General features: G+C 42.2%; 2 protein-coding genes and 1 non-coding gene across 8 annotated transcripts; 1 reads left to right on the forward strand and 2 right to left on the reverse strand.

Annotated features, from left to right (window-relative positions):
* Nucleotides 1–30187: 30187 nt before the first annotated feature.
* Nucleotides 30188–30263, reverse strand: TRNAV-AAC (transfer RNA valine (anticodon AAC)). Its single transcript has one exon. It is a non-coding gene; the product is annotated as a tRNA-Val (tRNA).
* A 91213-nt stretch (nt 30264–121476) lies between these two features.
* RNF32 (ring finger protein 32) lies at nt 121477–141263 on the forward strand. Of its 2 annotated transcripts, XM_066235274.1 has the most exons (9): nt 121477–121491; nt 122035–122299; nt 123483–123625; nt 128135–128167; nt 128709–128833; nt 129006–129114; nt 139290–139457; nt 140032–140078; nt 140127–141263. In XM_066235274.1, the coding sequence occupies exons 1-9, from the start codon at nt 121477–121479 to the stop codon at nt 140281–140283; spliced, it is 1062 nt and encodes a 353-aa protein (XP_066091371.1). In that variant the 3' UTR covers nt 140284–141263. The 2 variants fall into 2 exon arrangements, with proteins under 2 accessions (XP_066091371.1, XP_066091370.1); XM_066235273.1 differs by having other exon boundaries at nt 140032–141263.
* A 2389-nt stretch (nt 141264–143652) lies between these two features.
* On the reverse strand, nt 143653–241053 carry LMBR1 (limb development membrane protein 1). Of its 5 annotated transcripts, none has more exons than XM_066235238.1 (17): nt 240799–241053; nt 232306–232378; nt 229321–229360; nt 221474–221613; nt 201666–201769; nt 182016–182142; nt 181485–181553; nt 179724–179788; nt 173803–173875; nt 161516–161596; nt 159339–159415; nt 158616–158693; nt 155567–155640; nt 155241–155331; nt 154008–154074; nt 147445–147606; nt 143653–144839 (listed from the first exon to the last, which is right to left on the reverse strand). In XM_066235238.1, the coding sequence occupies exons 1-17, from the start codon at nt 240862–240864 to the stop codon at nt 144754–144756; spliced, it is 1473 nt and encodes a 490-aa protein (XP_066091335.1). In that variant the 5' UTR covers nt 240865–241053; the 3' UTR covers nt 143653–144753. The 5 variants fall into 5 exon arrangements, with proteins under 5 accessions (XP_066091335.1, XP_066091336.1, XP_066091338.1 ...); XM_066235239.1 differs by lacking the exon at nt 221474–221613 and adding an exon at nt 226188–226261; XM_066235241.1 differs by lacking the exons at nt 232306–232378; nt 240799–241053 and adding an exon at nt 226188–226261.
* Nucleotides 241054–263435: the final 22382 nt, after the last annotated feature.

Raw genomic sequence — 263435 nt, forward strand, 5'->3', positions numbered from 1 at the left:
TGGGGAAAGTGAGGCACAGAAGTAGAGCCACTCCACTAGAACACACAGAGCTAGAATTCAAACCCAGGTATGTCTGCTATTCAGCCTGCATCTTCGAGCATAATGCTGAACTGCACCTGAAGATGGGTTCAGTACACACTACAAATGATGGTGATAAGACGGCAATTTCAATCTCATGTCCTAACTTGGCAGTCTGGGGGCATTCAAGTCCAACAAGGCCTCTGACCAGGCCACAGTGTGTACACACCACAGTCTTTGTTCTGTCCACATGCACAGGTGGGCAGCATCGTGTTAGGAAGAGCCACCATGTTTAAAGTCTGAATGATTCTGAGCTTCTACCCTAAGCTACAACCACTTCAACGGCTCATCACACCTCTGACTTCAGGTTACTGAATCCATGCTCACAAACCTTGGCTTTCTCATTCTAAAGGGAACCAATAAGATCTACTTTAGAGGGTTGATATGAAGATTAGAGGAATGGGAACAAGGTATGTTAGAAGAAAGGTGTCAGGCTCCCAACAGAAGGCAGTCAGCTGTACGTCTGCAGAGCAGGTCTGTCTTCACGGACTCTGTGAATCAACATACATGGCAGGCCCAGCCCTTTGGTAGCACAAAGGGCATCCCCAGTCACTGCCTGTCCTCTTGCAAGCCACAACCTTAGTGGAAAATGAACTTGATCCTCTTGGATGCTACCTGGTCCTCCCTATCTCCATGGTTTTACATTTCCACCTATCTTCCCAGATTGCCTGCCCTATAATTGCACTGGGCAAAGTCATACTCATCCAAGGAGAGGAGGCCCCAAGAAGGCTCCTCCTGGAAACCTTCCTGATCCACAGCATCTGCTGTTGGATACACAAGGCGCAGAAAAGGGGAGACTCTGAACCTAACAGCCCTCTAGTGTCTGGAATCGCCCCCTCCTAAGGCGACATCAGCCTCAGGGAGTTGTGGGTGGCCAGCGGCCGACACACATCACTCAATAAATAAAGTGTCTCCTTTGTTCTCCCCACAGAGCATAGCTATTTAGGAGGAAACGGAGGTGAGAGGGGATGTCATGCAGGCTCCGGGCCAAGATTCAGGATGCTGCATTGAAGGGTTTCACCGCCTCCACCCAGTTGTAAGATACCCCGTTTTTAGCGATTTTGATGGCCATGCTTCATCATAACTTTAAAGCTCTGTCAGCAGGTGGTGCAGGTGGGGCTGACCTCTTCTGGGAGTCCAAGGAGCAGCATCGGAAGGGCCCAGGTGTCTCACACCCCGGAAATTCTTCCCCATGGCCCAGGAAGTGCCTCCCTGTGCCCCAGAAATGCCCTCAGAAATGCTGTCAAGATGGCTGCAAGGACTCAGAAAAGAAATGAGGATGAAAGAAGGGTATTTGGTGGTGACCCTGTAGATGATGAATTAACAAATTTCCCGTGTGAGCATGGGAAAGACACTAAGGATCCCAAACAAACTGGGGGCTCTGCTGGCAAGGATGTAAAATGGTGCAGCCTGTGGAAAAGTTGATAGTGCTTTAAAAAGTTAAACATAGAAAACCCAATGGCCCAGCAATTCTGCCTCCCTATACACCCTGAATCAGTGAAAAAAAGGACTGGAACAAATGCATGTGCACATGTACTCATAACAGTGTTATCACAGTAGCCAAGGTCAGGAGCAACCCAAATGTCCCCGCACAGATGACGTTACATGGATGTGGTCTGTCTACACAATGGAGGATTACTCAGCAAACGGGAATGCAGCACCCGCACTTGCTACAAGTGTGAACCTTGAAAACATGATGCTCACTGAAAGATACCAGTCACCAAAGGTCACATATTACAAAATTCCATTTACATAAAGTACACAGAATAGGTAAATCTATGAAAACAGAACACAGATTGGTGTTTCCCTGGTCTGGGAGTAACTGCTAAGAGGCACAGGGTTTCCTTTTGGGTTGAAAATGTTTTGGAACCAGATAGAGGTGATGGTTGTACAAGAGTGTGAATATATCAAATAGCACTAGTTTAACATGAATTTCACCTCAGTAAAAAAAAAAAAGTAAAGGCCCTGGCCAGTTGGCTCAGCAGTAGAGCGTCGGCCTGGCATGCAGGGGACCCGGGTTCGATTCCTGGCCAGGGCACATAGGAGAAGCGCCCATTTGCTTCTCCACCCCCCCCTTCCTCTCTGTCTCTCTCTTCCCCTCCTGCAGCCAAAGCTCCATTGGAGCAAACATGGCCCGGGCGCTGGGGATGGCTCCTTGGCCTCTGCCCCAGGCGTTAGAGTGGCTCTGGTCGCGGCAGAGCGACGCCCCGGAGGGGCAGAGCATCGCCCCCTGGTGGGCAGAGCGTCGCCCCTGGTGGGCGTGTCAGGTGAATCCCGGTCGGGCGCATGCGGGAGTCTGTCTGTCTCTCCCCGTTTCCAGCTTCAGAAAAATAAAAAAATAAAATAAAAAAAGTAAATAATTATATTTAGATTAAAATTTACTAGGGCCAACCATAATTAACACGTTCTCTTAGAATCTAATCAAACCAAGGGTACTCAGTAATAGATCAGCTCCTTGGAATTTCCTTCAGAATTGCTTTCAGGGGAGCCAACTCCCTCCTGCAACAAATATTATAGCATTATTATTAGTCAGCCCTACTACATCGATTCTGAGTAAGGTGTGAAAATCACACATGCATGTTATTCTATAAATCATGCAGATAAAACAGAAACACAACCCTGAGTTATTATGCCAGAAAAGTTTGGCTTGAACCTCTCCACTGGTAATGGGACAGGTGGGTCCAAACAGCTCTTGTAGGGCAAACACCTTTCTAACACAGCTCAAAGAATAAGACCACAGAACACCAACATATCACAATAAACTGATACAGTGGCATTCTCCTTTGGTAACAGAAGTTAAGTAGGTAAACTAGGTTCATTCTACTGCCCATCTGAGAATGACAGGTCCTTCAGGTTAGTGGTTTGCTCTTTGTTTAGCAGGATAACTTGAGTCCTACATCGTCTCCACTTCATCCCAGTTCCATCGCCACTATGCACTAAACTCCGGATGAGAAAGGCTTACTCTTCACTCTCTAATGTAAAATCATTGCACCTCTTTAAACTACAGGCACTGTGTCTTATTTAAAAAAAAGAAAAGAAAAGGCTTTGCACCATGTACTGGGCGCCTATGACAAAAGGCATGTGTCTGAGCTAGGTTCTGAGTCTAGATGTCATCTACATTTCCCCAGTGTCCTGGGAATGTAACACATTGACCACCTCAACTTTGATTTTCTGTCCTGCTCCCTGTGCATCTCCATGGTCAAAAGGCAATCACCGAGGGAGGCAGAAAGTTGAGATGCCCTCCAACCACTTCTACAGAGTAGTATGGTGGTGGTATAATGCCGGGAAAACAGGATGTACTGAACATAGACTGCCATAACAAGTGATGGAAGGTTCCCTGTCCAAATAGCATACTATACTGGCCATGTTACTGATGCTTTAGTCAATAGTTATAAACAATTTTTTAAAAAATCAAAGTTTTATTAATTAAATCAACTTATATGAATATTTAAAGGAACACTGAGGTCAATTATTTTATAATTCACTCCATAATTTGTTGATCTATAATTATTTTTAAGAGAGGTAGGCTTGTATCATTAGCATTATAACATCAGTTAACATTTTCCTTAAAGCAAAGATTTAGCAACATCACCCAAGATTGAGTAATAATGCACAGCCATTACTGATAATATTTTAAATAAGACAGTCTTGTACAAGTGTAGGCATAATGGCTGGTTTGCTCAGAGGAAAATGAAGAAGAGAGAAGGACCCAGAAGGGGAAAGAAGGAGGAAAAGACAGAGAGAGGAAGGGATACTGGATGGAAAAGAGAGACAGAGAGGGAAGGAAACTGGGTGCCCAAAACTCTTAAGTCACTGAAGTATAGAGTCAAATATTGAGCACTTTCAATGTTACTACAATGAGTGTGTAAGTGTGTGTGTCTAGGAAATGTTATTCTGAAAGTTGTCAAGCACAAAGCATTTCTCAAAAGGGAAATCCCACACCGGAAGTAATGCTGACATACCGTATTTTTTGCTCCATAAGACACACCTTACCATAAGACACACCTAGGGTTTTAAGGAGGAAAGTAAGAAAAAAAAATATTCTGAACCAAATGGTGTATTAAAATATTTAATAAAATACTGTATTTTTCGCTCCATAAGATGCACAGGCATTTCCCCCTCCGCTTTTGGGGGCGGGGAGAGTGTGTCTTATGGAGTGAAAAATACAGTAATCTGTTCCAGGGTATGTGAGTTCCATATGCCAGGTCAATACTCTATCCACTGAGCCAACCATCCAGGGCCTTGTGAGTTCCAAAAAAGGTGAATTTATTCTTCTAAATAAGATGGGGGAAACAATAAGCACTCAATAAATGTTATATATCACCCTCCTTTGGTTTCTGGAAGTGGCCCCAGTGGGCACTTCCCAGGCTAAAAACCATGGATATATCATCCCTCAGGAAAGTCAACAGTTACTTTTACAACATGAATAATAACTCCCAAGTTTATTTCTACGTTACTAACTTTTCCCCCTCAAGCAATTTAAGTTATTACTTATAAATCACTATTCTGTCTCATTCTAGTTTTGTCTTCCAAGCTTAAAATATCAAACTTATCAAATTTCTTCTCCAAGCTAAGGTTTAAAATGAAAGCAAAAATAAATAGATAGATAGATAGATAGATAGATAGATAGATAGATAGATAAAAGGCAATAATGATGAGCTAGACATAGCATGTTGTTAGAGTGGTACCAAAATCTAAAATTAGATTTTGATCCATAAAAAATATAAACTGTATTATTTTGCTACTCATTTTTGCCATTTTTCTCTGGGTCAGGCCTATTTCAGAATCAACCTTTATTATACAGACTCAGAGAATACCTGTTCCACAATGAGAGAGAGATCAGATAATTGAAGTCCACGGGTAATCCAGAAACCTCATTTCAGTTCAATTTCAAATTTTTCTACCATCAATACTTTATTATATCTGCTCCCAGGAAACAAAATTGGTTGATTTATGAACTCGGACAAGTTCCTTGGCATCTCTAGGCCTCAATGTCCTCAGTTATCAAGTGGAGATCCTAGGAGATTATCCTAGCTGCCGCTCCAAGAACTACAAAACTTCATCAATTCCAGAACCCTTACCTTTCGCCCTAGCCCACAGGTCAGAGCGCTGGTGAGGGGATCTTCATAACCGACTGCCATGGGATTGATACCTGATTCATTTTATGGAAACTGGGAGCCAATGTTTACCCATGTTCAGGCTGCAATAAATCATGTCCAAGAGTAAGATAGTGCTAGCCAGTAACATAGACTATTGTGACTTTAGTCCATGTAAACACACAGGTAAAAGAAGGAGGGAGCCAGAAAAGAAGGGCTTTAAATGCCTGTTGAAAAATAACTGAGAACTCTGTGGTTGAGAAAAGCAAGAGATGTATAACAGAGAAAATCTCAGATGTAGGAGACACAGCAGGTTCTCAAGGTACAACAGAAAATATTTAAACAACCCTAATTTTGAGTTTTTAATTTACCAAGACTGTCACCTCAGTCAAGTGGGTGATATTTTTTGTAGCTACAGATGCCAAGTTTAATAATAACAAAATATGCCCCAGCCGGTTGGCTCAGTGGTAGAGCGTCAGCCCAGCATGTGGAAGTCCTGGGTTCAATTCCCAGTCAGGGCACACAGGAGAAGCACTCATTTGCTTCTCCATCCCACCCCCTTTCACTTCTCTCTTCATCTTTCTCTCTTTCTCTCTCTTCCCCTCCTGCAGCCATAGTTCAATTGGAGCAAGTTGGCCCCAGGCACTGAGGATGGCTCCATGGCCTCCGCCTCAGATGCTAAGAAGATCTCAATTGCTGAGCAACAGAGCAATGCCCAGATGGGCAGCGCATCACCCCCTATTGGGCTTGCCAGGTGGATCCCAGTTGGGGCCCATACGGGAGTCTATCTCTTTGCCTCCCCTCCTCTCACTGAATAAAAAAAAATGTAAGGGGTTCTTTCCCCAAAATTCACATTACAACCAACTTTGCTGGAACACATTAAATGTATAAAATAGGGATTATGGGTAGCCTGACTACAGATGGAAATCACCTGAGGTGTTTTTAAACTGCAGATGCCAAGGTCCCAACCCCAGCAAGTCTGACTTTACTTGGGCTGGGGTGCAACCTCGTCTTTGGAATTTAAAGAAAAACCTCGGGTGGTTCTAACACACAGGCAAGATTGAGAACCACTGAACTGCCAGAAGACAGGAAGCAAAATGAAGGAAAAGACATGACAAGACCAAAAAAGAATGGGATGCAGGCACAAGTCTAACTCAAAATCATTTCCTTCCTATCTTACAGAATTGTTCCCGAAGGGAGAGAGGTGTCAGTCTGATGGAACACTGGGTTCCAACCAGTCAAGCATATATTTCTACTTCTTTTCTTCAAGCAAATTTTCCCATTGTACAAATGAGTCAAATGTTCCCATATTATCTACTCAAAACATATAGGCCTCATTGTCTGATAAATCTTTTAAATTCCCTTTTATTTGACTAAGACGCATGAGAAACAAGCATAATGCTAATGTTCTGCATGGCTATGTTGCACTGCAACAACCTCATTGATTCAGGCAGCCCCAAGTCTACTGGCACTCAACCTGCGACATGTCAGATTAAAATCTCGACTTTGATGTTTATAGTTATGGAGCCCTGAGACAGGATATTGACTGAGTGTTTTTCTCCTTGATCAAATGAAGATGCTACCATTTACACACAGAGCAGCTGTTAGGGCCACAGCACATGCTCTTATAGTTGCATTCCCACCCACGCCGCAAGGGGACAGATCAGAAGCCAGCCAGGACATCAGGATGCAGTGCAGGGACTAACATCCAGTGATACTGTAGTTGTCTAATTAATCTGAACTATTTGAAACTCACAGCCTCCCTGTGCTTAAAGGGCAAAAAGATTCATAAAGTAAAAACGTCCCTTTATCCAGGATACCCGATACAAACAACTGGAAATGGGCTCCTACAGCTGGCGGGCTACCTGTCCTTTCAGAGACACCCACATATAGACCCAGGTTCTGTGCAGATGACACTCCTCCTCCACCTGCTGTCATCCACCCTGCCCTAAGACTTGAGTGTCTTCGTGCCTTGGACCCTCCAAGATATTATGGTGGGAGTGCAAGCAAGTTCTTTTATAAATATAGTATATTGTTCTTATAATAAAAAATAAATAAAAATGCATTTTTTAAAAAAGGAAAACCCAATGGTCTGGAGTGTAGGGATGCTTATAAAATATTGATGAAAGTGAAAATTGGTAAAACATTCTGATGAAAATTTGATAAAGGAAATTTGAAGTTTTTCAAAATAAGCATTTTAAATTGGACATATTCTCTTGATACTGCAATTTCACTTCTAAGAATTTATTTTCAGGAAATAATTTAGAGTGTATGCAAAGATTTAGCTGTGAGGCTATGTATCTCAGCATTAATTTTAATAGGAAGAGTAAAAACAATTCTGGTGTCAATAATAGGTAATTGTTTGGCTAAATTATGATCTAGTCATGAGGTGAAATAAATACTATTTTGACATTAAAAATTATGCCTGAGTCATTAAGTAATGAATGCTCTTAATTTCCTTCTTAAAACTTCTGCATCGAGAACAGTCGAAATGACGTCAGAGAAATGGCGCCGTAAGGAGCGATACCGATAAATCTCCCCAAAAATTCAACAAGATCTTCAACCAGAGACAGAAAAATCTATCCTTGGAGCCTCCAGAAGTTCCACACTAAATGCAAAGGTATGATCAAGTGAAAAATTGACTAAATATATAATCAACTCCGAAGGAAATAAGGAGGAAGAAACACTCTGCCTTCCTCACTAACCTAAATAAGGGCTGCTTTCACTGGGAACTGAGAGTATAGGAACTAAGGCGGGCATAGGGTGTGAATAGAACCGGACTGCGGCACAAATGTCCAAACCAGGCTGTGGCACGGACATCCAAGCCGAGGAAAAACTGTGCTTGTGGCAACCTAGTCAACACAAGCTAACGCTCGTGCCAAACCCAGACAAAGAAAGGCACTCGGGACAGCCATCCGCTCTGATCTCCTGGTCGGTGCATGCAGATATTGGGTGACAGATTCCTCCTAGAGCCCCGGGAGTGGGAGCCCGTGTTACCGGACAGAGGGGCAGAGTCAGAGGTCTTTCTGTGGGCCGAAACCGGAGTCTTGAGGTCACCCCTGCGAAATTCCCTACGCTCGAACTTTTCCGTGCAGGTGGGGCACCTCACCGGGAGTGAGAGGCGGCTGGCCGGATATCCTGGTCAGCAAGCTCAGATAGTGGGCCCCGTGTTCTCAGACAGAGGGGCAGAGTGAGAGGTCTTTGTGTGGTCCAAAGCCCCGCCTGATTATGCTAGGGGCTCTGACTGATTGAGCCTTACCCAGAGCCCTGTGCTGAGTGGGAATAGAGTGGGGATTTGCCAGCTCTTTGAGCCTCTTACTCTCCAGGCAGAGGCAGCAGCAACTCCATAGCTGGATCATCAGGCTACTAATTGAGGAAGGAAAGACTAGGAGAGAGGCTCCGGGAACACAGACTCTCTCATTGGCGGAGCCTGCAAACGCTAATGAGCCTTGACTGCCAATGAGACTGAAGCCCAATATATGACACCGCCATAGAGACTTATCAACTGCAAACCTCTACCTAAGCGTGCTACAGGGGCAGAACCCGCGGTACAGAGTCACTGACCAGGAAGAGGGCGAGAAAAGAAAAAGCAAGAAGATAACCTCTCAAAATCAAGAATAATCCACAGATTTTATAACCTATCCATTTTATTATATTTGTTCATTTGTTTCTTTTATCTTCTTGTCTTGATTATTTTCTTCCTCTTCCAGTATGGTCGTTTAATTCTCTGCCGGTCTTACTCTCTCCTCTCCTTGAACTACACTACCCATAAGTGTTACATCTCCCATTATCTTCTCTTTCTTCTTCCTTTCTCTCTATGAGGGTTGCACTCCAAAACTCTTAATTCTCTCTCTCTTTCCTTTTATTCTTTTTTCTTCTCTTTGTGTTTTCCTCTTTCTTTTTTTTCTCACCCTCTATATCAGTTTCTTCTTTTCTCCTTTATTTTTCCTCTCATTCAATCCTCAATCATGAACAAATTATTTTATCTGGGACTCAAATAGTAATTTTTTAATTTTTTCCCCTTTTTCCTATTTCCCTCTTATTCCTCTCATCATATCTCTTAGTCAACCATCACCTAAAAGCAACTCATTTTATTCTTCACCCAAATTTCTTCCTTTTTTGCATTTTGTGGGCCCATACCCCCTTTTTTGCCCCTTTATCACTTCTCCCCAACTCAGGCCCTCCATTATAGGTAGTTTTTGTTCTATATTTAGCACAATATAATTCACAGTTTACCACAAGATTTTCTCAAGAAGGAGGGGAGAGGAGAGGAGAGGGGGGAAAAAGGGGGGAAATAATAATTTTTTTATTTTTTATTTTTTATTTTTTTAACTTTTTATTCTTTATAAATTATCATTAATAATATCAACAAAACCACCCTCAGATGCCATTAAGGAAAAAGAAATTGAATATCATGGATACAAAAGACAGAGAGATAGCACAGATAGATGAGGAAAAATCTATGGAGAAAAAAATTTAATATATTGGAAACCTTGGAGCTAAATGACAGAGAATTTAAGATAGAAATCCTAAAAATACTCATAAATATACAAGAAAACACAGAAAGGCAATTTAGGGAGATCAGAAAACAACTCAATGAACACAAAAAATATATTACCAAGGAAATTGAAACTATAAAAACAAATCAAACAGAGATGAAAAACTTAATTCACGAGCTGAAAAATGAGGTAACAAGTTTAGCTAATAGAACAGGCCAGATAGAAGGTAGGATTAGTGAAATAGAAGACAAGCAACTTGAGGCATAACAGAGAGAAGAAGAAAGAGACTAAAAATTTTTTTAAAAATGAGGAAGCCCTACAGGAATTGTCTGACTCCATCAAAAAGAATAACATAAGAATAATAGGTATATCAGAAGGAGAAGAGAGAGAAAATCGAATGGAGAACATATTCAAACAAATAATAGATGAGAACTTCCCAAGCCTGTGGAAAGAACTAAAGTCTCAAATTCAAGAAGCAAACAGAACTTTGAGTTTTCTTAACCCCAACAAACCTACTCCAAGGCACATCATAATGAAATTGGCACAAACCAACGACAAAGAAAAAATTCTCAAGGCAGCCAGGGAAAAGAAGAATACAACATATAAAGGAAGGCCCATTAGATTATCATGAGATTTCTCAACAGAAACTCTAGAAGCTAGAAGAGAGTGGACCCCAATATTTAAAGTCCTGAAAGAGAGGAACTTTCAGCCACAAATACTATACCCATCAAAGCTATCCTTCAAATATGAAGGAGAAATAAAAACATTAACAAAGACAACCCAAAACCAGCTGAAGAAAGGAGATAATAAAAATCAGAGCAGAAATAAATGAAATAGAGAACTATAGAAAAAATTAATAGAACAAGGAGCTGGTTCTTTGAAAAGATCAACAAAATTGACAAACCCTTGGCAAGACTTACCAAGGAAAAAAGAGAAAGAACTCATATAAACAAAATCCAAAATGAAAGAGGAGAAATTACCATGGACATCATAGATATACAAAGAATTATTGTAGAATACTATGAAAAACTTTATGCCACTAAATTCAACAACCTAGAAGAAATGGATCAATTCCTAGAACAATACAACCTTCCTAGACTGAGTCAAGAAGAAGCAGAAAGCCTAAACAGACCTATTAGTAGAGAAGAAATAGAAAAAACCATTAAAAATCTCCCCAAAAATTAAAGTCCAGGCCCTGACGGCTATACCAGCGAATTTTATCAAACACTCAAAGAAGACCTGGTTCCTTTTCTACTCAAAGTCTTCCGAAAAATTGAAGAAGAAGCAATACTTCCAAACACATTTTATGAGGCTAACATAACCCTCATACCAAAACCAGGCAAGGATGGCACAAAAAAAGAAAACTACAGACCAGTATCTCTAATGAATACAGATGCTAAAATACTAAACAAAATACTAGCAAATCAAATACAACATATTAAAAAAAAATACATCATGATCAAGTGGGATTCATCCCAGAATCTCAAGGATGGTTCAACATACGTAAAACGGTTAACGTAATACACCATATCAACAAAACAAAGAAAAAACCCACATGATCTTATCAATAGATGCAAAAAAGGCTTTCAATAAAATACAACACAATTTTATGCTTAAGACTCTCAACAAAATGGGTATAGAAGGAAAATATCTCAACATGATAAAGGTCATATATGATAAACCATCAGCTAACATCATATTAAATGGCACAAAACTGAAGGCTTTCCTCCTTAAATTAGGAACAAGACAGGGTTGTCCACTCTCTCCACTCTTATTTAGTGTGTTGCTAGAGGTTCTAGCCAGAGCAATCAGACAAGACAAAGAAATAAAAGCATCCATATCGGAAAAGAAGAAATAAAGGTATCACTTTTTGCAGATGATATAATCCTATACATCGAAACCCCCAAAGAATCTATAAAAAGACTACTAGAAACAATAAGCCAATACAGTAAGGTCGCAGGATACAAAATTAACATACAAAAGTCCATAGCCTTTCTATATGCAAACAATGAAACATTTGAGAATGAACTCAAAAAAATAATCCCCTTCACGATTGCAACAAAAAAAATAAAATACCTAGGAATAAACATAACAAAGAATGTAAAGGACTTATATAATGAAAACTACAAACCATTGTTAAGGGAAATCGAAAAAGATACAATGAGATGGAAGAATATTCCTTGCTCTTGGATAGGAAGAATAAATATAATCAAGATGGCCATATTACCCAAAGCAAAATACAAATTTAATGCAATTCCCATCAAAATTCCAATGACATTTTTTAAAGAAATGGAACAAAAAATCATCAGATTTATATGGAACTATAAAAACCCCCGAATAGCCAAAGCAATCCTAAAGAAAAAGAACGAAGCTGGGGGCATTACAATACCTGACTTCAAACTATATTATAGGGCCACGGCAATCAAAACAGCATGGTATTGGCAGAAAAATAGACATTCAGACTAATGGTACAGAATAGAAGTCCAGAAATAAAACCACATATATATAGTCAAATAATTTTTGATAAAGGGGCCAACAACACACAATGAAGAAAAGAAAGCTTCTTCAACAAATGGTGTTGGGAAAATTGGAAAGCCATATGCAAAAGAATGAAACTCGACTACAGTTTGTCCCCTTGTACTAAAATTAATTCAAAATGGATCAAAGACCTAAATATAAGACCTGAAACAATAAAGTACATAGAATAAGACATAGGTTCTAAACTCACGGACCTTGGTTTTAAAGAGCATTTTATGAATTTGACTCCAAAGGCAAGGGAAGTGAAGGCAAAAATAAATGAATGGGACTATATCAGACTAAGAAGTTTCTCCTCAGCAAGAGAAACTGACAACAAAATAAACAGACAGCCAACTAAATGGGAAATGATATTTTCAAACAACAGCTCAGATAAGGGCCTAATATCCAAAATATACAAAGAACTCATAAAACTCAACAAAAAACAAACAAACAATCCAATAAAAAAAATGGGAAGAGGACATGAACAAACACTTCTCTCAGGAAGAAATACAAATGGCCAACAGATATATAAAAAGATGCTCATCTTCATTAGTTATTAGAGAAATGCAAATCAAAACTGCAATGAGATACCACCTCACACCTGTTAGATTAGCTATTATTAGCTATTATTAACAAGACAGGTGAAGTGACGTCACGGAAATGGCGCTGTGAGCAGCGCGTCCAACAGATCTCCCCAAAATCACAACAAATTTATCAACTAGAAACAGAAAAATTTATCCTCGGAGCATTCCGAGTTCCACACAAACTGAAAGCGAAAGGACTGTTATCACTTGAATCTGAGAGACGAGGCTATGGAGGAAGCTAACTACTGCAGGGACGTTCATTCAAGCCACAGAGGGAGTGCACCTGTGGTGAGTCGGCCCACACTCAGGAGCAGCGAGCAGTCGCCGGCGCGCACCTGGTGCCACGGTCCGGTTGCAGAGCGAGCACCGCTAACGTTCCCAGTGGCCCGCACACTGCGAGTGAGAGTCCCCAGCCACCGGTGCCCGGAGCACCCCATTCGCGTGCATGCCCTGGGCATCCCATGCACCCAGAGCGCCCTACTGGCCCGCACACCCAGGGTGCCCCATTATCCTGCCCCCGGTGCGCCCCAGCCGCCAGCGGCGGGGCGAGCAGGAGAGGTGCCAGGGTGGTCTTCCCTACTTGGGAGATTCTCTCCGTGGGCGGGGCACCTCACCCAGCCATTCAAGCTAACAACCAAGCGTTGGGGAAGGGGCGCGCAGGCAGCCTGAATACCTTCGGGAGCACAGCTGCGGACCCAATCACTGAAATTAGCTTAACCCATGAAATCTGCGCACCCACGGGGCTCTAATTGATAAGATCTCTCTCAGTTCAGCGATCCAAGACAAGAGGCATGATATTTTTTAGTGCCTCTCACTAAAGGGGCGGGGGCAACTTCTGATTGATAGAGCTTCCATATTCAGGGATAAACGCTAACAAGAGGGACTTGGCAGATAATAAGATCTATACTACACTAGTCGCAAGCAGAGACTAGTGCCTCTTCTTCCCAGCCAAAACAGGCTACAAAGTGTGGAAAGCCTGGGTTGAGTAGTCCAACTGAATGCTAGGCACTGAACAATCACCTTGACAACAATTGACTCCCACCCCCGCCTGATTACACTGGAGGTTCTGACTGCCAGAGCCTTTCCCAAAGCCTTGCGCTGAGTGGGAATAGAGTGGGAATTTCCTAGCTCTTTGAGCCTCTTACTCCCCAGGCAGAAGCAGTAGCAGCCTTATAGCTGGATCACCAGGCTGCTAATTCAGGAAGGGGGGACTAGGAGAGAGACTCCAGGAAAGCAAACTGTCTCATCGTTGGACCCTGCAAACGCCAACAAGCCTTGACTACCAGCAAGACTAAAGCCAATTATATGACATTGCCATAGAATCCCATCAACTGCAAATCCCTACCTAAGTGTGACACAGGGGCAGAGCCTGGGGTACAGAGTCACCAACCAGGAAGAGGGAGAGAAAAGAAAAAGGAAGAAGTTAACCTCTCAAAATCAAGAAAAATCCACAGACTTTACAACTTGTTCCACTAATTTTTCTGTTGTTGTTGTTTGTTTCTACTATCTTATTGCCTTTATTATTATTATTTCTATTTCCTCCACCTCGGTCCTTTTATTCTCTGCCCATCTTATGCTTCCCTTTTCTTGAACTACACTACCCATGAGTGTTACATTTTATTTCTTTTCTTCATCCTCACCCTCCTTTAAGGTTATACTCCAAAACACTTAACTCTCACTCTCTCCTCTTTTGTTTTTTTTTTTGTTTTGCTTTATTTTGTTGTTTTCTCTTCCTTTTTTTTTCTTCCTTTGTTTTTCTCTTTTTCTTATTTTTTCCTTTCTATTCGTTTTTTCTTTTCTCGTTTTACTTTTCCTCCCATTTAATCCTCAATCACGAACAAATTATTTAATTTGGGACTCAAGGGTTTTTTTTGGTTTTATTTTTCTTTTTCACTTTTTTGTTTGTTTGTTTGTTTGTTTATTTTTGTGGCATTTTGGGTACTTTTTACATTGCTTTTTAACTCACTAGCATTCCTCCCTATCCAAGGTCTCCATTGTATTTAGTCTTCACTCCACTTAATACAACAGATTTTTACTAATTATTTTTATTTTTTTCTTCTTTATTATTCTTTTTTTTCTCCTTTTTTCTGGTTCCCTCTTATCCCTCTCATTATATCTCTTAGTCAACCATCACTTACAAGCAAATCATCTTATGCTTGTCTAAGATTTTCTTCCTTTTTTTTTGCATTTAGTAGGTCCCTACTCCCTTTTTTTGCCCCTTGAACTCTTCACCCCAAATCAGGCCCTCCATTATAGGCAGTTTTTGTTCCATTTAGCATAATATAATTCACAGGTCATCACGATATTTCCCTGAGAAGGGGAGAGGAGGGAAAGAGAAGAAAGAAAAAAGGGGGAAATAATAAATTATTACTGTTTTTTTTTTGTAGGGTGTTTTACCTTTTTTTTTTTTTTACTTTTTACTCTTTATTAATTCTAATTAGTGCTATCAACAAGACCACCCTCAGATGCCAATAAGAAAGAGGAAATCGAATATTATGGATACAAAAGAAAGAGAGGTAACACAAATAGATGTGGAAAAATCTATGGAGAAAAGACTTAACATATTGGAAGCCTTGGAGCTAAATGACAGAGAATTTAAACTAGAAATCTTAAAAATACTCAGAGATATACAAGAAAACACAGAAAGGCAATTTAGGGAGATCAGAAAACAACTCAATGAACACAAAGAATATATTACCAAGGAAATTGAAACTATAAAAACAAATCAAACAGAAATGAAAAACTCAATTCACGAGCTGAAAAACGAGGTAACAAGCTTAGCTAACAGAACAGCCCAGATAGAAGATAGGATTAGTGAAATAGAAGACAAACAACTTGAGGCACAACAGAGAGAAGAAGAAAGAGACTCAAAAATAATAAAAAATGAGAAAGCCTTACAGGAATTGTCTGACTCCATCAGAAAGAATAACATAAGAATAATAGGTATATCAGAGGGAGAAGAGAAAGAAAATGGAATGGAGAATATACTCAAACAAATAATAGACGAGAACTTCCCAAGCCTGTGGAAAGAACTAAATAAAGCCTCAAATTCAAGAAGCAAACAGAACTTTGAGTTTTCTTAACCCCAACAAACCCACTCCAAGGCACATCATAATAAAGATGACACAAACCAATGACAAAGAAAAAATTCTCAAGGCAGCCAGGGAAAAGAAGAGTACAACATATAAAGGAAGGCCTATTAGATTATCATCAGATTTCTCAGCAGAAACTCTACAAGCTAGAAGAGAGTGGACCCCAATATTTAAAGCCCTGAAAGAGAGGAACTTTCAGCCAAGAATACTATACCCATCAAAGCTATCCTTCAAGTACGAAGCAGATATAAAAACATTCACAAATACAGAAAAGATGACAGAATTTATCAGCAGAAAGCCCCCACTCCAGGAAATACTAAAGGAGGTTTTCCAACCAGATTCAAAGAACAAAAGAAAACAAAACCACAAGTAACAGCTCCACCAAGAACACAATAAAACCAAACTTAAACTGTGACAACAAAGGAAAAAAAGGGGGGGAGAGGATGGAGATTAACAGTAGCAAAGGACGATGAAGTGCAGAAATACTCATAAGATAGGGTACTACAATGAATATGGTAGGTACCCTTTTCATTACTTAATGGTAACCACCCTTGAAAAAACCACCACAAAAACACTTGACTTAAAAAAGGTAGCAACAGAGGAAAGAAGTATGGAACACAAACAAACAAAAACAAATGATAGAAAAACAAAAGAGAAGAATCAAACAAGATACAAAACTAACAGAAAGCAATTTATAAAATGGCAGTAGGGAACCCACAAGTGTCAATAATTACACTAAATGTAAATGGATTAAACTTACCAATAAAAAGACACAGAGTAGCAGAATGGATTAAAAAAGAAAATCCAACTATATGCTGCCTACAAGAAACACATCTAAGCAACAAGGATAAAAACAAATTCAAAGTGAAAGGCTGGAAAACAATACTCCAAGCAAACAACACCCAAAAAAAAGCAGATGTAGCAATACTCATATCTAATAATGCTGACTACAAGACAGAAAAAGTACTCAGAGACAAAAATGGTCATTTCATAATGATTAAGGGGAAGTTGAATCAAGAAGACATAACAATCCTTAATATATATGCACCAAACCAAGAAGCACCAAAATATATAAGACAGCTACTTATTGACCTTAAAACAAAAACTAACAAAAATACAATCATACTTGGAGACCTCAATACACCGCTGACGGCTCTAGATCGGTCATCCAAACAGAGAATCAATAAAGATATAGTGGCCTTAAACGAAATACTAGAACACCTGGATATGATAGACATCTACAGGACACTTCATCCCAAAGCGACAGAGTATACATTTTTCTCTAGTGTACATGGAACATTCTCAAGAATTGACCATATGTTGGGCCACAAAGACAATATCAGCAAATTTAGAAAAATTGAAATTGTACCAAGCATATTTTCTGATCATAAAGCCTTGAAACTAGAATTCAACTGCAAAAAAGAGGGGGAAAAACCCACAAAAATGTGGAAACTAAACAACATACTTCTAAAAAATGAATGGGTCAAAGAAGAAATAAGCGCAGAGATCAAAAGATATATACAGACAAATGAAAATAAAAATACGACATACCAGAATCTCTGGGATGCAGCAAAAGCAGTAATAAGAGGAAAGTTCATATCACTTCAGGCCTATATGAACAAACAAGAGAGAGCCGAAGTAAACCACTTAACTTCACACCTTAAGGAACTAGAAAAAGAAGAACAAAGAACCCAAAACCAGCCGAAGAAAGGAGATAATAAAAATCAGAGCAGAAATAAATGAAATAGAGAACAGAAAAACTATAGAAAAAATCAATAAAACAAGGAGCTGGTTCTTTGAAAATATCAACAAAATTGACAAACCCTTGGCAAGACTCACCAAGGAAAAAAGGCACAGGACTCAAATAAATAAAATCCAAAATGAAAGAGGAGAGATCACCACAGACATCATAGATATACAAAAAATTATTGTAGAATACAATGAAAAATTATATGCCACCAAATACAACAATCTAGAAGAAATAGATAAATTCCTAGAACAATAAAACCTTCCTAGACTGAGTCATGAAGAAGCAGAAAGCCTAAACAGACCAATCAGCAGGGAGGAAATAGAAAAAACCATTAAAAACCTCCCCAAAAATAAAAGTCCAGGTCCAGACGGTTATACTAGTGAATTCTATCAAACATTCAAAGAAGACTTGGTTCCTATTCTACTCAAAGTCTTCCAAAAAATTGAAGAAGAAGCAATACTTCCAAACGCATTTTATGAGGCCATCATAACCCTCATACCAAAACCTGGCAAGGATGGCACAAAGAAAGAAAACTACAGACCAATATCTCTAATGAATACAGATGCTAAAATACTAAACAAAATACTGGCAAACCGAATACAACAACATATTAAAAAAATAATACATCATGATCAAGTGGGATTCATCCCAGAATCTCAAGGATGGTTCAACATACGTAAAACAGTTAATGTAATACACCATATCAACAAAACAAAGAACAAAAACCACATGATCTTATCAATAGATGCAGAAAAGGCTTTTGATAAAATACAACACAATTTTATGTTTAAGACTCTCAACAAAATGGGTATAGAAGGAAAATATCTCAACATGATAAAGGCCATATATGATAAACCATCAGCCAACATCATATTAAATGGCATAAAACTGAGGACTTTCTACCTTAAATCAGGAACAAGACAGGGTTGTCCACTCTCTCCACTCTTATTTAACGTGGTGCTAGAAGTTCTGGCCAGAGCAATCAGACAAGACAAAGAAATAAAAGGCATCCATATCAGAAAAGAAGAAGTAAAGGTATCACTTTTTGCTGATGATATGATCCTATACATCGAAAACCCGAAGGACTCCACAAAAAGATTATTAGAAACAATAAACCAATACAGTAAGGTCGCAGGATACAAAATTAACATACAAAAGTCCATAGCCTTTCTATATGCCAACAATGAAATATTAGAAAACGAACTCAAAAAAATAATCCCCTTCACGATTGCAACAAAAAAAATAAAATACCTAGGAATAAACATAACAAAGAATGTAAAGGACCTATATAACGAAAACTACAAGGCATTATTAAGAGAAATAGAAAAAGACACAATGAGATGGAAAAATATTCCTTGTTCTTGGATAGGAAGAATAAATATAATTAAAATGGCCATATTACCCAAAGCAATATATAAATTTAATGCAATTCCCATCAAAATTCCAATGACATTTTTTAAAGATATGGAACAAAAAATCATCAGATTTATATGGAACTATAAAAAACCCCGAATAGCCAAAACAATCCTAAGGAAAAAGAATGAAGTTGGGGGCATTACAATACCTGACTTTAAACTATATTATAGGGCCACGATAATCAAAACAGCATGGTATTGGCAGAAAAATAGACACTCAGACCAATGGAACAGAATAGAAAGCCCAGAAATAAAACCACATATATATGGTCAAATAATCTTTGATAAAGGGGCCAACAACACACAATGGAGAAAAGAAAGCCTCTTCAACAAATGGTGTTGGGAAAACTGGAAAGCCACATGCAAAAGAATGAAACTCGACTACAGCCTGTCCCCGTGTACTAAAATTAATTCAAAATGGATCAAAGACCTAAATATAAGACCTGAAACAATAAAGTACATAGAAGAAGACATAGGTACTAAAATCATGGACCTGGGTTTTAAAGAACATTTTATGAACTTGACTCCAATGGCAAGAGAAGTGAAGGCAAAGATAAATGAATGGGACTACATCAGAATAAAAAGTTTTTGCTCAGCAAGAGAAACTGATATCAAAATAAACAGACAGCCAACTAAATGGGAAATGATATTTTCAAACAACAGCTCAGATAAGAGCTTAATATCCAAAATTTACAAAGAACTCATAAAACTCAACAACAAACAAACAAACAATCCAATAAAAAAATTGGAAGAGGACATGAACAGACACTTCTCCCAGGAAGAGATACAAATGGCCAACAAATATATGAAAAGATGCTCAGCTTCATTAGTTATTAGAGAAATGCAAATCAAAACTACAATGAGATACCACCTCACCCCTGTTAGATTAGCTATTATCAACAAGACGGGTAATAGCAAATGTTGGAGAGGCTGCAGAGAAAAGGGAACTCTCATCCACTGTGGGTGGGACTGAAAAGTAGTACAACCATTATGGAGGAAAGTATGGTGGTTCCTCAAAAAACTGCAAATAGAACTACCTTATGACCCAGCAATCCCTCTACTGGGTATATACCCCAAAACCTCAGAAACATTGATACGTAAAGACACATGTAGCCCCATGTTCATTGCAGCACTGTTCACAGTGGCCAAGACATGGAAACAACCAAAAAGCCCTTCAATAGAAGACTGGATAAAGAAGATGTGGCACATATACACTATGGAATACTACTCAGCCATAAGAAATGATGACATCAGATCATTTACAGCAAAATGGTGGGATCTTGATAACATTATACGGAGTGAAATAAGTAAATCAGAAAAAAACAAGAACTACATGATTCCATACATTGGTGGAACATAAAAATGAGACTAAGAGACATGGACAGGAGTGTGGTGGTTACCAGGGGTGGGGGGAGGGAGGACATGGGAGGGAGGGAGGGAGGGAGAGAGTTAGGGGGAGGGGGAGGGGCACAGAGAACTAGATAGAGGGTGGCGGAGGACAATCTGACTTTGGGCGAGGGGTATGCAACATAATTTAATGACAAAATAACCTAGACATGTTTTCTTTGAATATATGTACCCTGATTTATTAATGTCATCCCATTACCATTAATAAAAATTTATTAAAAAAAAAACAAGACAGGTAATAGCAAATGTTGGAGAGGCTGTGGAGAAAAAGGAACCCTCATTCACTGTTGGTGGGAATGTAAAGTAGTACAACCATTATGGAGGAAAGTATGGTGGTTCCTCAAAAAACTGAAAATAGAACTACCTTATGACCCAGCAATCCCTCTACTGGGTATATACCCCCAAAACTCACAAACATTGATACTTAAAGACACATGCAGCCCCATGTTCATTGCAGCATTGTTCACAGTGTCCAAGACATGGAAACAACCAAAAAAGCCCATCAATAGATGACTGGATAAAGAAGATGTGGCACATATACACTATGGAATACTACTCAGCCATAAGAAATGATAACATCGGATCATTTACAACAAAATGGTGGGATTTTGATAACATTATACAAAGTGAAATAAGTAAATCAGAAAAAACCAAGAACTGCATTATTCCATTCGTAAGTGGGACATAAAAACAAGACTAAGAGACATTGATAACAGTGTGGTGGTTACGGAGGGGGTGGGGGGAGGGAGAGGAAAAGGAGGAGGGAGAGGGGCACAAAGAAAACTACATAGAAGGTGACAGAGGACAATCTGACTTTGCGTGATGGGTATGCAACATAATTGATTGACAAGATAACCTGGACATGTTTTCTTTGAACATATGTACCCTGATTTATTGATGTCACCCTAGTAAAATTAATAATAAAAATAAAACTTCTGCATCGGATGTATTTGGTGGGACACCTGAGTCTATGTAAACACAATAAGTTAAAATCAATAAAAAAAACTTCTGCATCTACTGAAAAAAATTTTAAATATATTTATAATCAAAAAGAACAAGTTCTATAATGTTATAGACAAATATATATTAACAAAAAAGATGCTAATAATATATCAAGTAAATTTCACAAAATAGTAATTTGTGGTTCATAAATATGTGCTATGTGTAGCTATATACGAATATATATATCCATGCACATAAATATATATGTGTGTGTTATAGTAACATAAGAGAGAAAAGCCTGGAAGGTGGTTTAGGCTTTTATTACACCAAAATGTTAAAGTATTTATCTGAGCAATGAGTGAATTTTATTTTCTTATTTATTTATCTGTGTTTTCTACTAAGAATACGCACTACTTAAGTAATGATTTTTCAAATGAGTTTTTTGTAATAATATTTTTTTATTAATTTTAATGGGGTGACATTGATAAATCAGGGAACATATGTTCAGAGAAAACATCTCTAGGTTATTTTGACATTTGATTATGCTGCATTCCCATCACCCAAAGTCCAATTGTTTTCTGTTACCTTCTAACTGGTTTTCTTTCTCCTCCCCCCCACACCGTAACCCCCACACTCTTATCCATGTCTCTGAGTCTCATTTTTATGTCCCACCTCTGTATGGAATCATACAGTTCTTAGTTTTTTCTGATTTACTTATTTCGCTCAGTATAATGTTATCAAGGTCCATCCATGTTGTTGTAAATGATTCGATGTCATTATATCTTATGGCTGAGTTGTATTTCATAGTATATATGTACCAAAGCTTTTTAATCCACTCATCCACTGATAGACAATTGGGCTGTTTACAGATCTTTGCTATTGTGAACAATGCTGCCATGAACATGGGGGTGCATTTCTTCTTTTCAAACAGTGCTATGGTGTTCTTGAGGTATATTCCTAAAATTGGTATAAATAGGTCAAAAGGCAGCTCGATTTTTAATTTCTTGAGGAATCTCCATAATGTTTTCCACAGAGGCTGCACCAGTCTACATTCTCACCAGCAGTGCAGGAGGGTTACCTTTTCTCCACATCCTGGCCAGCACTTATTCTGTGTTGTTTTGTTGATGAGTGCCATTCTAACTGGTGTGAGGTGATATTTCATTGTGGTTTTGATTTGCATTTCTCTAATGATTAGTGATGTTGAGCATTTTTGCATATGCCCATCGGCCTTCTATATGTCCTCTTTGGAGAAGTGTCTATTCATTTCTTTCGCCCATTTTTTTTTTTTTTTTTGTATTTTTCTGAAGCTGGAAACAGGGAGAGACAGTCAGACAGACTCCTGCATGCGCCCGACTGGGATCCACTCTGCACGCCCACCATGGGGCGACGCTCTGCCCACCAGGGGGCGATGCTCTGCCGCGATCAGAGCCACTCTAGCGCCTGGAGCAGAGGCCAAGGAGCCATCCCCAGCGCCCGGGCCATCTTTGCTCCAATGGAGCCTTGGCTGCGGGAGGGGAAGAGAGAGACAGAGAGGAAGGAGGGGGGTGGGTGGAGAAGCAGATGGGTGCCTTTCCTGTGTGCCCTGGCCTGGAATCGAACCCGGGACCTCTGCACGCCAGGCCGACACTCTACCACTGAGCAAATTGGCCAGGGCCTCGCCCATTTTTTGATTGGATTTTTTGTCTTCCTGGTATTGAGTTTTACAAGTTCTGTATAAATTTTGGTTATTAACCCCTTATCAGACGCAATGTCAAATATATTCTCCCATTGTGTAGTTTGTCTTTTTATTCTGTTCTTATTGTCTTTAGCTGTGCAGAGGCTTTTTAGTTTGATAAAGTCCCATTTGTTTATCCTGTCTTTTATTTCACTTGCCTGTGGAGACAAATCAGCAAATATATTGCTGCGAGAGATGTCAGAGAGCTTACTGCCTATGTTTTCTTCTAAGATGCTTATGGTTTCACGGCTTACATTTAAGTCTTTTATCCATTTTGAGTTTATTTTTGTGAGTGGTGTAAGTTGGTGGTCTAGTTTCCTTTTTTTGCATGTAGCTGTCCAATTTTCCCAACACCATTTGTTGAAGAGGCTATCTTTACTCCATTGTATTTCCTTACCTCCTTTGTCAAATATCAGTTGTCCATAGAGCTGTGGGTTTATTTCTGGGTTCTCTGTTCTGTTCCATTGATCTATGTGCCTGTTCTTATGCCAGTACTATGCTGTTTTTAGTACAATGGCCTTATAATATAACTTGATATTCGGAAGTGTGATCCCTCCTGCTTTATTCTTCCTTTTCAAGATTGCTGAGGCTATTCGTGTTCTCTTTTGGTTCCATATAAATTTCTGGAAAATGTGTTCTATATCTTTGAAGTAAGTCATTGGTATTTTAATTGGTATTGCATTGAATTTATAAATTGCTTTGGGTAATATAGACACTTTAATGATGTTTATTCTTCCTAACCATGAGCACGGTATATGCCTCCACTTATTCGTATCTTCCCTGATTTCTTTTATCAATGTTTTATAATTTTCTGAGTACAATTCTTTAATCTCCCTCATTAAATTTATTCCTAGGTACTTTATTTTTTTGGTTGCAATGGTGAAGGGGATTGATTCCTTGATTCCTCTTTCTGACAGTTCATTATTAGTGTATAAAAATGCCTCTGATTTCTGAGTATTAATTTTATATCCTGCCACCTTGCTGAATTCATTTATCAGGTCTAGTAGTTTTTTGACTGAGACTTTAGGGTTTTCTATATACAGTATCATCTCATCTGCAAATAATGATAGTTTTACTTCTTCTTTTCCAATTTGGATGCCTTTTATTTATTTTTCTTGTCTGATTGCTGTGGCTAGGACTTCCAGAACTATGTTGAATAAGAGTGGTGAAAGGGGGCACCCCTGCCTTGTTCCTGATCTTAAGGGGATTGCTTTTAATTTTTGCCCATTGAGTATGATGTTTGCTGTGGGTTTGTCATAGATGGCCTTTATCATGTTGAGGTATGTTCCCTGTATTCCCACTTTGCTGAGAGTTTTGATCATGAATGGGTGCTGGATTTTATCAAATGCTTTTTCTGCATCTATTGAAATTATCATGTGGTTTTTCTCCTTCCTTTTGTTTATGTGATGAATCACATTGATTGATTTGCAAATATTGTAGCAGCCTTGCCTCCCCAGAATAAATCCCACTTGATCGTGGTGTATGATTTTTTTCATATATTGCTGGATCTGGTTTGCTAATATTTTGTTGAGAATTTTTGCATCTAAATTCATCAGGGATATTGGGCTATAACTTTCTTTCTTTGTGTTGTCTTTGCCTGGTTTTGGAATCAGAATTATACTTGCCTCATAAAAGGAGCTTGGAAGTCTTCCTTCCTCTTGAATTTTTTGAAATAGCTTAAGAAGGATAGGAGTTAGTTCTTCTTTGAATATTTGGTAGAATTCACTTGTGAAGCCATCAGGCCCAGGACTTTTCTTTTCTGGGAGTTTTTTGATAACTGTTTCAATCTCATTTGTTGTAATTGGTCTGTTTAGGTTTTCTGATTCTTCCAGATTAATTTTTGGAAGATTATATGTTTCAAGGAATTTGTCCATTTCATCTAGGTTGTCTAGTTTTTTGGCATACAGTTCTTCATAGTATTTTCTTACAATATTTTGTATTTCTGTTTTGTCAGTTGTTATTTCTCCACTCTCATTTCTAATTTTATTTATTTGAGTCTTCTCTCTTTTTTGCTTGGTGAGTCTGGTTAAAGGTTCATCGATCTTGTTTACCTTTTTAAAAAACCAGCTCCTGGTTTCATTGATCCTTTGTATTGTTTCTTTAGCTTCTATGTCATTTATTTCTGCTCTGATCTTTATTATTTCCTTCCATCTACTCTGTCTGGGCTTTACTTGCTGTTCCTTTTCTAGTTCTTTTAGATGCAGGGTCAAGTTGTTTATTTGAGCTTTTTCTAGCTTCTTGAGGTATGCCTGTAATGCTATGAACTTCCCTCTCAGGACTGCTTTTGCTGTGTCCCATGAATTTTGAGTTGATGTATGCTCGTTATAGTTCATTTCTAGGAATTTTTAAATTTCTTCTTTGATCTCATTGTTAACCCATTCATGATTTAGTAACATGCTATTTAGTTTCCAAGTTTTTGAGTATTTTTCAGTTTTTCTGTTGTGGTTGATTTGTAGTTTCATGCCACTGTGATCAGAGAAAGTGCTCAATATGATTTCAGTCTTCTTAAATTTGTTGAGACCGCTTTTGTGCCCTAACATGTGGTCCTAGAGAATGTACCATGAGCACATGAAAATAATGTATATTCTGCTGCTTTAGGGTGAAAAGTTCTGACGATATTTATTAAATCAAGTTGATCTAGTATGTCCTTTAAGTCAGTTGTTTCTTTGTTAATTTTCTTTCTTGAGGATCTATCTAGTGATGTTAATGGGGTATTGAAATCTCCTACTATTATAGTATTGTTGTTGATCTCGCCCTTTAAATCTATCAAAGACTGCTTTATACATTTAGGTGCTCCTATATTAGGTGCGTAGATGTTTATAACAATTGTATCTTCCTGTTGGATTGCTCCCTTTATCATTATGTAGTGACTTTTTTTATCTCTTACTATAGTCTTTGTTTTAAAGTCCATTTTGTCTGATATACGTATTGCTGCCCCAGCTTTTTTTTCATTTCCATTTGCGTGAAATATTTTTTTCCATCCTTTATCTTCAGTCTATATGCATCTTTTGTTTTAAGCTGTGTCTCTTATAGACAGCATATGTATGGGTCCTGTTTTCTTACCCACGCAGCTACCCTATGTCTTTTGATCAGATCATTTAATCCATTTACATTTAAGGTTATTATTGATATGTAGTTGTTTATTGCCATCTTATTCTTTAAAATGGTATTCCTCTTTTGCTATATTCTTTTTCTCCTTTGATCTGTTTACAACAGGCCCCTTAGCATTTCTTGCAGCCTTGGTTTGGTTGTAGTGAATTCCTTGAGGGTTTTTTTGTCTGGAAAGCTTTTATTTCTCCTTCAATTTTAAATGATAGCCTTGCTGGATAAAGTAGTCTTGGTTGTAGGCTCTTGTTTTGCATTACTTTGAATATTTCTTGCCATTCCCTTCTGGCCTCAAGTGTTTCTGTTGAGAAGTCAGAAGTCATCCTTATGGGGTCTCCTTTGTAGGTGATAGTCTTTTTTTCTCTAGCAGCTTTTAATATATTTTCTTTATCACTTAGCTTTGGTATTTTAATTATGATGTGTCTTGGTGTAGATTTCTTTGGGTTTCTCTTTAATAGAGTTCTCTGTGCTTCTTGACTTGTGAGATGGTTTCCTGCCTTAATTGAGGGAAGTTTTCAGGTATGATATGTTTGAACAAAGTCTCTATCCCTTGTTCTTTCTCTTCTTCTTCAGGAACCCCTATGATGTGGATGTTATTTCTCTTCATGTTGTCACAGAGCTCTCTTAGAGTTTCCTCAGACTTTTTGAGTCTCTTTTCTTTTTTTTTTTTGCTCTGCTTTCATGCCTTTATTTATCTTGTCCTCTAACTCGCTGATTCGATTCTCAGCTTCATCCATTCTGCTTTTAATTCCTTCCATTGTGTTCATTTCTAATATTGTATTTGTCATTTCTGACTGATTCTTTTTTATTATTTCAATGTTCTTTTTTATATTTGCTATCTCTTTATTTAGGTGTTCATAATGACCATCTATTGTTGTTCTAATATCTTTGAGCATCCTAACTATCATTATTTTAAACTCTGCATCTGGTAATTTGGTTATATCTGACTCATTCAGGTCCTTTTCTGGGGATTTCTCTTGATTCATTTTTGTTGCATTTCTCTGCCTTCTCATTTTGTCTGTGTAAAAGAAGGTTTTGGTCACAGGAGTCCACTGGGTGTTGGCTCTGTGTTCCCTTGGTGTGGTCTGTCTGCAAGCCCTCCACCCCCTCTGCTATTGCTGCCTAGGTCATTCTGGTATGGGCATTGCTGGTGCCTGCCCACTGGGGCTGTTGCTGTGGTTTCTGCCTCTCCTTCACCTGCTTGCGTGGCCTTGGCCTTTACCCTGCCCCCACAGGTGTCATTATGCTCGACCCTGAGGGCAGGGGTGAGCAGCTTTGCTCAGCTGCGGGTTTCTGCCTGCCTCCAGGCTTTTGCCCCACCCTTGCAGGAGGAGCCTGCTCTTGGGACGGCTGCAAGCCTTGGCTTCACAGGTGGGGTGGGACTATGTGCCCATGCTCAGTAGCAGGACTCTGCCTGTTCTGGGCTTTTGGCTCCACCCCCGTGGGAGGAGCCAGCTCCCAAGTCAGGCCACAAACCTTGGTTCGGGGGGGCAAGGCTGTGCTCCTGCACCCTTGCTCAAGGGCAGATCTCCACCCTTTCCAGGGTTCCTGCCCTTCCCCTGCAGGCTGGATTGTAGATGGCCCGCAGCTGGGCTTGACCACTTTTGCATGTCCCCTCCTCCCCAGCCAGACAAGACTGAGCTCACACCTGGGCCTCAGTGGTGGCCAGCTGGCTTCCACCCTTGCCGACAGAACCGTGCTTCTGCATCCCACCCCCGTCCTTCCTCAGGCAAGCCCTCAGCTGTGTGGATGGGGGTGCTGCAGCTCAGACCCTAACACTCACTACTGTAGTCCCAGAAGCTCCCTCCTTCTAAGCTACTCTGCTCTGAGTGCCGCAGGAGAGCTTGTTTGGCTGGTATCTTGCTTCCCTTTGCTGGTATTGCTGTTTCCAGGGAAAATATTTACTTCAGATTTGGAGAATGACTCGTCCCAGAGGTTAGGGTGGCTGTCTCTCAAAATGTTTCTCCCTGTGCCTCCTAGATTACACTCTCTTCCTGCTACTCTGGTCCTCTCCTCTCTCCTCATCCCCCAGAGCCCCGGGTGAGTGGTTGTGAGAGAGGTGTTCTGCACAGTCCCTTTAAGAAGAATCCTGGGTCCAAGAAATCAGTCTCTTTCTCACAATAGTATCCTGTCTTGTTTTCAGCTAAATACTGTTCATACTCCTCTTCTAGGCTCTGAGGCTGCAGGCTGGGGCTTTGTTGCTGGGATTCAGGAACCCCTCCTCTGCTAAACTCACTTCCCGCCACGCAAGCCTCTCCTGGCTGCCTTCGCTCTGGGGAGCTGGGCAGCCCTCTCCACGTTACTGCTTTTCCTACCAGTCTCAGTGTGCCTTCCTCAGTGTTCCTTGGTTGAAGAGACCTTTTAGTTTAGTCCAAAGTTGGTTTTTCCAGATGATGGTTCTTAAAATTAGTTTGTAATCCACTTTGGTTCAGGGAGGTAGAAGTTGGTATGTCTGCCTACTCCATCGCCATCTTGTCTCTCGTTGTAATAAGTATTTTTGAATTATTTTAGGGCCGTGTTCTTAAGTACAAAAAACAAAAAAACAAGCCCTGGCTGGTTGGCTCAGCAGTAGAGCATTGACCTGGCGTATGGATGTCCCAGGTTCGATTCCTGGCCAGGGCACGCAGAAGCGCCCATCTGGCTTCTTCACCCTTCTCCCTCTTTTTTCTTTCTGTCTCTCTCTTCCCCTTCCACAGCCAAGGCTCCATTGGAGCAAATCTGACCCAGGCACTGAGGACAGCTCCATGGCCTCCACCTCAGGCAATAGAATGGCTCTAGTTACAACAGAGCAGCACTCCAGATGGGCAGAGCATTGCCCCTGATGGGCATGTTGGGTGGATTCCAGTCAGTTGCATGCAGGAGTCTATCTCTCTAACTCTCTGCTTCTCACTTCAGAAAAATACAAAAAAACAAACAAACAAAAGAACACTTCTGTACTTGAAGAGAAAATGTTAACTAATGATATTAAGGGAAAGCACCGGTGAATGTAAACATGGGTACTACATGTAGGAACTCAGAGGTCAGCAAAGGCTCCACAGGATACAGTTTGTGTTGGGTCCTGAAGGAGGAGTGGGCCAGGTGGGAAGGGGTGGACAGAGGTATTTCATATAATCCATCTAAGTGCCAATGGAAAACCACCAAAAATGACTATTTTGAGTTTGGGAAAAATTATAAGTTAGATGACATTCTTGGCCATAGCTTGCTGAATCTAGGGTTTCTGGATACCACTCCAGAAGTATGAATGCAGCTCAATCATCAGCATACAGGCAACACACCCAATTTGTCTTTTAAAATGTTCAAGTACAAGTTAAATATAAAAGAGGCTAGGTCTCCATGCTGGTTTACACAATTTAATATAGGAATTTGATAAATTAGAAAATCATTTTTGCCCTTCTGATTCTCACGATGGCATTAAGATAAAACATCTTAAAGACCATTTAAAAGCTTAAATCAATATTAAGATCATTCAAATTTCCCAATTAATAATTTCTGTCTGAGTCAAAGGTTGATGGTATATACATAAATTCTACATAATGTCTTAGAAGATTCTTGATGGGTGTTTTTTTTTCTTTTATTAGTTGAAGCCATTGGTGTTTTATGGTTAGAAGTAGGAATAAGAAAGGAAAGTGACCAGAGAGAGCAATGGCCCAAAGCAGCAGGGGTTTTTTTTTGTTTTTTTGTTTTTGTATTTTTCTGAAGCTGGAAACGGGGAGAGACAGTCAGACAGACTCCAGCATGCGCCCGATTGGGATCCACCCGGCATGCCCACCAGGGGCGACACTCTGCCCACCAGGAGGCAATGCTCTGCCCCTCAGGGGTGTCGCTCTGCCGCGACCAGAGCCACTCTAGCACCTGAGGCAGAGGCCAAGGAGCCATCCCCAGCACCCAGGCCATCTTTGCTCCAATGAAGCCTTGGCTACGGGAGGGGAAGAGAGAAACAGAGAGGAAGGAAGGGGGAGTGGAGAAGCAAATGGGCGCTTCTCCTATGTGCCCTGGCCAGGAATCGAACCCGGGTCCCCCGCATGTTAGGCCAACACTCTACCGCTGAGCCAACCGGCCAGGGCCAGCAGGTTTTAAAGAAGAGGCAAGCCTAGGTGTCCTCTGCAATTTGGGGTCCTGGGCAAAATGGTTACATTTTCAAGGGCCACATGTCAGGTTATCCGAGTGAGCCTCAGCTCAGTGAGCTTGTGGAGAAGCTTCCCACCCTCTATACTTCACTACCACTCTCGCCAAAGGGGTGGTGAGGGGCAAGCATCCGAAGAGGTTTCCCAATGGCATCCCCCATCCAGCCTGGGTGGCCAGTACCTTCTGCTGAGTCATGGGCTTGGTGATCATCCATTTTTCTTAGTCATGTTTTAACTTCCTTACCAAATTTAAGCAGCTAGCTGGGGAAATCTGACTCTGGCCAAGATTAATAAGAGTATCTCATTTTTAAGCTATAATATATTCTCATATGCAGAATTATTTCAAAAAATATGCCACTTTATTAAGTACACTAAAGAGCTGTATATTCCCATTGCAGGGGGGCAGTACACCTTCCTATATAATGGTTATGGGCTGTATTTTAAAGGAGCAACTTTTAATGTGTAACTTTTCCATCAACCACATACTTATCATACACCAATCACAGAGCTGTCGCCAAGAAAATAGAGACATTTTATAAATCTTTATAAATAAGAAAACCTTGAAAGTTGCTTTAGTAGAGGATTTGGGCCTAAGACAGCATATAACATTTCCTCCCCAAAAGTCAACTTTCTATTTTTTCATAATTATATTTCAATCACACGTTTGGATATTTATCAATGACAGTCCTAAAAATAATTATTAAACCTACAAAGCTGATTAGTCTGAGTGAGAATTCCATCAAGGGGATCACCAACTATCCATCTCTGTCCCAACTTTCTTCCTGGGTAGACCCACCCAGTCCCTTGACTTTCTCCCTCCATATTCCCCACCCATCGCTGGCACCACTGCCCACCCAGGGCTCTCATCAAATCATCCCGATTCCTTTCTTTCCCTCCACACTACTAGACACACTAACCTCTTCCCTCGTTCAAATTGGCAAATGCTATTTCCACCTGCCCTTAACCCACTCTGACCCCGACCTTTGCATGGCTCGCTCCTTCTTACCTCAGGTCCAAATTCAAATACTGTCTCTTTGTTGAGGTCTCCTCTGCCTCTCTGATCTGAATCAGTCTTCATACTATCTCTCCACACCGTCTATTCCCTTCCCAGCCCTGCTCTGTGTCCTAAATCATCATTTTGTTGTTCATCAGCTCATTGTCTGTCTCCTACCTAGACACGCATTCTGAGACAGATGTCTGATATGTCCTGTATACCCCAGAACCCCAACTGCCTAACGCAGTGCCTGGCGCTGGTGAGACTCAATATTTGTTGGATGCATAATGTGTGTAAAGACTTTTGATACCAATAAAGATATGGTGTGGTTTAGATACTAAGTATCCAATGGCCTGGATAATACAAATCCCACCTGTTAATTTTATAAAATGAATATAGAGGTGGGGGTAGGAGGGAGAAGTGATGGCCCACTCCAGCTTCTCACCTCTCAGTAAGAGAGGCTGCACTGCCCTTCAACCTAACCATCAGGGAAATTTGAAAATATTCTCTTCCTGGGAGCCCAGGACCTTGGCAATGATGATGAACACATGGCAAGTCCTCAGCTAATACTGGGTAGTTTTATGTTCAATAAAATTTGGGAGGGCATTTTTAATATCCCCAAGAGCACTACACAAAAGAACTATGCCTGCAACAGTCCAATTTTTTCTCACATCAGCTTGTTCTGTCTGTACACAGTTTCCAATAAACGGTGTTCTCCCTGATGCTCCTACAAGGATGCACGTGAGCATCTCGGCCATCACCACGCCCTCTCTATGGCCATCTGGACTCTGAGGAAAGTTCTCTCCACCTGGACCTCAGCAGAGTCCATTCTGCCCCCAACACTGCATGGTCTGCACATGCACTCCGCCTGAGGGCTGGTCCAGAAGAACAGAACTGGGAGCCTCTGTATTACACCCCATTCTGCACAGAAGTGGCCTCTGGTCCCTGATGACCCACAAACAAAGCATCTCCCACCTCTGTCTGTCTGAAGACACTGTATGTCCAGACTGCATACTCAGGGCAGGGCAGAAATGCAAGGCAGCTGAGGCCCCGCAAGACAACCTCAAGAGTGGGGAGGGGAGTTGTGAATAAACACCCCCTTCTCAAGGGGAGCACCCTGAGGTGTCCTCCATGCAGTGTGCCTAATTGGATTAACCCAGGGGTCTGCAGCAAACACCTACTCATGAGCACAACCTCATCAGTAGGGCCAGCTTCATCATGGACTTGCCATCTGTGCCTCATAGTTGCACCAAGCCCCTCACTTAGATGGGTCCCCACACTTGGCTCTATGCTTTGCCTGGTTGTCTTTAACAAGGGGTTCTGCATTTCCATGTTATCCTGGGCCCTGCAAATTATGGAGCTTGTCTGACTTAGGGGGTCTCCTCCCTCATGCTGCATATTAGGGTCTTGTCTAGTAAACCTCTCCATCTAGATGTTTGTCTTAGGGGCTGCGCTCAGGGAAACTCAAACTGAGACAGCAGAAACCTCACCTTGCCTGCCCATGTACTGCTCCTCTCCGTTCTGCCTTCCCCACATTTCCTGCAGGGTTAGAAATGTCACAGCACATCACAGCAGTGTTACATTTGACAACTGAGTTGGGTCCTCCATTCAAAGTCTAGTTTCAGTGAACAGAGATCTATGCAGACAATGTGTGCTGTAGGAATACAACAACCTTCCAACTGATCATCCCAAGGACCCTTCCACCTCAGGGCCTTTGCACTTACTGCCCTTCTGGAATGTTTTCTTATACATGATCACAGTGTGACACAGGGAAACACCTGCATTTTCTCAGACTGCTTCTACATAAACAAAGGCTGGAGTAATCACATGAGGAATCTTTGCTTTACCAACAACTTACCACAAATAAAACCCAGACTCCCCAAATACACGTAAAGTGCTTTTCCTTCATTTCAGTCATCATATGCATTTGTTTTCAGAGCGCACATCTATATAAGGCAAAATGCACCTTTAATAAAAATGACAGTGAACTCAAAATTAACTTCCAAAATACTTATATGTGTCTCTGTGCCACATTAGGAAGCTATAATTGTCCATCTGATTCCACTTAAATGTAGAATCTCAGCGGATGTAGTAAGAAAAAGTTCTACCAAATACCCAGCTTTGGGCCATTTCCTGGACAGTGTTCAATTATTAACTGGAGCCTGATGAGATGACATAAAGTCTTAATGGAAAGCCAACTAAACAAGAAAGCTTGAGATAGCTGGGATTTTTTTTTCTTTTCCTTGGAATATATCCACTACATACCCATCACATTACAGTTAATATGAATGTTAATATTTTAATCATTGGGTCCACGAATGTTAACATGTATTTGTCAAGCACTTGTTATGGGTTCATCACTGGGCTAGACACTATGAAAATCCAAGATGCAGGTAAGCTACAGTCTCAGTTCTCAAACACTTAGAAATATTGGTGGAAAGTAATGTACTTATACTTGAGGATTTTGGTTAAGTTAAAAATATCCTTATACAGACAATATATGCTATAGGAGAACAATGTATATTTTCTGAACATAGCAAACACACTTTTCAAGGTCTCTGGGCTGCTGTTCCTTCTAGAATGTTTTCCCTCAAATAGCCCCCCCCCAAGGTTCACTCAATCACTGCATTCAGGTCTCTCATAACGTGCCCTTTTGTCCATGGGGACTTCTCTGGCCACATTCAAGTGTCAGCCTTCCACCCATGGCTCCCAGGCTCATTACCCGACATTTATTCCCATACTGGTCCCTTTTCTATTCCTGTGTCTGCCTTCCCCTCCCCTGGGAAATGCAAACCCTGTGAGGCCAGGCACTTGGTCTGTTCTGCTCACTGCTCCATCCCTAATGTCTAGAAGAGTGCCTGGGTCACAACTGGCATTCCAGAAATACTTCATAAGTTAATGTGGAAAGAATGAGTCATATAATGCAACTCACTTCACAGTATGATGTCATGTGGGTTAAGATATTTTCAAAGAAAGGTTACAACTCCCGTACAAAGCTGTAAGCTTCCTAAATGGGAAGCTGTATCTTCCAACATCCTCATGGTGAATCATGCTACTGACAGCACACTGTACAAATTGCTGATCACATATGTATCCCAAATACATGCTGGATTTGTGTGTGTGCAAACACTCATAGACGTCTTTTTTTATGACCACTGGGTAAAGACAACCCCAGTGAAACACATTCTAAACTCTGAACATGAATACCGTGGCTGGTGTGAATTTTTAGACATTCGCACAATTTGAAGCAAGAAAATTCCACCTATTCTGAGCCATGTTTTCTAAAGATAGACTCCTTTTAAGCATGGATTATTTAAAGGAGAGGCAAGAGCTGTTTTCCAGGTATGTAATTTGCTTAATGCTAATCAACTGTTATATGAACTGTCACCTACTGTGTTGATTTTTCAGCTTTTTGTATGTTTGTTTGCTTACTTGCTGTAGTCCAGGTACTTGATTACATTCTCAGATTAAAGTTGAAATATCTTGCATGTGTTGTCTTCATCCAACAAAATAAAATATGTACATGCATGCTTCCCGAAAAATAATCCTCTACCAGCAGGGTCACGCAGTAACCAATCAAGGACTGTGCATGCGACTGTGAACGGAGTTGAAAGAACAGAGCCTTTGAAATCAGACAGGGGCGAGGCCTAGCTTCCTTCCTGCACGTCTATCCCAGCTGACGTCTGCTAGCCTGTCTGTCCCTTCTCAGAGTGTCTTGTGACTTCATTATCTGCACCACACCCCCTCCCAGGCTCAACACATGGGCCTCCATCCACACCTCAGGTTTAAACCACCAGGTAGTAGAGTGGGTCCTGCACTATTGTGGAATTGTAGAGTGTCTCGTCTTTCCTGGACTAATTAACTACCAAGAGCACAGTGTAGGGGTGTGTGTTGGCTGACGGGAGACAATCCACAAAGACCACATTTTGTAGATGTAGAATCAAAAGCAACATAGGTGTCAGCCCCAAGATGGGTAAGTGCTGCCCCAGCAGAGTTTATGTTCTCCATGCATCTTTTGCCCATGAGAGCCAGTTTCTCCTATGATATGATCAATCATCACAAAACACCAAGAAGTAAAACTTTTGTCACTCTGATTAAATATTAAAAGAGCTCTGCTATAACATGAAGCCTTTCATGCCAAAACAAACCAAGAAAAATGTGTCAGAAGGATGGAGGAGAGACCGTAAGCATCCTTTAGGACCCAGCAAAGCCAGTCTGAGGAGTGGACCAAGCATACTGGCGACAAAGAAGGGAGTGTTTTATTCTCATTGTTATCTGTTTCCCTGCAGCCCTACAACTTATCAGACCAAGCTGTCCAGGCCAAGAACCTCTTCCCCACCTACTGGAACCCAGGCAAATCTCAGTGTCCAATGTCATTGTCACCCTAGGAAGGAAACCCTGAGGTAAAGGAGAGCTGTCCAGCTGCAAGAACCACATTCCTCTCCGTCTCTCTCGTGCAAACCAAACTGTGGACAGTGCCAGGCAGTGACTAATACCTCCTCATTCTCAGCTTAGTGTATTCCATTTCTTTTCCTCATAGGATTCTGCAAAGCTTCAAAACAGGAAAGGAAAATTTATCCATGAAATGCTTTCCATGATATAAAAATCCCCACCCCCAGTCCTCACCCAACCTCTCAATACAAAGCAAGTTTTATTAACACCAAGCAAGTGCTCAATTTGAAGAGAACAGTAGGTATTAAAGCAGGTTGTTTTATGTCTCTGACATGAATACTCTGGGTGGATGAACTATCAAGCCCGGGTTTAAGTGTGATTAATGCCTGGTACTTGGAAAGAGTCCAAACTTATTAAATCTGATGGAGTGAAACAGCATAACTTTCTCATATTATTTCCAAGAGGTGCGATTAGGCTAGATTGTAGCAGTGAATGAAATCAGGAATAAGCCATGGTGCAGGGGAGAGGGAGCTCAGTTATTTACAAAGAATTAGGTGGAGGGAGTCGAGCATGTTAGCAAGTACAGGCAAAGTTCAATCACCTCAACCCGAGGAAAATGGGGAGGACTGAAAACAAAGTCAACACAAGGCTCCTGTGTGTTCTGTGACTTCTCCACATGCAGCTGATCACGGCGTCCACGGAATAAAGGGGGAAAGGAAGTATTTGATAAAGGTTCCGTCCTCCCACCCCAAAAAGAGTTATGTCAGCACACATGCACACGCTGTTCTGTACTTGGCCCTGTCAGAAGCATGGGAGGGATATTGAACAGCATCCCTTCAGTGACCCCTTTCCACACGGGACACAGGAGCTACCCAAGCTGATGCTCAGTGCTTCCAATCCAGACTAGCTCGTCTGATGCTGATCACTCACAGACCTAATAGTTCAGGATGGGTCCACTTCGGGTCTCACTGCTCTGTGAAGACCTGGAAGACCGCAGTTCACCGGGCCCAGCACAAACTCTGCTGCGACTTTAACACTAGAGACATAGACACTCAGTCTTGAATTGGGGTAATTATTTTAGAAACAGAAACACACAAAAAATATTTGTAATATCAAAGCCCCTCTCAGTCTATTACAAATCTCCAGGCAAATCTGAGGTATGGGAGGGGGTGGTGCCTTCCCCCAAGTCTCTCAAATGATAAAAGAATAACAAATACAAAAAAAAAATCTGCCAAACAACAAAGCTTCAATTTATTATACATGCTCATCAATTTAACCCAAAAAAACCCTTAAAAGCCTGAGGGTGATACAGCCCCTTTAATACCCAGCCCTGAGCACGCCACAGATCAAGGCCCAAGCCCCAGCCTGCTTTGTCTGCAAAAGATGAAAGCCAAGCGAAAACAGGTGAAGGCTTTTTTTGAATCATCACCTGCAATTAAGCAAAGGAAAACTAAAAGGAGAAGAGGTAAGCTGAACTCGCTCTAAAAAGACATCCCCAGAGCAGGTGGATGCTTGCTACAGTGTCTGCTGACAGACTCCCAAATAATGAGCACTCACCAGGCTCTCCTACATGCGGCAGCAGACAGCTCGGTGGGGAGCCCATGGACCCGCACGTGCACGCAGCTTCCGCACCTCACCTGTAATTCTTTAAATGCATTTGTGAAATGCTTGCCCATCCTTTGGGAACACTATTCCAAACTGCACAAGTGTGCATGAGACTTTACTTTCCATCAAAACAGAAAGTTCTTTCAAAACCACAGGTAACAGGTAACAAGACTGTATTGTATAATTGAAAGTTGCTAAAAGAGTATATCTCAGAAGTCCTCCTCACAAGAAAAAAAAAAGTGTAACTACATAAGGTGATGGTTGTTGGCCACTTGACAATATATACACAGTATCAAATCCAAAAAGTCTCTTAAATCAATTAATGAATTACACAGAAAAATCTCTGTGTCAGTTTCTCCTCCACCAGCATTCCAATAAGTACCATTATTAAGGTCTTTCAAAAATGAAAAGGAGTATTTGCCCAAAATTTCCAGACCTAACCCATTTCATAGTAACCATTTTTCCACAATTAAGCCCTGTTCATTCTGGAAAAGCTTGGTCATTTTAATGAAAAGACATTAATTTCAGCACAATGTCATGGCACTGTTTTGTCATTTTCAACTTCTTGCAGAACAGTTACATTGTTGGCAGTGCCCTGAGGTCACTTTTGTGGGTAAACTGTGTTCTCTCGTACATCACAAGCACTGCCCACGTCCACCTGCCCTCCACCAAGCAGCACAGGCTCGAACACCCCTCATGCAGTATAAAAAGGAAATGTGCATGGTTACTAATTGTTGATTTGTTTTAAAGGAGATTATTGTAAAAAGGGAACTGACATTCACCAATGCAGGCTTCACATTTGTGTGTTACCAACAAGACATCCCAGTTAAACTCTCAAATAAATTTTCAATCAAAATGAATAAATAAGAAGATGCCGGCTTCTCATGTGACAGAAAGCTAAAAATCATAATTTTCTCCTAAAGATCAGTTGGAAGGAATATGGAAAGAAGATATTCCCTCCTTGTGTTGGAATCATTTGGAAGCTTCTAAAATTCCAGGTGCATCTGACAGCTCTCATTTTTGAAAATCGATAACAAGGATCGATATGAGCTTGCTCTCTGTCACTTGGAAGCTAATGGTGATAATGCATTAGGCCAACTGAGAGAGTGGCTGGTTTTGGCCTCTGGAAAGTATCTTTTCCAAGGTAATAATTTTTTTTTATAATCTCACAATCAATAAAGAGAGCAAAGAATTGTGGCTATTGGGTAAAATTTGGCCTCATGCTGGTCCCCAAAGCCCCTGTTCCCAATGTCAGAGTCAAAACTTCTACAACCTTTCACCTTTTCTGCATCTCCTGCAGCACCCATCAGCCACATTTTCTATTTCTGTTATTTCTGGCCTCTGTTTTATCCTCCTTACTTGGCACCTAACTACAAGGGTCTTCAGGCCACAGTCCCACTTACCTTTCTATCTGCACATTTCTGCTTCCTGAATCAAACCAATGTGTCAAGCTGAATAAAATTGGATCTTCTGGCTGATTTGTATCTGTAGTTCGGAGGCTATGGGTGGGGTCTCAACCCTCCTAAGCTAAGTGATCGAGCAATCCAAAGAAATAGTGTTTCCAAGAACCTTGTTATCTTGTCCAGGAAGTAAATATGCAAACAGTGCATGCTACATAAAATATACCTGTTTCTTAAAGCAGGTAGAACCAACATATCCATAGTAACACAGACTTTAGTCTCCATCTATTTTGTATCTTCACCCGAAAGCCCCTGTACCCACCACAGGCCTTCTAGCCCAGCAAACAACTTCACCTCACTCCTACATTCTTATAATATACTACTATACATCCTTTAACTACAGCTTTAAGATATGAAAAAGAATATCAGTGTGAGAAAAGTTTGACTCAGTGGGTTTTCCTGGTAAAATCTTATGGAGTCCATCACAGTCTGGCTTCTTGCAGATAGGAAATAAATGCTTACCTCCCAACAACAAGGAACATGCAGAATTTTCCAGCTCAAACTGAGTGTGAAGGAAGCAGATATCAGATAATTGATATGGCTTCTCCCTCAGGTATGTGGGTCACCTGACTTGCCTGTAATGAGTAAGTGGCACATGAATGGAATTCAACAAAACTCTTACTAGAGCCTGGGAACAAATATTAGCCACTTTAGAAAGAGGATGGGTTTCCCATCAGTAAATGGCAGGCTCAGGTTCAGATGAGAGGCTGGACCAAGAGCCCATTCCTTTAAGTTCCTGCCAACCATGAGATTTTACAAAACTTACAAATCTTATAGGCTATCTACACCATTGTCACTTTGTCAGGGCTCAGGGAAGTGGTAGGTCAGGGTCTAATTCATTTCTTCACGTGAGGTCAATTTTATAACTGCTTATTTCCTTTCCTTTCTGTGGTTCAGAGCTATCGACACTTTGTGTTCTGACAAAGCCTTTTTTTTTTTTTCTGAAGCTGGAAACAGAGAGAGACAGACAGACTCCCGCATGCGCCCAACCGGGATCCACCAGGCACGCCCACCAGGGGGTGATGCTCTGCCCCTCCAGGGCATCGCTCTGCCGCCACCAAAGCCACTCTAGCGCCTGGGGCGGAGGCCAGGAGCCATCCCCAGTGCCCGGGCCATCTCTGCTCCAATGGAGCCTTGGCTGCGGGAGGGGAAGAGAGAGACAGAGAGGAAGGAGGGGGTGGGGGTGGAAGCAGATGGGCGCTTCTCCTATGTGCCCTGGCCGACAATCGAACCCGGGTCCCCCCGCACGCCAGGCCGACGCTCTAACTCTGAGCCAACCGGCCAGGGCCTGACAAAGCCTTTTTAAAAAGCCATGTCAGGCCCTGGCAGGTTGGCTCAGCGGTAGAGCGTCAGCCTGGCGTGCGGAAGCCCCGGGTTTGATTCCTGGCCAGGGAACACAGGAGAGGCGCCCATCTGCTTCTCCACCCCTCCCCCTCTCCTTCCTCTCTGTTTCTCTCTTCCCCTCCCGCAGCCGAAGCTCCATTGGAGCAAAAAGATAGCCCGGGCGCTGGGGATGGTTCCTTGGCCTCCGCCCCAGGCGCTAGAGTGGCTCTGGTCGCGACAGAGGGACGCCCCCGGAGGGGCAGAGCATCGCCCCCTGGTGGGCGTGCGGGGTGGATCCCGGTCCGGCGCATGCGGGAGTCTCTCTGACTGCCTCCCCGTTTCCAGCTTCAGAAAAATACAAAAAAATAATAATAAATAAATAAATAAATAAATAAATAAATAAAAAGCCCATGTCAGCCACAGGAGCCACCTGATTGTCCCTTATAGCTCATACCGCCTTGTGCCTTGCTGCAGCAGTGACGTTTTACTGCAGGTACATTTATAAATGTGGCTTCCAACCCCAGACTCGGGCAACGCTCACATAGCACTGGTCCTCCCTCCACTGATCAGTCACTGAAAACAGGGCAGCTGGGAGGGAGAGAGGAGGAACGCAAGATTCACAACAGAGTTCTTCATTTCTCTTTCTGAGCTTCAACTGCTCATCCACAGGAAACGGGGACTTCTCCACTTTTCCTCTCAGTATTAACAATTTGTAGGGGGTAGAAGGGGTTTGAATCACTAGTCGAACTCTTCAGTGATTCTCAACAGGGTCTAGATCAGAACCCAGAACTTTCTACTCCCTGAGCACAACCACATGGGGCAACAATGCCAGGAATTGAAGAGGAAACCAGAAATGGTGAGAACTGAAGTCTAAAAGCCCACCTGTCTCTGATTATCTCTTGTCTTCTGCCACACCATTGTCATCCTCACCCAGCCACCCTTCTCATGGAATATGGTGCTACACCAAGGGGTCAGCAGTTCTTCAGGCTCTCATCACCAGTTTCCAACAGCAAGGGTTGGTGGGAAGACTAATTGAAAGTGAGGATTTGAGTCTGTGACGATGAAAAAGGTACCTATCCACGTTTATGAAAATCACATTCTAGGTAGGGTTGCAAGACTGCAAATAAATAAATACCTGAATGCACAACAACTGGTTAAATTTGAATTCCAAAGCAACAACAAATAATGTTTTAGTATAAGTGTATTCCAAATATTCCACACACATACTTAGACTAAAGAAGTTATTTGTTGTGTCAACTAATGGTCACTGGCACCAATTCAGCACCAACAGGAATCTTCCTTTGGGTGCGGTGAAGAAGATGACTGTACTCAGTGCAAGCATTTCCAGCTCAACTGGGATACAGCACAGCTGGGAGACACCTCAGTCGTGTTCCGGCTCAGTTATGAAGCCGTAGGGATGTATACAACACAGCTGTGAGGTGGCCTTCAGGCAGGGCTCCTCTCCAGCTAGACAGCTCTTCACTCCACGCTGCTCTAGCAAGAGGTCTTCATGTTTCAGCTCCCGCTGGGAAAACACAGTCCCCAGTGTTTGGAGGACAGGAAAAGCATGCTTCCCAAGCTGACTTATAAAGAAAGAAGTCCCCACCACTGGTCTCTGATTGGTCCACCCTCATGCAAATGAGGACTCCAAATCTTCACAGTTTGACCTGTCAAAAAGGCACTGTCCCTGATCAGTCAAAATGGAGCCACTTCAATTGGTCAGTGAAGAAGTTTAAAGGGATATAGCTGTGCATCTCTGATTGAACAAGACAAATCTCAGTCCTATTGGTTGAAACAGCCAGGAAATCCATTATAGGGGCTGGCTCACGGCAGAAACACATCAGGCTTCTCTCTGCAGTGCAGTTGTCATAAGAAGCTCCTGTTTAGAAACAGCTGCTAGGTTGTTTTAAAATTTGAGTCCAGTCAGCCACCAGGAGCTCCTCTAGGTAGGTATCTTCTTTCTTGAGGTCAACACTTGTTATCTGCAATTCATATTTAACTGGGCATCTTGGATTTTCTCTGGCAGCCCTAACTCGAGCTAACTTAGAATCTGATCTAGTCAAACCTACTTTCCACACTTATTTTCAATACTCTCTGGTAACCTTAGATTTCCAGAGCTCTGGAGAAGAAAGGGAGGAGAACAAACACCTGTAAATATGTGGTGGGTGGTATGACTTACACTTGGTAGGTGCCTCTTAGGTAAGAAATACTTCCTGAGCAGAGGTCACAGCACTAGGCCCTCCCACAGTTTGGTTCTCTTCTCCTTCCTGCTTTCTAGGCCCTTTATTCAAAAAGTTCCCTGCACACCTCCAAGTCTCAGCTCTAGGTTGGGCATTGGCAGGTGAGGCTGCAGGGGGTTTGCATTCCAGAGGTAGGAATCACGCAGTAAAAAAGAAACATTGTTGGTCTAGGCCTGCCCCTCTGTTGGCTCAGTTTGCAGCCACCTGGCCCTTTGGTCCAAAGTTTATGTTTCTTCAATAACTCTATGCTGCCCCAGCAGCTCAACGTTGCTCTGAATTCAGCTTCAGGCGAATGTTTCTGAGGCCCCCGTGGGGCTTGCCGTGCACCAGCCACATGCAGGTTAGCCCCCCCTCCTACTTATTTACCAACAGCTACAGCCCACGGAGGGAGAGTCTCCTGTCACTGCGTGCCACAGGCCCGGGCTTTTAAGAGCAGCCAGGTTGGGTGTTTGCACGTCTACGTTTACAGACTCATTACAAGACCCACCGGATTGGTCCATCCATCCCTTTTATCATCTCATGTACACTCCCTCGGTGTGAGTTTGGTTTCAATTCAACAGGCTGTGGAAAAACAGACTTTTCCACATGGTTTGGCAAGAGGAATGTTCTCTTCTCTTCTGCTCACATGCTCTCCTGGCAGGCCTCCGAAACCCCGGAACCATAATCCCGATAAGTAGCAAGCGGCATGGCGTAGTCAGAGCTGGCGCAGTCCTGTGATGCCCTGCAAAGACTTGTACGTGGGCAGTTACACATTAACACAGACTTCAGCGCTGAACTTCAGCGTCTATGGACTTGGCCGTGCCCTCAGGCCCCAGCTGTGAGTGTTTTCTACACATTTCACAGCTTCTGACAGAGAGCCAGATAACCTTGAGGTTCTCATACCTGCAGCTCTCCAAAACCTTCGTTTTCTGCATCTCATTGCTCTCTCTGGCCTCCTCTCCAATCATCCTGTAACCAGGCTCTCTTTGTAAAATGTTTATCAGATTCGTTCATCTTCAGCAAGTATCTGGTATTTATTTATTTTTTTAACATTCAACACGCAATCCTGTTGCCAGCTTGATCTCGGCCTCTTTCTTCAGTAGTCCCCTGATGATCGGCTAGGGGAGGTGCCTCTGTCACCTCCTTCCCCCGTCTCTCCAGGCGGTGGGTGCAGGCCCTGGAATCCAACGTGCCGACAGCCCTGGGCTGGGCTGGCCTGTTCTGCTCATGCTGAGCAGAAGCAGCCAGTCTACCCAATGAGGGTAACATACCCCAAAGGTGATGATGACAGTGGCTGTCTTAACCCCTGGGGGAGCACTTCATTCCCATTCCCAGCTTCCATGAGACCCAACGTTTTTCATCTCCTATCTTTGGCTTTCATGAGCTCTTGGGGTCCTTAAAATAAATGCTCTTCCCCATTTTAACTTAAGCTGGTTTGAATGGGTTTCTGGTTTTTGCCCACTAAAGGAACTCTGACGACAGCAAGGTGACTAAGCTGTCCAGGGTACTTAGGGCAGAGTGGAGGGAAGGAACAGGGGATGCAGGTAGACCACCAGTTGTACAACCTTTGCAGGTGCCATGGTGCCTTTCCCCTTCCATGCCTCTAATGGTATGCTGCCCCATGGGACAAAAAATCATGAAACAAACCAATCCCCATTATAGTGCCAGGCATATAATTCATCATCGTTTACAGGTACTGTTGGAGTTTTTAAAAACTGACCTGGAAATATAACGCCTTCACCCTGTGGAAGCAGTTTCTAAAGGTAGAAGTCTAGGTACCGGACGGAGCACATAGCTATGGAAAATAATTTTGAACAGGTAAGCCTTTCAAGTACTGTCACTCAAGTACTCCCATCTGGTGACTCTGCAGCCACTGCAGTTTCTTACAATGCCCTTCCTTAGAGGCAGGCATGTAGCCTAAGAAGGCATCTAGAACACTGCCAAATGTGTTTAAGTAAATCTCAAGCTTTGCTCACACATGTAACAAAAATACCTCATTATGAGACAACCTCAACCATTTCTTAGGAGGCAGCCTTCCCTTTGCACATACATTAAAGGAACCATGAAGACTAGAACCTAGAACTTTGTTGAAATAAATATTCCCAACCAGACTGCTAAGGTTATTATAAAGTATGTCTCTGTACGGGTCTTTAGATATCTTCAAATCCAATCTTAAGGGCAATGAAGGAAGGACTTACCCAGAGTCACAGAGCTGGTGGCAAATACCCAGGTCTCACAGCTCCAAGTCACCGCATTCACTGCCCATACTGCCCACAGACTCACCCCCTGACATCAGATCCACATGTCATCACCAACATCAACCTCATAATCATTCATTTTCTACTTCGTTAAGGCAACACACTGTTGACTGGTCTAGATCCATATCTCTAATCGGGCCATTCACATTCTCCCTTTTTCTACTTTTTGTCCATTTTTAATATAACTTTTTACACAGTTATATCAGAGGCTAAAAAAAATACATACTCTCCCCTTTTCTGTCTCCTGGGAAGTGGGAGTGTCAGCATTCCCATTTACACAGACTGCAATGCAGCAGCTACCAACTGAGAAGCAAGGTGTGTGCTCCAGGGCACACTGGGAAGGTGCTCCTCTACCTGTTCTGTCGATACCAGAACAAAAGCTGCTGTGCTTCAGATTTTAAATCCAGATAACATGAACATGACTTCAACACAGTATTCCCACACATGGGCTGTCATCGTGCTTTGTCCTTAACCTCTCCCCTGAACGTGCCTCTCTCTCTGCCTGCAACATTGCACAGGTCTCTCCCATCTCAAATAATATGTCAGGTGCCCTGTTTCCACTTATAGCTACTATCACAGTTCTCCTGTATTTGTCTTTTTAATTCCCAACAACTTAGTTTGGAGTTTGAGATCCAACAATGTGTCCTGTGCTAAACCACAGACACAACACTCCCCCTTCTACTCCTGCCCTTTCTCCATTAACCGTCACCCCTCAGGCTCCTAACTCAACTCTCCCACTAGGCTCTCACCACTGCCAATCCAATTCATCTATCCACCCACACTGACCTTCCTAAACACACTACCCAGGCCATTTCTAAAGTAAAATATTTCCGACAGTGGCATCATGAGAATATTAGACAATATTCCTCCACAGAAAGCAAGTATGAAACTGTTTAAAAATATATATTGAAAACATCAGTTTGGGACACCAGAAAGCAACCAGGAGCAGGCAACAATGTGAGGACTATTCACTTAGAACACGCCTACGTGCAGCAGGTGCTGTGGGGGGTATTTGGCCTTGCTGCCTGGGATAATTCCCGTCCTTCCTCCTCCCCAGATCAGGAGCAGAAGGTCTATAGCTTTATGGTCAGAGCGGTGAACTTCACTCAGAGTGGGTGGCGAAGCAGCTAAAAAAGCAAAGGGGACATCGTGAAATTGCTGTGCCCTTGAATGGATTCCTTAATCCACACATAGCCTGAGTGCCAGAGAGTAGGACCTTCACTGTCTCGCATGTTGGAGCATAGCTCTACTCAAATCACTGACCAACTGCCAAACAACACAGGCAAAACAAAACAAAAAAACTGAGCAGAGACATTAGTGTCTGCACATTGCAGGGATGACATTCTGAATGCAAGCCAGTTAACTGCCCACACCCTCAGAGGAACAAAACGGAGTCACAGTCACTTCAAGATGTTATCTAAAATGTCCAATTTTCACCTGACCAGGCTGTGGCACAGTGGATAGAGCATCAGACTGGGACACAGAGGACCGAGGTTCTAAACCCCAAGGTTGCCTGCTTGAGCATGGGCTCATTCGGCTTGAGCACGGGCTCACTAGTTTGAGCGCGGGGTCACTGGTTTGAGCATGGGATCACAGACATGACCCCATGGTTGCTGGCGTAAGCCCAAAGGCCTCTGGCTTAAAGCCCAAGGTCACTGGCTTGAGCCCAAGGTCGCTGGCTTGAGCAAGGGGTCACTCTCTCTGCTGTAGCCCCCCAGTCAAGGCACATATGAGAAAGCAATCAATGAACAACTAAGTTGCCGCAATGAAGAATTGATGCTTCTCATCTCTCTCCCTTCCTGCCTGTCTGTCCCTATCTGTCCCTCTCTCTGTTCCTCTCTTTCTGTCTCTGTCTCTCTCGCTAAAAAAATAAAATAAAATAAAATAAATAAAATGTTCAATTTTCAAATATAAATCACAAGACTTAGTTTGTGAAAGTGTAAGCCATATTCACAGGGGGAAAGCAGTTAGTAGAAGGTAACTTGAAACTATCCAAAAGTTGAATTTAGCAATGACTTTTTCAAAGCTATTATAATATGTTAAAAGATCTGAAGGAAATAGGTTTACAGAACTGAAGGAAAATGTGCTAACAGTGAGTGAAGAGAGAGAGAACAGGAAAAAAATGGAAACTATGCAATAGAACCAAACAAATGGCAGACATGAATCCAACCATACTGATAACTAACTATATTAAATACAATTACACTAACCACTCCACTCACAAAGCAGAGACTGTCAGGCTGGATTGAAAAGAAAAGTCTAACTGTATAATGTTTACATAAGCCACTTCAGATTCTAGGATACAAAGATGTTAAAAGTGAAAAGATGTGCAAACTTTACACATGAGAGTGCTGGAGTAACTATATTAATATCAAACAACTGGTTATTAAGCTAAGGACTGGTACTGAAGACAAGAAATACGTTTCATAATGATGAGATGTTCAGCAGTGCAGAAATATATAATTTAGACAGATAGGAACCTAACAATGGAGCTCCAAAATATGAAGCAAAAACTGACAGAATTAAAAGAAGAGATAAATAATTATATCTGGAGATCTTACTACTCTTCTCTCTACAATTCATACATCAAGTAGACAGAAAGCCAGCAAGGATATAGAAGACTTAAATAATACTATCCAACAATGGACATCTCCAAAACATTCCACCCAATAATACCAAAATGTTCAGCACAATATTCTTTTTTTTTTTTTTTTGTATTTTTCCGAAGCTGGAAACGGAGAGAGACAGTCAGACAGACTCCCGCATGCGCCCGACCGGGATCCACCCGGCACGCCCACCAGGGGGCGATGCTCTGCCCACCAGGGGGCGATGCTCTGCCCCTGGGGGGAGGTCGCTCTGTTGCGACCAGAGCCACTCTAGCGCCTGGGGCAGAGGCCAAGGAGCCATCCCCAGCGCCTGGGCCATCTTTGCTCCAATGGAGCCTCGGCTGCAGGAGGGGAAGAGAGAGACAAAGAGGAAGGAGAGGGGGAGGGGTGGAGAAGCAGATGGGCGCTTCTCCTGTGTGCCCTGGCCGGGAATCAAACCCAGGACTTCTGCACGCCAGGCCGACGTTCTACCACTGAGCCAACCAGCCAGGGTCAAAATATTCTTTGTAAACACACACGCAACATTCACTATGACAGATTATATTCTGGGCCATAACACAAGCCCCAATAAATTTAAAAAGACTGAGATCATAAAGAATATGTTCTCTGACCATATTAGAATTAGATTTTAAGCTAATAACAAAAAAAAAAATTCTGGTACATCCCCAAACATGTAGAAAGTAAACAAGACACTAATAAATAATCAACTGGTCAAAGGGGAAATCATCAGGGAAATATAACTTGAACATAGTGAAAATAAAAACACAAAATATCAAAATTTGCAAGTTGCAGCTAGAGTCATGCTTAGAGTGAAATTCATCACTAAAAGCTTATATTAGAAAAGTAGAAAGTCTATAATCAATGATATAAAATTCCACTTTAGGAAGCCATAAAAATAAGAACAAATTGAACCCAAAGTAAGAAAGAAAAATGGTGCAGAAGTCAATGAAATGGAAAACGAGCAAGCAATAGATAAAAATCAATGAAACCAAAAGATGAATCTTTGAAAATATCAATCAAATTTCTAAACCTTTAGCTAAATATAATATTTCATGTATATCATGAAATAATATACATACATTGCTATTGGATATACAAAATGGAAAAATGTTTGGCAGTTTATTATTAAAATAAACATACACTTACCAAGTGACCCACTGAAGCCCCTTTTTAGGCATCTACCCAAGAAAAATGAAGAAATATGTATGTCCACACAAAACTTTCATGTGAAGGCTAATAACAGGATTCATAAGAGCCAAAAATTGGAAAGGACCCAGAGTCCATCAACTGTTGAACAGATAAACAAAATGTAGTCTATCAAGGCCACGAAACGTTACTCAGCAACAACAAAAAATGAATCACCAGCAACACATGCAGCCACGTGGATGAAACTCAAAAACAGCATGTTCCTGAAAGAAGCCAGACACAAAAGACCACATACTGTGAGGCGCTGTTTATGTGAAATCCCAGCAAAGGCAAAACTATGCGGAGATCAGAGGTGGCAGGAAGCCGGGGTGGGGTAAATTATACTCTCAATAAAGATACAAGGAGAGTGTGTGTGTGTCTGTGTGTGTGTGTGTGTGTACATGGACGTGGGCACATGCGCACAACTACATGCACACACCCGTACACACATGTGGATGTAAAACCCCACACAGCTTACTTAAAAGGCACATCTCTGCTGCGGACCGAGAACCCCCACAATTGACTTTCTGTGATCTTTTGAGCCTGCTTATCCATTATCATCTTTCATATGACTCTCCCTAATCCTATACATTTTATTGTTTTCAACCTCAAATTATTTGCCCCTTCTGATCAAATTTCTTAAAATCTTATCCCACCATCTCTAAACACTAAAATCGTAGTAATCTATCAAGACCCAGCTCATTCTACCTCCTGCTTGGTTCACTACTGACCCCCTAGGTCACCTTCTTTCGGCCCCCAAGCTAGAAGCAACATCGCTCTCCTCTGAACCCCAACAGCAATCTTCACTTGCTCCATCGCCTCTCTGCATACCATCTATTATGGTCTTTGCGTAAATGCTTGCCATTTCCCCCACAGAGGGGCTGCTATGTTAATAACTGTTATATTCCAAATAATACTTAACAGTTTGCTCTTGATAAGTATTTGTTGAACAAATTTCCATTTTTGTCATCTACATCTCCTCCTGAACTCCCACAAACTGGTTGAGAGGTACCTCCCGATTAACAGCAGTTTGCAGTCTTCCAGCATCTTCCCCTTGACCGTTAGGACCCTGATAGTCACTTTTATTCCTAAGACACCTCCAGCCACTGTCCTCCCCACAATTCCTTACCTCTGTTTCTAGCCCCTCTTTCTCCCTCCCAGCCTAGAACGGTGGACATGCCCAAGGCTCAACCCTTGGCTTGGCTTCCTATAAATTTTTGATCAAAGTACTTACCCACTCACACAGATTCACAAACACCTCCCTGAGGATGGCTCTTAAATCTCTGTCTTGAGTCCTTAAACCATCACCTACACTCCAGGCTTCTATCTCCATCTGCATCTGAACTCATCCTCTATCTAACCCAAAGCCCCTCAGATCATCTTCCCACCCAAACCAGCCTCTTCAACTATCTTTACCATTTCCACCAACAATACCACCGTCCCTTTAGTCATCTACATTCAAAAGCTATTTCATGAACTTACACGTAGTGTGTGTTTATCTTACCCCAACTCTGAGGCCAACCTTACTCATTTTTCACATATCAACATAATTAAGACAGTACTTAACACATAACAGATCAACAAATATTTTTTAATTAAATGCCTTATCTTCTCTATAGCCAGTGACTCTATGATGTGTCCCTTTAAACTGTCTCTTGTATTTATGGCTTCCTTTCCCTTCCACCCCAGCCGCCATCCCTCCGATGTGCCTCACACTTGAATTACAGCCACAGAGTATCATAAACATGCTGGTTTCATGTTTAGAGACTTGCCTCTCACTCAAACCATTAATGCTGAATTCATATTGCATATCAATCTCCTAAGCCTAAAAAGCCCTTTTCCTATAATTTAGAATGTGGCCCCATTTGTTCACTATGGGCTAGTTTTTTCCCAGGTATCTTCAAGGCCTCACTCCTTACTCATCCCCTTTTCTGTAACATCCATCTGCCCGCTCACTTATCATCCAAGTCATTCTCATCCTTCAACGTCCAGATCAATACCTTCCTCCATTAGGAAGCGTTCTACCCTCTCAAAGTCCAGAGCATTGACTGTCTCTTCTTATTCTCACACATTTTAATATTTCAGATGGGAGGGTTTTCTACCTCTGATGAGATTATAAACTCCTTGAGATGGAGAGCGGTGCTTTAATCTGTAGCCCTTGTAGCTCCCAGTGAAGTGTTCAAGATGAAATAGAACCTTTTACATCCAAGTAAGCAATGATCACGTCCCCCTAAGATGAGGAGAACACGGATGAGGGAGTTTGAGAATATAGAAGTACATTTCCCAGAATTTCCCATTTCGCTTCTTGCATGTGAGTTTAAGTTTGGGCCCCAGACGTCTTCCCACAGTTAATACCTTTGTTTCCATGACATGTGTTGTCCCAAGAAATAATTCCCAGGGAGTTTTCTGTTTTTGTTTGTTTGTTTATGAGAGGAAATAAAACATATGCCAGTGTTTGGGACAGTGAGGTTTGGAAAACTGAAATGTGAGTTGGATTCCCTCAGGCAAACTTCATGCTTTAAGGAGCCTTGAAGTCATTAAAGCTTGGCTCCCCACAAATGCCACCAAGAACCATGAAGACTGAACAGGAAACGTCAGTGTCAGCTTAGGGTTCTATGAGTTCCTATATAAAAAGAACCTTCACAGAACACACCAGAGGGTCAGCATCAGGCAAGGAGAACCTATGCAGAAATGCGATGATGCAGAAAGAACCAGGGTAGTACTCACACAGCCAAGAAGAGATGTGTCACAAGATCACTCATGGAGAAGGGAGTTAACGTTAGAACCAATAGTCAGCATTCATGTCCTTCTGCTAGAGAGGGGTCCCTGTCTGGCTCAAACCTCAGTCCCTACACCCCCCTAGCTGTATAACTTCCAAGAATTACTTACTATGTCAGTGCTTCAGTTTCCCTCTAAAAAATGGGCTTAATAATAGTATTTACCCCCATTGGGTGACTATAATAAATATAAAAGACTCAGAGCAGTGCCTGGACATAGTAAGAACTCAGTAAATATCACTTACTAATAACACGAGTATTACTAGAGATGCTAAGATGATAGGTTGTTCCCATTTCACTGTGGGTGTCATTTATTCTCACCTCGCCTCTGGCTACCTTAACATAGTTCCATGTCTCCCCTCTCCTGGTCACTGTTATATACACTATCATTGTTCTAGTCAAGGACATACGTTCCTCTTGTCCCTGAGTCTGAACTGGAGAGGTTGGTCCTACCTGACTTTTTCTATTAAGACTCTGGTGCCCAGGGAGTGGGGTTTGGAGGAGCTAGGCAGAAAAGGTGAAGGGATTAGGAAATACAAATCAGTAATTCTGGAATGGTCAAGAGGATGTCAAGTGCAGCAATGGGAATATGGTCAACAATACTGTAATAATTCTGGATAGTGCCAGGTAGGTGCAGTCTGTTCCCACCAGGCACTGCTCTTGTAAGAAGAGCACACAGGGAGGAGAACACAGAGCCAGCACTGAGTCATCAATCCCATGAAGCCCAAGGATGGAGACACAGAAAATGCAAACCCAATCTCTAGGAGGGGACGAAGATGGACCCACGGCAAGGGGCTCCAGGAGTGTTCACCGCAGTTGCTAGAATCGGTGGGGACTAATTCTCAGAAGATGACTTGGGCTGGGAGCCACAGTGGGGACAAGGGATCAAGTGAGGTGTGTCTCTCATGGTCACTAGGAGGCTGTCTGGTTGGTGAAAATTAAGCAGCTTCCTGAGCATTTCTTTTCTTCCTAGTCCACAGGTAGGAGGCAGCCTCTAAAAAAAAAACAACCCCGAGCAGAATTGTCTGAACTAGGAACTCCCCCTCAAATCCCCTGCCTCTAGCCTTTCTTCCTTTGAATATGTCCCCTGCCACCCTTCTAAAAAAACAGATGTCATCAGTTCAAAACTCTGTTTGAAATTCTTTGACGGTACCCTCACACGTTGGATGGGGGATATAAAATGATTCAACCATTGTGGAAAAGAACGCAATGTGTTCTCAAAAAGCTAAACATAGAATTAATATATGACTCAGCAATTCCACTCCCAGGTGCAACAGGGGTTCAGATGAAACCTGTGTAAGTCCATGTTCATTGCAACACTATTCACAATAACAACAGGCTGGGGATGACCCAAAAGTCCACAAACCAGTGAACATACAAGCAACATGTGGTCCATCCATAGAATGGAATATTAGCCATAAAAAGGAATGGCCTACTGACACATACCCCAACATAGAGGAACCTTGAAAACATGTAAGTGAAAGAAGCCAGACATAAAAGATCATATCCTATACAATCTCATTTATACAAAATATCCAGAATAGGAAAATCCATAGAGAGAGCAAGCAGACTGGCGGCTACCAGGGGCTTAATAAATACGGAGTTTCCCTTTCGGGTGATGAAATGTCTGGAACCAGATAGAAATGGTGGCTGAACAAAAATGTGGATATATTAAACATGCACTTATACGAATCATGTACATTAAAATGAGTACTTTTATGTACCATGAATTTCACCTCAATTTTAAAAAATACAACCTGGGAAAGTAATATTCCCATTTTACAGATAAGGGAAAAAATACTGGGAGTAGGGTTAACCTCAGGTCTAGGGCCAGAGACCCCTCCTGGCCAATCTGCTCACAGCCTCTGAGCCCCCTGAAGAGGGGAAGGTGCGAGGAGGGAGGGGCTGATGCTCCCACCATAACCCGCATGTGGCAGACAATCCTGTCTGAATTCAGAAGTGCGGGTTCAGAGAAGAAGCTGAGGTTGCCTTGGGATGTTGATGTCGATGAGGAGCTCTCACTCCATTTGCTAATTAATGATAGGGAAAAATATTTCCATTTACATTCATAACCTCCACTAATAAATGTCCTAGCACCACAAAGTTAGGATGTTTCTATACATTTATCTAATTTAGCTTCATTCTTAAAGGCAAGATTTACCTCTTTATTCCTCCTTCCTTTCTCATTTGTGCTTTGAATTATTTGAAATTTGTTCCATTATGTTAACACTTTTTAAAATCTTATGCCTTCACAAGCCTATTAGTTGTCCAGTGTTGAGTATAAGTATTTTTAGCCTCCTAGTGCTATTGATTTAGTTACTTTTAATTTGATGGTCTGTTCTTGACATTTCTTGACCTTATGTTCAAAACCAGTCTTCATTATGTTCACCTCAAAAAAAAAATCGTAGTGGATTTTTCTTTGATTACTGGCCAAATGGTGTCACTAAAGAAAAACCAGATGTCAGACACAAAGCTACTAAATATCGAAAAGATTATATTGAAGGAAAATTCAAAGATATGATGGCTAATTAAATCCTATTTTTAGACAAACTTATTCTTTTTCATCCTAGTTGAAAACAAAATTGTCAATCTAATAGCAGAAATATATCAGGAGTGTTTATTATCTGCCAAATGATAGGGTTATAAATAAAAGTAATTCTGTGCCCTTGTAAAGTATCTGGGCACCAGTAAATCATTATGTTACACAGTAGGATTTTATTCTCAGTGCTGTTAATTATCCAGTCCCTTCAAAACACCTTATCAAGGAATAAGGGCACAGACAAAAATTAAGCCTATTGGATTCTTCCTGAAATCTCTTTCTATCTGGTACCTGGAGGTTTTAACTTGTGCCTCCCTGACCCAATCTTCCACAGTCCTCCTGACTCTTACAACAACACAAACTTTCAAGAAAGCCAGAAACTATGAAATATTCCATTTTTATCTCTAGAAATAAAGATAGAAAGAAGTCCACACACAAATTCATTACTTTAGAAAAATTCTTAAATAAGTATCTTCTTCAGGAAGAATAAAAACTGCAAGGGGTGAGAAACCATAAACAGAGAGAAATTAATAAACATGAAAAATATGTATTTTAATAAAGAATATTGCAACAACTCTCTCAGGAACTTATTAAACCCTGGTAGAGTTTGCATAACAGTGACCTATAGAAAATCGGAATTCCCAAAATCTTAAAATTACTCCATGTATCAGTCTGCTTTGCTTTTCTCCTCATGAGAAATAGGTGGTCATTATATTAATAAAAGTTAAATGGATGAACAGTGTACAGTGTTAGCAACAGTATGGCATGGAGTAAGTGCTCAACAAACATAAGTTACTTCGATATTCCTTTAAAATTTCAAGTCTTCACACCCATGATCTCATTTGACTTTCAGACAACAACCTTGAGGTTGGTCAAGACCCTCCATGTGTCCTTCTAACAAATGTTCCTCCTGCAGGAGGCACTGAGCCAGGTCCTCATGGTACAGAGATGCTGGGCCACTTCCTTCATGCTCCAGTGGAGAGATGGGTGAGCACAAAAATAACTACAAAGTAACACAGATAGTGCACAGAAAGGCTTCTCCAGGTGAGGGAAGCAAGCTCTGAGTGATGAGCATGTGGTGATTGGTGAGGGCTCTTCCCAGGACACAGCCAACTCTAAAGATAGAGACAGAGAGCCTGCAGACACATGAGCTATGACCATGCAAATACAATTTTAATTTCTGTTAGTTATTGCGCTGGGCATGAGCTGTGATGTGGACATGCCTGGGCCGCCTTAGGAAGTGTCTGGTAGCAGAGGGGATCATCACTGGGGACAGCAGCTGGCGGGACTGGGCACTCCCCCTAGTCTGCTAGTACTTTTTGTCAACATAGCTTGAACTGAGCAGCCAGGCAGACATGGAACTTTGTAAGGGAGGCCACCTCAATGACAGAGAAAACAGCCTCAGCAAAACCCACACAAATACTCCTGGATAGTTTCCTCCCCACCAAGATGCAGAAAGTCAAACTAAAACAAACCATCCCACCACCAAGTCTGAATTCCAGTGCCAAAATAAGTAAATTTAAGTATATATTTATTTGATTTCCTCTGTTGACATAAAACTTTTATCACTCTTTACCTTCCCAGGTAAAGTCCTAACTTTTAGGACTTAATTATATCATGTCATGTACTTTTCACTCATTAGTGTTATTTCTGATATTTGTCCTGCTTGGGCTTAATCATGAATAGTTATAAGAATCTGATAAAATCCTCAGGTAGTGCCTGGCACCATGGTCAGCAGACACTTGGCGTTTAATTACCTTGAGCAAGTTAGAAGAAAGAACAGGAAAAATATCAGAAAGATGCACATAGGACCAAAGAGAAGACAGGAACCACACGCTTCCTCCACAAAAATGGAAAAGCAAAAAAAGACACCTCCAAATGAGACACCTGAGCCAGTGACAGCACAGCACCCCAAGAAGTGTAGCAACAGGCTCTGAGAGTCCTTGTCAGGGTGACATCCACAAGCTTATTAACTGTGTGACCCTACTGTCCATCTTTTCCCCTAGCATTAGGAGCAATATCCCTTGGAATAGAAAGAGCCAGTGACCTATTTTCTGAAATTTAAAAAAAAAGTGAGGAAGTAAGGGAGGTGGTAGCATAGTCAGCAGCTAATCCAGCAGGGAGAGAAGCTGAGAGAGGGACTAGATCATCGTACTGTTACGAGAAACGGCTCATTTCGTAATCACTCATGAATGATATTTGCCATGATAACAGTTCAGATTGTGCTGAGGAAGTAACTCCTCCTGATCCCTGGTTAAACAGATAAAAACCAAGGGTTCTCTCAGTTAATTAGCCACTTCTCATCTCCCGAGGTAAAACGTGCATGGAAATGACGGATGTTCCACCCCTCCCTGTATGTCAGCGTGTAAAGCTGGCATGAGATGTGACTATAGGTACCAAATTAGAAGTTAGGAGTGTTGATGAAGGATAGTCAATAACTGTCTTCTTCGGGCACTGAAATGCCCTCAAGAGATTGCTTGCTTTAAGGTAACCCAACACATGAAATAGAAAACATCTTAACTCACACAAGCAGATAAATTAAGAAAAATATATTTTCTTCCAAAAAGTGATGCCTCTCATTCCTTTACATTATATCAGAGGTCCCCAAACTACGGCCCGCGGGCCACATGCGGCCCCCTGAGGCCATTTATCCGGCCCCTGCCGCACTTCTGGAAGGGGCACCTCTTTCATTGGTGGTCAGTGAGAGAAGCATAGTTCCCATTTAAATACTGGTCAGTTTGTTGATTTAAATTTACTTGTTCTTTATTTTAAATATTGTATTTGTTCCCGTTTTGTTTTTTTTACTTTAAAATAAGATATGTGCAGTGTGCATAGGGATTTGTTCATAGTTTTTTTTATAGTCCGGCCCTCCAACGGTCTGAGGGACAGTGAACTGGCCCCCTGTGTAAAAGGTTTGGGGACCCCTGCATTATATGCTCTGATGTGACATTTGAGCACCTGTTGTACACATCAACTACTTAATTGAGGTGGAGAACAGTCTGTGAGCAATGCAGTCCATGGTGTTCCCTAGTCACATCTAACAAACCACTGATGACTAGCTAGAGAAAGGAAGGGCTGAGTGCTGCATAAGTCAGCAAATGGATGGATGGATGGATGGATGGATGGATGGATGGATGGATGGACGGATAGATAGATGCATGATTGCATGGATGGATGGATACATGGATGGATGCACACATGGATGGATGAGGTAGTACTGTAAAAAAAAGCTGCAGAAAGAAAGTCTCTTGAACTGAGACAGAGATGGACTAGAAGGTGGATTGATAAAAAAGCAAAGGCTGAGAAGTCCTGCAGAAGAAATGCCAAGAGAAAAACCATGGGTGTGAAAATCATTTTGGCAAGTTCCAAGGAAAGTGAGTCACATCAGGAGCCTCTGACCACTGTAACCAAAACTCAAGGTAGAAATCCAGTGGATTACAGTGAAGCTTACTCGTTTGCTGGGGCTGCCATCACCAAGTACCACAACTTTGTAACTTGAACAACACAACTATCTCTCTGTGTTGGAGGCCAGAAGTCTGACATCCAGGTGTCAGCAGAGCAAGTTTGTTCCAGGCCTCTCTCCTGTAGTTGTCAGTAAGCATTCTCGTCTGTCACATGGCTTCTCCATGCATGTCTGCCCCTATCCAAATTTCTCCTTTTTATATGGAAACCAGTGGTGGTGGATTAGAGCCCACCTTAATGACCTCATCTTATTTTGACTTGATTACATCTACAACAACTCTATTTCCAAATAAGGTCATGGATGTTAGGACCTCAACATATATATTGGGGTGCACAATTCAACTTATAACAGTGAATTCTGTTCTGACTTTCACAGATCCATGTGCCATGGACTCATGACCAAGGAAAAACAGAACTCTTATAGTACTGCAAGGGTTCTACAGAACATCCTTTGGCAAATGCTCTTTGGTTCATATTTCTTGGCTAAAATATGTTCTTTTTTTTTTTTAAAGCAATGCCAATTTTTATTTTTCTAAAGTTGGAAATGGGGAGGCAGTCAGACAGACTCCCACATGCGCCTGACTGGGATCCACCCAACACACCCACCAGGGGGCGATGCTCTGCCCATCTGGGGCGTCGCTCTGTTGCGACCAGAGCCATTCTAGCGCCTGAGGCAGAGGCCACAGAGTCATCCTCAGCGCCTGGGCCAACTTTGCTCCAATGGAGCCTTGGCTGCAGGAGGGGAAGAGAGAGACAGAGAGGAAGGAGAGGGGGAGGGGTGGAGAAGCAGATGGGTGTTTCTCCTGTGTGCCCTGGCCAGGAATCGAACCCAGGACTCCTGAACGCCAGGCTGACACTCTACCACTGAGCCAACTGGCCAGGGCCAAATATGTTCTTTTTTATTCATTTTTATTATGTCTGGGATGTCCTTGTTTTTTCCTTATGGAGAATGGCACAATTCAACTAGGCAAATACCTCAATTAAAAGTATTTTGGTGGCCTCGATTTTTACTAGAAAGAGGCAAGCTTCTGTTCAGCAAAGCCATGTTACATATTGCATTTTTTATTTTTTTTTAATATCTGAATTCATACAACAATAAGAACGGGCATTTGCCAAGTACCATATGCCACACGTGACACAAAAGCTCACATGCCCATCTTGTGCAGCCTCTTAGCAACACTGTTCGAGAGGCCCCTTCGTTGTCCTGAGCTTCCACACAGTGGCGGAGGTTTGGCTCACTCATCCACTTAGCAGCCAAGCATAGACTCTGCCCCGCAGGCCGCTGTCCAGCCTCTATGGCAACCTCGTGGACAAAGCCAAATCTGTTTTCAGAATTCTGAACCCAGACAAACTGTGAGCTTCCCAGTCACACGAGAAAGATGAGATGTTGTTCCCTGGCTATTGCTTCCTGTTACAAAAATAACAGCAGAGTTCATGCCCTTGATAAGAACTTCACAACTGAAAGAAAGAGAGGGTTTCTGGTCAAGCCTGCCCACAGAGGGGTGAGCAGGAACATTCTCTGTGCTCCAGTTTAACAAGGTTCATAACAGACTCCCTGTTCTCCAGACTTCAAGGTTAGGCTTCCTTGTAACCAACTCCAGCTTCCTTTTCATTATATTTCATAAAAATTAGAATAATTTTCATCTCCAGTAAGCTCTGGAGACACATGAATTTTGAAAGACGATTAAATGAGCTTACTAGTTAAATCTGAACATCAAAAACTGTGTCTCCAGCCAAAGGAAGTTATAAATAACTAGATTCATCTCTCTCTCCTCCTTGAAATTCTGACCCCTACAAAGAAAATAAGCCTTGATGTAATTATTACCCGTTGCTGCTCTAAATGCCCATGTCTTGGGCTTTACACGTGGGTTTTCCATTCACAGGCTAGACGACTGATGCTAATTTTTTGGTCCCTATTTCCTGTCCTTCATGGAATATTAATAATTCCATTTTTATCATAACAGCCTTAGCATTCTATTTTAGTATATAAAGTTAGACTTAGGGGGTCTAAAAACACACCTACTTTTGCAAACAGCTAAACAATGAAATGAAGGTTGGTATAATTTGACTTTTTAGAAACAGAGCTAATCTGAAGTTACAAAGAAGGATATTCAAGTGTGAGAAACATCAGAAAATGAATTATTGCAGAGACCAAGGGGAAATGTTAACCGTGTTTTAAACCTAAAAAACAGATTTTTCAAAGGGACTTAAGAAGTCATCTAGCCCAACACTTTCTAAAGTGTGTTTTGTGAAATGCTGGCCTCACAGGATGTCCAAAGCATCCATACAAACTCAAAAGAGGAAGGAAAAATAAGACAAGTAATTTCAGGAAATTTTAGTTTAACCAAATGAACCAGGCTTCTTTAATTGAGACATTTAAAGACACTGCGATTCTCCAAATAGGAGGCAAATGTTTGTTTCCCAAAGGTACTTGACAGTGAGACCCTTCCCTCACAGAGCATTTCACAGGCTGACTGCTTGGAAGGAGACGCCAGGAAACAGTCATCAAACTGAGCCCCTCTGTATTGGAATGGAGGAACTAGAACTCAGGACTGGAGCTCAGTCACCTGCTTCCCCATCTGGTGCTTCTTGCACAATCTACCTTGCAGTCACCTCTGTTTTGTAACAAGTTCGGGACACAGAATTAAACAGGTGTGAGTGGGCTCTCTGTAGGTGGCCTCTTTGAGCGCAATCCAGTGCCAGGAACATTTACTGAAGTATGGAGTCACTGCCTACATCATTCGTGTGTAAATAGAATTAGCTGGTATTTAGTGAGTATTCACAATGTGTCCAGCGCCATACTAAACTTTTCTGTGAGGGAGGTATTATTATTCTCCCCATTATCCAAATGAGAAAATATCAAGCCTCAAGATTGCCCATGGTCAGTAACAAAGAGAGAGGCAAACCCACCCCGAGCCCTTCAGCACCACACACACCAGAAACTGTCTCTCGAGCTTAGTACTCAATAAATGTTAACAATGATGAAAGGGGAGAGACACGAGATTGAAACATCGAGAAGAGGGGTTAACAGAAGGAAAGAGTGCCACCAGGGTTTTGAGGGGGAACGGAGTGTTTGTTAAGTGAACTGCAAGGCTGAGCTAATCATTGAGAGACCTTGGCTTTGTCCTGCAACGTGCATGTCCCCTGGCTGGGCTCCTCTTCTTCTGAAATTACACCAATGGGAAGTATTCCACAGTGTCTGCTGTCCCCTGTCCATAATGCCTCTGGCTTTTAATCTAAGGTCAAATTCTTCAAGGAAGGAAAGGATGCAAAGTATTTCCCAGAAGAATGGCAGCAGGAGGAGCTGGGTGCCTTGTGCCATAAATTTTATCATTAAAAAGCCTCTGTTTTCCTTTTAAGTGCTAAAGTAATCAAAATTATAAAATTGGCATTCTTCCTTATTCCTCATTTACTATTCAGAAATGAAGAAGAAGGGTTTCTCCATTATTGAGCAATAATGTTGATCTGTGACTTCCAGCTACATGCAGAAAGAGCATGGGGGTAGCTCACTGTGCCACAGAAAACGTGGGTGCTACAGTCCCCAGCCTTGGGGGTGGGGTAGGGAGGGGCTAACAATTTCCTTGCAGAGATCAGACACACAGAACATCACAAAAATACAGAACTGAAGATATACCAGACTTCACGAGGCAGGTTTTATAGCAAATGTCATGTTTCTGACAAAATCACAAAAACTGGGGTTAGGGCTGGTGTGATGAGAAAAGCCCTTTCGATGGAAGCACGACTGGAGACGCTCTGAAAGGGTGCACTGAAACATCTCTCCACCCAGGCGGGGGGTATGGGGGTGCTGTGACACCCCACCGAACCAGATGGCTCATTCAGGGTCTCATCAGACCTCGCTGTGAGCCATGCTCCTTGGCTTCCATTTTTATGTCCTTCTCACACCAGGGATGTCTTTCTGTGAGGTGATGTGGGCTTCCCGTCTTGACAGTCCCCCAAACACAAGGCCACCTCTTTAAACACATGTCTAGCCATTAGCGTGATGATGAATATGGACAGTCTAACCTTTTCTTCACCTCTGAGAAATATCATTTTCTCCTAAAAATAATCCCTGACGTCAATACAGTGCTTTTGGTTTTCAAAGTGACTCCATGTTTGTGGTTTCATATTCCAGTAAAATAGGAAATATGGACATTGTTGTTGCCATTTAGTAAGGAAAAGGGAAAAGTGAGGCTGCACTGCTGAAAACTGAATTAAAGTGATCTAGCACATCACGGGCATGGTTGATGAAATATGGATATGGACCAAGTATTTGATGGTAATTGCTAATTTGGTGATAATGGCATTGTGTTTACAGCAAAACAGTCTTGTTTTGAAAGGACAGGTGCCAATGCTCTGGCAGATAAAGTGCCCTGATGTCTGTAACATCTATAATTTACGATGCTTCAGCAAAGACACAACAGCCACATGTGAGTGACTACTGAAAGTATACGCATCCATTATCCTGCTGTTCTTTTCATATGCTTGAAATATTTCATCAGCTAAAGAAAAAAAAATCAAATATGGTAATCCATCAGTTACGTTTAGTTTGTGCACATTGTACAAGTGCCTATGTGTGGGAATGGCAGGAAGGGGATGTATGCATCCATGTTCTCATATCATTACAGCGCTGAGAAATGAAGAACGATTCTGCTAAGCCCCAACAGAGAGACACAGAAGCTGCTTGCTTGGCCAGGCTCTGACACACGTTTCCACCACCTTGAGAAGCAACAGCTCCGAGCCTGACAAAGAAATGTCCTTGGCAGTGACATTTCAAACAGCCCTCAGAAGATGTGCCAAAGCAAACAGCACCGTCCAGGAGCATGGCCACTGGCCGTCCTTGTCCTCTGACTGCAGCCTCTGCATCCTCTTCTTGTTCATATGTTTATTTTTTACCTTAGACCTGTCTGTGACCTTCACTCATTCCCCTCTCTGTACAACCTCATCCAGCGACACTGCCACCTCCCGACAAGGGAGCTGATCTGGGACATTGCAAGCCAGGCCAGGTCATTCCCTGCCTCATGCACACGGATTCACCCTGCCCCACAGAAAGGACTGACAAGAACATCCCACACAACACAGGCTGAGGGAGCCAGATACACACCAGGAAGTGAATGTCATGAACAGCCGCAAGTCTGTAACACCCAAAGATGCATTCAAAACATGCCGTTCATGGCAGACAACCCAGCAGGTGATGGTACTGACACTCCAAACAGAAGGTCAGAGGGCATGTGTGAGCATGTGTCTTCAGGACAAGTGTGCTTGTGCATGTTATGTTGTGGGTGTACTGTGATGTCCGTGCATGTGCTAAGGACCACTTTCTCTCCTCACAATAAGCTCACCTGTCCCCACCTGGATGAGACCGGTCTGTCAGGAAAAATAACTTGAAGATTAGAATTAGAAGTATGATGCTTACTTATTATATATGGTGACCAAAAAGGAGAGCTTGCCCTTTTGTGACTGGTTTAAAGAATGCATGTATAAACCTATATCCAGTTTAATTTTTAAACAGTACTTTTAAACAATAACAATAGATAGTCAGACTGATTTTTTTTTTCAATAACCATGGTTAGTTATAAGTTTATAATACGTGTTGTCTGAGGTGACTTAATCAGTGGAAGTACCAGGTTTAAGACTGCTTCCCTTGTGTAAGTATATGCACATCTGTAGCCACAAGGTTCCCTGGGTAGTACTACTGCTGGACATAGTGGGCACCTGTGGAATAAACAGTTGAATGAGCAGGCATGGGCACCTCCCAAAAATGGCAAGTGGCCAGGGCCATGGGACATGTTCCCCCTTCTGTTAATGCCTTGCATCTCCTCGGGCCACCAGCAGACAGACGGGGTGGCTTGCACAACAAAACCTGTCTTCTCGCAGCTCTGGGGGCCGGGCTGGTGTCCTCGGAGGCCTCTCTCCTTGGCCTGTGGACCTCTGCAGTGCCTCTGCATGGTGCTGCCCTGGTGCACGTTCCCCTGGCGTCGCTCCCTCTTCCAACAAGGACACCAGTCAGACGGGATTAAGGCCCTACCCTCCTGGGCTCATTTTAACTTAGCCAACTCTTTAAAGACCCTCTCTCTCTAAATACAGTCACACTCTGACCCCAACAGATGAGGGGAGGGGTGGCAGATAGACATGAGCAAACTGGGTTTGTCTTCATTCCAAGGGGGTAAACTGAGACTTGGAGCAGCTCCGGGTTCTTGAGACCATGGTTTGAACTCCAGGTCAGAGACTGTTTGCAAGCCACGGGATTCAAGAGAAAACAGAAAACACGTCAGTAGGTAGTGCAGGTCCTACACCATAGGGGATGATGGGCTGAAACGTGGGTCTGCTGGGGACTGAGTGTGACAGGCGTTCACGGTGAGATGCGAACACTGGACTTCTACCAGGTTCTAGAACAGAAGCGAATTAGTAGGAAGGTCAGAGAAGGGTCCTGCTACCCAGACAGGCGGTTGTAGGTGAGGAACTGAGTGTTTCCACACCAGTCACAGCAGGTGTCCCCTGCACTCGGCACCTCCACTATTTCTGAGTGTGCTCCCCACATCCAGGAAGAGCTGGGGCTCATGTCCCCACTGTGGGCAGAAATCTCCTCTCGCCCGTGGCCACCCCTGTGGAGCCCACTTGGTGGACTTCTCTAGCTTCTATTCCCCAAACAGACGTTCTGTCCTCAGTCCCATTCCCTTCCAAATGCCCATGAAAACCAAAGCTGTAGTGTCCTCCAAAAATGACTCTCCATGTTTTGAAAGCCCAAGTCAGTGAATGATGAGGAGTAGGGGTGTCAGACACCTGGGGACATTAAGTAGCAGAAGAACTGAGAGGAAGGTGGCCATCCCCCACCACATATTCGACTGGGACAAACTGAGCCTACGTAGACCCTGTGAGCGAGCCAGGGTGACTGCATGCCCTCCTCCGTGCCCCGGCCCCCACCTGCACCCCCATCCTGGCCAACAGCTTCCTGCCAAGGCTGATGTCTAGATTTGTTCTTTAAATACGAGGAGCTCCTTCATTACACTCCCTGCATTTATGCTGTTTCTGCCAGAAGACACGGACAAGATGTGACTACAGGGAACTGAGGGAGAGATTTAATCAAACAGTGGATTCCAATCAATACTCCGTGTTCTTGCTACTCCATTACAAGTCAGACAGAGTTCCAACATTAAAGAATTTGGCATAGAGAACCCCAGGCCTTTTTACCTGGAACAAGAATACGTGAAGATCAATGCTGCGATAGAACCTCTTCACATGGCACACCTCAGACACCCATGGTCCTCCGTGTGACCTCTGCTTCATCACGACATTCTTAAAATGATGCTGGGTCAGTCACATACCAGCTGAGAGCCACATGGGGCAATGGCAGCCCACCATCCTGCACCCCATCCTGCTGAAGGCGACCTCAGCTCCTGCACCTCTGGGTGATTTCTGCTCCATGGAAAGGCCCTGTGTCCTTTCAGGAACAGCAGATAAAAATGACAGTGGTGTGGCCACACGCTGTCCCCCATGCCTGTCCCTCAGTGGAACCAAACCCCTGGGGCTCAGCGTTCATCTAAAAACCTTTCTCCACAAGGCCCTGGCCGGTTGGCTCAGCGGTAGAGCGTCGGCCTGGCGTGTGGGGGACCCGGGTTCGATTCTCGGCCAGGGCACACAGGAGAAGCGCCCATTTGCTTCTCCACCCCCCCCCCCTTCCTCTCTGTCTCTCTCTTCCCTTCCTGCAGCCGAGGCTCCATTGGAGCAAAGATGGCCCGGGCGCTGGGGATGGCTCCTTGGCCTCTGCCCCAGGCACTAGAGTGGCTCTGGTCGCAGCACAGCGACGCCCCGGAGGGGCAGAGCATCGCCCCCTGGTGGGCAGAGCGTCCGCCCCTGGTGGGTGTGCCGGGTGGATCCCCGTCGGGCGCATGCGGGAGTCTGTCTGACTGTCTCTCCCCGTTTCCAGCTTCAGAAAAATACAAAAAAATAAAATAAATTAAATTAAAAAAAAATAAAAACCTTTCTCCACAAAACCTTAGCGATGGGAAGAAGCCGGTAGTGACTGGATCAAAATGGAAAAAATGTGTTTTTAAAAAACCAAACATACCTCATAAGGGTGGAATAAAGAGGCTTCGACATCGAGGCAAAAAATGGTTCCCTCCCTGGAGGAAAAACTCTCCCACAGTTCATTCAATAGGAAAAGGCTTTTGTTTAAAGCAGTGAGTTTCAAGTTCCTGACATTCCTACAAAGTCTCTGTGAATCATTTAAGGCCCCCCCAAAAGACGCTTTTGCTCCAATGATGCCTAAGCCATTCGGGGAATGATGTGCTGTGCACCTTCATCATGGAGGCTGAGAATTTTTCAACTCCCCGTTTTGTGTTCCCCCCAAAAAGACCCTGCAGCCATCAAAGTTCTCAGATCATGGCTAACGTCACGCGGGCTGGCACGGCCCTGGAAACACGCTACGAACAGAACCACATGGGATGGAACATAAATGCAGGTCATGAAGGATGTTTCCAGGCCATGACTAGAGACCCCTCGGGAGCAGAGAACTCTCCTGACCTGCCCAAAGGGGCTGCACTGTATCCCAGGATGGCCATATTTTCCCTCTGCTGTGGCACAGACTCAATCCGGCACTTGATTCTCCATGCTGCATGTGAAGAGAGGGGGGTTGCCTGTGCTGGCAGCCCACCAGGGCTGGCCACTCCCCTCGTCTTTGCCACGCGGATCATGTGCTTTTGGGACACAGCAACTCACCACATTCCCTGATCCCATGCACAATCTCGTGGGCCGGCTCCTAGATTGATGGTACCTATTATTGAGTTGTAGATCAACCTAGATGTTACATGTCAGGTTAAACACCTTCTCGCCCTCTTCACCATGTAACTTGTCATTTTTAATCTCCAACACTGATGTTCAACATCTCCTTACCATCAAACTGTAAATACAGCCTGGGCCGTATTTTCTATGTGACTAAAAAGAACAATTGAGGAGCTGGTAGGAAAAAAAGAATCTCGGTTTCCCTGAGGTTCCCCAGAAAGACACCATGACTCATGTCTCGGCGCAGGCTGAGGAGTGCACCCTGAACTGAAAAGGCAAACCACGAAAAGCATTAACATTTCAACAAGAATGTTATCTGCACAGCAAGCACAAGAGTGACATCTTGTGCCTATGAACACATGAGTTACCAGTAGCCTTGCCATTTCTCAGTGGAAATCTGGGACCTGATTAATCAGCGCTGAACCAATTTGATACAATTTAAGTACTGGAACTGCTTTAAAATGCTGCAAGTATCTCAGTCTATGGATCAGCCCAGCAGGGACAGTTGTTTATAACTTTTCACTTAGCATGCACAGCACTCAAAAATGGGGTCTTGTAGCTTTTTTCATGATATGAGAACTGTCTGGATGTAAAGAGGCCACAGTTCCAGCCCTTGCTCTGACTGTCAATAACTCATTGTGTTGTGACCTCCTTGTGAAACAAAGGCCTTACATCAGAAGTCCGCTGTAGGAACACTTCCATATTTATAGTTCTTGGTTTGTTTTCAATACAAACACTGTCAAAAAGAAGAAAGTATATGCCATCATTAAGTACCATATTTTCTATCATGTTGAGCTCAAAGAGGCAGCCTTTCTTGATCAATGGTAATTGCAACAGTTACCGACAGATGCCATTATGCTGCGTAACAAATACCACAAATGTCAGGAGCACAAGGTAAGTGTGCATTTTCTCATACATCTGAAGGTCAGCTAGAAGTCAGCTGACAGGGGCTGGGTCCAGCTAGAGCAGCTCAGCTCTGCTCTGTGTGTCCCTTCTTGGGAATATCAGGCCATCCCAGGCAAGCTCCCAGAGCAAGAAGAGGTGCAGAGAGTGAGGAGAACACACAGGCCCCTAACTGCTGGTGTGTAACTGCACATGTCACATCTGCCCTGGCCTGCTGACCCAAGCAAGTCCCCTGTCTGACCCCAAACTCAAGAGGCAGGAGGTCAGTTAGCCTCTTAATGGGGGAGGACCACAAATTCTTAAGGCATGCCATTTGAGACAGAGAAACGTGAAGACAAGGGCAAACACACCACTTCTTGTGCCAATAAACCACAGGAAAGAGAGTCAAAGGGTAACCCTCTGGGCCACCTTTCCACTCTTTCCTGGACAGTGAACACTCCAGCTAACCCAGCTACTGCAATCCACTTATTTACAATTTAATGAGTGGGTTTTTTTACTTCCTCTAAACAAGAGGCCTGGTGTTGGGCCAGAATCACTGATGTGGTTCAAACTACCTCCTTCGCACCCTGAACTCAGGCCTACATACACTCACCACCCACACAGCATAGGCGTGTGTGTGATAGACAGACATAACCTTCTTAGTACATGGAACACTAGAAAACACACACAACAAAAATCCAAGACTCATCCAATTACTCTTCCAAAACACATATTCAAAGTACAAATGAATATGAAAGTAGACAGATTAGTAATCTCAGTTTTAAAATGTAAAACTTCCCTTTTATAAAGGTCAGAATAAAAACCTAAGTGTGAGAAACTTGAGACTATATTAGTCATCATATGGATGTAAATTTTGTTTTTAATTTATTGGGATCAAAGTAACCCTTCCTTTCCCAACACTATGGCATTTTTATCCACACATAGTTTTGTGAATTATGCTTGAGTTACTCTACACCCAACGCATTCACGGGTGGACTTGAAAGGGCCTCCTACTCAGAGAACGGGCCTGAGAAAATATGTTATTAAAACATTTAACAATTTGAAATGTTTATTCAAGTGCTTGCTGAAAAGGAAAAAATAAAATACACACATGGTATCTGGGGAAGGAAATTGAGAGCACGGGGTGGATCCATTGTTAACAAGACACACAGAGGCAGGAAACCACGGGAGTGCTCACTTCGCTGTAATCTGGGGGAACTCCCTTTGCTGTAATTGCTGTCCTGTGAACAGTTAGGAACAGCTACAGATACTAACGATAAGGGAGGACGGGGGCCTGCAAAACGCTCTCTGTAATCCATTGGAGGTCGGTTTATTGCAAAGCTCTGAAAGGTGCCCTTGGAGGTGTATGCTGAAGTGTTAAGAAGTGCATGATGTAAGCCTCAAGTTTACCATCAAATGTTTCAGCAAAGAAATTGTATACAGCAGTCCCCCCCTCCCACAGGGGATACACGCCAATACCCCCAGCAGATGCCTGAGACCATGGATATCACCTAACCCTACATATACTATGTGTTTTCCTCCACACACATACCTAGAAAGTTTGATTTATCAATTAAACACAGTAAGAGATTAGTAATAACTAATAATAAAATAGAACAATGATAGCAATAAAAGTTATGTGACTGTGGTCTCTCTCTCAAAATCTCTTAATGCCCTGTTCTGACCCTTCCTCTGGTGATGACGGAAGATGACAGAGTGACTACGTGAAAAGGTGACACGAGGTGAATTCTGCAGGCGTTGTGATGCAGCATTAAGCTCCTCTGAGGGTGACTTGGACACAAGGAGTGTGACAGTCGATTTGATCACCTAAATGGCTACTAAGTGACTGACAGCAGGGAGAGGTGGAACAAAGGATGAGTCCCTGGGGGGGGGGGACAAAGCAGGACAGCACACAATCTCGTCACGCCCCTCAGGATGACACACAATTCCAACCGACAAATCGTTTATTCTGAAATAGTTTTATTTAATATTTTCAGGCCGTGACTGACTGTGGGTAACTGAAACCTCAGCAAAACCATGGATGAGGGGTGAAGGTGACTGTGCCCACAGAGCAAGGGAGCAAACGTGGCAAAATGCTAACAGGTGACTGACACCCAGGAGGTGGCTGAATGCCCCTTCCCAGTCTGTAAGCTTCCCTCTGTGTTCAAAATGTCTCCAAATAAAAAGTTGAAAACGTTCAACAACAATAAATATCCCTCTGGAGGCATCTAGTCAAGATGTCATAATAGAGTCAGTGTCTGAGAAACCCCCTCAGCTCCAAACACTCATCATGATGGATAAGATCTACCAAGCAATATAGACCCCAGAGTCTGAAACTTTTACTCATAAAGATATAAGGACCCCGCCCTGGCCGGTTGGCTCAGCGGTAGAGCGTCGGCCTAGCGTGCGGAGGACCCGGGTTCGATTCCCGGCCAGGGCACACAGGAGAAGCGCCCATTTGCTTCTCCACCCCTCCGCCGCGCTTTCCTCTCTGTCTCTCTCTTCCCCTCCCGCAGCCAAGGCTCCATTGGAGCAAAGATGGCCCGGGCGCTGGGGATGGCTCTGTGGCCTCTGTCCCAGGCGCTGGAGTGGCTCTGGTCGCAACATGGCGACGCCCAGGAAGGGCAGAGCATCGCCCCCTGGTGGGCAGAGTTTCGCCCCTGGTGGGCGTGCCGGGTGGATCCCGGTCGGGCGCATGCGGGAGTCTGTCTGACTGTCTCTCCCTGTTTCCAGCTTCAGAAAAATGAAAAGAAAGAAAAAAAGAAAAAAATAAAAAAAAAAAAAGATATAAGGACCCCTAGGTTCATGGTGGTGAAGATATGGAGACTATCGAAGTATCCTCTGACAGACGACTAAATAAAGATGTGGTGCATATATAAAATAGAAAAGATTAAATACTGCTGTTTTGATAACATGGATAGATCTTGAGAGTATCACACTACGTGAAATAAGTCAAATGGAAAAGGACAAGAACCATATAATTTCACTCATATATGGGACATAAAACAGAAAGCAACAAATGAAAAAAAAAACCAAACTCAGACATAGGCAGCAGTATGGTGGTCCCCAAAGGGAATGTGGGGTGGAGAAAAGTTGAAGAGGGTAAGGGGGTCAAATATATGGTGATGGAAGGAGACTAGCCTTTGAGTGATGAACACACAGTGCAATATGCAGATGACGTGTTAGAGAATTGTACACTTGAAATTTGTATATTACTAACCAAATCACCCCAATAAATTTAATTTTTTTTTAAAAGTATACCAAGCGAAACCCACAACAACAACAAAAAGAACAGAACATGATCAGGCTCAAAACTAGTTCAGTGTTCTCGGAGCCAAGGGTGACTCTCAAATGTAGAATGGAGAGTAGGGCTGACGTAGGACTTGCTGGAAGTCAGGTTAGGACATGTGCCAACAATGACTCAGCCCCTCTGAGCTAATGGAGAAGAAAGGGCTGCACAGAGAAGGATAAGAGTAGCCTTCTGACTCATTTAAAACAGCCAGCAAAACATTAATAACAAAGCCAGAGAATCCAGGGGTAAAAGGCTGAGGTGCCGGTTCCCCTGCCAGAAGACCCTGAACTTGCTCAACACACATACACCCTTCCCCAAACTCTTGCATTCCGAAGGAAGAAACTGAATTAACACTTCAACCTAAAGTCCTGAGAGCTAATTTTGCCAAGGTAAGGCTATAATTGAGATGTCAATTTGTAGAACAGATAGAATTTCCTCTAAGATAATCTGCATCTATCAATAAAGACAAGCAACTGGCAAGATCTTCCTTCTACACATGCACACTCACATATATGCACACACATATACACACATTCACACATGTAACCACACACTTAAGTTCTAGTGACCCCCCTCCACCTCCCTGAGGCATTCTATTACACAATAAATCATAAATGCCCCTTGAGGGCATAAACGACTTCAATAAGAGAATATACATTTTTTTTGTCCCTAAACAGAAAATTTCAGCATTATAAAATGTCATTCCTCCCTAAATGAGTAACATAATTTCCATATGATCTTAATGAGATTATTTTAGAAATTTGAAAATTTGACTTTGCAATTCATCAGGAATCTTACATATATACAAAATGAAGAAAAATTAGGGAACCTTGTACTACCACATAACAAAACAGGCAAATGGTAATTATAACAACCTAGAACACATGAAAGAAATAGTTATTTGCATCAGCGAAACAAAATGGGGTCCAAAGATAGACCTTCATATACATGGAAATTAAATCTATCATAAAGGAAGTGCTTTAACTCACTGGGGTAAAGGCAACTTATTTGAGAAATGGTTCTTAGAACAACTATATCTGAAAAAAAATATGTCTCATTTATATCTCAAAATAAATTATAGGCAGATGAAGATGAAAAGAGAGAAAATAAGACCTTAAAGATAATAGAAATAATTAGATGACTATTTTATCATCTATACGTGGACAAAGTCTATGACTAATATCAAAGCAGAAACCATAAATATTGGTTGACATGAAAATGTAAATTATCTGCCTGCTACAAAGTACTATTTATTGGTTAAAATAAAAATAGAAATAGAACTATATTAAAATTGAATTCTTTGGTCATACAAGGAAATCAAAAGAGATCATGTTCAAATTGCTAAATCAAGGAATTGCAGTATACAGTATTATGATAGCAAGATCTGGGAAAAAGGGAACTCTCATTGGCTGCTGGTAGAAATATGAGCTGTTACAAATTTCTAAAAGTAAACCTAGCTATATAGAGAAAATTTATGTGTTCATCTGTATCTGTCCCTCTTTTTACCTATTCCTATCACAAAGAGCTAAAAGTGGCAATGTGTAATTGTGGCACATATACAGGGTCTTTGAAGCCTACCTTTTAGTAGCCAAAAAAAGAATTAAAAACCAACAATGGGTCTAGGTGAACGCATACTGTCACAACACCATGGAATCTGTTAAAAAGATCTTTACCAATGAACTTGGAAGGATTACTGTGTTTATTACTAATTGATTAGATATTTATTATAAGGAATATTTAATATAAGAAAAAGCAAGATATAGAGAAGTGGACATAAGTGTATTTCTAGAAAACAAAAAATAATCAAAAAATGTATATGCCAGAGTACATGCTAGTTACTATATTAAGTATGCATGGAGAACAGTATGAAATTATGGATATCATGGTTTTAACAATTCTAGTGTGGGGCTAAGGGAGGACCTCAGAAGGACATTGAAATGGGAAATGAACAATGAATGAACACAAAAAAAGTTGATGTATGCATGAAACGACTCTATCTGCATGAATTATATGAGTGAATTATCTATCAGATGTTGATGTTTGCTGTCGCTAACTGGTGCCTGCTCAGGTGAACTTTACTTTCTCCTGTATTTCCTTTAAGTATTTTTACATTGAAGATGTCTTATAACATTACATCATAATAAAATAAAATAATAAATTATTTCGAAAAAGAAGATGGCGATGGAGTAGGCGGACGTACCAACTTCCACCTCCCAGAACCAAAGTGGATTACAAACTAATTTTAAGAACCATCATCTGGAAAAACCAACTTTGGACTAAACTAAGAGGACTCTTCAACCAAGGAACAGTGAAGAAGGCACACTGAGACTGGTAGAAAAAGCAGAAACGCGGAGAGGGCTGCCCAGCTCCCTGGAGTGAACGGCAGCCAGGAGAGACTCGTGTGGCAGAAAGTGAGTTTAGCAGAGAGGGGAGGGTCCTGAGTCCCAGGAACAAAGACCCAGCCTGCAGCCCCAGAGCCTATAAGAGGCATATGGACAGTATTTAGCTGGAAACAAGTCAGGATACTGTTTGTGAGAAAGAGACTGATTTCTCAGACCCAGGATTCTTCTTAAAGGGATCGCACTGAAAACCTCTCTCACAACCACTCACCTGGGCTCCAGGGGACAGGGAGAGAAGAGAGGACCGGAGTAGCAGGAAGAGAGTGTAATCTAGGAGGCACAAAGAGAAACATTTTGAGAGACAGCCACCCTAACCTCTGGGACAAGTCACTCCCCAAATATGAAGTAAATATTTCCCCTGGAAACAGCAACACCAGCAAAGGGAAACAGGACACCAGCCAAACAAGCTTTCCCGTGGCACTCAGAGATGAGTTGCTTAGAAGGAGGGAGCTTTCAGGACTACAATAGTGAGTCTTAGGGTCTGAGCTGCAGCACCCCACCCACACAGCGGAGGGCTTGCCTGAGGGCCAGCAGCAGTGGGACGTGGAAGTGCGGTTCGGTCAGCAAGGGCAGAAGCTGACTGGCCACCAATAAGGCCCAGGTGTGAGCTCAGTCTTGTCCGGCTGGGGAGGAGGGGACGTGTAAAAGTAGTCAAGCCCAGCTTCAGGCTGCCTGCAATACAGCCTGCGGGGGAAGGGCAGGAACCCAGGACGGGGTGGAGATCTGCCCTTGAGCAAGGGCTCAGGAGCACAGCCTCACCCAGCCCACAGAACCAAGGCTTGTGGCCTGACTTGGGAGCCAGCTTCTCCCGCAGGGTAGAGCCAAAAGCCAGAACAGGTGGAGTCCCACTACTGAGCGTGGGCATTCAGTCCCACCCAGCCTGTGGAGCCAAGGCTTGCAGCTGACCTACGAGCGGGCTCCTCCTGCAGGGGTGGGATAAAAGCCCGGAAACAGGCGGAGACCCGCAGCTGAGCAAAGGTGCTCACCCCTGCCCTCAGGGCCGAGCATAACAACAACCGTGAGGGTGGGGATAAGACCAAGGCCACCGACGCTTGTACACCTGAGCACATGATCAAAGCCATTCCAATAAAAGAGAGGCAGAAACCACAGTAACAGCCCCAGTGGGCAGGCACCAGCAATGCCCATGCCCAAATGCCCTAGGATCAACAGCAGAGGGTGTGGCAGGCCTGCAGACAGACCACACCTAGGGAACACAGAGCCAACACCCAGTGGACTCCTGTGGCCAAAACCTTCTTTTACACAGATAAAATGAGAAGGCAGAAAAATGCAACACAAATGAATCAAGAGAAATCCCCAGAAAAGGACCTGAATGAGTCAGATATAACCAAATTACCAGATGCAGAGTTTAAAATAATGATAGTTAGGATGCTCAAAGATATTAGAACAACAATAGATGGTCATTATGAACACCTAAATAAAGAGATAGCAAATATAAAAAAGAACATTGAAATAATAAAAAAGAATCAGTCAGAAATGACAAATACAATATCAGAAATGAAGAACACAATGAAAGGAATTAAAAGCAGGATGGATGAAGCTGAGAATCAAATCAGCGAGTTAGAGGACAAGATAAATAAAGGCATGAAAGCAGAGCAAAAAAAAAAAAGAAAAGAGACTCAAAAAGTCTGAGGAAACTCTAAGAGAGCTCTGTGACAACATGAAGAGAAATAACATCCACATCATAGGGGTTCCTGAAGAAGAAGAGAAAGAACAAGGGATAGAGACTTTGTTCAAACATATCATACCTGAAAACTTCCCTCAATTAAGGCAGGAAACCATCTCACAAGTCAAGAAGCACAGAGAACTCTATTAAAGAGAAACCCAAAGAAATCTACACCAAGACACATCATAATTAAAATACCAAAGCTAAGTGATAAAGAAAATATATTAAAAGCTGCTAGAGAAAAAAAGACTATCACCTACAAAGGAGACCCCATAAGGATGACTTCCGACTTCTCAACAGAAACACTTGAGGCCAGAAGGGAATGGCAAGAAATATTCAAAGTAATGCAAAACAAGAGCCTACAACCAAGACTACTTTATCCAGCAAGGCTATCATTTAAAATTGAAGGAGAAATAAAAGCTTTCCAGACAAAAAAAACCTCAAGGAATTCACTGCAACCAAACCAAGGCTGCAAGAAATGCTAAGGGACCTGTTGTAAACAGATCAAAGGAGAAAAAGAATATAGCAAAAGAGGAATACCGTTTTAAAGAATATGATGGCGAGGAAGACAAGATGGCGCTGGAGTAGGTGGACGTACCAACATCTACCTCCCAGAACCAAAGTGGAACACAAACTAATTTTTAGAACTATCATCTGGAAAAACCAACTTTGGACTAAACTAAGAGGACTCTTCAACCAAGGAACACTGAAGAAGCCACACCGAGACTGGTAGGAAAAGCGGAAACGCGGAAATGCAGAGAGGGCTGCCCAGCTCCCCGGAGCGAACGGCAGCAGGGAGAGACTCGCATGGTGGGAAGTGAGTTTAGCAGAGGGGAAACGGTCCTGAGCCCCAGGAACAAAGCCCCACCCTGCAGCCCCAGAGCCCAGAAGAGGCGTAAGGACAGTATTTAGCTGGAAATAAGTCAGGATACTGTTTGTGAGAAAAACTCTGATTTCTCAGACCCAGTATCCTTCTTAAAAGAACCGCGCAGAACATCTCTCTCACAAACACTCACCCGGGGCTCCTGGGGACAGAGGGAGAGAGGAGAGGACCAGAGTAACAGGAAGAGAGTATAATCTAGGAGGCACAGGGAGAAACATTTTGGGAGATAGCCACCCTAACCCCTGGGATGAGTCACTCCCCAAAGCTGAAGTGAATATTTCCCCTGGAAATGGCAATACCAGCAAAGGGAAGCAGGAGAGCAGCCAAACAAGCTCCCCCGCAGCACTCAGAGGAGAGTTGCATAGAAGGAGGGAGCTTTTGGGTCTACAGCAGTGAGTCTTCGGGTCCAAGCTGCAACACCCCCACCCACACTGCTGAGGGCTCGCTGGAGGGCCGGCGGCAGTGGGAGACAAAAGCACGGTTCTGCTGGCAGGGACGGAAGCCAGTTGGCCACCACTGGGCTCAGGTGTGAGCTCAATCTTGCCTGGCTGGGGGAAGGGGGTGTGCAAAAGCAGTCAAACTCAGCTGCCAGCAGCCTGCAATCCAGCCTGCAGGAGAAAGGTGGGAACCCAGGAAAGGGTGGAGACAAGCCCCGGGAAAAGGGCAGAGGAGCACAGCCTTGCCCCGCCCGTGCAATCCAGGCTTGCGGTCTGACTTGGTAGCTGGCTCTTCTCACGGGGGTAGAGCCAAAAGCCCAGAAGAGGCAGAGTTCCGCTACTGAGTTGAGCTTGGGCACGCAGTCCTGCCCAGTGGTAGAGCCAAGGCTAGCAGCCATTCCTTGAGCGGGTTCCTCCTGCAAGGGCAGGGCGAAAGCCCGGAAACAGGCGGAGAACTGCAGCTGAGCAAAGGTGCTCGCCAGTGCCCTCAGGACCGAGCATAACATCACACACGGGGGCGGGGCAAAGGCCAAGGCCACCAACGCTTGTACACCTGAGCGCGTGATCACAGCCACTCCCATGAAGACAAAATGCGGAGGCAGAGAAATACAACACAAATAAACCAAGAGAAATCCCCGGAAAAGGACCCAAGTGAATCAGATATAACCAAATTACCAGAATGCAGAGTTTAAAATAACGATTGTTAGGATGCTCAAAGATATTAGAACAACCATAGATGGCCATTATGAAAACCTAAATAAAGAGATAACAAATATAAAAAGGGACAATGAAATAATAAAAAAGAATCAGTCAGAAATGAAAAATACAATATCTGAAATAAAGAATACAATGGAAGGAATTAAAAGCAGGATGGATGAAGCTGAGAATCGAATCAGCGAGTTAGAGGACACGATAAATAAAGGCATGGAAGCAGAGCAAAAAAAAGAAAAGAGACTCAAAAAGTCTGAGGAAACTCTAAGAGAGCTCTGTGACAACATGAAGAGAAACATCATCCGCATCATAGGGGTTCCTGAAGAAGAAGAGAAAGAACAAGGGATAGAGACTTTGTTCAAACATATCATAGCTGAAAACTTCTCCCAATTAAGGCAGGAAAACATTTCACATGTTCAGGAAGCACAGAGAACTCCATTAAGGAGAAACCCAAAGAAACCAACACCAAGACATATCATAATTAAAATACCAAAGCTAAGTGATAAAGAAAATATATTAAAAGCTGCTAGAGAAAAAAAGACTATCACCTACAAAGGAGACCCCATAAGGATGACTTCTGATTTCTCAACAGAAACACTTGAGGCCAGAAGGGAATGGCAAGAAATATTCAAAGTAATGCAGAACAAGAACCTACAACCAAGACTACTTTATCCAGCAAGGCTATCATTTAAAATTGAAGGAGAAACAAAAAGCTTTACAGACAAAAAAAAAACTCAAGGAATTCACTGCAACCAAACCAAGGCTGCAAGAAATGCTAAGGGACCTGTTGTAAACAGATCAAAGGAAAAAAAGAATACAACAAAAGAGGAATACAGTTTTAAAGAAAAAAAATGGCAATAAACAATTACATATCAGTAATAACCTTAAATGTTAATGGATTAAATGATCCGATCAAGAGACATAGGGTAGCTGCGTGGATAAGAAAACAGGACCCATACATATGCTGTCTACAAGAGACACACCATAAATCAAAAGATGCACACAGACTGAAGATAAAAGGATGGAAAAAATATTTCATGCAAATGGAAATGAAAAAAAAAGCTGGCATAGCAATACTTATATCGGACAAAATGGACTTTAAAACAAAGACCATAGTTAGAGATAAAGAAGGTCACTACATAATGATAAAGGAAGCAATCCAAAAGGAAGATATAACCATTATAAATATCTACGCACCTAATATAGAAGCACCTAAATATATAAAGCAGACTTTGATGGACTTAAAGGGCAAGATCAACAGCAATAATATAATAGTAGGGGATTTCTTTTTTTTTTTTTTTTTTTTTTTTTTTTTTTTAAATTTTATTTATTCATTTTTAGAGAAGGGAGAGAGAGAGACAGAGAGAGAGAAGGGGGGAGAGGCTGGAAGCATCAACTCCCATATGTGCTTTGACCAGGCAAGCCCAGGGTTTTGAACCGGCGACCTCAGCATTTCCAGGTTGATGCTTTATCCACTGCGCCACCACAGGTCAGGCAATAGTAGGGGATTTCAATACCCCATTAACATCATTAGATAGATCCTCAAGAAAGAAAATTAACAAAGAAACGGCAGACTTAAAGGACATATTAGATCAACTCGATTTAATAGATATCTTCAGAACCTTTCACCCTAAAACAGCAGCATATACATTCTTTTCAAGCGCTCATGGTACATTCTCTAGAATAGACCACATGTTAGGGCACAAAAGTGGTCTCAACAAATTTAAGAAGATTGAAATCATATCGAGCACTTTCTCTGATCACAATGGCATTAAACTAGAAATCAACCACAATAGAAAAATTGAAAAACATTTAAACACTTGGAAACTAAATAGCATGTTATTAAATAACGAATGGGTTAACATTGAGATCAAAGAAGAAATTTTAAAATTCCTAGAAACAAACGATAATGAACATACATCAACTCAAAATTTATGGGACACAGCAAAAACCAGTCCTGAGAGGGAAGTTCATAGCATTACAGGCATACCTCAAGAAGCTAGAAAAAGCTCAAATAAACAACTTAACGCTGCATCTAAAAGAACTAGAAAAAGAACAGCAAGTAAAGCCCAGAGCTAGTAGAAGGAAAGAAATAATAAAGATCAGAGCAGAAATAAATGACATAGAGGCTAAAGAAACAATACAGAGGATCAATCAAACCAGGACCTGGTTCTTTGAAAAGGTAAACAAGATCGATGAACCTTTAACGAGACGCATCAAGAAAAAAAGAGAGAGGACTCAAATAAATAAAATTAGAAACAAGAGTGAAGAAATAACAACTGACAAAACAGAAATACAAAATATTGTAAGAAAATACTATGAAGAACTGTACGCTAAAAAACTAGACAACCTAGATGAAATGGACAAATTCCTTGAAACATATAATCTTCCAAAAATCAGTCTGGAAGAATCAGAAAACCTAAACAGACCAATTACAACAAATGAGATTGAAACAGCTATCAAAAAACTCCCAAAAAAGAAAAGTCCTGGGCCTGATGGCTTCACAAGTGAATTCTACCAAATATTCAAAGAAGAACTAACTCCTATCCTTCTCAAGCTATCTCAAAAAATTCAAGAGGAAGGAAGACTTCCAAGCTCCTTTTATGAGGCAAGTATAATTCTGATTCCAACACCAGGCAAAGACAACACAAAGAAAGAAAATTATAGCCCAATATCCCTGATGAATTTAGATGCAAAAATTCTCAACAAAATATTAGCAAACCAGATCCAGCAATACATGAAAAAAATCATACACCACGATCAAGTGGGATTTATTCTGGGGAGGCAAGGTTGCTACAATATTTGCAAATCAATCAATGTGATTCATCACATAAACAAAAGGAAGGAGAAAAACCACATGATAATTTCAATAGATGCAGAAAAAGCATTTGATAAAATCCAGCACCCATTCATGATCAAAACTCTCAGCAAAGTGGGAATACAGGGAACATACCTCAACATGGTAAAGGCCATCTATGACAAACCCACAGCCAACATCATACTCAATGGGCAAAAATTAAAAGCAATCCCCTTAAGATCAGGAACAAGGCAGGGGTGCCCCCTTTCACCACTCTATTCAACATAGTTCTGGAAGTCCTAGCCACAGCAATCAGACAAGAAAAATAAATAAAAAGCATCCAAATTGGAAAAGAAGAAGTAAAAGTGTCATTATTTGCAGATGAGATGATACTGTATATAGAAAACCCTAAAGTCTCAGTCAAAAAACTACTAGACCTGATAAATGAATTCAGCAAGGTGGCAGGATATAAAATTAATACTCAGAAATCAGAGGCATTTTTATACACTAACAATGAACTGTCAGAAAGAGACATTAAGGAAGCAATCCCCTTCACCATTGCAACCAAAAAAATTAAGTACCTAGGAATAAATTTAACGAGGGAGATTAAAGACTTGTACTCAGAAAATTATAAAACATTAATAAAAGAAATCAGGGAAGATACAAACAAGTGGAAGCATATACCGTGCTCATGGTTAGGAAGAATAAACATCATTAAAATGTCTATATTACCCAAAGCAATTTATAAATTCAATGCAATACCAATTAAAATACCAATGACTTACTTCAAAGATATAGAATACATTTTCCAGAAATTTATATGGAACCAAAAGAGAACACGGATAGCCTCAGCAATCTTGAAAAGGAAGAATAAAGCAGGAGGGATCACACTTCCGAATATCAAGTTATATTATAAGGCCATTGTACTAAAAACAGCATGGTACTGGCATAAGAACAGGCACATAGATCAATGGAACAGAACAGAGAACCCAGAAATAAACCCACAGCTCTATGGACAACTGATATTTGACAAAGGAGGTAAGGAAATACAATGGAGTAAAGATAGCCTCTTCAACAAATGGTGTTGGGAAAATTGGACAGCTACATGCAAAAAAATGAAACTAGACCACCAACTTACACCACTCACAAAAATAAACTCAAAATGGATAAAAGACTTAAATGTAAGCCGTGAAACCATAAGCATCTTAGAAGAAAACATAGGCAGTAAGCTCTCTGACATCTCTCGCAGCAATATATTTGCTGATTTGTCTCCACAGGCAAGTGAAATAAAAGACAGGATAAACAAATGGGACTTTATCAAACTAAAAAGCCTCTGCACAGCTAAAGACAATAAGAACAGAATAAAAAGACAAACTACACAATGGGAGAATATATTTGACATTGCGTCTGATAAGGGGTTAATAACCAAAATTTATAAAGAACTTGTAAAACTTAATAACAGAAAGACAAACAATCCAATGCAAAAATGGGCAAAAGAAATGAATAGACACTTCTCCAAAGAGGACACACAGATGGCCAAAAGGCATATGAAAAAATGTTCAACATCACTAATCATTAGAGAAATGCAAATTAAAACCACAATGAGATATCATCTCAGACCAGTCAGAATGGCGCTCATCAATAAAACAACACAGAATAAGTGCTGGCCAGGATGTGGAGAAAAGGGAACCCTCCTGCACTGCTGGTGGGAATGCAGACTGGTGCAGCCACTGTGGAAAACAGTATGGAGATTCCTCAAGAAATTAAAAATCGAACTGCCTTTTGACCCAGCTATACCGCTGTTAGGAATATACCCCAAGAACACCATAGCACTGTTTGAAAAGAAGAAATGCACCCCCATGTTTATGGCAGCATTGTTCACAATAGCAAAGATCTGGAAACAGCCCAAGTGTCCATCAGAGGACGAGTGGATTAAAAAGCTTTGGTATATATATACTATGGAATATTACTCAGCCATAAGAAATGATGACATAGGATCTTTTACAACAATATGGATGGGCCTTGATAACATTATACTGAGCGAAAGAAGTAAATCAGAAAAAACTAAGAACTATATGATTCCATACATAGGTGAGACATAAAGATGAGACTCAAAGACATGGACAACAGAGTTGGGGTTACAGGGTAGGGGGAGGAGAGGGAGGGGGGTTGGGGGAGGGGAGGGGCACAAAGATCATGGCTTTTCAGCATTTGCCATATTCCCCCTTTAATCTATAGACAGACAGCAAATATTTACTTATGGTGTTTCCACTATAAAGACTGCTGTCTTAGGGACAAATGCTGATGAACTATTTCAGCAGTCCCTCCTTCTTCAAAGACTTATATGTCAACATAGAGCTCCATGTTTCATAGGACATACTCAAGCCCACTCCATGCTCCCTGGAGCTTTAACACAAAGGAATGCCCCCCCCCTTTTTTTTTACTATTTTCTTTTTTTTTGTTTTTTGTTTTTTGTTGTATTTTTTCCTTTATTTATTTATTTTTTGTATTTTTCTGAAGATGGAAATGGGGAGGCAGTCAGACAGACTCCCTCATGTGCCTGACCGGGATCCACCTGGCATGCCTACCAGGGGGGAATGCTCTGCCCATCTGGGGTGTTGCTCTGTTGCAACCAGAGCCATTCTAACAACTGAGGCAGAGGCCATGGGGCCATCCTTAGTGCCCGGGGTGGCTTTGCTCTGGTGGAGCCTTGTCTGTGGGAGGGGAGGAGAGAGACAGAGAGGAGGGAGAGGGGGAGGGGTGGAGAAGTAGATGGGCGCTTCTCCTGTGTGCTCTGGCCCAGGAATCCTGCACACCAGGCTCTACCACTGAGCAAACCGGCCAGGGCCTAGGAATGCCCTTGTTGATCAAGCTACCCAAAAGAAAATTATATGGAGCAACCATGACAGACTGAGCAAGTCAGTCTCATACTATTCGTCACCAGAACACTGCAGCCCGGTGTAAACAGTTTCAACTTTCTTGGGAAGCAGCACAGCAGATTGGGAAATCCTGTCCAAGGGGTCCTATACTGCCCCCTCATTTGGAGTTAACCCTCAAGGACCCCTACCAGGACAACTTTGGCAGATGGATGTTACTCATATACCTTCATTTGGCAAACAGTTGTATGTCCACATTAGAGTGGCTTCATATTCCGGATGTATAGTAACCTCTGTCAGAACTGGAGAGGCTGCTAAGCATGCTATAGCTCATGGTCTGTATGCATTGTTCTATTATTGGATTTCCTAAACTGGCTTAACTGAAAATGCTCCTGCATATGGAGCAAAAGCATTTACTGTATTTTGTCATGCTTACAATCTTTAAAGTTAAGGTATTATTAAAGTGTACTCAGCAAACATTTTAAGGTCAATTAAAAAAAACAATTTAAAAGGGGGTAGTCATATCCTCGAACTCCTACGGGTCTACCATATCATGCTTTTTACTTAAAAAAAAAAATTTTTTTTACATTTCTTTTGAATGCTGATGAACAGGAGACACCAAATCTTTTTTGCCAGCAAACTACTACCTTCTTTATTAGATCCAGCTAATAACACTGTTTTGTCTTTTTCCAAATAGCTCCAGATATATGGAAAAGATTTATATCGGTGGATGGGAATCCTCAAACCCTTCAGCGAGATCTTCTGAGCATGGATTTTAAGATACCTAGAGGCAGAAAAAGCCCAATAGAGATCAGGGGAACTACCAGCTTTTAGGATATGCCCTTAAAGGCTCCAACGCCCCAAAGGGGTCTCCCAGGATGCCATCTGGGTCCTGCTTCAATAGTGGAAAGGAAGGTCATTGAGCTAAAGCCTGCCAGGCTTACATGCCTCTACTGTGAGGAAACAGGGACACTGGAAGGTAGGCTTCCCCCTCACTCCTCCAAGGGAGGGTTCAGTCTCTTCCAGCCCTGCTCCAGCCACCTATGACCTAACCTTGCCCAGAAAGCTGGGGTTTGCCACTGAAGGGTGAAGGTGCCCAGGGCCGTTGGCCCCATCTATGACACTGTGGACGAGCCCAGGGTATTTCTTCCAAGAAGCAGGTAAACTGATCTCATTTGCACAAGGGCCACTTAACTATGTTTTGCCTGAATAGTCAGGTTTTTTATTCTTCCCTCAAAGATCTCTGTTGTGGGTGTTGATAGTCCTATGTTCTGCTGCTTTGCTTAATATATAGTGTTTCCTTTATCCCTCCTATCTCAATGCCCCACTCATATTTCAGGCTGGGACCTACTCCTAATTTAGAGCTCTCTTTCCCCCTTTTGCCAACTTCTATTATGAATCTACCTTTGCCACCCAGCTTAGTGTATCCAAAGGTTCTCTTTACCATGCCACAGTCACAGAGCTCCAGGGAAAAGCTATCTGGTCTCATCTCTCCAGGAAGAGGAGAACAGAAGCTCCATATCCACGCATGCTGCAAATGGCTTCTCCAGTCTACCTGAATCATTACCAGCTAGAAGCAGCGGTCACTGGGATTTGGACATGAGCTGCAAAGTATAGAATGGTGACAACAATTCCAGTGCCATGCGGACTTTTCCTGGATGTGGACTTTTCCTGGACTCCTGCTCCCTGTGACAGATCCTAACAGACTGAACTGTGGTTGGGTTGCATTTTTCAAGGATTTGACATAGTGATGGGGCCAACTTGGACTTGGTGAACATGTTAAGGACACTACTCTTTTATGGATTCTTGTTGTATTGGCCAAGAGTTTGCTTAAAGGCTTTTAATCACTGTAAAAAAAATAGAAGGCTGGATAAAGAAGATGGGGCACATATACACCATGGTATACTAGTCAGCTAGAAGAAATGATAACATCGGATCACTTACAGTAGATTGGTGGAATCTTGATAACATTATGCGGAGTGAAATAAGCGAATCAGAAAAAAACAAAAACTGCAGGATTCCATACATTGGTGGGACATAAAAGTGAGACTAAGAGACATGGACAGGAGTGTGGTGGTTACGGGGGGTGGGGGGAAGGATGGAGGGAGATGGGGAGGGGGAGGGGTACAGAGAGAACTGGATAGAGGGTGACGGAGGACGATCTCTCTTTGGGTGATGGGTATGCAACAGAACTAAATGACAAAATAACCTGGAAATGTTTTCTTTGAATATATGTACCCTGATTTATTGATGTCATCTCATTTAAGTAAAAGTTTATTTATTAAAAAAAAAAGAATAAGATGGCAATAAACAACTACATATCAATAATAACCTTAAATGTAAATGGATTAAATGATCTGATCAAAAGACATAGGGTAGCTGCGTGGGTAAGAAAACAGGGCCCATACATATGCTGTCTACAAGAGACACAGCTTAAAACAAAAGATGCATATAGACTGAAGATAAAAGAATGGAAAAAAATATTTCATGCAAATGGAAATGAAAAAAAAGCTGGGGTAGCAATACTTATATCAGACAAAATGGACTTTAAAACAAAGACTATAGTAAGAGATAAAGAAAGTCACTACATAATGATAAAGGGAGCAATTCAACAGGAAGATACAATCATTATAAACATCTACGCACCTAATATAGGAGCAACCTAAATGTATAAAGCAGACTTTGTTAGATTTAAAGGGTGAGATCAACAACAACACTATAATAGTAGGAGATTTCAATACCCCACTAACATCACTAGATAGATCCTCAAGAAAATTAACAAAGAAACAGATGACTTAAAGGACATACTAGATCAACTTGATTTAATAGATATTGTCAGAACTTTTCACCCTAAAGCAGCAGAATATACATTCTTTTCAAGTGCTTATGGTATATTCTCTAGGACCACATGTTAGGGCACAAAAGCAGTCTCAACAAATTTAAGAAGGTTGAAATCACAATGCATGAAACTACAAATCAACCACAACAGAAAAACTAAAAAATACTCAAAAACTTGGAAACTTAATAGCATGTTACTAAATCATGAATGAGTTAACAATGAGATCAAAGAAGAAATTTAAAAATTCCTAGAAATGAACTATAACGAGCATACATCAACTCAAAATTCATGGGACACAGCAAAAGCAGTCCTGAGAGGGAAGTTCATAGCATTACAGGCATACCTCAAGAAGCTAGAAAAAGCTCAAATAAACAACTTGACCCTGCATCTAAAAGAACTAGAAAAGGAACAGCAAGTAAAGCCCAGACAGAGTAGAAGGAAGGAAATAATAAAGATCAGAGCAGAAATAAATGACATAGAGGCTAAAGAAATAATACAAAGGATCAATGAAACCAGGAGCTGGTTTTTTGAAAAGGTAAACAAGATTGATGAACCTTTAACCAGACTCACCAAGCAAAAAAGAGAGAAGACTCAAATAAATAAAATTAGAAATGAGAGTGGAGAAATAACAACTGACAAAACAGAAATACAAAATATTGTAAGAAAATACTATGAAGAACTGTATGCCAAAAAACTAGACAACCTAGATGAAATGGACAAATTCCTTGAAACATATAATCTTCCAAAAATTAATCTGGAAGAATCAGAAAACCTAAACAGACCAATTACAACAAATGAGATTGAAACAGTTATCAAAAAACTCCCAAAAAAGAAAAGTCCTGGGCCTGATGGCTTCACAAGTGAATTCTACCAAATATTCAAAGAAGAACTAACTCCTATCCTTCTCAAGCTATTTCAAAAAATTCAAGAGGAAGGAAGACTTCCAAGCTCCTTTTATGAGGCAAGTATAATTCTGATTCCAACACCAGGCAAAGACAACACAAAGAAAGAAAATTATAGCCCAATATCCCTGATGAATTTAGATGCAAAATTTCTCAACAAAATATTAGCAAACCAGATCCAGCAATACATGAAAAAAATCATACACCACGATCAAGTGGGATTTATTCTGGGGAGGCAAGGTTGCTACAATATTTGCAAATCAATCAATGTGATTCATCACATAAACAAAAGGAAGGAGAAAAACCACATGATAATTTCAATAGATGCAGAAAAAGCATTTGATAAAATCCAGCACCCATTCATGATCAAAACTCTCAGCAAAGTGGGAATACAGGGAACATACCTCAACATGATAAAGGCCATCTATGACAAACCCACAGCCAACATCATACTCAATGGGCAAAAATTAAAAGCAATCCCCTTAAGATCAGGAACAAGGCAGGGGTGCCCCCTTTCACCACTCTATTCAACATAGTTCTGGAAGTCCTAGCCACAGCAATCAGACAAGAAAAATAAATAAAAAGCATCCAAATTGGAAAAGAAGAAGTAAAAGTGTCATTATTTGCAGATGAGATGATACTGTATATAGAAAACCCTAAAGTCTCAGTCAAAAAACTACTAGACCTGATAAATGAATTCAGCAAGGTGGCAGGATATAAAATTAATACTCAGAAATCAGAGGCATTTTTATACACTAACAATGAACTGTCAGAAAGAGACATTAAGGAAGCAATCCCCTTCACCATTGCAACCAAAAAAATTAAGTACCTACGAATAAATTTAACGAGGGAGATTAAAGACTTGTACTCAGAAAATTATAAAACATTGATAAAAGAAATCAGGGAAGATACAAACAAGTGGAAGCATATACCGTGCTCATGGTTAGGAAGAATAAACATCATTAAAATGTCTATATTACCCAAAGCAATTTATAAATTCAATGCAATACCAATTAAAATACCAATGACTTACTTCAAAGATATAGAACACATTTTCCAAAAATTTATATGGAACCAAAAGAGAACACGGATAGCCTCAGCAATCTTGAAAAGGAAGAATAAAGTGGGAGGTATCACACTTCCGGATATCTAGTTTTACGATAAGGCCATTTTACTCAAAATAGCCTGGTACTGGCATAAGAACAGGCATATAGATCAATGGAACAGAACTGAGAACCCAGAAATAAACCCACACTTTTATGGACAATTGATATTTGACAAAGGAAGTAAGAGCATACATTGGTGTAAAAACAGCCTCTTCAACAAATGGTGTTGGGAAAATTGGACAGTTACATGCAAAAAAATAAAACTAGACCACCAACTTACACCATTCACAAAAATAAACTCAAAATAGATAAAAGACTTAAATGTAAGCCATAAAACCATAAGCATCTTAGAAGAAAACTTAGACAGTAAGCTCTTCGACATCTCTCGCAGCAATATATTTGCCGATTTATCTCCACGGGCAAGTGAAATAAAAGACAGGATAAACAAATGGGACTATATCGAAATAAAAAGCTTCTGCACAGTTAAAGACAATAAGAACAGAATAAAAAGACAAACTACACAATGGGTGAATATATTTGACAATACATCTGATAAGGGGTTAATAACCAAAATTTATAAAGAACTTGTAAAACTCAACACCAGGAAGACAAACAACCCAATCCAAAAATGGGCAAAAGAGATGAATAGACACTTCTCCAAAGAGGACATACAAATTGCCAATAGGCATATGAAAAAATGCTCAACATCACTAATCATTAGAGAAATGCAAATTAAAACCAGAATGAGATATCACCTTACACCAGTCAGAATGGCGCTCATCAGCTAAACAACACAGAATAAGTGCTGGCCAGGATGTGGAGAAAAGGGAACCCTCCTGCACTGCTGGTGGGAATGCAGACTGGTGCAGCCACTATGGAAACAGTATGGAGATTCCTCAAGAAATTAAAAATTGAACTGCTTTTTGACTCAGCTATACCACTTTTAGGAATATACCCCAAGAACACCATAGCACTGTTTGAAAAGAAGAAATGCACCCCCATGTTCATGGCAGCATTGTTCACACTGGAAACAGCCCAAGTGTCCATCAGTGGACGAGTGGATTAAAAAGCTTTGGTATATATGTACTATGGAATACTACTCAGCCATAAGAAATGATGACATCGAATCATTTACAACAACATGGATGGACCTTGATAACATTATACTGAGCGAAATAAGTAAATCAGAAAAAACTAAGAACTATCTGATTCCATACATAGGTGGGACATAAAAATGAGACTTAGAGACATGGACAAGAGTGTGGGGGTTACAGGGTGGGGGAGAGGAGAGGGAGGGGTTTGGGGAAGGGGAGGGGCACAAAGAAAACCAGTTAGAAGGTGACAGAAGACAATTGGACTTTGGGTGATGGGAATGCAGCATAATCAAATGTCAAAATAACCTAGAGATGTTTTCTCTGAACATATGTACCCTGATTTATCAATGTCACCCCATTAAAATTAATAAAAAAATAATAATAATAAATTATTTCAGTTAATCAAGGGATATAAGTCAAGTTGTACCCAAAGTAAGTAGAAGAAAAATAATAAAGATAAGAGCTAAAATAAAATTTTAAAACAGACTAACAATAGGGGAAAAAATCAGTGGTTTTCTGAACAATTAATAAAATAATAAATTTTAGATATAAAGAAAGAAAGAATAAAAAAATTTCCAATATCAGTAATAAAAAAATCACAATAAATCTTACAGATATAAAAAAGATAATAGGGAAATATTATGAACTACTTTATGGTAACGATTTAACAATGTAAGCAAAAATGATGAATTCTGTGAAATGCATAAACTATCTGAAGAAGAAATAAAAAACTGAAGAATAAAAACATGTATAGAGATGCAAAAAAAATAAAGGGAATTGAGTTAGTAATTTGAAACTTCCTATAAAGCTCTGTCTTATAAAATTATGCCTAATGTGGGAAAGAGTTTTAAGAACTAGGTGTTCTTCTATGCTGTAAGAAATGCAAACTGATACAAGGTTTCTCAAGGGAAATTTAACAATATAGATCAAATTTTTAAAACTTGTACAACCTCAACAGTGACTCTACACTTCTCATCTGACCAGTATGGATAATCTACAAGCTGTCCAGGACTAATAAGCCTAAAACTGGGCTGGCATGAGCATTCAAGAATATCTACCACAGCCCCGGCTGGTTGGTTCAGTGGTAGAGTGTTGGCCCAGTGTATGGATGTCCCAGGTTCGATTCCCATCAGGGCACACAGGAGAAGCAATTCTCTCCCCCTCCCTCTCCTCTTTATCTCCCTCTCTTTCTCTCTTCCTCTCCTGCAGCCAGGGCTCTATTGGAGCAAGTTGACCTTGGACACTGAGGATGACTCCATGGCCTCCTACCCACCTCAGGTGGTAAGAATAGCTTGGTTGCTGAGCAATGTAGTAACGCCCCAGATGGGCAGAGCATCAACCCCTAGGGAGTTCAGGTCACATGCAGGAGTCTGTCTCTGCCTCCCCTCCTCTCAATGAAAAATAAAAAGAATACCCACCACAAAGTTGCTCCCATCTGCTAAAACAAAACTGGAAAGAATCTGAACAAACATCATTAAATTAATATAAAAATTAATATATATATTAAAAAAATAATAATATATAAATTAGTTCACTATGTCATACACCTGAAACATATAATATTATATGTCAACTATAATGTAAAAAAAATGTAATCAAAAATAAAAAACACCAAAAAAATAAATTAAAAATTAGATTACGTCAGGTAATGGAATGATCGGCAGACATCAATAATGATGACATGAATCTGTATTTGTTGAATTACAAATATGTTTAAAATATAATATAATAAAAAACAGATTATAAAATAATACACCTGGTATAAATGTTTTATTTTCTTTGAAATTGCCTTTGTATGTTTTCATGGCAAAAAAAAAAAATCTGGAAGGAGTTTTTAAATGATTATTAATGGATAGCAAGATCTGAGTGACTTTTCATTTCTACTTTAAAGCTTGTCTCCACTATCCGAATTTTTCTATTTTATCATGATCACACATTAATTTTTAATCTGCACTTTTAGTTATAGATCTAAAGATAGGCAGGCCTGACTTGTGGTGGCGCAGTGGATAAAGCGTCGACCTGGAAATGCTGAGGTCGCCGGTTCGAAACCCTGGGCTTGCCTGGTCAAGGCACATATGGGAGTTGATACTTTCAGCTCCTCCCCCCCTTCTCTCTCTCTGTCTCTCCTCTCTCTTTCTCCCTCTGTCTCTCCCTCTCTTCTCTAAAATGAATAAATAAAAAAAATAAAAATAAAAATAAATTAAAAATTAAAAAAGCTGAGATTAAAGATAGGCAGGATGGTGCTTGAGCCCTTACCATCTCAATACTATACCAAGTCATTTTAGAAACTGGTGATGTAAAAGGTGTCAACTTCAGCAGAAGAACCTTAGCCTACTCCCAGTCATTTTTTTGTGACCTCACTGATCAAACACCTGGTGATTCAGACTCGGGAACACTGACCCTCCCCCACACTCTGATCTCACTCAAACTGGCCAGTTGCCTGATTAATGAGTTGTGATTTCATAGCTGGTGCGGACGCATACTTAAGCAGGCAGAAGGCATTAGGCAAGTGAAAGTCAATGCAAAAAAAAGGAAATAAGAACTTCTAAAGAGCACAGAAGAAGGGGAAAATATGTAGGCATATGATTTTTTTCATAAAAGCATTCCAAAAATTTTTGGTGTGTGTTACTACAATGGTTTCATTGGTCATTAAAATTCTGTTTATTATGTAAACTTGGGAATAAAGTTAAGCAGGTGCCAGACAGGATATTAGGAGGTTTCCTAAAAAATGCGATGTTTCTTCCATGAAAAAGAGAAGCATCTACAAGTGATACCATTTATGTTTAAAATCTGTCTGGGAACTTTGAGTTAAAAAGTAAACAGGTATTTGTCGAGTCAGCACAATGTGGTCCAAGAAGTGTGTTGGATTTTACTGTTTTTAAACTTGGACCTTTGAATGAGATAAGTAGTTGCTAAAACAATTAGATTCTCACTTCTCTGACTGGATGTTGGGGACAAAAGAACCTGCGACAGGTCCCCACGACTGGTGGCAGCCATGGCAGGTGAGTGGGTCAAGAACAGGCAGCATCCAGCAGATGGCGTGGAGGGTGTGTTGGGGAGGGCAGCATGACCTGCAGGAGGACAGAACCCTACTCAGGGCCTGCACCACTCCAGTGCACAAATGACTGGCTTGGACCCAACTTGCTTTCCTATTAAGAACTATGACCAGCTGACAATGAAGACCCAGCCACAGGCCTAAGCTGGGTCAGCCTCACATCTATACATCTCGGGAAGGCTGTCTTTCAAGATGACAGGAACACTCAGACTATTGCCTTCTTAAGCGACTGCGTTACCTGAAAGAGAGAGGAGGCTCCTCAAGCTAACTGAGCTGGATTCTGACCTTATAGAACATACTAGTCTAAAAGAGACACCTGGGAATCTACAGCCTTGGATGACCACACAATACACATACAGCTAGTGCTCGACTTACGACCACAATTGGTTCCAACAGACCTATCGTAACTCGATTTGGTCATAAGTTGAGTAAGCTATATGTACAGTACTGTGAGATGATGTTATACAAATCTTTAAGTCATATTTTATCATAATTTTCTTTCATTATTGTTATATATCATAATTTTCTTTGTTCATTTTATGCCATTTGTATCATCTCTACACCATTTTGTTTCTTATTTTTACATTTGTCAGGTTTAAGTAAAACGCTGCACTACCAGTACAACTGGTTTAATATTTGCAAAGACAATTTCCTCTTGGTAGACATCTTGGGAGGGGTTTGATGAAAAATATCCAAGACACAAAACACAAATTGTTATACCAAGTCTGGGATAACAGTTAAATGGTACATGCGGAGATGGTAGTGCTGCCAGAAGCTGGTCCGCATTGTCTTGAGCCCAGCTGGGCAACGCTTGCGCTGCCAGATGCGGAGCAGTCGTGGCTAGCGATTGTGGTCGTAAAGTCGAATGGTCGTAAGTTGCATAGGTTGTAAGTCAATCAATATTTGTACAAGTTTAGACACAGGTTTTGGCTCAGCCCAACCCAGTACCATCCAGGGCAGAGAAGGCTTTCAGAATCCCAACGCTGTCAATAAAGGTTCCCCTAAGGCCCTGGTCGGCAGACTGCGACTCTTTGGCCCCTTGCGTGTGGCTCTTCCACAAAACACCACATGCAGGAGTTACCTCAATAAGGAATGTACCTACCTATGTAGTTTAAATTTAAAAAATTTGGCTCTCAAAAGAAATTTCAATCATTGTACTGTTGATATTTGGCTCTGTTGTCTAATGAGTTTGCTGACCACTGCCCTAAGGGGACTCATGTGCTGGGTTATAGAAAATGGACTCCCAGGCTTCTGCCCCAGTGACACAGTCATCTCTGTTGGGAGCATGTGAGTCTCCTGAAGACAGGGGATGTGCTCACCACCACGCTAATGACAGTTTGATAGGCCTGCTGCAGGGAGAGGTGTGCTCTTCGTGTAGACATTTCCAGCACTCAGCCCTCCAACTGCGGTTCTGCATTATAAATTAATAAGCAGCACTCTGGGTTTATGTATACATGTTACAAATTTATTTAGGGTAACTTTGTTCCTGAGACTTGTGAGAATTTAAGGTCATATCCTGAACCCCGGGAAATCATGATGCCTTCCCAGAAGACGTTTAAGGAGAAAGACACCTGGACTTCCCTTGGCCAAACCCTTGACACTGCCACATGGCTATGAATGTGTTGGGTTTCCATAGCTCTCTGGGATAAAACCTACGCTCCCTCACAGTCTTACCATCTGGCCCAGCCCAGTTCCCCAGCCTCGGGCCTGTCCTTCTCATTCTGCACTTTTCAGTGGTTCTCAGTGGCTTGTACCCATCCCTTGTGTGGACACGTGCGTGTGTGCATGCCTCATAAGCTCACTCAGCTGTGGGTCTAGGTGACCTGCCTCCTCTTTGTCATAGCCGCCCTCCTCCCCTGGGCCCCAGGGAGCCCTCCTCAGAGTCTATCTCCTCTGCCACAGTCACTTCACTAGGACAGTTGGTTATCTGTCTTCTCGTACACAGTAGGCTCCTAGAAACAAGTGACTCCATAATCTAATGTTTAGATCCCTGGATATACCACCTGCTAAGTACACGCCTGTAGGCATCTATCAAAACTTGAGTAAGTAGCTAGTGTAAGGTTTACCCATGTTTCAAAGGGAATCTCAGTGCCGTGAGTGTCCTGAGGAGGCTTCATAATGCCCAGAGCACGTGTGGGAAAGAAGGAGGGGGCAAAGAAGCTTTGTACCTGTGGGTCTGTGGGAGAGGGAAGGGGGTGACTGTCCTGAGGACCCCCAGGCCTCCTCAGGAGGTGGGTGTGTAAGGGGAGAGGTTAAAAGAAGAGCTGAGGAGGCACTGATTCCCGGGAAGGAAGAGAGAGTACAAGGGTGACCCCTGGGAGTGAGAGAAAATCCCAGGGGCCTGTCCCAATGTTCCTGGGGACCTGTTCCTCTGTGAAAGGACCCACATTTGAAATGGCCTGTAAAGTCAAACGTGTTTTCTTCTGACAATTTTTCTAAATTAGGTAAATAAAGGTATTAAATCTAACTTACAATATGATAAATTTCCCAAATTTGAAAAACTACTTTATTTTCCACAGGGAAAATTTGGGCTGGAGGATGCCTGCCTTAGTTCTCACGTGCCCCTGCAGATTGCTTTAGGGCCATGAATATCACGTTTTATGGTCTCATTTTTCTAAGTGATATCCTGAACTAAGGAATAGTTTAGACAATAAATCCATTTCAATTACTGTCCATTAGAAGGCAGAAAAACATTAAAACCAATCAAATCCTGTGGGAATTATGCATGGGTCTTTCAGGTGGAAACCAGTTTAATGCATCCACAGGTAACACTTCTCAGCTACTCTTGCCCAAGTTCTTTCCTATGAAAAGAGCATTCTCCATTCAAATAACATGCAGCTCTGCAGCACTTGGGACTGGGAAAGCCACCATTCTCAACGTCCCTAACGCAATGTCAGACCCACACAAAAAGAAAAGACAGTGGGGGTCCCAATATTTTCTGAGTCCCTGGCCCCTTGTCAACTTATGAGACCTTCCTACCCCACAGACAGAGAGAACTCTGGTTTCAGATCTCTTAGAGAATCTGATTGGCTGAGCCCAGGTCATGTCCACCCTGGTCCAATCCACTGGGGCACAGTTGATCACACCACATCAAATGTGTCGGAGATAGGAGATAAGAGACTGGCTCAATAGTCAAGAAAATGCCCCCAAAATTTATCTAGTTCAGTAGTTTTCTCTATTTCCCCAAAAGCATCTGGGGGGGGGAACCACTTTTGAACTAAGTATTTACGTGACCATCTATCATAAGAGGAGAGCTTTATTTTCCTTATTTTGCTGCAATCATGGGTTTATATGGGCCTTAGCTATTCTTTCTGCACAGCGAGAGTCACAGATGAGGGCCCTGCCCAATTCCGTCTTCCGCGCGCTCTTCGGGTGCAATGGGACTAAATAATTAAATAGCAATGACTTGTTCTTCCTCATTCACATTCATAATAATCACAGGAGATTCATTGTGAATTTAGTAATTCCAAGAGGCTTTCAAGATGATTGATTCAAACCGGGAAGAAGGAATTGGCGAGGTTGACCAAAACATAGGTGTTTGTCTCAGAAAATTATATTACACAAATTCTTTAGTGCTCTGGAGACTGGACATGTACATCCCCCCAAAAATAATGCTGCATTTTCTATATCTGACTCCTTCTCTCCCTTCTCTGTTGTTATCTTGACCCTACCAGGCTCACCATCAGTTCCGTGAACCCAACAGACAACCCACTGAGTAAACTCATCACTGCAGGGGGGATGGAAGCAGAGAATGCAAATGGATTTAAGAAAGGTTGGGATAAAATTATTGTATCTGAACCAAAAACAGCTACTGAGAGAAGCTAGGGCAGATTTAACTTTTAAATATGCTCATTTGGGTTTAGGGTTATATTAAATAGATGTGAGTGCTCCTCCCCTGTTATGCTTTGTCAGACCCAGCCAAGGACCCTAGGAAGGTTGAGGGGAAAAGTTTGACTCCTCTATGGAAAAAAAGGAGAAAGACAAAAAGGAAGGAAGAAGGAAGAAGGGAGGAGGGGAAAGACACCTCTTTCACCTGAATCTTCCATACCAACCAGACTCATCTGTCTGCCGAGACTGCAGAACATACCCCGCATTGCCTGGGACTCCAGCAATGTCACTTGCCTGCTTTTGAGTGGCACTCAGACGCATGGCTGATGTAACTCAGGACATCGACACTGCTCTCCTTAGGCTTATTTTCCCCTTTAATCATCTGAGCCAGTAGTTCCTTGCTGACTTGAATTTACTCTTAATTTTTAGACCTGCTCATTGTCCCAAATCTCATCTTGAAAAGTCATACCTCTGGGCTTTCCTGCCACTGCATCCTCTGTGTGGAAATGCCTCCACCCTCTCTTCCCAAATCTTAGCACCACACATATTCAAAGCCTGTAAAGTCCCCAACCTTCACCTTTCTCGTCAGCATCACTTTTATCAGGAAGAGAGTCAGCCCTCAACTTCATAGTCCACACTTAATCCTAATAAAGGGAATTAGTTGGGAAATCACTACTAAAGAAAAGATTAACCTGTTGATTGTGGACTCCCAGAGTGTGGGGATGTTTTTATCTTTACTGTCCCAATTCCTGGCACATAGATATTAGCTAATCCAACACTAGTCATTACTGAAGGATTCAATTTTTAATGCACCATACCAAGGCCGTCAGAAAAACTTCACATCATTAACTAGTAGCTGCCACTTTTTGAGCATCACCTGTATGTGAGGGCACATTTCACCTAATTTAATCTTTGCAAGAACCTTTCAGGCACAGATTAGAACGATGAATAAGAAGTGGTTAAGTAATCTGCCGCAGTTCAAAAAGTTGAAAATGATGAAAATGGAGTTCAAATCAGATCTTTCTCTGATTTTGGATAACAGTTAAAAAATGAATGACCCTTACTGGTTAACACTCAATTAATCAGAACATTCATTTAAACACAACAGCCCAGTTCCAGGACGCTCAGACCAACAGCAATGAATGGAGCTGGAAACAGAAGCACCCATCTCCTGACTGCATTGTGGATGCACATAACTAGCTTTCCATTCTGAGATCCATGGGTTGGACCTGCTGGCTCAGGATAAAGGACATATATTTTGCATCCTGCCATATTTTCATCGCCCATAAAGTGACAACACGAAGAAAGAAGGCACTTCACACCCGTGACATTTACACATTCGTTAGCAAACATTGCCCTAAAAATTCCTTTACAATGACCCTTCCTGAGTAAATGTGGTTTAGCGGAAATTACAGACAGGAGTCACAAACAGAATTTTGACACGTTGTGTATCTGCTATGTGTGAGTTTGCCGTCATTAAATCATATCTCTTTTTACATCTTACACCCAAGACCCTGACTAGAGGGCTGCCAGGGTGATCCTGGCATGTTTTTAAGTTCTGCACGTGGTACTCTGCCTTCCTCACCATTAAGTGTCCCTCTGGTCCTTCTATCTGCATTAACCTCCACCCAGAGGCACTCTTGCCAAAGGTGTTAACTAATTAACTGTCTCTGATGTTGGTTCAGTTGAATTAAATAAACACATATTGAATGCTGGGAAGTGCAGGCTCAGTCTCAGTAATTGACAGGAACTTAAAGTGTGGCCCATCCAGAAGAGATTTGTTCTTTATTGTATTAGGAAACTCAACAAACACTTTGCTCTGAGGAATGAAATCCTGGTCCCAAGCTGAAAGGTTAACATCTCGAGACCAGCACCCTGTACCTTCCACATGCAAGGTCAGCTGTCTGTTGCTAAGGCAGTGGTGAAGCAGAACTGTGGGGGTGCCAGCTGGCCTCTACCACCCTCCAAGTCTTAAATCAAGTGTTTTGCAAGTGTAGTTTTCAAGAGCATGTCCCCACATTGCCCCTGCCCCAAACGAGGCAGATGTCCTTGAACATTTCGACCCATACTTCTTCTGTACCAGGACCTCTGCTGCCCTCTGTGAGCAGGACCTCACAAAAGTGGCACTAGGAAAGATGTTTACACTCCCTCGCCCATCATACAATTCCACCGTATATTGTACTATAGCTCTAGTGTAGCAAGCATTGAAGCCCCATCAGTAGTAAAAGTCAGCATGATGGTGTCTGGTGGGAGGGGGTTGGAGGAATGGATAAAAGGTGAAGGGATTAAGGAGTACAAATTGCCAGTTATAAAAATAGTCATGAGGATGTAAAGTACGGCATAAGGAATAGAGTCAATAATATTGTCATAACTATGGATGGTGCCAGGTGGGTGCTAGACTTATGGGGGGATCACTTCGTAAGGTACATAAATATCTAATCCTTATGCTATATATACACCTGCAACTAATATAATATTGCATGTCAAGTATAATTGAAAAATAAAATAATAAATTTTTTAAAAGAATTTTTACACTCCAAAAGAAAGTCAGCCTCAAAGTACCACAAATTGTTCATTTAAAATACTCTCACTTTAAAGAAAAAAAAAATGAAAAACTCTGTTTAAAAACAATCCATTCATCTAAAAAAGATACATATTTTTTTAATTTATATAATCAAGAAAAGTAAACTTTATTTATTTTAAAGCATAAATTAAAATTTCCTTTTTACCCTTAAGTATCAAACACACTTTTTGGTCATACTTTTCATCTTATTGGCACCTCTTGAAAATTAATTTGAAAATGCTCATTGTTCATAGAGACAAAAAAAAATGTGTGTTAGAAAAGTCATAATTAGACTAATAGCTATGGGCATCAAAAACCTTGTAATTGAAGTGGAAACCATGAATGGGCTCCATGCAATGGAGCCGACAGTCTTTTCCCTGGAATTAATGCTACGGAGACCCATAAAAGATTAATCAAGACAAGTAATCAATAACTTCTCAAGTACTAATAAGCACTGCCTCGTTCTGTGATGTGTTGAGCAGTTTATCATGTTTGGCCATATGAAGATTTATGGAAAATCCATAGTTAAACGAAAGGATGAGGTAATGCTGCACTTAGTAAATGAAGCCCAATTAAAATTTATGCTGGATATCACACTTTCCCAAGATCTGAAAAACCATTGTTGATGCCCCATCCTTTTTTTAAGAATAAAAAGGGGGGGTGCTTGTCACATCACTTCCTTGGTGTTTTTAGGGGAGTAATTAAGAAAAAGAGACCACTGTTCCCATGATCACCTGTCTGTGTGTGGTGGGAGGTAATAAAAGGCCTTAGAAATTAATGAACTTTTTTTTCTCCTCTCTTTTTCATTCAAGGATCAACTTTCCCTGGAAATTTTTTGAAAGTTCTCTAAAATATCTTTTCCAATCATGTAGGTTTTTACTTCCAGGCAAGCCAATGGATCAACAGGTCGTGTGAGTAAATGAGTTAATGGGGAATTAACAGTTCATCCACGGAAGGTCCCAACTGATAGGTTATGTTAACTGAACTTTGCACTCTGGCAGGCTATTAATTAAAAGTGGCAAATTCTATGTTTTGTAAATTAATCTTTGAAGGAATATTATAATCACAGGAGTATACCCAATCAAATACATAGGCTTCAATAAGCGTTTTCTCATTTGGTGACATGACTACTGTAAGTAACTACAAACAAGTAGTTGGGGAAACTATAAGCTTTCCTCAGTGTCAATAATTAGAACGACCAGAAAATATACATACCTATAAAATCACTGTTGAATTAAGGTTCTAAATAAAGATATATGAAAAATGTAAAAAAGAAAAAAACCCTCTCAAAGTTTCTTAATCAAGTCCATCACCACACCAAACTGGTAGATAACACTTCTTTAAATATATAAGGTGATAGATCCTTAAATATAAGAAAGGAATTTCCTGGAAAATTGTGATATTTATAATGCTTTCTATGCCAATTACATTATTCATTTTTTTAGAAATCAGAAATTTTTGATGAACGAGATAAAAGAGCCTCATTCACAATGGTTACGAACGTGAGTAATCCCACATACGTACACTCCGTTTTACCTTGAGCCACTTGTTAAAGTTTATTTAAAATACTTCTTTTGAAGTGTTCCTCAGAAGGTCACTTGATTTTATCGTGTCAGTGGTGTCAGATCTTTCCATTCACAGTCCAATTTAATGCGGGACTGGCCAGATATCACACATTGGCAAGTGGAGCAAACACATAACCCTAGGAACAAAGGGTATGTTTGTCTCCATCAACAGTTGCCAAAGGACCAGGGCTTTGTGCAAGCAGGATTGTCATTTATATCAGTTAGCACGCCCTTGCCTTCATGTAGCAGAAAACTCACCCTGCAGTGGGAGAGTGTACGGAGTCCTCGGAGTTACAAAGACTAGCCCAGTGCTACAAGGACAGCATCACAAACCCCAGGGTGTCACAACTCTAGGTTGCACCAGGGTCTTGACTCCAGGCCGGTTTTCTTGTGTGTGTAAGATGTGTCCCAGCCATGACCTGGGCCCCATGCTCCTCCTTTGTAAACAAACCATGAGAGTAGAGATTGTCTAGAACTCTTTCTTAAGAGTGAGAAAGAGCTTTCCCTAAAGCACCCAGAAACCTTCTCCTAAAGTGGTCATTTTCCCTAACCCAGTACATGAGAAGGCTCATGGACTCACACCCGGCTCACTCTGTTGGGTCCGCACCTAATGTCAGTTCCCAAATAAGCTCAAAGCACACATGGTGGGGTTCCTAGTCAGGGCTCTGGATAGAGGGTCACAATCATGACCCTACTCCCTTATGCTTGGTCAGTGAGGGGACCCACAATTTCTAACATGCTCCTTTGCACCTGATCCTCATGCATGCAGTTAGTTGCCCGCTCACTTGCAAGATCTGGCTTGATGATTTAATTATACCAGAAACTATAACTAATTATTAAGGTACAGTCCAAGGTGACAGACTCATCATCATGGGATAATTACCCTTGCTGTGTAAATCACACCATTTTGATGAAATCTAAAAGTTACATGGCAAATAAACATCTAATTACACAGCAAGTGCAATGTAATTATTATTAAGTAATCTATCAGAAGGCAAGATCACTATTCGATGGAGTTGTAACGATCAGCCTTGTCACTGCCCAAAGTTTCACGTGGCCACATATGCCTGGTAAAATCAGGCAATTCTAACATAGCAGAGTATTAGAAAACAGAAGTTGTGTTTGCCTGTTTGTTTGTTTGTTTTAACCAAGTAGGATCATAAGTCTTTTCATTAAGGTTCAATTCATGGCAATTTAGAACACACACACACTCATACACACACACAAAAGGCATAATGTGGCGGGGGGGGGGGGAGCAGCAACACGAAGAAAAACAAAAACAAAACTAAAATCTCATTTTAAAAAGTCTGAAATCAAGAAAGCAATAGAGTAAGTGGCTGAATAGATGAAGACTCCAATTAATGAGCTGTCACTAGTTTTTTTCAGAATTGTGGAATGCCCAAAAGACTTTTTCATGCCCTTCCCAAGGGAGAACAGTGACCAGATGACTATAACCCTCTCCTCAGGGTTCCTTGCTCCTATGTTTTGTAAGGAGCCAAACACACCTTCCTCATGGATTTGTTCTCCCATAAAGAAAGAGATAAACAAGTTTTACAAAAGTATAACCTATGACTAATTGCTGGTATTTGTGCTCATTTGCACATGTTAAAAATATACACATTCTAAAGAATTTGTTCAGACAGATTTCCCGACCATCCCATGTAGGGAGACCAAACTTTGGTGAACATCTCTGCTTAAACCAAGTGCTCCCAAACTTCTGTTAGTCTGTTAGCCTGGGTTATGATTTATTCATGAACCATGGGAGTGTGTCCACATGGTCCCCTTGGGAGCATTTCTGCTCTATTGCTTGAAAAACAAAGAGGTTCGGCCCTGGCCGGTTGGCTCAGCGGTAGAGCGTCGGCCTGGCGTGCGGGGGACCCAGGTTCGATTCCCGGCCAGGACATATAGGAGAGGCACCCATTTGCTTCTCCACACCCCCCCCCCCGCTCCTTCCTCTCTGTCTCTCTCTTCCCCTCCCGCAGCCAAGGCTCCATTGGAGCAAAGATGGCCCGGGCGCTGGGGATGGCTCCTTGGCCTCTGCCCCAGGTGCTAGAGTGGCTCTGGTAGTGGCAGAGCGACGCCCCGGAGGGGCAGAGCATCACCCCCTAGTGGGCAGAGCGTCGCCCCTGGTGGGTGTGCTGGGTGGATCCCAGTCGGGCGCATGCGGGAGTCTGTCTGACTGTCTCTCCCCGTTTCCAGCTTCAGAAAAATACAAAAAAAAAAAAAAAGAGGTTCATGTCCATTTAGTTAAACAAAAAATTGAAGAAAAAGAAAAGGTGATTTTAAAAAATCATGATAAATGGGAGACTGTTCAGCAATAAAAAAAAAAGTGGGGAATAAACTACTGATAAATGCAACAATGGAATCAATTTCAAATGCATTAACTTGAGTGGAAAGAAGCCAGACCAAAAAAAAACATGAACAGGCAAAATTAACCACTGGTGACAGAATCCAAAAAGCAGCTGCACAATTTGGGGGGAGGGAGAACATGGGAGTGACTAAAAAGGGTCATGACAGGACTTTCTGGGATGGTGAAAATGTCCTATTCCTTGTTTGGGATGGAGATTACATGGGGACAAATGGACGGTGATGGAAAATGATTTGACTTTGGGTGATGGGCACACAACACAATCAACAATTCAAATGTTATAGAGATGTTCACCTAAAAACAAATAAATAAATAAAATAAAACTCAAATTAAGCACTAAAGATCTGTGCATTTTATATGTACAATGCACCTCGATTATGCAAGCATTCGCACGCACACACTATGATTCATCACACTGAGAACAGGAGACTTCTCCACCTGTGGCATTCCAGAAGGCGTTGACTGGGAGGACAGGGCAACATGGGGGGAAGGGCCCAGAATGGGCATCAGAAAACCAAGCTTCCACCTTTGTGCTGTTCTCTTAGCAACTCTGGACATGTTACTTCCTTCTGTGTCATCCCATGTTTTCTAAGTAGAGACAATAATGCCGACTTCACAAAGTTGGAGCATGAATAACAGGTGAGAGGCAGTTGTGTGCAAACCTCCAAGCTCACCTTCTTTACTCCTAAGACCATCGTGCACTGAAGTCCTTACATTTAAGGAGCTAACTCTCTTGGACAGAGTTCAAGGCAGATATGCCTTCACCAAATGTCCCCTCTGGTGACAGTGATTGCATTGAGCAATCAATGTGGCAAGAGCTACAATCAGATCTGTATAGCCACCTGCAAGACCCAACTTATCGAAGATGAAATGTCAGAAAAGGGGACTACAAGAGGAAAAATAACTTTTCATCTCTTTTTTTTTAGTTCTCTTTTTTTATTCATTTTAGAGAGGAGAGGGAGAGACCGAGAAAGAGGAGAGACAGAGAGAGAGAAGTGGGGGAGGAGCTGGAAGCATCAACTCCCATATGTGCCTTGACCAGGCAAGCCCAGGGTTTCGAACCAGCGACCTCAGCATTTCCAGGTCGACGCTTTATCCACTGTGCCACCACAGATCAGATAAGGTTGAAGTTCAAAAATATTTTTACAAACTTGCTTTGTGTGGTCAGAGGACATCCAGAAGCCAACCCTCAGTCCCTGTGCTAGTGTTTCTTCCTGGGTCCCAGGAAGAGCCCTCTAGCCTAGCGTCCATTTCTTTTTCTTTAGATGGTTTAATGTACATCTACAATGATATTGATGAAGAAGTTTGAAAGAAGATGAGTAGGAAGCTACAAAGATAAGCTCCCAGACTTACAACATACACTACACTTACTTAAAATACAAGGGCATGGCGCCAAGATGTGTTTTCACGTGTTATTACACAGCTGACTGATGGGCTGTCGCTAGACCACATCCACGTAAATGCTCCTGAGCTGTCTCACACTTCACAGAACCGCATACAACACATGTGCACGCACACACACACACATGTGTGCATGCTCAGGTCACACGGTCTTCATGGAGCCCCATATAGTATACACACACATATGCTAGGGTCACTTGATCTTTTATAGAATATTATGTGAGGAGAAACCATAAGCCTGAATTTCTTTTTGCAAAAATGATCACTTAAGAGCTATAACTTTTTAAATTAATGACAGAGTTATAAGAAGTTTTAATATGTGCATCCAAAGGGCAGGGTAGTCTTCACCTTAAAGTTTTCCCAAAAGAAATTAATCCAGAAACACAAATCAGTGTCTGAATGGTTGCATGTTTTCCAATGTGTTAAAACATAATGCAATTTGAGGGTGGTATGTTAACCTGTTTTTTCCAAATAGCTTAAATTCTATATGAAAATATGCATTCACAATGACTGTCTGTGCTCATGCTTGCTGCTGTGGTATCTTTGGGGTCTGCCCTGGTTGGACATGAGAATTATCTCACACCAAATGTCCAAGAGGACTGTTAAGATGAAATGAGTCCTTCAAATGAAGCCAACAACTTGTTTTACTGGTTGCCTCTCCTCATTCGGAAGATGTCACAGCAATATTGCCCTGAGTATCTTTTAAAAGCTCCCTTTTGAGGTGCAATGCCAACTCGATATTTTGCGATGTCTTTTCAAATGCCAAAAATAAAACAGTAGTTATTTGTTCCAAGGATTTTCTTTTTTTTTTTTTTTTTCATTTTTCTGAAGCTGGAAACAGGGAGAGACAGTCAGACAGACTCCCGCATGCGCCCGACCGGGATCCACCCGGCACGCCCACCAGGGGCGACGCTCTGCCCACCAGGGGGCGATGCTCTGCCCATCCTGGGTGTCGCCATGTTGCGACCAGAGCCACTCTAGCGCCTGGGGCAGAGGCCACAGAGCCATCCCCAGCGCCCGGGCCATCTCTGCTCCAATGGAGCCTCGGCTGCGGGAGGGGAAGAGAGAGACAGAGAGGAAAGCGCGGCGGAGGGGTGGAGAAGCAAATAGGCGCTTCTCCTGTGTGCCCTGGCCGGGAATCGAACCCAGGTCCTCCGCACGCTAGGCCGATGCTCTACCGCTGAGCCAACCGGCCAGGGCCAAGGATTTTCTTAAATAATACATAGTTTTGGTGCTGGGTAATTTATTAACAGAACTATTAATGCCTGAAATGTTTTTGTCAAGTTTTTCAAAAATGGCATAAATGTTTAAGATGCCATCCACACAGGCGAACTGCCAGGAAAAAGCAGTTCCATTACCTAGGACTTTATGGAATATTTATAAGATCCAATTTAAAACAATTCCAGGCAGTCAGCCAAAGTGCAAGATAGTTGTTTCATTTTTATCTTTTAAGCTTTCTGTGTAATTCAACAAAACAGAAAAGGAAGAAAATTTGAATAATTTTTGGTGCCCCAATAACACTTTCCTTGATATTATTCAATATACTCATAGATTTATTTCTATGTAGTTATCCATTTCTTCCCAATGTTTTCCTGAGATGTCTTCAGAATTCAGTTTTGCTACAAAAACAGTTGGTCCTTATGGATTTTCAGTTTAATCAACATACAAAAGGGGTGCAGCAGGACTGCATGAAATACCCATGGAGGAAAAAGGGCTCCAGTTGCACACTGGAATTATTCGCAGATTAGAAGATAGTACAGGAGGACAGAGCTACACACATTCTCCTGAGTCGCAGGAGGAGAAAACTCTTCCCCAGCCTAGATGTTTAGCCTCATCCTCTTCAATGTCCAGTGTTGGAAGTGGCCAGCCCCTGAGCGACAGCCACATTTGACCAAGGAGGGAGACACCCTAACGTGAACAATTTTGTTGGAATTCAGCTTTTCATTGGGAAAGTACTCATTAAGTGAATCGTACAAACTAATGTTTCTTTAACACAGACTCTCTCACTCCAGCCAAGAGCAAGGGCGAGAGGTATCACTCGGGAAAGTTTGAACTGGCTCTGACTCCAAGGAAAGGAAGGGGCAGCATTCACTAAGCCCCCATTACATCCGAGGCTCTGTGCTATGTGTCTGGCATGTTGTTATCCAGTTAACACTCATGACCAACCTGTGAATTCAGTACACGAGTGCCTGTTTGAGGACAGAGGAATCTGAGACTACAAGTTCCTGGGAAATCTCAAAAGCAGAAAAATACATAGTCACCATTTCCCAGGACTTGACACTCTATTCGGGGTTCCTGCTAACACATGTGAAATGAGCACACAAGTCAGACCCCAAAGAGCTGAGGCCTCAAAACCAGTGGGGAGCAACTGCATCCAAAATCCCTGCCATTCTACAAATGCTTGGCCTCACGACTTAGCAAGCACCACCACAACAAGGAATTCCCTGCAAGACCTGGCAGAAAGGGGAGTCACACTAGGTACCCAGTCAATCCCTCGGTTTAATCAGCTGCCTGATCCTTGACCAGAATCTCTCACTTCACGACTGCCTGTAGAGATGGCTTCTGTGAACTCCAGCAAGAAATATTAACACTGGGCTCAACAACTACAACAGGACTCAGGACACCTGCTAGTCATTCCTTTTAACTTTCTTGGTGAACCTCCAACTTTGGACAGCCAATCCAACCCAAACTCTACTTGGCTACTGGAAATAATTATTCAAAACAAACTTCTGAATGGAGGACTTGGCGCCCACATCTTCCATTCAGTGCTGCCTCTTACATCTCTGACACTTGCCATGTTAAACCCGAACACCTGTATTTTGAAGAAGTGGCTTAACCTGATGAAAGGGCATCTCATCTCCCCTGGGTCTCTGTGCTCTTTCTCCTTCTTTAGAATTCCTCTAGGCTCCTCATTCCCCTCCCAGGGTCCTTCCCAACGAAGTCCCCTTGAACCTCAAGTCCTTTCTGTCTTTTCTTTTCTTAGCATCGAAGCCCCCGGTGACTAAGCAGTACATGCAGGAAGTGAGTGTAAACTCAAGGACAGCCTCCCCCAGGGGCCCAGCCCACCCGGGGCAGCAGCCCAGACCATAAATACAAACAAGCAGCCTCTGTTTAATGGCCTAATAGTGAGATTAATTATCACCCAGCCAGGCTCTGGGGCAGCCACAGGGACGTGCCATCAGCCACTTAACAAGTAGGACTTATCCCTCACAAGTACTGAGACCCTGAAAGAAACTCACATTCCTGAGCAATATTTGTTCCTATGCTAATTTGATTTCAGAAAACCCAGGTTTCCTTCTCAAGAAAGGCCAGTGAGAGCAGAGTGAGCTTTCAGGCAAATGAATGGGAGGAAGAGTCCAATCCCATCTTCCTCGTTTCACGGACCCTTTCCGATTAACCTCTGACTTCCTTCCCAGGAAGGTTTAAAGAGGGTCCCTGCTCTGCTTGTTTGTCCCTGTGACTTAAGACAAACCCAGCTGACAACAACAAAGCACTTTCTTTGTCCCTGCATCAGTTAATTTAAAGGGGACATGTTTACTAACAGCTTAATCTATTTAGTGCAAACACTCTTTTACATTCTTTCTGTCATTAAAACAAAAAAAGCCTGCAAATATTGCATGCCAGTTTCCAAATGTGTAAGCTGGTCTTCCAGGCCACGTGATCGCTATGCAGGTCCTGGTTCCTTAGACTTCCTCCCTTTGTAAATGTTGGGACCACAGCTGGCATTTTGAGGGGCTAGTCTCCATTTTAACCACTTTGCCCCCCAAACACAATAAAATGGCCATGAAAGCTCACTTTGATCCATTGGCTAAAAGGGAAATCACATTTATGTCCCACAGAAAACTGACCATAAGCCTAACTGGACTTGATATATTTAATAAGCAAACAATGGATCGTGATTTCACAAGCAGAGTAAGCCAAGATTGTTGTTCTCTAGCTATTACGCAGTTATATCAGGAAACATTTGTTCCCACCAAAGTCATCAGCTGCGTGCAAACTTTAACACTGAATTTGCAAAGGAAGTACAGTCTAATTTTAATACTGTGCCTGCTTTTATTTTACTTTAAACAGAGGGTCATCTTTCAAATTGAATTTACCTATAAAACTTTCATAAAATAAGAATGCATGATCTCATAAAATCAAATCAGTCTTTAATTGTAATAATAAAAATTACATTTAAGTAATGGTGTCTCTGAGTTAATAGCTCCATAAAATAGCAGCTGCAAAGCCCATTTTTGCTACCTGAGTGACTATTTCTTTAACATTGCTGTGATTAAAAGATGAAGTTCTGATGCAAACTCATACGGTGCCCGGACTTGGCAGAACACCTGTGTGGTGTGGAGTCCTGACCCAGCTCACCAGTCAGGAGTGAAGAGGCATACAGGGTGAGGGCACGTGTCCTCAATCTCAAAGGGATGATTCATTTCATCTGTATTCCAGGACAAAATGACAACATTAAACCAGGAAACTAAAAAAAACAAAAACAAAAAATCTGTGCCAACACTATACTTATTCATTTAGAGCTAGAACTAATTTTGGGGTTTTTTTCACTGCACACCAGGAATAACATTTTCCCAATATTGTACACTGTTATTGCTAATTTGTGGATTAGGGGATTCATTCATAAGTATGATCTCCATTTTTTAATGCCTCGTGAAGCAAGCCAGTGAGAAAATTCTACTCTACAAATACATTTATTGCTAAGAAATAATTTCTAATAAATTTATCTCTAAGAAATGAATTTCTTCTATTCATTTAAATTTTCAAGGTAACATACATTATTTCTGTGCATCAAAAAAGACCATCAGCAAAAAAAAATTTTAAAGTAAGGGGAAAAAGAGAGCATCGGCAAAGTTAAAGGCAACCCGTGGAATGGAAGACAGTATTTGTAAATACTTCAAAAGGGACTGACATCCAGAATATATAAAGAACTCCTAAAGCTCAACAACAAAAAGTAACCCAACGCAAAAATGGACTAAAGAGTTGAATAGACATTTCTGCACAAAAGATGTATGAATGGCCAATAAGTACATGAAAAGTAGCCCTGACTACTTAAAAGTTAATTCAGCTGTCCAGGGTTTTCAGTCTTTTTACCCACCCAATTGCTGAACATGATTACTTGCAAAAAGCAAGTCTAAGTAGTGGCTCTGGTTTAAATCAATATGGTGGCTGGCCCTCTCTGAAATACTGTCCATACAACAAGAATATATTTTTTTCTAAATTATTGGATATAAAGGGACCAAAGGGGACTCTGTAATGACCTTTGGGCAAGGGACACATGATTACCCAAGCCTTGCCCCTCACCACTGCTTAAAACAAGGAAGCCACCCACCACTCCACTTCAAATCAACATCACACTGGAGATCCTGGCCCACTCAATATGTGAGGAGAATGTGATAACCACTATGCTACGGAAACACCTCCAGACAACTCAATATGGAAAAAAGAAAAGAAAAGGCTTATAGAAAAAGTGCCCTGTTCTCATATGATATGATTGTATATATAAATTCCCAAAGAATGTACAAAGCAAGCTTCTACTAATAAGTGAGTTCAGCAAGTTTGCAGGATACAAGGTCAACCCACAAGAATCATATTTCTCTATATAAGCAATGAATAATGAGAAATAAAAAATTTAAAACAATACAATTTATAATAGCTCCAAACACGATATATGTAGGTGCAATCCCAGTGGCCGAGGCTAGGCAGGTCCACTCTGGATTTGGGCAGACGGTAGAGAAACTGTGGAGCCAGAAAGCTTTGGGCTATTCCCTTTCAATAGAGTCTCACAACAGCAGATGAGCAAAAAGGCAGAGGAAAATCACTTCTCAGGCAAACGAACAGCAAAAATGGCCCCTCATAGTGGCGGGCAGGTAATCCACAATCTGCCATCTGCCCTGAGCATGAGCACCCATAGCCTTACAGAGACTATACACATATGGCACTGCCACATGTGTTTGCAGCCGGTAAACCAGCAAACAAGCCTAACACAGCTGTTTTCCCCATAGTAGGTATAAATAAAAACATATGCTGAAAGTTACAAATTTTCTTCCTAATAAATGAAAGGTAGGAAGACCTACTCAGATGGAGAGACATACAACATTTTTGGATTAGAAGACTGCCCCAAACCAACCTACAGATTAAATTCAATTCTAATCAAAATCCCAGAAGGACAAATATGTATACATCCAGGTTGATTCCAGAATTGACATGGAATTGCAAAGGATCCAAAATAGCCAAGCAACAGTAAAAAAGAAGAGCAAAGTTGGAGGACTCTCACTCTTCAATTTTAAGGATTATTATAAAGACAGAGCAATTAAGACAGTATCGTGTTGGCAAAGGAATAGAAACATTTGTCAGTAGAACAGAATAGAAAGTTCAGAAATAGACCCACACAAATATGGCCATTCGATCTTTGACAAGAGCATAAAGGCAATTAAGAATAAAAACAATAGCCTTTTCAACAAATGCTGCTGGAATAATCGAACATCCAAATGCAAAAAAATTAACTGTGATCTAACCCTCACATCTAATAGAAAAATTAACCCAGGATGAATCAGAGTGCTTATATAAAATGTTAACCTGTAAAACTTTTAGAAGAAATCATAGGAGCAATGTTTGTGACCTGGACATAGGTAGATAATTCTTAGATATGATCCTAAGAGCACAATCCATGAAAAACAAAAATACATAAATCAAGCTTCAACAAAATGAAAAGTGTTTGCTCTGCAAAGGCATTGTTAAGAAAACAAAATGGTATGAAAAATATTTGCAAATCCATTATCAAACAAGGGACTTGTACCCAGAAAATACAAAATTTAAGCAGCCCAATTTTTAAAAAATGGGCAAAGAAAGACTTGAACTAACACTTCACCCAAGAACAGAGCATATACAGATGGATAATTAAAAGCACACTCCTAAATATTTATCCCCCCCAAAAAAGAAAGAAACATATCCTCATACAAAAACCAGTCCATGAATGTTTATAAAGGTTTTATTCATAGTTGCCAAAAACTAGAAACAACCCAAATGTCCATCCACCTAGGAAGGGAAAAAATCAAAGCAAGGTACACTCACCTGGTGGAATAAAAAGGAACCGTGCACGCATGTCACAACATGGTTGAAATTCAAATGCATCGTGCTGGTGGGTGGGGGGAGCCATGTTCAAAGGGTCACATATTGTATGATTTCATGAATATGACCTTCTAGACCAAGTAAAATTATAGGAACAGAAAACAGCTGAGTGGTTGTCAGGGGCTAAGGATAATGGGGAGGGATGGATTATAATGAACTAAGGAAACTTTTTGTAATAATGGATATTTTGCAAATCTTGATTTTGATGGCGGTAACGTGACTATTTGCATTGGTCAAAATGCATGGAACTGTATGATTTAAAAAGGTGCATGTATTTTTTTTACCTCAACTACTTAACAATATACTAGGTATAGAAATATAAATTTATAGGAACGTTATAGTTTCAAAGCAGGAAGCAAAGGGAACACCAATAAATAAAGGCATCCTAAAATAATGTTAAATTCATCATGTGTCTTCTATGGCAGCTATTAATATAATTAATATACAAGCTTGAAGTTTCTACTAATAATTAACTCTGCAAATACAGATTGAACAGCAAATTCCTTTTAAGAAAACCATAATCTAGAAGAGTAAGACTTAAGTATATACAAATGTCCTGTATCCCAAACCTCCTCCCTTTACCCCTGCTTTCTCTCTCCTTTTTACCTTTTTATTGATCTGAGTCATGGCTTGTTAAAACCGGAGAGGAAATGGAAGTACAGAACAACCCTGGAAAACAATTAATTTATCTCACAGTATCATCAACCCAAGCTCAACACAAAGAATCTGAAACCAAATGTCCAGATGAAGATTATATTCCTTTGTTTTCCATCCAGTTTTTGTGGTGTTTAAACAAGGATTTTTTTCTTTTCTTTTCTTTTCTTTTTGGAAGCCTTGACTTTCAAAAGGTCACATGCGTGACATTTCCCTAACTCTTTGTCTGGTCTCACAACAAGGTGTTTCCTTAATGCTGCCTCGAATCAGGTAAAAGGCATGCGGGAGTGGGGGGGGGGGGGGTAAATAAAAAGCTATCTCGGATAGCATTTTTTAAAAGGCAAACATCAACCTCATAAGTATTAAAAGCACGTTCTAAAATCCACTCTGATGACAGTTTAAGAAAGCGGCTTTTATGTGCTCGGAGCCCTGTTCTGCAAGGTCTTTTAAATGTAGGTGTTTACCTAAAAATACAGGCAAAGGCCAGAAGCTGGCCTTGAAGAGGCGCCTTTTGATTGCACATGGTGAACTCAATCTTTAACTAATAAATTGTCCCACACCTTTGTCTCGCCCAAGAAAGGCAGAGGTCTGCTGCCTCACAAGAACGTACAAGCCTCTTTAAAGGAACAGGGTTTTTTACTCTGCGTCTCTGTACTTGTTGATTTAGAGTTTCTATGAGTGACAATGCACATCACTGGGTTTCTTTTTTTTAAACTCTGTCATCTGTGCTACTGAGTGTACTTTGACTCAGATCAAAGTTGAAAGCTTCTAGAAAGATACACAAACCAGTGTGACAAATAGCATGCTGGGTTTGACCCAGCAAACAATAAATTACTTTCATCCATCCAGGTAAAGAATCCCATCTTTTCAATGCTAATTCTGAGGTCTGAAATGACAGAACTTTACCACATTCTCAAAGACTGAAGAGCTTTAAATAAGGAAAAGACATAAATAAAACTCACTTACTACAAGCACTGATTTTCCTTGTTCAAAGAACTGTGGTTTCAATTTGCTCTTGTCTGAAACTGGCTGTAAAATTTAAACTAAGCAGCACAAGTTCAGATAAAACATGTTAACCTGTCTCTATGAAAAATAATTTGCAGTGCATCTGTGCCCAACCAGACTGTATAAAAAGAAGCTGTCAGTGGGATGCAACGATATTACAACTACCTATTTCTTTCTTGTGTCAACTTTTACCACCAGGGACCCTTTAACAAGAAGTGGTAATTAAGTAACACTGGGACAGAAACAAAGTTTGCCTGGGTTTGCATTGCATGGTCTGTAGCCATTACCAACAGCAAAGACCGTGACCGTTTTCTGAGCACTGGCCATCGGCTCGGCACTGGGTCAGTGCCTTACATATATTAATTTAGTCCCTACAAAACTCCTATTAAGTAGATATCATTATTCTCACTTTCCAGATGGGAAGATGAAGGCACAAGGAAGTTAAATAACTTGCCCCAGATTACACATGTCTAATAAGTGGCAGAGCCTGGATTTGAACCTAATTCCTTTACTTCTAAAACCCAAGCTTCATTGCACTATGGTGAGAATATTTCATTCTAATAAACATATGAATTACTACAGTGGCTTAAGAATTGATACATTGATCTTTTATTTCAAACTCCTTCCTGAATCAAAAAGTTCTGTTTATCCCTTACTGATTAAGTGATACAGGCATTTCAACAAGGAAAATTATGAATTCAACAAAAACTTATTGGGTATGGACAGGGTACTGAGCTGTGTGCTGGGGATATCACAATTAAGAAAACAAGCAGGCCCTGGCCGGTTGGCTCAGTGGTAGAGGGACGGCCTGGCGTGCAGGAGTCCTGGGTTCGATTCCCGGCCAGGGCACACAGGAGAAGCACCCATCTGCTTCTCCACCCCTCCCCCTCTTCTTCCTCTCTGTCTCTCTCTTCCCCTCCCGCAGCCAAGGCTCCACTGGAGCAAAGTTTGCCCGGCGCTGAGAATGGCTCTGTGGCCTCTGCCTCAGGCACTGAAATGACTCTGATTGCGGCAGAGCGATGCCCCAGATGGGCAGAGCATCGCCCCCTGGTGGGCGTGCCGGGTGGATCCCGGTCGGGCGCATGCGGGAGTCTGTCTGCCTCTCTGTTTCCAGCTTCGGAAAAATTAAAAAAATTAAAAAAAGAAAACAAGCAAAAATTATTTTCAATTCTGTAAGAAGTATGTTCTGGACTTATTTGGGGGAAAAAATGTATTTTTGGATTCAGATGTCCTGCTAGAAACTACAAATTGGTAAATATAAAATGTAACTAACCAGTCAAGATGTCAAACTTTCACTAATCCTTCTATCTCCTACAATGACCCAAAATAATTAAGTACACATTTTGTACAATTGGGACAGTAAGTGGTCATCGCCAAACTGAGCACACTACTAAATGGAAGCTATTGGCCCCTCCCTGTCTGCATAACACAGAGGCAAGTGACAAAATGTCTAAGAAGCACCTGCTCATGCAAAGACCAGTGGTGAGAGCAAAGGAACCATCAGTACTGGAGCAAAAGCTCAGTGTCCTCAACTAAATGTGCTCAGTAAGATTTATGTTTTATGGCTATAGACATCTTTTTTAAAGCTTATTAAAGAAACCCCTACAGGAGCCCTGGCTGAATAGCTTGGTTGGTTAGAGCATTGTCCTTCAAGAATGGAGGTTGCCAGTTTGACCCCTGGTAGGGCACATACAGGAACAGCTCTCTCCCTCTTACTCTCACTCAAATTAGTAAAAAAAAAAATTTAATTTACAAAAAAGAAAAAGAAATACCTACAGGGAAAAAAAGGATAACTTTCAATTAGGGCTCTAGAGCTCTCTTCCTTTCACAAGAAAACTCTTTTTAATGAGTTTTGATCATCTGAGTCAATCTAGGAATGTCCTCACACCTGACAGAGGATGTCCTCACTCTCCTACCCTCCACACACCTGGTCTCTGATGTTTCAAAGTCTCCTCAGTTTCCTTCCTAGGGCCCAAACCGTGCCCCATCTGTGGGGAGTACCTGGGCCCACCCTTCCTCCAAACACCCTTCCCTAGTCCAGCTCCTTCACATTCCAGAAGTTCTCCCCTGCTCCACTCTCCTCTTTCCAGAGCCCTGAACCTCCCAGGGTGTCACAGTCGTGTCACAGTGAGTGCTGACCATGTGTCTCCCTGCACTGGCCACTCATCCCCAGTGATCACCAAACAACACTTCAGTTCTTCACATGCATGTCTTTCTTCTCCTTCTAATCTATAATCCCCTGAGACAAAAGGGCTCTTAACTGATTTAACATGTCTCTGTAGGTTCTGACACGGTGCTTTACTACAGTAGGCATTTAAGAAATAATAGTTGAGTGAATAAATGAATCAAACATGTATTTAAAGACCTGACATCAGCTCTCCTAAATTGGGCATGCTGAGAATAACACAGAAATGGACATAATTAAAATATCCATGAAAACTAGGCTGTAAACCTGAAACTAATACAAAATAATATTGAATGTGAACTATAGTTGAAAAAAATTTTTAATTAAAAAAAGAGAACAATTTTTTTTGCAAAGACTCCCAAACCAAACCACTGAGAGAATTATAAAAAAATAGAACAATTTTAGAAAAAGAACAAATATTTTTATGTATTACTCCTTTATTTTTGTCTCTTTTGTATTTCTACTTGCATCACACTATACTTCTTTCTGTTAAAGAGGTTTAAACTTGGTAAAAGTTCTTAATATGACATTTTTTCTAGTATAGTGTTTATTCCCTATTTGAATAAGTATTTTAAGAGTCATAAAGCATTTCAAGGCGATCACAATAGGATGCTGTCACAGCTGAGGCAGCTGGACTCTTTCAGTTCAGCCTCCTGCATCACTGTGTACACAGAGCGTGATGACATCTTCTAAAAGGCACACACCTGCTGGACTTCAATGTACCCCAAACTCCCTTGCATTATGAATCACTTTAAGGGGAATAAAGAGATAGTGACAGTTATTATAATAGGATGTCATATGAATGAAAAGTACAGATAACCAATATGCAAGCCAGTTGCTACCTAAAGGCTCATAACTAAGAAGGAAAGAAAGTCAAGAAGAAATGAATGGAAACTTCATTATGGGAACAAGAGGATTAAGTCAGGTGAAAATACTGTACGAGTATGTCACAAAAACATTTCCTTCCAAGTTATTTGTGCTGTGAAAACACATACACAAACTGCAGGAAAACAGTTTAATTATCTTGTTTTAAACATGTGACCTATGAATTAACAAATTCTGGACTCATGGATTAAGATCTCACTTTGAAAGTCATCATATGTTTCGTATGTGAGAATGACTGAATGACTGAATAACCCTGTTGTTTTCTTATATCCAACATCTCACTTGCCTGAACAAAGCAAACTATGTGGCCAAAGCACAGAGTTGAGGGGTGGGGCAAGACTCAGAGTTACAAGCAGAGAGAATGCAATCCATCACTTCTCCCTGGACCCCTACATTTAACCAGGCAGTTCTGCAGGACCTCCCATTCTGATTCTGGGCTCCACCATGTGACTTGCTTTGACTAATGGCATGTTAACAGACATGCAAGCAAGGGCTTGGAACAGGCTTGCACACGGGACTTGGCCCCTACCGTGCACTTGCTGTCACCATGGAAAACATGTCTGGGCCAGCCAGCTGGAAAACGACTGCTTCTGCAGAACAACTGAATTGCCCAAGTTGCCCCAGCCAGCCTCAGTTAGCCAGCAGCCTCCAAATCCATTTGCATGATAGCTCTTCCTGGTTTCTTCTTCTGCAAATTGCCTGTTCACATGGCAAATGATGGCAGCTGAGACCAAAATGACTTCCAGCTCAGCCCACCCTAAACTGCCAACCTGTAGGCTTCCACATAAATCAAATGAATTCTATTGTTTGAAACCACTGAATTAGGGAGCCAGGGTGCGGGGAGTAGGGATTGTACTATAGCATCATTACAGCAACAGACAACTGACATAGCACCAAAATATTGAGGGAGTGAATAAACAAATGGATGGTGGCCAGACCATACATGAAAATAGAATAGTGACCCACAACCTCAGCAGCAACTAGCCACAAATGGTGAGGACCTGGTCAGTGACTGCAGATTCTATGTCTTATCCCTAACTTCAGGACTCATGACAAGCCAAAAAAGGCCAAATACATTCCAACCCAGACATAGGAGATGTGCCACTTCCATTTAGCCCGTGCCCAGCTCCCCACGCCCACAGCCTACATTAGGCACACCTGAGCCCCCTTTTCCACTGTGAAGCCTCTACCCACCCCTACTTCCCCTGCAGTCTTGGTGAACACTAGTGCCAGTGGCCAAATCCTTGCTCTAGCAAGCTCTGAAAGAGCAACCTGTGTGCTCTTGTTTGGCTGGTCTTTATCTCCAAAAACATGAAGGGCGTAGAGCATTCTAGACACTGTGCAAGCTACAACCGGTACCTAACCAGAAACCAAATGGTGGGGTCATGGGACATGATTACAGTTATATGAATAAACAGTACCACACTAAAAACTAGATTGTAACATTCATTCAATTCAACTTGGACTTTTAAAGCACAGTCTTTTTTCACAAATGATTTGAAATTTTTCAGTGTGTTCCCAAGGGCTACTATTAATCCTTCAACTGGTAAACCTTGTCTTTTGAAGCTCCTACCCAGCCATCATCCTTGTCAAGTCATCATCTGGCCTAATTCTACCAGGTCTTCAGTCAGTAATGGCTTTACCTGAGAGTCCACCACAGCATTCTCACTGACTACGTTGAATCCTGAATCTTTTACAAGACTTGTCATTTTAGCTTTACAATCTACTTGCCTTGTATTCTTAACAATGTGTGGTGTCCCTGTTTGTGAGAGACTCACAAAGATGACAGCAAGGATAACGGTGAGACATGGGCAGGGAGGTTTGCATGGAGCTAATGTTATAAGTGGTTCAGTAGAGAAACTTGATCATGAAACTGGGGTAGTGGTACCTCAATGTTTTCATAATTTCCCCTATATTTTAGAAACATTTTTTAGAAACAGAAATTTATAGTAAAAATTTTTTATTTAAGACTAAACTTGATACTTTTTATTTTAAAACAGCATGTACAGTGTGATTCCCTTACCTCAAATTAATATTCACAATCTAACTTATACAGGCATTGGGAATATGTTCATCAGAGATACGTCTGAGTGGTGAGATTTTAAGTATATATATGTTTCTGTATATGTTTACTTTTTCTTTGTACAATCATATAGTGTTAGAAGTTTTATAACAAGTATCTATCATTTCACCAAAAAACAAAAGTAAAGTTATTCTTTTTAAAAAAGAAAACTTGTCTCTCCTGTGAGCGTGGGAAAACCTCATCCTCAACAAGAGACAAACTCCAACGGCCAATTCTAGTATTTGGACACATTTGCTACATAGCTTCTACACAGACAAGATACAGTTTAGTTTCCCCTTCACATAGAAATGTCCCACTTAAACATCCAGCCCTTCCCTTCTCTGGCTTCCCTGTTCTTGTCACATGTTTATACACATATCTCACCTGATAGCTTACTTCTTAAGCACAGTGGGGGACATAGGCACAGCTTGTTCATTCTAAGCACATCCATGTCCTCCTCTGTCCAATTAAGCAGAGCAGCCAAACACATCTTATTAGCCACTGTATCTCTCATTTCTCCTTAATCTTCTCCAGTCATTTCTCTTCAAACCCTTACTAGAATATCCAATTCATGTCTCTGAAATGCTAAAGTAAATTAGTCACGTGAGTGCTTGCACACAGGGCACTGTACAGGACCGTGGAGAATTGACTCAACAAGGTTTTTCAGAAGATGCAAACATGCTTTCCATATGGGCAATTTTTTAGCCCCCTCCCTTTAAACAAACATGTAAAAACAAAAGCTAAAGCATAGCATTAAAATATAAATCACTGAAAGCCCAGTATGGGGACTGAGACAGGTGGGTCATACGTGTTAATAAGCCCTGTCCAAGAACACTGCACCCTGATGATATAACTTAGTCTGGCATCCAGTCAAAAATGCCCAGGCATACCCATAAGCAGAAAATATAACCTATAATAATAAGAAAAAAGGAATCAGTGGAAACAGATCCAGAAATTACACAGATGATTACAATTAAAGACAAATATGTAAAGGTGCCAGTATAAATATATTCCACATTTTCAAGCATCTGAAGGAGGGCACAAGCACATTAAAAGACATAAAAGAGACATATTCTGAAGCTCTAGAGATAAAAAGCACACCTGAGGTGAAAAATACATGAGATGGCATTAAATACTGCAAAAGAAAAGATTAGCAAATTTGAAGGCTTAGCAATGGTAATTATCCAAAATGAGAGAAAATTTTTTTAAATGAACAGAGTATTAGTAAGTTTATACAAATATTGATCGACTTCAAACCTATGCAACTTACAACCATTCGACTTTACGACCACAATCGCTAGCCACGACTGCTCCGCGTCTGGCAGCGCAAGCGTTGCCCAGCTGGGCTCAAGACAATGCGGACCAGCTTCTGGCAGCACTACCATCTCCGCATGTACCATTTAACTGTTATCCCAGACTTGCTACAGCAATTTGTGTTTTGTGTCTTGGATATTTTTCATCAAACCCCTCCCAAGATGTCTACCAAGAGGAAATTGTCTTTGCAAATATTAAACTAGTTGTACTGGTAATGCAGTGTTTTACTTAAACCTGATGAATATAAAAATAAGAAACAAAATGGTGTAGAGATGATACAAATGGCATAAAATGAACAAAGAAAATTATGATATATAACAATAATGAAAGAAAATTATGATAAAATATGACTTAAAGATTTTTATAACATCATTTCACAGTACTGTACATATAGGCTACTCAACTTACGACCAAATCGTGTTACAACCGGTCTGTCGGAACCAATCGTGGTTGTAAGTCAGCACTAGCTGTATATACATAAAATATATATACATGTTTGTGTGTGTGTGTATGTGTGTGTGTGTGTGTGTATTCCTTGATTTATGGTGGGGTTATATCCTGATAAACTCATCCTAAATTGAAAATATCTTAAGTGGAAAATGAATTTTAATACTACCCTGTAGAATCCCAGGTGTTTACCCTTGGGATGGAGAGACTACCCAGAGTTGTGGCTCAATGACGCAGTCCAGCATCACAGAGTATCTTACATATCCCTACCCTGTGAAAATTTCAAAGTTCAAAATTAGAAGTATGGTTTCTACCAAATGCATTTCACTTTTGCACCATTATCAAGTTGAAAAATCATGTTGGGGACGTCTGGACATATACATACAAAAATGTCTGATATAAATGTAACTGGAATCCAGAGCAGAAGAGGGTTGGGTGGAAGGCAGAAAAGATAGTTGAGTAAATAAATGGCTGGAATATTGTCTGAGGTGCTGAAAACTACAGCTCCAAGAAGCTAGTGAAGTCCCAGAACAAGGCTCAAAAGAAAACCCCCAGAGCTCCACTCCCAAAAGCAACCTGCTTTAAGGTACGTGGTAGGTCTTCCGCTGATGAGTACGTTCCCACCCCAACAGTCAAACCCCAGCTCAGACCAGTGCGAGCATGCGCAGCGCGGCCCTGGGCCTGACGGGCCTGGCGAGCATGCGCGGTGCGGCCGTGCGCTGTCGGGAGCGCAGCTAAATCCGAGGCCACATCCGGAATTCGTGGCCAAGCGCGAGGCATGACTGGGCTGTTGCGCCTGCGCGCTGGGGTGTAACCGCGGTGAAATTGGTTACTAGGCAACGGCAGCGGAGCTTAGAGGTCCAGGACAGAGGCCGTGATGGTAGGGCCGGTTACCTGCGCTGGTGCCAGCAAAACAAGAGTTAGGGAGAAGTGGGGAGGGGACTGTCCCTAGCAGGGTTAGGAGGAGGGGGGCTTACACGTGGGCCCCAGGCCCACTCATCCACCCTGGATGGCTGTGAGGGCCCTCGTCTCCTTGAGCATCGCAGTCCGAAATCGGTGATTTCTGAAACTTAACGTTACCTGATACTTAAAAGGGAATCGATTCCAAAGGCATGGCCAAGTTTTTGCAGATAATTTTAACTATTTAATTTTATATCTGGCCCCCTGGTGGGCATGCCGGGTGGATCCTGGTCGGGCGCATACAGGAGTCTGACTGCCTCCAGCTTGTAACTTTGGAAAAATACAAAATAAAAAAAATAATTTTATATCTGTCTGTGCCCTTCTTCTGGCCATCTCAGATATAATCCCCCCCCCCAAAAAAAATGTGAAAATCAGGCATTCACAGTTATGACAGTGTGTCCAATTGTATTTTTAAAACTGTATGTTTGTATCTCTTGTGTGAGTGTTTTTAATTAGCATGCTTATTAATTAGCTTAAGGTCACTTAGACAAATTGCTAACTAATTATTTTAGCACCACAATGGTATTTTTTGTTACCAAGCAAAATAATATCAGAGTTTACAAAGAAAGAATATTCCTATTAATCTTAGCTCTTCATATGGGACAAGGGTTAAGTTTCTAACCCTACCATTGCCACAGACTAGCTATATACTCCTGAAAGTCACCTAATCTCTGTACATGTTTTTCATGTATAAAATGAGGTTGGACTAAATATTTGAAAGTTCTCAACTCTGAAATGTAATGATGCTCTATGGTAGAAAAGTCTGGTAGTGATCTTCCAGCATTCTTAAGTACCGTCTACCATTCCTCCAACCTCACTGTCACAATGAAATATTGTATAGAAACTTCCTTCTTACATCTGTTGGTACCAGAATTGAAAGGGAACAAGTCTGCAGTAACAACCATCATCTAGCTCCTAGCTCCTAAAGGCTCTTGGCAGCTCCTGAGCCCTGGAGATCTCAGGGTTGCTTCCAGTTTCTGACTGGACACTCACTCTTCAGTGAGTTCAGTCTACTGGACTCTCTAACCGAGGTGCTGATCCTTAGATCCTAATTTTGGATTAATTCTTTTCTAATCTTATATCAAGGCCCTCAATACTATTTCCAGGATTACTTCAGTAACTCACTGTTTCTCCCCACTTCAACATATTTTGGACTCTTGTCTTTAGAAAATGCACCTTGGCCCTGGCCGGTTGGCTCAGTGGTAGAGCGTCGGCCCGGCGTGCGGAAGTCCCGGGTTTGATTCCCGGCCAGGGCACACAGGAGGGGCGCCCATCTGCTTCTCCACCCCTCCCCCTCTCCTTCCTCTCTGTCTCTCTCTTCCCCTCCCGCAGCCAAGGCTCCATCGGAGCAAAAGATGGCCTCTGCCCCAGGCGCTAGAGTGGCTCTGGTCGCAACAGAGCGATGCCCCAGATGGGCAGAGCATCACCCCCTGGTGGGCGTGCCAGGTGGATCCCGGTCGGCCGCTTGCGGGAGTCTGTCTGCCTCCACATTTCCAGCTTCAGAAAAATACAAAAAAAAAAAAAGAAAGAAAGAAAGAAAAGAAAATGCACTTTGTCTAAAAGCTAAAAGGACCAATTCCAGATTCTTCCAGCAGCTTTGAAGGGAAATGGAGCAATAATAACCCCTCACAGAGTATCTTCTCTGTGAAAAGCCCATGGAAGAAATTTACAAAGATTGTCTCATTTAATCCTAACAATAATCCTGCAAGGTGTGTATGTATTATTGTACCTGTTTTAAGGTGAGGAAACTGAGACTCAGGTATGTAAAGTAAATTGCCCAGCAAGGAGGTAGAGCAAGGTTGGATCCCAAGTTTGTTCCCCATATTCTTTGTGTGTGTTCTGTGGACAAACTGAACTCAGCCAGTGTTCCCCATGTGTCCCAGGTACTCTCTCCCTGAATCAATAAACACATGCCGAGTTCCTGAGTAACGCAGCTCTCCATGTACCCATATATCCAGTGTGGCATGTTCGATTCCCTGTCCTTCAAATCCCAGTGTGAGTGTTATCTCTGCAGGGTGTGTTGCACTTAATAGTCCCTAGCCTTTGGTCTGAGGTTTTCTGAACTTAAATATAGCATCATTCTACTGAGCAATGGGTTGTTCTCATTTGTATGTGCAGTCTAACCCTTTCTGTTGACTATGTTTTTACAGAAGAATGAAAAGAATGTAATATGATGATGAAAATTATAATTTGATATCGCCAAGCAAGTGACAACACTTCCTGATTTAGTATGTTAAAAAATAAGGTACACAATTCCTTTTAAGAAATATGCACATAGTTTTAGTCATGAATATGACTAAATTTTAATTCAGCTATGTAAGAGTATAAAAAATAGCTGGCAAACCTTGCTTAAATGAGGAACTGACAGCTAAGTATGGCAAGCACCTCTTAGATGCATAGCAATTTTATTCCATATAGGTTTTCACCAAAAAGGCATATACTTAAACTCAAGATTCTCTTTAGTATAACAAAAGCAAGATTCACCTGTAGTCTAATTTAATTAGAGTGAAACAGAATGTGCCCAGGCATGCACATCCTTTATAGGTCATAATGAATTATTTGTATTATAATTAAGGCCCTAGTGTTTAAATGAAAAGATATTACTATGTCATTACCATAAATAAGAAGACTTGGCTTTGCTCAGACTCAACTAACAATGGTTCGAGCATCTCTTATCATTAGATTTAGTCTAGTATGCTTTTCAGGTTGAGTATTAAAGCTTCAGTTTTCTTCTAAGTGATATGTGACATAATATTGTGTATATTATGGATTTTTTCCTACTTTCCAGGGTCATTCATCTAAACAAGATAATTTAGCAGTCACTGCAGTTGCTTTACAAGATCACATTTTACTTGACCTTCAACTGCAAAATCTTTCATTAGCCAATCAGTCCAAGACAAAGGTACAGAAGAGAGAGAGCACATCCAAATCTCTAAAAAGAAATACGCAAGCTGTGATAGATACAGGGCTTCCAAAGACTACCCAAGGCCCCAAAGAGGAAGACCCAGAAAAAGAATATGTTCTGGGTCCAAAACCGCCACCATTAACTTTAGGTAAGCCAATCTCAACATTTATATTTTGGCTTTTTTCAAACTAAAGAATTTAGTTGAGATTAGTAGTATAATTTTTTCTGGGACAGAAATAATTTGTAATCATAGAAATGTATATGCTGAAGTTGAACAATGATGATGGGAATAACAAAAAAGTAAATAGAGTAATGAAAACTAGAATAAAATAAATATCCATTTATCCACGCTGATATAAATAACTGTATAAATGATGGAAAGAGAAAGCTCCATTTTTGCAGTATAATGACAACTAGCATATACAGTAGAGGGGCTACCATTGAAAAGTCACCATTTGGCAACCAGGACAGTGATAACACCCATCAGTGGGAAAAATCACGTTGAGATGCAGTCCCACAGGACCTCCCACATGTACGCATTCATGGCAAGGGCACAACCACTGCTTTACAGGGAGAGCACATAGCACAGAGCAAAGAGCACTGCACTAAGTGATCAAAGTGAACACCCCAATAGTGACACATGCTGACACCAGGTGCCTCTGTCTCTTCTGTGATATTCTCACCAAAGGGCACATCCAAATTTAATCCTGAGGAAATTGAAGGACATTCTACACAATTCCTGGCCAGTACTCTTCAAAAGTACTGAGTCCAGAAAAGCAAGTAAAAACTGAGGAACTGTCCCAGACTATAGGAGATGAAGGGGATGTGAGAACTGAGTGCAGCGTGGAATCTGGGTCAGAAAAAAGGAATCCAAGTGAGACAAGAATGAAATCCAATAAGGAATAGATTGACAGCAGTAGATCAACATTAATTTCCTCGTTTGACCCTTGCACTGAGGTCATGTAAAACACTAACATTTGGGGAAGCCGTGTTGAAAGATACATGAGGATCTTCTGTTTTTACAACCTTTTACAAGTCTGAAATTATTTTAAACTGCAAGTTAAAAACAGAAAATATTTTAAAATGATGCTAGACAAGGAAAATAGGTATGTCTGGGGTACTGATCCCAGCACAGGTGTGACAGATGGAAGAGCACAGCGTAGAGGGGAACCCACTGCCGTTGTGATGCCCAATGGACACCTTCCTATTTCAGTCTGAGCTGCTAACAGTGCTGTGTTCCAGAAAAGGACACAGTCGGGGTCATTAAAAGCATATATGAGTACCATACTGTAAACTCTATTTTAACTCATTCTGTGTTGCTTTAACTCTAGCACAGAAGTTGGGCCTGTTTGAACTTCCCCCATTGCCACTCTCACCAGATGACTGGGAAAAAGTGAAACAGAGATCCGTCTCACAGGGGGACTCCATGCAGCCCTGCCCAATATGCAAGGAAGAATTCCAACTTCGCCCCCAGGTAGGTAGCAGGAGGATTAGATGAGCAAGTCCGGTGGCCCCTCTCTAGGAGGACACTGAACTGGGGCTTAATATTCCATGTGCACTTAAATATGACTCATTAAGTACAAAAAAAAAAAACAGGTTTCTTTTTCCCAGTTTCTTCCTACTGTGACCCTCAAATACTTACCTTTTCTTTTCCATTTATTAAAGTGCATGTGTGAGGAAGAGCTAAACGTGTAGTTAAGCAGTTCCGTTCACTTACCGGATATTAAGTACAAAACTTTATAGACAGAAATCTTCCATCCCACTGGCCATGAAAGCCAAACAGAGTCAAGGCAATGTATTCGTGGTCCGATGTAGGATACATGAAGGCAAAAAGGAATTTTTAATCTGTTTTGAGATTTGAAATATAAAAGAAAAGCTAGGCTTGAATATCTCTAAATAATCTGTGAAAGACTCTTTTAAGTAAAATCAATCTTCATCCATTAAACTTTGTCACAGTAAGATTGATACTATAGATTATATATAATCAATCTATGTCATAGGTTTTCTTCTACACATCTTTTGTCTGCCTAATTAATTGTAATCTGCAAGTTAGGGACACTTCTTTCCTAGAGTTTTCTTCTTTCTGAGCTAAGGGCCACCAGACCATGATTCTCACCCAGTAGCCTCCTGCCTCCCACAGAGCAGGCACTCAAATGTTTGCTAGAAAAATACAGCAAATGGAGTTAAATGCAGGCATCACTACTCCCCATCACTTACTCTCAAACTTAATTTGTTTTAATAGGTTTTACTGTTAATGAGTTAGTTCACAATAAAACTTTTTGGTCTTTACTAATTTGAATTCACAACGTGGTTTAAACATACTATATTCTACTTCTCTACCAGGACCTAACCTTACATCTCTGAAACTCAGGTATTTTAGAAAGATTTTAGCCCTTAAACCACAGATTATCATCTAGAATAATTTAGCATTTTAGTATAGCAAGAGAGTTAATGAAGCCACAAAGAGTCTTTCTGGCCCTGGCAACCTCCTCCTTTTTTTATTTTTTTTCAGGGGTTTTTAAAACCACTTTTTATTTTTCAATTACACTTCATATACATTATATTAGTTTCAGGTATACACCCCAGTGATTAGACATCTGACAATTTACTAAGTGATCGCCCAATAAATTTTGTACCTATCTGACAGCAAACATAGTTATTAGAATATCATTGACTATATTCCCTATACTGTACTTTACATCCCCGTGACTGTTCTGTAACTACCAGTTTGTACTTCTTAATCCCTTCACCCTTTTCACCCTTCCCAACCTCCCCCCCATCTGGCAACTGTCAAAATGTTCTCTGTATCTATGAGTCTGTTTCTCTTTTTCTTTTTCATTTGTTTCTTAGATTCAATTGTTGATAGATATGTATTTATTGCATTTTATTTTTCATTATTCCTTTTTTTTCCTTTTTTTTTTTTACAGAGACAGAGAGTCAGAGAGAGAGATAGGGACAGACAGACAGGAACAGAGAAAGATGAGAAGCATCAATCATTAGTTTTTTGTTGCGACACTTTAGTTGTTCATTGATTGCTTTCTCATATGTGCCTTGACCATGGGCCTTCAGCAGACTGAGTAACCCCTTGCTCAAGCCAGTGACCTTGGGTCCAAGCTGGTGAGCTTTGCTCAAACCAGATGAGCCTGCGCTCAAGCTGGCAACCTTGAGGTCTCAAACCTGGGTCCTCCGCATCCCAGTCCGATGCTCTATCCACTGCGCCACCACCTGGTCAGGCTTCATTCTTTTTCTTCTACCTCCTTCTTTTCTCTCCTTCTCTCTCCTTTCTCCTCCTCCTACTTCTTATTCTTCTTCTTTTCCCTTTAACATTTCAATAATATGTACTGGTTTGGTGGTAATAAATTCCTTTTTCTTGTCTGGGAAGCTCTTTGTATATCCTTTGATTCTATATGATAACTTTGCTAGGTAGAGTAATCTTGGTTGCAGGTCCTTGCTTTATATCACTTTGAATATTTCTTGCCTATCACTTCAGGCCTGAAGTGCTCTGCTGAGAAGTCAGCTGACAGTATCACAGAAGCTCCCTTGTAGGTAATTAACTGCTTTCGTAATCACTCCACAAGCAGCCTGATTTATCATAAATGGAGGGGTCAGCACATATCATGCCCACCATTTCTTCCATTTTGTTTTTCATAAATTTCTCACTAAACAGGCCCTGGCCGGTTGGCTCAGCGGTAGAGCGTCGGCCTGGCGTGCGGGGGACCCGGGTTCGATTCCCGGCCAGGGCACATAGGAGAAGCGCCCATTTGCTTCTCCAACCCCCCACCTCCTTCCTCTCTGTCTCTCTCTTCCCCTCCCACAGCCAAGGCTCCATTGGAGCAAAGATGGCCTGGGCGCTGGGGATGGCTCCTTGGCCTCTGCCCCAGGCGCTAGAGTGGCTCTGGTTGCGGCAGAGCGACGCCCCGGAGGGGCAGAGCATCGCCCCCTGGTGGGCAGAGCGTGGCCCCTGGTGGGCGTGCCGGGTGGATCCCGGTCGGGCACATGCGGGAGTCTGTCTGTCTCTCCTCGTTTCCAGCTTCAGAAAAATACAAAAAAAAAAAAATTCTCACTAAACTCTCTATTTTTGTTTGATTATAAAAATAGACTCTTGTGTTCATTTTGCATTTCTCATTATTGTTCTCATATTTAATTTTCCTTAGTAGTAAGCAACTATTGGCATTTTCCTGACATTGAATGATTTCAGAGGGTGCTTTGCTTAATCTCATGTCTCTAAGGCAGGCATTATACCCACTTAACACATGAAGAATAAACAATTTTAGTGACCACACACAGTAGGACAACTCAGGAAGTGTGCTCCAGTCTACCTGGAATCTAATCCTAACTTTTAGGATATTTTTTGTGTATTTTCCACCACCTAATCATTTTTTATAATCTCAGAGAACATTTGCAAATAACAGATACCTATAGACATTTAAAAGTATATTTTAAATATATGGAAGTATAATGTTCAATACAGATCAAATATCTGTTGATAAAACACTCTGAAAGATTGTTTTATTAAGGAAGAGTATTAAGTACTCTTAAATAGAAATTGCTATTTAATTAAATATCAATAGTAATAACATAAAAGGACCCAAATTACTGAGGTTTTCAAGTTTAGGCTTATTGCTGGTGATAAGTTTCAAAGAAATATTTTAGGTTTTTGAGTTGTATCTATTGCGATATTTCTTCCACCTTTCCCTTTTAAGAAGTGTAGAATGAATGAAGGCAAAGGGATGGTCACTTTAAAAACTGGTAAGTTTAAATAAATTTAAATTAATAAAAATTTAAAAATACTTGAATCTATGTTAAAATAAAATTAACAAAAAAACTTTAAAAATACTAGTAAGTTTTCTGAGACCAGGCAGCCTGGGTGTTAGAGAAACACCTTTGCCCCAGAGAAGCCCCATGGCTGAAGCTCACTCCTTGCTGAATGCAGCCCTTGGGCTCCAGCCACACATACTCATCCTGGTCTCATCCCATTGCTCTCCTTCCCTTCCAGAAGAACCAACTACCTTTTTCTCTCTTGGGCTTAAGCTTCTGTCTTGTGTCAGAGACCATAATGTCACTATTTGATAAGATAGAAAGGGGAAATTTTCTCATGACCACACTTCCCCTGCATTTAAAAAACAAAAGATGATTCATATGTATCTAAGATTTATAGCTATTTAACTTTGAGTGTCAGAATTATCACTCAATGGACCCTCGCTGGGAGCTCAGTGGTAGAGCATCGGCCTGGCATGTGGAAGTCCCAGGTTCAATTCCCAGTCAGGGCACACAGGAGAAGCAACCATATGCTTCTTCACTCCCCACCCCCTACTTCCACTCTCACAGCCATGGCTCAAGTGGTTCAAGCAAGTTAGCCCCAGGTGCTGAGAATGGCTCCATGGCTTCACCTCAGGTGCTAAAATAGCTCAGTTGCCAAGCAATGGAGCAGCAACCCCAGATGGGCACAGCATTTCCCAGGAGGCAGCTTGCTGGATGGGTCCCAGTCAGGGCACACGCAAAAGTCTGTTCCTACCTCCCTGCCTCTCACTTAATTTAAAAAAATTATCACTCAATAAAGCTGAGATTTTCAAAAATTGAAGAGTGCAATATAGTTGAACAAAACCCTGCAAAATGCATTTGCTTCCCTGTCTCTGCTCCTCCTCCCTTCCCTTCCTTCCAGGATCTGCCCAGGAAATGCATCTACTTCATAACTGTCTCATTTTTAAATACACACTCATTTTAATGGCTTAATAGCAAACTTCATGTGTGTGTTTGATGTTGAACTTAGCTTTTCTTGTTGAGACTATATACCTGTGCCATGCTAAACTCAAACACTAAGCATTATGAATATCAAGGTTATTAATTTGCTTTTTTTAATTTCTCAAAGAAACAACACAGCGTACCTTTCAAGCATTCAGAATTTTTTAATTAATGCATTTATGCTATGTCTCTTTTAAACTCATTTAAACTTCAAACATTTTTTTTGTCTCCCTATGAACAGGTGCTGCTTTCATGTTCCCACGTGTTCCACAGGGTGAGTAACCTGCTCCTCTCCATCACCACGTGTGCAGCGTCACCCAGAGTCAGGAGACGGGGCTTCGTCCTGTTCACTGAGCCTCCTCAAAGGGCCCATTTGTATTATCCATAATCACCATTTACAACTAGAAATATGACTTTAGGCTACAGTACAATTTATCCTGTTTAGAGCATCGTGAATCATATGTGACAAAAGAACCACAAATGTTTGTATAGCAGACTGTTAGTAATGTCCATCAGGGTGAGTGACAGCTCACATCCTGTGACTATCTGCAGGGTAGCCCTGCACAAGGGATCCTCCACCTTTACGTGACTCGTTTTCAGAAGTTTTTGATGTATCTGCATGTATATTCTTGTAAAATATCATTTGGAACAAGTTGCATGAGGAAGGTGTTAACATCTGATGAAACTTCTTCATGATCTAAATTGGACTAAGTCTCATAATTATAAGAGAAAAGAACCTATAATTACATTAGAAGTAAAAAATGTTGTTTATAAGTAATTACTCATAAAGTTTTAAGTGAAATGTTTCTCTTCAGGCATGCCTTCAGGCCTTTGAAAAGTTCGCAAGTAAAAAAACCTGTCCCCTCTGCAGAAAGAACCAATATCAAACCCGAGTAATTTACGACGGGGCCCTGCTCTTCAAAGCAAAGTGCGCAACAAGGTGAGAAGGGCCTGCCACCTGAGACACCCCACTGCAGCAGCAGCAGCAAGGACATTTAGAGGTCAAGCCCCATTGCTCAAGCTGGAAGGACTTCCCTCTCTCCTTGGCCACCACATCCCAGCCCCTGCCCTGTACAGCCACCTGACAGGCACTCTCCAACACCGTGTTCTAGGGTCCAAGCCTGCTGGAGGGGACATGTGGTTAGGAAGTGGTACCAAGACCTGAGGAGGATGCTGCCACCCACTAATGCCAAGTTGAGGAGAAAATTCTTTGAAGAAAAGGTAGGCATAGACCCTTAATTCTCCAGATACTTCAGTTTCTACACATTCTCTTAGCCATTACTTATCTTTTATTTATTTTTTTTTTGGAGGGTCTTAACAATTTTCTGTAATTGTGCCCCATACAAAAAGGACTGGCAAGGCAGAGTGGAGGGAGCCAGCTGACCATAGTAGGTTCAAATCCCAGTTCAACCCTCATCAGCTTTGTGGCTTCAGGCAAATAACAGCTGCTCATCACCTCTGTTTCCTAATCTGTTACATGAAGGAACAAATTTCTACCTTGCAGAGCTGTACTAAGAATTAGAGTAGTGTCTACAGAGGCCCAGCACACAGTGCTACGAAGTGTGTGCTCACTAAAAATGTTCATGTGTTGTTCCAGTTCGACTTTATCATTGCACCAGGGAAGAGCGGGGCATCTGGAGAGGATGTTAGCTCAGAAGCTAAAGAGGACCTTGTGGTCACTTTCTAAGGTCATTATTTATGGAGTGTAGATCCTGTCAGCACTTCCTTGTCGTTTACCTTGCCCTCTGTTTGGGATAATGATATGAATTACTCCTCATTGTAGAAAGGAACCCTCTGTATCCTGTTCCTGCCCTCCACATGGAGCATAAGTTGCCTTCCCTATGCTTTTGGCGAGGAAGGTGATGTTCACACACAGGATCCCTGCTTTCTCAGATGCCCAGTCAGACCTTCTCAGGCCAAGGTGCTGATCCTGTGCCCTCACACCATCCTTTTACATTAAAGTGTCCCAGAGCTGCATATAAATCCAGGAGGAAGTGGACTCTACCACAGTTGACATAGGGGTCACCCGATGCTCTTCCTGGTCACTCAGTTAGCTGTCCCAGCAATGCACATACCAGAATGTGCAAAAGAGAATCAGAATCCTGGCTATGATGTCAGTATGCCTCAGATTTAACCAAGAAAATAGATGTGATTTGCTGTCAGCAGTAGGACTATGTGAGCAAATGACCTAAAATACTGATTATCTTAACAACAAAGCCGTTGAACCACGAGCTTGAAAAGATGAGCTTCCCTGGCAAGGGTCATGTGAGATGCCACAATCCCTGTCCTGGCATTGGGAGGTGTCCCTCCATGGGAGGTGGGGGTGGCTCTGGCAGAACGACTCTTGCCCCTAGGAGAAGTGGGGCAGCAGCAGAGTGCAAGTCCACATTTTTCTGCATATCTTTGAGGAACAATTTTAAGCAAGTCAGTCATTCCCCTTATTTAGGGAAAGGGGACAGAGTCCTGGTGAAAGACCCCCCCCCCTTCATTCTCCTTGGACTGTGAGCCTCTCTTCTTTATCTGCTTAGAAAGCAATGTGTGCACCCCCTCCCTGGGTCTCAGCTCCTCGGAGTTTATCACCTACTTTTAAAAAGTCCTTGTCCCTCAACCTCAATGATGTTTAGACCTTGCCTGCAGTCCTATGCTCACTCCCTACAGGGAACTTGGTTTACCAATCAGTTCTCATTTCCCAGCAGCATCTTTCTTCCTCCACAAGAGACTGGCCACCTTTCGTGCTGTCCTTCCTTCTCAAGTCTCAGCTGCTCCTCACTCTTCCCTGACATCCCCTCCAGGTTTTGCATACCTTAGCTCACTTGTTCCACTTGGCCATGAATATTTGAAATCTGTGAACCAAAACTTCATTTTAAATAAATGAATATCTAATAATGCTGACTACAAGACAGCAAAAGTACTCAGAGACAAAAATGGTCATTTCATAATGATTAAATAAATGAAGACTGCATTTAATTTCAGACATTGTATTAGCAGTAGGCATATACTCTTGGCCAGGGCTCTTAGTTACCTTGTATCCTTAAATGCCTATATTAGCAGAGCCTAGGGGCTGTGCTTTAGGTTGTAAACCACTTCTTAGTCATTCATTGGATGCCTCCTGCAACTTCATGGTCTTTTCCTACCTTTTCCAACTTGATGGAACTTACTTTGTGAGCTATAGGCATGGCCTAGGAAATGATAAATTCCTAGAATAAAATATAATATAGAGAAAAATCTCCTTGAAACTGGTCTTAGCAATGATTTTTTGGATATAACACAAAAAGCAAAAGCAACACAAGCAAAAATAAGTGGGATTGCATCAAACTAAAAAGCTCTGCACAGCAAGGAAACCATCAACATAATAAAAAGGCAACCTCCAGGATGGGGAAGAAGTGTTTTTGAATCACAGATATGATAAGGGCTCATATCCAAAATATATAAGGGACTCATGAGACTTAATAGTAAAAAAAAATTGATTTAAAAATGGACAGAGGTCCTGAAAAGACATTTTTCAAAAAGGACATACATATGGCCAATAAGTACATGAATAAATGCTCAACATCCCTAGTTATCAGGAAAATGAAAATCAAAACCACTGGAGAGATCACCTCATACCCGTTAGGATGGCTATCATCAAAAGACAAGAGATAAGTGTTGGGGAAGATGCAGAGAAAGGGAAACCCTGTGTGCTACAGGTGGGAATGTAAATTGGTGTAGCCACTAAGGATGACAATATGGATGTTCCTCAAAAAATTAATAGTAAAACTATCATCTGATCCAGCAATCCCACTTCTAGGTATTTATCCAAAGGAAATGAAACCAAGATCTCAAAGAGCTGCACCCTCATTCACAATAATGCAGCATTATTCACAATAGCCAAGACATGGAAACAACTTAAGGATGTATTCATGGATGAATGACAAAGAAGATGAGGCAGGCAGGCGAATAGACAAACAGATATATGATGGAATAAAGAAAGAAATCCTACCATTTGCAAAAACATGGATGGACCTTGAGGGTATAATGCTAAGTGAAGTCAATCAGACAGAGAAAGACAAGTACCACTTATATGTGAAACTCACATAAACAGAGAATAGAATGGTGGCTGCCAGGGGAACTGGGAGGTGTTGGTCAGAGGGTACAAACTTCCAGCGATAAGATGAACAAGTTCTGTAGATCTAATGTATAGTGACTATAGTTAACAAAACCGTATTATATGCTTCACAGTTGGTAAGGCAGTAAAACTTAAATGCTCTTGCCACAGAAAAAGCAATGGTAATTACATGAGATGAGAGAAGTATTAGCTAACCCTACTGTGATAATCATTTCACAACATGTAAGTATATTGAACCATCATGTTACATGCCTTAAACTTACCCAATTTAATGTGTCAATTAAAATCTAGAAATCACACATTAAGATACTTAAAATAAAACTATAACTCTTGGTCTGGGTTTCTCATTATCTATCTTCCCAGTTTTCCAGAACTAACAAGTCCAGCTTCACAAGAATCAGTGTATGCAGGTTTCCTGGGATTATAGCCATTCAAAAATATTTAAACTCCACAGCCAAAATGAACAATGGCTTTATCAAAGCTCCTAGCTTTGGGACTAGTGACCTTCCTGCAGAGACCTGCCTTTCATCTGGGCCTCTGACACCTGTCCCTTCACACGCCTTCACCCTGTCACCCTCCCACAACCTAAATGTGCACAGAACTACTAGAAAGCCAATGTTCCGATTTTAGAACCTAGAAAGTTTACAAAGCAAAATGTGCAGTAACTGACAGTATTGGATATGACGACTCCTCAATCATCTGTGGAGCAGGTCCAGCCTTTGATCTGGGATGACAGGTGCACCCTACAGCCACATTCCTAAGCCATATCATCTCCATTCTGACCACTGGTGAAGGTTAAATTCATGCAAATTCACTTTATTTTAGTCATTAAAGTTGAAATTGCCCCTTAATAGGAGAAATAAACCATGCAATAAAACCCACAGTCGGCAGTGGTCAACACGGCTCCACAGCCCCCACCGGCCGATGAATCAGACATGGAGTGGATTCTCCTTCCTCTCCCTACAGCCCATTCAGTTCTGTCCTCCACTGTCGCAAGACTGCTGGGATCAAAACAGTGTGCACCATCAGAGTCATCGCATAAAAGAAAACTGTTTTACACCAAAAAAAAAAAACAGGAATAATGGGCCATACACTAAAGGAGATTCTTTACACTGAAGACAATTAGCTGTATAAAACTTTTACTCCACTGAAGTTACTTTTTTCTTTGCTGGCAAATGAGTGAAAACTTCTTTGCCTACTTGGGAACCACTGGTTTAGATCAACAGTAAGTTCCCTACAGGGAAAAAGAAGTCTAATCAATAGAAAAGAAAGGCAAAGAAGGGTAGTAGCAGGGTATTTTTAGGCACACTAAATTAGGAAGTGCTTGTTTCCTTTAAAATTTCAAGAGCTCAGAAGACAGATATGTTTTTAATACTCTGGAATAGATTAGCTCAGGCCATTCTATTTTTATAAACCAATCTATCTTCCCTGTGAAAGAACTGTGGCCTTGCATTTTCACTCCTCTATTACAAGGGGAATTAATGAAGTCTTTTCTTAGTTTACTTTTCATACACCTATTGGGTGTTAACTAATAAAATACAGAGGTCATCTTTCCACAAATCTAATGCTTCCATACACTGGGAATTCCTTTCTACAGCCTTGCCTTGCTTTAAGATGTCATTGGCACATTCCTAACAAGACTAAACCCGAGCAAAGTGATGTTGTGCTACAATGTAGGCCTTTCAAATAGACAGGCAGCCCTGGAGTAAGAACCCAGCAGGTCATATGTTGAGTTTCACACCTGTGAGTGTTGAGGACTGACCTTGAGTCAGCAGTGCTTTGTCAGAGAGGGCACCGAAGCTGTGAGGACAACACCGTAGTCCTGGTGCACAGTGAGCTCAGATCAAAGCCGCCTGGAGAGGTCCCCGAGCTGCCATGCTCACGCCTGTCTCCGGTGTGCACAGAGGGGCCAAGTGCTGCCCAGAATGCAGCGCTGGTCGTTGAAAGCCTTTGATCCTTATCTGGAAATTCTGCTAGCATATGTCATATAATTGAGGCATGGTCTTTTATGGCTGCAATTAAAACTTTTTAAATGCATTATATTATCTCCACCCAAGCTAAAAGTCCTGACCATTGTTTAAAAAGTTAGTGATTTGTCAGACGCTATGGTTGACTTTAGGGGCTGCCCGCTCCCACACCCTCCTGCATGAGATTTCTCCTACTTTTTTCATTTACATCTCACCAAACAGCGTAATGGTCTGAAAGTTTGTTTAGTCCTTTGAGTTCCTTTATCACATAGAGATGGCAAACATTCTGTTGCTAACTTGAAGTGGCTCCAAGCAGCAAGACTGCAAGGATATTAAACCAGTAAAAGCTTATCAACTGATTCATTGATATGCTGTAAATTCCAGGCTTTTCATTTTGCTTTTGAGGGTGGCCCTAAGTCAACACATTAGTAAGCAATTTGCTGACATCAAGATGGATCACTCAGAGAGGCCTCCTGGGCAGACAAAGTTCACCTGGGTACTTTTGTGAGTATACTTTTTTTAATGTTTAGCCCATACGTTACTTGTAAATGACCAGTAATTGTTTTACATATCAATAACATGAACTCGGCCCTGGCCGGTTGGCTCAGCGGTAGAGCGTCGGCCTAGCGTGCGGAGGACCCGGGTTCGATTCCCGGCCAGGGCACACAGGAGAGGCACCCATTTGCTTCTCCACCCCTCCGCCGCGCTTTCCTCTCTGTCTCTCTCTTCCCCTCCCGCAGCCAAGGCTCCATTGGAGCAAAGATGGCCCGGGCGCTGGGGATGGCTCTGTGGCCTCTGCCTCAGGCGCTAGAGTGGCTCTGGTCGCAACATGGCGACGCCCAGGATGGGCAGAGCATCGCCCCCTGGTGGGCAGAGCGTCGCCCCTGGTGGGCGTGCCGGGTGGATCCCGGTCGGGCGCACGCGGGAGTCTGTCTGACTGTCTCTCCCTGTTTCCAGCTTCAGAAAAATGGAAAAAAATAAAAAATAACATGAACTCTTCTTACTAATGAAATATCTGAAATATGAGACTGAAAAGAAAAAAATATATGAAGACATTCTTATTAAAATTGAAAATTTTATGTATTTTGTCTATTTCTATAGAATTAATAATAGTTATCATTAGTTTAAAAACTAGCATTTAAGGGTTTTTTCTGTTTGTTTGTTTCTGTTTTTTTTACAGTTCTTGCCCTTCACTTACTAAGGACATCTGACTCAGGTAACAGAGTTAGGAAAGGCAGGTGGATGCTGAGCTCATGAGAATTTGACATTTAAAAAATATTTCATAAAAGCTACACTTAGGACATGGCTTTGAATTGGCCATAGTAGGTAATGAATAAATATACATTGATTTAACTTTTTAAAACATTTCCCTTGCTAACTTTTGAATATCTGAAGCTACAAGAATGAAGACAGTCACACCAGCTCACATTCAGAAATTTGCCTTCAAAATTCACTGTAGGATTTTCAGTACATTTATCAACAAGCTAATGTTAATGTCAGGGTTATAAGCTAAACAATGATGTTTTATGGAGTCTTGAAACTGGCAGTAAACTTAAAAATCATTCCACACGGACGTTTTTTAATCCCATAAAGAAAACTGTTCTGCACCCCTTCAGAATATGTACAAACACTGGGCATGTGTGTTCCTCATGTCCAAACTATTGCAAGTTTAAAGTCAAAATTTTTTACTGAATGCTAAGGGCCTCGTGGAGATGAATGGGCACTTTCCAGAATCAAAAGATAAATACACACAGGAAACGGACAACAGAATCCAGCCATGAGAGGAGTCAAAGGAAGGGACAGAGCTGCTCCGAGAATTGAGAGCGGGAACTCACTTCCAACCCAGGTGTGCTGGGACACACACACAAGAGGTCACAGATATGAAACTGAGGGAAGGCACTTGTCCAGACTCAAGATTCATGTAAGAAAATCATGAGAGGACGACAGGCACAAAACCCACAGGCCCTGGGCCTCCACAGGGTGCATAGGGGAAGTGGATTAAATGGGAGGTGGGGAGGGCAGTACCAGCAACAACGTGGGCACCGGGTGCCCACCCTGCCACCCAGCCAGCCTTCCCTGAGGGGCACAATCCCACCTGCCCTCCAGCCTCCTAACCCTCTGTTATGTGGCCCTGCAGGCAGAGCCAGTCCCGAGCAGCCCCGTGATTCCCAGCTGTGGATACCACTGCTTCAAGAACCACTCCAGGCCTTCCGAGCACTCGCTGTGCAAAAACTAAATGGTGAAGTTAAAACTACTCAGCTGAGATGGAATAAACTGCAACTTAGTACAGTAGTCTTTAGCCATCATTCCCTATGAAGGCAATCGTTTTTTCTCTCATTGACAAAATCTTTATTATATGCCGGCTTAAGTGTCTGTTTGTCGCTGATAGCTTATTGGTTGCTTGCGTAACTGTACTAGCCAATGGGGTGCAGTTGCCACAGCTGAACGCAAATTGAGCATGTCAAGGGGAAGGTGAACATTTGTTTGCATTGGCAATCATCTGTTTTACATTAAAACTACGTCTTAACGTAATTTCTTTTAAGAATACCTCCTAGAAAATACAGCACTGAAGAGGAGAGAAAAGGAGCTAAATAAAGCAGCACAAAAACGGCTTTCTCGACAAAAAGAAACCACTGAGCAGAGAAAGACAAGGCTTGCTTCAGTCGCAGAGCAAATGCGTCTTTCTCGGCAAAATGAGACTGATGAGCATAGAGAAACAAGGCTTGCCTCAGATGCAAGACAAAAAAGCCTGTCTCGACAAAATGAGTCCCTTGAACAAAGGCAGGAGAGAAATGCAAAAAAACGAGTAATGCTGACCAAAACGCAAAAAGGATTAAAACAGTTCTTTGACATGTGAATTAACATTTTATTATTTAAATCACATTTATTTATTGAGCTAGCGGTGGCTCTTAAGAAATGTACCGCCAGCAGTTTCCTTCATTGCACTCTACTTTAAGCAATTAAGCAAGTAGAAGGGGGAAAGCCCATGGGGCACTAAGCAAAGGGGCGTCCTCACCACCTGCCCTGGGTAATTCAGTTTGAATTAGCAGACACCTTTGCACAAATCATTTTAATTACAATTTATAATATCTAGAACAGCGGTCATTTCGTATGACCGCCAGGCTTTCTAGTGTCATATAATCGAGGATTAAATGATAACTGAATTTCAACTGGAGAAGAAAACCTCATGCTTTGTTAACAAGTGTGAAAATGATCGTGTGTTATGCAAGCCGAGTGGACATGAACTGTCCATCAAATGCAACTGGACCAGCACTGAAGGGGATCCCACGCCCTCTCCTCCCTAGCGAGGACACCAGTAGACATGCGCCCTGCAGACGGGAGCGGGGTGTCCTGCTGACAGAGAAGGGAGGTCAGCAGCGCAAGGGGCAGAGACCGGGGGCCGGGACCTCGGGGCTGTAGGCAGCTGGGGACGGACTCCAAGGCCAGGGGGGGTATGCTGGGGCAGCCGCCAGGCTGGCCAATGGCCCATGCTGAGGTCTGAGCATGACATGTGACGTCATGACCTAGCCGCAGTCATCGTGCTCCAGCGAGGCATCTGTGCAAGTGCCCGGGCACGTGCCTGTGCTGCTGCTGAGCACACATGCGCTGGCCCGTCCACGGAGACGCTTAACGATGGTGCTGCTCCACGCATGCATCCCCGGTACTTGGTCATACCGCAGGGCGCTCCCGCTCTCTCTCTACTCTCTCTACACGTAATAAAGTTTACACAGGTTGCTGGGACGCCACTACCGCCCCTCGTGGTCACTGCCTCCCCACAGCAGTTTCCCCCATGCTCAATCCACATGTGCAGGGCTGCAGGTCTGAAGCCGCTGCGCTGTGGGCCACCCAGGAAGGTTGTCACAAGGCCTGGGTAACGTCTGCACAGGAGATTCCCGATGACATAGGCTGTACCGCGTCTGTGCTGGCTCTGGGAGGAGAAGGTTAAGCCCCGAAAATCCTTTCTGTAGCCAAGGGGCATACAGTCATCCACAAAGTGATGGCACCGGTTTATGTTAGTAAGGTGACCAATTGTCCTCCTTTAGAGAGGACCATCCTTCTTTTGTAAGTTCTATCCTCCCTCGAAAAGTGTCCTCCTTTTTTTTTTTCTTATTCTTTTACAGGAACAGAGAGTCAGAAAGAGGGATAGATAGGGACAGACAGGAATGGAGAGAGATGAGAAGCATCAATCATTAGTTTTTCGGTGCAACACCTTAAGTTGTTCATTGATTGCTTTCTCATATGTGTCTTGACTGCAGGCCTTCAGCAGACCAAGTAACCCCTTGCTCAAGCCAGCAACCTTGGGTCCAAACTGGTGAGCTTTTTTGCTCAAGCCAGATGAGCCTGCACTCAAGCTGGTGACCTCTGGGTCTTGAACCTGAGTCCTCCACATCCCAGTCTGACACTCTATCCACTGCGCCACCGCCTGGTCAGGCAAATGTCCTCCTTTTTGATACTGGAAGACTAATCTGTCAATGTCTGTATTCGATCGATGCAGAGTCAATTCATTGCGTGTGATGTGACATATTTGTATCTAAATGAGTACTTTTTTTTACAATTATTAAAAATTAATAGGTGTGTAAGCATAATTACAATATAAAATATTACAAATGTTTTTATTATGCATTTTCAGATTATAGTGTATTATTGTTGCAATGAATAAAATGTTTTTTTTATTTACAATATTGTCTTTTTTTCAATTTATTTTTGTCCTTTCCATTGTAAAAAAGTTGGTCACCTTATGTTAAGAGATGTCTAAGGTCCTTCGGCAAGTGGGGCATTTCAAATGGTGATTTTAAAGCTCAGTGAGTAAGAACACCAGCCTGAATAGTTAAACAGAAGGTGTTCATTTTCTCTTGATTTCCTTTTTCATGGTCATGCTAAAACGATCATTCATCATCCGCAAGCACATAGGTACACCACGAGGTGGCTCCGGCAACCAGCCCTCCACGAGAGCATGAGGAAATAGTGTGTTGCAGACCGTCCTCCTTAAATTAGGATCAGTAGTGCTAGGGCAGGATGCTAAGTGACTCATTTGGTAAAATTCTGGTCCCCTTCTTCAGTCAACTCTTAATTTCACTGTGTTTCTTTCTGATAGCCACTAAGGCCAACAACCAGGTGACCTTTTTAGTCATCTCACCATAAGTGACCTGGACCTGGAGTTACTGAGACAGCCAGCCATCTGTCTGTTTCCCCAGAAAGTATCATTGGAAGGAGAGACATGAGGGGACTTGGTGGAAAATGTGGTCGGGTCTCCAGCAGGTGCTTCCCTTCCACCCACACCAAGAATTCCTGCTCAGCAGGTGAACTGGCTCTCCTGTCCTCAGTTCACAGAGATCAGTCAGCGCTTGCTCCGCTCCTACGACACAGATATCGACGAGCTGTTTGCAGAAATCGACCACTGCCTGGCCATAAACCGCAATGTTCTGCAGCAACTTGACGGGCAGTACGGCCGCAAGCTCACAGAGTACGACTGGCAGGATATCCAGATACAGGTAGGCTTTGCTCAGTGACCAGAGCAGCACATCCACCAGGGTCTGCAGTGACCTCGGTCCAGGGACCCTTGGACCTTTCCCACCCACTCTGGGTTGACTGCGGGGAAACAGACTGTCCCTTCCTGCATGTCACCTTCACAGTTTCCTGCTTTCCCCTTGAGTCTTCCGTGGCCACAGGAGAAAGGGTGACTAATTCAAACCAAAGAAACACTTACTTGAACACCATAAAAATAGGAAAATTTATAAAGATGTTTAGCAGCTACAGAAAGTTCATCGTTCTGGAAAAGACCACCCTACTGCTTAATTAAAAGGAAATCTATACTATCAATGTTCAGCATTTTATAAAGGATTTGTGCTTTTAGATTTCTTACTACAGGTGGGTTACTAACTCCTTTTCATATTCCAAGAGTAACAGAGAATGTGTACATAATTAATACATAATTAGTGTTATTTTACTACAGAATGGAACCTGTTCGTTTTGAGAAGATCCTGTCTGTAGGTATATCATTCTCATTTAAACTAGGATGGAAGTAAGAACCCACAGAACAAGTTCACTCCTTCTTCTGTGTTGCAGGCCCTGCACCGGGAAAACTATGAATGCCCCATCTGCCTCATGCCACTGTCCATGAAGAGGGATGGCCACCGTGATCCATCGGGTACAGGCTGCAGCCAGCCTTCCCGGGAGACTGCACTCCTGTCCTGCTCACACATGTTTCACCACACGTGTCTCCTGGCCCTGGAGCAGTTTTCCTGGGGAGACAGTTCTCCCTTCCATGCCTGTCCCCTCTGCCGCTCTTGCTACCAAAAGAAAGTTCTTGAAAGTTGAATTCATAGGGGGAAAAAATTACGATTCTGGGGCAAAGTCGACCTTAATTTTGGACAAATCAGGTGAAGAAAATCTTAGTTATACATCGGGAAACATAACTATATTTTTACAGCTAACAACTCATCCAGTTTTAGCATTTAGTCTATAAAAAATAAATTTTCAAATTTGTGAATTGAACCAGTTGAAATAAGTGAGAGATGGATAATTTGAGTTTCTGAGGTTCTGTATGTAACTCACCGACTTGATACGTGTCTAGTGGGCCGGTTGGGATTGCTCAGAACAGTAAAACGTCCCTTCCTTTCACAGCAACCTTTTACCTGGCTTGTTTCCACAGAGCTCTGGTTGGCACTGCAAGTCATGGTGACTACACATGGGAGGTGTCTCACAAGTGTCTCAAGGCCCCTCTGCCATCCTAACCCTGGCTTTGTGCTGATTGCTTTTTCCTGTATGTAATAAATCCCCCTTGTACTTGAGCACTTGAATACACAAACCCAAAATGTTAAAAATAAACTATTTGGTGGTTTTCAGCATCATAAGATGGGTCAATTCCACTTTCATGACTTAGGGCCACAGGTCCTGTTTCAGCTCATTCATGACGAAATCCATGAACTGCTTGATCGGAAGTGTCCTGACTTGGTAGACTCTTCCTGTGACCTGGCTGCTTGCAATGCCAGTTAACATGGGATACCCACCTAGCTGCTGCCACAGACAAGTCCCCATGTCTCAGCAGCCGGGGGCAGGGAGGGGTGGAGGGTCTGCTCTCAGTGGCTTTGCTCATGGCTCCTTCCAACTCGTGGCTTGTGGCACCTGGCTGGTGGCCTGGCGTCCCATGCCAAGTCCCCAGTGACATGATGAGCAAGTTGGGCATACAGAACCACATCACTGCAGCCACAGGTAGCAGCGGGCAGAGAGGGGGACATTCTGTGATGTTATTTAAATCCATAATCCACAAACCTCTGGAGTTACTTAAAAAGTTTTTACATTCCCATGCGGTTGCTATTTTATTACTATTTTGGTAGTAAATTCTAGTTCCATTCGATGAGGGAATAGATTTTATCAGCCTCATTGCTGTCATAATCTTGCCACAACAAGCGAATTTCTCACTTGTCGGATGGGGGCTAGGCTGGGCTTGACTTAGACCCAAATGTGAACGTTCCCTGAGCTTTGTGAATTGAGCTTCTGGCTCTGGCAATGAAAGGATTATGATGACTATGAGATGGCAGAAACTCAGTGGAGACATAGGATCAGGAGCAAGAGTGGGAAGGTACACACTAGTTCTCAGCCGGCAGGAAGTGGAGTCTGTTACTCCCGTGTCCACAAGTAATAAACAAGGCAAGTGTCCAGGAAAAGAGGTACAGTCTCTTGCTGACAAGTTAGTACCTGGGTGGCCCAGAGGAGTAACTGCCCTCACCATCTGCTGTCCCATCAGCTCAGCCTCTGGCTCATCACAGCCACATGCTCCTGCTACTCCTAGACACTCTGGGTCCAAGCCCCACTGCCAGGCAGCGCTGCTCACAACCAGGGGTGCTCCCATCTCCTGGACAACTCCTTACACTCAACTCAGACATGACTTTTCCCAGGGAAAGGGCAAAATGCTGTTCATGTTGGTGTTCCTGCAAAGATGCAAATTCATGGGACAGATTCTATAAAGCATCCCTCACAGAGCTTCTGTGTGGGCTGCCCTGTGCATCCTCGCGCTAGCTCCAGGAAATCCCTCTACAATATCTGACAGCATGCTGACGGTGGGGCTTCAAGTAATTCTGAAGGGAAGTCATTTCTATATTTCTATCGCCTCAACATAGGTCTTCTAGCCATGAATGCCTGTGTTGTGGACAGACTTGGGGTGACCCAGTCCACGGGGGGGGGGGGGAGTGTGGCACAGCCAAGTCAGGCAGATGTCAGTGCCCGAGAGCAGGTGTGCATGTGCCTTTACCACACCCGGGAATCAGAACCAGGGATAGGCGCATCCTCGCCCACCAGCCCACGCCTCAGCATGGCACTGAGGAAGTGACCTGAGTGTATGCATGTATGCTCAGAGCGAGTCTGTTTTACAGAGAATGCCCATGAAGCTAAGAAAACATTAAGTCTAAGAAATACCATGGAAAACCATCACACGTTATCATCCGTAAGTTTTATAATTTTAAAATAACTGATATATGCAGAACCAATTAATGATAGTTAAATCTCCTCAAGGAATCTATACCTGCAGTGCCTGATGCCTTTAGAACAGAGGCTGAAGGTAGGCAGGGGGAAAGGTCATGTGGTCAGTGATGTCACGGACACACTGCCTCCCACCCCATCTCAGCAGAAATGAGGCGGCCGCTCTAGCACCAGCCACCTGGACGGCAGGGGAAGCCAGGAAAGGTGCCTTTACTCATCTGGCCTCACTTGTCATAGGTTCCTACAGCCGACCTAGCGAGTCCCTGGACACTCCGCTTGGGGACTGTGTGACCAGGAGGTGCCCACTGACTGCACAGCATCATGTGGCTGCAGTCACGCAGGAGGCCGAGTATATAACAGGCTGTATGGTTGTCCACGGAGGCCCTCCCTGTGAAGATGCTGCAGGAAGGGTGCCACTGTCTCCTGACCAAGACTAGGCCCGGGCCCTCCACCAGAAACAGTCGCTGAACAAAAGACATGATGTCACTAAAGAGTGCCATTTCACTCATAAGCTTCCAGGCATCTAATGCATGCCTAGGAACTTCTCCATGGGATGGGCCCTGAAATGGGTATAACTTCAGAGGAACATTGTTACTGATACAAGTTTTTCTTCTTCACAGACCTGGTCTGCAGGCAAACTTTGGTAAAAAAATCAAAGCATGCAATTAATGTTTAAGTAGGTGCAACTCCCAATGAAGTTAGAAAGCAGCTGATTTTCTCAGGATGGAGATCTTATGCTGACCAAGTCACCAACATGAGAACTAGTAGTGTTTGCCAAGGGGTTGTTTACAATCACAAAATGTTCCTTTCTTCTTTGAAGTAAGCTGCATTTTAACAAGAGGCTCAGGAGGAAATTCAGAGGTATAAACAAAGGGCAGATATAGTTAGTAGAGCTCACCAATATACAGATTAACTTTTTTCCCCCATAGATTGGAAGGGAAGGAAGGAACAGAGACAGAAGCATCCACTTGTTCCCCTTAGTTCCATTCAGTTGGGCACTCATTGGTTGCTTCTATGTTCCCTGACTGGGGATCAATCTGCGACCTCAGACACACTAGGCTTCTAATACTTGATCCACTGAGCCAACCTGACCAGGACCCAGATTTATTTTTCTGATTATTTTGGCTCTAGGTGGCAATTTTTTTGTCAAATATATACAACCTGGTTTTCAACATTTCTCACCACCCAAAAGAACTTGAAGTGCAACAATGAGAGAAAAAAGTTCTTTTACTTTTGTCTACACAGATGACCCAGTCCGTACACATTGTGCATGTGAAGACACGCATGTGTTTATAGAGACCACATGGCAGCAGACTGTGCCATGGCCCTCGGATTCTGCATGCATGACTCTCCTAACTCAATCCCCCTGGATGCAATTCAGGACAACTTTATTCAGTGGACTCAGAGTCACGGAACCATCCCAAGAATTATTTACAGCTTCATAACTGAATGGTTATCAGATCATGACACAGGGTCAAACTGTTCTTACATCATGAACACCAATGCTGTGCATTTGGTGTTCAAACTGGTCATTTCTACGGGTCTGAGGTTTAAATTGGCAAAAGTACCCGAAGCCTGAAGAGTGTGACAAAGAGATTTCTACCACCACATGTATAGCATCATAATGGACACAGGAGCACAAAGAATTAAGGGACTTCTGAAAAAAGGGGCTTAAAAAACTGAGTGTACAGATAGCCAATAAGGCAGCACTAAGTTACAAGTGTGTTCCACACTGGCAACCAGGTCACGAGAGGTAATACTGACTTACACACAGACTCTTGGGGACCGTGGTGAGTGCAATCCCCACTGCACAGATCACAGCGCAGGACTACCGAGGCTCAGGGGTTAAGAGTCTCCTATCCATCAACATCCTTCTGTGACATAAATCAGCGCTGTGCTGTGTTTTCTTCAATGATACAAGAACTACCACTGAGGTCACTGCAGTTCCCACACCCCAGTGCACTGATTCGGTCACCCCACACTCTGCACAGCCTTGGCCTTGACCTCACACCCCAGCACCAAGAATGCCTTTCCTGCAGGCCTTGTTGCTCTGCATAAAACAGATCATGGGTTTAACTGAATCCTCAAAAAGCCCAAAGTTTCTCATGGGCTGTCTCACATGGTGAGCACATGTGGGTGTGTGGCTGGAAACCGCAGGGCTCATCACAGAGTAAAGGGGACCCGTGACAGCCAAGTTCTTCGTAGACGATTAAAAAGTGGACAGACAGCCACTTGCAAAGCGCCAGTGACAGGTGGAATGTTGTGAGTTCGGGTCCCGGGTCTCTGCACTGTGGAGCGGTGCTGAGTGCCTCACAGGACTTTCTGATGCCCGTTTGCAGAAGGCTTGGTTGTTTCTGAATCCCTGGAAGTATTTGATAAGTGCAGCTTATGAAGCCCTGCGGAAAAAATAGAAAAATGGTGAAAACAGGTATTGTAGAGAGGCAGAATGGGAAGCGTCACTGTGGTCCAACCCTCTGTGGGGTATAAGCTCCCCTCCCCATAGCTGGAGTCATCTCCTCCATCCAGGCGGCCCTGGGGCCAGTCCTATAGCACAGTATCCCATGGGGACAGCTGGGGCTTCTGCTGAGGTGCCTGTGGCCTGCCCACTTTGCATAGGGCTCCCTCCACCCAGTCCCCTCCCAGCCCAGCCCTCAGCACTGATCCTCCTGCAAGCCTATTCCACCCCCAGAGGGCGCTTCCCAGGGAGCTCAACTCCAGTCAAGCATGATCCATTTGTTTCAAAATACATACTCTACAAAGAACGCACAGGAAAACGCATAAACACATCAAAATACCAAGCATGTACAAAATACCAAGCATGGAAAGAAAAAGAAATGGCGAAACAACAGCTAAACACAGATCTTATTTTACTATCAGAGACATTTTAGTCTTGTTATGAGTGACAGGAACCTCCTATGTCACATGGCACTTACACAAAGAACAACGCTGCACCCTCACGGGGACAGCGGGCACAAGGACACTGGAGCGTGTCTGCACCACTCAAGGAAAAGCATGTTAATAAAACAAAGCAGAGAAACAGTCAAGAACAAGAAGCACGACTACAGAAAGGATCTTGAGGAAACAATTTATGTAAAGTTTAGACCTTTGTGAAACCTTAAAAACGCACTTTGCAAAGATGCTTTTCCCCCCTAGAATCCCACATGGTTATCTACCTGACTGCTATGCATTTTGATGTCACTTAAACCAGCAGAGCACTCTAACTTTTAAATTTTCTATTACCTGCACATCTTGGTGAAAGTACAGGTAAAGCTGAGCCTGTCTGTGCTGGGTGCAGGGTTAGAGAAATGAATCCAACGTAAAGCACTGCTGCCCCCAGGGGTGGCGGGCCACTGAGTGACAACAGCAGCCCAGCTGTGGGACGTCGGGAGGGGGTGTAGGGAACCAGAGAGGCCGTCCATACCCTGGCTGCCCCAGCATCTCCTCCTATGGGGCCACTTCAATCAGTTCCTTCTGACACTCAGAGGCTGCCGGGTCTGTCTTCTGCAGAAGCTGTCATGGCACAACCACCCCATAGCTAAACTCTGAGTGTCCACTGTGTGCAGAAGCCCGGTCAAAGGACACCAAACACAGAATGCCCGCTGTTCACCTACATCTCAGCTCAGCGCATGCCGAGGAGGAACGAGTCTGACCGCATGGCTCAGGAGTCTTGCTGCTGTTACCAAGCAGGCTTCAGGCAACGCTGAATGCTGGGAGCCCATGTGACAGCCCACGTTACAAGAGTCGGGCACGGAAATCCACCCACTTTCTGGTGTGGAAGTGAGATGTGCCTTTTCCCTCTGAGACAGTATTTCATCAGCTACCCCCTCTCCAGGTGACTAGAAAGCCCAGCACACATGAGGAGACAATCTGAAATCTTTTTTTCCTTCCCAAAGGAAAGGAAATCCTTTCAGTCACCCGGGTTGGAAAGCCTTGGTGAGCAAAGTTTTATTGCTGCTCCTGAGGTTCAAGTTATCTGAAAATAGGACCTCAGAAGTTGATATAATTATGTTGCCTTTTGCAAGAGCTAAAATCCACAATGGAATATGGAGTGTAAACAATCAAATGATGTCAATTCAGGTGCATGAGCTAATGTCGGGGTTTTCTACAATAAATCACTGCCTCTCCCTTCTCTTATTATAAAAGTACACAGCCCCAGCCCCAGAGGGTTGATGTAGCGTGATACTTTGTATTATAGGGTTCCTAAAATGTAAAGGCTGAAACATGTTTAGCACTAATGTTGAAGTAAGCATGAAAACCTTAGCCAAACTGAAGGGTTTTTAATACTGTCACAATGCGTGTGACTCCAGGAAGTCACGATAAAGAATGCCTTCTCTCCTGTTATTGCCAAGAATACAAATATTTCATCCTCAACTGTTATTTAGCTTACTGAAGAGAATTATGGGTCAGCCTGACACTTGTAAAATCCAGGCCTTAACAGGCCCAGCCAGGAGGCTCAGTGGCTAGAGTGTCATCCCAAACAGCCAAGGTCGTAGGTTCGATCTCCAGTCAGGGCACATATGAGAAGCAACCAATGAGTGTACAACTAGATGGAACAATGATTGATGCTTTTCTCTCTCTCTCTCAAATCAGTCAAAAACTATTTTTTAAATATCCTTAACTAAAACACAGTTAATAGATACCATTACCAAAAAATAAGCCTTTCATACATTACCCTTCCCATCTCACAGAACCACCACCGTTGTAACAATAAGAGAGCTAATGCTTCCTGAAGTCTTCCCACAGGCCAGGACTCTGCTCAGGTCCTTAGAAGAATGATGTCCGCTAACAGTCACAATAGTCCTAAACCTTGAGACGATATCACCGTTTTACAGATAAGGGAGGGGGAGGCCTAACAAGGTGATTTCACACAAGAGTCAGGAGTATGACCGCAAAGGTTTCACTCATTTGGAAAAATGAATCAGTGAAAACAGAAAATGAACTCTAATCACAAAAGTATTAATTAGTAGAAACAGAAGAAAATACCCAGCACCTGAGGATTACCTAAGGCCTTGAGAAGTTCTTCCCGTACAGCAGAGGTGAACTTCCTGACCAGACACAGTGTCGTCACGATAGCAAAAAGCAAATTGTAGGATAACACAATATAGAAATTTCCCAGCCAGTTAAACCTTCCAAAGTCTCCCAGTAGATCAAATCGAGTGATTCCTGTTAAAAAAATAAACAAACAACAGCCTTTAACCAAATACAATACATTTATAGACGGCACAAAATAAAGTGCAAATGAGATCAAGTTCCATGGATATTCCCATTTCTACCAGTGACGACTGAACCTCATGGAACCAGCCCTGCCAACCTCCTCACATGCTACTCACAGAGTTCACGCTCACCTGGCAGGAAACCGAGGTGCTATCTGAGTGTAGGGGGAGGGGCACTGACCCAGGAAGCCAGAGTTGTGACAGAAAAGACACCTGACAACCCCATCCTCCCCCACTGCATGTCCCCTCTCCCTGCAGGTCCCTGGTCAAAGTCACCTCCTCTGAGGGGGCACCTGTCTCCTGCTGTAAACAGCTGGACCCTCCGTGGTCCTCTATCCAAATTCTGTTTCTTCACTGCACACATGACCTGAAATGGTTTTTCTTTCTTCCTTTTTGGTTTATTTATTGCCTTCTTTCCCTACTAGAATGTAAGTTCTGTGAGACCAGGGACTTGGTCTTTTTTGGCTCCTGTGATCCCAATGCCCAGAGCAATGCCTTGCATATACAAACTTAATACTTACTGCATAAATGAATAATAAACAAGGTGAGTCCTTTTCAGAAAAAAAACAATTATTAAGCTAAATCATCTTGTTGAATAAAAATGACAAACCTGGTAATGTAATGTTGTGGTATCATATTGCATTTAAGTTATTTTAATTCACCTACACATTTGTTGTTTTTTTAACAAAAAAAATTTAAACAGTCATTCGCTTTGGTGAGTATGTCCTCTGGCCCAATACTTACTGGAAAGAACATGTGAATGGTAAGATTTTTCTGACTGTTAGTATACTGTCAACATTTTTCAAGGAAGAAATTAAAAGCTATATGGGGTCACATAAAACTTTAATCATAAATGACTATAAAACAAAACCATGTACATTTATTTTTATGGGTGGCCTAAGGATTTCCAGAATAACTTTGAACTCAATTTCAACTTATTAGCCAATTTCTGAACTGAACTCTCACCCCCCCACACAATGCAATACTATCACCTGCTTCAGGGCAGACTCCACAACAGCAGCTAACAGACAGAGACAGTAGAAAACCCCTCCTATCTAAACAGTGTCATCAAAACAGGAGGTTTCAAAAAGTAACCCTTCTGTAGTCACACCTACCTGGAGCCAAAGACTCTTGAATTTGCGAGACAATGATCTACCCTCATATTTTAAGGAGATGAAAGATTAATGAAAACATACAACAAAACCTTTCTAAAGAAAGGAGGGGCCTGGATGCAGCAGAAGGTGTGGCGCAGCTCATACATGGCCACAACCATGGCTGCAGCTTCTCAGAAGCCTTAATAAAACTTTACTTATTATGTATCTACTTATATATTCTATTTTACAAATAGAATACCCCTTAATTTAACCTAGGAAGTTATCTGTAAATAAGATCTAGTCCTTTCAAACAAACCAGTGGTTTCGGCCCAGAGATCTCAAGTAAGCAGTTCATTTGATCTCTAGAGCCAAAGATGCCTTTGAGAATCTGGTGGGACCCACGGCTCTTTTCTTCAGAAAAATACACATATGCACACACACAAAACTCTGCATATCATGATACTCATTTATGGAAAAAGCTAGAAGGTCACAGAACAAAAGTCCTTGACCAGATGCTACACAGAAGTCTTACCTAGTCCAAAAATGTTTGATCGTATACCACCATTAGCAAAAACACAATGATAGCACATATACTTAACATATGTGTATGTAATTATTTATAAGCTATATATGGACTATATATACTGACATATAAATTATATACAGACAAAACAAAGACTTTAAATAAAAATTATAACAATTAAGGTAAATGCAGCCTAATGACTGACTTTGTGAATTCATGGGGCACAAGCCCCACTTTGAAAACTACCGGTATGACTAACGGTAATCAGCCACCAACCCAAATGCCGCCCCTGTCCTGGGACTGCACCTGTACTGGGACTGAGTGAAGTCGGGCAGGCCCCAGCCCACAGTGAGAATGGAGTGTAAGTATGAACAAGGGGAAAGTCATCTCACCACAGCTTCTCAGTGGACTCAACGTGGTATACTGAGAATCACGGTCAGGGCCCAAGATGAAACACCCAGCAAAGAGTAGTGCCTCTCACCAGACATTTCAGTCCCCAGGGTATCTCAAGTGGCCCTCACAGACAGAAATCGGAGAGATATCACTCACTACAGTGCACTGAGGCACTAGACAAAATAGTACACTAAGACATCGTTGTTTCCAGTTTAATGTTTTTAAAAATCTAACTTATACTGACTGACTAAAACATGACTTTGGACTATACGCACAGCTCTTCAATTCTGAAAACCTTCTGTAAGAATGGAGAGCAAGAAACCTTGAAAAACCACTGCTCCTAGCAATCCCGTGGTCACTGGCTTGAAGCCCAAGGTTACTGAATGAGCCCAAGGTCACTAGCCTAGTAAAGGGGTCACTGGCTTGGTTTCAGGGGTACAATTCTATAATATATCAGCTATATATTGTATTATGTTCACCACTCCAAGTCAAATCTCCTTCCATCTCCATTTATCCCCTTTCTACCCTCTTCTACCTTCCCCGCACCCTCCCTTTCACTCTGTTAATCACCATACTGTTGTCCATGGGGGGTTTTTTGTTTTGTTTTGCTTAATCCCTTCATCTTTTCTACCCAGCTGTTATTAACTGATGGCATTTTAAGGCTCCTTTCAGCTAAATTATCCTAACTGGAATTATTTCTATATGAAAAATATTTCATAACAAACTAGAAGTTCAAGTATGTAAATGTGTGTCAACCGATGGCTAAGTTATTTAGATCGTGTGTGGCCGTGACATTTTCTCCTGCAAAACCATGAGCCTGGAAGCAAGGCCAGCATCAGAGCACAAGTAGGCACTGGGAATGAAGGCGTGCAGGGGTGAGCACTGGTTACTCTCTCAACGCTTAGGCCTTGATTCAGAATACGTCCTCTTTATTAAAAACCCTAACTAGATATACAAATTTATTGTTTAGACATGAGAACATTAGCAAGCATCAGAAGTTCATTAGCATCACTCATTTATTACTTTCTGCAAAATAACTGAACATAAATAAGTCATATACAAATTTTTTTTGCTGAGAAATTTTCAATATGAGGTTTGAAAATACATATTTCTACATCAAAGTCATAACTAGGGGTGTATATTATGATTTACACTTTTATTTCACATTTATCATTTCCAAGCATCATTTACTCTGCTTCACACTGAGACCCCGAGAAGGAAAGCCCAGGGTAGAAGTGAGCAGTATTCGTGCAAAACCCAAGTGAAAACCTCTCCAAAAAGGATGGAAATTAAACAGGATCCCTTCATCAAAGAACAAATGAAATTAATCCACTTTATCTCCTGCAAGACCGTGGACTGTAAGGGACCCAGATGAGAAATATGCGATATAACACAAATTCAAGCTAATTTAAAGGGTGTTTTTCTGTTCATCTCACACGCACATTTTTTTAACCTGCATTTGGGCCCTGTATAACTAACAAGTCACAGAAAAACACTTCAGAATGAAAAAAGCAACTATGAAATAAAAGTTAAAATAGAAATTGGTTAAAGTACTGCGAGGTCTGTTGGTTACAACTGAGAAATTTCTTCTGGCTAAAGAAGATTTGAAATACAGAACAAAAAAATGGCAATTTCTCCATTATTTTTTGACTAAGCATAACAAAGAACACGTCAGCCACCAGACAAAATCTATTCTTACAAAATTCACTGCTACCTGTAAAATATTTTATTATAGAAAAGTTTGGCCATCCACAGATCTTTTATGAGGTGGATCCTGTTCTAATTTCACCTGTCAACCCTCTCCTCTAATCACCTGGAGAGTCTATTGTTTACTAAAAATACAGACATCAAATCCCCCCAGATGCTAGATTCTTCAGACTGAAGTCTGAACAGGCAGCAAACAGTGTTTTGGAAATCACCCATTGGCATGGCATTACTTATTTGTAAGAAGCTTTATTTATTACGTTTCCTATAAATAACAAAACTATCATCTATATTAATTGTATCTAAGAATACATGGTCCAAATTTTTCTCACAAACCTTTGTGGCAAGTGATATGCTTATAAAATCTACGTAGTGGTAATTTTTCAATTAGTACAATTAGTACTAATTTTTCAGTTAATGCAAAAATTTACATATTTAAATATAAGAAGCTATTCCAAAAGAATTCTTTAATAAATGTGTCATATCCTACCATATATTTAAGTCTAAAGCTACAGCTTATGCCAACCAGGCAGCAACATTAGCAGTTGGCAAATTAAAGAAAAAAAAAAAACCCTCACAGAACACCAAATTAATATTTTACACAGGATTCAATATATTTTCAATTTATAATTAAAATTATAATCATCATGACACAGTGTGAAAGCGAGAGAAAAGCGGCAGGTGGACAGACAGGGAGACGATGGTGTTCCTTGTTACTTCCTCTCCTACGTAACTGTAAGACGGCTGCTGGCTGGACTCACCCCCAGGGTCAGGCTCTCCTCGTGGGAGGCGATGAGAAAGAGCGAGAAATGCTGCCTCCTGGAATTCGGGTGTTCCACGTCCTCTATTCTAGCCTCATAAGCTCTTCGGCTAGTAAATCAAAGTCCTGTTATACCGCAGTGATATTCGTGACAATTCCCTATAGTTTATCTTCTTAAAAATCAAAGACTCCCTTCCAAAGAGTTAACAGATGAATGACCAAGTACCTCTCAAGTTTGCATTTCCCATAATAGGAAGATAAAGCTTTTTCCTTTTCGCCTAGAAACGTGCTTTTCTAATGCTGTGAAGAGCCTCCATGAATCTGTTGAGCGTATTTGCTCCGTTTCATCTATTCAGCGCCACAGGCATCCCAGGTAGTGCGTGCATGGTGGCTGTGCGGAGCGCACGTGACTCACTGTACCCTCACACTCCCGGTTAATCCTGTTTGGACAGCTGGGTGAAGGCATTTGTGAACCGCGTTGTAATTGTTCCATTTTTCTTTTCTTTTTCTTTATCTCTATGGCAAACCATTCAGGAATCTAATGTGGTGTTCTTCAAAAAGCAAAGTTTGCCATTAATTTGTTTTCTTTGTGTTAAAACTATACTCAGCATGCATTTTTCCCCATAAAATTAGGATATGGTGCCATTAACAATTTTAAATAACAGCACAGTGAGTTCCATAAATGACAAAACGGTAAGGTGGCTGTAATATCACAGAAATTATTTGTCAGACTGTCGTAATACCTATGACAACACTTAGCTACAAATCAAGTTATGGAAGTGCACATTTTTGGCATATTCAAGATTAGCATACCATAAGCAGATGTCAAAACAATGACAAGTCCTCTAAAGCAAACACAAAGGAAAAAAATGAACGAGCTTTGTATTCCTCTGTGGAAGAGTGGCCCTTTTCCACTTACACTGAGGTCTCACTTTTTGTTAAACATGAAATTCCTCGTAAGATCACAAAGATCAGGATAAAGCATGTACTTTCTTGGCATGGCCTACACCCCTGATGGCTGAGTCCTGAATAAATAACGATGCAACATAAGAGCTAAACCAAAAGCAGCTCGGAGTTACTAGTCATTTTTGTCAGGAGCAAGTCACTGAGGTTGAATGAATTATTTTCCTAATCATTTGTGAACACTCTCTAGTCAAACTCTAAGTCTAGAAAACCAAGCAGAACTGCCTCTTGCACATTTTTGTCTGCAGTAATATTTAGCCAAGAACTGAGTGCACAGAGTCTACCTGGTGCCTCACAGGAGACAAGACGGCCAAATGCAGAGCTCCAGCAACTCCTATGACAAACTGGAAATGCTTTACTTTAAAGGAGCAACATTCTGTAAATTAAAATACTAAGAAAATGTCATAAACGACAGGCAAGTGAAACCCTGAAGAACAAGTGTCCTTTAAACCAGCATGTACTTACTCACCGAGCTCTGATTGCTTTCAAGTCTATTTCATGGACACAAAGCCATTTAAAGTCAGTCTGACAGGTTTTCAGTTTTTTAAACCACATACGAAATTAGAAGTTTTTAAAACATTTCACATAAGAAAAACTTGTTTACTATTTTCTAAACATGAACATTTAAAAAAAAATCAGTTTCCTCACCAGAGACTCAAAAGCTTAACTAGTCAGTAAACAAAAATGTCCAATGCTTGGAGAAGACATTTTTAAATACTGAAAAGAACAAGTGGTCTTTATTTGATAAAAGTACCTCTGGTGCAGCCCTATATATAATGAAGCTCAGAAGTAAAGGCATAAAATAACGTGGGAGGAAATAATGTTCCCAGGGGGAACCTCGTAGAAGCTGGAAGTTAAGGAAGAAGTTCAGAGAAGAGATGAACTTGGGGTGAGAATGTCTCACTTAAACTCACCCAGTGTTCTTGACATCACAGGCAGCGCAGAACTCAAGACCAAGATCGACACGCAATTCCCAATGATCTGTTACGGGAAGTCAGAACACCGGGCAGTTAAGCGGTGGGATGATAATAATGGTACATTCCAGTTACCTCCTCAATCATACTGTTCACTATAGATTTTTAAAACGAGAAGAAACTGTCTACAGACACTTAAAGTACTATCTGTAAGTTCTAGAAAATATCTGCCATGCCTGGCACAAATACAGTTATAGATCACTTAGGTTACATTACACCTCAGACAATGCCTTTTTACATTACTGAATGTGGTCACCAATTTCAGAAGGGCTCAAGTGTCAAGTAAAAATTAAAAATAATATATTTAATGCTTCTGACTCCATTTTTAAAGCCAATTGCTGCTCAAGGTATATATAAGATCTGCTTCTAAAATGTTTAACTATTATAAGATTTTAATACCAAAAAGCTAGAAATCTAAAACACGTACCTCCTAGTAATTCATTTTCAACGTAACCTATGCTTTTTCTTTCATAATAAATAAGTACTGAAAATAATATTTGTGATCACTTAAAGTAGATGCTAAGTATCTCAAGAACTCCTAGTAATTTAGATAGACATAAGTTCTCCCTTAAAATAGAATGACAATATGGAATATATAATAAAAGAAGACAACAGCTCTCCTTAGCTATTCTTCATTGTCAGCCTGTGGGAACATTTTACAAAGCTGCAGTCACTACACAACAGCCTGTGTTATTCCGAAGCCAAGGACATATTGTAGAAAGTCAAATCAGCCTCAGACGACAAAACGTTTCTGAATAGAACTCTTCCGTCTTGCTTTAATTATTCAAATTTGAAATACTTTGTCTCTACTACTTGTAGCAACTAGGTTCTTCAGATTTCAAACAAGCTCCCTGAAGTACAGTCAGTACAACCCAAGTAACTCATTAGCAGTACGTTTTCTTTAGAGGAAAAAGAGTCCTTTCAGGGGCCTTCTATAGCCAGCTAACAAGCTCTGCGTCCTATGCATTTACAAGTGAATGGATGCCATCCAAATTAAACAGAGCACATCCTTTTCCCACTCGGTCAGCGTTTTGAAAATCTTCCAGTTTGTGTTTATGCAATTTACAAACAAATACCTATCACTGCAAATGAACCATTCGGGGCGATCACTAAATAAAATAGTTTGGCTTGGAAGGCAAAAGGGAGGTACAGTTGCCTTAGACTTCACCTTACCTTTGTCATGGTTGTGTCATCCTTCTTGGGAATAAAGTTTCCAAAAAATCGGAGGCTATAGAAACCGACGACAGAGGACACCATAAGATAGCTGTGAGAATCAAGGAAAAACCTCCAAAGAATGCAAGTTGCATTAAGTTCTCACTAGTCTCCAAAAGTCTTTAGGCTCAAAGGAAACTCAAAACAAAACCAAAAGCCACTTGGAGTGCCGGGGGAAGAAAGACTTGTTTTTTCTGTGAGGCAAGTGTCTTAGTAAATTACCACTGTCCCGGAAAACTAGCAGAAAACTTGTTAACAGACAGAACATACAGTTAAAGAAAGGATACAAAATCAAAATGATTTCAAGGGCAGCTCCCACAAAACCAAAAGCAGAGAGAGAGGCATTTCCTATCCCGGGCCCCTGGGGGAAAAAATACTTTTCAGAATTCAATGACACTATTATATTTGGTTTCCCTAAAAATTGTTGTTTCACAAATATGGGACAGTTGAAATTAGGAATGTTTAATATCCTAGAATAACATCTAGACTTTAAAGGACAATAAAACATGACATTAGATGAAATTCATCATAAACCACATGTTAACAATTTTAATAAGCTGAAAACATTTCTGATTTATCTCAAATTTAAGTTACTTATCAAAATAATTGGATTACGCTTACTGTGAAATCTTGAATATTCTTGGAAGGACTCTTTTAAAAATATAATAGCACAATAGGAATAAAATATATAAAAATTACACAATTAAAGTATGTCAAAAGTCAGCTAAGCAGGAAAAAAAAGTGAATGTCCTATCTTGTTTCCACCCTTGGAAGTTTCTTTTCCCCAAATCTTTCTTAGAAATTCAGTTTTAGACAACATAACTTAATGAACCCAGATTTTTTAATTACATGCTATAAGTTTTTTTCCTAAACATTATACCTAGTCTCAAAACCTATCTTTATCTAGGACTTAAAAAAACAAAACAAAACAGGAAAGTAGTATTTGCCAATAAGATGAGACAGACAATAAATTATTTCTTATTGAAGTAGGAACAATATTTTTACAGCTTACTAATTAAAGGAATTATATGTATATGAATGACTATTTTACTATCAGCTTCTATTATCTAACAGAAATACCAGGATAATTTAGAATGTATAGTCACACCAAGAAAAAAATAAACAATGTAATATTTTAAGATAAGAGCAAAGACTTTATCAATTTTTTGTTAATCTTTTGAAGAAAGAATGAATAATGCCAACAGAAGCATACTGACTATGGTCAGGGTTCAAAGCGATCACCCCCAAATGTGAATAATTTCAAATTAGTTACTTGAGAAATAAGACAGTCAAGAACACTCTGACCCTCCTGTTTCAACACACAAGACACAAAGCTCCCCAGGCCACCAGGGAATGGCATTCTTATCTCCAGAGAAGGAAATCAGAACTGAGGTCGCTGTGCAAACAAACTTTGTTACTTCTTAAATTGTTAACCCAAACACAAACCCTATGTTTTGTTCCTCTTCACAAATTGTTTCTTTGTCTAAATATGGTACATAGACTGCCTGCTTTGATCATTTCTTGAGGTCTCATTTCTATGCTGCCTTCTTACATACATATGTAATTAAATTTTATTTTCTCCTCTTTTTCTAGCTCCCATCGATTTAATTCTGAGACCAGCCAAAATAACTCACAAGGGTAGAAGAAAAAAGCTTTTCCTCCCCAACAACTGGAACAAAAAACATCTGAAGATATTCCCTGTCTCAAGAGAAGGTGTACAGGCAGGGTTCAAGTGACTGGTTTTATTTACACAATCACGCAAGGAGTCTACCAGGTGTGAGTCCCTCTCTACTATGCACTCAAGGGACGGCACAAAAGTGTATCTGAGACTCAGGACTTACCTAGCATACAGTATATAAGAACAGGTTAAAAGTGACTTCCTTCTCTAAACAAAAGCCAAAGACCAGGCTGAAGGCAAGGCAGCCATTGCTGCTGTTGTTTGTTAATGGACTGCGGCACCTGGAGCCTGTTGTGGGCTCACACTAGTGAGTGCCTGTTCTGGACAGACACTGGTGAAGAGACAATGGCAGTTAACAGATGGCACAAGGTACTAGAAAGGTGTGTGAGGGACCTAAATTGAGAATATAGCTGAAAGACTTAGCTCTGGAAAGCGCAGGCTACCTTCACTGCAGATGGAAGGGAAGGAACTAAGACAGACAACGGCTTCTCTCTATGCGAGAACAGGTGTATCACCGGGTTCAGAGAAAGAGACATCAGAAGCCTAAAAGAGTTTTGAAGTTATTTCTGTGGGGAATGGGAGAGTGGGTATCTTAGAAAAATAAAATAAAATGTCAAAATTTAAATGCTACTTTAAGTATCCAAAAGCGTATAGAGATACCTAAAAAAACTATATCAAATATGAATATTAGTGGTAATTACCTTTATGGAAAACACATACAATCAGCTAATTGGCAGAATTTCATAAAATCATCAATTTTTAAGCAAGAGAAAAAAATAAGTTAATTCATAAAAAAGATGTAGCTGACTCGCCTCCAGTAACTGAACATTCTGACTCAGTGTCATAAAACACGACACTCTTTTGATGTTTTATTTTTTGTTTTGTTTTTATTCATTTTAGAAAGGGAGAGAGAGAGAGGAGAGAGACAAGGGGGGGGAGCAGGAAGCATCAACTCCCATATGTGCCTTGACCAGGCAAGCCCAGGGTTTCGAACCGGCGACCTCAGCATTTCCAGGTCGACGCTTTATCCACTACGCCACCACAGGTCAGGCTACACGACACTCTTTTGAAGCAGGACATTCTTCAATGAAACATTCAGATCTTTTGCAAACCAAATGAACCCATCTAATAAACTCTTCATGTGTCTCTACTGCAAAGAGTATACATTTTCTTGAAGAATCACAAACAAAAAATTTCAGTAAAACAAACATAAACTCTGATATGAAGTATAAAAGGAAACTCTCTTTCTTATTGATTTTAGAGAGGGAGACAGGGGGAGAGGGAGAGAGACACACTGATGTGTTGTTCCACTTATTTATGCATTCATGGGTTGATTCCTATATGTTCCCTAAACGGGGATTGAACCTACAACCTTGGCATATCCAGAGGACACTAGTCTAACCAACTAACCAACTGAGCTACCCAGCCAGGTCCGAAACTCTGAGTGTTGATAAAAGGCCCAGACAACCCAAAGTAACAAAACAAAAATCATAGTTTATAAATACTGTTTATGAAGGTTTCTTATATAAAGAAATTCATACAACTTAAAGTATATGAATGCAGAAAGGTGACTGTTTCAATTGGCTCATCTGAGATACTCAGGACATATATGCAGAATATTTTGCAAAAGAAAGACATGTGAGAAGATTTTACTTTACCCTTGTTCCCTTTGGCATTGCTGTTTCATCAACCAACAGGCAAAGTATATTACAAGCCACCAGGAGGACTGAGATGGACTACAATACAAAAAGTAAGTCATCAGTTCTAAGTGTCACAGATATATTTTGCCAATACACATATAATAAAACCTAAATGAACAAAACAACCATTAGCCTCAGAAGAGAGAAAAAATTGTCAGGACCAAAACGCTACGTATAAACCTAAAGTAATTAGACTATCCACAAAAATGCTAGAATAAATTCTCAAAGTCCGTAAATTATTATAATTTCAAAGCTCATGACAAAAGCTAAAAATATAGAATCATTTATTAACTGATTTCTCCAACTGAAAATCCAAAACTCCAGATTTTAAAAACGGTTAAAATGTTCTCCTAAAAAAAAAAAAAATGTTCTCCTAAATTCACATCCTGTCACAGAAGTGACAAGGGGTACCTTGTCACTTCTTAATCTTCAGTGAAACTAAAGAATGAATTTCCTGCTTTCATGAAGAAATGGATAAGCTTGAGGACTTTTTAAAAATTACCATTAACTTATATTTTTGCTCTGACAAGTTTTCACAAATAAAGGCATATGTGTACTTTAATCTTATTGACAGAAAATCAGTTTACCTGGAACCACTTACTTATAGGGAACTGCCATATTCAAATGGTCAAGTAAAAATAAAATAAGTTGACTTATATAACTGGGCAAATCAATTCTTACTGTCTCAATGAGAAGGAGAACCATAACAGCAGGATACACCAAATTTCTTTCCCAAGCTGACGCCTTTTTTCGCCTCTCTATTAGAAGGAAAAACAACACAACAAAAAGTTTCAGTAATTGTCAAAAATTCTTTCCAGATTCACATCTTCATTCCTTACTATCATATATAGTAGCATATATTATTTTTACATAACTTTTTAAATTGTTTAACATTTTCCTCCACAAATTAAAAAAATCCATTTTAAAATCAGTTTGCTACATTAAATAGCTCAATCCTGTGACGCTTAAATTTAACTCCTTAAAGACATTTCAGTTGTTAATGAAATAAATTGTAAATATACAGCTTACTCTGAAAATAAAGAAATATTTGTATTTGACATAGATTTATATATTGATATATATTTGAATGAATAAAATAAAAGTAGTAAAAATCCCCTCTAATCTCATAACCCAAAAAATAAACTCTCCTGTTTTCTAAAGGCTAAGAGCAAACTTCTACCTCTACCTACAAGGGTGTACCTTGTATCACACCAATACTCATGCCATAAACAACTAGATAAGAGGGATCAAACTAATTCTTTAAAAATCTGTATGAAGATATCAGAGAGTTACCATGACAATCAAAATTGAGGGACCAAGCCCTGGCCAGTTTGCTCAGTGGTAGAGTGTCCACCTGGCGTGTGGAAGTCCCAAGTTCAATTCCCAGGCAGGGCACACAGGAGAAGCAACCATCTGCTTCTCCACTCCTCCCCTTACCCCCCCCTATTTCTCTATCAATCTCTCTCTCTCTTCCCCTCCCACAGCTGTGGCTCAAATAGTTCAAGCAAAATTGGCCCCATGTGCTAAGGATGGCTCCATGGCCTCACCTCAGGCACTAAAATAGCTCAGTTGCCAAGCAATGGAATGGACCAGATAGGCAGAGCATCGCCTGGTAGGGGGCTTGCCTGGTAGATCCTGATCAGGGCACATGTGGGAGTCTGTCTCTGCCTCCCCACCTCTCAATAAAAAAATTTAAAAATTGCGGGCCCAGTATTCTGTGAAATGAACTGAAATTAATATGCACTCCTTCCCCCCAAAGGACATTTTCCAGTATGTCACTGCATGGACCCACAAGGCTGAGAAGTAAGGAGAAATCAGAAAGTGAAAGAAGACACACTTTGCTAAAGCAGAGCTTTCAGCAAACTCAGCAGAGCCAGAGACAAAAATTGAAGTTTGGGCTTACTGAGGCAGTTACGATGACAGAGAATAGGAAAGAGAAATAAGAGTCTGACAGGTAGCCACTATCCCCTTCAAGGCTTCAGTGGCTATAGGTTGAGGAGAAGACAGAAAGGTGAAGCTCAGAGGCAGAAAAGCCAAGCAAAGTTCCATCAGCTTATGTTTCTTGAGAGATAAAAACGAGAGTTCAACGTTGAGGAAGAAGATGGCATGAGAGCCAACAACAGAAGATCCAGGCTTTCAGGACCAAGGATGAGCTGTATTCCAGGAGTAGTGCCAAACTGGAAACAGACCAGCCTTGGTCAAGACCAAAACTCAGTCTCAAATGATTTCAAGCCCAGATTGATTAAATGGACCTGTCCCTACTCTGCCTACCAGAAGCAAAAGTAAATCCTCTCAAAAAAAAGAAAACATCACCCACATCTCTACAATTATCCATGAAATCAGATCCTCATAAAGGGAGGCACACATGGAAGAAGAAAAAATATTTGGAAAAGTAATAGCAAAAATTTCCCACATTAGATGAAAACTATAAATTCTCAAGTCAAAAAGAAAATAAATCAATGAACCCAAAGAATAAGAAACACAATGACAATTACTCAAAGACACATCACAATCCAACTGTTTGGTATCAATGATAACGAGATTTGAAAAGATAAAGACACAGTAAAAGATAAGGATGACAGATGATTACCTATCAAGAATTATGCCAGAGAAAAGACAATGGAGAGATACCTTTAAACATCGGTATTTTTGAAAATTCATTTTGTATACATACAAAAAAAGGGGGGAGTAAATACATGTTTATCCTCTCCCAATACTGAAACACAGTCTTTGTCAATGGCTTTGGAGAGACAGAAAACTTATAAACTAAAGATTTTTAAAAAAATATTTCAGACTACAGGAAAGTCTTTAATAAGAAACCAAAAGCAATACACAAGTCGGGAAAAAATGTACAATACCTAATTTTGTTTTAAGAGTCTTGACATTGTCAAGTTCTTGTTCCAACTCCATTGCATTGTATTCCACTGATGAAGACAGTCCTGTTGAAAGCAAAAATACTTCAGAAGTATAGTGACAGAACTAAGAGTATACAACAGGAAGCCCTCACATTTCATTAAAATATAGAAATAGCACATTGCAAATCCTGACCGTTGAGAATAAACACAAATGTTGTGATTTATAGAAAAGTATATTTATTTTTTTACCACTTAAAACTTCCAAGTTCTTGCTGATTAAATACTATGTTTCCTAGAAAATGTGTTACTTTGGTAAAATTCTTATTTGATCTATTATTAATTTTTATTAATTATAAAAGTATCATATATTTATTATAAAGTAAAAGAAAATCAAGATCTCTTCTCCGTCCCAGCTTCCTATATAGTGACAAGCTGTTGTTTGATTGATTCTTCCATATCTTTCTTCATATTTATGTCCATAGTCATACATGCATATATATCTTACATATGGTTTTTATTACATAGTTTATAAGAGTGGGTCAACCCAGATACATTACTTTACCAGTTGCTTTCCTAGTCAATGAAACATTCATGTTAACAGCGACAAGTCCTTAGCAGCTAAATAATATTCTCTTTTTTTTTTATTAAGTGAGCAGTGGGGAGGCAGAGACAGACTCCCACATGCACCCCAACCGGGCTCCACCCAACAAGCCCCCTACCACGCAATGCTCTGCCCATCTGGGCCACTGCTCCATTGCTTGGTAACCAAGCTATTTTAGTGCTTTAGGGGAGGCCATGGAGCCATCCTCAACCCTTGGGGCCAACTTTATTTGAACCATTCTAGCCATGGCTATGGGAGGGGAAGAGTGAGAGAGAGAAAGAGAAATATAGAGAGGGAGGGATGGAGAAGCAGATAGTCACTTCTCCTGTGTGCCCTGATGAGGAATCAAACCTGGGACTTCCACACACCAGGCCAACGCTCTACCACTAAGCCAACCAGCCAGGGCCAGTAATACTTCTATCAACAGCTTTTGAAAGTACCTATTTTCCAATATTTTCCTTGGCACTGGATGTTGTAACTCTTGAATTTTTGCCAATTTGACTTGTAAAATCTTTTCCTTATTGTTACTTAAACATGCATTTCCCTAAATGCAGTTGAGCATCTTTCCATGTTTATCCAACACATGGCTTTTCTCTATTCAGGTTATCTTCTTTGTTTCTCTAATAGTTTGTATATCTCCATATTATATTTTACCTGTTGAATTCTGAAATAGGCATATTAAAATCCCCACCTCAAGTCCATTTTGATTAGGATCTCTTGGGTTTTATTTTTTTCATTATGTGTTTGCATTTGTCTGAGTTTGAGGAGTTCCTATAAGACTGTTACATCTTCCTTATGAATCACATCTTGTATCATTCCATAATGACCCTCTTTGTGCTTAATGCTTTTCAATGCTTAAATTGTTTTGTGGACTTTAAAGTCCACTTTATTCTTATTTTACCTGCCTACTTATTTATATATCAGAAACAAGGAAGGAAAGATTCAAATTAAATACACATACATACACATACACTTTGAGGGTTAACCTTTACAGTTAGCATTCACTGGTTATAAACAACTGAAATTGACTCTGATAGTTAAAGCAGAAAAGGAACTAGAGGGAGATAGACCAGCCTTCAGGGAGTGGGCAGCTTCTTTACCTGCTGCTACTGTTCCCTACACACCTAAAATAGGTCAGACACTCTCAAATTGTGACACACCATCTGGAGGGCCCAGCAAATTCTGTTCTTGGGGGACAGGGGTTAAATTGGACAGAAACACAGACTCAGGAGGAAGAAGCCCACTACTGTGGGGTCCTCAATGTGCACACAGCACTATTTTCACAAGGGAAAGGACTGAAGGAGTCAGCCCCATGCAGGCATAAGACTGGAAGTGCACTGGGAAACTTTGGGAATTCTTTTCAGAGCCCATAGTCCTACCCAAATTCCCAGGACAGGTAATACTGACCCTCCATCCATCACTGAAGAAAAAAAGCCAACACCCTCTCGTTTGGAGAACCGGGGTCTTGAATGCCCTGGAATGTTTAAACAGTATTTCCAGAACTCATGAGTTTAATCATTTTACTTGTCAATATACCATTCATAAGAGAATGGGGTAAAGACAGTACAGAAATATTCATGAAGTGAGTCCCAAAACTACTCAATTTTAACTATAAATTTAGTTTCAAGTTTCTGGTAGGCAAAGCAAAAAGGGAATAATTAAGTTACAAGTTAATGGATATTTCCATATAAACCATGTTATAATATTCCATATAACAAGGAGATTGATAGTTTAAGGTGGCATAGCATTATGAAATTTTCAAGGGTCTTTGAATATCACAGTCTTAGAAATAAGTACATTTTAATTTTTACTCAGTCTTTCGGAAGTAATATGGTATCAAGAGTTAATGATCATTTAACTTCTATATCTGATCAATTACAAATACAATTTCAAACTATATCCCATTCCCTATACTTGTAAAGAAGTATCATTCCAGAAACCAGCTCAGTGCTACAAAAAATAATCCGCTGAGTGTTCAGAATTCTGGAAGGTGGTAGGAATCAAAATAGATTGTATTGCTGCTACCACTTTAAAATGAAGAGAAATTACATAAATGCCTACTTTGTGGGCACGGTATCTAAAAACTGCGATACAAATGCCTAGATCAATCGACGTAATCTTTTTCCAAAGGAAAATAACAAAAGTGGCATTTCTGAAATGCTCTGTGTTTATTTTGGGTTAACAGAATGGAGGCACAGTGAGCCGTTAATTGATACTGACTTGCATACAAAAATCAAGAAAACATTCTTACTGTCCTCAAAGAAATCATGCATTTATTAAATGACCAGATTCATCTGGAATAACAGATTTCAAAGACATTCCCATCCTTTACTGTACACAGCATCACCTATGTGAAAACAGTAAACCTTCTGTCTGGGCAGAATGCTCCAGTGTAAGTGACCAGAAGGATATGATGGCTGTGGGAGGAACCATGACAACTGCAAACAAATCCCGGAATGTCACACAGACCAAAGTTGCACCAGCAAAATCACCACAATATCCTGAGAACTGTATCATCACTACTTTATTTCAAAACGAATCCACATGTTCACCATCAGCATTGTCTAGTCAGTAAGTCAAATTGGTAGACAAAACCTGTTTGGACTAGTCAGGAAAAATGAAAAGGGATTCTCCAAGACAACCACAAGGCAGCTCATTTAAGGTCAATTTAACGGTATTATTCTGTTTTCCTTCCAGCCTGGACACAAGATTTCACTACCTCAAAGGAGGCTGTAAGAGTATCTATTCACATTCCCCCAGGTGATTGGCAGTTCAACACCAATTAGTTCAAAATTACACTGTTACTAGCGTGCAATAAAAACAATACCTTTCATCTTCCTAACATCGGTAAGAATGACTTTCAGAGTCAATAACTTTGATCAAATAAGTATTTTTGATCCTGCCCCACCTGTCTCTTTGGATTTAGGAAAACTAATAGCTGAAGGCAACTTTTCCCAGCTTTACTCTTAAGCTGAAAAACTAGTGTGGTATTGGAAATGTTTTGATATTTTGCTTCCAAGATAACAGAATTTCCCAAAGTCCAGCACTTTTTCAATATCTGAGCTGTCCTTATATCTTTTCTTAATACACAGAACAGCCCTGACTGACATTCAGATGTTAAAGGGCAGACACTATTTAATTGAAAATATACAATATTGTATTTGTTAAAACAAATATAAGTCTCCAACCTGGTATGTAAACAATCCAAACATGGAAAGCAATAAAACCATCTCCCTAAACAAATACAGTGCCCTACACTTAGTCTCATAATGAATATTATTTGGAAGTAGATACCTCCAGTATAAATAGATCATTTTCTTATTTAAACCTTTAAAATTTTTTAATATTTATTTATTGATTTGGAAGATAGAAAGAAACATCAACTTGTTGTTCCACTTAGTTGTGAATTCATTGGTTGCTTCCTGTATGCGCCTTGTCTGGGGCACTACATTGGTATATATCCCAGAGGTCGGGAACCTTTTTGGCTGAGAGAGCCAGGAACACCACATATTTTAAAATGTAATTCCATGAGAGCCATACAACCTTACGCATTATCCAATAAAAATTTGGTGTTGTCCCGGAGGACAGCTGTGATTGGCTCCAGCTACCCGTAACCATGAAAATGAGCAGTAGGAAATGAATGGATTGTAATACATGAGAATGTTTTATATTTTTAACGTTATTATTATTTTTATTAAAGATTTGTCTGCGAGCCAGAGGCAGCCATCAAGAGCCACATCTGGCTCGTGAGCCATAGGTTCCCGACCCCTGGTATATCAGGACGAGGCACCTGAATCACCCGGCCAAGGCCTCATTTAACTTTTTAATTTAGAATATAACCTAAAACTAGTTGATTAGAAGATCTGTTACCTAGTATATGTGCTGTCAAAGTGAGCATCTAAATAATAACTTTATATTTTTTATTATTATATATATACTTATTACTTTAAACTGACCAAGGTGATCTCTGTCGCCAAAAATGTGAGCTCACTCATGAACTATCAATTATTTCAAGTCACTTGGGCAAAAAATTTTCTTGTTAAGTACCAACACTCCTAATAACTCACAGAGTAGACAGTCTCCAGCCCATGAACCAGCACTACATACTGTCTACCCCAGAGCCACGGCTGAGGAGGCAGACCCCAGAGAGCTTGTGAAAGACCAAAGCCTGGACACTTAAATCTCTGCCACACCTTTTCACATTGGACAGACACCTACAGAGGTGACAGACCACCCACACATTCAACAGCTCTAGTTCTATTCAATGTGCAATGCTAATAATTTGTTAAAATAATAGTTTCCATTTACTTCTGACATATCCACAAATACATGGCTAAGTATGAAACCAAGAAACAAGAAAATTTCAATATCTAATACAACTTTGGAAATGCAGATATACTTTCATTATAACTGATGACAGGTAAGACAGAAAATATTAAACAATCATTTAGGAACATCCTATAAAAGCTCTGTACAATTCAAGTAACAGTTTGGCTTTTTTTTTCCTTTAGATATGTGTTATTGCTAGATCTTAACGTAGATTATTTTTCAAACTTCACCTATATACATATGTGTGTGTTACTATCAAGAATACCATTATCGCCCTGGCCGGTTGGCTCAGCGGTAGAGCGTCGGCCTGGTGTGCGGGGGACCTGGGTTCGATTCCCAGCCAGGGCACATAGGAGAAGCGCCCATTTGCTTCTCCACCCCCACCACCTCCTTCCTCTCTGTCTCTCTCTTCCCCTCCCACAGCCAAGGCTCCATTGGAGCAAAGATGGCCCGGGCGCTGGGGATGGCTCCTTGGCCTCTGTCCCAGGCACTAGAGTGGCTCTCATCGCGGCAGAGCGACGCCCCAGAGGGGCAAAGCATCGCCCCCTGGTGGGCAGAGCATTGCCCCTGGTGGGCGTGCCGGGTGGATCCCGGTCGGGCGAATGCGGGAGTCTGTCTGTCTCTCCCAGTTTCCAGCTTTGGAAAAGTAAAAAAAAAAAAAAAAAAAAAAAAAGAATACCATTATCCAAATAGGTTGTGGTAGAATGAATCTTCTGTTAACAAATTTGAACCATTCATATAGAGCAATATCTCTAAATGTCAGAGACTGTATGATATTGGACTCAAAATTAATTTATCGTTTGTTATCCAAAAGTATTCCCCATCCATTGATATTAGCTTACATCTCCTCGGTCACATCATCTCATCTTGCAACAAATAATCAGTTTGGGCCACATTTTATTTTCTAGAAAGTGATTATAAGACCCCCAAAAACTGAGTAAGTTGTAACATGGTATCTTTCTGCTTCAGACCCTTAGACCCAAATGTTGATACCTTACTAGAAAGAAACCATTTATGTACTTAGTATTGCTAATAAAATGAATAGTCTTTCTTGTTAGCTCAGGAAGTCAAGAATGACTAAGTACTTTCTTCCCTCACAGTGCTGCCAAAGGAGGCACCATTCACTGTCAACAGTTTTTGCTATATGTGTTCTAAAGGAAAGCAGACATATGATCACCTTCATCCTGTCTATACCCAATTCTCAAAGTAGCCCAGAGTCGGACAAATCTGAGATATTTTTTATGTCAGTGATATAACCGACAGTAAAGAGTAGTGTAGACCGTAGAAGAATACCTAGAGAGTCTAGATGAAAGCAAGATGGAGGACCTAAGATAAAATTTGACCTAAGTTTCCTTCTACTGTAAAAGGTACTAGAAAAAGACATCAGATAAGTAAATCCACAAACTGTCTTGGCCAGGAATACAGGAAAATGCCTCTGACAGGACACTATGACTCTAGAGCAAGCACAAATACCTCCCTAAGCCTTGGCATCATCATATAATTGCCTGGCAAACTCAACTGTAAATGGCAAGATCTAAGAACTGATGAGGACAAAATGCTTCTGATGGGTCACGAAGGTCCATGAAAAGGTCAATGGGTTGGATTTTTTTTAAGTCCTTTATTTTTCAGAATACAAAGGTATTACTACCTGATACTCAGCAAAAATGAAATAAGTACATCTTGTGTGCTCTTATGAATAAAGGATTGACCAAGCCTCAGTGAAACAAAGCTTTAGAAAAGATTAGAATCAAGCAGAGAAGTAATTGCTACCAAAAGTAACAGAGTAACTTTTTATCATGAAGATGAAAATAGTACCTAACAAAACTGCACTGAATCATTAAGTTCAAAGCCTACAATATTTTTAAATAAATTACATTAAAAGAACTGTAAAGGTTTTGAACTTAAACAACAAAAACTAATTCCTGTTCATTATGGTACTTCTAAGTTAACCCTACACCCATAGGCTACACATACAAAAACTAATTATTTCAATTAATGCTTCTGCATTGCATAAACATTTAACATGCTAATGATTTACACATTCCCTGAATCCTGGGCAGGAATTAAAAAGGACTTTCTACCACAATTAGTGTAATGGGACTTTCTGTTGGGCTACTCACAGGGGTCTTGGAGTAGAATAGATCTTGATTGCTCTTATTTCATGGCTTAACAACAGGGAAAATTCATCTTTTCTGCTTTCTCAGAACACCCCTCGATCCCAGCTCATCTTCAGGGGTCTCCTCTATAGGTTTTCCTGGACAATCTGCCCATGTGATTCTGTCTTTCATGCTATGACCAGATTTTACAGCTTCCTTCCTCACATCTATGGTAAAGTGACAACACATCACCACACACGTTTTTCATCTACCTGGTATCTGGCAGCATCACAGGACCAGGGCAGAGAGAAGGGGCAGGAACAGGCGGGACTTCGCAACAGCAAATCACATCTCTGAGGCTCACGGGGGGGGGGGGCAGAGGGGGGCAGAGGAGGGCAAAGACGGTCTGACAGGTCAGAAGGCAGACAGTATATCCGAGTACCCTGGGCAGGAGGGAACACAGTGAGACAACTACTGCAGGGACACTGCAGGAGAGGGGTCTGCATGGGGTACAGACGGGCCCATTGGAAGCACATGGGCTTCTCTTTTGGATTGAAACAGGACACACTGGAGGACTCTGAGCACATGCCATCCACACTGAATAATCGTAAGAAATGGAGTCCTACAGAAAGTGAGTGGTAGAGTGGCCAACTGGCGGTGAAGCCATGAAGACCCTGAATGACTGCTAATGGTAGGGCTGGGTGATAATCTCCCATGAGCAGCTGGGGGAGGTCATTAGAAGAGAGAGCTCAAAGAACATCCCAGAGTGCCGCAGTCATCCATAGGGACACTGCAGTCCCGAGAACCATGGCCGTGATCAGTGAACAATGTGGTCATGGATGAGGAACTATCCCCCGGGAAGGAGGAGGAAGGGCCTGGGAAGTGAAGAGTGACTGGGAAGGGAGAAGTCATCAGCTCACAGTCTCATGATGTGAGACTTAAAGTGTTTAAACGCAGCAAAGGAGAACAGGAGGACACTTACAACAAGAGGACACCTACCAGCGCCCAGAAGTAAAATGAGGGTATGGGAGAGAACACAGCACCTCTAGGGTGTGGGAGAAGCAGTGGGTGCTAGGACAGCCAGGTCTCTTCAAGTGGCAAAAGGAGGTGGAGCATGTGAGGGCATCACGGCTGGGTTAGCACTCTGTTCCAAGCCATAAAGCAAACATTTCAAGAAGTAGGGGACAGTGGGACATCAGGTCAGAAATCGGGGTACAGATATATGGCGACAGCCTGATGTGCACGGGACCTGGATGCCCAGGGCTCCTCCTGGATGCTGACCAGCAGAAGGGGAAGGCCACGGTTCCTGCCACCTCTGTGCGGCCGTGTGCTGCCACGGGAAGGGGCAGGAGCTTTGTCAAGATGGTGGTGAGCTCTAGGGACAGGTCTCTATGCTGCCAATGGTAACGTGGGCACCAGGAAGAGCTGTCTCACCCAGGTGGTGAGAACTGGGGCTCCCTCCTGCTCCAGGAACACAACTGCTTCCCCATGTGTCTTTTTTCAAGTGTTTTAACACTGTACAAAATCTTGCAGATTCTCACCTCTTTTCTCCCCTCGTCAGTCAACTAATCTGTGACCTTGAGATGCATCTGCACAAACCTGCAGCTGGGCAGAAGACTCACAGTCATCAGAAGAGGGAGAGGGGAATGAGAAGACTGGGGACAGGGTGGCTCCTTCGGGACACTGATGTACAATCACACACAGCTTAGCTCCACCTTATTAACACATCTTATGAGGTGATAATATTAACAAAGCAAAACCTCTGGTACCAGCATGTGTCAAACTGGAACAATGGAGAAGTCACAGGCTAGCACACCATCAAAGCCATGCTGAGATTTGAAAAGCTGGCACAAAAATTCAACTCCAGGGCCCTGGCCAGTTGGCTCAGTGGATAGAGTGTCGGCCTAGTGTGCAGACATCTCAGATTCAATCCCTGATCAAGGCACACTTCAGAAGCGACCCTCTGCTTCTCTTCCCCTCCCTCTCCCCTTCTCTCCTTCTCCTTTCTCTCATTCCCAGCCCCAGTGGCTCAATTTGAGCACTGACCCTGAGGATAGCTTGGTTGAGTCAAGCATCAGCCCTAGACAGGGGTTGCCTGGTGGATCCTGGTTGGGGTGCATGTGGAAGTCTGTCTCCCTATCTCCCCTCCTCTCACTAAAAAAAAAAAAAAAAAAAAAAATCAAAAAAATCAACACCAGTGATAAAATAACTACCAAAACAAGTCACAGTATTCTCCAGAAAAAAAAGTCTAATTTCTTCTTGATATTAAGTATCACGTGTTTCCAGAGCCCTGGAAAGCTGGGCTCAGAGCAAACCAGGCAGCTGTCCCGCAGAGCCACATGGTCCATGTCGCATGCTCGGGGTGCCTCTAGCAAAACACATCCATATATTCTGGGTGAGTCACCAATGTACTCTGCATTATTTTTTAAATGTTTTTTATTCTGATCATACCACAATTCTTTTTAGTAGCCCAGAGTAAAATAATTAAAACTTCATTTTTAAAAAATAATTTAAGGCGTTGGCTAGTTGGCTCAGCAGTACAGTATTGGCGTGTGGAAGTCCCAGGTTCGATTCCCAATCAAGGCACACAGAAGAAGCACCCATCTGCTTCTCTACTCCTCCCCCCTCCCTCTTCTCTCTCACTCTCTCTCTCTCTTTTCCTTTCCCACAGCCATGGCTTGAATAATTCGAGCAAAGTAGGCCCCAGGCACTGAGGATGGCTCCATGGCCTCACCACAGGCACTAAAAAAAGAATAGCTCATTTGCCGAGCAATGGAGCAGTGGGGCTCAATGGGCAGAGCATCGCCTCAGAGGAGGCTTGCCAGGTGGACCCCAGTCAGGGCAATGGAGGAGTCTGTCTCTGCCTCCCTGTCTCTCACTTAGTACAAAATTATAATAATCATTTAAAATATAACTTATAACACATTTCACATAATACTAGATTAACCACAATCATCCTGATTTCTATTAGTAATGCCTAAGAACTCCATTTTCTTAAAAACAACACATCATAAAAACTATTTTGTGGCATTATGGTTTTCTCCCCTGCACAACATTGGTAAATACACTGTACTGATGATCACCATTCTATTCTTTTTTTTAAGACTTTATTCATTTTAGAGAGAGAGAGAGAGAGAGAGAGATAAGGGGAAGGAGCAGGAAGCATTAGCTCCCATATGTTCCTTGACCAGGCAAGCCCCGGGTTTCGAACCAGTGACCTCAGCGTTCCAGGTCAACGCTTTATCCACTGCACCACCACAGGTCAGGCTGATTACCATTCGTAGTGTCCATAAGTCAAAATGTCCATTTTGCCCCAGAACTATTTATGTTACATCTGGAACAACCCACCAGCAGCAAACAGCAAAACTACAGGAATTGGCCCAACAGATGGTTGGAGAGTCTCACCAGAAAGGCTGACAACAACCCACCAACAGAGCAGTCAGAAGTGGTGTATGGCTGACTAATCGGTAGAGAATAAATTCTACTGAGTGGTTGCTGTCCGGTCACCCATAATCCCCTCCACATGCTAGCATTTCTGCGATGCTTGGGTACATTGTTCATTTTGGCCTATCTCCCTTTTACAGCAACATGTTAGCCTCCTGGCAATCATTTTCCTTTCTAATTCTTTAGATGTGGTGAACCCCTTCTGATTTGAGGAGCCAAAGGATCTACAAAGATTCTGGGGTCACCTTTTTTCCTACTATGGAAGGGCGCAGTGAGAAAAGGCTATGTTCTTGGTTTGATCTGGCTTTGATTAGATTTAACCCAAATTCTTGAATTCACAGAGCGCTATATTTTACTTTTTCTAGGTCCTAGCCTCCTGACTCCATAGGTCAGAAACAGCATATTGCTCAAGTGGAAACAGTCCCACACTGTAGATATGTTTGACATCTATTCTTTATAATTCTGTTTATTATACAACAGGATGAATCTAAAGACACATTTATCATTGTATTTACCACTGTAATGAAATGTTATAAAATTGAGAGTATTGATTAAAGTTATAATTCTGGAATTAAATAGGCTTAAATCTTAAAGTAGCTGGTTCTTCATTTAAAGCAGAAGAAAAGACACATGTAGTTCCAGTCTAAAAGTTATTAGTATCAAACTACATAATATTACTGCCTGGACAGGTGGCTCAGCTGGTTAGAATACCATCCCGAACACCCAGGTTACAGGTTCAATCCCTGTTCAGGGCACATACAAGAATCAACCAAATAATGCATAGATAAATGGAACAACGAATCCATTCCCCTCTCTCCTGCCCTCTCTCGCTCTGCTCCTCTCTCTCTAAAGTCAATAAATAAAAATTGTTTTTAAATACACAATATTACTGACAAGAATTCTCCAGAATAGACACAATCTGAAATTCTTTCATCTAAGAACAAAGCTCTAAATGTTACCAACACTCTTGGGTTGATGATTTAAATTCACTATTTGTAATTAATGAAAGTAGGTATATTTCTTCCTATTTCTCAATATTTCATACTGAAAGTAACCTTCCACTTTATACCTACCCTTGAGTTATGATTATGAAATACAGTTAGCTATTAATAACTTGATCTTGTTGGTTTTCAACATTAAAATATATTCTGTAAGAGAAAAGCAAGCAGGGTAAAATCATCTGAGTAAAATCAAAATAAAATGTAGACAAACTGTCATTTCTCACTATGTCATTATTCTTTCATTTGCTGGTTCTTCATTTAAAGCCAAAAATAATCAGTAATTAAAAATTAAATTTTGAAATCTACACTGTGCTTAGTTGATGATCGGCTGATAATGAACAGCACCCCAAGTCCTAGCAGAGTTCCTACATACAGCTTAGTCACTTGGGCACCTTCATGTCAAAGAAACACATTACTTTCCAGCTTAGCGACTGAACAGGGGAGAAATGAAATACAGATATGACAGTGACTGGGTAACACGCAACAACTCTGCTGGACCTCAGTCACCTCACGGTGCTCACAACCCACGAGGACTTGGTGGTGGAGGCACATCCTAGTGACCAGGGTCTTGAACTGCACTGACCATGCTCCACTACAGCTAACCAGTCAGGGACAGATGGGAACTTGACCAAAATGCAAGATGCCACTAGTGTTCCACCAACCTTTGGTCACCCGGGAAGCTTGTTGCTCTTAAGCCTCAACCTCATGTGATGTTACAAGGTACTGAGAAGCTTATATATTTCCCCCTCAATTATCTGTCCCCTTTTAAATAAGTAATTGGGGGGGGGGGTTTGGTCTAAATATGTAATACATACGTACCATTGAGTCGTCTCTGCAGTGCTTCTTCCTCAAGGGTGATGATATAAATTTGTTCATCCAGGTCTTCAAGAATCTAAATTTAAAGATCATACTGTTGAATGATGCAACATTACAGAATCAGTGCTTATTAGAGTATGCAGGCTATCTGGCCTATGATTTAGATTACCATTCAAATTACTAGGAATCTGAAATAAAAATGCTCAAACTATTCAATTTATAAATTAAGTAAAAAAATATTTCAGTATACAACTAAGCACATCAAAAGCTGATTATGACAAAACTTACATATATCTAAATTGAATAGTTTTTTTACTTTAAAGGATTAAGTTGTATTGCAGTTCTCAATGGCAAACAAAGGTACAAATTCTAAGCACCCAGACAGTGGGACATAGTCACATCTTATCAGGGACACAGTTACATCTCATCACGCCCTGGCCAACGCTTTAGAGCTAGAGGGAAAGGCCACCCACCCCACACTGGCACTCCTCACTCCCCTACCCAGCGCGTACAGCAGGGAACCTGTACACTAAATCACTGCCAGGCGACGCTCTCCATGTATATTACCATTGTGCACTAAAGACTTCCCACTCTGCTGTCACTGAATCACCCCGCAGACAAAGCCCTCGAGAAAGAGCAAGCTGACATATCCACCACTTGCTATCACGTCACACAACACGAGCAAGGAACAACAACCCAAACCACTAATCAATAACCAGTTACGTGGGATGTTATCTGCTCTGTCTCCAAAAATAAAACCCTACATGAGCCAATTGCAGCATTGTTCACAGAGCTGACCTTATAAGGCCCCCAGTGTGCCCCGGCTCTGGGAAAACCTGAAGGAGCCTGGAGCTGGTGTCATGTTCTATATAATTCAAACCCAAGCAACACAATGAGCTGAGGAGCAGTGGACCCACACACATGAATGAACCCTTGCAGCTCCCTGCTGAGGTGTTGTCAGGAAAAGGAGTCTCAAACCATGCAATCCCTGTTGGGTACCAAATTTGCATAATTTACATAAAGTCGATTTATAGCAATCTACCAATTCCTAGGATTTCAATAATACAGGTACACTCTCTACTATGGGCTAGAACTAATAACAAAATAAAAATAAATAATAATGAATATAATAACAATAGAAGATGCACGTCCTGTGAGTGAAGGATGGGAAGAGCCCTACTTGGGGCACCAGTGAGGATCTCTCCTGGGAGAGGAGCTGGAGTCTGGGTGGGAAGGAGCGTGCCCCACAGAGAGCCCCAAGGAGATCCCCTTGGAGGCTGTGGGTGGGGCTGGGAGACTCAGCATGGACTCTGGCCGTGAGGAAGGCAGGGCCCTATCTTTCCCATCCCGGTCCTCACAACCTCCTACTGTTTGGACCACAATTGACAGTTTTTACTTTTCTTAAGGTCTAATGCATACTGTCCCACATGACTCACCACCATGGGTGTGTGCTGGTGTGAGTGAGAATGAGTACAGCATACGAGGTTGGCAAAGTAGCTTCACAGTTGTGAGTCAGGTGACACTGAGTGAATAAAGCTATTGTAATCACCACAACCTGCATGTCTTTTTCCATAGGAGCAGATGTACAGCTGCTGTTGCCCGCCCTGCATCTATGTTCAGTGCTGGTGTGCATTAGGCCTGTGATTCTGCAGCAACCCTAAAAACACACTGCTGCCACCCCCATCTTAAAATATGCCAAGAAGCAAAAGTTTGGCAAAGAAAATGTATCTGCCTTCAAAACCTATTCCCTCAACTATTATGGATGGACAGGGACCTAAATATGGGACAGACATAGTCCCTGACCTCAAATGATGTATATTCCAATGTCCAGAAGAGATATAATGAATTTTAAAAAAATATCATAGAGAGAAGACAAGATGGCGCTGGAGTAGGCAGACGTACCAACATCCACCTCCCAGAACCAAAGTGGATTACAAACTAATTTTAAGAACTATCATCTGGAAAAACCAACTTTGGACTAAACTGAGAGGACTCTTCAACCAAGGAACACTGAAGAAGCCACACCGAGACTGCTTAGTGTATCCCAAGGTTCTCTTTACCAAGCCACAGTTGCAGAGCTCCAGGGAAAAGCAACCTGGTCTCATCTCTCCAGGCAGAGGAGAACAGAAGCTCCATCTCCACACATGCTGCAGATGGCTTTTCCAGTCTACCTGAATCATTACCAGCTAGAAGCAGCAGTCATTGGGACTTGGACGTGAGTTGCAAAGTGTAGAATTGTGACAATTCCATTGCCATGCGGACTTTTCCTGAACTCCTGCTCCTTGTGACAGCTCATAACAGACTGAACTGGGGTTGGGTTGCATCTTTCAGGGATTTGGCATGGTGTTGGGGCCAACTTGGACTTGGTGAACATGTTAAGGACACTACTCTTTTATGGATTCTTGCTATATTGGCCAAGAGTTTGCTTAAAGGCTTTAATCACTGTAAAAAAAAAAACAAAAACAGAAGACTGGATAAAGAAGATGTGGCACATATACACCATGGTATACTATTCAGCCATAAGAAATGATGACATCAGATCACTTACAACAAAATGGTGGGATCTTGATAACATTATACGGAGTAAAATAAGTAAATCAGAAAAAAAACAAGAACTGCAGGATTCCATACATTGGTGGGGCATAAAAATGAGACTAAGAGACATGGACAAGAGTGTGGTGGTTACCGGGGGCGGGGGAGGGAAGAAGGGAGAGGGGGAGGGGGTGGGGGAGGGGCACAAAGAAAACTAGATAGAAGGTGACGGAGGACAATCTGACTTTGGGTGATGTGTATGCAACAGAATTGAATGACAAGATAACCTGGACATGTTTTCTTTGAATATATGTACTCTGATTTATTGATGTCACCCCATTAAAAAAAATAAAATAAAAATTTATTTATAAAAAAAAAGATAGGGCCCTGGCCAGTTGGCTCAGTGGTAGAGCGTCAGCCTGGCATGCAGAAGTCCCGGGTTCGATTCCCGGCCAGGGCACACAGGAGAGGCGCCCATCTGCTTCTCCACCCCTCCCCCTCTCCTTCCTCTCTGTCTCTCTCTTCCCCTCCTGCGGCCAAGGCTCCACTGGAGCAAAAGATGGCCCGGGCGCTGGGGATGGCTCCATTGCCTCTGCCCCAGGTGCTAGAGTGGCTCTGATCGCAAGTGCCCTGGATGGGCAGAGCATCGCTCCCTGGTGGGCGTGCCGGGTGGATCCCGGTCGGGCGCATGCGGGAGTCTGTCTGACTGCCTCCCCATTTCCAGCTTCAGAAAAATACAACAACAACAACAAAAAAAAAGATATAGGAAATACACCAAAAAATATATATATATCATAATGGAAGCTAAAATAAAATGTTATAAAAGGTCAGAAAAAGTAGATCTCCAACTTCTAGTTGGGGAAAAAATGTCTTGGCAAATGTTGATGGTAACAGCACCTTGCCCGATAGCTTAATTTACCAAAAGGAGGAAAGGCATTTCAACCAGAGGTTGAAACTATAGCAAAACACAGAGGGGACAGGTGCGCAGGACACTTGGCAGTAGAGCGGGTGAATGACTCTGGAGCTCCGGGCAGATGAAGGGCAGTCCAAAGCCCAGGCTCTGACACCAAGCCCTGCCCCATCCTCACAGGTTGATGATCTTGACCCAGTGGCTCAAGCTCCCTGAACTACAGATGATTCAGGCACAAAATGAGAATACCACCTCCTAACCATCAGGAGTAAATGGAATTATGTGTGTAAAATAAAGTACTCATTGCAAATATATACTTAGTTACTCAATAGAAGACTATTATTATTGGGAGTATTATTGGGAGGAGACTATTATTGGAAAAAGAAGCAAAGATAATGTGTTCAGGATAGTGTTAACGGTACACAATTTGGGAGAAAATCAGCTTTAGAGAGGGGACATAAAGAAGGTATCTGATTTTATACATGCTGAGTCTTCCACTCTGCAGGTATTTGATCGCAGCACTTAAAATACACTGTAGTTTAGTTAGTCTTCACTGCCTTCTTGTCACCAGAATCAGGCAGAGGAAGGATGGGCAAGTGGCAGAGGTGGCCAGGAGGACAGAGCACAGCTGCTCAAGACCAGTCTCAGAACTTTACACATCTGCCTCCATTGAGGGGCAGAAAATGGAAATGGAAAAAGAGACCAAGATAAATAAACAAACCAGAGAGTCAGAAAATAATTAATTGCATGTGTGTCACAAAATCTGTTTAAAAGGGTAGTGGACTCCAAGATCTGATAGCATATATATGGTATGAGTACATTTAAGCAGCATGGAAAAAGTCCAACTTTTTTTTTTTTTCCCCAAAGTGAGAAGGGGGGCAGCAGACTCCAGCATGTGCCGACTGGGATCCACCCGGCATGCCCACTAGGGGGCAATGCTCTGCCCATCTGGGGCGTTGCTCCACTGCAACCGCCCCAATTCTACCGCCTGAGGCGGAGGCCATGGAGCCATCCTCAGCACTCGGCACCCAAGCCAACTTTGCTCCCATGGAACCCTGGCTGCGGAAAGGGAAGAGAGAGAGAGAGAGAGGAAGGAGAGGGGGAGGGGTGGAGAAGCAGATGGGTGCTTCTCCTGTGTGCCCTGGCCAGGAATCGAACCCAGGACTTCCACATGCAGGGCCGACGCTCTACCACTGAGCCAACAGGCAGGGCCCCAATTTTCTTTTTAGAAAGGTATAGAATGTCATTTATTAGAAAAGGAAACTTTCCAGATTAAGTAAGCTTTTACTAAAATATTATCCACTATATTTCCTTAATTTTTTTCCCTAAGAAAGACAAACACATGACCATAAAAATTTAATGAGTACAACTAGTAAAATACAAAGAGGAACGTGAGAAATGCAGAAGGAGCTTATTATCTCAGCTTGATGACATGAGGCAAGGTTCAGAGATGAGCAGTGACGGCAGCTGAGGTGAGAGTTAGGCCTAAAGGAGACGGTCAGGTGGCCGGAGAGGTCAGAGGCATTGTGGGAGAAGAGCCTGGACGTGCCTGAACGTGAAAGAACACAGCTGCTCTGAATCAAGTCTAGAGTTAGAGTCAGCTGGGGGTGGGGCAGGCAGGAGGCAGGAGCTACAGGTAAACTCGGTGCAGACAGGTTGTGAAAGGTCTTGTAGAGTTTATATAGGCAGTGAGGATCCATGAATGTATCATGAGTAACAAACTTCCTAGATACAGCTAAGAATTGTTTTCATATGATTCAATAATTGACAAAATACCCCAAGGCCAAAAAAATTTAGGAACAAATAATTAGAATTACTGCCGATTAAAAATCATTTGAAAATGAACAGATAGTATTTCTTTTTATTTTTCAATTGAATGTTATTGGGGGGGTGACACCGGTTAAAATAATTATACAGGTTTTAGGTGCCAGATTCTACAGTACATCTCTGCACACTGTATTGTGTGTTCACCACCCTCAAGTCAAGTATGCATCCATCACCATTTATCCCTCCATACACCTATCCTCCGGCAATCACCACTCCATTGTTCATGTCCATGAGATTTTTTCTTTTGTCTTTTTTTGTCCTACCCCTCCAATTTCTGAGATTAAAGGGATATATGCAGACAAATTTTCAAAAAGATAACTGCTTTATAAACAAATAATATATGTGGTAAATTTTGAAACATAATGGTTACTATTTGATATAAGGTAACAAATACCTAAAATACCTGTAAATATTTTTAAATCTTATCTTGAAACCTGCTACAGAATTTTTGCCTGAGTGCCTATATAGTGCCTATAGTTAGCATTTTAAAAGCAAAAACAAATGTGGTTTCCAAAAAAAATGAAAAGATTAAAATGAAAACAATTGGGTCATAAACCCATAAAATACTCTTTTTCTGTTTCTGAGTGCTGATTCACAACCTAAAGTCGCTACTGCAAACACATTTACCTAACAAACAGTTTGCAGCCTCACTTACCGCCGGCTTCACCAGCAGCTGGCCCATGACAGTGAACATGCGGGACAGGCCCACCGGGGTGCACACTGTGGGGAGACAGCACAGCGAACACTTACTGCCCAGCAAGCACATAAACCCCATTGCAGAGACCTGCAAACTCAGATTACAGCTTGGAAAGTCTGTCTCAGCATCAGACTCTCAGTGTCTGGTGGAGGGCAATTCAACATCGGCAATAATGGGGCTGGAACGGATGCCTTCCTATACTCGACGAAGGACAGATGACAGCTAAGGCTGAGGACACGCGAAATTTAAGCAGCTGAATTATAATAGTATTTTCACTCAAAAGAAGTAAAGAAAACCAACTAAAGACCAGATTCAATTTCAAGTACAAATGAAACTGAGAAGCAGACAAGAATATCTAAATGTGACAATTATAATCTTAAACCCTCTTAACAGCATTTTAACAGTATTCATCTGTTTATAATATGAGATATGTTGTGATGTCTTAAGTAAAACTAAGCAAACTTTGAAATAAAAACGACAAATTCATCATATGAGATTCTATCATTACCAATCAAGAGTAGAATCTACTGTTGTAATGGCAAGGTGTGTGTATGTGTACATGTATGTATGCGCCAAGTCTGTTGTGTGTCTGTGTACACAACTGTTGTATATAATCTGTATGTGCATGTCTGTACATGTCTTTGTATATGTGTCTGTACATGTATGCATGTCTGTGTCTGTACATATGTGCATGTCTTTGTGTGTGTGTGCATATACACGTGTGCAGCATGCATGCATCTCCCCAACCCTGTGGAAGAGGCTTTTCTTGGAGAACAACACAAGTGTCTTATTAATTCAAGGTTCAAGTTTGTCAAAAAAAAATATTTTTTTTTGTATTTTTCTGAGGTTGGAAACGGGGAGGCAGTCAGACAGACTCCAGCATGAGCCTGACCAGGATCCACCTGGCATGCCCACCAGGGGGCGATGCTCTGCCCATCTGAGGCATCGCTCTGCCGCAATCAGAGCCATTCTAGTGCCTGAGACAGAGGCCACAGAGCCATCCTCAGCGCCCGGGCCAACTTTGCTCCAATGGAGCCTTGGCTATGGGAGGGGAAGAGAGAGACAGAGAGGAAGGAGAAGGGGAGGGGTGGAGAAGCAGATGGGCGCCTCTCCTGTGTGCCCCGGCCGGGAATCGAACCCGGGAGTCCTACACGCCAGGCAGACACTCTACCACTGAGCCAATCGGCCAGGGCCTTTTTTTTTTTTTCTGAAGTTGGAAACAGGGAGGCAGTTAGACAGACTCCTGCATGTGCCCGACCAGGATCCACCCGGCATGCCCACCAGAGGGCGATGCACTGCCCATCTGGGGCATAGCTCTGTTGCAACCAGGGCCATTCTAGCGCCTGAGGCAGAGGCCATAGAGCCATCCTCAGCGCCCGGGCCAACTTTGTTCCAATGGAGCCTTGGCTGTGGGAGGGGAAGAGAGAGACAGAGAGGAAGGAGAGGGGGAGGGGTGGAAAAGCAGATGGGCGCTTCTCCTGTGTGCCCTGGCCGGGAATTGAACCCTGACTCCTGCATGCCAGGCTGATGCTCTACCACTGAGCCAACTGGCCAGGGCCCAGTTTGTCAAAATTTATCTTGACCATAAAAAAAGTTAAGGGGCAACTTTTTAAAATTCTCCAAGCTATTAAGGAATGTCATCAGGAAAATTTTCCATAATTTCCTAGAACATGGAACAACTCTATTTTCTGATCAATATTAAATCAGAAAAATACTTACAGAGAAGTAACAAACATCCCATCAATGATATACAGGAATATAAATAAGGTAGGTAGAACTCCCAGAGATCTATAAAAAAATGTAAATATAGTTTAGTAAATCTGAAATACTGTGCATGAAGATAGGGGCTGACTAAATTAATGTACAGTAAACATCATAATTGCCTATTTGAGTCCACTAAACCATACACTAAACCATATAATTTCTAAACAGTACAATAAAAAGCTCTAAAATAGAAGAACAGGAAATAGCCCCTTTGTAAAACCTGTTTGGAAGGAGAAAAAAAGCCTTCATGGAATTTTAAGAACAGAAACCAATTAACAACAAAAAATTTTTTTTGAAAAGCTGCTTACATATTCTGCATATAGGAAACACATGAGCATTCATTTTTTTCTCAAACATGTCTAAAGACTTCTTAATTCTGTAAATTAACAAGGGCTAACTATACAAAGAATTGTTTAGATATTTTCAAGAGGGAGTGTGTGGTTGTAGGCTCCCCCCGAGAAACTGGTCCACGCCAGTCAAGCGTACCATACAAAGATTCCATGCTCGCGGTGTCATTGTCGATGAGCGCAGAGGCAACCCACACCATCCCAAGGATCAGCAGCGCGAGAAGAACCAGCATGACCAGTGTTTCTAAGATTCTGGCTCTGATTCCCTGAAAATAAATAAATAGAGATACAATTTTAATATTTTATTACATTCCATGAACTATTAGGTTTCTGTCTATAGAAAGTATAAAATTCCTTGGGAAGGGGAGAAAATTTACATTTTATCAGCAGGACAAAACACACTAAATACAGTTTGTCATGTTTACCCTGACTTTTCAAAATTATGTAAAACACCATTAGCTTTGAAGAAAGTATCAAAAACAATTCCTTGTAAAAACCTTTTGCACAACCATTCTAAACAATTAATTACTTTCCTCACACTTTCCACCAAGGAAGTAGATTAGCCAACTTTTATCTGTGATTCTTATCAAGGGGCTTGGGGCTGACTAAGGCACAGAGCCAAACAGATGCGTGAGCCCTGAGTGGCTGGAGGTACAAAGCCTGGTTCTCTGGAAGGTCAGCACGGGCTTCTCCGCAGTCTGTGGCCTCCAGCGCCCTCTAGTGCGCAGAGAAGGACTCCTCCTGGGGCCCGACAGCCGAGTCCAGAGAGACGGAGCTTACACCAATGACAGAGCACTCCCCTTCATCGCAGAGACTTCTCCTTAACCATGATAGTCAGGAATCAGTCTGCACAATTTGTTTTAAATATAAAACAAGTCTTGCCTCAAGGCCAAACTAGAAGCCAGACCTTTAAACTAGAAACCTATTGGACAAGGCAAAAACAAAACTTCCTTATGTTCCTGAAAAGGCACCAAAGGTACAGATTGAATCTGTACCTAAACTTAAAAAATCATATTGATACTGTAATGCACTAATCTACAAGAGCTACCACAACAAACTAAACTAGATGTATATCCATGTTTCTCAATAAACCATGTAATCTTTCCTTCCACATTGAAAAGAACTTAAAGATGTGAGTTATAAAGATCCCAAACACACAAAATTGAAGTCATTCAATTTTGCCCTAAACATTATTCTCTAGTGTCTGGATTAAAGAAATACACTGCACTTAGATCACAGCACATTTGTTCCTTGGACTCAACAGAGGACAGGACGTGTCCTAAGACGGTGGGTGAGAGGTATTCCTCACCCTAAAAGGTGACTCAGGGTCGAAGTGGCCTTTCTCACTGGGGCAGCCCCACCACAGGCGGCCCTGGACATATCAGACTGCATGAGAGTTGGCTCCTAAGTGCTCACAGCATGGGAGCAGCCACGCCAGAGGGAATAAGGCTTGTATTTTATGGAATAGCAGCTATTTCTCCCATGAGATAAAGTATGAACAAGTCACAAAACACACTCCCACTTTATGGAAGAAGTCTGAACTTCACAACTTTCAAACCACTTAGGACAGGGGTCGGGAACCTATGGCTCACAAGCCAGGTGTGGCTCTTTTGATGGCTGCATCTGGCTCACAGACAAATCTTTAATAAAAAAAATAATAACGTTAAAAATATAAAACATCATGTATTACAATCGATTCATATCCTACCGCTCATGTTCATGGTTGCGGGTGGCTGGAGTCAATCACAGCTGTCCTCCGGGACAACACCAAATTTTTATTGGAAAATGCATAATGTACACGGGTCATTGCATGGCTCTCACGGAATTACATTTTAAAATATGTGGTGTTCATGGCTCTCTCAGCCAAAAAGGTTCCCGACCTCTGACTTAGGGTGACAAAACAGGACCCACTTTTTAACTGATTTTTTTTCCCTTCTCTCTGAGCAAAATCTTTTTTTCTAAGCAAGAATCTTTCTATGACAGACACATTAAATATTGTATGGGAAACCTATAAAAGAGGTAGGAAGAGTACGTACTCTGGTGCGTTCACAATTGCTGCCTGCCCTGACCACCCACAGGAGTAGCAGGGCTCCCCCAACACATGGCACAAGTAACCTACAAGAAAAGCAGCATGATACGGAGCAGTGGAGTGACAGTGCTCCCTGGAGCTATCTGAGACCCGTTCTCCAAACAAAAGTGTTCTATAGTATGTTATAATTATTATGTTAAACAATTACAATAATGGGGTCATAAGTATAGTGTGAATGTTAAGATGATGATGATAAATGTTGGGAAATTAATCTCTGTAAGATTTACACACCTTCTCTGATATTTTGTTAAGAAATATTTCTTGGCAATTAAGTTTCTCTCCAAATGCATGAATGTGTTGGGGGCAAGGCTCCATGGGCCCCTCTCCTTCCTGTACAGCTCACAAGCAGAGGCAGTATTCTTTGCAAGGACCTTTGCACAGCAAACAGCCTTGGAAGACAGAGATGGTGTCTCTGAAGCAGGGGCAGGTCTGTTTACTGTCTAGTGCAATGGTAGTCAACCTGGTTCCTACTGCCCACTAGTGGGCATTCCCGCTTTCATGGTGGGAGGTAGTGGAGCAACCAAAGTATAAATAAAAAGATAGATTTAACTATAGTAAGTTGTCTTATAAAGATTTATTCTGCCAAACTTAGCAAAAATCCAATATAAAATACTTGGTAAGTAATAATTATTATATGCTTTAACTTGCTTTATAAATTTATAAATAAATTTATTTATAAATAACTTGTAACTCTGCTTTATAAATTTTATAAAGTAACTTCCCTACTTTATAAATCACCATTACTGTGGAACCAATGGGCAGTCAGAAAATTTTGCTATGAACAGAGATACAAAAGTGGGCGGTATAAAAAGCTTGACTACCCCTGGTCTAGTGTGACAAAGATCATGTCGCCTACAGAGCAAAGGACAGTGGGTCCGCTAGCCACCCACTGTAAATAATGTGGGTTCCCTAAGCTTGGGAATCCTCAGCTGGGACAGGGTCCACTGTGGGAGCAGCCCCCTGGTCGTGTGAATTCTGTGGACCTGGGGGTTCAGGGGGAACCGACAGGAGCAAGAAGCTCATGCACCTGCTGTGCTGTGAACCATGAGGTTCTGTCACTGACCCAGGAGTCACCTGCACACCAGCTTCTGGAGGCTGACCTGTTGACGTGCAGGTGCGCACCAGAACCTCCTGCCACCTCTGTGGCTCTGGACAGCTTTGGGTGTCCAGAGGTAGGAAGCAAACATGGTGTTCTGGAGAACTCATAGGGGCCCATGCAGGGTAGGTTAGGCCAGGTGGAAACTCCCAGGACCTGGCAGTGAATACTTTCAAGCAGGGGAAAAAAGGAACAACAACCATGACAGAGGTCCAAGGGCTGAGCTGTGAAGGCACTGAGACAACCCACAGGCCCCTTGGAGGCCACTTCTCCCCTCAAGCGGAAGCAGGAAGGGGTGTCCTGGTGATGGTGGGACAGCAAGCCCTGCGAGGCCAGCCAAAAGGGACTGTTCCATTGTGAGAACTATGGCCATGAGGAACTATGTTTCTTGTATACTTTGAGCTTTTCTGTATTTTCCAAATTTTCTAGAGTGGATGTGTATGACTTACTATGAGAATAAACCGTTATTTTTAATTTTCTATTTTTTTCTTAAAAGAATTAACTTCCAGGATATTGCACCCACAAGGATAGCCTTTTAAAAACATCCCAGTTCAGTTTACCAGACAGACAGGGAACCAGTCAACAGTCCAACTCTAGCAGCAGTCTGCTAGGGCTCAAATCCTGGTCCCATCATTGACTAACTTTACACCTTTGGACAATTACTAAAACTTGCTGTGCCTCAGTTTCCCCCTTTGTAAAATGGGTTTATTAATTACATCCTTGCCTCGTCGGGTTGTTACAGGATCAAATGAGTTAATATATGCAATAAGCTTAGCACAAGGTCAGGGGCTGAGAAGGCACAATGGAAGGATTTGCCACTGTGACTCAGATTATTGCCTTGACCTCTGAAGTACCCAAGGATTGAGAGTGCATATACATCACTAGTGCTGCTGAACTAGATCTACACTACCTTCTAATGCCAGCTTATACCTACATTCCATCTTTGTCACCTACCATGCATAATCACATCCTTCTTATGATAAGAGCAGCGCGCTGACAAGTATTTCTCACCACCTCCCCTGTGGTCACAAGGGACACACAAGCTCTGCTGTCTCCCACATTTCCCTCTTTCCAACACATTCAGTCCTCTAACCCACTCTACGTTGTTAACATCCCACCACCTCTCCCTTCAGTCTTGCTTCACCTGCCTGAACCCTATGCTGACCTCATCTATCTTAATGACAATCCAGTAATAGTATGTTCTAGTACTCTCAGTTCCTCTGACTTCCACCAGACCAGCTTAATTATACCAGCGGCTCACTTCTTTAATTCTCAGCCCTGTTAAAGAAATGTCCAGAATCATAAGGAACAGTGGCTACCACCTTCCAAAGTGGGCCCCATGTTACACAATCTTTGGTTGACTCACACATTCACCATCCTCCGTGACCTTAACCTCTCCCCACTTTCTTACAACTGCAGCTGACCTCGCCGCTGCCTCACTAAGACAGAACTGGGCAGCCTACACATCCTCTCTGCTTCCTGCCCCAATAGTCGGTTTCTCTATCTCCATCTCCATCCTGTTTCTTTCATTTGGTAAGATCTCTCTACCCATGATGCAGCCTTATACATTCACGCTTGCACGTGCTAGACCAGCATGCATCAGAACTACCCAGGAGCTCACCAGTTCCCACAGACTAGCCCCAGCAGCACTGCCTTTCTCCTGACGAGGATGTCCCACACTGCTCTGCTCCTCCCCTGGGGGTCCTGCCTCTCATGGGGCCAGGACTTAAAGTTTGTACCTTTAGTCCAAATCTTAGCACTGTGGCCACGATCCATGTACCCAAACTGCCACCTCCTTCAGGGATCTCACAGGTACCTTCAACTTAATTCTAGAGTTAAACTCACCATTTATCCCCTAAATTGGCTCCCCTTTTAGTGTCATATGCCTTCATAAAGGCCAACATTATCCATTCCACAAGAAACTTTGGGAATATCCCTGCCACCCTCTTCCTGCTGCAGCTGCCACACACACACACACACACACACAAACACACACACACCCTGGTCCTTCTGATCCTACTGAGTCACCATGACACAAACTCATCTGCATCTCTCCCTACTGCCACCATGTTCCCGCCTGACAGCCCCCTGGTTCCTGGCCCCTGGTCCCCTGGCTAGTGGTTCTGCCTCTGCACTGTCTCTGCCTGCTGCCTGCATCTCAGTGTGAATGTGATCTTATCAAAACTCAAATCTGATCCTGTCACCCTCAGTGACAAAACCGAGAAACAGATGCATGGATGCAATGACACATAGGAACAGTCCAATCTGTGAGCACCACATCAACCAGCGAGGGCTGCGTGAGAGAAACCCTGAAGCCGGCCCTGCTCCTCCTTCTGCTGCTGCTTAGGCAACACACAAAATAGTTATTTATGATATGACAGCAGAGAGCAGCGCTATGCAGTAGACCCTTCTGTGATGACAGAAACGTACTATTCCACCCACATGTGCTTGTTGAGCACTTAGACTGTATCTGCTGTGACTGAGGAACTCATGTCTCCTTTCATTTAATTTTCCTTATTCTGAAGTTTATATAGTCACACTTGCATAATGGTTACCATATTAGAGCAGACTAGTAATGCCTGCTTCTAACAAAATCTGATACAAGTACTCTGTGTTCTCAAGTACTTTCTGGTCATTTTTCTAAACTTAACCTTGATGTAAAATTCTCTGGAAAACAGTTTAGTTAAAGCAATCTCCTCGTTTCATAAGCTATAGCTCTACATAGTGTTTTAAGTAGAATTTACGTCAAAAAGACGAAATCTACTAAATTCAAAAACTACCCCCTTTCTGTATACATTAGGAAAAAGTATATTCTCTCCTTGAGAAAAATAGTATTTAAAATGCAACAGAAGAAAACCCCATCTAAAAGTGATACTAGGGTTAAATACCCATGTATTTGTCCACATATACTTACAGACTAATCCCCCCAAAATATTATGTTTTTTTAAATTGTATATGAACAAGTCTTTCTAAAAAGAAAAAAGCTATATGATTCCAAGAGGATGCTTTCTCTCTTATAGATATATCAATAATACCAAGAATAATTGTCTAAAATGTATAAATATATTCACATGCTTAAGTGGTCAAATAAGAAACACTTAACCAAAATACAAAAAAAAAAAACTCTCTGCAGGCAAAACCTATAAACTCTTCAAGAAGTACTTCAAATAGATTAATATTCCTTTTGAAAGAGTGTAAATAACTCACAAAAGAAAATCTGTCCCTTTTCAACTATTAACCTAAATTTAAAAAGAGTAAATTGGCAATATTACATTTATAAAAAAGGCTGCCACAGAGCAAGCCGTCCAAATTATTAAATATGATTATGCTGTTGATGAAATATTGCAGATAATAGATATAGTAAGAAATAAGTGTTATTCTAACTTAATCCATTAGGAGGCTAGAACAATTATGTTCTTTTGTTAATTTAATTTGTAATCAAATGAGACAAAATCAGTTCAACTTGAAATCAATAAAGTGTCTTATATGGGAGCTTTAGCTGAACTAATAGAAAACATACACTTGTTCATTAAACACAATGTGGCAGATTTTATGTTCAACAGTTTTAGGACAGAGAGAGAGAGGTAATGAGAATACAAATAATCAGAACCTTCATTTGTTAATTCAGCATCAACTGGCTCATCCAACTACCAAAAACATATAAACTGTTGTCAGTAACCTTTCTTGAGATCATAAAAATATCACAAAGCCTACGGAATACAGGCTTTGTGGCATGTAATGTGTGAGGTTTTTAAACTTTTGCATGTGATTCCGTCTACAAAGTAATGAAAAGCATTGTGAGAGCCTTTATCACCACCATTAATCACCAGCAGGAGAGCATATAGGCAAAAAAATATGCCTGCTGCTCATTTTTCCATTAAGAGTCAGAATCGGGAGCAAGGAAGCCCCAAGGGGAAGGTTCCTATCAACTCCCTTCTTACATACGCTGAGCTAAAAGATGGCCAGATGTCAAAGTAACTTACTGAAATATCCTGCGAACAACAGTGGCAAAACACTACCCGAGAGGAAGAAGGTTTCCATTGTTCATCTTAAAAAGGAAGAAGAGTTCCCTGAATGTACAATCACAGAACTGTAAGAACTTGCACTTACTATCAACAGTTGTACTCCCTGCAATAATTGTGAGGGCCTCCACTCTGTCATGGATTACCAGGATTCCATGAACTTGGTAACATTTTATCCCCAGTATGAATACTTTCCTACTTCCAAAAAACCATAAATCTAGGTTATTGTGATGAAACTCCATCCTTTTTATTAAAATCAGAGTGTAATAAGCACTCAGTGTTAGTAAAAAGCTCCAGCAAAACTAAGTATTCTCTGCCAATGAAATACCATATAGTTTTTAAGGAAAGTAAGCTCTAAAATGAATTACATTCGTTTCATACCAGTATGATTTTGGAAATTACAACTATCTCAACAGCATAAGTTTATATTAGATTACATAAGCTAGTAAAGACTAAATACACGTGTAGACTCGTAAATATCTTTTTAGATCTAAGTATGGAATGTGCAAAGTTAAAACACTAAAATAGTTGTAATTGCTTCTTAAAATTTTTTTGCTAGTCAATCACACATTTAATTGTTCTATAGTGAACATCAGTAAAGTAAAAAATACAATGTATTTACAAAAGCTCTAACAATAAGCTGATATGTTTCTATGGTGATGAACATTTAAACAAGATTTTGCCTGGACATCTTGACCTCTTGGAAAGTATGTAAACACCACTTTATATACTATGTTTCCACCCATCAGGAAAGCCTGGGAAAAATTTCTACATTCACAGAACTTTTAAAATAAATATCAACCATTGTTTTCATTTAACAAAAAGGGTCTCTTAGTCACATTAAGATGAGGTTTGCTCAGCATGACGCCTGACTGCACCAAACACACACGCAGTCATCTGGGAAGATCTACAGAAGCACTAATAAAGGCAGAAAATAAACGCAGGTACAAGTTACGTTCAGCCATGAAACAACTTGACACAAGCATCTCTACAGAGTGTCAAACACTTCCCTCTTTGCTCTCAAAGTAATCTTAAGAGTAAGACAAAAAGAATTTTGATCCCAAGTCAAAGAAAACAGCTTTATAGAAAGCTTTGTTAAAACTCTATAGTGAAACATTTTTTAATATTAATATTTTCTGCAGCTGTTATATACACACTCATTTAATGTGGTCTATACAAGATAGAAAAATTAAAACTATGAGGCACTCGAGATGTTAAAACTTGACAAAAAGAAAGTACTTTAGGCTAATTTAAAATAAAAACACTAACATCGTTAGTTCACTGAAGTAAGATGTGATGATATTCAAATTCCTGGGCAAAAGTTTCTCATGATATTAGCCAAACAAAAATCTTCCTGATTGCAAGTAAATAAATGAATACAGCAAGTTTCTAACATGTAATGAAAGAACAGATTTGTAAAAAGACTGCTGGGACTTTATATGAAAAACTTGAAACGTAACTAAATTCGGAAGAAAACATGTCTCAGCACTCGGCATCACATCCCGAAGGGTTACCTCCTTTCCTGCTCTAACCGGTCTCTAGTTATGAACTTCACGGAGGAGAGACGGGAACTAACATGTGGGGAACTCCCACGAGTTGCTTTCAATGTCACTGAATCTTCACAATCAATTGAGAGGTAAATTTTAATATAACCAAAGAAGTTCACACCAAAAGAGTCCAACAGTCTGCCCATAGTCACCCAGCTCAGTGGCTGCCGGAACAGTTTGATTCAGGTCTGTCAGCTGGGAGCCTGTGCTTTGCAGCTCCCCACCCGACAGAAACAAAACACAAAAGACAAACTGACCTGGTAATAGGGAGGAGGAAGAAATGCTGAAAACATACTTAAGGCAAACCTACCATCTTAGTAAAGAAATCAAACAAAATATACAAAAGCTGCTTCTACTAGAACATTCACTTTCCATAACAGCAAGCTCATCCTAGGGTCAAAGGCTCAGTCCTACGAGACACTTTTAATACAGGCAGGACATCGCAGCCACCACCTTGCTATTCGCCTCATAAAACCCCAGGCCTGAGCTCCAGTGAGACACAGCGGAAGGAGGATCATTGGGGTTAGTAGTTAGTACATTGCTAAGGCCAATATTAAGATATTAAGGTGCAGAACAAAATATAAAGCAATGCCACACAATTTAGATAACAGTGTCATGCTGCTTATGTGGCAAAGAGAGCATTTATTTATACAAGCAGTAGGAATGGCAAAATACCACCAAAGAGCACACCCACAAATGCATGCACACACATGCAAACAATGAAAGGCCATCTAACATCACTCCAGACCCAGCTCTCTGTCTGTGCTGGGCCCATCTCCCTGCCCTCCACACTCCCTCCCATGCTCAATGCAGCTGCTTCAGGTGGGTCGGAGTGCACACATGTATGAGTATTTTAGAGTTTTCCAATGACAAACAGTAAACTGGCGTCTGTTTTACATATCTGCTTGTTTGGGCAATGTGAGCCCACCACCAAGAAATAAATCACCTTTTTTCTTTCTATTTTTAAATAGTGAAAGTACAGTATTTAGCTTTGTATGTTTATAAAAATACCTGTGGGCATACCCCCCTACTTAGAGGAACATCAGCACAACTGCTATGCCACCCAGGCAGCCTCCCAACTGCAACCTTAGCACCAACCTGCCCCAAGGTAACCACCAATTTAAACTGCTGTGCTCATCATTTATATACTTTTTTATTTTGTTAAATTATACATAACATAAAATTTACCATTTTACCCATGTGTAAGTGTAGATACAGTTCTGTGGCACTGGGCACATTTGTAGCATTGTTCAGGCCGTCACCACCACCATCCCCAGAACTTTCTCATCTCCCAAACTGAAACTCCGCACCCATTCAACACGAACCCCGCACTCGCCTCCTGCCAGCCCCTGGCACCTGCCATGTTCTCTCTGTCTCTACAGATCTCAACCCTCTAGGGACCTCCTGGAAGTAGAATCACACCGTGTTTGTCTTATTGAGTCTGACATTCACTTAAATAATGTCCTCAAGATTCATCCACATTGCAGCAAATGTTAGAATGTCTTCCTAAGGCTGAATAAGAACCACAGTTTTATCTACTTATTTATAATACACTGACGGATACTTGAGTTACCTCCATCTTTTGGCTATTGTTAATTATGCTACCATGAAAAGGGGTGCTTTGGGTTCTTTTAGGCACATGCCCAGAAGTAGAATTGCTTTTGAATGGTTTTAAGCAACCACCATCCTGTTTTCTATTTTACAGTAGTCTCACCAACAGCACAGAGTTCTGATTTCTCTATATGTCCCACCAATATTCGTTATCCTTCTAGTTGTTGGCTTTTGTTTTTCTGGGTTTTTGTTTGTTTGCTGTTGTTTTGCTAGTAGATATTCTAATAGGACGTGAAGAAGCATCTCGCTGTGGTTTTGATTTGCATTTCCTAATTACTAGTGATGCTGAGGTCTTTAATGTGCTTATTGGCCATTTGTATACCTTCTTTGGAGAAGTGTCTAGTCCTTTGCTCTTTTTCTAATACTTGATAAAGTTCCATCACCATTTATGTTCTTCATTATTGCTTGGGCTGTCTTGGCTTTCTGCTCTTTCTAAAACATTTCACTATCTGCCTCTCACATTCCATAAGGTAACCCCTTGGCATTTTTATTGGAATTGCACTGACTCTGAAACATAATTTGAGAATATTGTCGCCATATAAAGAAATTCATAAGCATAGAAATATCTATCCATTTATTTAGACCTTAACATTGTTCAATACGACTTTTTGTTCCCATAATAAAGGTTTTACATATCATTTGTTGGCTTTATTTCAATATACCTTGCTATTATAAAAGGTATTTTTAATCAGATTTTGTTTGTTGCTAGTACTTATTGATTTTCTATATTAACCCTATATCCACCTTCCTTGCTATCTTTTCTTATTTGAATTAACAATTTATGTTCAGATCTATAGGATTTTTCAATAGGCAATATCATTTCTTAATAATGAGTATTTTGTTTTTTCTTTCAACTTTTCCTTTTCTTCTCTAATTGTATTGGTGAAGAACTCAACTACAGTGGTATTCATTATTAGAAATAAAAAGATTTAAGTTGATTTCCAAATTAAATATTAAATACTTTTCATGTCTTACCATTAAGTATAATGTCATCTGTAGGCTTAGAGTAGATGTCCTTACCAGGTTGAGAAAGTTCCCTTTAGTTCTCAGCTTGCTTTTTAATCATGAATGGTTATTGATTTTATTGAATGTGTTCTGTGCCCCTTTGGAGGTATTCACTTGATTTTATTCTCATTTACTCTTCTAATATGAATTCCAATCATAGGTTTTCTAGTGTTAAACCAACTTGCATACCTCAAAATACATTTTTTGGTGGTGATCTTTTGCATGTACAGCTGGATTAAGCTTCCTGATTTCAGATTTACAAATATTCATGAGGAAGAATGGTCTACAAGGCCCCTTTCTCAGGCTATCTCTGTCTACTTTCAGTACCAAAATTATACTAGTCCCAGGGAATAAAATCATGAAGGTTCCTTCTCCAAGTCTCTGGACAAATCTGTATGAAATTGGAGTTATCTGTTCTTTGACATTTGGTAGACATATCCTGGCAAATCTCTGTATCTGATTTTCTTTTTATCAGAATGAGTCAGTAGAACTTCCATTTCTGGCAATATTGAAGATGAGATATCCTTAATTCCTTCTGCCAGAAAACACCTACAATGCTAGATAGAATATCTTAAAATCGCCCTGAAATCTTCTCCTTGTCTACTAACTCTCTGAGTCCAGTGCATCTGGTACCTCTCACAGTGCTGGCTTTTTCCAAACATCTGGTCATCTCCAGAGTCCTTCTCATCTTCATATTTATAAAGAGTTTTTGTCCTGCTTGCTATTTGTCACCTCCTGCCTCTTGTGACAGATCTGGTTCTGCATGAGATGTCTCAGGAGCTCCCACCATGGTGGACACTTGTACGTACTGACTGGACTCTCACACCCCTGGATCTACTCTCTGTGCTTCAGCTCGCAGCACGTGTTCTGCTGTCTGCACCTCCCCTAGGCACCTGGTCCCCCACACCCCTCAGCAGCACAGCGACATGGTTTCAGCTTTTGTTAAAACCACATCAGTGGGGAATATGAAGAATCCAGATATACTTAAACAACTGGAAATGCTAAAATCAATTTGCTAGTAGTAGATGGAAAACTGGCTCAATATCCAATGGGACAATAAAATGAAAAATGTTCTAGGCTATCTCACATGTAGGGAGGAAATAAATTATGTCTCTATCAGACAAATTTATTTGCACTGCTCTGGGTTTCCCACAAACTAACTCTAACCCTAAGGTTATGTCAATCAGCCAGGTGAACAGAAAACCTGCCAGGCTGCTCAATGCCACTACACACACCCAGGACTCAGGACAGAACACCCAAGGTCTCCTCTGCTCGCTTCCAAGTCTTGGACAATCTTCCTACACCAGAAAATTTATGTACATAAAACAAATTATTAAAGAAAGGACATAAAATATATGTATACACCAATTATAATTACACAATAATCCAAGCACAAATGTAATTTGGAATGATATAAAATACAATGTGGGGTTACTTGGCTTCTCTAAAATTATTTCAATTAAAATGAAAATATTAATGAAAAGTCGACAGAAGTCAAGATGCACAGGAAAATCAGACTAAATCAGCCACCTGGTCAGTGTGGCTCACACCAGCCAAGTCAGACAGGAAAACTAAACATGGAGGGCCGGGGGTACAGCTGCAGTCAGGAAGGACAGACATGTGCAGAAACTATCTCAGGATCTCGAGAAGGAATTTCTGAAGGCTAAATTGGAAAAGCTCTTCTTTAAACAGCATTAAGGCCACAAGAGGCCAAAAGAGCTGCAACGCTAAAGAGGAGAGGCCGGAGAAAAGCACTGGCCCATCCTTGTTGACAAGATCGGAGCTGATTCAAGCAAGGAACACAAAGCCTCCCAGATCTGGAAAAAAAGTCAGGAAAGCCCCCCAAATTAACAAATAACTGAGTTACTACTAAGTTCTAGACAAAGGGCCAGGAAAGCTAACAGGTAGGGAGAAAGAGACAGTGTGGTACAAACGGGCCAAGAAAATAAACTGTAAAGCGATACACCAACTTTAAGCTACATATTGGCAAACATTTCATAGAGATCAGATTAGCACTGTGACATGCTAAATAAGTGAATTTATAGACAAATAAATAAGAGTTTAAATGCCAAATAAATAAGAGATTTTAACAATCTAAACTCCAGACTCTTAGGTGAGCTCTTGTCTTATAGGTCTGTGGAATATATCATAACTATGTAAAAAGCTCTCCTGTCAGCATTAAGTTCTGACATTTAATTTTACTTTCAAACAAAGTTCTTTCTAACCAAGGGTGGTAGTTTTCAATTCCCCCAAAAACCGCTTTAGAAAAGAGACTAATTGACAATGACCATTTCATAAAACTGTTTCATGAATATTGGAAGTATTAGGGCCAGGGTAATTATAAGTACAATTACTTTAAAATCTAAACCTGGTGACTTTTTATTTCCTCCCTATCAAAACTTTTCCTCATTTAACAAAGAACCCTGGATTATGAGACATTTGTTAGTAATTTAATCATCACATAAAATAAAGTTTGAAGTTTAGTTACCTATTAAACATAATACCTATTTTTACAACCAATACTGGTATAAGATAAAAAGTGAATCAATAAAGCAATGTGTATGCCACTGTAATTTCTTATACCGCTTTGCCATCATAAAAAGTAATCCACACAAATCTTCCTGGTGTTTTGGCATCGGCTTTCACACCGCCGACAGGTCTGCACGCCTAACAACCTCAGCAACTTTTACCATGTCATGGGTATGGCATACACAGATTAGGTGAGGTATCCATGCCCCTCGGCAACCTGACAGTGAGGGAAGAACTGTCAGCCCATTTCAAAGGTGTACACACCAAGAAATGCACCTGAAGTCCTGGGTCAGCCAGGAGAAGAGTCGGGATTTAAGTCCAAAGCTCATGATTTTGCCACTATACTATTCAGCACACAGAGATAATGTAGTCTTAAAAATAGAAAGCTCCCATCGTTTTGACAACGGGAGAGGATGATAGTGCTACAGAACAGTCCATTTCAAAGTCCTGGACCGTCACAACGTCACATCGTGCCGGGGACTGAGTGATGTAAAAACTCAGCTGCTATGTAACAAAAGTGGAGACACAACTTGTTATAATTCACTCCCTCCAAATGCAACTGTACTAAGAATAGTGACAACATGAATGTCACTTCATCAAGTGAATGATTTTCAGTTTAAAATCTTCATAAATGCAAATAATTTTTAAATGAAGTAAGTATATTCTTTTCTGCAAAACAGTAGTTTTTTGAGGTCTGGCCGGATAGCTGGGTTGGAGCATTGTTCCCATATGCAAAGGTTTTGGGTTCGATCCCTGGTCAGGGCACATACAAAACAAACTGATGTTTCTTTCTCTCTCTCTCCCCCTCCCCCCAAATATCAATAAATTCTTTTTAAAAATTTAAAAATACAGTTTTATGACTTTCTCTGAGATGCTATATGCCAAGCTTCAACATCTAATATGCTCATTTATTGAGATAATCACGCCTTTTACAAGAAAGTAACAGTTCCAAAAGGAACCTCAAATAGAACCCCACCTCCAGAATTGAATATTTTGAAAATAATCATTCTTGTCCATGTTATCTCTCTGGAACAAAAAAATAAAAAATAATAATAATAATAAAAACAGTCCTCCTAATTGGAGGAGGGTAGAGAAATTCTATTAATAAATTACTAAATGATTTTTTCTTGAAGGTGTTGGGAAAATCAAATTAACACATAACAATAGTTAGTGAGATATGACTCCATTTTCCGTAATAAACACCAAGATCAAAACGCGACCCTGGGTGAATTTCCTTGAAAGGCTCCCAGCAGGAGTTTTCCTTTTTGTATGTGACTTCCTCTCACCCGCAGAAACCAAGCCAAATATGAGCTTGTGCCACTAACACTAAGCAGCACTTCCTTAATCACTCATTTCCAACAATTTATGGATGATCAGTGGCAAAAACGAGCAAAAATAATGAAAGAATGCAATGAAAGCTCCCCGAGACCACGCTGGACTTCCTACTCATTCCTGCGTCTCTTTAAGGTGGAGGCCTGATACAAATTAGCCACTGGGGGAAAAAGTCATCTGGTCATAAAATACAGTACAAGGTCACTTTTATGTAAGTTTGCCAAAAGGGACATAAACCAGGACAATTTCAAACTGTGACACAGGATAGAAGTATATTAAAGAGATCTCTGTTCCTCGTGCACTGCGCTGTCATGGCGCTTGGCTTTATGGACCTTCCAGCACCAGCAACCAGCTCTTCGCTCCACCTGGTCCGTCTAATTAATTAAGAAAGGAAGTTACCCCAAATTCTGTACTTTTTGCTTTTATTATCAAGCACTTCGTTTGAAGTTACAGGAGTTAACCTCTTAATCCTACAGACCACGTGCTATGCTCTGGACATTTGGGGATGTCTGGATGGCTTGGGTAATTGGTCAGGATGTTGCTGTCACTTATGTTAAATTTTATGCTATGACTCCAAATCAAATATAGGCATTAAGGTGAGGCACAGTGTTAAGTTACTCACAGCAATATCTCTGGTTTAGAATTAATCTGTCATTCATGAGATTTTTTTTCACAACATTTTAATTCAAAATAAGATGTTAAAATACAATATAAAACAAACACACTCCTAATTCCCTCTCAAACCCTGGCTGGAGGGTCAACCTTAGGGTTCCTTACGCAATGGGAGGCACCTTTGGATGTCACCCAGATAATCCAGCATCTCTCTGAGGTGCAATGGGCAGAGGCAACTGCGCCGCTATCAGCAGGGTGACGTGTAGAGTGCACGGTCAGCCCCAAAACCTCACACTCTGTACACGTCTGAGAGATCAAGATAAAAACTGGGGAGAAAGTAACTCTACCACAAAACAAAAACCAATAGATGCAACTTTTTGTGAGTTGAAACATTAGGATGTAGGTGTGGGGTCAGGTTTAAACACACATGAACATATATTATACTCAATACATGGTAGGTGACAGGGAAATAATCGAATTTAATAATATTTCACTTCTAATAGTGAGAGTTCCAAGATAAGTTATCCTGTCACTAAATATACATACATATGTGTGTGTGTGTGTGTGTGTGTGTGTGCACGCGCGCGCGCAAGGTCTACCGGAAAGTTCTGTCCATTTTTGGAATAAAACAAAATACAAATTTTTCTTACCTTCAATAAACTTTATTAAATAATATAATTGCCATTATTATTAATGATTTCTTGCCAGCGTGAGGGCAATTTGTATATCCCATTTTTGAAAAATGTTTTACCTTTTGATGCAAAAAATTGAACCAGTGCTTGTTTGATATCTTCTTCATTTTTGAATTTTTTGCCCTTCAAAAAATTTTGTAAGGACAAAAACAAGTGATAGTCAGAGAGTGCTAAGTCCGGGGAATATGGTGGATGTGACAGACATGCTTCTGTAGCATTTCTTCCTTGTTGAAATTCATAAAAATTACAGTGGTGTAAATGAACTTTATCAGTAGCCGTGGGTACACTATCGCTTCACACATAAGACTAACATGAATCAACTTTGTTTTAGTTAATTTGCTACGTCAGTATGTATACATTAAGTGATAAAAATAGAGAGGCACACATGCGCCAAATAAACGTGCTTATGTGTCGAAACTTAGAAACGGACAGAACTTTCCGGTAGACCATATATATATATATATATATATACACACACACACACACATACACACACACACACACACATACATACATATATATGTATACATGTATATATATGTGTATATATATGCCTATCAAAACCATTTACATTCTCCTACCCTTGAGAATTACAAAGAGTAGGAACAGTGAAGAGATGGCCTCCTAAAATAGAAACATACGCCATAGTAAGGAGAAAGAAGAAAGGCTACTTAAGACCCTTAAAAGGACATGATTAGCCCCCCAGGCCTGAAATGTCCTGTTTGAATTAACATAGTGGTTTAATTAAAAACTAAGCAGAGAATTCTGCTTAATTTGATTTTCAATTCAAGCCCTACATCCGCCTGTGGCTAGTGGCCAATTTCCGCATCTCAGCACAATATGCAAGAGGCTGTTTTAAAATCGATTGCCCAGGGGAGTCAATGGGAGGATGGTGGGGCCATATGCCATTTAGGGACTCCACCAGACTTAGACATAGTAAAACAGCACCAGGGGGGTGGCCAAGGAATATAAAGGGACTTTAACTCAACCATATTACAAGTTTGCATTACTCAGATTATTGTGCTGGATCTACCAATTAAAGGTGTTTTCTAAGCTCTCCTCAACATCACTGGGAACTGATGGGTCAGACGTCACCAGTGAGCAAAGAGCTTCAAAGGACGATACAGAAGTATATGTACTTGCCAGCCAGCTGTGCAAAACATGTCGTGGTTCTGGGAAGCAGCAGAGTCAGTGACTGATACAACCTATGGCCATGAGGGCCCTGCACCAGTAATGCTGTGTTATGAAAGACCTGACACTAAAGGCTCAAATGTGTACTGACACATCTGCACTTAACTATGCAATGCTTGTAGCCCTTGAAACCTTCATGTAATTGATTTAAAATGAAAAAAAGGAGTATTTTGAAATAACATGTCATAATCACCTTAATTTTAAAGCTTTCCAAACATGTCTAATAAGGTCTAGAATACACCTTATCTTTAGGCAGGTTTGATTCTGTCTCAATCTATAATATGGTAGTCATAATTTGAAGCTAAAGTTGTCTAAGACATGTGAATAATTAAAAGCCAACTATATAGTCAGTGGCTTTTGGGTAAGCCCATACCACACTGGTACTCTCTAGAATAGTCACTAGGCCAAATGCATTAGGCGCTAGGATAATGGCAGTAACAGCTAACATTTACTGAGCTGAGCCCTGGACTATGGGCTCTGCTTTACATGAATAATCTCCTCTTGTTTGATCCTATCAAACAGTGTTTTCCTGGTTGTTTTCTGCACATGGGCAGATCCACACAAAGCAGAGAAAGGAAGCGAGAACCCCGCATACTTAAAGCAAACACCAACATGTTAATTTTTGAGGCCTGTGTCCCAGCTCTGAGTGACCAGCCCAGGTGGTGATGGCTCATGTAGTGGAGCCTCTACAACACAGCATTTCACCTTCCCTTACTGACGTGTCTAAACTCCGATATTTGCATTTATCCCTAAGTATCCTCAAATAAAACAGTAGAAGCAAAAATCCTTTTCAGAAATTCTGTGCCCACTCCCTGCCATGACAGCATAAAATCTAACAACCTGGAGGGTGCTCTGTGGTTCACCACTGTCCATCGGCATCAGCCCTGCCGCAGCCCAGCAGAGCCCAGCCTTTGCTGAGGCCTGCTCACCTGTCAGGTCTCAGGTACACAGCGGGCTGGCCCCATGCCACCCAGACCGGGACACCAGGACGTGCACTCCTCAGCGCCTCCACACACACTGCAGTCTACAAGGCCACCACATGGCAGGCTGCTCTGCTGCCTCCGATTTCTCCCTCTAGCATCCTTCAAGGCAGGGGCTCTGTCTTTTCATTTCTGTCCCCCGCAAGCTCCTGTAATCGCATAACTACCTAGTACGTGCTTAGTAAACTCTGTCAAATGAACGAATAACCGTCAAAAGTCTCCTAAATTCTACAGAACTGGTTCCTCAAGTGTCTCCAAGGACCTCATCTCTTCTCAGTGTTTGTTCTTCTAAGCGCCTCCTGCACATAGTATTTTACATGCCGTTCTTTCCCCTAATACCCCTGCCATGGTCCGGGAGCCACTCCACCCTGGTTCTCAGGCTGTGCCCACTGAGGAGGCAGCACTCATCCCGCGGCCTGTTCCCTCCTCCCCGCTTCCCCATGCCCTCCACAGTGCTGCGCAGAAACACACACTCACTCTGGCCGCTGCAGCAGCCTCTGACTTTAGCGCTAACTCTGCAGATGTATGCATTCCGGGACAATTTAGTAACATTTTCTAGCGCCGGACCTCAGATGTCTCCTTAGAAAAGGAGGGTTTGAACTAAATCCCTTTCAGCAGCATCCCCTTCCTATCATTTCTTCAAGAAGTTATGAACCAAGAGCTTTTTAAACTGAAACAATATAATTTTCCACATTATACAGATGAGTTAAATAATTTAAATATATCACAATAAAAAACAATGCCAACATATTAAAATCCAGTGTCCTCAGTGTCAGGTTGACTGCCAAACACAACCGTCCATTCCGATCTCAGAACATTCCCTAAACGTGGCACCTACTCAGTGGTGAGCTGCAGACTGCTGAGTGTGGAATAATATTTAGCCACCAGAAACCTGTGTCCGCCGACTCCACACCAACTATCACCCCAGTGATTCTTTCACGGCAACCTTCAGTGTCCAGGTCTAAAGTGTGCTGTGCTTCAGGTTTAAAACCGTAGGAGTTGACCAAATGTTGGACAAAACAATTCTACTCCTAAGAACCCACAAAAAGCGACATGTTAATCCCAAAGCACAGCTTTACTCACCTTTTTCAGGCCAGCAAAACCTTCTGATTCCAGGAAGAAGAAGGCAAAGGGCATGAAGACAAACAAGCAAAGGTTGGAGAAGAGGGAAACGAGGTTCCACAGACCTACAGAGGGCAACATGGAAGACAGACAGGTTAGATACCAACAGGCCTCATCAAAGAAGCAACCACACTAAATTATGCTGCATTTGTCAGAGCTATACTTTTTAACGGTACAAATGAGCATAAACTTGAAGAGAGTAGCTTAACAAATGACATATCCTTAGATATCAGAAAGTAATGACCTATTTACATTTTGTGTAACTTTGTAATATGTACCTACTGGTAAAGCCAATATGGAAATTAATTTTTCCTCACTCCCTGAAATAAACTCACTAAAGATATGACATATGCCGAGACCCAAAGATACCACCTCTTTAGACATATTGGCACCTGAATATTTAAATTAGAGCCACTAGCATTTATTGAGCACTTAATAAATGCCAGATACTCTACTAAACATTTTTACATGCATAATCTCATTTAATTTAAGCCTCATAAAAACCCTAAAAGTAATAATTAGCATTTATTGAGCCCTTATGTGCCAAGCACTACTCTACTAAGTGATTTACAGATACAATGCAAACTCATTTACTCGTCACAGCAGCCACCCAACACAGAAGCAGTGGACGCTGCTCACACAATGCGCCCAGCCTGCAAGGCCAGCCAGTGGCCACGCCAATTCCTGGGATTTTTAAAAAGTACACAGCACAGCTGCTCAAAGTGGAAAAGACAAAGGAAGAGAGGCAGGCAAGCTCACACAGCCTCTTCCCTTTCTGGTGTATTCTGCACTGTTGTGGAAAACCACAGTAAAAAAAACCAACTAAGAATAGAGTTAGAAAAAGAGAACCTCAGGTATCCTCGGGACAATGCTGGGCCCAACATCTCCTCCTTTTTTAAAGGTAAACACTAAAATTTCAAACTGATTTTCAAAATGATGACTACCATCTTTATAAAATCTACAGTTAAAAATAAAAAATATGCTCCAATTATAATTCAGTGCTTTTGAAATGGGCAATTGCTACTCTGTGCACGCCCTATTTACAAGGTGCAGGCAGGCCAGGGCCTGGGAGACCCAGGAGTGAGCAAGCAGGACACATGCTGCTCTTGAAGCTCTCGCTCCCAGGTCCCAACATTGCACATGAACTCTCAGGGAACCGACAGTGCTGGTTACAAATGTACATACATGTCTCCTAACTGCCCTAAATCCTTCCAGAACAACATGGAATAATTCAAAAGGAGACAATGTGGTACTTGTACAGGTCACCTAGAGTGGTGCTATTCAACTGCCAGTTCACAGACTGGTCCACCAGAAATTTCCTGCCAGTCCACAAAAGAGTTAACCACCCTGATACTGTATGAAAGTTAGAGACCCAATAATCTTAGTTGAATTCCACTTATGCTCAGGGTGATTTCTGCCTAAGCAGCCCCTGAAATAATTCTATTTTCACCAGCCCCAAAGTGTAAAAAGATTGAAAACCAGTGACCTACAGAGATTTACCCCCTTTAGTCAATAAGTCGATGGAATTAACAAAATCAACTTAGTTTCTTACTCAAAAATTTAGACAGGAGAGAATTAATGAAATTGACAATATACTTATCTTAGCAGGAAATAAAATGCTTCACAAAATTTTTTAGAAAACAGCTTACATCTTTCAGGAAAAAACTTTAATCTGAACTTTTTAAAATAGAAATTATTCTGGCCCTGGATGATTGGCTCAGTGAACAGAGCATCGGCCCAGCCTGTGAATATCCCGGGTTCAATCCCCGATCAGGGTACACAAGAGAAGTGACCAACTGCTTCTTTTCCCCTTCTTCTCCCCCTTCCACAGCCAGTGGCTCTGTAAGTTCGAGTGTTAGCCCCAAGCGGCTAAGGATAGCTAGGTTGATCCAAGCCTCAGTCCCAGACAGGGGTTACAGGGTAGATCCCAGCCAGGGTGCATGCAGGAGTCTGTCTCACTATCTCCCCTCCTCTCACTTAAAAAAAAAAAAATTATTCTAAAGTACTTTTCTACTTTCAAGCCTTCCAACACCTTAACCTTTTTCCTCATTCAAAGGGGTTATGCTTAGAGTCAACTGTTTCATTGTGTCAATAATTAGAAGAGTTCACAGGATGGCAGCTAAATGTACAACCTGGAGGTTCAGAGACACCTGGGTTCCAGCCCCATTTGCAATTCCATGTGACAGCCCTACTAAGTCACAGGTCCGTATCTATAAAGCCAGGCTGAGGACTATAGGTGGTGGTGAAAAGTAAGTGAAATAATGTATGTAGATTAAAAGCACTTAATGACTTTCTGCTTTGAGGAACAAGCACGTGTCCAGAGGATGCTGACACACAGTAGGACTAGCTCCTGAACCAAACCTTCCAAGAACCTGTCTTCACTTCCTTCTATCTCCCTTTCTGCTAGGTGTATCAGCTCTTGCTTTTTGTCACCAGCATTTTTCATGTGTCCAATAACAATCTCTCCCCTCCCCCAAGAGGTGCTGAGTACAGGCTTCATCTATACAACTGTGCCTAAGAGTCAATGGGCCTTGATCAAAGCTGTGCCCTCCGGGTCAAGTTCACAAACTTCAGTACCCGTCTCTGGCCTCTACTTTGCTCAACAGCATTTTAGCTCTATCTGGTTTCCAAGTAAGTTACTTCCAGATACGAGGTAGAATTATAATTACTCTTCTCTAAATGTGTCCATGACACATTGCCACTCCTTTGGGCTAGACAACGAAAAACCCTCTAGGTCAGTGGTTGCCAACTCCCGGTCCGCGGACCAGTACTGGTCTGTGGGCCATTTGGTATCGGTCCGCAGAGAAAGAATAAATAACATTATTTCTATTTTATTTATATTTAAGTCTGAACGATATTTTATTTTTTAAAAATGACCAGATTCCCTCTGTTACATCCATCTAAGACTCACTCTTGATGCTTGTCTCAGTCCCGTGATACATTTATCCGTCCCACCCTAAAGGCCGGTCTTTGAAAATATTTTCTAACAATAAACCTGTCCGTGGCCCAAAAAAGGTTGGGGACCACTGCTCTAAGTAAAAGCTCATGGGCCAAACTAAGCAAGTAGATTCAGAATTTATTCTCAATTGTCAATGAAAAATGAAGGTAATCACAACAATAAAAACTAACAATATTAATTTTTAACTTAATAAGTTACAACTGTCATAGGTTTTGACACAGCACTCACCAGGGACAGCATCACCACAATCGAGGTCATGAGCACTCCATGTTTCCTCCTGCCACTTTGTAACCAGTGCCGCCGGCCTCCCAATCCTCTGCTCACAGCCACCACGTCTGCACTCCAGAAAAGACTGTCTTTCTAGGATTTCTGATACACAGTATGTCATAGGTACTATTGGTTGTGTTTGGCTTCTGTTTGCTTGCACAATTATTTTTGAGATTTTTCAACATGGTGACGTGTGTTAGTGGTTTGTTCCTTCATGTGAAACAAACTGGATCCAGTTACTGGGTTGCAGCCGTTCACCTGCAAACTGCTATCAGGGCGGTTCCCAATTCATGGCTATTTCCACTAAAGCTATTATGGACACCCATATCCAAGTCTTTATATGGACATAGGCTTTCATTTCTTTGGAGTAAATATGTAGGCATGGAATGGTGGGCTGAGATAGTAGGTGGATGTTTAACGTTTTAAAAAGCTGCTGAAATGTTTTCCAAAGTGGTGGTATAATTTTACATTCCCAGCAGCAGAGTTCAAATCACATCCGCATTTTGCCACAATATGGAATGAGAAGTCTTCTTAGTCACCACCACTCTAGTAGGTGTACAGTGGTAGCTCATTATTGTGTTAATTTGCATTTCCCTAATTAGTAAGTAAGGCTGTGAACACCTTTTCATAAACATATTTGACATATGTTTATATTGTCTTCGGTGACGTCCCTTCAAATCTGCTGCCATTGTTCTCTGGATTGTCTGTTCACTTGTTACGAGCTTGGCAAGTCCTTCACCTACTCTGAACACAGTCTTTTGTCTGGAATGTGACCCGCAGATCATTTCTACCAGTCTATGCATTGTTTTTGCATGCCCTTAAGAGTATCTTTCAAAGAACAAATTTTCTTAATTTTGATAAAGTCAAAAAACTGGCATAGAAAATAAACTGCAAAGAAATATACCAAGCTATCAACAATGTGAATATAATAAAATCATTGATCATTTTTTCTTCTTACTCCTCTACATATTCTAGGTTTTCATTAGGTGTATATAAAGACCCTTAAAAATCATAAAACATAGGCCCTGGCCGGTTGGCTCAGCGGTAGAGCATCGGCCTGGCGTGCGGGGGACCCGGGTTTGATTCCCGGCCAGGGCACACAGGAGAAGCGCCCATTTGCTTTTCCACCCCCCCCCCTCCTTCCTCTCTGTCTCTCTCTTCCCCTCCCGCAGCCAAGGCTCCATTGGAGCAAAGATGGCCCGGGCGCTGGGGATGGCTCCTTGGCCTCTGCCCCAGGCGCTAGAGTGGCTCTGGTCGAGGCAAAGCGACACCCCGGAGGGGCAGAGCATCGCCCCCTGGTGGGCAGAGCGTCGCCCCCGTTGGGCGTGCCGGGTGGATCCCGGTCGGGCGCATGCGGGAGTCTGTCTGACTGTCTCTCCCCGTTTCCAGCTTCAGAAAAATACAATAACCCCCCTGTGAAATTCAAATTCTCCATTTCCCCATACTACAGGGCAAAGGACAGCAGAGATGGTCGGAGCTGGACATGCCTGTTGGCCCTCAGCCACACTGTCCCCTTGATTCACTAGTCTCCCCCAATGCCCAGTTCAAATGCCAATTTCACTGAGCCTGCATGTTAGCTGACAACTGGCAGAGAACTTCAAAGACTGCTCTCAAGTAGTTGCAACCATGAATATTAAGCCTTTGAATGCTTAGGTCCTCTATAATCAGGGTGGGGTGTTAGTTTGTGCAATTTAAAATAATCAACTATCATCCATAGCACAAAGGGAGACCTTTTATTGTTAGTGATCTGTCAATACACATGCATCCAGAATTTATCTTTCTGATCATACATGTCCCTTTCAGGCCATGAAAACTACAAAGTCAAATCATTCTCTGGAAGTCAAAAGTTAAGATATAAAACTTTGCCTTGGGCAAAAAGCTGACTAACCACACGCTGACAATAAGAGTTATGAAAAGCTGAAGAATAAAACCTGGACCGACAGGTGTTAACCACCAGCAGTGTCTGCGGGACCCCCATGACCACAGAGGTTCGAACACCAAGCCCTGAGCTATCAGGAAAGTGGATGCCTTCTTTCACATATGGAACTTTAAATACATACTGTATAGAATTTTTTTTTTTTGTATTTTTTCTGAAGCCGGAAACGGGGAGAGACAGTCAGACAGACTTCCGTATGCGCCCGACCGGGATCCACCCGGCACGCCTACCAGGGGGCGATGCTCTGCCCCTCCGGGGCGTCACTCTGTCGCGACCAGAGCCACTCTTGTGCCTGGGGCAGAGGCCAAGGAGCCATCCCCAGCGCCCGGGCCATCCTTGCTCCAATGGAGCCTCGCTGTGGGAGGGGAAGAGAGAGACAGAGAGGAAGGAGAGGGGGAGGGGTGGAGAAGCAGATGGGCGCTTCTCCTGTGTGCCCTGCCCAGGAATCGAACCCGGGACTTCTGCACGCCAGGTCAACGCTCTACCACTGAGCCAACCGGCCAGGGTAAATACATACTGTATAGAATTTAAAACATTATTTTCCCCCAACTGCCCTTTCTCCAGGAAACTCAGCATGACTGCTGACAGATGGTCCTGAGAACCACGACCCCAGAAGGGACAAAATGTCACTGAGAACCTCCACTCTGCAGTCAGGCATCACATCACAGTGTGCTGGTGGATGGCCGACAGCATCTACAGCGGTGGTCCCACAGATAAGGGGGCAGAGAAACTCCTGTCACCCAGTGATCCTGCAGCCATCCCAACGTCACAGCACATCACACGATGTGTCTGCGGTGATACTGGCGTGAACAAACACAGCTAGGCCCTTACGTCCAGGGCACGGTGCTCGGTAATGATAAACAGCGACAGCACTATTCTGGGTACTTCCTGTGCTTTTATTGTTATTCTAGAGCAGGGGTCAGGAACCTTTTTGGCTGAGAAAGCCATGAATGCCACATATTTTAAAATGTAATTCCATGAGAGCCATACAATATGTTTAACACTAAATACAAGTAAATGTGCGCATTTTATGTAAGATCAACACTTTTAAAGTACAATAAGTCTGAATTCTTTTAATATTTTATCATTATTAGTTATTCATTATAGAGAGGAGGGAAAGAGAGAGAGAGAGAGAGAGAGAGAGAGAGAAGGGGGGAGGAGCAGGAAGCATCAACTCCCATATGTGCCTTGACCAGGCAAGCCCAGGGTTTTGAACCAGCAACCTCAGCGTTTTCAGGTTGACGCTTTATCTACTGCACCACCACAGGTCAGGCTGAATTCTTTTTAATAACATTATTATGCTGTTGCTAACCAATGATGAATAAAGTACTTCTTACCATTAATGCAACTTCTGGTGCTGCATGGTTTTGCTGATGGCTTTGTTGTCTGGTTGACACGTGGTGAGGTTAAGCTTCATGCAGGCATTGAGACTTTCATCCGTTAAACGTGATCGTAGGTTGGTCTTAAGGTTCTTTAGATGTGAGAAAAACTGCTCACATTGCATACATAGAGCCAAACACTGTCAGTACAGCAATACTCACACGTTGCAGTGTGTGGTATGTGACGGGAAGCGCATTCCAAATTTTGACAATCAGCTGGTCCACGGGTTGAAGTTTTTTCATTTCTCCCCACTTGTGTTTGCTCGCCAACTCTGCTTGCTGTCATGCAAGTCTTTCCAAATCTTCATTCAGTGACTTGAACTTATTCACCCATATGTCTGAGGCCTTCAGGTCAGCAGCTTGTAGCTCAAAATCTCTGATGGAGACACTGGGGATGTAACTCAGGTCGGCGCTGTCCACTGCACACTCGTGTGGATGGGTGATGAACTTAAAAAGACAAGTGCGCTCACGAAATTCTCCAAAGCATGCTTTTGAATGATTGTGATAGATATGTGGATTCCAAACTGCCCTCTTGATGTTCTGCTTATCTGTCAGACCTCACCCTTACTGGACTATTGCCCCTGAGACAGGAATTCCAAAAGGCTGACAAGCCGCCCCAAGGAGGGGCTCCGGACATACCAGGATTTTTGATTCAACACCCACATGCTCGAAGCCCCCCAAGGAGGAACATTCCAGACATACCAGGACTTTTGCCTCAGTATCCCCTCAGGCTCTATATAATTCGCCCCTAGTCTGTGACCCGGTGCACTGCACATCTGATAAAGCCTGCACATCTGATGATCGAGTGCCGTCTCATTCTTACAGACTGCAGATTAGATGTGAAGCCCGCTAGCTGCTGGAGATCAAGATGTTGAGCAGGGTCACTTGCTGTGCATGCATCTTTAAACTCTCCCCGTTTTTCAAAGTATAGTAAACAACCTGTTTCAACGTGGGAGATGAAGAGTTCCAGCTTGTTTTCAAATGCAAACACTGCTTGTTGAAGGGATAAGACTGTATTTCCAACGCCTTGCATTTTCACATTGAGCTGGTTCAGATGTTCAGTCATGTCCACGAGATAGAACTTCAGGAGCCACTCAGTGTTAGCTAACTCAGGATGCTCGATGTTTTTCATTTCAAGAAGTCTGGATTTCGCTCAGACAAGCCGCGAAACGGCTGAGCACCTTCCCGCTTGACAACCAACGCACATGCTTATGCAGAAGCAGACCAGGATAATTATTCCCAATTTCATCCAGCAGTGTTTTAAACTGGCGATCATTTAAAGCTCAGGCAGCAAGAAAGTTGACCACCCGAATGACCAGTGACATCACCTCACCAAGCCGCTCGCCACACATCTGAGCACAAAGTGCCTCCTGATGTAGGATGCAGTGAAAACTTAGGATGGGTCTCTTTTCATGTTCACAAAGAAGCGCTACAAATCCTGTTTTTCCCCACCATGCACAGAGCACCATCAGTACACACCGAAATAAGTTTATTCATCCTGCAGATTTTTTCTTTAGCGAACTCAGTGAAAGACTTGAATAAATCCTCCCCTCTTGTTGTCTCTCTCATAGGCAAAACAGCAAGACTTTCCTCATGTAGTGTGTCACCTACAGCATACCTTGCAATCACGCTGAACTGGGATAAATGACTTACGTCTGTTGACTCATCCAAAGCGAGAGAAAAGATGGTGCTGCATTTATGTCCTTCACTTGTGTTGCCTCAATTTGATTTGCCATCATGATGGTACGATCGTGAACAGTTCTTGCTGACAGAGGCATGTCTTTTATTCGTTTGATTATCTTGTCTTTATCCGAAAAGTCGTCAAAAAGTTCACTGGCAACATCAAGCATGAATGTTTTGGCATACTCCCCCATCTGTGAATGGCTTTCTGTTTCTCACAATTGTTAAAGCACCAGCAAAGTTAGCCGAATTCCAGTTACTTTGTTGGGTCCAAACATGGAGTTGCTGCTGACTAGCTTGCACTCTGCAAAGTAGCTCTCGACATGCTTTCTTCATGCTGTTCCCCACTGGATATTTCGATGCAAATGTAGTATGGCGTGTATCGAAGTGCCGCTTTGTATTTGTTTCATCGATGCAATTTTATCATTGTGTATTAGACACACTGCAGAACCTGCTCTCTCCACAAAGGCGAATTCCTCTGTCCATTCCTGCTGAAATGTATGATATTCTTCATTTTTTTCTTTTAGCCATCTTCTTCATCAAAAGGGTTTCTGCAATTAGCTAGCTGACTGCTTGATTAAAAGAAGGGAAGTTTACTTCCTGACCTCACAACGACCCCTGTACATTATGCATTATCCAATTAAAATTTAGTGTTGTCCCGGAGGACAGCTGTGATTGGCTCCAGCCACCCGCAACCATGAACATGAGCAGTAGGAAATGAATGGATTATAATACACGAGAATGTTTTATATTTTTAACATTTTTTTTTATTAAAGATTTGTCTGTGAGCCAGATGCAGCCATCAAAAGAGCTACATCTGGCTCATGAGCCATAGGTTCCCAACCCCTGTTCTAAAGTGTGCTCTCTCAACTTAAAAAAAAAAAATGTTTGCTGTAAAGAGTAGCCGTGTTAAGCATGCAGCAGCCTCACACATCTCACGTTTCTTGATCGTGTCTCTGATGGCAGCACTTCCTCTTGTGCTGGATTTCATCTTGCAGTCCTGTACTGCACAGGCTGATAGCTGGGGAGCAGGCTATACCACCTGGGCTTGTTTAAGTGCCTCTGTGATGCACACGCTGACGAAACTGCCTAAGGCTGCATTTTTCAGAAGGGAATCCCACGGTTAGGCTGCTCATGATGGTGCTTATTTTTGCAAGAAATATTCACTTAACACAAAGAATTTGAGAGTTGATGATTTATCCTACCTAACAGGATAATCATCCACATAAATAACCACCTCTTTTCAAAGTCCAAATAATTAAAATTAAAAAATATATTTATTAACCAGAATAAATAAATGTAGAAGCTTTAGACTTAGCATATGCTAATTTAATTATTGCATTTGCAACATAAAGTTACAGTTACTGTGAGAACATCTATTATACAGAAAAATACTAAACCTAACACACATTCCTAAGTAGTATTCTTACCAACTGTCTAAAACTTGGTAAGTTTCCAATATCGCACACACATACTTCAAACATATACACAAACATATCCCTAAAAATATTCTATACTTTTGATCAAATATTTCTAAATTAAAAAGTAGTGCTAACACACATAACATACTACCACTGCCTTTATTTTATTACATATTAATTTTTAAAATAAAAAGGAGAAATATTAGTGAAATTTTTCTACTCCAGAAAGTTAAAATCACATACTCCAATAGAGTAATATAAACTTAGGAATTCAGAACCTTTGTAGTTTGTCTAAATCAGTATTAATGACAACCTTTTTGAAAGATAGCCAATGCCTAAAAGAAGTAGCTGAATTTAAACAAAAGATTACTTAATAATCCCAAATTAGTTTAAAACCAAACCAAAGAGAATGCCAAACCCCCACAGGATAACCTATAGCTCCATCTGCTGGTGTCACAAAATATTTCAAAATACTGTACAATGTACAATACTATCAGGCAAGTAATCTATCACTTTTCATCACATATTTAAATAAGAAAATTAATCCAAGTTCAGCTATATTCAGTAATTACCAAAATACAGAATTGCCATTTTAAAATGAATAATTCAGTGGCATTTAGTACATAGTGCCAAAACATTTTCATCACCTCCAAAAGGAAAACCCATAAGCAGTTGTATCGTTTCCAAGTTAATTGAACTAGAGCTTTTCTACTAAATTTTTAACATTGTATGAATACAAATGAAAACTTTTTTTTCTGTCTATTTTTACCTGTTAATATATTTGACAATAAAAATAACTATAGTTTAGCTACCATTTTAATTTGTCATCTCTGCCCCCTGTACTGTCCCTACAATAAAAGGTAGTTGCTGGCAGGTCACGGCCCACCCTGAGACGACGAGACTCACCTCACAGCATCGTGCTGACAAGTGGCAAAGACTCCTGGCCAAAATAGTCAATGCCCAGAGAATTACCATGCTGCCTCACTCCAGCTCCTTCCACTTTCATCTATTACATTCTGCAAGCTGTTTTAATGATTTTCTCATTATAGACAGAGATACATCTTGCTACACAATAGAGATTTAGAAGATTAACTTTTATTGTTTTATTTTGCTAAATTCTGGCCCAGAGAAGGGAAGTGGCATCCCAAGGTAATATGGTTAACATGTAACATTTCAGCCCATGTGTCCAAAATCCAAACACTCTATGTAACCAAAGTAAGTGTACTTACACATACTAAAGCATTATCAACACATATCTTAGCATCCTATCTATATGTGATATACACTTGGTTGAAAACATATATATTGATGATTTTATATAGACTAAGCCATTAAATTTTTCAAATTAAGTTCATTTTTACCAAAGTATTCCTAATGACAATTTTTATTCATTCAATCAATGAATTTTTACTGAACATTTTCAGTGTGAAAATATTAGAATAAGTGCTCCATAGGAGATGGAAGTTTTAAGACATATTCTGAGCCCTCAAAAGAATTTACCATAAATTCACAAAACATTTAACAACAAAAAAAAGACAATTCAAGAAAATCCCTTTCATGTCAATCATGGTAAATGATTGGCAAATGTATATGGATGACACACATGCACTGGGGTGAAGGAAAGAGTCAGACTTTTCCGGGGGCCACCTAACATCGGCTCTGAACTGACAACTTATTCTAGGCGACCCAACGTCAGAGTGGGGACTTAGGGAAGTCAGGTAGACCACAGAGATCTATCTCAGGTATCACAGTGGGTCTCTGAACCTGTTCTGTGGTCATATTCCCAGCTCTGCACAACTGAAATAGACACACTCAGTAGCTGATCTGTGGAGCAAGGCCTGTTACAGGGAGACAGACCAGTTGAAGCTGGCAGAACTGCCTCTAACTAGGAAAATTGCTCACCGAAGCAATGCTGCAGCCCTGAGGAAATGCAGAGCTCAGTGCCCTCATCCGGGACCTGAAAGATCCTGAAACAGATGGATCCTGGGGAAGGACAGTGGATCACTGCAAGCTTAGCCAGGCGGTGATGCCTACTGCAGCTGCTGTGCCAGACGTTATAAATTAACACATTCCCCCGTACCTAGTATGCGCCGAGGTGACAAAAGTCTTCCTCCATTGCTGCCCCTGAAGCATCTGGCTTGATAGAATGGTGGAATGGCCTGCTGCAGACCAGTCACAGGGCCAGCTGGGTGGCAACACCTAGCAGCACTGGGCAACATTCTCCAGAAGGCTGAGTCTGAGGAGTCTGAGGAAGCCCTGAGTCTGCATTCAGTACATGGAGCACTTCTTTCAGAGCTAGGAGTCATAGGTCCAGAAATCCAGAGAAATGAAGTGGACTGCTCATAACTACCCTTTGTAGCCCACTAGCAAAACATTTGCTTCCCATTCCTGTGGCCTGATGCCCTGCTGGCTGACATGTGTTAGCTCCAAAGGGAAGAATGCTCCCACCAGAAGACAGCAATGACTCAGCCACCAGCCACTTTGGAGTCCTCACACCTCTAAATTACAGTCAAGGAAGGGAGTTACTGTGCTGGCTGGGGTGACTGAACCTAATGAGCAAGGGGAATCTGAACTTCCATTCCACAGTGAAGGGAAGGAAGACTACATCTGGAATACAGAAGGTCCCTTAGGGCATCTCTTAGTATAACATGTCCTGTGATCAAGGTCAATAGAAAACTACCACTCGATCCAGGCAGGAATACTCAAGGTCTAGCTAGACCCTTCAGGAATGAGGTTCTAGTCACCCTACTAGGTAAAAATCAAGCCAGCTGTGCTTACTAGAGACAAAGGGAATATAGCATTGGTCATGGAAGAAAGTAGTTATAAATACCAGCTATGACCAGGAGACCAGTTACAGAAATGAGGACTGTAATTGTCACAAGTATTTCCTCCTTAGTCTGCTCATGTGCATGCATCTGTATTAAGTAAATACCTTTGTCTTTTTCCTTCTCTTATCCCTTCATTACGTAACATAAGAGGTATTCACTGACTTTACATTACAGTATATAAATATTAATTTTACAACATAGTGTTTGATTTAGGGGCCACAGGAGAAGAATAAACATCACTGGAGAACCTGACCTCCTATTCCAAGGATGTGGTCAGAGTGCTTCCAGGGGCACACAGGACAGCTGTGTCATCTCAGGTGGAATCAGGACCTGCTGATTAAGTTAACCAGGTTAAGTGTGTGGATTAGGGGAGGATGAACACAGGGGCGAGGGGCAGATGTGAGACAGTTATTATGTGTCAACTTGACAGGCTGAGTCTGTCTGAGAGTGTTTCCAGAAGATGAACATTTGAATCAGTAGAATGAGCAAAGCAAATTGCCCTCCCTCTCAACGCTGGTGGGCCTCAATCAGTTGAAGGTCTGATTAGAACAAAAGGGCAGAGAAGCCTGACCTGTGGTGGCGCAGTGGATAAAGCGTCGACCTGGAAATGCTGAGGTCGCCGGTTCGAAACCCTAGGCTTGCCTGGTCAAGGCACATATGGGAGTTGATGCTTCCAGCTCCTCCCCCCTTCTCTCTCTCTGTCTCTCTCTCCTCTCTGCCTCTCCTCTCTAAAATGAATAAATAAAATTAAAAAAAAAAGAATCACACACACTTGAAAAATAAAACTTTAAAAAAAAAAAAGGGCAGAGAAGATGGAATTCTTTGTTTATGCCTGTCTTCAGGCTGCGATACCAGCCTTCTCTAGCCTTTGGACTCAGACTAGAACTTACTCCACTGGCTTCCCTGGTTCTCAGGCAGTCAGACTCAGCTGGAACTATATCATTGTCTCTAGGATCCTGCCTTACAACCATTTGGCCCTGTTAATGGTTATAACTGGTTAAAAGCCAAGAAGCAGGCGTATCTAAGACTGACAAATCTTCAACCTCAAGGCAATCTAAGGGAATAAGCACTCCTTTGGATGTCATCTACAAGGTTAAAGAAAGATATAAATTCAGAAGATAAAGATGAATATGAAGCTTTATGAAATTAAAAACTTCTACATGCGGCCCTGGCCGGTTGGCTCAGCGGTAGAGCATCGGCCTAGCGTGCGGAGGACCCGGGTTCGATTCCTGGCCAGGGCACACAGGAGAAGCGCCCATTTGCTTCTCCACCCCTCCGCCGCGCCTTCCTCTCTGTCTCTCTCTTCCCCTCCCGCAGCCAAGGCTCCATTGGAGCAAAAATGGCCCGGGCGCTGGGGATGGCTCCTTGGCCTCTGCCTCAGGCGCTAGAGTGGCTCTGGTCGCAACATGGCGACGCCCAGGATGGGCAGAGCATCGCCCCCTGGTGGGCAGAGCATGGCCCCTGGTGGGCGTGCCGGGTGGATCCCGGTCGGGCGCATGCGGGAGTCTGTCTGACTATCTCTCCCTGTTTCCAGCTTCAGAAAAATGCAAAAAACAAAACAAAACAAAAAAAAAACTTCTACATGCAGCAAGGATACAGATTTACCAAGCAACTGGAAGTAGAAACAAAGCCAGGAGTCATAAAAGCCTCAAGAACGAATCCCCAGGCTGGCCTCCCAGGCCTCCTAAGACCTGTCCCGGAAAATACAGGTAGAAGCAATGACATCATTTAGGAACAGTGTTTCCCAACGTGGGGCCAACGCCCCACAGGGGGGCAATTCGATAGTTAAGGGGGGCACTTTGAAAATGGACTCGACACAACTTTAACTCTTTCGCCCCGGGCCATTTAAATGCAATGCTAGATATTGGTGCCAAATTTAACAAAAAATGCAATTTTTAAATAATTGCAGTAAATAATTATTAAGTATAATTTCGTTTGACGAGATTATACTTAATAATCTCATTGACCAAAATATCAACTGGGTGATTGGCATCGTCAGGTAAACTTCGTCTGCCGCAGGGAACCCCGGACGTTTTAAAAACTCGCTAATCAACGCAGTTATTCTTACCTAATTGGCCCATCACAACTTCTATAGTGTTTCACATCATTCAGTTGGTGTTAATTTGAAATAAGTGTCAGTCAAAACTGTTGTAAAAGCTCGTTGATTTAATAAATATACATATATATATATTGCATAGATATAATTGGTAAGTATTTGATTTTATTTTTATCAATATTAAACTCTTTATTAAGTACTTCTAGCATAGGGGCTAGAAAGCAATAATATTTTATAAATATTACTGGGGCTATAATAGTGCATGCACGACAATTTTAATTTTAGAAGCATAACTTTCCAGAAAATTTTGTCAAGTGGAAAAAATATAGATATCTTTTGATTTGCGGTGGTAGTGTAGTAAATGTGTTATATACATTTAAATAAATATGAATTTTTAGTATACGTTTACTCTATGTCACATTGAATATATTTTAACATATATTTTAATATTAGTTTTTAATTGACCTTATTTTTATTACAGCCCATAGTAAAATGAGTGGTGCAAGCAAGAAAAAAACTCGTCAATATTCGGAGGAATATTTAAAATTTGGGTTCATACCCACTGTTCACAATGAGCGGATTCCTTTTTGTCTTTTATGCCAGCAATGCTTGACCAACGAATCAATGAAACAAGGTCGTCTTGAGGCGTATTTGAAGGCAAAACATAGTGCTCATATTAATTCAGATTTGAGTTACTTTAAAACTTTAAAGAGCCTGACCAGGCGGTGGCGCAGTGGATAGAGCGTTGGACTGGGATGTGGAAGGACCCAGGTTCGAGACCCCGAGGTCGCCAGCTTGAGCGTGGTTTCATCTGGTTTGAGCAAAAGCTCACCAGCTTGGACCCAAGGTTGCTGGCTCAAGCAAGGGGTTACTCGGTCTGCTGAAGGCCCGCGGTCAAGGCACATATGAGAAGGCAATCAATGAACAACTAAGATGTCGCAACATGCAACGAAAAACTAATGATTGATGCTTCTCATCTCTCTCCATTCCTGTCTGTCTATCCCTGTCTATCCTTCTCTCAGACACTCTCTCTGTCTCTGTAAAATAAATTTAAAAAAAAAAAAAAACTTTAAAGAAAAATTTTGAAAAAAGAACATTAAAGTCTCTATTTACTGCTCATACTTCAACTAATAATCGTGTTCTTGAGGCTAGTTATCAAATTTCTTTATTCATCGCTAAAACTGGAGAAAACCACACTATAAGAGAGAATTTAATAAAACCGTCAATATCAGCATTTCTTAAAACGGTTCTTGAAAAAGATGACAAAGATGTAAAAGCTATGCCACTCAGTGACAATTCTGTTAGCAGAAGAATAGTCGAAATGAGTGAGGATATTGAAAAACAACTTATTGAAAAGCTGAAAACAAGAAAATTCTCCTTGCTAATGGATGAATCAACTTTGAGAGACAGTGAGGCAGTATTGATAACTTACGTAAGATATATTGATAAAGGACATTTTGCTGAAGAAATGTTGTTCTGTAAAAGATTAGAAAGCACCACTACCTCCAAAGATATATATAATAAGCTAAATAACTACTTAGATGTCAATGATATACCAATGAAAAATATAACATCTTGTGCTGCAGATGGTGCTCCCAATATGATGGGCAAGAAAAATGGCTGCTTAAAATTGATGAAAGATGCGAATCCAGAAATGATTCTTGTGCATTGTGTTATTCATAGGGAAAACTTGGTAGCTAAAAACATCTCACCTGTTCTGAATCAAGTATTACATACAGTAATAAAGTGTGTTAATGCTATTAAAGCTAGTGCCAAATGTGAGCGTCTTTTCAAGCTATTTTGTGAAGAACAAAATGAAGACCATGTGAGACTTTTACTTCATACTGAAGTAAGATGGCTATCTAAAGGAAACTGTTTGAAAAGATTTATGGAACTGTTTGATACTCTTAGTGATTTTTTAAGCGACAAACCTGAAATGAAGTATCTGTTAACAATAGATGGTAAAGCATTTGTGAGTTATTTAGCCGATATCTTTGAAAAACTAAATATATTAAATAAGCAACTTCAAGGAACAAATAAAACTCTGGTCGATGCAAAAGCAAAGATATTTGGTTTCATTACCAAGATTGAGTTATGTCAGAAACATATTAACAACAAAAACTTTAAACAGTTTCATTGGCTCCAAAAATGTGAAGTAACTGATACCGCTTTACTTGTTATTGTCAATCATTTTAATATTCTATCGGCTGATTTAAAAGAAAGATTTTCTGATTTAAAACAAATTGATTTCCCAACATGGATGAGGCAGCCAATGTTAGTGGATTTGTCTGATATATCAAATATGCAGTATCAAGAACTTGCAGAATTGCAAAATGATGAGTCAGTTAAAGCTTTATTTAATATCAAAGGAGTGATGGCATGGCTTTGTGAGGAAACAGAAATCAAATACCCAAATTCAACCAAATATGCAAGAAAACTATTGCTACCGTTTCCATCTTCATTTTTAGCTGAATGTGGATTTAGTGCTGTAAATGACTTACTGGTAAAAAAAAGAAATCGGCTGGATATAACACAACGTGGAGACTTGAGACTAAAGCTAACCAAATTGGAACCTAATATAAAATCTCTGTGCAGCAAGCGCAAGGATCACACTAAATTAAAATAATAAATTAATATAGAAAAATCTGTGTTAAAATTATTTGGAATTTAAATTTCTGTTTTTCATTATATGTTTTGAAATTTTACTTACTGTGTTTTGTTAACAATTTGAGTGATTTCTTCCTAGAACCTATCATTTATGTTTATTAAATAAACAAATCAATTTTTTAATGTTAAAAATTATGTATGTTACATAGGGGGGGACATAAAAATTTTAGAAAGGTTAAGGTGGGGCATGGCACAAAAAAGGTTGGGAAACACTGCCTTAATCCCTTATTTGAGCTTTTCAATTGCTAACCAACAAAACCAGAGTAATATCTTCATATTCGCTAAGTAATAAGCCCTGACTTTACTGACGTCATTTGGTCCTCAGAGCATCAGTGACTCCATTTGTTTCCACTTTCAACCATGACAGAAACCACAGGCTAGATTAAAATACACAATTAGACCACAATGTTAAAATTCTTATGTCAAAAAACAGCTTAAACAACATTAAAAGACAACTGGAAGTAAAATATTTGCAATTAACCTGCTGTACAGCTAATTACGTAAAATAAGAACAATGCAAAAATAGGCCAGGAGAATAAAATATACATATATATATATATATATATATATATGAGTGACCTATAAATGTGCTTTGTAGATTCCACCTGCACTAGTATTAAATTATCAGTATATTTAAATATAAATATAAAATTTTAAGTAAAATATAAATTTAAAGGGAAAAATTTTTTTATCTATTGAATTGGTAGTTTGGTTTTTTAAACTAACAACCAAAATTGTTAAAGATACATTCTGGGAATAGAGACTCTTGTGTACTGCCCATGAAAGTGAAACTGCTTGTAAAAATCATACAGTTTTTCTGGGGAATAACTAAGAAATCTTTTCAAAAACTTTTAAAGTATGGTTACCTGGAACGTGAATTGTATTAATTTATCCTAAGGACAAGTATTTATTTATAAAGATGTCAATGTAGCTTTTCGAATTCAAAACTTGGGAATAAGCCATGATTGTAACAGCTATAAGTAACACTGCCCACAGTGCAGCAAGAAACTGGCCTGCACAGAGGAGACAAAGACCAGTGCACACAGAGGGCTCCCTGTTCCTGTGGCGTCCCCACAGTCCTCACGGGCACAGGGAGCTGCAGGGCACAGGCCACGGCACCCACAGCACTCTCCATGACACAGCACGACAAGTAACAGTTTCTTCCCTATCAATTCTGCTTTTCAAATTTTCTACAGCAAACATGTGTTTCCATAAATATACACAATGAGATAAGCAAAAAGGTATGTGTATAAATTGCAGATGGATTAAATAAATACAAACAGGACCATTGTTCAAAAAAAATAGAGAGAGAGAAAGGGGAATATTTGTCACATCTCAGGAAAGAACTCTTCTAAACACAAAAACAAGAGAAACCAAAGGAAGAAAAAGACTGGACAACACAAAAATACAAAACGTCTATAAATCAAAAAAGGAAATAAAATTCAAAAGCAAAATAACAACTAAAACAACATTTATAAAAAATGGATAAAAAGCTGCTTGGCACATAAAGAGATCCCATAAATCCATATAAAAAAACGGGCCAAGGACTATGAAACATACAAAACATACACATTATACCTTTTTATATTTCTTATAAGTTGTAATTAAAATACACTATCTCACTAAAAATTTCTAGAAAATGGCAATGCTAAGATTGGAATGCAGGTCTATCTGGCTTTGAAGTCGTATACCATGTTGTCTATAATAAGCAAGCAATTACTCTTTTTAAAGCCACATCAGTTTTAAAGTCTGTACATCATAAAAGAGTTTCCCTGGTCCTGGCCGGCTGGCTCAGCAGTAGAGCATCAGCTCAGCACATGGAAGTCCCAGGTTTGATTCCCGGTCAGGGCACACAGGAGAAGCGCCCATCTGCTTCTCCACCCTCCCCCTTCTCTCTCTCTCTTTCTCTCTCTCTCTCTTCTCTCTTTCATCCCCTCTTGGAGCCATAGCTCGATTGGTCAAGCAAGTCAGCCTCAGGCACTGAGGATAGCTCCATGGCCTCACCTTAGGCGCTAAAATAGCTCAGTTGCCGAGAAACAAAGCAGCGGCCCCAGATGGGCAGGGCATCTCCCTGTACAGGGCTTGCTGGGTGGATCCCAGTCAGGAGACATGCAGGAGTCTGTCTCTCTGCCTCTCACTTAATAAAAAAAAGACAGAGAGAGAGAGTGTGTGTGCTTCCCCCCTTCTAGCACACATTTTGAAATGACTAAAGAAGCTAACAGCAAATAAATAAAACAGAAATTACTGCTACCTTTCTTAGGTTTTAAATGGAGGCTGAGTTCTTCTGACGTGTCCAGATAAACCAAAATCCTCTTGCTGAGTGTTGAAGTGAAAATTTACCTCTCACAATCATGGTCACTGAAATAACTGCTCCTTGATTAAGTACAATAGAGAAGCCTTTCACATCTAACAGGGGATAGGGACAGTAAAATCTGGTTTTCTGATTTTATTAAGGACTCAAATGGTCTATTGAAGGAAGATGCAAATTATGAAGAGATTATGAAAAGAAAAACCTAAAAATGCAGTGCAGCAAAAAAATTAAAACATTTTGATTAAATTAAGGAATAGATACTAACCATGGATCAGGGAGCCATTTAGCCATTGAATATAGTAGTTGTGAGGAAAAGAAAGCAGGATTTCATTGCTGATTATTGAGAAGGGTAAAAGCAACACAGCCCCGGCTGAGACTGCGAGAGTGAGTGTGCTCAGAAACAACCTGGAAGAGAAGAAAGGAGTGTCACCAGTGATCGCGGAAAGCAAGGAACATGGAAGCAATTCAAAACAAATAAGAACTCTTACATTTTTCATCTAAAAAGAACTATGGAAGAACGTCATGAAATATATGCAGTTGGAAGACAAATGATACACGCGTGACCCAAGAAACAAGATGAACTCTAGAATCCCTCACTCTGAAAAGATCAGTGAGCCAACCAGGAGTCCTTAATGGGTACATACACTAAAGACAGAGTACATCATACACATTACAAAGAACAAACTGCAGTCTCCTTCCTCTTTTAAGTGTATCTATTCCACATTGGGTTTAACAACCTTGGCAATATATGCTAAAACCAAGGCAACACTGTTTCAGGTGAAAAAAAAAATTTGTAAAAGCTGTATGAAAACAAATAATTTCAGGGGGGAAAAAACTTAGAAAGAGATTTGCTACCTCTTAAAATGGGTAAACTGTAAAATTATACCAGTAAACAGTAGGGAATGATTAAACAGTACTTAAAACACTATTTGGTCATTTTTTAAAATAGGATAGCTCTAACAGGTATTAATTTAGAAATGTATCTAAAGTTATGTCAAAAAAACAAACTGAAGGAAAGCACAGACAATAAATAAAACAAATGCCCCCATCCCCCAAAAAGTGCATATATCTACACAGAGAAAAATAGAGGCACAGAAAAACCTTGCATAATACAAAACAATCCCACAGGAGAGTGGAACTATAAAGAGCTTTCACTCTGTTACACATGTATGAAATGTTTAAAATTGTAAATCTACTTTTTAAAGATTTTTTTTAAATGGTAAAGAAGACAGGAATCTTACCAGCATTAGAAAGGGAAACTTAAATATTTATCCCATTAAAGTAAATATAGAAAGAATGTGAAAATGTGAAAAAACAATCATACTAAACGCTCAAAAGACACATGTAAAGGAGTAACTTTGAGGCCAATGCCATCTTGTGGCAACCCACAGAAGTGTTTTCCTACTACAAAGCCAAAACCATCACAAAACCTCCTGTTCAGTAAATCAGATACATTTTACATGAAGACCATATGGTACACACCAAAAATACGATCCAAACTAGACACAGGAGACGTCCTATGAAGGTTCTGCTGACTGGACATGTTACCTGATAAAAGCAGGAGCACAAGTCCTCCTAGGGCCACTGCCCACCCCGCAGTAACAAGCCAGTGACCTCGCGCAAGTGTCACCAATCTGTCCTCACAAGTCGAGTGAGGAAGTCCTGTTGGCTACCATCCCTTCCTTCCAATGCTAATGCTCAGATTGAAGCCACAGCCCACCACACCAGGTGCTAGACAGTCACCCGTGGCTTTTCCACACTCCTCTCACAATAGTCCCACATAGTCACCTAAATTCTCTACACCCCAGACATCAGTAGATTCTACGGCTTCACACCTGAGGCCCAGCCGGCTATCTCCCTAGGGTCCGCCTTCACATGACTCACCCTGTGAAGCATTCCTCAGCATCTCCCCTGTCCCTCCTCTCAGCTCCCATGAACTCTAACCACATACCCAGCAATGAAGGCCAACCAGTTTCCAAATCAAAACCTGAGATGTGTAATAGCAACTGACTCAGAAAATGCTGATGACTGTATGGCCACGACTATAATGCTCTTTCCACAAGACTTTTAGACTCTACTGCATTTTCTGCACAAAACAGACAACACTGTCCTCCCTAAGTGCCCTGGGTTAGCTATGAGGCTGATGAGAAGGAGGGAAATTCTAGCATGAGGTGCCTAAAGTAAGGCCTGAGTCGTGCGACAAAGGGTAGAGGTGGCTGCTTATATAACTACAGAAAAGTGCCCTCAAAGTTGAAGAACAGTTTCAGAAATGCCACCTTCTGGCAGGGAGCAGATTCTGTGGACAGAACACATTGGACTTCCTGGTGTAGAAAGGGGTGTGTGTGTCAAGATGACTCTGAGCTTTTAGCCTGAGAATGGGACAGTCGGGTTGATCAACAGTAATGGAGAACACTGCAGCTGGAGAGAAGGAATTCCACATGTGCAGGTTGCCACATCCATGAGACAAACGGCACAGAAGCAATCTCTACACTTCTCTGTACATGTCTCCACACAGGCTCCAGGTGGCCTTGAATTTGTCTGCCCCATACTGGTGATGGTCCTTCGGGTCATTGATCAGGCGGTATCTGGTAGGGCCCTCCTATCTAAAGTGACTCTTCCCTTTAATTATAAGACATGTGTGGGAAGCTAAGTTTGAAACTAGGAAAATACCGTTCCTTGTCAAACAAGTTATTAATTTAGTGGCTGCCATTAGCACAGACTCGGACACTTCTATTTATTCTGTCTAGAATCCACTACAACCATTATTTTGATGCTCAGATTGTCCCTGGTTGGTGTGAAAGCTCCCGAAGGCCTCAGTCTGACAGGCCCCATCACTTGCTGGGCACTCCCTTGCGCCCTAGCCTGACAAGGGGTACAACATCAGCTGGAGCACTCCCTACCCTAGCCCCACACCACCATTCCCCCAGGAGTCCTGGGTCCTTCCAACGGAGAGCTGCACTCAGAGCAAAGATCTGGGTGCACTTGGGTGTCATGCCCCCAGGCGCTCAGAGGCAAGATGTCCGAAGGGTGCACGTGTGCAGTGAGTGAACACATATGTACTCATGCTCCGTCTAGTTGCATGGGTAACTCTCTCTGTAGTGAAAAACATGACCCACATTGACACCTCCACCTCCACTGCAGTAATGCACTGCTCACTTCCATTGTCTCCCTCTCCTGTGACTGGTCCCATAATCTTTAATAGACCTATCCCCTGGAGGTAACCAATCTCCCACCCCAAATGACACCCCCATGCCATGCAGAGGTGCCTTACTGCTCAAGTGACCCCCCATTTTAGACTCTCCTCCCTCCCCACCTGAGCTCACACCAATGCCAGGCCATCCCTCTGGGCCTCTACCATCCTGCACAGATGCCCTCCCTACCCTGCATGGGCTCCGACTCCCTGTGACCAAGCATCCCCTAAACTACATGGGTGTCCCTCCTCACCCCCTCAAGATGACAACTGTGCCAGGACTTCCCTCTGCAGGGGAACTTCCCTCCCTCTCTCAAATCCTGAAAGCCCACACCAGGTCACCCTCTGGGGCTTGACACCATGCCAGGCCCTCTCCTGCATGGAACCCTGCTCACCTGCTGGGGCTCACAAGCCCACCTCACAGGCAGCTTCACAGTCAGACACTGTGTCTTTATGTCAACTGCTTTAATTCAAGTCCAATGAGTTGTCAGAAAGTTTTGGTTGGGAGGGCAGAGGGAGTCACTTTGGGGGCACGAGCAGAGACACAGACAGAAGGCAGAACGAAGACCCCTGAGGAGCAAATGAGAAACCCAAGATGGGCTCTGAAGGGAAGTGGGAGGTACAGAAGGGCTCTATGCACAGACAGGGTGTTGGAGTCCACTGTGGACAGATGCTGGAGGTCACCTACAAGTCAGGCCTGTCTGAACTCTTTCAGAACACTAGACGATTTCCTCATTTCTTCTTGTTAACCTCAGCCTCTCATTCTGTTTCTCTCTCTCAGTGGGCCCCCAACTCCCTTCAGTGGGAAGAGTGGGAGAGGAAAACAATGAAGAGGGTCAGAGAGCAGAGGGGCAACCCCAAGTCACACCTAGCTCTGCATAAGCACCTGGCCCGAGCTTTTCCACATGTTATTTAATCCACACAACAGCACTGAACAGCAGGCAGCAGACCCAGCTCGCACATGGAGAACACAAATCTTTGCTTCTCAATCTCTTCTGGACTCAAGTTAATCTTGTGTTCAGAATTTGAACCCAGGCTCAAGTCTCACTATTCCATCACAAAAGGGAAGAAAAAAAGGCAGAGAAAAACAAAGAGTGCAATGGTGTGGGGACTAGAGGGACAGACTTGGCGGTGAGTGCACACCCATCTCCCTTCAGGAAGAGTGCCTGTGTTCACCACGTATGCAGAGCCTCCCTGGGAGGACCCAAACTCTCAGACATGCCACCTAGCCAAAGCTAGGTAGAGGAAGGGGCCACTCCTGAGCCTCTCCATAAGGTAACAGCACATTTTCCTAAAAGGTACTGCAAGGGTAACAGCTAAAGTGACGTGTTCATGTCTACTTATAAATTATTGATCTAGAAATGCATTTTGCCCAGCAGAATAGCTCGGTTGGGTTGGAGCCTTGTCCTGAAATGCATAAGTAGCCGGTTCTATCCCTCATCGAGGTACATACAGGGACAGACTGTTTCTACCTCCTTCTCTCCCCTTGCTCTCTCTAAAATCAATTTTAAAAAATGCATTTCAGGCCCTGGCCGGTTGGTACAGTGTTGGCCCGACGTATGGAAGTCCCAGGTTCAATTCCTGGCCAGGGCACACAGGAGAAGTGCCCATCTGCTTCTCCACCCTTCCCCTTCTCCTTTCTCTTTATCTCTCTCTTCCCCTCCTGCAGGCGAGGCTCCACTGGAGCAAGGTTGGCCTGGGCACTGAGGATGGCTCCATGGCCTCCACCTCAGGCGCTAGAATGGCTCCAATTGCAGTGGAGCAATGACCCAGATGGGCCAAGCATCACCTCCTGGTGGGCATGCCGGGTAGATCCCAGTAGGGTGCATGCGGGAGTCTGTCTCTCTGCCTCCCTTCTTCTCACTGCAGGAAAATACAAAAAAAAAAAAAAAATGCATATCAGTCAACACACTACCACAGTGGAACAGAGACCTAATGGACAGGAGAGAGGCCCACATGGCACAGGAACTTCAGCCTGGAGGGTGTCACTGGAAACAATTCCTGCATGCCCTGCCCTGCAGTCAGCCTGTGCTCCACTGTGACTTTCTGAAGGAAGTGAAGAGAGTTACTGTGTTTCTACAGGAGCAGTAACTGAGACAGAGAAAATGATGAATTCAATTAAGAATGTTCACAGAGGTCACACTGCTAGGAATAAAACTTAATTTAAGACCCCTAATGCTATAAATTTAAATCATCATTTTTTGGGTGGCCTAAGTTTTAAACCCATCAGAGAACTCCTGGTGTAAAGTTACAGCTGTTTTCTCTAGGGCATTTAAAATAATTTAAATACTACTGACCTGTGACAGTGCAGTGGATAAAGCATCGACCTGGAAATGCTGAGGTCACCGGGTCGAAACCCTGGGCTTGTCTGGTCAAGGCACATATGGGAGTTGATGCTTTCAGCTCCTCCCCCCCTTCTCTCTCTCTGTCTCTCCTCTCTCTCTCTCTCTCTCTCTCTCTCTGTCTCTCCCTCTCCTCTCTAAAATGAATAAATTAAATAAATAAATAAATAAATAAATTTAAATACCAAATCCATTAAAGCAGAGCCCATCTATATTTGTTATTCCTTTTTTTGCAAATCAGCCCTATTCAAGTCATTTATTAATTGAAAGCATTTTTGTAGTGAGGTGAAATGCACATAAAATCAGCCACTCTGAAGGTGTTTAGTTCATTCTCAGTGCTGTGCCACTAGAACATGGCCACCACCCCAAAGTGTAACCTCATACCCATCAGGCAGTCGCTCCCCACTCCCCTGCCCCTCGGGCCCTGGAAACCGCCCACCTGCTTTTCAGCTGAATGTTCCTCATAAATGGAACCATGCACTGAGCGGCCTTGCATGATAGGCTTCTGTCACTCAGCATCATGCTTGCAAGGTTCATTGTGCCATATCAGGTATTAGTGCTGTGTTCCTCTTCACAGCTAAGCAATGCTCCAGGACAGCGAAAGCATGCATGTGTGCATGTGTCCATGTCATCTCTCTCCCTCCTCCCTTTCCTCTCCTCCTCCCACCTCCACATCAGCAAAAGCTGTCTAATCTGAGGCTAATCGGGAAAGGACAACAGACAAATCCCCACGACCAGTCTGTAATGTGCAGCAGTGCTAAAAAGGTCGGAGGGAGTCAAGGAAACACTGCAGGTGTGTTTCAGTCTGCAGGCAACTGCAGGGACATGACAGACCCGTCGTGTGGGGTTCTGAACTGGGCCCTGTTGTCACCAGGGAGGTTCCTGGGACAACTAGTGAACTGGAAGACAGCACAGCTGAGGCTGTATCAGTATTAACTTCATGATTCTGATGGCTGCATGGTGGATCCGCAGGAGAATACACTGTTTACAGGAATTAGATACACAAGTATCCTGCAGAAATGGAGCATCCTGTCAGTAACCTAAGAGTTCAATGAATAAAAGTCTTTGTATTACATTTCTAACTTTCCTATAAACTTGGGACCATTTCACAAAGATTTTTTTAAAGTATCAGCAAAAAAAATCCTGGAGTACACTCTCCTATGTAACAAGCATGTCTGTGTAATTTCAAATTTTAATCAAGAAAAATCTGATAGAAAGAAATTTACTGCATTCCATCTAGTTTGATTCCTCAAAAAATAAATAAATAAATAAAAATAAAGGGTAGTTCTACCTTGACCTGTGGTAGCACAATGGATAAAGTGATGACCTAGAATGCTGAGGTTGCTGGCTCGAAACCCTGGGCTTGTCCAGTCAAGGCACATATGACAAGTAGTCAACAAACAACTAAAGTAAAGCAACTATGAGTTGATACTTCTCGCTCCCCACCTCACCTCTCTCTCTCCCCTCCCTCTGTAAAACAAATAAATAAAAATATTTTAAAAGATTAAAAAACCAACAAATAAAATCTTTTAGGCCCTGGCCGGTTGGCTCAGCGGTAGAGCGTCGGCCTGGCGTGCGGGGGACCCGGGTTCGATTCCCGGCCAGGGCACATAGGAGAGGTACCCATTTGCTTCTCCACCCCCCCCCTCCTTCCTCTCTGTCTCTCTCTTCCCCTCCCGCAGCCGAGGCTCCATTGGAGCAGGGATGGCCCGGGCGCTGGGGATGGCTCCTTGGCCTTTGCCCCAGGCGCTAGAGTGGCTCTGGTTGCGGCAGAGCGACGCCCCGGAGGGGCAGAGCATCGCCCCCCCGGATGGGCAGAGCGTCGCCCCCCCCCCCCATGGGCAGAGCGTCGCCCCCTGGTGGGCGTGCCGGGTGGATCCCGGTCGGGCGCATGCGGGAGTCTGTCTCTCCCTGTTTCCAGCTTGAGAAAAATACAAAAAAAAAAAAAAAAAAAAAGAAAAGAAAAAGAAAATCTTTTAAAAAAATTAAAGTACGCATTTCCTTTGACCCTACGATTCAAGCTCTAGAAATTTCCAGTTCTAGAAACTTATAGATGTCCACAAGGAAGTTTGTTCAAGGATATGCACAGTAACATTGTTTGTAGTCACAAAAAGGGGGGGCTGTTTCCATGCCATATCATCAGCATACAGAAGCAGAAAAAGACCTCTAAGGACCCTGAATGGGCTGCCCCTGCTCACAGGAGGGAGATGAACCAGAACAGACGTCTGCTCCCCCTTCCAAACCACTGCAGCCTTATCAGCAGACCACACAAAAGCTGGACCTTGCTTTCTTATGGCCCAGCAATTCTCCCAACCGGAAACCCATTTCCTGGTTAAATCTTCTGAGGATAGAAATCTGTCCACTCCTTAAGCAAGCTAATTTTAACAGGAGATGATCAGTTCTCCAGTATTCAGACATATTTGCTGCTGATGCCTGCTTTCTGAGGATAGGATTAATATCTCTGAAGGTGTTGTAAGATTTCAAGTAAATTTCTTCTCTTTTTCTTCCCAAAGGGTAGAATTAAATTTTGAGAATTTATGACTCCAGAATTAAAACCAAAACAAACATTAAAATACATACGAAATCCTGTTGACTATGGCATCTTCATCTTCTTGTTCATCTGCAAAAAATGTTTAAGGTGTGAATATTAATTTATCCTTCAACAAAGTGTTTCATTCATTTATGAAAAACAGACAAGGCCCTGGCCGGTTGGCTCAGTGGTAGAGCGTCAGCCTGGTGTGCGGGAGTCCTGGGTTCAATTCCCAGCCAGGGCACACAGGAGAAGCGCCCATCTGCTTCTCCACCCCTCCCCCTCTCCTTCCTCTCTGTCTCTCTCTTCCCCTCCCGCAGCCAAGGCTCCATTGGAGCAAAGTTTGCCTGGGCGCTGAGGATGGCTCTGTGGCCTCTGCCTCAAGCACTAAAATGGCTCTGCTTGTGGCAGAGCGATGCCCCCTGGTGAGCATGCTGGGTGGATCCCGGTCAGGCGCATGCGGGAGTCTGTCTGACTGCCTCCCCATTTCCAACTTAAGAAAAATACAAAAAAACAACAACAACAAAAAAAAAAAAACAGACAAATACATAAAGAAGCAATTATTGAATGGAAACAATTTTTAAACAGTACTGTGTTTATTCTGCACACATCCAAATTTAAATTTCATGAAGTCAGATAGGATAGAATACAGTTAGAGAATAATGTTATGAGTAGTCAAAAATCCCCAGAAACAAAATGACCAAAATATTAATTAAATGTTCCATTCAGTGCTCAAGAAAATAAAACTCAGTAGATCCTTAGGACCTCTGTCAAGTTTACTGTTATACAATGTAAGTGAAATTGGTAACAAATAAAATTTTCTGTTGATAATCTCCAAAAAAAAAGGTTTACTATAAAATTAAAATTCAGGCCCTGGCCAGGTGCACATCAGTGGACCAAGCATCTTCCCAGCATGCCAAAATCGTAGCCGAGATCACAGCTTCGATCCCCAGTCAGGGCAAATGTAAGAAGCAATCAATAAGTGAAACAAGGCCCTGGCTGGTTGGCTCAGTGGTAGAGCGTCGGCCTGGCGTACAGAAGTCCCGGGTTCGATTCCCGGCCAGGGCAATCGAAGAGAAGGAGAAGCGCCCATCTGCTTCTCCACCCCTCCCCCTCTCCTTCCTCTCTGTCTCTCTCTTCCCCTCCCGCAGCGAGGCTCCATTGGAGCAAAGATGGCCCGGGCGCTGGGGATGGCTCCTTGGCCTCTGCCCCAGGCACTAGAGTGGCTCTGGTCACGACAGAGCCACGCCCCGGAGGGGCAGAGCATCGCCCCCTGGTGGGCATGCCGGGTGGATCCGGGTCGGACACATGTGGGAATCTGTCTGACTGTCTCTCCCCGTTTCCAGTTTCAGAAAAATACAAAAAATAATAATAATAAGTGAAACAAGTTGATGCTTCTCTTCTCCCCCCCCCCCACAAAATCAATGGAAAAAATTAAAATTAAAATTCAGAATCTTAGTGCTTTTCTATCATCTGAGTTTGTCATTAGCGGTGGTAATGATGAGGACTCTCTTGAGCCACCCTAAACCACGACCCTTCATCTGTCCCAGTCACAGACAAAAATGTGTCAAGTTCCACCAGTACTGGCTCATCCTCCCCCTCCTCTCTCTCCTTCTCTCCCATGGCTGCCAGCCATTTCCTCTGTCCTCCCACATGAATTTACCAGCCAAAGAAACTCTGACCCAATTATAAGGATGTTGCGCAACACCCGGCCCCCTCCCCCTTCTCCTCAATACCTAACCGGCCTTCTTCTCAAAGGCCCTTTCTGTAGGTCTTTGCATTCAGAGTGCCCACCTGCTTTCCTGTCAATGGCTTGTGCAGACCATTCTCTTAGGCCTGGCTCCCTTCTTAATTACGGGCTACTCAAAATAGCTTTACAGCCAAAGGGACTACAAAATAACAGTCACAATTAATTTTACACAGCTGTGCCCACATCCAATCAACCATTAAACCTTTTAAAGAATGCCTTTTTCCCAATTCTATCTCAACACTCTACCAACTGGGTCTGGAGTCCTCGTGACTCCTTCTTTGTTATTACTCTAAAAATCATCTAATAAATCTCCAATTTTCCTGCTCATCATCCCCTGACTACCTGTAAAACAATGTTTTACATTCATTCATTCATATTCCCCTCTCTCTCTTTCTCTTCTTCTGTGTACATAATCTATGAAATCTGATGCCAAAACATCTCTTAAACTAGGGAAGATACTGTCTTGGATCGCAGGTCTTCAAAATTTTGAGTAATTATAAGATGCAAGGAGTATTTCAGTGCAGTCACAGAGCCATGTAACAGTACTGAAGTAATGCACAGAGCAAGCAGTATTTCCTGACTGCTTTCAAAGTCTGCCAGGTGTAATATGCTAACATAAGAATCTTTAATATATGAAATCCTAAAGTATTCATATGGCACCTAATATTAACCCAACATCAGAGGTAGAAAATCCTGAGATGTCTAGAAAACAGCTGAGATTTGACAGAAGGCAGTAGAGTAACTGCTTAGGTACTTATAAAACCCTGTCACAAAAATCTGTGAATTAATCAGCACAAAGTTCTTTTAAAAAAAAAAAAGGAAAGAATAAAGATTTAGTGGTCCCTTTGGCGAGACAGGCTATTTATGAAATAATAAAAGAATATGGTATTGGGGAGACTCTAAATTCTGTATCACTTTAGAGAAAGAAAGATATTCTGGTAGTCAGAGCAAGGATGAGATGGGGATGAGTATATTCAATGCAGAGCCAGTCCCCAGGAACCAAATACCCTCACAAACGCTGGAATTTCCCAGGTAGTGAAGAGCCTGCACTATTCTTAGCTGGGCCTGAGAATGTGATAAACAAGGGCTCAGGTCTAAGAGGATAACCCTACAGTAGTCAGATTTCTCAAAGGTTATTTTTAGTGCCCTTATTACCAGACAACTGCTTGCTTCAGTCATGGGCACAGTGAATACACCACCACACAGATGGGTGCTTTGGAGCCCGTAAGCCACTCTTAGCCCATCTGGCATGAAAATCAAAGTTCACTTGGACGTTTCAACTTGCCTGACTTCCTCTTGTATCTTGTGATGATGAAGTAGGAAACGATGTAGAGAACGGCAAAAAGAAGGAAACATATCTGAAACAAAACAAATATAAAACATCATTCATATTTTTTGCATTTTTTTAAATAACCGAAGATACACCCTTGGTAGTTACAGGAAAAAGGATTTAATCTATTAGAAAGTAAACACTTTAAATATTTCGGTAATATAAAGTTTGGATGAAATATTAATTTATATGAACTAGTTTTATACCATTCCAGAAAAATAAATAAATAAAAGCCCAGTGGAGACTTTTCTTTTCATAACTTGACCAAATTGTCTTCAAAAGTATAAAAACCAGAACATCACCAACAATTCTAAAAAATAAAGTCAGTGAGGCCCTGGCTGGATGGCTCAGCAGTAAAGCATCGGCCAGGCGTGCGGGGGACCCGGGTTCGATTCCCGGCCAGGGCACACAGGAGAAGCACCCATTTGCTTCTCCACCCCACCCCCTCCTTCCTCTCTGTCTCTCTCTTCCCCTCCCGCAGCCAAGGCTCCATTGGAGCAAGGATGGCCAGGGCGCTGGGGATGGCTCCTTGGCCTCTGCCCCAGGCGCTAGAGTGGCTCTGGTTGTGGCAGAGCCACGCCCCCCCGGATGGGCAGAGCGTCACCCCCTGGTGGGCGTGCCGGGTGGATCCCGGTCGGGCGCATGCGGGAGTCTGTCTGTCTCTTCCCGTTTCCAGCTTCAGAAAAATACAAAAAAGAAAAAAAAGAAAAATAAAGTCAGTGAAAGGCTACTATTCTCACCAAATATTAAAACATACCATAAAGCTTCAATAACATTAAGAGTGTACTGACAGCGCTCCACTGGAGCAAAGATGGCCCGGGCGCTGGGGATAGCTCCTCAGCCTCTACCCCAGGCGCTAGAGTGGCTCTGGTCGCAACAGAGCGACACCCCAAAGGGGCAGAGCATCGCCGCCTGGTGGGCAGAGCGTCGCCCCCTGGTGGGCGTGCCCGGTGGATCCCGGTCAGGCGCATGCGGGAGTCTGTCTGTCTCTCCCCGTTTCCGGCTTCAGAAAAATACAGGAAAAAAAAATATATATATATATAATAAATAAAAATAAAATAAAGATTGTACTGGCAGTAACACTTGACAGATCAATAAAATAGATTCTATTATATGGAAGTTTATATAACATGGTTATACATACAAAGGGTATCACCAATTAATGTGATAATAATTAGTCAATAAATAAGCTATGTATCAAAATAAACAGAAGTTGAACAAGAGACTTTAATATTAAATTCCATTTAATTTCTATCAGATCCAAGGGCTAATACATAAAAAGGATGGGTCAAGAAATAGATCTAGACCTGGCTGGTCATCTCAGTCAGTTAAAAGTGTCATACTGAAACGGCAAGATTGTGGGTTCGAATCTCAGTGAGAGCACACTCAGGAAGTAACTAATGAATGCACAGCTGAGTAGAACAACAAATGAATGCTTACTTTCCCGCTCCCCTCTCACTTCCTCTCTGTCTCTTTAAAAAAAAAAAAAAATTAAGCCCTGGTTGGATAGCTGATTAAAGCACCCTCCTGGAGCAGAGATTGCCAGTTGGATTCATCAGTCAGGGCACATACAGGAGCAGCTCAATGTTCCTGTCTCTCTCTCCTTGCCTCTCCCCCCACCTCACCCCCAAAATAGATCTCATTATAGTCAAAGACCAGGTGTACTAGAAATAAATGCTTATTAGCACTGTGGACCATGGTAAAATATTTTGAAGACTCTCAAATGAAAATATCCCAGGTGATAATCAAGTCTAGAGAGCATCCTATGTGTGAATTTCTGAGAAAGGGTCTGCAACATATGGCTGAGAACAACCTTGGACCTACACAGTGGACATCCACTGTAAAATGTTATCTAGGCAACGACAAACTAAGGGTGGTGACAAGTCTATGAGCCTCCTGTCAAAGTTCTCCCTATACACACGGGACAATGACAGGAGATAATACTGACAGTGACCCAAAGAAGCAGAGTCAGGAGCATCCAGAGATGGCCTGCTGCTGGGAGCATATAAAGAACCATCATAGATAAGAGAAGGTTAACAACATCACCACCTCCTCCCAAAACCATCTGGAGTGTGGGAGATGGGTCAAAAAGGAAAACCAGTTATTGGTGCCGAAATGTAAGATAAGTCAGGAGATATTGTTTATGGAGCGGAAGTCCCAGCAGGCTGGAAAAGCAACACAAAGAAGAGTGGGCAGAAACATTGTGAAATATAAAGTCAAAGTCAGAGAGATCAGATGACCAAGGGGGTAGGGGGAGGGAAGTGGGGGGGAGGAAGGAAGAGGAGGAGGAGAAGGAGGAGGAGAGGAGAGACACTCCAGTGTCACTGCAGGTAAATAAGTAGACGAGTGGTGGAGGGAAAGACATTCTCTTTAGGTGACTTCCATTTTATCAATGAAATGGAAGCAAGTTTATGGAGAGTGGGAGAGTAAGTGGAGTAGAGAAATACAACAGACATGAGATGACGTGGCTTTAACATTCCAGACCAACCCATGCCAGAACTCCAGGAGGCCGGAGGGTGCTATATGGCATAAGGTTTGGTTCTCAGATGCTGAGGCCGATGAAGGTAGAGTCTCCAAGAAACCTCAGAGGCCTGGTCCTAACAGATGCCCTACTCTCTCCTGCCCTTTACAGTCTACACCTACAGACTTCACTTTCCACCTCTGCTCACTCTACCAGCCACTAATCTGACTTCACACCCACTGCCCAACTCAACATGCCCTGGCAGTGGTCAGGAGTGGCACAACAGCCAAATTGAACTTACATGATTTCACCCTTATGCAGCAACTTCCATGCCAGCATGCTTCCACCTTCGCTGTTCTCCAAATCAACATCACTGTCTTCCCCTCCTGCCAGCCTTTCAATATTATCCTTCTCTGGAAGTCCTGGGCTGAGCCAGCAATCTAGTCTCATTCCACAAGATCTTCTGAGGCAACCCCTTCTGCATCAGGGATTTAACTGCCAACACCCAGAAATCCCTGGACCACTGGTTTAAGGCACTAGCAAGAGCAAGAGAAATGACTGGCCATGAACTCCGAGTACATCAGGAGAAACAGCTGCAATAAAAGTTCTCGACCAAGGAAGCTGAAAGAATAGAAAGTTGTACTTAAAGGATATTTTAGGATTTTTTTAAATTAGTACCCAGTAGTTTCAGGAATTCCAGGGAGGCGAGTTAGGGCAGAAGTAGTGGATGAGAAAGCAATGAAAGTTAATGAACAGAGGAAATCAAGGAACCAAAATGTGAGGCATGGAATGAAAAGACTAACGTAACGCAATTCATTCAAGAGTGTAAGAAAGATAAGCAATTGCAAAAGCAAACGTATTGCTTGCATATCGAAGCTACCCAGCATGAAAATAAATAGAAAATAGAGTGAGCAGAGGTGGAAAGTGAAGTCTGTAGGTGTAGACTGTAAAGGGCAGGAGAGAGTAGGGCATCTGTTAGGATCAGGCCTCTGAGGTTTCTTGGAGACTCTACCTTCATCGGCCTCAGCATCTGAGAACCAAACCTTATGCCATATAGCACCCTCCGGCCTCCTGGAGTTCTGGCATGGGTTGGTCTGGAACGTTAAAGCCATGTCATCTCATGTCTGTTGTATTTCTCTACTCCATTTACTCTCCCACTCTCCATAAACTTGCTTCCATTTCATTGATAAAATGGAAGTCACCTAAAGAGAATGTCTTTCCCTCCACCACTCGTCTACTTATTTACCTGCAGTGACACTGGAGTGTCTCTCCTCTCCTCCTCCTTCTCCTCCTCCTCTTCCTTCCTCCCCCCCACTTCCCTCCCCCTACCCCCTTGGTCATCTGATCTCTCTGACTTTGACTTTATATTTCACAATGTTTCTGCCCACTCTTCTTTGTGTTGCTTTTCCAGCCTGCTGGGACTTCCGCTCCATAAACAATGTCTCCTGACTTATCTTACATTTCGGCACCAATAACTGGTTTTCCTTTTTGACCCATCTCCCACACTCCAGATGGTTTTGGGAGGAGGTGGTGATGTTGTTAACCTTCTCTTATCTATGATGGTTCTTTATATGCTCCCAGCAGCAGGCCATCTCTGGATGCTCCTGACTCTGCTTCTTTGGGTCACTGTCAGTATTATCTCCTGTCATTGTCCCGTGTGTATAGGGAGAACTTTGACAGGAGGCTCATAGACTTGTCACCACCCTTAGTTTGTCGTTGCCTAGATAACATTTTACAGTGGATGTCCACTGTGTAGGTCCAAGGTTGTTCTCAGCCATATGTTGCAGACACTTTCTCAGAAATTCACTGCAACTGTAACAGACTGCAGCAAAGTCACAAACTTGGCTGGACTATCTTCCCAGTTCCTCTCAACGAGCAACTTAACAGAACGACAGACCCACGGGATGTCTGTGAAGTGAAATGAAAAGCAAGCCATAATGACACCTGCTGGTCTCCCTCATACAGTGGGACAAAAGGAGATCCCTAACCACAGACAGGAGAAAATCACAAGAAGAGAAAGGACGAGCCCTCATGGTTCTCAGAGTAGACTGAGCTTCTCTCCTGGTCGGGGAAGGAAGAGAGAGGTGACCGGAATTCACTGACAGAAACCACGGGGAAGTGTGTCCTCTGTGCCAGCTGATCCAGAGGACAGGTGGTTCGGCACTCTCTGGGGACCCTTTTAGCCCTGATGCTGATCATCAATGGCTAAGCACTTCAGAGCTCAGTTACCCGGTCACAAGTAGCCTAATAAATAAATTTAAAATATACTGTTAAAAGCTGATATCCTTAAATTCCAGGTGTAAAACTTGAACCTGAATTCAATCTAGTGTATTCTAATCAAGCTGTACCATCAGCTTTTCATTTAAGGGCTAGAGGCGTCAATGAATTTAGAGTGACATAGAAGAGCGATGGTGCAGATGGGCTCAAGGACTTCAACCACCAACACATTTCTAACAAAATCGTGGGAGAGGGGACAAGTAAGTTATAATTCAGCCAATAACCTCATCCCTCAGCAGAGAGCCAATAGACACAGCTTTATTTCAAAGCTGCTAAATCAAAAGCTAGAAATGTTGAGTATCCTTTTTTTATTTTTTTATTTTTTGGTATTTTTCTGAAGTTAGGAGCAGAGAGGCAGTCAGACTCCCAAATGCGCCTGACCGATCGGGATCCACCCGACATGCCCACCAGGGGGCAATGCTCTGCCCATCTGGGGTGTTGCTCCGTTGTGGCCAGAGCCATTCTAGCGCCTGAGGCAGAGGCCATGGAGCCATCCTCAGTGCCCCAGCCAACTTTGCTCCAATGGAGCCTTGGCTGCAGGAGAGGAAAAGAGAGATAGAGAAGAAGGAGAGGAGGAAAGAGAGGGGGAGGGTGGAGAAACAGATGGGTGCTTCTCCTGTGTGCCCTGACCAGGTATCGAACCTGGGACTTCCACATGCTGGGCTGACACTCTACCACTGAGCCAACCATCCAGGGCCATTGAGTATCCTTTAAAGCAGGGGTCTCAAACGCAACTCAGCATGTGGGCCGCAGAGCAAGATCACAGCCGTTCAGCGGGCCGCACTAGGTCTACAAAAGGCAACTGTTACACAACACTTTTCAGTGTCACGAAACGACCAGAAACTGTAGTTCGTGGATTAGTCTGCGGGCCGCAAAAAATTGTTCGGTGGGCCGCATGCGGCCCGCGACTTTGAGACCTCTGCTTTCAAGTTACAAGCTAACCACTAAAAATACTAAAAGTAAAATTATAATTCTTTCAACAAACTCATAGAAAACAAACCGAGAATTGCCAAACTGGGGGGGGTTCTTTCAACAAACTCATAGAAAACAAACTGAGAATTGCCAAACTGGGGGGGGGGGGGCAGGGATTGGGGGACTAGCTGAAAAAAGTAAAGGAATTAAGAAGTACAAACTGGCAGTTACAAAACAGTTATAGGGATAGTAAAGGAGTGTTTTTCAGCCACCAGTCAGCGGACCAGTGCTGGTCCACCAGAAATCGGTGACTGGGTGGTTAACTCTTTCATAGACCTGCAAAAAATTTCTGGCAACCGGCACCAGTCTGCAGACTGATGCAAAACACTGATGTAAAATATAACATAGAAAACATAGTCAATAATATTGTAATAACTATGTATGGTACCAGGTAGGTGCTAGATTTATCAAGGTGAGTGCTTCATAAGGTATATAAAAGTCTAACCACTATGTTGTACACCTGAACCAATATAATAATGTATGTCACCAATAACTTTAAAAATCAATTTTTTAAAAACTTAATTAGTCTTGGCCCTGGCCGGTTTGCTCAGTGGTGGAGCGTCGGCCTGGTGTGCAGGAGTCCCGGGTTTGATTCCCGGCCAGGGCCAAGACTAATTAAGTTCTCCACCCCTCCCCCTCTCCTTCCTCTCTGTCTCTCTCTTCCCCTCCTGCAGCCAAGGCTCCATTGGAGCAAAGTTGGCCTGGGCGCTGAGGATGGCTCCATGGCCTCTGCCTCAGGTGTTAGAATGGCTATGGTTGCAACAGAGCAACGCCCCAGATGGGCAGAGCATCGCCCACTGGTGGGCGTGCCAGGTGGATCCCAGTCAGGAGCATGCGGGAGTCTGTCTGACTGCCTCCCCATTTCCAACTTCAGAAAAATACAAAAAAAAAAAATTTAGTCTTTCAAATTACCCTAAGAACCAGGAAAGTAAATATAAAAGAAAACTCCACACAATGAAGTAAAAGTCAGGACAACACAAAATAACAATAATTAGAGATGAAACATATTAAAATCATAATTGTAAGTGAGACAAACTATTGAAACGCACATGATAACAAAGAAAGAAGTTAAGCTGCCAATTTTTCCCCTCTCTCAGACAAGGCTGAATTAATGGCAAAAGGTGTGAAGACAAAGTCAGGCACTTCATGAACAATAGTATAACCCACCACAATGAAAGAATCTTCATGCACCAAAAAACAGTACCAAAATTTTTTGAGAGAGACAAACAGGAAGGGAGAGGGATGGGAAGCTTCAACTCATAGTTGTATCACTTTAGTTGTTCATTGACGGCTTCTCATACATGCCTTAGGGAGGGGCCTCCAGCCAAGCCAGTGACCTTGGACTTCAAGCCAGTGACCATGAGGTCATGTCAATGATCCCACACTCAAGCTGGCAACCCTGCACTCAAGCTGATGAGCCTGCACTCAAGTGGGTGACCTCCAACCTCCGACTTGGGGCCTCAGTGTCCCAGGTTGACACTCTATTCACTGCACCATCACCAGTCAGCCCCAAAATACATTTTTTAAAAACTAAACATGAAAGGGGAGAAAAAACTACTTTAGTTGGGAGACTTTAATTCTCCATAAAAGAATAAGGAAACCCAAACCAAATACATAATAATAAACATGCATTTTAAAATAGTAAGATTGATCTAGTAAATAGCGGTTCTCACTCAATACTCTATGCCTTTATGTATCGCATGTCCTGCCACTCCACTGCCCCAGCCCCCTTCCAACCATTAATTTGCTTTCTCCTTCCTCAAATTGGCCTATTCTATAGATTTCATATACACAAATCATACAACACGCAGCTTTTTGTGTCTATCTTCTTTCACTGTGCATCGTGTTTGCAAGGTTCGTCCATGTGGTAGCATGAATCAGAACTGCATTGCTTAAGAGTTTTATGAGCATATGCCCCTATTTGACTTAAAACACATGGATATTAAGTTGCTGGAAACTGAATGCATTCCTTTCAGATACATCTGCATAGATCCCCACATGGTATGTATAAATAAAGAGGTCCTGTTGAGATGCTGGATCACATTAAATGACTTCTGAGTAACGCAAACCAGCCTTGCATACCTGGGATACATCTTCCAGGTCATGGTGTGCAATTCCTTTTACACACGGTTGGATTCAGCGTGCCAGTCAGGGCACACATACAAGAATCAACCAACGAATGCACCCCTAAATGGCACAACACATCGATGTTTTTTGTTTCCTTTCTCTCTTTCCCTTCCCCTCTAAATATAATTTTTTTAAAAGTTTAAAACACCTTTAAGAAAAAAAAATAAAGCAAGAAATGCATCAATTAGCCCATGGTCAACCACAACTTTTTTTTTTCCACCTCAAACTCCAGAGTGCGACTAAATTTGGGAGAAGCGAGGTGGCAGGGCCGAGGCGCACACACAGGAGCAGGTGCTGCGCGCACCATGGAAAGGAAGAGCCTCCCCGCGGACTCCGGAGGACGCGCAGCGCGGGCCCCGCGGGGGACGAGAGAGGTGCCTTCCCTCCGTCCTCGAGGAAGGTTCCCACCCACGGCGGAAGGTTCCAGCCTCAACCCCTGGGGGCCGAGGCGGAGCGCGCTCCCCGCCGGCCGGCAGGTGACGGCCCGGAGCACGCGGGGCCGGCGCGGAGCGGAGCCGGGCGGGAGGCGGCGCAGGGGAGGCGGCCGCGGGGGTCGGCGGGCGGCGTAAGAGACCTCAGGGGCGGGGACCGCGCCGCCGCCGCCCGCTCACCGTAGACTCCCGCACTTGGCTGTGGAAGTGCTGCTCCCGCGCCGACACCTCGTCCTGCGCTTCCATTCTCCTTCATGCCCGCATCCGTGTGCCCCGCTGCACCATCGCCTACCGGCCCGAGTGGCTGGGCGGCCGCTGCGCTGACCCGGGACCACAGCGGGCAGGCGATAGCCGGCCGGAGCGGGGCCGGGACGACAGCACGATCACCGCCTCAGGAGAAGCGGCTCCGGACAGAGGGCGGGCGCCGCGCGACCCGGGGCGGGGCTTTTGGGTGCTTCGTCACAGAAACGCGCCGTACGTCCGAGGCATGCGCCACGGTGGCTGCGGGCCTAAGGCAAGGGGCGGGGCTTTTGGGCCACGCCCCCAGGGGCGGAGTGAGGGTGTGATTGGAGGCAGATCGCGAAGGGTGTTCACACCTCCGAGGGGAGGGTGACACGAGACGGATGGAAAGCGCCCGCCGCCGCAGTGTCAGCGCTCTGTTCCCGCAGTAAACATTTAGGGCAATGCGTGTTAGAGTCCAGCACTGGGCGCCCAGCTCAGCCTGCAGAGCACTTAGGCAGTCGTGCAGGAGCTCTCCCACCCACGGCACCGTGCACTCCGCCGATGCCAGTGTCGGAAATAGGTTGTTTCTGCACACACTTTGGGCGAAAACCAGGATTCTTCTAGGTCTGATAAGGAGCTTGGGCTGCCGTGGTCTCGGGCTCGCCCACCTGGAAAACGTACATAGCCTTGAATATGAGCCCTGTGCCAAATCGCAGGGTGGCCCTGTGCCTGTTGGCGGTTTATGACCCTCTGGAGATCCCCGGCAGCACGTTTGTTTGGGGGACCGCCAAACGTAGTAATTCACCCCATTCTGCATTAACCATCTTCTGTTGGTTTTTTGCAATAAAACTGCATTTCAAAAAATGTTTATCATTTTACTTAATGATTTATTTGACCATAAGGAAGTCATTAAAATTCCTGTTGGCTGTGACTTTTTTTTTTTTTTTTTTTTTTTGGTATATCTAACAATTATTAGGAAGCAAGAAAACCTACAAATTGCTTTCAAATGAGTGTATGGTCTATATTATTTTATATTTTAGTATCTTTTTTGCGATGTTGAATTAAAATTTTTTTTCACGACCCAAACTTTTTTTATGACCCCTGAAAAGCTTGTAGGCGCCCAAATACTGCGCATAGCTATGGCATCTTTCTTATGCGGGCGGGGTGGGGTGGGGGGTGTTGGTAGTGGGGGAGGGCTTAGAGAACATGAGACTTGTTCTGAGTAACCGTTCCTGCTACCCTAGGCTGACGAGAAACCAGCTGGTTATACCTCAGTGTTCATTTTTATTTTTAAAATGTACAGAGCCCTAAGGAACCAGGGAAAGATGGAGAAAAATCTGAGTCTGTTTTTCTGAGAGCCCTTGGTCTGAGAGCTAGGTAAATACCTTTCTGAACTGACCTGGACAATTTCTGGGTTAATCTCTCTGAATGAGCATGTAAGCAAATTTGATTTCTCAAAGTGTGTAGCATTTCTGGCACCTATACCAGAAAGCAAATGCCTGTAGCACTTCTGGTTTTCCTAACCCAATATGCCAACCATCTAGACCTCTTTTTTTCCTCTACAAGATTGTCTATATGAGTCCTCCCACCTTGGTCTTAGTCCTTAGTTCTTAGTACTTACTACTTAGTTCACCCACCCTGGCTTTGGTGCTTACCTCACTTAGCCCAGGGTTTGGCTTAAAATGGCCACAAGGTTACCCTTCCCTATATATACTCACCCCTTTGCCTCTGGCTTTGCCCCTCCAGCCAGAAGTGGAGTCTATTTTCCACCCCTTGAATCTGGGCCTGGACATGTGACTTCCTTTGGCCAAAGGGACATTAGAAAATAGCAAACTGTTGAGAGCTGCTTGTGTACTAAGGCTTGTCCCTTCTTACAGCCCCTGGGTGCCCTCCAACTGTCACTGAGTAAATTTGCCCCAACCAAACTGGAGAGAGAGAGTGGGTAAGACAGGGTCATGGGGAACTAGCTTTCGTAGAACAACCACTACATTCCAGGGTCTCCGTAAAACATATAATGTAACCATCACAATAACCCTGTGAAGTTAAGTATTTTCAGCTCTATGTTACCTTGAAGACACCAAGGCTTGGACAGGTAAGTACCTGGTCCAGTTTACACGGCCCACATTTGAACCCAGATCTGTCTGACTCACTGACTCCTTTTTTTCTTTTATGTTTATTTTATTGATTTGGGAGAGAAGAAGGGAGAGAAAAAGAGAGGAACATCAGTCTATCCTGTATGTGCCCTGACCAGGATGATGCTCTAACACCAACCGAGCTAGCTGGCCAGGGCAACTCCTGTTCTTTTCACAACACCGTTGCCCCCCTCCATGCAGTAGAACCAAAACCTTGCATCATCATGAGAGACACCTAGTAAAACCCCAGGTCCCTTTGTTAGAGGTTCTGCCCTAACCATTCACCTTTCCCTCACCCCTAAATTCTTCTGCATGCATTAGTGTGCCTGAGTGTGTTTTTAAACATTCCAGAAAGTACTAACCCCTCTCTCTAACATTGAGGTCCAGGAGTGGTATATTAGGGCTCTCCAGAGAAACAGAACCAATAGGAGATAGACAGATGTGGACAGATAAATGATAGATGATAGATGATAGATAGATAGATAGATAGATAGATAGATAGATAGATAGATAGATAGAAAATAAGGAGTTGGCTCACATGATTGTGGAGGCTGACAAGTCCCACAATCTGAAGTCCATAAGCTAGAGACCCAGGAGAGCTGATGACATAGTTCCATCTCAAATTCAAGAGAAGAGCAATGTCTCAGCTCAAAAACATCACATCCTTTTGTTCTATTCAGACCTTGAACAGACAATTTGATGAGCTGTGCCCCCCTGGTGAGAACTATCTGTTTTTCTCAGTCTACAAATTCAAATGTCAATCTCATCCAGAAGAACACCTCATCCAGACACACACCATATCATTTCAGACCAAACATCTGGGTGCCCATGACCCAGCCACATTGACACAGTATTAACCCTCACAAGCAGGGCCTAATGTCTTTACTCAGGAGGCCCAGGGAGCAATGGGTCTCTTGTGTTATAACCACCACCCATCTTACGAGAGAGCCTTTCCCCTCATCCTCACAGAGGGCGTTAATGTCATGCCTTCCAAGCAATTATGCAAGGCACTGCTTGGGCTCAGTGAACTTAGAGACAATGTAGCACAATTTCTAATAGCAATACCATAAATATACGTTAATTTACTGCAGGTTGATTTCAATCATTTTTATTGGCTTATAATGAATTCAGTCATGTACTATCTTTCTTGGCTTTAATTACCCATCTTAAGTCTTTTTTTTTTCTTGCAACTTCAACACAAAAAATTTAGGAGGGAAATGAGTCAAAGTGGGGAAAAGGAACAATCAGTCAAGTGAGCCTCATCTTGCTCCAGAGGGAGCGAGACTTTTCTAGGGACCACCAGAGGAGTCACAGGTGTGAAACAACAGAAGGAGTTAGACACCTCCTGACCTAGTCCAATTGCAACAAAACCCAGGAGAAATTTAGGGACTTTCCTAAAGAGATACAGGTTAATGACTGGAAAACCCAAGCTCTTCACCCAGCATTCCTCCCACGGTATCCCATCCCCACAAAAGGGAAATTCACCACATTCCCAGCTCCTGACTCACCCCTTCAGCTGGGTCCCTTTCCTGTCCTGGCTTCATCCTGCACTGGAGGAGACACTTCCTACCCTTGCCTTCCTACAGATGGCTGCCAATCCCTCCTGGCTCTAGCTGCAACTTCTCTGCCTGGGGCCTGGAGTCGGGTCTGCTTTCATTTCTCGAACATCTCACACACAATTTTGCACCATCATTAAGACCTCCTTGTTTTTTGAACTTTCATTGTTTAATCAAAATAGCACTTACTGGGCCCTGGCCAGTTGGCTCAGCGGTAAAACGTCGGCCTAGCATGTGGAAGTTCCGGGTTCAATTCCCAGCCAGGGTACACAGGAGAAGCGCCCATCTGCTTCTCCACCCTTCTCCCTCTCATTCCTCTCTATCTCTCTCTTCCCCTCCCACAGTCAAGGCTCCATGGGAGCAAAGTTGTTGTACTGGGCGCTGAGGATGGCTCCATGGCCTCCACCTCGGCGCTAGAATGGCTCTGATTGCAGCGGAGCAATGCCCCAGAGGGGCCGAGCATTGTCCCCTAGTGGGCATGCCAGGTGGATTCCAGTCGGGTGCATGCGGGAATCTGTCTCTCTGCCTCCTCACTTCTCACTTCAGAAAAAAAAAAAAAATAGGCCCTGGCCGGTTGGCTCAGCGGTAGAGCGTCAGCCTAGCGTGCGGAGGACCCGGGTTCGATTCCCGGCGAGGGCACACAGGAGAAGCGCCCATTTGCTTCTCCACCCCTCCGCCGCGCTTTCCTCTCTGTCTCTCTCTTCCCCTCCCGCAGCCAAGGCTCCATTGGAGCGAAGATGGCCCGGGCGCTGGGGATGGCTCTGTGGCCTCTGCCTCAGGCACTAGAGTGGCTCTGGTCGCAACATGGCGACGCCCAGGATGGGCAGAGCATCGCCCCCTGGTGGGCAGAGCGTCGCCCCATGGTGGGCGTGCCGGGTGGATCCCGGTCGGGCGCATGCGGGAGTCTGTCTGACTGTCTCTCCCTGTTTCCAGCTTCAGAAAAATGAAAAAAAAAGAAAAGAAAAGAAAAAGAAAAAAATAATAATTATTATATATATATAATTATAATTATAATTATATATATATATATAGCACTTACTGTTTGCCAGGCACAGTTATAATAGCCTTTTTGTATTATCTACTGTAGTGTTGGCCATCATTCTATTTATAGGTACTTATTGTGCCCACTTTACAGTTTAGAAAAGTAAAGCACAGAGAGGTTAGGAATTTGCTCAAGGTCACACAGCAAAATAGATAGCAGAACCAGAATTGAAACTCCAACAGGCGATTCCAATACTTCTAATCACTTGATATATTGCCTCTTAAAGACTAATGTTCCCAGAGTAAAGAACTGTTTAAAGTACCACAGAAATCATGAGGTAACTCAACGGTTAATCTTCTTAATACAGATAAAAATGTAACCTCCTAATTTTACCAAGGACTTGGGACAGTGTTCAAGAAAAATGCCTGAATTTTGGTAAGAACAGCAAGCTTTGTGGTGAAGAAAGACGAAACAAAGGTGGACATCTTCATGAACTTGGATTAAGCGATGGTTTATTTTATTTTTTTATTTTTTACATTTTATTTACTGATTTTAGAGAGAGGAGAGAGAGAAAGGGAGGAGGAGTAGGAAGCATCAACTTGTACTAGTTGCTTCTCGTATGTGCCTTAACCAGGCAAGCCTGGGGTTTCAAACCAGCAATCTCAGAGTTCCAGATCGACATTCTATTCACAATGCCACCACAGCTAGGCAATGTGACACCAAAAGCACAAACAACAGCAACAAAAATTAAGTCAGAGTTCATCAACATTAAAGCTTTTGTTCATCAAAGGACACTATCAAGAAAGTAGAAAAAGCTTGAAGGTGCCCAGGTGCTTTCGGAAAAGGCCACCCTGGACCCTGCCCCACCACAGCAAAGGGCTCCTATAGGGGCGGAGCCAGAGCTGGCTGGCAAGGAAGCAGGTCGCATCTTGAGTCTTCACTTGCCACCAAACTTGGTGGGGGAGACAGTGCCTGTGGGAACCTTGGGGAATTCGCCCCAGGGGAACACAAGCCTTATCTGGCTGTCAAGCCCTGATCCAAGCCCTGAAACAGGCCCACTGAGGGTAAATGAAGTCAGCAATGGGTGGGCGGTCCATGGGGACTTCTCCCTGGTCACTGAGATTTAACCCCTGAGAGCCCAGGCTACACATTGAGAATGGCCCAGAAGGAAGGAGGTGGAGGCGAGAGGGGCTGGGAGCAGGGATGGGGCATCCACTGAGTGTGACCCCTTATCCCTACTAGGATGTTTATTTTTCCAGATGATCTTTGAATCATTTGCCATTACCTCCCAACTGCCAGAATCTTCTTGGCATTTTGGTTGGAACTGAGTTAGGGAGAATTGTCAGTTTTACCACATTTGAGGCTTCCTCTCTATACAGAAGGGGACACTTCTATATGCATTTAAGTGCACTGACATTGTTTAGTCAGCTCTGGGGCTGCAAGCCATGCCAGCAGACAAAACACTTGAAGAGTTTTTCTGGGAATAGGGCTCCACCCTCTCTAGTCTTCTCTACCAAGGGGCAGGTCAAGACCACGGCAGCAACCTGGATTTCCACACAGCCCAGCCCCAGGACCACCGCCATGGTGAGCTGCTGTGAAAAATCGGCCGCCCTGGCTGTGGGCTGCAACCTCACCGGCTGGAAGAGGCCCCTCTGCCAAGTGTTACTTAAGGAGCTGAAAGACTGATCCAGGCAGCTTATAAACCATGTGACAAATACCTCCTCACCTTTATGCACCCTGAGCGGCAGCTGCTCCTAAACATCCTGCTGCTAATGTTCCTCTTTTACAGCAGTTTTAAACCAATTTTCAAGTGAGTGTCATAAAATCATTCTATCCAGGAAGTCTGCTCAATAATCTCAACGACATAAACTTTAAAAGCAAGATGTAAGATGCTGTAGGGACACCCTGCAGTGTGATTTCATGCTGCGCATCTGAGACTCTGTTAGCAAATCTCATTGGGATGTGAAGAGCCACACCAGGAACAAGACTGAGAAGCACCCGCCTGCTGGGACTGGAGCTGGGGCATGTTAGATTTGAGGGAGCTATGACCTGGCTGCACAGAAATGTGACTCCATCCATGTGGGGCTTGCTGATGTCCTAGGAGTTTGCCTTCTGGAAAAGTTTCTATGACTGTAAAATGTCAAGACACACCCAGACATACAAACAAAGAAGCCTGAGTTCCTTGTGTTGCTTTGTGTGGCGATGTGCAGTCCTGGCATAACAGAAGTCCTCGCTGTCATTGTTTATCTTTTCGTGAGTATGACCTTTGTCCTTAGCCTCAGCTCTCTCCTGGTAGGGACCACGCCCCTGTCATTTCTCTGTCCAGACCCCAGCACAGAACTCAAGAGTGCTTCTCCTGAAAGTTTTGTTGTAGATGAGGACTCAGGTGTCACCAAGACGGCTCATAGAAATGCCTTATTTGTTTACCTTGGCAAGAAACCTTCAAGTGAGACAAACCACCCCCTAACCGTGCACTTGGAAATCCGGACAATAACCACACACAGACGTGTACCTGCCAAACAGAGCCTGCAGAAAATGCTTTACTGACTTGACATTTGTCTGGAGGGTACACACCATGCAGCGTGAAAATGTTAGCAAAAGGTAGGGACCTCTCTCCAGGACACTGCTTGGGGCTGCCACTCCCCTGCCTGCTGGCCCAGACGGAAGCTCTCTCTCTCCATCTGTCCTGCTATCAGGGATGGGAACAGCCAAGGATGCTGCCTGGTTGCACAGTGAGCCCAGGTTGAGCTAGGGGGCAGTAATGGTCCATGAAATGCTGCTGTGACCAGCACAGTTCAGCAGAACCCTGCAGGGCTCGGTGTGTTCCTTCCAGCTCCTCCTCCACCTCTGATCCATCATCCATCTCTTTTCTGGCTGCCGTCCCCAGTTTAGAACCCAGGAGCCCATCACAAATTGTAATGCCGGCCCATTTTTAGACCAATGGGACTATTTATCCTACTTATCCTTTCACTTAGGTTTTTTATTCCTTCCTCATGGACTTTGCCTGAATTGTAGGGTGATGACTTTTAATGGAATCAACTGAGGATGTTACAGAGGGGAAACTGAGGCAGAGAGGGGGTGAGTGCTCAGACCACATCCACTACAAAGTCCTTCCTGCCCCCACTCCTCCTCCAACAGTAAAAATATTTGTGATTGTTTTATTGTTATAAAATTAAATTATAATTTAAGAGCTCCAAAACATTCCTAACTGTGGTAGGTTTTAAGGTAATTAAGTGTCTCTTCAGTAATATATTTGCTCTCAACTTATTGCATAAAAGAATTGCTTGTGAATTCAAGATTATTTTTAGATTTATAGCCCTTTCAAGTGAAGGGGGGTTCAGAAGTACTTCCGATTTTCAACGTCCGGTGAATCTTCCCTTCGCCATCAATAATGCTGCCTCCAGAAATCCACCTTTGTATAAATCCTGACAAACAATTCTATAATGCACAGTGTAAAGAGTGCTCTCAGGGCCAGAGATAGTACCTGTGAATTATATCAGGACAGCCTGTGGAAAATAGTCACCACAGCCCATGAATTCTGAAGCTCCCAGAACACCTTCTGGGTTTCTAAAGAGGTGTGGGTGTTTTTATATTCCTCGGCTGTCTTGATGGGTGTTTATCATGGCCACAGTGAAAACTGCTAATTAGATATAAGTAAATAAATAAATAAATAAATGTAATCATCTTCCTGGCATACCTCTAATGTTTTTATGTTACCAAAATTGTATAGTTTATTGCCCAGCCAAAGGTCGGTTTTGTTGTTGTTTTAGTTTTTCCAATGCAAAGACTTTGTTAATGGCATCGCCTGAGACCTTGGAGTCCCCTGTGGCTGTGCTCAGAGCCCCATGTCATAGACCAGTCCACTGCTTCCTGGGTTCACTATCCAGGGAGTTTGTAAAGGACCTGGGGAGGTGGCAAAGATGCAAATAGCCTGACCTGTAGTGGCGCAGTGGATAAAGCGTCGACCTGGAAATGCTGAGGTCGCCGGTTCAAGGCCCTGGGCTTGCCTGGTCAGGGCACATATGGGAGTTGATGCTTCCAGCTCCTCTCTCTGTCTCTCTCTCCCTCTCTCTCTCTTCTCTAAAAAAAAAACAAAAACAAACAAAAGATGCAAATAAAAATGTTATATAGTATATGATGTTACATTGTATTGCTTTGCATTACCTTATGTTGTTACATTATGTTTCTGAGCATAGTGTTGCATTGTTGCTCATTTGTATTATAATATATATTATATGATATTATATTACATTGTATTTTATTTTATTATACTATAGTGTCTTATGTTACAGTCTGAGACTATGGAGCTATAGTTGCAATGCAGGCAAATAAAATTTTATCTGAATTGAGGATGGAGTAAGTGTTTGGGCTAATGATACACACTGTCTACACCATCTACAGTCATTGGATAGTTGTTATTCTCTTCACTTCCTGTTCTATGACTTTATCACTAAAATATGCATTTTGATTCTGATTTGTTCATCGGGTTGTTTTAGAAGTTAAATTCCAAGACCTTAAAACTTACCCAGCCTCCTGCCTTCAGGTGCGTGCATCTGTGTATATATAAGTGAGTGTGTGAATATGTGTGTGTTTATGTGTTTTTGAAGATCTCAGGGAACTGGGATTCTACAATTTATCTTAGTAGCCAACTCTAATGTCTGAGCTCCTGAGCCATCAGCCTTTACTAACACAAACATTGAAACTGGCAGATACACCTGGATGTACACTTGATTCTTCCTGCAGTGATGTCTGTCTAGCTTAGCTCCTGACCTGTGTCCAGGGTGGAATTAAATCTGTTATTTGAATAAAGATCACAAAAATAAAAAGCACACAAATAAACAGCATTAAACGGGGAGTTATTTTTGAAAGTCGCTTAGTCACTTTCTGATGTTAGGTCATTGAAAAGAAAGCACACACTATTCATTTTCTGAAAAGTTTGTTTTACAAGCTTTAGAAATCCAAGTGAGAATAAATGAGATTAATTTTCAAACGCAAGAGGGATCAGCTTTATCCAAAATCACAGATGTTCTCTTCTAATCAAATTCAAGTGTGGTTAATTCTTCATAGGCTTGTGACAATCATACAATAGTAGGCTGGGGGTGGCAATGAATTTCCTGGGTCCTTGTAAATAATTAGATAACGCATAATACCTAACAATGTAAAAAATTCCCACCTTCTACCTCTGTCTCACTAGCAAAAATAAATAGGTTTGTGTGAGGCACAAGGACAACACAGGAATTCAGGACCATTCAAGGACACACCAGGAAGGCACAGGGCCACCGCGGCTGGCAGTGGTTTATCGAACTAGATCTCCCCCTTCTTAAAACGAGAGTGAGAAAAAGCCATGAGGTTAACAACTACGTATTGAAGTCACAGTGCTGGTGGACCAGGTCCTCAGCCAAGGGGTAGAGACGGGAACCAGTTCTCTGAAGTGCTATGAGAACTGGCAAAGAGCTTCCTTCTGCTTCCTGGAGGATGGGCAATTAAGGTTCAGTGGTCACTGTGAGCCCAGTGAGACATAAACCCACAGCTGTCCCCATGCCCTGCCCTTTCCTCGATGTAGTTACAGAACCAAAATGGACATCAGACATCCATCCATTTGTTCACAATCACAAACAAGCAGAGAGCCAAGCTTGCCCTGTGATATCTGTCACACTTGACGAATCCAAATGAGAACGTTGTTGTCCTTTCTTCTCTCCTTAATGGGGTGACCCAATGTCTTGTTTGGGGGTGAAGAATACTTCTACAATCTCTTTTTTTTTTCTTTTTAGTTTCACTCATTAGTTTACCAGGATTGGCTTTCTCCATGCTCAACCCTATCCAGGAACAGGGATTACTTACATAAATAGAGTTTACCAACATATATAGGACAATACCAACAGGACTCAGACATCTTCTGCTTTTACTTTAGGAGAGGGACAGTAGGTTTAGTAATTACACCCATTATTGGGGCATCGAAGTATCAGCTTCATCTGGAAAAAAGGAGGTTTTCCACTCAGTTGACAACCAAGAAGCAGAGATATTGCAGCAAGTAAGACGCTAGACAAACAGACAGGGGACCACAGCAGTTAACGGACATGAGAGAAGCAGCCCTAACGGTGAGAGCTCTATGTTGTGCCAGACACTGCCCTGCTCCGCTTGGGAGCCTGTGGTCTTGTGCCTGGGTTGCTTTCTCCTTCATGGAACCTCCCTGCTCACCTCAGTTATGGCCCTTTCAGGTGCATTCTTCCCCAAGAGCCAGTCTCCAAGGGGATCGTGGTGAGGCTGGAGTGGACAGTCGAATCCCCCATATCTGGTCCTTGAGAATGGCTTTCCTTTGCCCCACATCTGCCAAGGTCCAGGCTTCTCATGTCCCCTGGTGTGACAATTTAGTGGGGCCCCGCAGTGTGAGATGTTTCACCCCAGTAGGACCCTCGTGCCCTCTTACTTGGATCTGTCTGGGCATCTACTTCCAGGTCCTACAATCTTGGCCTCTACCAGTTGGAGGTTGGTCACTGCCATCCTGTCCTGTCGTCATGCTGTGAAAGAAAATGTGACCACAAGAAGGATGCCAAGATCACTCTCTAACATTTCAGGGACCTGGGCGGTCTCATCCAACGGCGTCTATGGTGGTCTCAGGTCCACGTCTGGCTGCCACAGGAAAGGGACTAACTGCCTCCTGTACCTCCTGAGTGGGGACAAGACATTGCCCTCCACCCTGCTTGGGACCAGCAGCCATAATAACAACACTGCAGGTGTCCTTGGGGCACCACTTGTGTCCCTCACACATCTCCAGTGTCTTCATCTTGTCTTGATTAAATGCTTTTCATCCTGAGCCTGATCAAAAATCTCCAGAGACAGCAGGATTCCTCCCACCCTCTAGAAAAAGTAGACTCAGCAACATCCAAAGGACACTCCTCCTTTGGCCTTTAGCTGTTTTTCCTACTCCCCTAAAATAAGACCTGGGCTCCATAAGAGATTCTGCACCATATCAGCCAGTTTTGAGTCTTTAAGAATTCATCTGTAAGCCTTGAAACATTATTGTAAGTGAAATATGCCAGACACAAAAGGACTAATACTGTGTGAGCCTCTTGCCTGAGGCGCCAAGGGTCGTCAGAGTCACAGACAGACGGTAGCTCTGAGGGGGAGGGGAGGAGTGAGAGTTTAAGGCAGGGGTCGGGAACCTATGGCTCACAAGCCAGATGTGGCTCTTTTGATGGCTGCATCTGGCTCACAGACAAATCTTTAATTAAAAAAAATAGTAACATTAAAAATATACAACATTGGCCCTGGCCGGTTGGCTCAGTGATAGAGCGTCGCAGGAGTCCCGGGTTTGATTCCTGGCCAGGGCACACAGGAGAAGCACCCATCTGCTTCTCCACCCCTCCCCCTCTCCTTCCTCTCTGTCTCTCTCTTCCCCTCCCGCAGCCAAGGCTCCATTGGAGCAAAGTTGGCCTGGGCACTGAGGATGGATGCCTCTGCCTCAAGTGCTAGAATGGCTCTGGTTGCAACAGAGCAATGTCCCAGATGGGCAGAGCATTGCCCCCTGGTGGGCATGCCGGATGGATCCCGGTCGTGCGCATGCAGGAGTCTGACTGCCTCCCCGTTTCCAACTTCAGAAAAATACAAAAAAAAAAAAAAAGATAGAAAGAAAAAAATATATATATAAAACATTCTCATGTATTACTATTACAATCCATTCATTTCCTACCGCTCATGTTCATGGCTGCGGGTGGCTGGAGCCAATCACAGCTGTCCTACGGGACAACACCAAATTTTTACTGGATAATGCATAATGTACACGGGTCGTTGTATGGCTCTCACGGAATTACATTTTAAAATATGTGGCGTTCATGGCTCTCTCAGCCAAAAAGTTTCCCGACCCCTGGTTTAATGGAACAGAGCTTCAGTTTGGGAAGTTGAGAAAGTTCTGGAGACGATGGTGGTGATGACTGCACAACAATGTGAATGTGCTTAATGCCACTGAATGGGACAACTTAAAAATTATTAAAGTGGGAAATCAATGTTATGTGTATTAAAAATACACATAACATTGTATGTGCAATGTTTTGCAATAAAACATTTTGCAAAAAACATCTATCTGTAAGATACTGAACTATAGGTACTTCCAGGATAAAATAACATCACGTCAGAGGTTTTGTCCAAAATACTGGTGGGAAAGATGAAGGTTTGGGAGGAGATGAACCAAGGTGGGCTACATGTTTGAGCTGTGCGGTGGGTAGCTGGAAGTTAATTATATGATCGTCTCTACTTTTGTGTGTTGTAAAATTCTTCACAGCGAAAAGTCAGAGAACAAAAGAAGATTCTACTTGCCATTTTTCAATACAGGGTGCTTCCTCTGTGATTCACCCTAACATCTGAGATTTGCACAACTCCCAAATAAGGCCGGCACCTTATTTACAACAGTCTTACTGGTAACAAAAAGTCAGCACGTTTTTATTTGCTGTGCATAAAGGACAGTTGTTAAAGAGAGGTTCACCCAAGGGTTTGGAAATGAGGGAGATAAGATTTCAGAGTTAAATAGTAAAAAGGTAAGCAAACAAACAGAGCTGTCCCCAGGCTTGTGGGATAAAAGGCAGCCTCTGTCTTCAGTGGGAAAAGCTGAGTCCTGGAAGGAGAAGCTAAGAAGGCCCCGGGCTGGCCCCTCTGCCTTTGTCTGGCTCTGGGTTCAGGGTGTTAGGGGGCAAGGGTCTGTTTGTGGGTAGGCTGTGCTGTGTCTGTACCTGTTCGTGGGTCCTTCTGGTTTGAGTTGCGTGGGTCAGATGGAGGAGGTGAAGGAGTCTTCCAGTAAAGGCAACTATAGACTAACTGGATGCATTAATATATCTAAATATTAAATGCATTCATCAGAAAGGGTTCAGTGAAGGTGCGGGGTAAGGTGCCCAGGCCCTCCCCACACACTGGCCGCTCATGAGTGAACATCAGGTCCTGCACAGCCCACCGGATGGCCCTACTTCACTGCATCCTGGGCACAGAAGTTGCTGTTAGTGGGCATGGGTACCGTAAGGATAGAGAGGCAAGGCTGCTGCCATGCAGAACACCTCCGGTTCTGTTGGCATCATGTCTCAAAGCATAGCGGTAAGCCAGCGTTGGCCCTTCCCATGAGCCTTTGCTCTGCAGGCAGCCCGTGATGGCCTTGAAGCTTCCTTCGTTCCCTTGAAGCCTGCCTACTCGGAAATGACCATCATCCTGTGGCCTCTCACTGGGCATGAAATAGACCAACAGGGTGTTTTCATCACCACGTCCACAAACATGGCGACCGTGACCCGTGCCTGAACTGATTTGCTTCTAGGTCTCCTGCTGAAATCAGGTCTCTGAACCTGCAAAGCTCGGGGCAAGAACCCGAATTGAGACAAATGTGCTGAGTTAATGAATCTGACCCTCAGAGACCCTTCCAAGGAGGAGGCTCGCCCTCGACAGAGCCTTTTAGCATCCTGCAGCGAGTCCTTGCCACCTGCAGGATAACAGGACAATGAGCAAGAGGAATCAAGGAACACACTCTCTTGGGTTTCAATTGCCTGTCCTTGGATAATCCCAGATTCACTGAAAATGTTCCCAGCATCTCAAGAAGTCTGCTGCTCTCCCAGACCACCCAGGGTGGAATCTGTTAGCTGGCAAGAGTCCTGGAGCCCAACAGGCTCGGTATTCCACCAGCAGCTTCTTTTCTTTTTCTTTTCTTTAGTTTATAAACCACATTGTCATACTGTATGTGACTCTGTTTGTATCTGTGTTCACTTAGCGGTAATACCACAAATAAAACACTAAATAAAAGTGTTTCTGAAAAAAAATAGAACCTAGAATATTCTGAGCCACTTAACCTCCTCTGGGAAAGTGAAAGGGGGACAGCCGTGGAAATGTTAGTATTTATACTGTGCTTGGACCACGTCTTGAAAGGTCAAGTTTGTATGTGATTGTGAGATGTATATAATGGAAGAATTACTATAATTCTATCATAATTTACTACTTGGCCAAAATAAACTAATAAGATAAATAAATACAGCAGCTCATGCCTGGTTGACTAATATGACCTGAATAGAAATAAAATATAGGATGAGCTGAAGAGGCCAAGTTTAAACTAAATTCACCACAGAATCTCAGTATGCTGTTTCAATATAATTAACGTGATGATTTAATGTGTTTTTAGCTCAGAATCATTGCAAGAGGAGTGTTTTGGGTTTTTTTGTAATAACACAGAAATGAATACATGCTCATCCGAGCCACAGAGGAATAAAAGGTTGTAATATTTCTGGGTTCACTTGGCAAGAGTAATCCATTCTCATCAATCTCGTGCTCTGTGGGAGAACGTGGGATGTTTTTCTTCCCATCATTCACAGCAATTATTTAATGTCGGGGAGCAGCTACCATCTTTATTAATATATTAACCTATGGCTCAAAAAGGCCTTTCAGTAAACCAACCAACCACACCCCCTGACAGGTTTATATCCTCTATTAACCATCGGAAACACTGACCTCAGGAATGAGCCTCGTGTTAATAACCAATGGAAGAAGGCTGGCTCACCAGCAAGAGGGGGAAAGACAAGAACTGGCTCCTAGAAGCCAGGTGCATGCTCCCCAGGAGGGGAGTCTGTACAGCTGCAGAAAGAATGAGGGAGTGGTCTACATGCTGCCAAATGGAACAAGCGATAAATACATTTTATAAAGAGATGAGCATTGCCCCCTGGTGGGCGTGCGGGGTGGATCCCGGTCGGGCACATGCGGGAGTCTGTCTGACTGTCTCTCCCCGTTTCTGGCTTCAGAAAAATACAGAAAAAATAATAATAAATAAATAAATAAATAAATAAATAAATAAATAAATAAAACATCATTCAGACTTAAATATAAATTTAAAAAAAAGAGAGAGAGAGAGATGAGCATGTAATAAGTTCTATCTGCTTTGCATTCCAGCATTAAGGACTTCCGAGGAACAGCAGACTCCTGGCCGAATCAAGCTCGCCCGAGGCTCCCTGGCGTCACGCAGGTGGTTTCTTAACGGCCCTAGCTTCCGGTCCGGTCCGATGAAAGGGAATCACAGTCCCTTGGAGAAGTGGAACTGGATGCCAACGCAAGTGTCTGGATTCCATTTCTCTGCTTCCAAATGATTCTTCGTGCAAAGCTTGTCTCATACAAGCCCATCCCATTCACCCTGACACACAGCCTGATACTGGTGAGCTTAGGCAGGAAATATGAGGCCTGTTCTCAATATGCCTTTGCCTCCTTCTTAACTTGAGGGTCAACAAAGAATGACTAGGCATTTCTGAGAAACCATAAATACGAAGAAGAGCAAGAGACACAGAGCAACGGTACAGATGGGCAGAGCATCACCCCCTGCTGGGCATGCCGGTGGATCCCGGTAGGGTGCATGCGGGAGTCTTTCTGCCTCCCCCCAGTCTAACTTCGGAAAAAAAATAAAAAATAAATAAAATTTTTAAAAAACGAATATAAAGCAGTGTTGAATGCAAACTGTAATTTAAAAAATCAAATACAATAGTTAGGGAGAGAATAAAATGTAAATGTATCCTTAGATGAATATATACAGAATGCTTACAAAACACTGAGAAATGTAGTTTGAGGAAGATTTAACTGGAGTCAGAGATGCATTCCTCAAGTACAGTGTTTCTTCCGTTGCAGCTGAGAGAGAAGCCAAATACTCGGTGACTATGAGAACACCCCATTTCTTTTTTTACTTTTTTTCTTTTTTTTGTATTTTTCTGAAGTGGGGAGGGCAGGGTCCCCACATGCACCCGACCGGGATCCACCCGGCATGCCTACCAGGGGGCGATGCTCTGCCCATCTGGGGCATTGCTTGTTGCAACGGGAGCCATTCCAGCACCTGAGGCAGAGGCCATGGAGCTGTCCTCAGCGCCCAGGCCAACTTTGCTCCAATGGAGCCTTGGCTGCAGGAAGGGAAGAGAGAGACAGAGAGGAAGGAGAGGGGGAGGAGTGGAGAAACAGATGGGCGCTTCTCCTGTGTGCCTTGACCCGGAATCAAACCCAGGGCCTCCACACACCAGGCCGATGTTCCACCGCTGAGCCAACTGGCCAAGCCCAAAAGTTTTTAATTTTAATGCAATCCAGCTTATCAATTCTTTCTTTCATGAATCACAACCTTTGGTGCTGTGTCTAAAAACGCATCACCATACCCAAGGTCATCTAGGTTTCTCCTATACTCTCTTCAAGGACTTTTTCATCTGTATTTAAGTCTATGAACCATTTTGAGCTACTTAGGCTAAGCTTTTTGACTGTATTTATATTATGGATTGTTCAAAATAAAAATTGATAAGGTTCATCAGGATCTTAGCTAACTGCACTCCCAAGATCCATGCAGCATGATCCTCAACAGCCAAGATATGGAAACAACCTAAATTGTCCATCAACAGATGAACAAAGAAAATGTGGTGAATACATACAATTGAATATTATTCAGCCAAACTCATCACTTTGTATGCATTAAATCTGTGCCTTTTTATATATCAATTGTACTTCAATAAAGCCATTAAAAAAAAAACAAGGTGACTATAATACACTTACTCCAAGTTATTTTTGAAAAAAAAGAAAAGATTCGTATGCTTTAGAATTGGCATTGGTATTTAGGTAGCAAGGGGGGGAAGTTGTATTTTAAACATTTAGCATACTGATTTAAATACCTATCCTCATGAAATACAGCTGTATCTTCCCATGGAGTAGGACAGCAAAGGCACCAAAAGCAACCAGAAATTTAGTTAAATACCCAACAAGTGTTAGGTACAGAGCCACCGTTCTGTTCTACAAAGGGAGAACAGTGGCTGCATTTACCAAGCAACGGGATCAAGCCCAGCATTAAACCCTTTTAATGTTTGTTAAGGACTATTTCAAGGGCACCATCTTCTATCGTGAAAACTGAGCAAGGCTTCTGGAAGTGTGTACACCAATGGGCCCACCAAATAATCAAGTAAGTTGACCCATTAAATACGCTTGCTTAGTGTTATCAAATCGGAGGCCAGAGTTAGTCTGACAGGATGACTGTCTTGATGCTGGTGTCACCAATATTCTGTTTCTCTTGACACTGGCTGACCCGTGCATTTTGGCATTTCTCGAGGCCTCCAGGACCATCACTGTGGGTCTATCTCTTCTTGCTTTTTTAATTTTAGAGGCCTTGTGACCAGAACTATCCTAAAAATCTTTAGTTATAAGGGCCATGTAAAACAGAGCCATCTTCACATAATTAAACATGGAATTTGATGTCAGAAGGCCATCCCTCCCCACTCTGATTTTCTCCGTGACATTATGATAGAGGCAAAAGGTGCATTAAAAGCTTTGGATCTATACTGAGGTCATAAAATCTCACCCAGAGACAGTTCCTGTCTAGGGAGTCGGATGCCAGAAGTTGATCGATAAGTGCAGTGAAAAGTTCTGCAGTATTTCCTACCAACGGCTCTATTAAGGACACATGAACGCTGGCTAGCTGAACACTCAAGTATTCCCGTCATTACAGCATAAAATACACAAGCCACCCAAATAGATTAATTTGTTTTATTTTCTTGGGAAAATTAGTTGAGAAATATAAGATTTGTGTTGTTTCTCAGGGTAAAGTCCTGACAAAAACTACTGGTCTACACCAACCCCGGAGAGGTGCCTTTCCCACCTCCAGAGATGCTGGAGACTTTTTCTTGGGTTGTCAGTTGAAATTTGATGTCATAATGTTGTAGTGATGGTACAGAGTTTGTAATCAGAGAAATGCCTTGTCATGACAGAAGCCAGCTTATTGCCAACTAACCAGAAAGATGACGAAATAGGCAAGTGTGTCTCGGCATGAACGTTCACTCTTGACCACCTATACAAATTCACTCTGAGTGACGGATGTGTTACAAGTTTCTGTGGTGCTAACATAGATGGCAGACAGGTGGATGGATCAAACAAGCGCTGAGTATCCCCACATGAGGGAACTTTTTTTGGTGACAGGGATATTAATTACACGTTTCACAAAGGAGACACAAAGTTCGGTGATGTAAGACCTTGCTTTACAAACCACATTATTTAAAACACAGCCCACTTAAAACCAGTATTTAGGCACCATTTGATTGTTTCTAAAGATTTCACTGTGCTAATAAAGAAAACTGTTTATATTACCCCAGGCATGATAATACATGATCCAACCTCCAATAAGACCACTTGTTAGGTGATGATATTGGTTTTCTTCTGGATAGTTACTATTTGTCTTTTTTTTTTTTCAAATGCAGTTCAAATGTCACAGAAACAACAGAAGAAAGATAGTTTGTAACTAGGTGAAACCAAATGACAAGTATCTTTAAAGGAGCTTCTCCACCTGTAATGGCCCATTTAGATATCTGGGAGCCAGCAAGGTGAATACAGTTGACACCCTCTTTTCATGGGTGACAAACAGACTGGTACCTCCACTCAGAAAAGTGGGGGGCCATCAGCAACTCTGCCTCTAACCTGTCCCTTCCACCTCTGCCTCCTGGGATTTCGGGGGACACCAAGTAACAAAAAGCTTAGAATAGGGCTTGACTCATAGAAAACACATAATAAATGTTACACACCCCTCTTATGATTAACAAAGAAAAACTAACTTCTACTCAAGGTCATTGTGCTAAGTATTATTAGTACAAGACTTTAGAACAAATCCAAAAAATATTATTTAAAGGACCTATTAAAATTCTCCAACATCCTAAATAGTATCCCTGGCCAGATAGCTCAGTTGGTTAGAGTATCATCCTGAAGCACAGAAGTTGCCGGGTTTGATCCCTGGTCAGGGCAGAAATAAGAACAGATCAATGTTCCTGTTTCTCTCTCCCTTTCTCTCCCTAAAATCAACAAAATAAACATTAAAAAAAAGAGACAGTAACAACAAGTAATGAGAAATCCTACATAACTCATAAAAATCTGCTTAACTTTTACCAAGAAAGTTAAGTATGCTTGTGTCAAAATGTAACTACCTCCTCTTCATTCACAGGCAGTGAAATGACATTCACTGTGAGCCAGGGCAGTGTCTCTGCGGAATGGACAGACTCACTGAAAAGGGGGATAAGGAACAGGAAAGGCTAATGAAAATCAATAATGCAGCTGAGAGAGAGCCAGAGGATGTGACTTTACGCTACTCAGACGCATGAGAGCTGACCAGCGGGTACGTGCCCCAGAACAAAGGTTTTTGCAGGGACTTTGGTAATCAGGAAAGAGATTGATAGTCGTAGCGAAAGCCACACCATTAATAAAAAAGGGATCAATGACACAGACTAATATATTTACAGATCATTGCCTCAACTTGGGGCCCTAAGAGGCCCAGGCGTATCACACTGCTTTCAAATTTATTTATAGATCAATGTCTTAACATGATAAACAGTTAGCTTGTAAACTTAAAATACAAAAACTCACAACATATGACTTTTTTTCACTTGTCTTTACTGAGCAAGAGCTGTCAGCACAGGTCTATGACCCAGCAACATCTCCTGAGTCATCTGGTGAACGGTGTCAAGTGGTGAGCATCTCTGACAGCTAATGTCTAATAAACAACAGGCCCGAGGCCCTGGTGACAAGCTCAGCTAAGGGCCAACTTTCACTAGAAGCCTCTCCCACAGAAACGTCCTTCTCCACATCTCATCTGACAGGTTGCTACAGGTGAGAGCTGTCTGAGCTCCTCCTGGACCTTGCAGCTCTTGGCACAGCTGCTACACAGACAACCACATCCAAGAAGGAACAGAGAGAGGGCATGGTGGCTCTGGAAGTTAATTTCTGCCTCAACGTGACCTCCACCACTAATCTGTTCATTTGTTCATTCGCCCTGCCCTAGGAATTCTTATAGAGTGCCAGGAATTGTGCCCTGGGGGTAGAAATGCATTGCAGGCAGTGGAAGGGACAGAATCTAGCTCCTCCCTCAGCAGACATAAAGTCAAAGGGTGGAAGACAGGGCTGATGGCAGACTTCCCAAACAAAAAGGGTTACCAGGAGTAGACTGACCACTTTAGGGATGCAGGGAAACTGTCTCTGAGCAAAGAAGTATTGGTCAAGTAGAGGAGAGGACAGTGACCCAACAGAGGGCAGAATGGAAGTCAAGGGGATGAGACCCATCCGTCCTGCCAAACCCAGGGTCCCTGGGAGGGGGACAGGCTGAAATGAACGCCAAGGGCTCTTGCATCCCAGACAAAGCTGTGTTGTTTGGCTTTATATCATACAGCAAGCCACCAAAACATCTCAAGCAGGGGAATGACCAGGAGAGGTGTAGGTTAGTAGGCATTCTGACAGCAAGCGGACTGCAGAGGGCCAAAGGGAGGGGCTACATAAAGACTGTGGTCAGAAGGATGGAAGAAAATAGACTGGGCGGTACCCAGGGTCTGACGGAATGTTCTCCACTAGGGTCGATAGGGTAGAGGCGAAGGAAGACAGCTGGGTTGTGGCTCATGGCTGACCAGTGAAGGAAGCTGAAGAAGGAGGTGTAGGTGACCCTGCAGCCCCGGTTCCCCCTCACAGGGTGACTCTGTGCTGACCTTTCACCTAGCCAATGGCTGAAAACCCTGGGACAAGTCAGTGAAGGTGGGGACATGGGGAATGTTGGAATCCATGGGAGTCAAAAAAGACCAGAGTAACAGGCTTTATTGAAAGGAAGAAAGGAACCCTGCCGGGCACTTCTCCAGGGAGAAGAGCTCTGGTTACAGACTAGGGGTGAATTATATAGTGTTTGGGAGAGCTTGAGGGGATACTGAGTCAAAAGTTCTGGTATGTTCCCTTTTACGGTTTTAGGATTTCAGCTTTCTGGAATGCTCCTTCTTGGGGCAGGTTGACCAGCTTCTTGGAATTCCTCTGCCTCAGGGGCGATAGTCCAGTTAGTAAGGGTGAGGTCAGGCAGCCAGGTGGGACAACTAAAGGGCAGTTGGAATTCAGGTAAATCTACATATCTATCATTTCTCAACTCTGTGGTATGATAAAAAAGGAAAAGAGGTGGGGGGAGGGAAAGGGCATGGGGTTCAGAAAGAAGGTTTGTATCAGATCGGCCATCTTCTGGAGCTACTTCCTGCAGTTATCCCTATAGGGGGCCTCCTTTGTGAACCCCCCCCTTGAGGTAGTTGGAGTAGGGGTTGTAAAAGCATTTGACTGTAGGTAATCCTGGAGATTTATCTCATTCGAGCCTGTAGGAACTTGATAAAGAAAGAGGCAAGAAAAAAAAGACAGAAAGAGGCAAGCATTAAAATTAGGTACAAAATTAGGATTGGTTCTATAATTGGTGCTAGCATTGAGAATAAGAGGTTTTTCCACCATTGTTCAGAGTAGGGGTGTTTTTATAGGGTTCCAGATTTTTCTGTTTCGCGAGGGCAGGTTTCAGGGTTGGTGTGTTGGGTTAGGTAGATTTTTCCAATTTTCTGATTGGTGAAGGTCTGCATGTGGTTCTGTAAGAAACTAGTGAACAAATGTAAGAGGCAGGGTACAAAAGTTAGAAAAATAGATAGGAAAGTGAGTGGACCAATGAAAGGCAATAGTCAAGACACCCAGTTTGTGTGAAACCACTGATTCCATGACTTGGTTTGTTTTTTACGAATTCGCTGGTCTTCAGAGAGAGAGAGAGAGTAGGAATAAGACAGGGCAGTGGCCAGTCCCCCTGCCTTTAGACCTACTGTTGTAGAGATTCCTAAAGCAACAAGAAGAGGGATTACCTGTACAGCTCGTTTGGTCCTTAGATTGACGGGTAGTGTACTAGGAATTGAAAGAGGCTCATGGGGTAGGATTAGGTTGATATTTGGGGTGAGATAGATTAGGGTACAAGTTTCTGTTCAATTAGTAGGGAGACACATACATATAGGTGTTATGCCGTTTTTCTACTTTAGCAGCAGTGGGAGTTGTCAGGATTATGGTGTGTGAACCTGTCCACATGAAATTCAGTCCTTGGGTGATGTAATGCTGGAAGTGCCTCTTGGATAGTCTGTGAACAGTTTGCCGAGT

Source organism: Saccopteryx bilineata, chromosome 6 (assembly GCF_036850765.1).
Source record: "Saccopteryx bilineata isolate mSacBil1 chromosome 6, mSacBil1_pri_phased_curated, whole genome shotgun sequence".
Lineage (NCBI taxonomy): Eukaryota > Metazoa > Chordata > Mammalia > Chiroptera > Emballonuridae > Saccopteryx > Saccopteryx bilineata.

Excerpts from the sequence above, each read along its gene's own strand:
- RNF32 (XM_066235273.1), top strand. Across the intron at positions 122,300-123,482 it reads ACCGCCACCATTAACTTTAG|CACAGAAGTTGGGCCTGTTT; the intron begins GTAAGCCAATCT and ends CTTTAACTCTAG. Across the intron at positions 139,458-140,031 it reads GGCAGGATATCCAGATACAG|GCCCTGCACCGGGAAAACTA; the intron begins GTAGGCTTTGCT and ends TCTGTGTTGCAG.
- LMBR1 (XM_066235238.1), bottom strand. The coding sequence starts at position 240,864 with ATGGAAGCGCAGGACGAGGTGTCGGCGCGGGAGCAGCACTTCCACAGC. Across the intron at positions 159,416-161,515 it reads GACTCTTAAAACAAAATTAG|AGAGGCGAAAAAAGGCGTCA; the intron begins GTATTGTACATT and ends TCCTTCTAATAG. Across the intron at positions 147,607-154,007 it reads TGTGATGTCAAGAACACTGG|GAATCACTCGATTTGATCTA; the intron begins GTGAGTTTAAGT and ends TTTTTTTAACAG.